Raw genomic sequence first — 288,358 nt, forward strand, 5'->3', positions numbered from 1 at the left:
AAAAGTCACAATAAAAAGTTCCATACGGACCAAACCAGCCCTTGGTGCACGTAGGGGAGTTGACGGGTGCCGCTGAAGGTCTCGCCGGCTTGGTAGACGACGAGGGTGCCCGGAATTGCAGCCGTCTCAATACGTTGCACGGGTCACTCCATGCTCGCCGCCTACGCGAGACTCGCGACACCGACGACCGCACTTGTTGCTGTCTGTACGTCAACTGCTCTTCCGATGCAGTTCAAACCTCTTCAGGGGCGTCCACGTGCTCCCATCTCATCTGGGAGTAATTTTCCTTGTTTAGATCGCCGGTGCCCCTTCAGGTACCGGTGCAGGGAAGACGAGCCGGCGCCACGCTGGGTCGTTATAGTCGCCGGATGTCGTCCCCCAACACAAAAGCGCCCTTCCTTGGTAGGTGTGGCCCGCGGATGCTCCGAAAATTGGAGTCGTTTGTGACAGACGTTAAACCCCACATATCAATCAATCAATCAAAGTTAGGCACATTAAGTTAGAACACAGAACATTGTTCGCTTGTCTTGCCACGCCACGTTCGTGAGTTCAATTCTTTGTGCGTCCCCGTAAGCCCAACAAGCAAGGACCAAACTAATATTATGAGAAACGGCAGCTCACTCGTTTGTTCAAATTCATATTTCAAGTGAAAGCAAGAAGGCAGGCTTCTACGGGGTACAGCAGTCTATTCAATACACTGATTTTTCTTTCGTAGGCGTTTTCTAGTTAGCCCCCACCAAGCGCAGACGGAGGCCTTATACTGGCTTCGTTCCACTACATGCAAACTGGCACCTCGTACGGTTTCTCTATGTGACATGAATTATAAATTACACTGCCACTGTATAACTAACAAAATCAAAAGCCTCACGGTTTCCTTTTTATCAGCTTCCATCGAAAGCAACGCCCACAACATCGAGGCGCGAAACTTCGCTTGCATCCGGCTTCCCTCATCCGCCCCCCCACCTCCTTTTTTTTTTATTAGCGACGTTCCCAGTGGTTCGAACACGCATTTTTGAGCACGTGCATGTGATACAGGTGGCAACTGTAGGTTCGTTCCAAGTAAGACAGGTCGAAACCTTTCAAGAAACACTGCAAGATGTGACGTCAACAAGCACTGATGTAGTAGTTTTCCCTTTCTCGCTGAGGGGTGGAGGGGGTGACGCCATCTCCAATGGCGTCTCCCTTCCAGAATGAACGTTTTCTTTGCTATTTATTTTGGGAACTGACGAGGAGGTTGCCATCGGCTGGGCGGCTTCACTAATAATAGGCCCAGCAGCATCCCTATTGGGTTGCACCTGCTCGTACGAACTTTGCACATTTGCAACGAGACTAGGGCTTCTTGGGCACCACCACACTGTGCTCTGAACAGCTGTGAATATTCGTGACCCCCACCTCCACACACACACACACACACACACACACACACACACACACACACACACACACACACACACACACACACACACACACACACACACACACACACACACACACACACACACACACACACACACACACACACACACACACACACACACACACACACACACACACACACACACACACACACAGAGAGAGAGAGAGAGAGAGAGAGAGGAGAGAGGAGAACAATTGGAACAAATTATTTCTGTTCCACCTCCAGAAATTTGAGCTACTTGGCAGAAACTCCTCGCAGAAACAGTTTGTGTTGTCTGATTTCACGTATACCTGTGTGCACATTTGACCAGGCTAACTCTTTCTACTACGGTTTGTACCGCTAACTGAGAATATGAACAAACGATGCAAGTGTGTAGTCACCAGCGATCTTGCCGATGGCTTGTCTACCCTGTTTCTACAGGGGCCTGGCAATTGGACAGTAATCTAACACGCAACACATGCTCTTTTCTCGGTAACCCGACTAGTGGGCCTAACCTTGCAAAGACCACATTTCCTCATCCATTATTATCATACCATATCCCGTGCTGAAGAGTACATCCTGTTGAGAACGAAACGCACACAGCTCGTTTTTCATGTCGCTTCAGAAAAAGTGAAGATAATGGCAGACGAAAATTGTCATAAACGTGCGAACAAGAGAGCAAAGTGGGCGAGGCGCTTCTCCTCCCCCCCCCCTCATTGAAGGGGCCGCCAAGTGTGTTCCATGCCTTTAATGAGCTAGACATATCCCGTAATTGTTCAGAGGGCAGCGCTTTACGGCTATGCAGATTTCCGGCAGTAATGGCGGCTCATGACTTGTCCTGTTCTATTCCAAGAGCCTTCCTTCACGCTTCGCAAGGCCGCGGACCGAAGACCACGCCGTATTGCACACGTCATGGTTTCACTGTCGTATGAACGTACAATGAGACGCTTCTTTTCTTTAAGACTCAACCAATAGATAACTTGCACGCGACGCCATGAACGCACAAAAGGGCTCCAACATGGCGGCTTAAATGACGTCACGCCAGTACAACCACGTGGTGATTAACCTGCTTCAGTGTCATAACGACGTCGCTAAAACTTTATTTGTTGTGAGAAAGAGCATGAACAGACGCAGACGAAAAGAAAGAGCACGAACAGGCGCAGACCAACCACAGAGGTTTATTTTCAGAAAAACACTTATATAAGGATAATGGAACGCCGCGCCGCGGTGGTCTAGTGGCTAAGGTACTCGGCTGCTGACCCGCACGTCGCGGGATCAAATCCCGGCTGTGGCGGCTACATTTTCAATGGAGGCGGAAATGTTGTAGGCCCGTGTACTCAGATTTGGTTGCACGTTATAGAACCCCAGGTGGTCAAAATTTCCGGAGCCCTCCACTACGGCGTCTCTCACAATGAAATGGTGGTTTTGTAACGTTAAACTTCACAAATCATTCAAACAAGGATGAAGGAAGTAGACGTTATGATAAAGGTAAAAATAAACTTCAGTTGTTAGTCTGTGTCTGCCCGTGCTTTTTCTTTATGTCCGTGTTGTTGTTGTTTTTCGCAAATTCCCATCGACAGCCAGAATGTGATGTACTGATAACACTAATGTGACATCACAGGGTTTGCGTCCCAACATGTATGTGCTCCAACGTAACTGTGAGCGACGTCACTGCAAGTCATCTATAAGGAGGGGTGGCGGTGCTGTAGTGACACTTAAGGTCTGACTGACCCCCACCCTGCAATGGAGACCTTGTCCACGCCTATGCGTTTCACTGCATGCTGTGCAGCGCCTATCATCCCGGTATCAGTCAATATGTGTCCTTACCTTTGCTATTCTTTACCTGAACCCGAACACCATTGATTCAGCTGCTAGTCACTGCAACATGCTCCGTTACAGAAATGCAGCTGCTTTCATTTTCGCAATCCCTCACGTAGAGGCTGATAATGCACCATGGACTGCATTGAACCGAAAGAAAAAAGTATGGGTCTGGTCTGCCAAGTTAACAAGGAAAGAAAAGCCGGGCAATTACGAAATCGCGTGACGAAAAGTCGTGTTCTACCACTTTTCGGACGCGCACTCGTTTTTAAGGACTCCAGCTGACATGCGCTCGCTTCGAAGAAAAAGCCCTTCAAATCATAACTTCCTGCCCCCTCCACACACACTGGCTTCGACAGCCGGGCACGTAGGCACGCACGCGCACAGAGAACAACAACAGCCCCCTATGAGTGGACTATAATTATAACCTCGCAGCCGAGGTAGAGGGGGGCGAAGCCGGGTCGGAGGCATGCACGTCTTGTACTGCTGGTGGCAAAAGCGGCAATGGCGAGGGCCTGTTTTGCGAGCCTGCTGCGCAATCCGAGGATGCGGCGCAATCCCGGCCGACTTTCTTAAATTACGGCCGTTTATGTCGTCCCTCCTACTCGCCCTCCCGTTCTTCTCTTCAGCGTCACGTGATTACACCAGCTTACCTTGATGTGATTCCTGCGGGACGCCCCTCCTGCATGGTCCCGTGGAAGTGGCACTGCTTGGATTCTGCGGGGAGAAGCCCTTGTTCTTGCCTGCTTCTCTGTTGGCGTTTCCGTTTACCGCTTGAGAAGTTGCAGCCGCCGCCAGGCCCCGCATTTCGCGACGAACTTTTCACTTTTCCAAACCAGATAGCCCTTCCTCGTTGTCTTGCTGGAAGGCGAACGCATAGCACTGGCACACGAATCGGACACTCGAGTGACAAGAAGTCGGAGGCACGGACTGGAATCTGCAAAATTCTTGCGCGGCCGCAGGCGTTTCCTCTGAACGGCGGAAGCCGACTGATCTAGTGGCCGAGATAAAAATCAGACTATTCCTCCCGCATTCGTGCGGCTTGGTTCGTTGCTGTCGAGGCTTCGTCGCCGAAATCGCCCCGTCATCGAGCCTACAGCGTGCCCGCAGTTTCGGCACTCGCTGTCCCGGCAGACCGCAATCGTGGTCGAGATTGAACCCTCTCTCATAAACGCTACTAAACTTCCATCTTCGACCAACACACATGTGTTTAGCTGAGAACACTTGCGTGACGCGATCGCCCAGATGTGCTATCGCAACGGCACTCGCCGTCGGCCCGGTGATGGTTGCATGATGACGACAGCAGTTTTTCCTTCGCGAAGCACGCGTCATGCGGTTCCAGGATTACAGTTGCTGGCATAATGTAGCTGCGTTCGTTGACAAAGCGAGTCAAGAGCTGGTTGCCATAGCGGCACTTTTTTATGTGCGCGTGTCTGGAAGCCACCGATAGATATCCGTTACCGACTCCGAACGTTCTATACGGGTACCCATCGCTCCTGCTTTATCTGGGCGAACGCGCCGCACAAGCAAGCCGAGTAGTGCCCACGTAAAATGCGATTATTTTACACTGTGGTCTCGCATAGCCTGACCGCCGTATTCTAGAAGCGTCCGTTCATTGAACGCTTCAGTGAACCTCGACCAAGTCGCGCCGTCTATAGGCAGAGAAATTCACTGAATATTAGCGATAATCTGCAGCTATTCTTGAGAAGCCCAGTGCCATTCTCAATCGAGAAGCGGCAAAATGCTCAACTATGTCAAGAAAAGGACGAAATTACAGTCGTTGTGAATACGGACGTCATCGTTTTGAAAAATCACGCCGCAACGTATAAGGACAAATGGGGACAACGGAATGGGCGCTGCATCTCCCTTGTGTCCCTGTGTTGCTGCACTGTTTATATGACAATTCCTAACCAACCCGGCCAATTGATTGATTTGATTGATTTGTGGGGTTTAACGTCCCAAGACCACCATGTGATTATGAGAGACGCCGTAGTGTAGGGCTCCGGAAGTTTCGACCACCTGGGGTTCTTTAACGCGCACCCAAATCTGAGCACACGGGCCTACACCATTTCCACCTCCATCGGAAATGCAGCCGCCGCACCCGGGATTCGATCCCGCGACCTGCGGGTCAGCAGCCTTAGCCCCTAGACCACCGCGGCGGGGCCCATTTGAAGGTCTGTTAAATAGCCTGAACATCTGAGGTAATCGTAACGCCTCTATTGAGTGTGCCTAAATGCGTGTGTCGAACAAAGTGCGTCAACGCACCTTATGCCTAGGTGTAATAAACACACCCTAAAAGCGCTTTCAGCATCTTGAAAATGTTACTTTAGCAAGACTTGGCCAACTAAAGTGGCTTTATGTTAGGGAAGATATACAGTTACGCATGCGGAGAAAGAGGTTCTGGTAAAAATATATCTTTGCTTTAAATATGGAGACAAGTGAAAATTAAATAATTACACATTATTTAGGGTTTTCACGTGTAGAAACCACGATATGATTATGCCATTGCTGAGGGCTTCAGAAATTTTAGCCGTCAGGTGTTTAACGTCCACTAACATCGCGCAGTATCGAATCTTTGGAATTTCGCCTTCATGGCCGGGATCGACCACGCGACCTTTGAATCGGCAGCGAAAAGGTTTCTGACCCATGTGCTTAGATTTAGTTAGGTTCACGTTCGAAAACTCTAGGAGGTCAACATTTCCGGAGCACTCCCATACGGCTTCCTCATGATCATGTCGTATTTTTGGGTCCTTAAACCGCAACAATTAATATTGAGAAAGAAGAAGAAATATCTGAGGACGATATGGTTCGAGGACGCTTTTTTTCCCCCAGTTTCACGCATGGCCTGCTATCCTTAGTTTTGTTCTCAGTGTGCAGTTTTGTTACCAAAAAATGTACATTTTAAGAGAGCATGTGGACGGTTTTTGAAACAGCAGTTCTCGGCTGCTGAGTCCACGGATTTTGATGGGGCAGAAAAGTGAATGCATCTTGTGACTCTAATTCTATGCACTTTGGGAACCCAAGCAGATCAAAGAGAAGAGCAGGGCTCTCCAGAAAAAGGGACCCTTCTATTAGCATGTGTGTTAGTTCGGTACAGTAAACACAACACAATCAAATACTCTTTGTGGCTGTCTCCTGCCCTTCCACGTTCTCTAACTCGTTCGTACCAACGTCATATGATCCTCTCTCTGCCCATGTCTATTTGCATGCGCATTCACAGGCGTGAGAATGGAGAGAACAGGAGGGGGGGTAGGGGCATCCACACTTGAGCAATGTGAATAAGCAAGAGGGAAGGGGACAAGTCAGCCTTGTATTTTTACGCATTCGGGCCTGTCTAGTCATTGTTGGGTGTACAGGGTTACGTAAACGCGCATTTGTGACGATAATGACCGCCAAGGACTTCTGATATTATTCCAAGAATGATTTACTTCTCACTTCTATACCCCAATGCCGGGCTCCAAACGCGGGCTGATGTGAGCAGCCCATGGTGTCTTTTTTTATTTTTGGGTGAGTTGCAAAGTTGTTTGTCACACTTGTCCAAAGGGTGGGGCACACTGGGGGCCAGATAGCAGACCGCTAGCTTTGCAGCACAACCATCGTTCGGTTGCAATTAAATGAGTGGTATACACTACAACCAGGACAGGAAGTCTCTCGAAGGGTTCCTCAGAATCACTGTGTAGGGAACAAAGGTTGGTGTCGTGAATGCAGAAGCAGAGAATCATATTTTGCTCAGCCAGCAGGATGCTCGGAAGGATGATGGCGAGAATAATGGGTAGTAGGGGAGGAAATGAAAGTCTGAAGGCAGCCAAGCGTCAAAGAGGAGGAGAAAAAAAGGGTTTTGTTCCTAAAAGACCGTCGCCTATACGGTGGCTGCCTGTCCGGCTGGTGGTCAGACCACGCAACGTCCGCCCAGCAACAACTGCTTGGCTATCCTGCCGCATCCGGGCCACCGTATGCCTGCGAGCTCACAGAACGCAATGGAAGAATGAGCCGGTCAGGGTATACCATATACCTGCGTGTATGCCCCTGGCGTCACACAACGAGGTGTGGGAGGGTGATTCTCTTTGTTAGCGCCCGGTGGGCACCGCTCGGAGCTGTGGAAGTGGACGAGCATCCCTCCCTACCAACCGCTTCCAATTTCCACACCAGCCAGACGGAACCAAAACAAAGCCCCACGGCACAACAACACCGAGGACCAAGCGTCGCGCCGTTTTCCCATGCCCTCCCTCTCCAGCTGAAGGCATGTCTCGCAAGCCAGGGTGCGTGGCGCAGGAAATACGCCGAGCGTTGCTGCTACAGTCCCCGGCTCGTCCCGCTCAGCCGACCGAACACGCAGAAACGACGTCCTGCCACCCCGGCTGCGTGGCGTCCAGGCAAGTTGCGTGCAGCCCCATTGAGGCCTTTTGCTTTGTTTGCCCCAAAAAGTGACCGGAAAAGCAGCGGTGCAATGTTACCCCCAAGTCGGTTCGTGCTATTACACCAGCGGATGTAGACCCAGGGTACATTCGAATATCTTCGGCTGGAAGACGCTTCAAGACCCGATCCTTTTAGCCAAATCGCCATTTTTTTCGCTACTCACAGATATACAGAGGCCTCCAAAGTCCGGCCGTACCATCAAAGCCACCATTACTAGCAGGGCTTCACTACCGCTGCCAACGCCGACTGCACGAAACTAGCCACGCCGCAGTGCATAAGCGCGTCATACATCAAGCACAGGGGCTCTCCTGGACCGATGCAAGGAGGAAACGACTTCAAACGAGTCCCAACGTGGCAGTAGGCGGCAGTAGATCCCAGCCGTCGTTGTGCACGGTTTTCACTCTCTCCTGCCGCCCATCATCCCAGTTCCCGGACAAGAGAGAGAGAGGCGGACGCGCCGAAGCGTTTGCTGCAAAGCAGCAGCCCCAGCAAGCCACGGCCCCGTGCACGAAGCACTGCCGCCGCCGCTGCTGCCTTCTATCTGCGCCCGCAGTGCCTGGCCTCTCCATGCACGGGCGGACAGACCGCCATCATCAGCTGTGGAGCGCTGTTGCGTTGCCGAGCCAGTCGTTCCGTCGTATAAGCGCCGCTTTGCCCTTGAACCCTGCCCTTGACATCCTCCCATTTTCGACCGGGCCCGCGGTACGCTATCTCGCCGCACAACAACCCTCCCCTTCTCCTACCCACCGCTTCTCTATCTTTTTTTTTCTTTCTTTTTGTCATTGTACCACAACCCGACGTTGATGCTTTCCTTTTTCTACACACCCTTCTTTCCAGCGTGCCCTGCTAAACATCTCTCTCCTCCACTTCATTTGGCTGTTTGTTTCGCGACGGAGACCATGCGAAGGAAAGAGAGAGAGAGAGAGATAAGTTCGTTCCTCGCTATGCCCTATCGCGGTCGATGCGAACTTCCTTTCTCACAGGCACTAACTTGCGAGGCTGAGCCACATTTTGCCCCAGCAAGTCGCGCGGTTTGTCGCCGTTTCCTCGTTATCCCGGCAGCGCAGGGATGACGACACGACAGCCGCGGTTATGGCAGTTCTCGGGTACAGGAAGCCTTCGTGACAACCGTCGACGCCGTATAACAATTGTTCATTTATCTCACGGGGTTCACGAAGAAAACACCGCTCTTCTCCAGCCGACTGCGTGACAAACAGTCTCGAAGATGGCTCGCTCTTGTTGTCGAGGGTAGATTTCGTAGGATCATTCGTTTCGCACGGTATTTGTGGGAACGACCCCCTGCATCTGTTTTGGCCTTGGTTCCTGTCACGAATATATGTGTTCAGATTGCCCGAGGCGTGTAATCTGGGGGCCTGCGATTTAGGCGGTCCTATATCCTGTGAATCAGCCACCCATTCGGTCTTTGTTCGAGCGTCCTCTAAACGAGCGACATTTCTTGTGTCTGCGTGTCAACCGGCTAATCTTTCGCGCAACGAGAATGGACGTCAGGCATTCAGGGATCAACTCGGTTGCTAACTAAAGTGAAGTGGGCCTCACGGCCGAACTACTTAGAACGCAGTTTGGAATGTTTCCGTCAAGTACTCTCTCGGCTATATGGGAACTTTGAACGCCCTCGTCAATCTGGTGGGCAGGGGCTACTTGAACCAATTCTGTTGCACTTCAGGTCTTCGTCTTTCCCCTTCATTTGTTTATCACTTAGAGCAGGTTTAGCAACTCCCTTCGTCCGAAAGACCCAGATCAGAGACAGCGTGGTAATGAACTCCGCGCTTCTGCTTTCAAAAGCGTGACGAGTGATAGCAGATTGCCCAATCCTTATCGTGCAGCTCGAGAACCATCCCGATTTCTAGCAGGTGGCGGTTATCACAGACCTTCAGAGGCGTCTTTTTAGAAAGTATGCGTGCCCCGATGCACAAGCTGCTTATACGGCCTCAGATATGCCTGCCTCCGCAAAACCTTCTGCTGCTTCCGCCACATGTGCAGCAATGCAAAGATGGTGCTCCTTCTAATCGTAGCGTAATGCGGCTCCTGTCTTATCCTTATAGGTAAGCGAATTAGTCTAATTACGGGCCCGCACATGCCGCAGATGGAAAATGATCCTGCATCTTTCCATGGCGTTCTGCAGTCAAGTACTCCCACATGGCAGGTTGCGAAGAAACGGTTTGTCGGTATGTGCAGGTAAACATGTTTACCAAGGACAACTTCTAAGCGGTGCAGGGAACTTTTGCAACATCATCTGTTGTGCGTACAAGGCCCGTTAAAAGTTCCCAGCCTACACTTCCATAATAATAAATTGTATAGTGGCCTGGGAACTTTTTACGGACTCTGTACTTCCTGGGGCTGAATTCATGATACATCGTGGCCGTGGTGCATCCTGTTGTACATTATTACCCGTGTTGTATTCCAGACGCCTCCGGTGTGTGTTACGAACACAAAAATCCGGCTTGGTCGCTATCAACACGAGTGATGAAAAAAACTTGTAAATAACAGAATTCTACGATATGTATTCAATAACTTCACGTAGTCATAGAGTTTCTTAGTATGCACTACAGGTAACTCTGGTGCTAGTGTCAATGGGAGCTGCAACACACGGCGCTTCAGCGAGCATGGTAATGATGGGTAGTACACACATTTGTCTAATGTTCGTACTTCTGGCCTGCTTCTGGCTCCGTGTGTGTTCGTGTGGCTCGGAGCTGTTTTTTCACGAAAACATAAATTAGCAAATGTTCACTGTTTGCGCATCACAACCTTATTCTTTTAGGCTCACCACTTCGAATCAAGTCACTGAGTTCAAAAGGGTTCGTTCTTTCTTTCAAAACAAAACCGTAACCAGCAATAAACGAAGCCGCAAGTACGATTCGCCGCCCGCAAGTACGAAGACTAGGCAAATGTGTGTACTACCCATCATTCCCATGGTCGCAGAACGATCGCAGCGCCAGAGTGCCCTCTAGTTAATTTTGGGAAACTCTGTGCACGAAGTGACGTCGTCTGATGACATGACATTGTCGCCTTGTTGCAGGCGGGACGACACCTGATGTAGTGCAACACAAAGTGAAGTGCAGGAAGCCTCAGAAACTGGGGGGAGGGGGGTTGAAGGTATTGCAAACGAACGAAAACGTAAAATTAATTCAGTGTTTGTCTGATGAGAGTGTACGCTTTCGCCGACGCTTTCTTAAGCGCTAGCTGAAGAGACACTGCTTCCTCCCAAAACAAGTCCCCGAGTATCGTCCAGCTTCTTGCAAACACCAAGTATGCATCATCAGACTGAATATCAACTGTCTGGCTCCAGACGCGGCTATAGGGACCGACTGATATGGACCTGCAGCTCTTATCAGTCACTCCCAAAGTTACGCTGCGCAAGAGTGCCGGGATGTTCAACAATGTGGAACGTCTATGCGCATCTCATCATCGAACTCGGCTTCATGCCTGAGCCTCGCTGTAGCGTTGTCTCGTTCGGGATGTCGGAAGAGCTCACCTTGTGAGTGTGCTTTCCGCATTTATCGCGGACCGCAAGAGTTACCAAACACCTTTCTCTACGAAACTTCCACACCAATATACCTTGTTGTTTTTTGTTCTTAAATTTTTGTCTCCTGTGAAATCACTGCTTCAAACTTCGCGTTTATGTGCTTCACTGGCGTACAGCCAGTGATAGGTGTTGAGTGTTTTGAACGTCTCACCGAAAATTTTTCAAAGTTATTTGTGCGCGCACGAACGAACATAAAACATATATGAGGAATGGTTGAATGCACCACCACTCCTGCAAAACGTTTTTGGCTATGCCCCTGGTGTCCTATCATGTGCTCGCCTTCATATTTAGACCCGAATTTCCGACGACCTCCGACTCCCACCCTGCGGCCGTGAGCCAGCGAGGAACACGAGGCATGGGAAGACGACAAGCAGACACGTCTATACGACTTGTCTCCTCAAATAGACAGGCATTTGACTTCCAAACAGAAAGCCACAATGAGCCGAAGCTTTCCTTGCCTATCTATCGGCCGAATCTTCGCCATATCTCTCAGCCTCCTGAACTCTCACAGGAACGCCTTGCCTCCCACATCCTCTCCCTCTTTTTTTCTACGTCATCGTTTTTTATATCTTTCGTAGTCTATGCCAGAGCTATCCCGTAACCTCCTCGATTTAAATGTCCGAGAATAAATTGCGCCCAGCCGCTCCCGAGAGAGGACTGGTGAACCGCGGACAGGTTCAAAGCGTTCGCCCACCCCTCCTCCCTCAAAGCTGGCCCTACTACGACCTCAACCGCCTGCTGTCGTAGTTACTACATCCGTGCGAGGCAACTAATGGCGATCCGGGTTTCCCAAACCTGTTTTGTAGATAAGTGTATATAGTTTTGCGCGCTCAAAGGAACAATTAACGTACGCAATCTCCACGACTGATCGGTGAGCAACTTTGACTGGAAGATAGTAGCGTGTACTACGCTGCTGAATACATCATAAGCTTCAAATGAGCGCTATAGCTATCTGAGACGCCCTCGGCAAAAAGTTCCTATTGTTGCTGGCATGAGAAAGGCTACTGCATGTGTACTGACAGTGGCGCGATGCCAGGGGTTTATAATGTAAAGCAGTGTTACTTTGTTGCACGAGGCTACATAAATGTTTCTTCAAGTATTGCTCCTTTTTTTTTCTCGACACACGTGAACGTTCGGTTATTTGCTTTTTCAAGCGCAGCGCCGGAAATACGTCACTCGCGTACGTCCTGTTCCGGCCTGTTGCTATTGGCTAGTCGGTCATACTACTTCCGGGCGACGAGCGTCTGTTTAGGTTTGCAGAAACTAGTGAACGACCAAGCAATCCGTCTCGCAACGACCACTTTCTTCGCTTGTCGCGTCGCTTATTGCCGTTGCGTGAATTTTCGTGCATATAAAAGTTGGCCTTATGAAAAACGGGACAGTATGCAAACATGCTGTCATTTTCACTACATACACCAGCAACGTATAAATATGGGCAGGATTACTTGCGCGGTGGTAGTTGCGCTTCGATTAACGCAGACTCTTATCGAGAGCGACGAAGCACATGAGGCGAGCGGCAAGAATCTGGAACACGAAGCACACAACCGCCTGCTCAAGCTATGCCAGGCTTATATCGTTGTTCATGATGAATATGATTCCAATTACACTGACTGTTGTGGTTTTTGTGTTTCGTGGTAATGGTGTGGCGTACAAGTAGAATAGATGCAGGCGTTGTTGGGTCGTGGCACTTACTGAACGTCTTCTCTGTACCACCGTAAACGTGGTCTCTCCCACACTCGTGTTGTTGCGATGGCGATCTGATGACGTGCCTCATTTCCGGCCTTTTTGACCTTCATCTCCTTTTCATCTCCCTCTTCTTCCACTGCCTGTGGAAGACGATATATAAATACAGGGGGAAAAAGCGGCAAACAAACCAGCGGCACACCGTAGATTTGGTCAGCTCCACCCGGAGATGCCCGAGCTTACGGAGAAACTTTTTATTAATGCCTCTCGTCTTCTTCTTACACCCGCACTTGTTCGATGCCGAAAAGAGATACGACAGACACGTTCAGCAAACGTGGGCTGCCTCTCCGAAAGCTACACTCTCGGGCGCCGTCTTCTCCTTTGGCCTGCGCACTGGCAAAGCCCGATTGACTGCGGGGGCCCGCATCGCAACGAAAACACGAGAGTGTGTGTACGCAGGGACCAAGACGGCCAAGGACCTGCCGATTGAGACCGAGGGGGCCGCGCTATCTGTCGCAGCGGCAGATAGGACGCGTGGTCGTGCTTGAGGATGATGGGGAGGGGGATGTCTTGCCCGGTAAATAGAGAGATAGAGTAGGGTATGTGCCAGCTACCCTCACTGCAGAGTTGTCGCACGCATGGCGGACTTCGCGACAGTAGGATCGTGGCAGTAGTCCCTATCTGCGTACGCCCTCTTCTGGAGACGGTAAAATAAAAGCACGGGTGAAAAACAACCGGCCAACGGCAGAGACACGGGAACACGCAGGGTGACGAAGGAAAAAAAAAACTAAACAACGACCTGGAACTCGCTCACTCTCAGCACATACACGCAATCACACAAAAAGAAGGAGCGAGAGATAGCTGAGATAGAGGATTCTCGCTGTCGTTGGTTCTTACGCGTGCCTTTCATTTATTTCCTTGTATAATATTATTTCTATATCCCCTCTCCTATGTTTGTACGTCCGTTTTCCCCTGCAAGACGAAATATATTTCCCGTAGGTGGGCTGTTAAGGTCGGGGAGGGAGAGTTGCAAGGAAGGGGTTGGGGTGGGCAAGGAGTCGGGAGGAGGCTGTTATGCTGGAGGAGGGTGTATCGAACAAAATAGAACTCATGGAGGAAGAGAAGTGTTTTACCCTTACGACTGTTTTGCCAAGGGTATTTGGCGTTAACCGAAGAGTGCACTGCTGTGTTACCTCGCATCCCGCCACCAGTGGCCCCTATCCATCTACGTTTCTTTATTTTGCAGACGTTTGTTTCCCTCTCCATGAGCCGGTGTTGGTCGATAGAGCGCCGTTATTGATTTATTTTATTTTAATTATTTCGCGGGGCATTGACGTTCACAGTTTGGTTTCTGAATGAACCGACATTGTCCAGGCAACGTTTGCACGCCACTAGATTGGAACGCTTTCGTGCGACTCCTCACAGCTTCTGGTAGATTTGATATGTAGCGGTGATCAAGAAGAATATGTGCATTGTAATTATCAAGCGCTGTCTTACTTTAGGGCCTTTTAGATGGCACGTCTTCTTTTGTAGACTTCTAGGTCTCATATCTCCTTCCATCTAGTCAGCAGAAACTTCACCAAACGAAAGAAGCCCGAAGCCGCAGGTAGCGTTTTTGCCCAGAGACTTGTCTTCATCACTGCCCATTCACTAGGGAAGCTCGGCGAGAAATGGCGGCTCGAAACATTCACGGCCGATAATGCATGTATACACGTACGTGCATCACACACAAGTATACGCGCGTGCATGCGTGTGCGCGCACATAAACATTGAAAAGCCGCTTCGCGAAATACCTCCAGTTCTCGCCAAGCCCAGCCAAACTCAGTTCATACACTTTTGATCACCTGACAGAACAAAGAAGTTAAATGAATTCAGTGACTCGCATCACCGCTTGTGACCCCACGCTTGCCGCCCTAGGCTTTTAAATTTTCCAGATATCATTACTATATATACCGGATCTTGAGGGCCTGTTGGAACCTTTGGCTGACTATTTTGGCCGTATCACGCCTTGATCATGCCGGTAGCAAGGTCAAACTTACGAAGCCTCGTAACCTGTGCACACGCAAGTATGTATAATATGTTCCGCAACACCCTTGTCACACAGGCGTGCGATAGAAAAATAATGAGCACTGAATTGTGGTTCCTCATAAGCAGTGGGGCCGTTAGCACTCGGAGACGATCCTATAATTAGCTCCGAAGCGGGGTCGATTTGCTATTGCCTCAAGCTATGTGCGCATAAGTGTTTACGTGACCACTTCAGCAGGCTTGTCCCACGCGGGCATGTTGCTCGCTCGCGAGAGTAATCAATGTCAAGCATGGGCACACCTGACGACGAGAAGAACCACAGCAACTGGCAAAGGTCCAGCACGTCAACGCCGATAAGCGAGATGGGCCGTGTTTTTTCCCCACTCGTGGTGCACGTATCTCTATTACTAGGCGGCGCGGCACCCAGAAGGGACGTGACCACAAGAGATACTTTCGCCCACCACTGTCCATCATGCGGGCAAGAAGTACGACGACGGTCGAAAGGCCATCTGCGGCCGCTTCATAGAAAAGAAAGTGGGTCGCGTCGTGATCAGCAGTGCGTCAAACAAAGGAAATGCCTGGCGATGTGAAGTCCCCGTGTCAAAACGGAAAGGCAATAAAGGGCTACTAAAGAGAAGACTTACTTTCCTTATATTATTAAATTACTCTTTCACACCTCCAGAATTGCCGCAAGAAGGCGTTTGGAAAGCGAGAAAATGTGCAAAAATAAAATGCCGCTGGGGACACAGCCTTGAAACCTCCTCACCTAATGCCATGACGTCATAGATTATGACGACGTCTACTAGATCCCACGTAGTTAATAATTTAGCAAATATAAAGTACATGATCCTCTGAGGGGGCCATACATTTAACATACGAAGTTTCAGGAAATTTCATTGAGTCAACGACGAGACAGTACGAGAACTACTACTTGACACTCGTGAGGTCATGCGCGAAGATTTCTGAGGAAAATTTAAAAATGAAACTTTGACCTTGATTCTTTCCTGTATTAAACAGACCTGTTATGGCGGAATTACTGATATTTGCGTTCTCACCGTAAGAAGGCGTTAAACTTTAGTGACGTCCTCAAAAAGTCATCTCTCAGTTTTTACTGAGGGAAGTAAAATCGATTAATCAAAATCAATTTATTGTTTGACTTTGTTAGCCGTCTCAGTCAGTAAGTGGTCTGCTGATGTGATGTGTGAATTGATGATGATAATTTGTTACGTGCTGCGCCACGTAAACAATTCATGTATACTTACATTTTCATATAATTATGTGCGTATAAAGTTCCTGTTGCTCCTACACATGACAGGTATATGTGAGTCGACCGGCTAAACAAGTACTTAACTGTATAGTGCCTGCTTAGCTGAATGCATGATTACGTAGCCTAATCTTCTCGCCCTCGTTACTGTGCCTCTTTTCTTGTTTAGAGCAACGTAAAGGAGCCGGTCCGAGGCACGCTTGGCCAGGAAACTTTCTCGCTTTCTATTCAGTCACTCTATCTTGTTATCTCCAGGATTTCCGTGCTGCACTCCTATCAATCATCATCGCCATCGCCATTACACCAGTACGCAGCATCTCTCGCGTGGGTTTCCAATTACCCCACTGCTATATTGTTCTCTGCAGGTAACCTTTGCGTAACGTGAACATGGTCTCATCCCTTATTCGTGGCGGATACGTGAAATTCTACTGTTTATTCTTAGCTGCAATTCGTACTTCGGCTATGCTCGACCACCCTCTGATCAGCACCGCTCTTTTGCTACCTTTAAACGTTACGCATGCCTATTAGTTTCATTCCCAGCAGTCGTGCGATTCGTATCTACAACTTCTCCCCGAGCTCATCGTTAATGCAGAAGTTCTCGCCCGCATGAAAGTACTAGTCGAATGCTGTCGATCGCCGCAAGTCTCCATATTCTATGGCCGCCTTGCCGTGACTAAGATACTGCACGGGTAATAATAGTGAATATAGCGAACAAGAGAGAAAGCAAGCGAAAATAATAAAAAAACAGGGATGAGCTGTTTTCTAACAGCAGAAAAGATGTGAGGGTATAAGGAAACGTTGCAGACGATATATAAGCGGTGGGCGCGTATTGGGGATACGCGTCATCTGAGCAAACTACGGGTCAGCGTGACGGTTTCATGTTATACGCAACTGATTGATTAATTCATTGATTGATTGAGCCAGGAAAATAAGTGGATGAACTGAATAATCAGCGACTGTTCGAGAGTGAATGAATAATCAAGTAATTGAACGTACTAATAAGTGAGTGAGTGAGTGAGTGAGTGAGTGAGTGAGTGAATAAACCCATATATACAATAAGTTAATTTTCTTTTTTTTTTGTTTCGCAAGTGTAACAAGGCCTTTGGCCTATGTCTCATTAGCCATAAGCTTTAAAGCCGTTCCAGCGCAAACATCACGCCAGCAATGACCTTTTCATCGTACCATATACTTGAAGCTTTCTTTCGCCGGTCCTTCTGAACGTACGGGAACCTGCTCGACCTGAAAAAAAAAAAAACGATTGTGTATGAGTTGCGCTTACTGCCACTTTTTTTTTTCATTCCAGTTGCGAAAACAGCGTGGATTCAGCGTCGCTTGACCAGCAGCCGCTTTAACCCCGGAATAACAAAGAAAGTATTACACGCGTAATCACTATTTAGCATGTAACTGTGTACCCCGTTGCCATGGGCCAACGCTCGTATGCGGCGCGTATGCGTCATTAACTTGTGACGCGCTACAGGTACGGGGCGCGGTTGTTACAGGCGGGCGTCCTCTTCTCCGGTGAAGACGCCCCACCATAAGTCAGTGAATGCTTGAGTATATACAGTTATAGTCGCGCCGTTTATGGCGGCCTTGCTTTACGATCGTGCCGCAACACAAAAGCGAGGCGGATGCAGGTAAAAACGCGGCTTGAGCAAACACCCCACGCGTGCGGCTGCATACAAAAAAAACAGAATAAAACAACAAAAACTGGGTCACAGACGCAAACTGCCCATCCGAAGTGTGTTTGCAGTGTCCACACCAACTCTGCCGAAGGAGCTTGCCCATAACTATAAGACCAAGCGCAAACAGAATGCTTACGCAGGTCAACAGCACAATCCAGTTTCATAGGGTTCATATAGCCACATAAAAACGAATGTGCTGCACGCACTCATGCTGAAGAATGATTTCTGCAGCACAAAAGTTCGGAAACTGGCGCGCCCAGGAAGGGTGACGTGTCATATTGTATACAAAACTGGTATATACGAAAACTGATACATTGTATTTCGGCTGACTGTAAAATGTGAACGTTAATTGAACTTGTGTTGGTAGACCTCAATAATGAAAGAACAATGTCGGGTCTGCATTGGTTCTTTTGAAAACATTCGAAAATAAAACCACTAGCGATTCTGCATCGTTTGGAATGCACCACTCTACTAAGTCTAGAGTTAACAGCGTCTATATTCTGCCCTTGTGGCTTGCTTATGACATAGAAACTAACGTCCATTTTTCTTGAAAAAAAAAGTAGTGATCAAGTTTTACTGTCTTTCTCGGAACGAAGACGCATAAAACTATTTGAATTTCAAGTTCGTGACTTCAAATTAGTCACCGTATCTGTAGCATTGGTGGGAAATAAAAAAAATGAGAGCTCAACACTTAATTTCTCCAGTAATCACAACTTAAGCACTTCCCCACTGAATGAACCAAAATGTAGAGCTTTGCCCCGCCGCGGTGGTCTAGTGGCTATAAGGTACTCGGCTGCTGACCCGCAGGTCACGGGATCCGATCTCGGCTGCGGCGGCTGGATATCATGGAGGCGGAAATGCTGCACGCCTGTGTGCTCAGATTTGGGTACACGTTAAAGAACCTCAGGTAGTCGAAATTTCCGGAGCCCTCCACTACGGCGTCTCTCATAACGATATGGTGGTTTTGGGACGTTAAACCCCACATATCAATCAATCAAAATATAGAACTTTCAAAACATAGGCGAAAAACTGACAACACCGTCTTTCTATGTAGGTACGAGGTCACCATGCTTAAAGGAGGCGACGTTTTTGACAACGCCGTGAACACTCTATAAACATTCGTCCAGCGGTAATCTTGCAATCTTTGAGTGTCGTGTGCTGCGCAATTTTTTACTTGTTCCTATCAGACATCTACTTCATTCAATTAAATTCTTTATTTGCAGACGTACGTCCTTTGATACAGTCAAAACTGCAGTCCTGTTTCATTTTCAATTATCAAATACGGCTGTATTTTGCCTAGCACGGCTTTTAAGCACCTATATAAGCATCGAATCACGGCGACAGATGTAATGCTTGATTTCTGCACTTGGCTTTTTTTCCCCCATTCTTACCTCACTGCTCAATCACAATTTTATTTTACTCCTTTTGTTTTCCTTATTTCGCTGGCCTCATTTCTTCTGCACACATATAGGCATATTGGTGTCCCCGATTCAACGCGTCAGACAAACACACATGGACACATGAAGGAGCTCGCAGAGCCATCGGTTATCAGGGGCCGAAGTTGACCATCACTACGTACACACCACGCACTTCCAAGCCACACCGCTATGTACGCCCCCAATAGGTCAATATTTTTTATGTTCATTCATTCGTTTTGTCGACACCGAATCCCATCCTTTTTATTCCTTTCCAATCACTGTGCCAAATCTATTTACGCCGCTGAGTGGGTTGCATGTGTACGCACCCATGGAGAATGCAGTCTGATCGCGACTCGCCTCGCGTTATCATTTTTTTTCTTTATAACCCTCGCTGACCCTTGTCAAGAAAAGAGTCTTGCTGCGCGTTTCTGTGGCCCCGAGTACGTCATCGGTCAAAGCGCGGCGCGGTCAGTGCGCGTGGCGTCGTCCCGCCGCGTACACGTTTATAGCCGTGGCTGTATACTACGTTGGCGCGCGGCGCGCCCTCGCTCGGTCTTCGCGTTGTATTATAGCTCGCCGCACCGCAAATGTTGACTCACAAAAGCACACGCGCCCACGGACGCAGAAGATGCATGGATGAGGAAAGCAGGAAGTCCCAAAACGCTGCCGCCGCCGGCTTCTTCGGTCGGAACGAAATGCTCGAAGCCGATGTCCGATGACGTTCCGGCAAGAGATTAATGATGACGTCGTCTGCATCAGCATTTCCTTTTTGTAGTCTAGCTTCAGGTTTCGAAGATGCTACATGGTAACTTCAGGCGCACAGTACAGGCAGAAAAAAGGCGTGGAGACTGAAGTGAGAGGCGGAAAGTGCACGGCGGATAGTTCAAGAGATATTCAACTCCCAGGAGCTAGTTGTGCGAGTTCGTTCCCTATATAGGTGGAAGGAACCAGCCATCGCAACAGAAGGCGACAAAAGAAATGTTGAAATTCCTACGCGACACGGACTTGAACAAGCGACTGTAACAGCAATGTCACACACCGCGAAAGGCACGACTTCATGAACTAAGACTGAGTGCGCGCGCGTGTGCTGCCGAATGTGCTGTGTTTATCTCTGTTCCCTCTCTCCTATCTATCTTTCATCTCCCCCATCCCCCTCCCATGCACAGTGTAGCAAACTGGCTGCCTGTAGGCTGCTTAACCTCCCTGCCGTTCTTTTCCTCATATTTTTCTTCCTTCCTTCCTTCCAACAAACACGAACGTTGAACAGAACGCGCCACTGGTCAAGCGTTTGCCACCTGGCCTCCTGATATATGAATCTCTGCATTGATGATGTTTTCGTGCGTAATTTGGACATTGCCAAAATGACTTCGTATTTTCGTCATAGCCTTCACTCCTCTTTCATTCATATACAGCTCCTTTCCCCTTCGCAACTGCAAGAAAGCCAACCAGAGATCCATGCTTTCCATTTACCTTTCTTTCACTCACTCGTGTCTATTCGGCTGTTGTATTTCACCTACATAGCTGAAGCTGTTCACCATGAACTGATATTTCAATACAGCACCGTTACCGCATGCTTGGTTAGCTTGTTTTGACATTGCGTCTTCCACACGGTCACCTCGGAGTTTCTCTGAATGTTCAGTGCCAGGAGAGGGCTGTAACCACCCAGATATACATACGACAGATTGTAAAAAAAAGGCATGTTTTGACGAGAGTCTCACACAAGCTATATATAAATAGCTCGGTGAAAGGTAATTTACCCAGGCGCACTTTTCTGTGACAGTAGCAGTAAACAACTTTATTAAGGCAGCTGACGGTTTCCTAAGTGGCGAGGACTGTCAGGCCATTCTTTACACAATATGGCTTTGTTCACACGCGCCGCCATAATCAGCACACGCACACATACACAGACAGACGCACACATACTCGCAAACAACCGGCGTTCCACGGCCGATGAGACCGCCTACAAATATTGACAAACGGACTCCATGGGAACTTCCCACCAGCCGCGAACGAAGAGACCTGCTTTCAGCAGTTGCTCCTCAATGAAGGACCCACAGCATCGCCCGTTTTGATAGACCTGGATACAGACATCACCACGGGCCGACCAGCTCTGCCTTTTGCCAACAATAGAACCTCGAAAAAATTCATGGCTTATTAACAGCATTTAAACTACATGCACACTTTGGGGAGCGCTAACATTTCGATCGGTGTTCTCTTATAATGCATCCAGACTATTTAAGAGGCCTTTACATTTGATATGCATGCGATTGAGTTTACCCTCATTAAAAACAGAAATTATCTACATTCCTGCCGCGTGTGTGGGTGTGCTAAGTGTGTCCAGTGCAGCTGTTTCGGCGGGTTGGTCTGTCATAACAAAACGTATACGCTGAACTTAACGAATGTGAACAGTACATTAACAGGATAACAACCAAGCATCGCGTGCTTGGCGTACACACTAGTTTCGAAGTTATTTATGTAATATGCGTATATGCAGACACGCAACAGTTCACAGTGAGCTCTCGATTCTTTTAACATCAAAATGTACAGTACGAAGCGCTCCCATGTTGCTTTAGTTGTTCCCCGTTTCATACCTTGAAAAAGAGAGAGAAATGAAAGAGGACATTTCATACGTAACTAGCACATTATAATTTATACCTTTCACTAGGTCTCGGTTAAGGTGTTAGCGTCGTCAGCTGATGCTTCAACTCGAAAGAAAAGAGTACAAAATAAAGAAAAATTAAAAAAAACGCGGCTGATCCCCTTATATAGAAATTGGTAAACCACGAAAGTGAAACGTGTACTTGCAGAGGTAGTTGAGTGTTTATTGTACAATGTTTCAGCAACGGAAGAAATTGTAAAGTCACGTTAACAACGGCAAGCAGGTCGAACCTTGCACACACACCTCAAGCAGAAAGCACGCTTGAAATTAGCATGCGCAGGACGAGCGTGGACTAACAACTGCCACAGCTCGACACAAATCGTGCTGTTCAAACAGAAAGACACACGAAACGAGCGCACACATACACACGGGACAAGCGCGAACAACTGTCACAATTCTTCCTGCGTTATGTGTCGGCGGCGCGCTCATTTCGTAAACGCGGCCGCGGCAGCATGCGAAGTGACCTTCGTCCCCCTCCCGAACTACGGGTCGGATCATAAGCGCGCGCGCAGGAAAAACCACGCTCAGTGGAGGCGGCGCTTCGTGGAAACGACGACGTTTAGAGCGCGCGCCCAATGCGAGCCCGTCACATAATCTCGCCACTGATAACTAAAACACACCAAAGTTTCGAAGCTCTGACGACTGCGAAACGGTGTATGGAGTAAACGTACATTTCGTGTTGTAGTGATGAGTGCCGCCCGCTGAGAATTGAGAGGTTGCTGGTTCGATTCTGCACGACGACTGCTAAGCTTCTGTTTTGTTTTTCTTTGCAATCTCTTAGTATATGGTTTTCAACGTCACTTCCGTGACAGAGGTGCGTCAGCAGAGCCGTGGTAGACGCCGGCATAAAGCACTTTCGTGTTAATAATAAACAAATTGTAAGAAACGAAGAAAGAAAGAAAGAAAGAAAGAAAGAAAGAAAGAAAGAAAGAAAGAAAGAAAGAAAGAAAGAAAGAAAGAAAAGTGAAAGAAAGAAAGGTTCTCAACTACGCGGGACCTGTGCTACAAGAAGATAAGGGCGTAGTATGCAGGGCCATTGCAGGGAAGATGAGCCCATCGTCCGCAGCCATCGTCCAAGCAATCCTCTTCAACCACGACTTCTGGGCGTTCTCCTACTCTACAAAAACTCTTTTTCTGATAGGACCAAGGCTCTCGGAATCGATACAACGACCGAGAACTAAGTTGAGGGTGTAGCGATAAGTGGACTTCAGTCTCCATCTCCTGATCCGGTACATACCGGTTCCCGAGAGTGGATACTGCATATTTACCGCGTGAAATGTAATATTTATTTTATTTTCTGTTCCGTAATTATTGCTTCTTCAGAATCTACACACGTGGTTGTAGTCCGAAGTTGGACTCAAAGTGTATCCAAAATATATATATATATATATATATATATATATATATATATATATATATATATATATATATATATATATATATATATATATATATATATATATATATAAATGAAAGACCTTTAGGAGTTTTCTTTTCTTGACTGATCTACCGTGATAAGGTGGAATTTTATTTTGTTTTTTTTTCTCCGTGACTATGATTGTTACCGATACCATGAACTACAAAAACACCTAGCCGGCGCTTTTAAAGGCCCTGCATCTCCCAAAAAGAACTCGTAATAAAAAAACACTGCAATAGAAGAAGGAATTCTTTGTAACGCAAGCATGGATAGCTTATCTCATTTCTCAGTGCGCTGTTCAGACGTCACAAATTGGTTCCGGTGCCACCACATTCGGCCGTAGCACTTGCCGTTTTGTGTATTTAACAACTATATTTCGTCTTTCTTGTCCCCTTCCCTAATCCCCCAGTGTAGGGTAGCCAACCGAATGTCTTTTTGGTTAACCTCCCTGTCTTCTCCCTTTTGTTGCTTCCTCCTCCTCCTCCTAGATGTGCTAACTGTGGACACATAGGCACGAATCGGTTGAGCTGGTGCATCTGATGCTTCATGACATCGTTAACTCATGTCGAGATATACAAAAACAAGAAGAAACTCAATTAATAGGCCAAGGTAGCAAGTATCATGTGTCGAATGTAAAATAGTTGATAGGTCGTAGATTAAGACTTTCAGTGACGCGCTTAAAGCATGACATTGCTCTGCCCCACCATCATCAGCAGTTGAGGCAGCACCATTATCATCTTCATCATCATATGGCAATGCATACATTGATTACATCGAGACACGTCCTCCTGATGCGGTCAGATTCTCGTAGATTAAACGTTATCTGTGGCGCAGACTGCGTATATCGAGTTTCTCAAACTGAGCCAGCAGTCACGCAATAGTCTTGCGAGAACCGCTACAAGGAATAAAGTGGGTATAAACTTCAGCTTGTTGGCTTGGCTTCGTAGCAGCGAACAGTGGAGGTACACGGGAAAAGAAAGACTGACAGGGCTTGACTAAATTAAAACCGGTGGCGCGTAGTTTGCGCAAATTGCCAGCAGACGTTGCCACACGAAAGAAAAACTTTTCTTGTAGCTCGTATATGGGACATTTCCGAAGGATATCTGGTGCGCACGATTCCAACTACGTGTCGGTAGCCAAAGGGACTAAGATCTCGGCGCCGATTGGGACATATAGTTTTTGTTTCACGGTTATTTTTCAACGCATGGCGACTCTATATGAGGAGCCTCACGAAAACAATCTTTTAGAGCAGCCACGTCTGTGCAGCTCACGAACATGCTTATTTAAAAAGCTTTTAAATGTGGGACGGGCCGCTGGCCACACGCGATTGGTTTGCTGGCCACGCGTTTGAGACTCCTGGTGTATATGTTCTCCGGCAGCGTAGGGTGAAGAAAAACGTATACACCAGCGTCAGCAAATGTCCATTTGGCGGTCGTACTCGTTTTGTCTTAACTCCCTCCACCCCCCCCCTACCCCCCCCCCTAAAAAAAAATAAGGAATTTACAAACTATCGACCAGCTTTGTAATCTTTGTCAAGGGCTGTTATTGCATACTTGCGAATGTTCGTGTTTTCGTGTTTGGGAATGTTCCTGGGAATGTTCGAAAGCATGTCTTATATGGATACAGCCATTCGTCAAATCCATCGAGCGTGGATCAGATGGGTATTATCTCAGCTTTCAATATGCCACATCGACTTCATTCTAAAGTGAATCTATTCATTCCAGCATAGACTATGGCCGGCCCCGCCGCGGTGGTCTAGTGGCTAAGGTACTCGGCTGCTGACCCGCAGGTCGCGGGTTCAAATCCCGGCTGCGGCGGCTGCATTTCCGATGGAGGTGGAAATGTTGTAGGCCCGTGTGCTCAGATTTGGGTGCACGTTAAAGAACCCCAGGTGGTCAAAATTTCCGGAGCCCTCCACTACGGCGTCTCTCATAATCATATAGTGATTTTAGGACGTTAAACCCCACAAATCAATCAATCAATCAGCATAGACTATGACCATCAAACAGCAGAACGTACGAGCGAACGGACGGTTCACGCGGTTAGTTGTTTCATCCTGTGAAGCGAAACTTGCCGCTTTTGCTCGAGACTTAACGCCCTGGGAAAAATTTACTTCCATTGCAGTGTTTGTTTTTTTTCACGTCGCAAAAGTTCCGAGTGACTAATTACCCGCCTCACTTATTCTAAACTGCAAGGAGCTGCGCCAATTCAGTATGCTCAATTGTGCCCAGTCTTAAATGCGGCAGCTCACAACTTTTTACATAATAAGTTAGTCCTTACATCGGGACGTAAAACTTCTCGTCGTGCTAGGATACGCTTTGGAGAGTAACACCGCACTGCCGACAAGTACAGCAGCGGTGCTTACGTGAACGCTCCTCAGTAACTTCCACCACGAATAATTGCTTCATTAACGCCATTTCAGTCGTCGTACGCTCGCTACACGCTCGAAAGGTTTCATTACAAAATTATAACTTATGGTAAGTGCCGTGCAGTGTTAATGAAATACGGCAGCTAGTTCAGTATGAAAGCAGCTATGCTTCGCTCATTAGTGCCAACTGAACGACTCAAGAAGGGGTGCACGCCTGAATTCAAACTTTGTCGTATCACGTCCATACCAACCATGCATCCATGTATGTATGTATGTATGTATGTATGTATGTATGTATGTATGTATGTATGTATGTATGTATGTATGTATGTATGTATGTATGTATGTATGTATGTATGTATGTATGTATGTATGTATGTATGTATGTATGTATGTATGTATGTATGTATGTATGTATTTACGTGCTAACGTACGTACGTATCTAAATGTAATATTAGAGCCAAGAACCACGCTATGCTTCATACCTCGCCTCATTTGTGGACTCTGGACTAATTTCGACCAGCTGCAGCCATTTGACCCGCATACGATTGCTATAATTATCCACACCATGATGAGTTTTTACAGCTGTATCTGGTTTCACGCACAAAAAAAGCAAAGACATACCACGCACTGAAGTGATTGGCTACGTACAGGAGCTGCATCATTGCTGCGTTACAGCTGCCAACTGGAACAACTCAAATATTTGTTCCCTTTCTGCCAGTGGCACTTGGCAAACGTGATTCGCTTACCATGGAAGTGAATTTCATGTCGAGACAGCTTTTCCGTTTCTCTTATTTTCTTGTTTTGTAACTCAAAAAAATAAGTGAGCTAACATTTAAAAAAGAACAGTCCCAATCATGCATACAACAACGTAAGTCGGTTACCACATTCCGCGCCACGAAACAAGTCTAAAGCATCGCCATGTTTAAAACCGGTTTCGCGCATAGCTTCCAGGAAAGTAATTCGTTTATATAGCTGTTACTTATTTACGATTATAGTATGAATAGCTTTTCGCTTCTGAGTTTGTTCGACGCTTTCCTCCCTTCCTCGTTACTGCTCCCTTTCTTTCCCACGTCCACGCACACTCGCCCAACTATAGTTCGAGCTGGGCCACGAGATATTGTCTCTCGCACTCACACACTCGAAGCTGGCCTTTCTTTCCTGTAGGAGCGAACATACACGCCGCTTGATCTTTACGAGCACTTCCCGCTCTCCTTGTTGAGTTTGGCCGGCACGCCGCAAACGAACAGGCACCCCAGCTATATTTACGGGATGCGCACGGCTTGTGTACACAATTACGGCACCGCGAAAAGAAAAAAACATAAGCAACGCATCGCGAGATCGCCGCGGTCGGGCGAACGGCGCGAAAGGGCTCGCTGGCTTTGCTGGTTGGCGCCACGTTTATACTGGGATCCCTTGTGCTCCTCGAGGAAATGGGCTACCCCCCCTCTCTCCACCACCTCCGACATGCCCCGCTTTCTAGCTTCTCAGATTATACTGTCCGCAGAGGGATCCCTTGTTCTAAAAAAGGAAGAATGACTGCTGTTATATTATATGTGCGTATGGGTCCTGCGAGGGTTTAGTTGGATCGCATACACGCACACACACACACACGGGAGGCCGTTGTTTAGGCAGGCGCGTACACAGTCAGCGTTGATGATAAGTGTTCGGGTGTTTGAGCGTGCGCGTTTGCTCATTAGTGTGCGTGCAACTGGAAGAGAGTGCGATTATGTAGTCACACGCGGAAAATACCAGGGAGTAAATGTGGCGCTGCTTTCGTTCATTCTTTCTTTTTTTTTTTTGCATGATGAATAGGAGAGGCCGTTGTCTTTACAATGGCATCGGCTAATCTTTCTCGCCTACCAGAGAAAATATGTCTTTCCGTGTAATAGAGTCTGGGTTGGATATTCTTCAGTACATTTCTGTTTAATGTTCACCGACGTATTTCCGTTTGTAAGTGGCTCAGCACAATCCCTTCGCAAGACCACAAAACGATCGATGGCTTATAGCGAAAATATTGAGCGAAGGCTGTTGATTTGTACGTCAAAGGCGTACCTAATAACGCGAGCTCGGGAAACAGAGATACGGGGAAAGACGTAAAAGAGAACAGGAAGGTAGAGCGGTAAACTTAGACAGTTCATTTTAAAGAGCAAGCCACGAGATCACAGCTACGAGCGCATGCGTGCATCAATATCGGCAAACAGTGGTCACACTCGCACGCCAAACAGCCGCATCCCACGGACTTTGGAAAAAAATGAAGCGGACGTATCACTGATGCAACGCGTGCCTCTCGTCTTAGAGAGATTACAAAGTGTGCGCTATTGTGAACCCCTCAGATGTCAACCACCTCGCCAAACAAAACTGCACCATATTTCGTTCGCGTTTACCTGTGAGACATATGCACTCGCAATTTCACTCACTCACTCACTCAAAAGTATAACGTTGGCTCAACAGAGTACACAGAACCTCAAGACACCAACCCGAACGAAGAAGGAAAGTGCCGCCTGATTCTGTCGGCCAATTTGTTCGTTAATGATGACTTGGCAGATACTTTCTCATATATGTATATTGCAAATTACGGTCCGCTGCCTCGGTGTACAGAAAGGACAACACTGTCCTCAAACAAGCGAAGGGACGCAGTCCAACTTGTGCGCTCACTAACCAATAACATTTACCGTGCAGCTAACAATAAACTTTGCAGTGCGGCTGAAAGATAAGACAATCTAAATGGCTCGCATGTAGTGCTCTGCCTGCTGTTTAGGAGTGTGGTGGCTGCAGTGATGTCAACGCTTGCTCACTTACGTAGACACGTGCACTCATGCACGAACGCACAGACGTGCTAGCACGCACATAATGAATAGGAGTGCGTCACTCATTTTGTACGATGGTAGGAGTCAAGTGTTTACAGCTGCGTGCTTACTGCTACGCGTTTGTCGTTTACGTATTTGCCAAAGAAAATAAATAAAAGTTAACTCTTCCCTCGAAGAGAGAGATGTTTATATTAACCATGTTAACCTGAGAAACTGACAGACCACGCAAGAACGCCCAAGCTCCAGCTCCCAAAACTAACTCACAAAGCTGGCTGTGCCCCCTCCGGTAGAAGCTCGGACCTGCGCTTCTTCAGGGGGTAGAAGCTCAGGCTTTTACCGCCGGTACCCCGCGGGGGCTTCTACTCCAGGTGACCACACCAAAGCGCGAGACCTCGCGCCTTGGTGCGGTCAAGCTCGTTCAGGTTTGTGGGACCTCCCCTGATAGATCAAAGAGTTGCGGAGTTATACTACCAGAATAAGAAGTGTCGAAGAGGAGTTGAAGGGAAAACATTTGCACAACTTAAATGTAAATCATACAAAAAAGAAGAAACGATAGGTGACGCGAAAAAACAGCAAAAATAAAAAATTACCATAGAAAACTGCCACGAAACCAGCTGGAATAAAAGGTTGCACAACAGATATTTATATTGCACGTCCATACGGGAGAACATTTCTATTCATTTCATCGCGCAATCGCAGGGCGTGGGTGACATCTTTTGAGAGAAACGAATCCACAGAAAATCACGAGCGCCTACGCACGCACGTGGGCTCTGAAATCCTAAAAGAACGAGCCCTTGGCACCAGCCCAACACACGAACGAATAAAAAAGCATTCTTTTATCATCCGACAGCTGAGTAATTCTGTTTTCGCCGCTTCCTCGGCACAGCGAAAGAGATACCTAGAATCCGATCCGAAACTCGCCGGAAGCCTCGGTGCGACAGATTGTGACGCCGTTCGGGACGACAGGCGGTGAAGGTTGACAGAGGAACATTCTTTGCCGTTTTTATCAGCGCTATGAAAAACGAACACTCGCGTGTATTTTATCTTCATTTTTTTTTCATTCGCCGTTTCTCCTCTCGTGCATTCTTTGTGTAAGTTATATATTATCTTGTTGTTCGCCTGGGTGCTGCGATTGAGCGGGGCTACACAAAAGCGCCGTGCTGCTGTGGCTGTCTATATATCTCTTGTCACACGGCACGTTTATAGAATATCTGCTTTTGCGATTTGCGACAGCTTAGATACTAAACAGAAAAAAGTTGTGAAAACAAGAAAAAAATTATCCGGGAACGACCTTTTTTTTATAACAGGTCAACAGAAGTAACATCGCGATTAATATTGTTTTTATTCATTTTTCTTTTCTTGCTTTAAAAATACGTTACCCGTGGAATGCATGTTTGGCACTTATTTAACGATCAGGTTGGGCTGGATTATTAGGTGGGTCGAGTTTAAAGATATTGAGATACAATCAGCCCATGTGTTTTTCAGCAACCCACACTGAGTTGCAAGAGCCCTGCCTTTTGTCAGTTTATGTGTGCCTCACTCCTCACATCCCTGTGTCCTTGCCTTCATCGAGTGCACGGTTGCAAAAACACAGTCACAGCACTTCACCATCGCTGAAACGCCATGCTAGAAAATCAGCGCCCTTCAATCCGCTGTCCTTCTCGGCTGACCTACGCACTCGTTCTCATCTCGCCCGCTTCGTAAGGCGAACGGTACGTGACGGAATTTCCCCGCAGTTGAACTTTATACGAAGCCGCACGGTGACGGCGGTGATGAAAGGTAGCGTGGAGCTTCTGTATTGTAGCTATCGCAGTAGCCTGTCTGCCTCTCTCTCTCTCTCTCTCTCTCTCTCTCTCTCTCTCTCTCTCTCTCTCTCTCTCTCATGTTCTTTTTTGAAACCCGAATTGGGAGGGAAAGGTTGTGTCCTCCATTCCCAGTTGTTTCCTTTAGCTTCTTAACTGACAATCTTCTTTTTCTCTCTCTCTTCTTTTTCGCTTTCTCTTCTCTTTCCTCTCTCTCCTCTTTATGCCCCTTCCCATTCCCCCAGCGTAGGGTAGCAAACCGGGCATGTGCCTGGTTAACCTCCCTGTCTTCTCAAGGCTTGTTGTTATGGTCCTCCCCCTCCTTACCGGGCCACAAAAAGGAGTACAAGACTCAGAGACGTAGCCAAAGGAACATTTTTTAATGTTCTTGGGACGCTGCGTTTACGCTCTCCTCACAGGGAAGCCCAGACCACACGTAGAAAAAAAAACTTTATTTGATTTTAAAGTTTTTTTCACCGAGCAACTGAAAGCTAGTCTAACCCGATAGACATTATTATGATGAGGAGTCAAGGAAGCTTGTTGGGTTTGGGAACTCTGCGTCCCGCGAGCGGCCACAATACATGCACCACTTGAAACTGCCTGCTAGAAGACGTCAAAGTTGTAGATAGCTCATCGCCAGTTATTGTACCCCGCTGCCACTTCGACCTATGTTAGACCGTGTTGACCTGCCAATGCAGTATTATTATGAGGTATTACGTCCCCAAGCCGCAATATGATTCTGATTGACGCCGTAGTGAAGGCGCCCAGAAATTTTTACCATCTGGTGTTCCTTTTTAACGTGCACTGACATCATACAGTACACGTGAACATTTCACCGCCATCGGAACACGACCGTCACGACTGGGACCGAATCCGCGACGTCCGGATCAGCAGCCAAACGCCGTGCCCGCTGCTCCACCGCGGCGGACGACACGCCAACGTGAAACAGAGTCATTAGTTTCAACACCGGAAGTGTATTTTTATGGTAGTGCCATTTTATGCCAGTGGCACTGAAAAGTGAGTTCATCTTCAATGAGTTTCGAGGCACCACGACCCTCCTTTTGTGTTTCTCGACAAGTGTTTTTATTTAGAGCAACAATACGCAACTTTCTGGAATTCGTGTCAGCTCCCCTTTAAGCAAAAAATGGTTTGTTTCTCCCCAATTGTTATGAAGAACTTATATATAAAAAAAGACTACTTTGAATTCAACATCATAGGGCGAGCTTCAGTTCTTCGGAGGCACTATTCTGCAACGCTGTCGAAGGGAAGTGATTTTAAATAAAAAGAAGAGAAAAGTGAGCCCCGTAACTGTCTCTCAGGGGGAGGACACCTCAACAGTAGCTCACGAGGGATGAGGGTAGAGAAGGGATTACAAAGCTAGGATTAAAAGGTAAAGAGATAGAGAGAGGGGAAGAAAAGAGCGAGGCGCAGGGAGAGCGAACGACGGAAGCAAGAAGAAGACAGGAAAGATGGAGACGGTTGCAGGAGTCCGAGGACGGGGCACCACTGGCGAGAGCTCTTGTCGGCGACAGGAGATGGCGTAGGGCGAATCCAGTCTGCCAGAGCTGCGCTGTCGTCGTCGTCGGGGACAGGCGTCAGGAGATGGCCTATAAGATCAGCCCAATAGGCCAAAGCTGCGCTGTCGGCGGAGATCGCGAGGGCACAGCCGGTCGGCACGGAATCCAGCGAGCAACTGCACACGTTTTAGCGCTTTTGTCGTATTGGTCGTTCAAGCCAATTATCACACTGAGTCACAAGTGAGGCGACGTAAATTTGCCGTTGAATGGCACTTTTGTGCGAGCTCATACCCTCAATAACCGAGTTCGTCAAACAACGAATTATAAAGGTGAATAAGGATGGCGTTTTATTGTGTGCATTGCAAAAGTCCCTACCATAGGTTTGTTGTTCGACACGGTATTCGTGGTTCGCCAAGCTCCGAATTTCTTTACAGGTGCGTCCACGTACATGTGTGCAGAAAACTAAAATAAGTAAATAAAAAAATTTAGACCTTTCTGCGTACTCCAATGTCATCTGTTCTTTCTTTTATTTCTTTTTTTTTTCTTTGTAATGTTCCAGCTGCTATACGGCCAGAATTATTTTGCTTGCACGCGGGAACGCAAAAACAAGTTTGACGTCGAAGTGGCACGCATCCGGCTTTTTGCAGCCGAGCCGCAGCTTCAAGCAGTGTAAACTTTGCAGCACACTTGGTGTGTCTTTAGTGTGCAAGATGTAAATCAGCGGCCACTGAAGAACAAACGGTTTGTTTCAAACCACGTAAATCTGGCTCAATCATAAAGACTAGCAGCCTCCCTTACGGATTCGCCGCTCAAAGACGACAGCCATCTTATTCTCCTTTAACTTCTCTGTCGATTTACCGATATTTGCTCGCCCCCTTTCTCGCCTACTTTTGAAAGCTTCCTCCACCTGACGAGGTTCTGCACGGCCTCCGTGATCGGTATATCTTTGGCCAAGCGAGGATCTCGTCGGATGACGTAATAATGGGACACCATGTATAAGTGAAGTCACAGTGACGTCACGTGGCTACGTCACCACGTGACGTCACTGTGACTCCACACACGCCGAGACCCAAGCTTGGGTTTTAAACCTACCTGTTAAATTATGTAGTTCTCACTATGTTCCATCGCACTGACAGCAAACCCTAGCGAAGCAGTAGCCATTCATGATCAATGGTTGCCGATGCAGAAAAACCAGAAAACAAACAAACAAACAAACAAGTGGCGTACACGCAGTTCAACGTAAAGCAGCACTTGTTCGCTAACGGTAGGTGACGTGAACAAAGCAACAAAAGTAAATATTAACATAGAAAATTGCGACGAAACTAGCTGGAATAAAAGGTTGTATAACAGATATTTATATTGCACGTCCGACCCCTTATGTAATACCCCTTTTTGGGGCCTTTAAGGAATGAAGAATGAAGAATCAATGAATGAATTAACACTAGCCAGCATATACGAACGGCCCGGGCAACCCTGTAAAACGTTCTACGACACTAGCCGATACCAGGCAACGCTAGCCGAAAAGTGCTCGTATTAAGCGACTAAACACGGTAACCAAAAGTGCTGTAGTCACGCGCGTGAATACGGTACGCCTTGCGCGAACTCGTATACACGTACCTTTTTTGCCAGATTGTCCCTCGTAATACGAACCCATAAAAAGCAAGTGAGCCCACTCGTTTTCGGCTCATAGCGCAGACAGCGCAATTGTCTAGCTCGCTTGCCGCTCAGTCAGTCTGTCTCGCACGCGGTCCTACGGTGGGTGCGTGTTCCTCTGTGTATCTCGTCTCGCAAACAGCGTCAAGGTCAAACGCCACTAACTTCCCTACACTCACGTCGCAACAAACGCACTTTAATTACACCGTGCGCGCGACAGATTGCTGAGTTGTGACGTCACGCACGCGTAGAACAGACCGCCATTCTGTTTCTTCATGTTATTGCACTGTAGAAGCAACGTGTGCAAATAACACGTGTAGTGGCAATAGGCGGAGCGTTTATACTTTACTTTTTTTTCCTATCTTTAGCCCCTTGTTACATGTTGCAGCTCCGAGTGCGATATTACCAGAGGTACGCTGAAGCGAAATGCTCATTGCCTGCGTTAACTATCCACGTGCCGTGCTTACCACGGTTGCGCAGGCATGATTTCAGCAACGTGCGCGAAAAGAACTGGTGAGAGCAAAAGGCCAAAATAAATAAATGGAAAAACCCTCCTTATTTCGTTCTACCCAATCCGTTCATTCCAAGCCATTTAGCAAGCAAAGGAGAAGTTAACATTGCAACGGAGTCTTTGCAGTAAATTACGACTGTTGAGGACGAAGCAAGATAATCTCTGAGAGACGATTTACGACACCGCAGCCATGTGACCACACAGGAACATAAATTCGATAGCGTGATCCTCAAGAAGAGAAAAAGGTGGTATACTGGCCGTTAAAATCAACATACGCACATTCATGCTTTTGCCTCGTATCTCAATGCAAACAGCATATATGGTGCAGACAACCAGTTAGTGCCTAGATCCACCGGAACTCCAACAAACACCAAAGCTTCAAGACGATGTCTCCAGAGGCCTCTTCCACGTCATTACCGCACAAACACATGGCGATGTCCGATAAGCATGCATCTTGAGCGAACTCGAGTAACGTATAACGCTTACAGCACCAACTAATTTTGACTAGTGTTAAATATACATGACAGATCTATCTATTCATCTATCTATCTATCTATCTATCTATCTATCTATCTATCTATCTATCTATCTATCTATCTATCTATCTATCTATCTATCTATCTATCTATCTATCTATCTATCTATCTAGGCCACCATCTTGGGCTATTAACCCTGCCGTCCAGCGTAGGAAAGAAGTAAATCGACTATCTGTGGGCTCACACGCATTAGAAAGGACTGCATATTAAATGGAGGTATTATAATAAGTACTCACTTAAGGCACAGAAAGCCCCGCCGTGGTGGTATAGTGGCTAAGGTACTTGCCTGCTAGCCCGCAGGTCGCGGGATCGAATCCCGGCTGCGGCGGTTGCATTTCCGATGGAAGCGAAAATGCTGTAGGCCCATGTGCTCAGATTTCGGGTGCACGTTAAAAAACTCCGGGTGGTTGAAATTCCCGAAGCCCTCCACTACGGCGTCTCTCATAATCATATGGTGGTTTTGGGACGTTAAACGCCAAATATCAATCAAATATCAATTAAGGCGTAGAAAGCTAGAATCTTATATGAAGAGAGTTTAACCTAGATTGAGGAGGACGAAGCGCGTCACGGAAAGGATAACGATAGGTGTAACCTTAAAGGGACAGGAAGAGAGCAGAGTGGCTTATAGAACAAACTGGTTATCAGGACATCTCGGTAGTCAAAATCAAGAAGTGGGCATGAACAGAGCACATAGCGCATATGCAAGACAATCACTGGTTATTGAGGGTTATAGATTGACTGGATTCTAAGAGAAGGCAAATGCGCAAGGTGGAACAGAAACTTAGGTGTGCAGATGATATTAACAAGTTTGCATATCAAGCACAGGACCAGCTTCAATGGTGGAACATGCCTGCAGTGGTTACAGTGACGATGCTAATGATGTATGAATTCCGAGTTTGATGGGCCTTGTGTATTTGACGTCACTATACACACTAAGCTCTCAATCCAATCATGTAAATGCCAGAAATGGGACCGCGTATGGTTGGGAAAGAAGATCATCCGTAGAAACACCACATCAATCACTGCGGCAAAGCACGTCGTCTGTTTCTCAAAACGAGGCGTTCTCGTCCCTTCAGAGTGCCAAGCGTTATGCAAAATGCCGGTCGAAATGCAGACGACGTTTTCAAATCAACTCTCAGAACATGACAGATGCGTACGAAATATGTAGTTGGCGAAGCGAACAGCGATTCAACTCTCTTGCCAAGCACGGACAACAAGATTTAAATAAGAAGGAAATATACTGAATGAATACACGAAGTTGGAAATAATGGAAGATTCAATCGATCGTGAAAATAGGTCGCCCGCCACATATGCACGACCACAAATAAAAATAAAGCAGCAGTCGCTTCGAAAAGTGAGAGCATATAAACGCTACTGATTCGTCTTCTTTTTAAATCACTTCGTGCTATGAAGACGTCGAAATGGGTCTCTTCACCAAGTGGCGCGGAAAAGAAGAACCGATTACAAAGTAAAGAATTGATTTCAACATACGTGTCAAGTTTCAGCCTATTTAATTTTTTTTCTTGATGGTACACCATATACCGTCAACACAGTGATGCTGATCGCATAGGCATAACCAAGTACACTTGCAAGAAATGTGAACTCCTGTACAAACACTTCCAACCACGGTTCAAACATCTAAATGGAGACTATACAGCTATCCGTTTGACCTCTAAAGCATGCGAACAATAAATAAAAGGAAGATGTTTCACATCTGCAGCCTTAGAGAGACCGACAATCAATTTTTATGGCACGTGTTTTCTTTAGCGCGACGAATAGCTAACCAACAAGAGGGTCTAATCACGGATTGGTAACGCAAATAACACTGTGAAAAATTTTATGATCAAGCTTCTCGATCTGCGCGCCTTTGAAATCATAAAAAATCAATATATTCTGCAAGACATGGAAGGTGACTGCAAGGACGTTTCGTGATCGTGCGCGAAGGCTTACTGTTTATTATTATATATTACTGTTATTACTGTTTATTCAAGACGAAATCTACGCCACGCCAGTTTTAAGAAGGGTAATCAAAATTTGTAAGAACGTATATATATATATATATATATATATATATATATATATATATATATATATATATATTAGAGTTTATCGATAAGGGGAAATCTAGCTGAGTTTCATGTGATCATGTGATCTCATGCTTGCATTAATGATTTATCTGCCACGCGGGCAGTTTTAAATGATGCAGTATACCTGAATAATTGAATAATAGGCAGTCCCATGGGTCCCCTTGAACAGATAAACATGTTCAACAAACAGTCTTTCCATTTCTCCAGAGAACCGTTCCACGATTATAATAGCACTTGAAGCAGTGTGCTGTGAAAATTGGTGGGATAACTTGTTTTTCCGAAGTATATAGATGCTCTCTTCTGGGAGGCAAATATGCAAGTTTTTTTTTTTAATCCTACAAAAGTGTCAGCACTCCACGATAGAAAATATTTTCATTATTATAATTCGTAGTATTTCTCTATATACGGGGACAATTCGCGGAAAGCTCACGCTGAACAGACGAAATCGCGCTAGCTTTTGTTTTGACTCATTAAAAAAGAATACAAGGAAAAGGAGAGGGCGCAGGTGGGATCGTTGTAGGAAACTTACAATTTTTTTTTGTTAACATACCTTGAGTTTCTTTTTTTTTTTTTTTGCTGCAGGACATACGACTCACGAGAGTGTTGCAATAACAATAGTTGTTGTAACGGTGCCGCCACACCGACTGCAGCGTACCGCTTCCTCACTTTGCCCAGAGAGGGCACCGGCATCGCTTCGACTCTCCTGCTATGGCCGATTGTATGAGAGCACGATGCTATAAGAATACACGGTGGCACTGAATGAATCGCCTGTCCTCTTCAGTGCGTGAACTGTGTCTATACCCAATTTTATCATATATATATATATATATATATATATATATATATATATATATATATATATATATATATATATATATATATATATATATATATATATATATATATACACTAGACGTCACTTGGGCATCCGCAGTTCGACCGATGCGCCAGGGTTTCGAGGAACACAACGAAACGCCCCGGTTGTCGTTGCGTATGCAAATTAGGCTCGCGTTTTTCTGGTCGTACCTCCTCAACTTGCCACGCGTTTCTCTGATCGTGCGCTGGCTGTGTATCCGCGCTTTCGGCCGACGCTCAGAACAAAAACCTAAAAACCTGGGAGGTTGTGAATCAGCCGCTCGTTGAAAATTGGGAGACGCATCGAAACTTTCCAACATTCTGTACGCGTTTATTTCGAGGCAATTTCAAATGTTACAGGGAAAAAAAAAAGGCTGGTCCTGTTTGTGTGGTCATCATCGGAGCGCTGCCTTTACGTGGGCTAACTTAAACTCTATGGCTACCGATTACTGCGGATGCCCGACTCTTTTCTTGCTGGTCAGTTGAACGGTTGTTAATTGATTGATTGATTATTGAGTGAGTGAGTGAGCGATTGGCTGGGTAATTGTTTTATCATTTGATCTAGCTAACTGTGATAGCCAAGTAAAGTTATTTATTTATTTATTTATTTGATTATGTATTTATTTAGCTATATAACTAGCGAGCCGGCTAAAGGCATGAAGCTGTAGCACTCAATAAACAACTAGATCGGGCTAGTTGGTAGCAATTCATCTTCGCATGAACAGCAAATCAACACACAGGCAACAAGAAAGACGCCACACGTGCGCGTAAACTCAACTGAAAGTTTATCACATCCGAGGGCGGAATGAAAGTTGAAAAGGATGACATGGTGCTTGCTATTTGCAACGTGGAGGTGGCCTTCACTTATAGCATCCACCACAATTTCCATCGAACGTCGAATTTGGCGCACCGCCTTTATTATTTCCAAGTGGTATTCTCATCAAGAAGAAACGAAAAACGACATATCTTCAAGGTCGGATTGAGTGAGCATAGCGCACGGTTATATAAAGCACAAGATAAACAAAAAACTGCAAACTCCGTCCCCAAGTAATTTAACCCGAGCCTACTCTTACTTTTAAACAGCTCTTACTTAACCAGGCAATAAGGGCGTTGTGACGCTGTCGACAGGCCTAATCGGAAAGGCGGAATGGATAGCGACAAGCCAAGGACCTCGAAGACCGAAAAAGAAAATAGAAAGTGGTAAGAAAGAAGCTCAGAGAATGAAAAAAATCATAAGCAAAGGAGGACAAGTTACGTGACCAGTCAACCCAGTGCTTGTAAGACCGTAGAAGATGGTTAAAAGGTTCTCGCCTTGCGTTCATCCATCTTCGTCTCGTGCGTCTAATCTCTCGAAGAACACGAGAACGAGCTGTTGAAAACTTTACTTCTTTCCACACGTACCATCAAGGCTCGAGCACGTGTTGGATTTTTCGCCTGCTCTGCTGGATAGGGTGATCCAAATTGCCATTCCTACCCAACCTCGCTTTTTTTTTTTTTTTTTTTTGTTGGGGGGGGGGGGGGAGCTCTTTACGCCGTGGTTCGTATATCCCGTGTCGTAGTCGTAGTAGCCACCTCTCGTTTAGTCCTTAGAATTTCCGCTGGAGGGCTGTACTTGTATACGATGATTACATGATGAAAAGATGCGAGATTGCGATTGCGGTACTTGGAGTGTTCACTAGAAGAACAGACAGACAGACAGACAGACAGACAGACAGACAGACAGACAGACAGACAGACAGACAGACAGACAGACAGACAGGAGAACGGACGGATGGAAGGATGGATAAACAGACGAATAGACGGACGGACGGACGGATGGATGGACGAATAGACGGACGGACGCTTGGCCCCACTCATCATCTATCACTCCGTGGATATGCTGTTCTTTTTCCTCGGCGTTTCTTTCTCCCGTACTACTCGCGCGAGTGAATGTGTGCGTGTGCGCATGTTTTCTGTATTCTTTTTTTATCTGTCTCCTTGTACATAGCGCATCATTTATCACTGTGTTTAGCCCTGATGTCTCGCCAAGTCGCCTCCACGACAAAGTTGTGATTTAGTTGTTCTCTTGCTTGAGTAATCTTCTAATTGCTTTGTGTGTTACTTCTCGTTCTTTGTGATGACACGTCGCAGGAAGATAGGCCAATACTTATAAGCTATTCTGCTAGTAACCTTACCATACGCATATACATCTTTTGCCTTTGCTAATTTAGCGATGTTTACTCTGTGTGTGTGTGTGTGTGTGTGTGTGTGTGTGTGTGTGCGTGCGTGCGTGCGTGTGTGTGTGTGTGTGTGTGTGTGTGTGTGTGTGTGTGTGTGTGTGTGTGTGTGTGTGTGTGTGTGTGTGTGTGTGTGTGTGTGTGTGTGTGTGTGTGTGTGTGTGTGTGTTTAGTTGCCCTATGAGGTACAGCGGTCCGGCATGGAGAAATTAAGACGAAAGGCAAAAAAAAAACGATAGGCAAAAGAAAGGAATCACGCATTTAGCTTTACCTGCGTGTTAATCGACGCCGTAAAAAATAACTCGGAGTACACCACTACGACTCACCTCATAATCACAGTGTTCGAATGCAAAACTGCAAAATTATAATAATTTTAGCTGTATAATCACGCGAGATGTGGGCGTCAACGAAATAACGATAATAACGTTAAAATAATAAACTAACACTGAGGTAAATATTATGTCTCAGGATTATTAGATGAGACCCGTGACCTGTGTCCGCGGTAACCTTCTTCAATACGCGCGTTGCAAATTTGAAAAAAAAAAGGATGGTTCCGTCCGGGTTCGAACCGGAGACCTTTCGCGTGTAAAGCGAACGTGATAACCACTACACTACGGAACCACACGAGCTTTTCGTAGTGCAGTAGTACTACGCATCGTTGAAGCACCACCGCAATTGTTTCTGCGACGTCAAGATGAATCGAAAGGGCCGCCGTTTCCTACAGCTGCCTTTTTCCCGCACATCGGCGGTGCTCGGTTCCGTAGTGTAGTGGTTATCACGTTCGCTTTACACGCGAAAGGTCTCCGGTTCGATCCCGGACGGAACCAGTAATTTTTTTTTCAACGTTTTTTTTCTTTATATATATACGGCGTGTTACAGAAGAAATACCGGTTCCGTAAATGACTTGTTGAAGAGTAAGAGCGCATTTACTGCACTCAATGCTCCATCGCGAACTTGTGGTTTCTTACATCTGTGTTTGCTTGTTTTCTTTCTTTTTCGTCTTTTCTCGTCTTCCTATTACTACACTCATGCGTGACAAGTGCCCGACACAGTGGTTCTTCTTCTCTCAATTTCTTTTCTTCTTCCTCTCTCTCTTTCTTCCTTTCTTTTCTTTTACTTTTTTGTTTTGTTTATATTATTATTATTATTATTATTATTATTATTATTATTATTATTATTATTATTATTATTATTATTAATATTATTATTATTATTATTATTATTATTATTATTAATATTATTATTATTATTATTATTATTATTATTATTATTATTATTATTATTATTATTATTATTATTATTATTATTATTATTATTATTATTATTATTATTATTATACGCTTCTTTGAAATCTTTCCGGCACGTCTCCTTTCCATATTCTTGTTGGGACTGCTTATTTTCACCAGCCAGCCAGCTTAACACCTTCGCATTAGCCATGCCGCCACCAACGCCAGCTCCTCGAAACTTTCCCTAATATTACTTAACTAATCAATACCTTTCACGCTAATCTATCGCGCAGTCTGTCAAACCGCAGCCAGCCTGAACAGCCCGGAACCGAAAGGCATTTATAGTTTACGGATTGTGGCGGCACCTAATGCGTACAGGCTTGGGCAACACCCCGATCTTGTGGTGTTTCAAAAAACACGTCACCTATAGCAGCCCGTCTCAGTACAGACACTGCGTACGCCCTCGTAATTTATTCGCTCGTCCAGAGGGCGAAGAAGAAGAGTAAGATTTAAAGGAGGCCCGAGGAGACCGAGCACTTCCCGTGTTCTCACGGAAGCACACGGCAGAGCGTACCCTGCAATCGCAGCGGGGCGACATGGCGAGTGCAGTGCTGCGCCGCTCGCATCTCTCGCATTTTCCCGTCCGCTCCCACCCATGTATTCCGGCCGCAAGCAGCAATAATGCCTTCCTCGCGTGGCCGCCTATGTTCGCAGGCGATGCGTGTAAGTGCGGTCGCTACAGTGCACAGCACAAGACGGCTAGCGCCTACGTGGAGCTAGCCAGGCAAGGGGTGCGTTTTCTTCGACCAGCTGTTCCTCCTGGGCCCCAGATGTACTCTGCAGCACGCGTTGTACTGCCGCATTTACTCTAACGTAGCCGACTCCGTGTTGCTGAAATCGCTGGGAACTTTGGCGCCGCGATCATCTAGTTGTCATGCGAGCGAAGGTTCATGTGTGTTCAATTCAAAGGCGGCGCCAGGATTAGAGAGATTAGACCCCTGGGGACGGGAAGGCGCGGAACATTGGCCTTTTGCTTTGTTTTGAATATTATTAAGGAAGGTTCATACCTGGCAGTGCTTTAAAAGAAAAAGGTTTTCCAATATGCTTGGTCTTAAAAGTGGGGGTTGGGGAGCGGCTATACTGAAAGGCCGGCGAAGATTTTCGCGTGTAAGCTGCCCCGCTCACTCATATGAATGATGAATACTTTGTCATACAGAGTATCGATATCTGATTTATTATTTTAAAAAAATAATTTGGCAGATTCCACGTACCCTGGGAATCGATGTTATGCAAAACATGCGGAGAGCAGGAACTGTATTGTAATTTTTTTATTGTGCGAAACGTTGCGAAGTGGCGCTCAAGATATGTACAAATGCACGCACAGACACACATTTAACAGCCGCGTGTGTTTTATATTACCACTTGCTTGCAGTTGCGCAACGATGCCAATAGCAAAATGGAGATGCCACATCCTACACCGATCCCTTCCTCTGAACGGACGTTGTATATGTGTATGCACACGTACACATACAAAACATGCAGGAAACCAAATAAAGGAATAGTAAGAACCATCGCGTCCCCAGTTCTCACAACCACAGCCCCCCCCCCCCCTCCCACCCTAGAAGAAATTTCTTGCTACCCACTGACGAAGACCGGTTCATTTCGCTTGGTCAACCAAAAATAAAGTTTTCAAGGAGGGTAGTTGTCTCTGTATTATGCAATGCCCTGTGTGACATCATTCTTTCATTGGCACTGTCATGGGCGAGGATGAGTGGTGATTCCGAGAAGCACGATCAAGTGCCCCAATGAGGCGAGGCTGATCGGAACCCGAAAGGCTCCCATAAACGTTGACCAATAAAACTTTCGTCTCTCTCTCCCCTTTCTCCCCCCTGACACACACACACACACACACACACACACACACACACACACACACACACACACACACACACACACACACACAACATAAACATTAACGCGCGAAAATGGCGAGGAATGATTTAAAGCGGGGCATGCAAATTATGGTATTCATTACACTAATATATTATAGAAAAAAGGATTAGTCATGTGCAGCATGTCGTATTTACCCTACAAATATTGGGGTACTTTTTTCCATAAGCCTTGGCACGCCAAGTGTGTGACTTTCTGTAAACAGACATTCTAACTCTCTTGATATTCACATGACTCCCCAAAGAGAGTATAATTATCTTAAAAGAGTGTAGAGGGCTGTATATGTGGCGAATCAGGACTCTCAATATGCAGTAAGATTACGTGTCTTTCTCTTTTTTTTTCTTTTTTAGGGTGCACTTTGGCTCATTCTCTCTGATTCTGTCAATCCGCTGTCGTGAAAACGCAATAAAAATATGTCTATACACATCTATGTCTGTCAATTCTACTAAATCTCCAGCACACTAAGCTGCTCCACGTGATGAAACTCACCACTTTTTTTTTTCATTCTTTCCTCACACCATCACACAAAACCTTGCCGCGTTAGGTGTGTTCACTTTTAATAAAAAATTGTTATGGTTTTATACGTCCCCGAACCACGATATGATCATACGAAACGCCGTAGCGTAGGGCTCCGGAAAGTTTGAGCACATGTAGTTCCTTAGAGTGCAACTAAATCTAAGCGCACAGGCATATAGCACTTTGCTTCCGTTGAAATGAGGCTTTTACGGCCGATGTTCGCACCAGTGATCTTCGGCTCTGAGTGTTGAGCACCATGACTACTATAGATTACCACGGCGGGTTCTGGTTCCCTTTTGAGAAGACAGAAGCCGCTTACAGCCGAGAAAATACGGCATGCTGCGAGTTCTGTGCTTGTCCACGGTTTACATCGAAGAGGAAGTGCATGGTCACGGTCCGCGCTTCCCAAGTGCCGGGGCTCTTGCCGCGTTGCCCGCAATCAGGTGACCGATGGTGGACTGTTCACCGCTGCCAGCGCGCAAAGCTATATCCTGGACGTCGGAACGGTGACAACGAGCGTCCGAGTGTTTATTCTTTCCTTTCGCGCGACGCTTCGTGGTGCGCGAATCTGTGGACCGTCATTGTGTCCGGCGTGTTTAACGACTACCATATAAGCATCCGGATGCAAAGCAAGACCGCACCAGAGTATGCAGACGGGAAACATAAATAGATAACGATTTCGTCATCCCGGAGATGCTGGCCCGGTTCGTTGCCCATGCTGCTCCAAGTGTCGGGTGTTTACTAAGGCAGTGGTTCTCGGCCGTCGATGTGTAGGGCAACCGTTATCAAGTGGTCGAAGGGAAGACGGACCACTTGGCGTGACAAACAGCAGAGCCGGAGTGGGGGGGGGGGGGGGGGTGCGGTCGCGAGGCGCGCTCGACCGTGTAATACCCCTGTCACACGTGGCAACCTAATTTAGGGTAGTTAGAGCTAGTACACTCAGCCGTGAGTGTCATTTGCGCGCTGTCAGACGAGCAAGTTTAGCGTCACTCGCTGCAAAGTACACTTGCCGGCAAGTGCATTCCCCAACCTCACTTCACTGCGACGGCAGCGATGATGTGTGTAGCCTCGGTACCAGTGGTTTGTACAGAAAGACGCTATTACCTAAAGCGGCGCTCATAATATGTTTAAATCATTGTTTGTGTTATGATGGATATTGTTCTGTGCAAAACAAGTTCTAAAATACAACAATAACCTCACTAATTTCACAGTCGGGCTGTTTGCGGCCACGTCCGCTAGGAGGATGCGGCCGCGCATGTAACAGCAATCACTGCGTCCGTCGTGTTGTTTACTTTCAGGTACACTTGCACATGTGTAGGTGAGTTGTCTTCTAGCCATTTAAGATGAAATGTGACACAGGTGCTACTTCAACGAAGACAACGAGGTGCGAAGATGAGGCACAGGCGCAAAAACAACAAATATTACGTTGTGCTACAAATCCGTCGATCGCCACTGCCATCATTTCTAAAGTACACTTCGCTTTCACGTGTAGCAGCGAACCGCCAAAATGACACTTCGTGAGCGTAAGTACACTATCTCCAAGTGCACTTAAGTTGCGACGTGTGACAGGGGTATTAAAAGAAAGACAGAACAGATGAAAACAATTCAGTGCTATTTCGAATGATGTAGAAGGCTTCGTTTAAAACTGAAGCAATAGTGCAGCCGAAGCGATCTTGTTCAGAATGTTGCTCCAGTTCCTGTAGTAGAACCTGGAACTGGGGATAGGTCAAACCTCTCCTCCAAAATCTATTTTGTTTATGTTTTTTAGCAATTGATGACGTCACGGCACCACGCTTGCAGACCACTGGGCTACATGGTATATGCAATAATATGTGCACACAAATACCGTGTATAGGTTCATTCCGTAACCGTGAAAAAAACAATACAGCAGAAGTGAGAAAGAGACACAAACAAGACACAAAAAGCGCTTGTTTCGTGCCCTTTCCTTTTCATCTCTTTTTTATTTTTTCGCGCTGTACCACAATGAAGCATTGCCAACTGGCCCAACTCACCACGCTAACACATTAGTACAGCCATGCAGACACACATACGCGAAATAGTTATTCATGACATTTCGTTAAGGTGAGCACTTAGTTCTCAATAACAGAGGGAAAAAAACACGTACGCTCTAACGAGTAAACGAGAAAGAGGGACATCGAGGTTGCTCCTAAGAGGAGTAATTAACCTTGCACACCCACTCCTCCATATTGGCAGTAACGGCGAAGTTACTCCGTGCTCTCGCGGTTGGTCCTCAAGGGACAAACAGTTATTTTGTGCAAATAGAAAATCATCATAGTTGACTTAACCAGCCTTTCGAAGTGGGTGCCGACGTTTAATTATATGTTCGATCAATGTCCAAGCATCACATTCAGAAATAAATTTAGGAAAATTTGCTGCAAAACACAGGATTCGAACTCACGACCACTCAGTAAGCGTGCGCGTACACCACACCACGCTACGGCGGCGTCTGAGAGGAAACAGGCGTACGATTGATTGATTGATTGATTGATTGATATGTGGGGTTTAACGTCCCAAAACCACCATATGATTATGAGAGACGCCGTAGTGGAGGGCTCCAGAAATTTAGACCACCTGGGGTTCTTTAACGCGTGCGTCCAAATCTGAGCACACGGGCTTACAACATTTTCGCCTCCATTAGAAATGCAGCCGCCGCAGCCGGGATTCGGCCCCGCGACCTGCGGGTCAGCAGCCGAGTACCTAAGCCAAAAAATACCACATGACAAACCCGCTCGCGCGTCAGTGCGCACGATGATTCTAGTGCTCTCTGACGTTCCGCGTACGAACGACACGCTTCCCTCGCAACGGTTCATGACAGCGATAAGCAGTCACAGCGGTTATCTTTTTTTGTAGCCGATAGCAAAACATGTTCATCGTAAAGCCACCACCATCGCTGCGGCCCTGTCGAGGCAATTCAATGGGGCAAATGCTATGGTCGTTCATACGCGGAACGTTAGGGAGCACTCGAATCATTGCGAGCACTTGCGCACGAGCGGTTTTGTAACGTGGTACTTTTTTGTATTTCGCGGGCATTTGTAATTAGCAAAAAAACCACTAATACCTAACATATATAAAGTTCAAAACTGTCTAATCAGAGGTTTTCCAAACCGGTCTACAACTTTCTCATTGAAATTTTTATCTAACTTCCTTTCTTGAAAAGTTAGTTAAATAAACATATATAATTAAACAATATTTGATAACACAAAACATAGTCTGACTAACTCCAGGAAATGGTGAGCAACATGCATTTGCTCAGCGCGTCGTAATTACGTGTTCCGGCATATTTTTAAACTCTGACATGGGACACCCTGTATATATAAAGAGCGGGACAAGGGGAGACAGAAAGTTAGGTGAGCAGATGAGATTAAGAAGTTTGTGGGTATAAAGTGGCAGCAGCAAGCACAGCACCGAGTTGACTGGCGGAACATAGGAGAGGCCTATGTCCTGCAGTCGGCTTAATCAGGCTGAGGATGATTATCATGATAATGATGATGTTGTTGATGATTATGATGATGATGATGATTATTATGATGTGTAAGGAGGAAGCTTGGTTCGACAGCCTCTCTTAGAAGCACGACAAAGAAAGAAAGAAAGAAAGAAAGAAAGAAAGAAAGACAGAAAGAAAGAAAGAAAGAAAGAAAGAAAGAAAGAAAGAAAGAAAGAAAGAAAGAAAGAAAGAAAGAAAGAAAGAAAGAAAGAAAGAAAGAAAGAAAGAAAGAAAGAAAGAAAGAAATTCGCAACTGCGACCTGCGTGAAGCTCCCCTACTTTCTCTTTCGGTCGCTCTTCCTTTCGCGGGGCAAATAATAATAGCAGCTCGTAATAACAACGATTAGGACGCTGGCCTCTGCAGTGACCGCCCACTGCGAGCCCGGCGCACTGCAGCGGAAGGCGAGACGAAGGGCTGTTCTCGAAGCGCGCTTCCGAGAACCGAGTTGACTGCAAACACGATGCAACCGCACAGAGGCAGGGAAGTGCGCCCGCCGTTCGGGCGTGACATATATGAACGCGCAACGCTCTTGTAGAAGCTCGAGCGACGTGCCAGCAACGGCAGAAATGTTGCCCATGGGCGTTCCCGCTGACAGTTATACATAGAAGTCACTGTCAAGCGGCTTTTATAAAGCAAGGCCCGTATTCAAAAAAGTGTGTAACGATAGAGTTGATCTTCAAAGCAGATGCCAACCAGTACCACGCCGTGAAAACCAACGGACAGCAAAGCTGTAAGCGCGAGACTACGTACGTTCGGCTGCAGAGAGGTCCCGTGGCGTGTTAATTGTGCCGCTATAGATATGACATAGGCGCTTATGCATTTCGAACATTACCATCATTCAATTTTATTTATTTCTTTACTCACTCCCCCTCTGACTAGGTGACCTGTGTGACGCGTACTACTACTACTACTATTACTACTACTACTACTACTACTACTACTACTACTACTACTACTACTACTACTACTACTACTACTACTACTACTTCAACTGAGTTGCGCGAAAAAAATTGAAGTACAAAATGAAGACACCTGGCACAGTGCACACTAACCAACTCGTCCAGCAGTCCATGCTTCTCACTAAGTGTACTACTACTACTACTACTACTACTACTACTACTACTACTACTACTACTAGTAGTAGTAGTAGTAGTTATCGTTGTTGTTGTTGTTGTCAATTGTTGTTGTTGTTGTTCTTGTATACACTGTTACTATTACTACTATTACTGTAACTACATACTGCTAGCACGACAACGACGACGGCACAGGAGAGACCAAGACAGCTTCACTGCAATACTTCAGAGCTAATCTGGATGCAGACACACCTTTGCTAAAAACTGCTGGCCAATGGGAAAGAGCACTTGTTATATGGCCACAAAGCTTTCTTGAAATCAGTCCCAGTTATAGTTACTACACTAAAAGCAGTCGTCAACTCACCCGTAACGAAAGTCGTGACGAGGTGGCTCCAGCATTTCATGCGTACACGTGCCATTGCGTTCGTAGACGTGTGCGTGCGTCGTGTACGTGAGTTTACACTTCAAGCCACGCTAATCATCAAGCAAAGGCCGCGAAACTGTTTATAACGTTATTACAGCCGATGCAGCGCCCCGCCGCGGTGGTCTGGTGGCTAAGGTACTCGGCTGCTGACCCGCAGGTCGCGGGATAGCATCCCGGCTGCAGCGGCCACATTTCCGATGGAGGCGAAATTGATGTGGGCCCGTGTGCTCAGATTTGGGTTCACGTTAAAGAACCCCAGCTGATTGAAATTTCCGGAGCCCTCCACTGTACGTCGTCTCTGATAATCATATGGTGGTTTTGGGACGTTAAACTCCGCATATCAGTCAAGCATTACAGCCACCGCTGGGACCACAGATTGGTTACGGCTCTCGGTTGCTAACCCGAAAGTCATTGCGGCAATCACTGCTGCGACAGTGGCACTTCAACGGGGGGAAAGTGTTTGAGGTCCGTGTGCTCATATCTAGGTGCACTTCAAAGAATCTTAGCCCCGTATTCTACAACGCCCCTTCACTCAACGCTCCACCTTCACTTGAGAAAGCCGATGGGAGCGCCATCTCTAGGCAGGGCAAGTCACTGCATATCAGTGATAATTTGCTGTTATTCTCGCGTAGCGCAGCGTCATTTTCAGCCGAGCAGCGGCGCAGTGGGCAACTCTGTCAAGTGAAGGGTGAGTCTAGTCGAGGAGCGTTTGTGAATACGGGGGTTAGGCTGTCGAAATTACCCGAGCCCGCCACTAAGGCGGGCCCCTAATCATATGGTCGAATTGGTATGTAACACCCCTGCAGTTAGTGTTATCAAAACATTGTCATTGGTACGCAACGAGCGAATCCCATAACAAGCAATCGCTCGACAGCATCCCGCGCATGCGCATTTTGCACCGACTACTTCAAGGCTTGCGCAAAGGCCTATTCTTAACTGTCGTGTGCAAACGGAACGAGACGACAGCGCCTGCTGGGAGTAAAGGAGGGAGGGCTTGCATGCACGGTGCGATGTTTGGGACGTGCGCCGGTGACAGAGCTGGTTGTCATACGAGACGCCCCATTGTTCCGCCCGGAGGCGAAGCCTTTGTCTCGCGCTCGCATCCGTGGCCAAGCGTGCACCCGCGCGCTGTGCGGCGTGTCACGTTGCACGCCGTCAGACGACGACGACTGGTGTTCGAGACTGGGCCGCCGACGCCGTACAAAACAGCGATCCTTTTGTCTGCCTGGCGCCGGCGGTCTGTTGCTGAGCGCGCACTGCATTTGCACCCGCTTTGTCGCATGGGTTCAGCTTCCAGAATGGCTGCGCAGTTTGAAGGGCCCTGAAAGGGACAGTGAAGGCAAAATTAGGCCACTTGTGTTAAAGTAAGCTGCCGCTTCAGAAAAAAAGAAAGCACCACTCTTAGTCGCTTAAGAAAACGTTCGTTCAGTCGGTCGGTCATGGTCAGCCAGCAAGCCGGCCAGCCAGCTCAGCTAGAGTATACTAAAAGTGTACACTGTAGCCATCATAACTGTAGCTCAGCCCAGCCAGTCAGCCAGTCCAGTCAGTCAGTCAGTCAGTCAGTCAGTCAGTCAGTCAGTCAGTCAGTCAGTCAGTCAGTCAGGCAGGCAGGCAGGCAGGCAGGCAGGCAGGCAGGCAGGCTGTCTGTCTGTCTGTCTGTCTGTCTGTCTGTCTGTCTGTCTGTCTGTCTGTCTGTCTGTCTGTCTGTCTGTCTGTCTGTCTGTCTGTCTGTCTGTCTGTCTGTACATATGTCTGTTTGTCGGCACTTAACGATACGAACACTGTCAACGATACCACTGTAGAGAATGGGGAGCTCTGGAAAAAATATCCTCAGAGCACTTGCCACTAGAGAGAAGGAGGAGAAAAACTTTATTTAAACAGAGGAATGGGGAGCGCGCCGGCTCCTTGGTTCCTGCACGATCCCACTGCACTCCAGCGTTCATTTGATGGTGATCCTTGGCGCTAGCAGCCCGGTCGGCAGCCATTGTCTGCTCAATGACTGCCGACCGTCCTCTGAACGCACTAGGTTTTCCCAGGTCTTGAAGCGTTCCCGTCGGGGAGGATCTGCCGGGCAGCGAGAAAGAATGTGTAAAGCAGAAGCATGAGGTTCATGACAGAGAGCACGGGCTGGTGCTAGGAAAAGGGGGTGACAATGCAATAGAATGAGAAGATAAGAAAGAGTGTGAATTTGTAGCAGGCGCCAGAGGGTGGCCTGTCGGTTTCTGAGGGACTTGTGCGTTGGAGGACAGACAGAGCTGACGCCTGTGCCAGAATCTGCTCATTGAAAGTGTGCGCGCGCTCCTACTTGAATCCGGGATCGGAGGCCACCAGTAGCGCTGTTAACAAAACGAAGAGCCACTCCAAACACAGTTACCTCGACTGATAGAATCGTGTGAAAATACCTGCTAATTTCAAGCTGCGATTAGGAAATGCACCAAAGATTGGGACATCGGAATGGTTCTGGCCAACCAGGGTTCTTAGGAAGAGTTAATCACTGGGCAAGGTGGTGTTGCATTAGTTGCTGATATAAACTGTTCAGTAGAGTCGTACCACCACCTAAGCACATGTGCGTTCACGCTGTGAATTTCAGCCCCATCAAAAAGCGTCGGCTGAAATTGTTCCTAAATCTCTTGAAGCGGTGCTTAAAAATGCATGAAATGTTACATGTTACGACATCGTTGTCCATAAGAAAACGTTCAGTCAAATTTGAAGCGTTATCATATAAAAGCATATCAGATAATTTCCTATAATCTTAACAAGTATTATTATTATTATTATTATTATTATTATTATTATTATTATTATTATTATTATTATTATTATTATTTGTAGTAGTCGCCGTCACCGTAGTAGTAGTAGTAGTAGTAGTAGTAGTAGTAGTAGTAGTAGTAGTAGTATCTTAATATCGATGAGGCCTTCTTATACTAAATGTCATCAACATAGCTTCACTGTTCGATGGTTTGCACGGCGTGAACGTGGCTGAATTTTTTCTTGCTCTTTCTGTTATTTATTTATTTATTTTATTTATTGCAGGTCTCTCCATGCCAGCGTATACTTCACCGAGTCTGCACGCTGTTCTCGTTCATTTGCATGTACAGGCGTGTCCGGCAGCACGTCGCTGCAAGGCTGGCACGTCCACGGCACGCATGCAGCGGCTACGTGCACGCACACCAGGCCGCGGTCGCGGAAAGAGGAACCGCACCGTGCGCATCGTACAGTGCTGAGACGGATCGACGCTCTACAGCCACCTACGTCACGGAATAACAATGCCCGCCACCTCCACGAAGAAGGCTGGACCGGTAGACGGTGCGATACAGCAGGCCGCTGTGAAACAGACGTGAAGCCACGCACAAGCACCGACCGCTCCGCCGCCAGTGGCACGGGCTCCCACGCTTGAGATAGTGGGAGAGGGTGAACTTGTATAGCGTAGCTAGTCATATATACGCCAACAATTACATCAGTTAAACCTTCCTTGACATCATTGCCGGTTAGTTCTCGTTAACATCACGCATGTCGCATTGGTGTTTCGCGTCTCTCATAATCAAATGGTGGTTTTGGGACGTTAAACCCCACAAATCAATCAATCGAATTGCTGTTGCCGGGTTGGTGGTGGTGAGTGGTGACTACCACCACCAACCCGGACACAACAATGGTTGGTGGTGGTAGTCACCACCACCACCATCAACCCGGCAACAGCAATGCGATCGATATGCGTGGTGTTAACGACAACTAACCGGCAATGATGTCAAGTAAAGTTTAGCTGATGTAATGTGTAGTAAGTAAGGATGATTCAGCTGGGAAAAGTAAGGCGGACGAATAAACAAGTTACCGCCGGCAAGAACCAAACCTGCGATCTTCGCATAGAGTAACGCGTCCGATGCTGTACCAACTGAGTCACGGCGGAATTCGTGCCCCGGTCCGCTTTATGGGGTATACATGTTAATTTCAACGGTGTTAGTCAGCGCCACCAGTAACTACGGCATGTGTGGAACACAGCTGTCATGACGGTGTTGCATATTCGCAGTCAGTCTTCTAGCGGCAGGTTTTTTTGGGCCCCACAAGTTTCCTGATGTAAAGCGCAGAAGCTATTAGCAAAAAAAAAAAAATACTCCAGAAAAATACATCTCTTTTTCGTGCTTATTGCGACGAATTTGTATTATCACTAGAATGTATTGCCAACTGCTGTTGACATAAAAGGGACCAACCACCATTTAAATCTACTTATGCAACTTTCTTTTCCGTCAGTCCTGTACCCGTCTACATAACTACCCAATAAGGAAACTTGAATCTTTAACCGAAGCGCAGAGGTTTCAGCACTGGAACAGTATGTGTGACAGCCATATTTTTGCAGGAGTGCAACAAGAGAGTCACATGATATTCCGAAATGTTAGGTGTCACTTTGATAATGTGGCTTTTACACGTGAACGTGATAAATATAGGAACACAATAAATTACGTGCGCAAAAAAATAAAATAAACAAACACTGAAGCGAGCAAGTACCACCTAGCCCTAACCATCACGTTAATAAGTTACATATATTTAGCACCATGGGACCTTTTTCTGCGCTTAACTCATCACGCACCATCCATTGCCACTAATCGCGGTTGTCGATTCAGTGCTCTCGATATATCCCCTCGCTTGGCCTTTTGTTTATTATTATTTTTTGCACTGTTGTTGTCTTGCGCAGTACTTGTGCTGTGATACCTTTTGCCGAAAATTCGCAAGGTCCACGTTATGCGTTCGCCTAAAATGACTCAAAAGAAATCGAAAGCAATCGCGTGTATCTTAACTTTTTACTGCATGGTCCTCCCGGCTTGCAATGTCGCCAGGTTAAGGGGCATTGCAAACTTTCTGCCCCCCCGTAGGTAGCAGATACAGATAACTCAATCTGCACCTAACGATAGAGCTCCGGGATCGGACCACCTATGACCAAGCGTGGCGTATGACCTATGACCCAGTGCCACAGCGGGAGCTCATCCCATCACCAAGGTCATGGTATGGACCTCACGACATGACCTCACGAAAACTTTTCATAACGTCATAATTTTTGTCAATCATTGTCGTCACGATTGCATCATACTGATGGTGGGTGATGCCATCACGTCGGGACGATTTCTTGCATCCCTCGAGCTGATGCCGGCGGTCCATTTTCGTCTTTGATAAGGCGTGTAAGGCTTTCGTCTTAAAAAGCTATACATGCGAAAACACGGCATGCACCTGCCCATTCTATGGGTGTCGCGCATTCAGAGCAGGGCGGGGGACGCGGAGCAATGCATACCGTGCACGCCCGGCAGCAAGCTGTGCCAATCGTCGGCGCCAGGAGGTTCCGCACTTTTGCACTGCGCAGATCCTCGCGACGTGCGATGCAAAACCCGTCCAAAGTCGACCTGCCGCAGCCGGCAGGTGGCGGCGGCACACTTGTTCTTTAGCTCGATGCCGACGGCCCGCTCCCATTGCGCCAGTATATATACACGTAGGACCGTGAGAACACCGATGCCGGATTGGTCCTTCCGTCGACCTAACACCGAACTCTTCCCCTCCTTCTCATTGGTCTTACAAACCACGTATATACACACACGTCACTCCAATGTACTATCCAGTGTAGGTCGTGTTATGCGCCAGTAGAACTTTCGTTCGTATTTGTTTTTTTTTTTTTTGACGTAGAGCGTACACGATCGCATACACATGCGCTGTACGCCCAGTACCAGGATCGAGGCGAAGGTCTCCACGCGTGAAAGATTGCTGGATAGATTTTTGCTGAAGGACCGGTCTCTCCTTCCTTTTACGGTGTAACTGCAGGGACCAGTCAGGTTCAAATTGGCGTGCGTGCACCACAGTGCTTAAATTTCAGACGAGGCGTCGATAAGTGGTCTATACGCTGTGCATGTAGCATCTGCTGGTACGTGACTTCGTGTCCTCGTCTACCGCTCCTCTCGTGTCTCCGTCAACCATCACATTTGCTTGTGACTTTTTTTTTTGCTCTTTTTGTTATGTTTTTACAAAATCATTCCGAACTGCTCATGTCGTACATCACATTTTGCGCAGAACGCGAGCGAGCTTTTAAACTGGGGCACCGCAGTGTGGTGCTAGCAACTTTGGCAGAGATAGTCCTGACTTTTATTTTTGTTTGTTTGTTTGTTTGTTTGTTTGTTTGTGTGCTTGCTTGCTTGCTTGTTTGTTCTGCATCCACGAGACAAGTTGCGAAATCACACTACGCAAATTGTAGCCTTGGACGCTTTTGCAAAGAGATGGATAAATGTGTGAGGGGGTGCACAACTTTCTCTCTCTCTCTCTCTCTCTCTCTCTCTCTCTCTCTCTGTTTTTTTTTTTTTTGAAGTCAAGCGTGACGTTTGTTTGGAACCATTAGCACCACCAGATTGCACACCGGATACGACTTCACATTCGACTTCATCATCACTTATCGAGACATTGCAGATATTACCTCGAGCCTATTTTGCACTCGCACCTGATCGGTAGGCGTCGGATAGAGCAATGTGGCTTAAGAAAGATTACGTGCTGTGATGCAACGCCACGCTGTTGCGCTTAAACTCAGTCACGCTACGCAGTATTACGACAATAGTGTTTTTTTTTTTTTTGCTGTCATTTTCCGTTTGCTGGTTCCATTTACACGCACTATCCGCACTCTAAGCACTGTGCAGTGCGGTCAAGGTAGGGGAAAAAATCGGTGTACGTACATACGTACCATGAGGACTGCAAATCATATATAGTGCCTTAAGTCTGTGTTAGCCACTATGCATACACTTATTGTTAACTTTGTCCTTTACCTGAGCGTCTCGAATCTGTCTCTGCTTAGAGGAAACGGATAATTGACAGGTGTTGTGTACAACTGCAAGAGCAATAATGTTTTTTATGTAGAAAAAATAAAACGCTGTCATCGCTGGAGCAGACACGCTGTTTTGTGTTGTACAAAACAGAGAGCGTGTTTTAACCAGCGTGAGTATAAAGTACGCTGTTAAGCCCATGTGGATGAATGTCAGTTTAATACTGCGCTGCATGGAACTATAAAAAGAAACCTAGAGAAATTGAAATTACCATTCTGCAAAGTTCTCGCCTATCACAGCGCGCACTAACAATTTTAAGTATTCTTTTTTTCCCCGCACTATAACCGACTGGAATAACCTCCCGCATGAAATTCTTTCATCTGACAATGTGCTGAAATCGATTGATCAAATGTTTGACTTGTAAAATTTTGTATTAATATTTTACAGTGTTTTCAAAATATTTTGTATTGTCCTGTTTATTGTTTTTACCTCGCCAAAGATTGTATAATTGTTCTAACGGCTCTGTAACACCCCCACTCCTGCTTGGGCCCATTTGTGGCGTGCTGTATTGTATAAATAAAAATAAAAAATAAATAAAAAGAAGACACTGCTACGCAAGGCGTGGAAGGAACACGGGAAAAGCGCTATCATAACTCGTTACGCACGAAGTGCTACGAGACAGTCAGTGAGCGCACCGATTCGTATAGAGAACACACAAATTAAAAGAAAAAAGACAATGCGTCTTTCTTCTTTTTTTTAAAGATAAGTGCAGGGAAACAGCAGCGTCCACTCACGAATTCTCTCGAAGAGCGCCCGATCCCATTCGCGCACGAGCATCCATTTTGGACGCTTGTGCGTGAACATCGCAACTCCGGTGCTTCAATCGCTCGTACAGCAAGAAACGTTGATAGCGCCTAAGGCTGCTTGCTCCAGGTACCGGAATAGCAGCATAATCTTTCACGCAAGAAGCCATGATAATGCACTAAAACAGAAAAAAAAAAGGTGCACGAAGATGAAGGCGGGATGAGGAAAAAAGACGCTCAAGTTCTTCACGTTTGGCGCAATAAGCTGGCCTCGCGTACAATGATGCCTGCGATCTACATCCACGTACACTGCCTCAAAGGGCTCTTAAAGAACTTCCGAATATACAACATTTATGCAACCACGACATATACAACAACGACATTTCTTGAATATGCTGTTGAATAAAACACTGTATGGATGCAGGCCCGTAGCCAGGAATACTTTTTGGAGGAAGAGGGGGGGGGGGGGGGGGACTTGTCGGAGGCTTTCCAAAACACCCATTTTCATTACTTATTATCAGTACCCCCCCCCCTGCAAATTATTATTCCAGAGGGGGGGGGGGGGGGGGTAGAGTACCTTCCCTGGCAACGGGCCTGTATGGATGTACTAAGGGCCCTCCGATTACGAAGAACTCGTAAACACTTAATAATCATCAGCTGCAAACATATCAACAATGTGAGCAGCTCCGTAAGTTCGCGTGTTGCCTTGCAGATGCGTATTGAGTCCTTTGCTGATTCGCAAAAAGGAAGAACTATGACGTTGTGGACCCTTAACAACTGTACTAGCAGCAGGCATTTTAGGATAGACTGAAATGACTCACGTTACGCCCACGATCAATCCTTTCCTCACGGCACGGCTGGGGCATGTGCCGAGAACCGAATTAAGCTAGGCTAGCAATTGATAAGGCAATGTGCAAGGAGCCCACGACGCTATCGCGTTCTATTCTTGAAGGCGAAGCTCAAGCATCCTCTAAGTGTTATGTTAATTATTTCGTTCGCTTGCTCGCTGTTTAAGTTGTAAGTCTTTTTTTTTTGTTTTTTCTCTTACATTCTTTAGTCCGTCTAGCCCACACGTCCCTCACTTTGGGGCATGTGAAACACCACAATATTTTTGCTGGCGCGGAGGATTCACGATCCTGCAATGTCATGATAGAATGAATGAAACCTTGTCAAGATGGCGGCACATTTTCTTAGCATCAATAAATAATTGCTATATCGCGAGAACAGAACGACGACAAAGGGACAAGAAGAAGACGAGCGCACAATTTTAAACGTGTTCAAAATTACTGCAATTTCAATTCGAGATATATAATATTCTGTCTGGTCGAAATGGCAAAAAAATATTGCACTCTTTCTGTTTTTACGTGTGCTTATCCTCCTTCTCTTAGGATTAGGTATCATTCGAAAGGCCTTAAATTTCACATCCTCAATTCTTGGCCAATCCCCCTGAGTGGGCAAGAGCCATAGTGGAGGCATTATCATCATCTTCTTGTCCCTTTGTCTTCTTTTGTTCTCACGCCATAACAATCATCATGTCATACCAACTCGCCCAAACTCCCACGCACAAATAAACGGCCTGAAGTTACAGTTTACTGTGTGTGTGTGTGTGTGCGGGGGGGGGGGGATTTTTTTTTAACCAGAAGAAGCTTCGTGGAGGTAGACTTTATTGAAAAAAGAAAAATTGGGAGATGGGACGAACATTTTCTGCATCAATAACCGGCCCTGGATGAAAGCCTAGGCGGAAATCACGCTAATGCCAAGGCGACCAGAGCGACGGTGTCCGGTGACCGTTTCAACATCGCTTCCTGCCTACTGTAAAATTGATTGCGAAAGGAACCAGCTGCGCTTCCGTGGCAAGAAATCGAAGTACCCGCACGAAAACGAAAGTAATAGATAAAAAGATGTATCGGAGGTGAGGTAAAGAAAGAAGAAAGAGAGACACAGCCGCTCTCTTTGAGGAGCCTCTGACGACACATGTATTCGTCAAAAACGTTTCGCAAGCCAAGCACCTGTTATATTACATCCCTTGTAGCTGACTCGGTGGTATGCGGATATTACATTCTGCGAGCGGCCCCGTCAAGCATCGCCCATCGTATGGACAGACCTCAATTGCGCGTTGAAAGAAAGAAAGAAAGAAAGAAAGTAAGAAAGAAAGAAAGAAAGAAAGAAAGAAAGAAAGAAAGAAAGAAAGAAAGAAAGAAAGAAGAAAAGGAAGAAAGAAAGAAAGAAAGAAATGAAGAAGGAAAGAAAGGAAGAAATGGTATTATCTTGGATTTCACGTCCCAAAACCACGATATGATTATGAAAGTTGCCATACTGGAGGGCTCCCAAAATATTTACCATCTAGTGTTCTATTAACATCGCAGATTACACGACCTTCTACGATTTCCCCTCCACTGAAGAAAGAAAGAAAGAAAGAAAGAAAGAAAGAAAGAAAGAAAGAAAGAAAGAAAGAAAGAAAGGAAGAAAGAAAGAAAGAAAGAAAGGAAGAAAGAAAGAAAGGATATTATCTTGGGTTTTACGTCCCAAAATCACGATATGATTATGGAAGTTGCCATAGTAGAGGGCTCCCGAAAGTTTTACCATCTGGTGTTCTTTCGCAGAGTACACGACCTCTACCATTTCTCCTCCACCGAAGAAAGAAATAAAGAAAGTAAGAAAGAAAGTAAGAAAGAAGGAGAGGAAGAAAGAAAGAAAGAGAGAGAAAAGGAAAGAAAGAAGAAGAAAGGAAGAAATATCCTTTTATAATTTTCGCTTATCGCCAACTTACATAATCAAACATCCAATCGCCAAGCGCGAATCGCAGTGACGTGAAGTGCAGGAAAGAAAAGAAATATATGCAAACAGCTGCTGCTGTGTTCGCATTTGCTGTTGCATTTGCTATGCCATTACTTCCGAAGCCCTTCACTACTGCATCTCTCATAACCATGTCGTTATTTTGGGACGCTGAAGCCTACATATCAATTATCTGATATGCCACGAGCGAACCGCAATGTAAATTGCCCAATCCAAGATAAGTGTCGATGAATTTTTACGGAAAGCTTTAAAAGCCATAACGCAAAAAAAGCGACAAGGTTTGGGTTCTTACAGTGTATTAGTATTCACCAGTCTTTTATCGGATAACTAAAATTCCGAAGCGTCCACTGGGACCAGTTGGTGCACGGAACAATATACAGCTAACAGTCTGAAATGCGAAATTGGTTGTTTAGTGGGGTCATTGAGTGACGCATCGCCTGCAGACGCGTAAGTAAACGAAGGTTATATCGATGCCGCCTATACTATACGACGTAATGAACCATTGATATTTTCATATATGCAGTCACTTGGAACTTTAGACTATAAAAGAGGACTATATGTGCGGCTATAAAATGTGTTTCAGCTGGAAAGAACACTACATACTCACCTCTCTATCTCACCATCGTCATTCATTATTCTTTCTTTTCGCCTTTCCCTTCCCCCAGTGTAGAGTAGCAGGCTAGAGCAAGCTATCGCTCAGGCCGACCTCTCTACCTTTCTGTAAATAAACTTATCTCTCTCTCAAAAGAGGCAGTTCAACGCAGTTCTTCTTGTATAGTATGGTTTTCACGTGAAACATACTGTTCCACAATAACTCCATTTCATCACAAAACGCACATCGGTGGTTTCAACGCGAACCCGATATTCAAATAAACTCGCCAATGACCTCTTGATGAACGAAGATAAATTAACACGCCCAAAAACAAGCGTTCGACCCGCTTCGCCTGGCCAGCCGTAATGAAGACGGTTCTGTTAGGAACCCATTTATTATCGAAGAGAGAAAAAAATAAATACTTCAGTAAAATATAACAGAAATGATTAAGAGTAAATAAAATAGTAAAATGCGGCTCGGACAATGCAGTAAACAACGCGGGCCTGCAAGCCTTTATCGATTGCCCGGCATCGGTGCCAGACGGCGCTGCGTGCAGACATTAGCATCTAGAGCTCGTATATCACATCGGCGCTGAGGCGGAAAGAGCGCCTGTTAGTTTAACGAGGCGGGTAGCGGCTTAAAACAGAGTGCTGTGTGGCATCTGTGATGGGTAGCGATCGTCTGCGTAAAAGTTCACACGAGTGGCTGGGTGATTATGGAGAATTACGGTTTTCGGCTTTTTAAGTACGCGTAGAAGCCCTGGAGAGTTACTTAGCAGTGCAGTGACGCATCTCAGCAGATCACTGACGTACGTTCTGATTGTTTTTAATCATATCTGATATGTTTGAAGAGTTCAAAATAACCACTCATGGCACGACGCTAATAGGTTTAAATGGACCTACATAGGCCAACAGTTGTACACTTTTCATGCCAGAGAATTGTATACAAAGAAAAAGGGGAAGAGATAAAATACGAAATACATTCCGTATACGCAGTTCCAAAAGGAACAATAAAGGAACCGTTTGGCTGCACCACAGTGATGCACTCTCTGCTCAAACTCGCTCGCTGGATTTTGTGCCGACAGGTTGTGCCCCTGCGATCTCCGACGACCGCGCAGCTCTAGCCGACTGGGCTCGCCCAATGCCATCTCCTGACGCTGATCTCTGACGACAGCACAGCTCTGGCCGACTGGGAGCACCCTACGCCATCTCCTGACGCCGACAAGAGCTCTCGCCAGTGGTGCCCCATCCTCGGACTCCTGCGACCGTGTCCATCTTTCCTATCTTCTCCCTGTCCCTGCGCCTCGCTCTCTCCTTCCTCTCTCTCTCTATCTCTCTCTACCTTTTACTCCTATCCTTTTATTCCCTTCTCTACCCCCCCTCGTGAGCTACTGTTGAGGTGTCCTCCCTCTGAGAAACAGTTACGGGGCCCACTGTTCTTTTGTTTTCATGTTAAATCACCCCCCCCCCCCAACATAACCGCTAGTCATTAAGGATCACAGACTGGATTCCAAAGAAGGCAAGGGGGTGAAGGGGAGAAAGACAGTTAAGTGGGCAGATGAGATCAGGAAGTTTGCGGGGATAAAGTGGAATCAAGAAGCACAGGACCGGGTTGACTGGCAGAATATGGGGGACGCCTTTGTCCTGCAGTGGGCGAAGCCAGCATGATGATGATCATGATGATGTACACCATAAAGTGGACGAGAAGATGACCGCCTCAGCAGCTCACTTGGTTGACCATCTGGTGTGTTACTCGAAGGTCGCTGGTTCGGACCCTTCCTGAGGCAACTATCGTTGCGTCCACTTTTCCTTCTTCACTATACTAGTAACATCCTCAATACTTTCATTAGCATCAATGTCTGTTAGTTGTGGCTACTAATGCTACCGGTTATTTTCGCTGCTGATGCCACATCTTTCGTTAACGGAAATTTCTAAAGCAGCTGCAGCGTGTGCTGCAAACGCCTGCGTAAAATTTAAAGGACCTGATCAGCTGTATCTATCAACAATGACTCTCTATCTGTTTCGAGACGTGTCCAGGTGTAATCTGTATAATACATAACCGCGTTCGTACTACCAATCAAATATGAACAACTCCTTCCGGACGAATGCATACGGCGAATATGGGGAACGGTTTTTCCATTACGGCTTCCGATGCCTCTGTCATAGATAGAAGGTGCAGATTAATGTCACCTCTGAGACAGCCCCCTTCAAAGCGCCAACACTGCTTTGGAAGGCGGCTCTTCAATAACGTAAAGGAAGATAAAGTTGGCAGCAAACGTATCAAAGTAACGCAGCACAGAAACATAGCGGGACACCGAAAGTACTTTCATTTTTACATTTGTTGAGGGGCGCAGTATAATAAGGCCGGCCAAAGAGTAGCTCTGACAGGAGAACCTCCACGGGGAGTCCTCCGAAGACCGGTCGCCTTTGAGGTCGACTTGACGAGCTCTCGGTCGCCGCGCCGCGGGGTATAAAGACCACCGAAGCCATCAGAGGCGCCACTGTCGGGAACGACGCACCCGTGTCGCCCTCTTTTCACTCCCAACCCCTCCCGGTCATAGACGCTCTCTTAACTTTTTTTTTATTTACACATTTCTTGACATTGTACACGTTTTTAGTGATTCTGCCTGCCTTTCAGTCTTTCTTACAATCTTTAGTTCACCTATTTTACTCGCTTTGCTTCTTTCTTTATTTCTTTATTTCTTTCTCTCTTTCTTTCTCTCTTTCTTTCTTTCTTTCTTTCTTTTTTTCTTTCTTTCTTTCTTTGCGCCGTTTATCCCTCAGCTTTCCTGAACTGCAGTTTCACAGCACCGCGACGGTGGAGTGGTGTTACTCTTCGCTCTAGTTTTTATCTTCAGGCCACCAGGCACGCAGCCATGCAAAGCATTGCCAGTTTCGGGCAGGCCATCCGTACCGCTGTTTGCCACTTTTTCTCCTCGCCCTGCTCATCCGGCGTCGTTTACTCGGAAATATTTTTAAAAAAAAGTTCTCTTACCGGGGAAGCACTTTCCGGGTCTTCTTCATTTATTTTTTTTTACTTTTCAAACCTTCCCCGCAAGGACATGAGAACACGTATGCGCCGAAAACACACCCCGACGTGTGCTCACTCGCGCAAAGGCAGCCCCGGCAGGCAGGCGGATGAGCGTCCCGAGACGCGTAAACACGCACAAACGAATGCGTGCCTTGCAGAGCACACTGTATCCGCGGGCCTGCCATCGCACTTTCATTTTCTGGCACATTTCAAACACATGTCGCCCGCCCTGTCCCTGTGGGGTTGGTCACCTCCCTCACTTATACAACTCCCCCCCCCCCCCCCCCCATGAATTCAACTCCGCCGTGTTTCTCGTGTTCCACCCCCACCATCTCTCTCCCTCACTCCCAAAGGACGCCGGGAGCGCTTCCTGCCTTTTGCAAAGGCGATTCCTGGAACCATTCATATTACAGAAAAAAAAAATAAAGCTGTAATATATACGAATTTATGCTGTGTATAGCTTTTCATACATTATTATTCTTTTTCCCGGTTGTACGTCATCCACATGCACCGCTTCTTCCCCTTCTCGATGTCAGAAAGCTCCCCGGAGCCAAAAAAGCAGTGTCCATACTCAGTTTTGTTTTCATAGCTGCTTTTGTTATCTTGTTTTCTTTTTTTTTTTCAGGGTTCCAAAATTCTAAACTCACGTTTTCTTTTTTAAAGTACACGTACACGCGAATACTAGCTAAGGGTGAATGCTTTCAGCGACTTCGTAGAAGCAACGCATCCTTGCCTCCAGACTGCGTCTGGCTCCAGACACGTTCGCTTTACTGCGCTCACCCATCCATGTTTACTTTAAAACCTTTTTTTTTTTCACGTGTGATTCAATGTTGATGGCAGAAATACACAGGGGTAAAAGGCGAGGTCCCATATAGCGTCCTGTGCATAATAAAAAAAAATCACAGCATATCCACAGAGTGAATTATGATGAGTGTGGCGAAGCATCCGTTAGTCCGTCCTCGCTTCCGTCCGTCCGTTTGTTCTTGCGTCCGTCCGTGCAACCATCCATCCGTACACCCATCCGTCTATGCGTCCACCGATCCGTCCATGCGTCCAACCGTCCGTCCATCCGTGAATCTGTCTATCTGTCCATCCGCCCATCTGCTTGTCTGCCTGTCCGCCCATGCGTCAGTCCATCTAGTGAACACTCAAAGTACCACCATCTCGCATCTTTTCATCATATATTCATCATATAGAAGTACCGCCACCCAGCGGACATTCAAAGGACTAAACGAGAGGTGGCTACCCACTACTACTACTACTACTACTACTACTACTACTACTACTACTACTACTACTACTACTACTACTACTACGGACAAACAGCCAGATGCACGGAAGGACGGACGGACACACAGGTGGACGCACGGATGGACAGAAGGACGCGCGGACGGACGGACGAATAAATATACGCAAGCATGAACGGACGGATGCACGGATGAACGGAAGCAGGAGTGTACGGACGTATGGACAGACGGATGGACGGACTGACTGACGGACGCTTCGCCCCAATCATCATCATTCACTCCGTGGATATGCTGTGATTTTTTTAATGTGGAAAGAAAAAGAAATGGACATTCTGCCGCAAGGAGTTGTGCAGTTTTATAAGAAGATCACTCTAACGGAAGTGGACGAGGTACTAGACCAACTTAAAAAAAAGTGCTTTATTTTTTTTATGTGTCAAGTCTGGTGGGGCATGACACCGCTCCTTTGTAAAGAAGACGGTCACAGCATCCATCTACCCATCAATCATTCCATCTTTCACTACGCGTTCGCGCCCAGAAGGTAATGTAGTGTGTGTGTGTTTTCTCTTGTCGTGCGACACGTTGGTTCTCTTGTCGCAGCATGTATAGTCGAAGCTTGTAGACCTTCTCGCCTAAGCCACGACTCTGCAGAACTAATGTCGAACCAATGGTCTCTGCAAGTCCCTGCAAAACCAATGGCCTCAACGTTTCCCAGAACAAGCAAAGTTGAGCTGCCGCTCGAAAAACTTGGTTTAACTGCGTCCAAACACTGCAAGCTTTTCATCTTTAGAACACCTAAAGGGCACCGAGGCCTCTTGTTGCGCTATAGCGGGGCACTTAAAAGAATCGCAGTAGTATACCTCGGATACGACAACGAAGAGGGGAAAACGCCCTTTTGATGTTGAAATACCACAGTTACAGCGGGCTGCTTCTACCATTGAGTGTTCATTGCAACAAACCTGGAAGAAGCTACACGAATCAAGTAACATCGACGCTTTTATTTTTCGCCCATAAAGCGCGCTCATAAGGCGAAGCGGCCGCACCTACGCAGACACCGGCGGCATATTGCCCGACAAAAACAACGCCCTCGGAAACCATTACAGGCATCTCTCATAAAAAGGAGCGACGGGCGCATTGCGCACAGCTTCCAATCGATCCCACCACAAAGGAACAAAGGCTTCGAAGGTCGCTTTCGGCCGACCCGCTACAAAACTTCCCCCTCCAGCCTGCCTCGCGTGCATTGCCGAGAATGATGGCTTTTTATTATTATTAATATTATTACCAAAAACCGCTGAACAACCCTTCAAATATAACGCCGCACGGATCCTTTCTTTTATGGCCAGCCAGGGGGCCACAAAAGCGCTGCTTTCACGTCAGAATCTATAGCCGGGGCACACTTTCAAGACAAGTTGTAACAGCTCGCCCACTCCCTTTCTCTCCATGCTTGGCCAGTCGGATTTCTATTTGGTCGTTTGTTTCTCGTTCGCCACACAAAGTAACGCAACCACTAGGTTTCCTCGTATATATATACGTAGCAGTTTTACTACAACACCAGGCTATGACAGAAGGCCGCGTTCGAAGTCTCTCCCAAGCTCGCCCACTGAATGCGTGCACGCGTGCGACGTCGGTTGAATAGGTTCTCAAAGAATTCGTTGACACATCAAAAAGTCGGTAGTGGTAGAACGTCACGATGTTGCTGGTAAAAGAAAGAAATTGCGCGTTAAAAAAAAAACAAAAAAAACAGCTTGAGGCTCTGGTGACGCGCAGCCAGAAGCACAAGCTGAGACATCTGGAATTTCTATACTTATAGTTTCGATTTATCCTGCTCGACTTCCATGAGCCGTTGCTCTCTGGCCTATAGTGTAAATCCTACCGTGTCAGAGTAATCACACTGAACATGGAAATCGCACTGGAGATTACGTAAGTAGGAGGAATCGTCTCGCTACCTTAACATACGTATTCTTTGCTAAATGGCTTCACATTTCTAAATGCCAAGGTTCCATATTTGCACCGGGAGGGGGCAGGTCGCCATGTTCACACCCCCAATTAATCGCACTTATTAACCTCCAGGAGTGCGCAGACATTCTCTGGTATATATCAAATTAAATAAAACTTCAGTCAAAGAATATAGGCTTGATATCATCAGAAGACACGATGCACTAAGAAGTCGCACGCAGGCTGCATTCGATATATAGCTTTACATCAAGTAATCCACACTTAAGTCTTCTTTTCACTCGTATAAGTTCATGTCTACTTCTTCCTCTGGGCGCCACTTCGTTTCGTAAAACTCAGTGCAAGTACCAACTATAACCCACGTCATCACCCTGTTGAATTTCAAGTTGTACGCTTCGATGGCGATATTTATGCACTTCCCCCTCCCCTTCATTCCCCCATATCCCACAGTGGCCGTAATTTTCCATACGAACAGATGCGTGAAGACGTGCGATGAGTACGGTGCCCTGTCTGGACAGTCGTGAAACAGATATGCTTGCTTCGACTTGTGCGGCTGATACGGGCGCGCATCGAGATAGTGTACACTGTGACATTCAGCCCGCGGCGTTCTTGTTTTTTTTTTTTTCTTCGCCATTCGTTCCGAGCCCGTCCAAGGCCTGACAGTGAGCAGCAACGCGTCTCCACAACATAAGGCCTTGGATCTCGACCAGTCAAGGCTCAAGACTCCATCCAAATAGAGTGTGACCCCCGCAGTCGTCGCCGGGTAGTCGCAGCTTTCGACAGCTGAAGGCTGCTGCTGCTGGGCGCGAAGCTTCCGACAGCAAAAGCGAAAGACTGCAAGAAAACGATAAGAAAAGAAAGATAGGATCCGGGAGGTCGGGTTCTCCGAAGAAAAGCTACCTCTCATCCAGAGCTTCCTGCATCTAGCGAAAAAAAAAAATAAATAGATATACTGCCACAACCGGGACGCCGCCGTCAAGTTCACTGCGGAGGCGTAATCTTTCTCTCTTTCTGTCATGCCGATGTCTATGCGATGTCCTTCTTCTCGTCTCTTTCTCCTCTTTGGGTTTCGCGTTATGGACCGGGCCAGCTGGAAACCGCGGTGAAGGAATTGCACCTCACTCACCCCTCCTCTCACATACCCTCCCTGCAAAGACACACACACACAATCTCCACCCCACCGCTGGAGAGACGGCACGACGACCTCCCGAGCTTCTCGTCCACGCCACGTGACTTCGCGATACGACAACACACACACACACACAACCAGCAGCCGCCGTTTCTTCGCCGACCCAAACAAGGGCAGAGCGGCGGCGAAAGCAAAGCGCCCATGAATACACGCCGCGGGCACAGACACGCTCGAGATCAAAACAAGACAGAGGAAGCCCCCGTCTTTCCTCCTTTCCATCTTCTTCATCCGCTATACAGTGGAACAGCTGATGCCTCTACTCCCCCCCCCCCCTCTCCCGCGTTTATTACTCCCTCCTAAACCGTGTGAGTGCCGCTTCTGCTGCTGATGCACTCAAGCAAAACGCATTTTATTTCTTCTTCTTCCTCTACTTTAGTCGGCCCCACCTCGAGCGGGGAGTCTTGAAGAACATATGGAGAGTCCCGGGAGGAGCGGCCGCTTCCTCTCAGAGCCACGCTCGCTGCTCCGCCCGACCGGAGGCACATTCCAAGGGAAAGAGTGCGCGTGTGTACCTCGGAGGGGCGGCCACGCCACTAGAACCTGACTGGCCTTTTTTTATTATTGATTTTCCTTTAGTCCTTTCATCTTTCCCGTATATATCTGTCTTTTTCCTCTCTCCGCTCGTTTTACGGGAGGGCTGTTCTCACTGCTGCACTGTCACAGGCGGCGGAGATGTCTTCCCATCTCCACCCTCGTCCTCCCAATTTCCTTCGGCTAACGCGAATGCAACGAAAAGAAGCAAGACATCCCTAACAGCCAGCTACGCCATCCGCTATACAATATATACAAGGTTGCAGATGCTTTGCGCAGCCAGCCGCTTCCATCCCTTCTCCTCCTCCATCCTTGCGGGGAAGACCAGTCGAGAAGGACCACCACAAACTAGAAGATGGGGGGAGGGTGCCACCACTCGCTCACTTCCCCGTGATCTCGCTGCTCCGACAGGCACGTTTTTTTTTTTTATTTTCTCTCGCTTTACTGATGCTGGTGGTGCAGCTGATTCGTGCGACGATGAAGGAGGCAGCGTTGTTAAATGGCGAAGGCCGAGGAGTGATGGTGCGTGCAGTGCGGTGAGAAAGAGGGGGGTGGGTGTTGCTGTTCAGGGAGGAGAAGATAGTAAAGCATCCTTGATCCCTCTAGAAGCAGCGAGCGAGGGTATAAGTAATAGAAGACGCCCGGCAATGGAGCGAGCGTCGTGGCGGAGAAAGAGAGAAAGAAAAAAAAAGAGTAATAGCGGAATCTTCGGAAATTGCGGCCTCTGGCCTCTGAGAAGAGCAGACCAAGAGCGAGTCGAACCCTGGGTCGTCCGTGGCAACAAGAAGTTACCATTCTTCGGCGGCGGAGGCTCGTCCACAAGCCGGCTGCGGCGAATTCCGCAAGGGCGCATAGCGAAATAATAAAAAGCAACTCCCAGGTCGCCCCCCCCCCTCCCCCACTTGTCAGCAGCACCTGTCGGGACGGCATACAGCAATACGTGCGTGTTTATTGCTGCACTGTTCATGGAACAACCTGGTGGCGTTTGTGTGTGCTGACACGAGAGGAAAAAAAAAAAACACGCCAGAGGCCATGTTTTCTATTACTCTGTATGTATGACTCATTTTGTGCGTTTCCTTTTCTAAATTGCAGTTTCTCACCTTGGTTACCATACCCTGCCTCAGGGCGTCAGAGGCCGCCATCTTTAAAAGGCCCCGAAGCGTGATCGAAAATAATGAACACGGCGGGGAGTCCCTCACCCCGGCTTCGAGAAATGCAGAGCGCCGATACAGCCTCGCGGTCTTTCGAGTAAAAAAAGGCAGTGCCCGGCGTGCTGTCAGGGCATTTCTTTTCCTTTAGCTGTTATGGTCACTTTTGTAGGACTGGGGCATCCATCCCATCTCATCCCCCGGTTTCAGGGCGGCTACCACGCGTCTCCCATTTTACCGTCCCAGTTTCTTTCTTTGTCTCGTTTCGTTTGTGTTGTATATAGGGAAGAGTGGTTGCTGTCCGCGAGGCAAAAAACATGTATGTTCGATGGGGAAGCCTAGTTGGTGAGTATGTTCTAAAAGTTTGCTGCCTCACTTATTGCCGGGAACAGTGACCGGTGCTGTCCTGGTCGAACTGGGACCAGCCCGCGGTCACCTTGGTCCTCATCTGCCAGTTTCCTCACTCATTAAGCGGATACTGAACAAAAATGGAAAAACTGACGTAACTTCGAAATTCGACTCGAAAGATGGCACCGTTCCCATAAACGGAGTAGAGTTGAAGTTGATTTTCCGTATTTTTGAACAGTTGGTTGTATTTTTTATGGATTGTCAGCGAGCGCGAACCGTGAAAGCACGAGTTCTTCCTTTTCCCCACATCTCGTCTCATCCCACTCTCTTTTTTTCACAAAAGCGCTGGTGCTCTGCCCCAGCCGGAACCATTGTTCGCTTCCGTTGCTGCTCATACACGGTTCTGGGAACCGAAGGGGGAGTTGAGCGAGTCGAGAGACGCGGGCGATTATTGGCATTGTTGACCTGTCCCTTTCGGGTGTTTGTGACGTCACCAAACATGACCTTTTATAGTTGACGGCGCGGCCGCTAGACGCGGGAATCGCGGGAATTCGTGAAAAACGCATTCATTTTATTATTTTCCCGTAGTTTCTGCCTGGAATAGAGGTTTGTCTATTGATTTCAGCCCAGTCTTTCAATTTGACTGAATATCTCGACGGCAAAAATATTGTTCAGTATCCCTTTAATTAACTTACCCCCCCCCCCCCTTACTTACTCACTGACTCATTCAGTGAGTAGTTTACTCAACCCTTACTTAAACTCACTCATTCCACTCATTAACTAGCTTATCTCACTCACTCCTTCCACTCACACATGACTTCACTCACTCACTCACTCAATCACTAACTCGCTTCTCTTACTCACTAATTCATTCACTCATTCGTTATTTCACTCACCCCCTTACTTCAACTCATTCACATCAGTCATTAACTCGCTTCTCTCACTCACTCACACATCACTTCACTCACTCACTGACTCGCTCATTCACTGACTAATTCATTTACTCCCTCATTAAGCCACTCACCCCCCTACTTCCACTCACTCAATGACTCCACTCATTAAGAAGCTTCTCTCACTCCCTTCACTCACTCACTCACTTCCCCTCTCTCTAGTCTCCATCTGACCACCAGTAAAGTGCAACGAAGTGCTATCAGCTGTAGGACAACTTCAAGCGCCTGCCATACTCGTGTCATTCGAACGACGCCGTTCGCCAAATGCGGCGTCCTGTTTCGCTACGGACAACACTTCGCGACCGCGTCGTGACCGGCCGAGGAGAACGCCGTGACATGTCCCTCCACGACATGACAGCGGCGCCCAGACGTCGCCCCCCCCCCCCCCCCCCACCTCGTTTTCAAGCTCTGCCGGCAAAAGGACTCGTAGCTAAGAGATGCTGCGAAACAGGACTGCGCAAGGGCAAAACCATGACTTTGCTCAGCCGCCTCATCGAAACCACGTGATTAGAACTACCGACGGATGGGCACGTGAACGAGAAGGGAGAGACACTATGCGCCCTCCGTGCTATGCGTGGTTCCCTGGTCAGCAGTGGCGTCGCAGCAAGTCTGGTGATGGCGGCGCGTTTGGTGTCCGAACTGGTCGGCGTCGCTGAGACGACGAAAGCGGATGCGCATTCGGGAATAGGTTGACAGTGGTCGAAGGATGAGCTCGGAACACCAACGAGAAAGGTGTCACTGAAGACAACAAAGCATGGAACAGAAAGAGAGAAAGAAAGAAAGAGAGAAAGAAAGAAAGAAGGAAAGAAAGAAAGAAGGAAAGAAAGAAAGAAAGAAAGAAAGAAAGAAAGAAAGAAAGAAAGAAAGAAAGAAAGAAAGAAAGAAAGAAAGAAAGAAAGAAAGAAAGAAAGAAGCAAAACTAGAGATTGGAACACAGCCGATCAGAGAACAAAGGAAGCGTTCTTTTTCCTTCCTCACAGCGGTGACTATTTGCTTCCTGCTGTCGCAAAGAGCTTCTTTTGTTTTGCTTGACATGCGAGACTGGATGGTCAATAGGTGGCATGCAGGTACGGGTGTCCTTCGCTTGCGCGATACGGCTGTGTTTTGTAGTTCGCCCAAAACATAGAACGTCTTTCCCGCACACAGAAAAATCCGCCAACAGAGGTTGTGTCGGAACGTCGGATCCGGCACAACCTCTGTTTACGGACTTTTCATCACAAGCTTCCATCTCCCCCCTCGTACTGCGTGTTGTGTGTGTGTGTGTGTGTGTGTGTGTGTGTGTGTGTGTGTGTGTGTGTGTGTGTGTGTGTGTGTGTGTGTGTGTGTGTGTGTGTGTGTGTGTGTGTGTGTGTGTGTGTGCGTGTGTGTGTGTGTGTGTGTGTGTGTGTGTGTGTTTGGGGGGGAGGGGGTCGTGCACACTGTTACACTGAAGCACTGTTGCAGTGGCTCAGAATCTTGAGAGGAGTTGTTGAATACTAGATTTTATTATTATTATTATTATTATTATTATTATTATTATTATTATTATTATTATTATTATTATTATTATTATTATTATTATTATTATTATTATTATTATTATTATTATATGTGGTTAGAAGGCATTTTCGTGGACGCCTCAGTCCTAAGTGAGCTCGCTGAGAAAGCAGTGAGAGAGAGAGAGAGAGAGAGAGATCACACTGGCGCTCGTATACTAAGACTCAAGCTGTCGCTGGAATTCGACAGAGACATGGCGGGTACTTCGTAGTAGTAATATGGGCCTGAAATTATCCACGGCATCTACTAAAAATATGAGGACGGACAAAATAATGGCGAAAAGTGGGGCGTGATACTTTACTGTCATAACAATGAACATAATCATTTTACCCCGTTAATGTTTCGTGCGTCAGCGTCGCCTTTATTTCTCAAGGCATCACAGGCCACGGCCGCGCATGCTAAAACTTACACTGGTGCGGCATCATAATCAGTGTCGAAATCATCAGTCTTTCTTCTCTCTGCGCACTGTAAGGTGGAGGCCTCACACACATTATCTCTAATTTATCTTGTTTTCGGCTATTTATTTGCATTTAATTTTTGCAAACTTCTTAATTTGACCACCTTGCTTAAAGGAACACTAAAAATAACGAATTGGTTTATATTAATAAATTGCACGGCGAGAACTATAATGTCGTTGGTTCCACCATCATAGGTTTATTGATAGAGGAGAAAATAGAGTTTCGTTTTTTTTTTTTTTTTAATTTCGCGCCTAAACCTCTATGCTTGATGTCACTGATTTCAAAGTGTAAGGATCGTATTTCGGCGTCATTGACTCGACCATATTGTCAAAAACCAAATATATCAAATCCCCCCCTCCCCCCACCAGAGGACAACGTACGTCACTTTTAACGACTAGTAACGAAGCAGCCCGTAGTAGGCGCAGTCGAGACAAATGACGTCACGGCGAATGGTGCGGAAATTTCAAGGTGGCGTCACCATCCACATTTTCTTTCTCGCTTACTGGGAGCCTTCTCGCTGGAAGCCCAGTGTCTTTGAGATTGTTAAAGAGTCGTTAACTAATTCGAGAAAAATATTCTCGCTGAAAGCCCAGTGTCTTTCAGATTGTTAAAGAGTCGTTAACTAATACGAGAAAAATCTTTTCGCTCTTTAGTGTACCTTCAACACATAGCCCACCTCGTCAGCGTTTGGAAACCCCGCCTTAGTACTATCCCACCGAATTCACCACTAACCGATTTCGTGCATTCATGTGGGACGTAGTAGTCAAGTATCGCGCGAGGGTGACCAAATCTCGTATTGTAACGGGGTGCATTGCCAGCTGTGGTCACTGGTCTGAGGCTGCAGACCAGGCCTCTTTTATGCAATTTCATCAATGCATGTTTATTATTAATATTCCACAGGGAAATTGCGTGGCGCGGGGATTCCAACGACAGACCTCTTTTATGCGAAGCTTGCGCTCTGCTTCTAGAAGCCATCACTACAGTGATCAAAGAAACAGTCTAGCTATCTCAGGGCATAAATCACGCAACACAATTAACAGTTTCTTTGGGATATGGGTGGTTGCAAAGTATGCGATACCAGTTCTTTCAGACGTTGCTTCTTCCACAGGCTTCTGCATCTTGAGATTCAAGAAAACGTGCACAAGCCAAGCGCCCAAAGTCTACCTGACATCCAGGTGTTTCTGCTATCCTCAAGCGCTGGCGTATCTGCCTGAGTGCATGAGCAGCTGCTTTCTAAACGGGAGCCAAAACATTAGAAACGAAATTCGAGGAAGCACACAATACTACAGATCCATCTTCGTGTAAGCAAGAGTGAAGCTTGCAGGTCATTAGAACTTAATGAGAGGTTTACACGGTGATGTGTGTGTGTGTGTGTGTGTGTGTGTGCGTGTGTGTGTGTGTGTGTGTGTGTGTGTGTGTGTGTGTGTGTGTGTGTGTGTGTGTGTGTGTGTGTGTGTGTGTGTCTGTGTGTTTAGTTGCAGTACCTTTGAAGTACAGCGTTCCGGCATGGAGAAATTAAGACGAAATGCAAGAAAAAAGACAGGCAAGGGAAAGTAATCACGTATTTAGGTTTAGCTGCGTGTTGATCGACGCCATAAAAAATAACTCGGAGTACACCACTACGACTCACCTCATAATCACAGTGTTCGAATGCAAAACTGCAAAATTATAATAATTTAAGCTGTATAATCACGCGAGACGTGGGCGTCAACGAAAGAACGATAATAAGGATAGAACAATAGACTAACACTGAGGTAAATATTTTGTCCGAGGATTATTCAAAGAGGCCTATGACGTGTGTCCATGGTAACCTTCTTCATAACGCGCGTTGCGAATTAAAAAAAAAAGATGGTTCCGTCCGGGTTCGAACCGGAGACCTTTCGCGTGTAAAGCGAACGTGATAACCACTACACTACGGAACCACACAGGCTTTCTGCAGTGCAGTAGTACTACGCATCGTTGAAGCACCACCGCAGTTGCTTCTTCGACGTCAAAATGAAATGAAACGATTTCCATTCACCGACGTCTTTCGCCGGTAAATGGAAAGCGAGTACCATATCATTTTTAAGTGGGTCACGTTCAGTTTTCGAGCCGGGTCACCAACTATGGAGCATATTAATCAAGTGGTTCCACGAATTAGTTGATAGACTAAGCCATACTACCTAGAACATTACGAAATCGTACAACACAGCGAGTAGAATGCTGACTCATTCGATATAAGACGGCGTATTCCACGATGTAATGAGTGTAGAACACAACAGCTATTGTCTATCTCAGCGTATAAGTAAATATACAGTGGCGGTCGAGTGGTTATTACTGCTTTCTGGAAGGCCGCGAGATTGATCGAATCCTGGCCGCGCTGTGGCCGCATTTTAATGGAAAAGTGCTATAAAGATCCGCGGGTTTAGGTGTACGTTAAAAAAAAAAAATCCCATGTTATCAAAATTTCCCGAACTCTTCACTACGGCGTCTCTAGTAATCATATGCTGGTTTTGAGACGTGAAGCCCCAATCTTCATCATCTCCATCATAGGCGTACTATAAGTAGCTAACTGGGAGACTCCTCTACGAATGAGGTGCGGCCGACGTTATTTCTGTAATACGTTCAAGCTAACCTAAAGCCTTATTCAATGGAAGCGCTTTCACCACTAATATTTGTAAATATTCTGCCTTGCTCTTTCTAGCACGTAAAAATGTTGCCCCGCGAACTAGTCTACAGCACAGGCTACAAAAAAAAAAGAAAAAAAAACACTGATGAAAGTAGGGCAGAAAAACACTCGGAGAGAGGGACGAGGGAGAGAAGCATGTGTATCTGCAACAGAGCCACGTAAGATAGAGAGGAAGGCAGCGAGGAACCGATGACCTCATAATGTTGGGCACGTTGTTTTCGCCTCGCGAAAATGCGCCTTCAACGTCAATCCATTTGAACAACCTCAAACGATGCAAAGACCCTCTCGATGACACATGATAGAACGACTATACCACCCCCACCCACCCCTGCTTTTTTTTTTTTCTGCCTTCCGCTGTGTAAACCCCCGCACGAGTCTTCGAGTTATTCTCCGGCCATTGTGTACCTCTTCGCTGCCAGGGTGTGCAACGCGCTGACAAGAAATCTCATCGATTTCACCACCCCACGCTGAGCGCGACCGAATAGGTCGCGGGAACCTTCTGTGGCATGTAGAAACACGGCGACATATTCGACCGTGCGTGCGAATAGAAAGAAAAGTGCCCGTGTACGACGCTTTAGTATTAGAAGTCTTTCTCTCTTTTTTCCCCCTTATCTCTACGGCTCTCCGTACATCTGCAACAGCGTGGATCGCACACGGGCATCCGGGATCTGACGCAGCCTGGTTCCGCGGACAGTGACGGATGCGTCCTTTGTGGTATCCTTCAAACGGCGTCGACGCGCTGGAGCCCGTGTGTGCAAGCGTCACAGGTGTGGTTTCGTGGCACAACATGCGTTTATACCATGCTCAGCAGGTGCAGCTGTTTGTTCGTGTACCCGCTTAGACCTAAAGATGCACTTGCGCGTGCACTCTATATATATATAAACTTTCCGCGAGGAGCCATGCACATCGCCGCTATCTTATTTATTTAAAACGCGGTGCCGATGAAGTAAAAAACACATCGAAATTTTCTCTATTCCCGGAATCAAATGAAGCGCGAGTTTCGTGACGGATGTTTTGCCAGTAAAACAAAACGAGGATCTAACGACGTCTGTAAACACATTTTAAGCGAGCGTTCGTGAAAGCGTAGCCATTTATCACTCTCCGTGGTTGCACGCTATCCCTCGTGAAACACATGGCACTTGTGGATACGGTAGTTTGTTAACACGGCAGCTCTGCTTTATCCCTCGCCTATACAGCAGCTGCTGTTTACGTACTATATTCCCGACACGACGAATTAACGATGCTGTGTGAATGCCGCGATGGCTGCGGTGCACTCCTAGATCTTATCTTGTTGCTTCGTATCTGACTCTACATGCATGTAAACATGATATATGAAGTTTTACGGTGCGTAACTTAGCCTGCGTCAAAGGAGACGAAAAGCTTTACTACATTCCCACTGGTGTTTACCCCGTTAATGTTTCGTGCGTCAGCGTCGCCTTTATTTCTCAAGGCATCTCAGGCTACGGCCGCGCATGCTAAAACTTACACTGGTGCGGCAGCATGCGCATAGCACCTCGATGAGACCAACTTGTCACAGAGATTTATAGCAGCTGCGGTATGTGTTGGAAAATTGTCATGTATGTCGTAATGTGTGTGTGTTTGGGGGTGGGGGGGTGAGTCTTAATCAAGGGCGTAGATAGAATTTTTTTGCGGGGGGGGGGGGAGGGGGAGGAGGCACCTCCTTGACTTCGGGAGGGAAGAAAGGGCACCTTTTTAAGATGGTCATTTATCACTCTGTAAGTCACAGCGAGAAACATTTCGGGAGAGGGGGTGCACGGGCGTTGCGTGCCATTGGGCTGAATAGTATGACCGTTTTTATCCAGTGGGCTTAATCGAATTCAGAAGCAAACCGCCGGCAAAAGAACCAACGTGCCATACCGTCCACTTATCGAGGAAACAAAGTTATGTCCCTCTCCCAGGGGATCATCCACAAACTTATTTTCGGGGAGTGTTTAACTAGCCTTTATGCGTGGTCATACGTATGTTAGTACACGTACGTGCATATTTGGACACGCAAAACTGAAAAAAAAAAAAAAGATCTGGACAGGCGGGTTTGAAACCTGCATGGCTGCGCCACTGCTTTCTCCCGTGTTTAAGTGCCGCCATTTCGGATCCGAGTAGCCATTTTGCATCTGTGACAACTACATAAACGGTACCATAGTAGGATTGTGCACGAATCTAAACGGCTGTACGGTAGGTAGCATTCACTTTCTCGCTGCCTTACGAAACGCTGAGCCGTGAAAGAATTCGGCGTAGACGCACAAAATGGCGACGGTCTGGCCATGAATCGAAAGTAATATCGTCAATACACGTAAAGGACGGGACAAAGCAAGCGGATAAGGCACCTCTACTCGTCGGACTTCATTGTCCCCGGGGGAAATAAAGCAAGCGTGCCCATCATCCCGGCGATGCTGCCCGTTCGGCGCGGCCCGCCACGCCGCCCCCTTGCGGCTGCGAAGACGGGCAGTATACCGCAAGCGCGGCAGATTCTTTTCCTTCATACGCTCGCAGAGCTGCGATTCGCCAACGACGGCGATTCTGTCGCTTCTGTCGGTGCGGCTATGCGCGTTCATGCACCTTTGACCCGGCCATATATTGCTCGCAGCTGCGCCGCAGCCGTCGCCGCTCTCGCTGCAGTTATGGGGCTCCCTGTTTGTCCTCTATAAACTATACGAGCGGGAAGGCCCCGACCGGTCTTGGTGGCTTCCAAGTGACTGTCGACGCAGACAAACACGACCCTTGTCACATTCGAGTGGCCGCTCCCATACAGGGAAGATGCCTTAGTCTACCCCAGCTGTGCCGTCGTCGTAGTAGTGATAGTATAGTAGTAGCAGTAAAAGGCGCCACGCTTTTCCCGTGAACAATAAAAGGGGGGGGGGGGAGTGGATACAGAAAATAGATTGATAGATATGTAGGGTTTAACGTCCCAAACCACTATATGATTATGAGAGACGCCGTAGTGGAGGGCTCCGGAAATTTCGACCACCTGGGGTTCTTTAACGTACACCCAAATCTGAGTACACGGGCCTACAACATATCCGCCTCCATCGGAAATGCAGCCGCCGCAGCTGGGATTTGGCCCCGCGACCTGCGTTTCAGCAGCCGAGTACCTTAGCCACTGGAACACCGCGGCGGGGCAATACAGCAAAAGTAAAACATGGTGGTGATAGTGAGGGCGGTGGTGATCAGGGTGACTCCCGATAAGGAGGACGTTTTGGTCCGCGAAACTATATTTGCGCTGAAATTGTTCGTGGGAAATATTTTCAACCAATTGTTAAGCCGAGCGTCTTATTAACGAGACCGTCTTGATCGTGGCAAATAACACCAACGAACAACAAGCGAAAAAAAAAGAAAACCTTTCAAGTTCAGCTCCGTGGAATCAAATTCTCATCTCTGGTTCCTATAAATGATGTTTGCAACTTTCCTGCCACATTTCTAAATCGGAGTTCTATAGTCGCGACCAGCTAGAATTTTTCTTCCGCGATCTCCCCTACGTGCCCATATATTTAGGCTCAAATGGGAATTCGCGAAGTTTTGCGTTAATAAATGCTTTTCGACTTGGCTAACAATGTTCGCTATCGTGATTGTGTGGAATTCGCACTTACATTTCTAGCACTGTGTGTGTGTGTGTGTGTGTGTGTGTGTGTGTGTGTGTGTGTGTGTGTGTGTGTGTGTGCGTGCGTGCGTGCGTGCGTGCGTGCGTGCGTGCGCGCGCGCGTGTGTGTGTGTGTGTGTGTGTGTGTGTGTTTCTTTGTTGTTGTTGTTATGTAGTCGATCTTCTTGTAATGATTTCTCATTTATTCTTCCGACAGTGCACCACCGAACTGACCTCGTACAATAAAGGACACGCAAATTATATCAAGTGGCGTTTCTGTGTTTTCTATCGTCCTGTTTACCCCTTCTCCGCTGCATATAACAGAATATCAACGAGCCCATCTGTCCGTTTTCTTAGTCGAAAACATAGCTCGTTGCTCGCCAATCGTCGGGCGCATGCCCTTAAAAAGTCTCATTGTGGAAAAACAAAAAGAGATACGTAATTAACGCGTTCAATGCGCCTTTCATGACATCATCTTATTTAAACAGCTTTTAATTTTTTAAAACATTTACAATGTATGTCATTTCATCCCCCCAATGAAGCTGCATAATTATGCAGATATACCACCACAATTTTCTTCCACAGTTGTCATTTAGGACCTTCGATCTACTGTCGGCGTTCGCAAACAGCTTCTCGGTGGCTCGTATCATGCCATACAGGTGAGTCATATAGGTCTGAAAGAAGCGTACATTGCACGTACACGTGCCGTCGGGCTATGTTATGTCCAAACTCCGAAAGAGCGCGTCATTTCAAACAGTCTTGGGTGAAATGCCACGCTTCAACGAGCGATTAAAAATGAAGCTTTCACAGACAATACGCGGCGGAGTTTCTTGCAGCAGGTGCGGAGCATGACTGTTGCTAAGGGCATCGCGGACAAAAACAACAGAAGAGGAATATCCTTACACAAAAAGCGTTCCATTACAGCAAGAACCGTGACATATATCGTTTGCTAACTGTACAGATTTTTTTCTGACGTATATAGTTCTACAAAGTAAAAATTTGGACTATATGTGATGGCAAATATAACTGACGATGCTATAGTGGCGCAAAGGTTAGCCGAGAGCTATAGCCCAGACTTTAGTTAACATCTCTACATTTCTTGTATCTCTCGTTCTCTCTCTCTGTTTTTTACGACCTTTATCGCCAGAAACATCGGCGCCCAATGTCACTGCCAGTGGTGCGTTTTAGTGAGCATGCAGCTCTGAGTCAGCGACACGTAAACTTCGCGAAGGTGAACGGAAATGGCAGAGCAATCACAGCGCGGCTGAGCAGAGCTCAAGAAGGAATAACGTACCATAAATTGCCAGCTCACTCGCTCGAATTCTTTTCCTTTTCTTTCTTGTTTACACAGTCCGAACAAATACCCATTAAGTGCGGCAATTAGGCGAGAAGCGGTCTGAAAGCTAAGACCTCGCGCCTGTTACGCACGCGGTAATGTTTTCTCCCGTAATCGCAGCAGAGGGACTTAAATCATGGTCACTCAGCGTGTATAACAGTGGTAATTTTACTTGACTAGTAACGAAACAGCTCGCAACCTGCCACGCCATACGGCCCCTGTCCAAGAATCAATAATTCTAGCGTGCAATCAGTTTTGGTGTCCGGTGGATTTAACGCAAGTTGACGAAGGTCATGCTGGGCCATGTAGCATGTGCAGAAACACAGTTGTCGAATCGAAGAATCTCTATCTCTTCGCCAATCAAGCACGAAGACTGTCTGCACCACTCTCCTCGTCTGTCCGTTTGAGCTGGCAAGACGAATCTTTAATTGAATTTAGTGAGCCAATGAGAGTTTTAAAAAAAGAGCGTTTCAAACAGAAATTGGCGGGTGCGAATCACCTTTTCCAGCTGTAAAAGCATGACAGTGACTCAGCGACAATTAATCGGCGTCGTCAAAACCTGTCAAGCGTCTGGAATCGCTCCCTTACACGAAGGAGCGTTTTTTAAGGCACACTAAAGAGAAAAACGATTTTTCTCGCATTAGTAAATCACTTTTTTAGGCTATCAAGAACAACCCGCTTGTCGCGGGGGACGCTTGGTAAACGAGAAAACGCGAGAAAAATAAAATGCGGGTGGCGATCAAGAAGGATTAAAGCCTTGGTGGCGACGCCACCTTGATGTTCCCGCGCCCTTCGCCGTGATGTCATAAATTGTGATTGCACATATCACAGCCTACATAGTCCATGACCGGTAAAACTGAAGTACATTGTCTTCTCAGGCAGCCAGAGATTTAAAAAACGAAATTTTGTTGAGTTTACATGGCAAAATTACGGGAAAAAAAACACACTAATATCTATGACATCATCATCGCAGACTTCGGTGGGAAACTTAAAAGTGAATCTTGGCATGAAGCGTGCGAACCTGGGAAAGTTGGTAGGACATAGCTGAAAATACGAACAGCGCGACATAGTTGTTTCTTGCTTCAGTAGCTACGCTGTAGCTACTATTAGGTTGCGCTGTTCGTATTTTCAGTTTAGTGTTGTCACACTGATTTTCAGATCTTTTTTTTATAAACTTAAGGCGGTGAAATTAAAGATACTGGAGCTTTCAGAGCCAAATATAATTTATCAGTCTAGACTAATTTATGCCCCTGACACACGGGCACCCTGAAGTCCTTTAGACAAGGGGACATCTTTCGGAAAGGCGTTCGGGCGCAGTGACACACGACAAAGGAGTAACTCCTTTCCAGCAAAGATCCTTTTCGCAAAAGCAGATCCCGCATCTACTTTTCTGGCTGGAAGGGAGTACTCTCGCATACAGTGTGCATAATTTATCAATAGAAGAAAACGTGTCGCAACACTGCGGTGCCCTGTCAGTATTTTTTAGCGCTGAGAAAATTTTTTCATTTTCAGCAGCAGTGCGATTTGTTGAAACGTGAAGGCCTATAGTCTGTCCATACTCTCAAACGCCTGCATTACGTCACTAGCGCGATCATGTTAGTTGTGACCCTCTCTAGCGAAGGGCGTAGACTGTCCGCAATGAAACGGAAGGTGGCTGGGCTCACTCAAAAACACTGCTTAAAGTGGCCGTCGCCTAATAACGGCAATGTGTCTTCGAACCAGCGTTCGTTACGCACATATATAGGCGCCCCTTTCGCGGTTGATGGCTCAGGGGGACAGTGCGGAAGCAGTCAAAATGAAGCTGTTCATGACGAGTGTTTGTTTGAGGCTCATCACTCTTGCCTTCGCAGCGATTAGCTCATCTTCGATGGAGCCGAGGGCGACAAGAGTCAGGCCCACCTCAACTCTTGCGTTATCTCTGTCTCTGCGCTGAGACATCGCAGGACCACGATGAAACGCGGCACGCCGTCACTGACCCAGCTGGACGCAGCCATGTAAAAAGCACGACGAAAACAAAAACAGCAAGACACCGACTGTTCATAGTTGCCAGACGAACTTAAGTTGCTGCTAAAACGCAAAAAAGCGAAAGAAAATTACAGGTATGCGCATTACAAGCCACCAGACAATAAAAAAAAACAGTTTTATGCTCCGCCGTCGCTGAATGTGATGTACATGCGCAGATTCTTTTTAATATTTCCAATCTTTCCACAGCGGCATTTTTTCTGCAGCGTTCTTCTGAGGCACCGCCTAAAGCAGTAGTCCGGTGCCGTGTGTCATCAGCGCCACTCCTTTCTGCAAATGGTCCCCTTAGGCGACAAAAGGGGTTTACTTCAAAGTACTTTACTTTTGCCCGTGTGTCAGGGGCATTTATTGTTTCACTTCAGCGTCCCCTTCTTAAAGGCGTTCTATCCCGCCCTATGAAGCATGCCCATTGTGCATCGGGCTTCGATTATAGTAAATCAATCGCGCGAAGTGTAATGACTTCACTATACTCTGGACCATATGCTTTAGCCGTGTCCTATGGCTTTCACAGACTTTGACAAGGAAAAAGACTGGTGGCAAAGAGTCCTTCACAGCGGAGATTTTTCACATCGAGTACAGGCCGTCCAGAAGGCCTACGATACGGCAGTGAGGTTAAACCTTACTGTTCCGACGTGGGAACCACCTGCGTCAACGTAAGCGTCGATTTTCAGGACCTGAATAAAATTTACGTTAACACGCCATAACCGCAAATTTCATGAGCAACTATACACCTCTTCACAGGAAGGAGAAAAAAAAACACAGGAAGGAGAAAAAAAAACAACAAAAACAAGTACAAAGGCTAAGGACGCAGCGTTGTCAGTGTATTTTCGAGAGAGAGAGAGAAACAACATTTTTTGTGCATCCGGCGTGCGGGAAGTCCGCGCAGGGCGCGGGTATTCCCTATCTAAAAACTATAGCTAATAGTCCTATAGTCCCAGGCTCTAGATCTTGAGGACGTTGTGCTCTGGCTAGGCATTGGATACTCGGGCTCCTCCGCTCCCGTTGTCCGGGGCGTCGGTTCCCTTTCTCGTCTGCTTTGCCAGGGCCTCCTCAAGCCGCTGGATGGCCCTTCGTGTGTGTTTAAGTCTTGGGAGCGTATCCATGCTCCCACCTCATCGGGATACGTGGCTTTTCGAGGGTACGCGCCAATTCGCACAGCCCAAGGAGGGCTATGGCGGCGTCCAGGGAGGCGTTTATGGAAACGTGAATACACAAGGTAAAGAGTGGCGGTAGGCACTATAGAATAGGCGCAACGCTTGCCCCCATTTCTGAAGGAAATTATAAAAAATAAATGATGAAGATAAAAAAAAGAAAAATGCAAAGAAAATAATAAAAACAAATGAGCATCAAACACAGGCAAAGTACACAGCGCAGCGGGAAGCCTGGTTGTATTAGTTATAATAACTTTATGGGTTTAACGTCTCGACACCGCGATGTGATCATGACGAACGCAGTTAGTTGAGCGCTCCGGAAATTTCGACTATCTGGGGTTCTTTAACGGTCACCTAAACCCGAGTACACGAACCCCAAGCGCTTTCGCCGACAGTCGAGCCCCCATTGGTACGCATTCGAGTGTCCTGTCCACTAGACCACAGTGGTGGGCGAGAAACGTGATTGGCTACCTTTTGCGACAAATCACAATCGTGACACTGCTTGCCAATCGATATGCTGGAAGAATGAAGCAAATGCGAATTTTCATCTTGTGTTGCCGGTTGATAAGTGCGTCATGGTGCGAGTCATTCACTGATGCGTGACCTTTAGCCAGACAGCTTGGCTCTATGTCGCATTTGCCTAATGAAAGTTAACGCTAGAGTGATCAATCATTATTTTGCCCGTGCCTCACATCAGCAATAAGAGCCCGCTCTAAATCAACTTTAGTGTCATTAGAACATTGAAAATTCAATTTAAAGCAGTCGTTGAGCTCGACTGCTTAGCTGCTTTTGCAAAGCTCTCGAAGCTCGAGAGCTTTGCAAAAGTTCCTCTTCGCAGCACAAGTTAAAAGATTGTCTTAAAGACAAGGGCATTGTTGGTCCATACGTACTGTTTATGGGTATATTACGTACGTACGCAATAACGTTTGCACATGTGTTGTGTTGGCAGCCTTTAACTGCATGTTTTTACCCTGTGAAAAGCCCCGAGTTCATATTCGCTGCACGCAATTTTAAGTTTTTTTTTCATGAAGTTTCGTGGGCTCTTCGGCATCTCTTTGTAGCCAGGGCGTCAGTTAAAAGCTTAAGGTTTATATGTTAACGGATTAGCTAGTCATACAAGAACAATTTTTATTGACTTATTGTTAAAATATATACGCGTGGATGCTCCCTTACCCTGAATGCGCTATATATATATATATATATATATATATATATATATATATATATATATATATATATATATATATATATATATATATATATATATATATATATATATATATATATATCATCAGCCTGACTACGTCCACTGCTGGACAAAGGCCTCTCCCATGTTCCGCCAGTTAATCCTGTCCTGTGCTTGCTGCTGCCAATTTATACCCGCAAACTTCTTAATCTCATCTGCCCACCTAACCTTCTGTCCCCCCCTAACCCGCTTGCCTTCTCTGGGAATCCAGTTAGTTACCCTTAAGAACCAGCGGTTATCCTGTCTACACTCTACACGCCCGGCCAATGTCCATTTCCTCTTCTTGATTTCAACTATAATATCCTTAACCCCCGTTTGTTCCCTAATCCACTCAGTTATCTTCTTGTCTTTTAAGACAAGAAGAAAGCAGAGTGTATGTATGTATGTATGTGTATATATATATATATATATATATATATATATATATATATATATATATATATATATATATATATATATATATATATATATATATATATATATATATATATATATATATATATATATATATATATATATATATATATATATATATATATAACGGAAATAAGAAGAGAACTACAGAGAGGTAAATCACATCAACCACGAACGCGCAAGAAAAACAATCGGAACACTTCACGCGTCCTTATACAAACCACAAACCCAACATCGCACTCGCACAAAAGAAAAAAATAAAATAATACACAAGGATGTCACCTCTTCAGAATCCGTATTGTGTCTAAGCGGTATTGTTACTAGCTGGATTGTGTAGCATTTAGCCACAGCTGCGAAAGCAAAAACAAGGAAGTGGCCTAGGAGTTTGAAATAGAACAACATGGCACCACCAGGTCAAAGCAGGCTTCTTGGCCAGTACCTCGTGATGGGTAAACGCGGTATAGTTAGACGAACATTCAAACAACGGAGACACTGTATCGAAACTAGTTTCTTAGCGTTTATGTTTGAGTAGTTCTGACCACAGTTCACGCGACATTTATGGCCACCCTTTGTAAGCCAAACCGTTTGAACAGAAAAAGTGTGCCATATACGGCTGACCGGTCTTTTCGAAGGGTAAGTCGGAGCAACGCATGTTTCCCGCGACAAAAAGACGTGGCGACTCACGTATTTTCTAGCCATAAAATCAAATTTGTCACAGCTGTTTAACTGGAAAACTGGGGAGAAAAGGGCGTTTCGTCACACGTAAGGCAGTATAGTTGAAGTCAGACGCTGCAAGTCCGAGAGGGAAGAGAAATTGTATAGATGAAAATAAGACGTTGAGCAGTATAGTTAAGATCAGTGAAGTAAGAAAAACCACACACATTTTATACCATCACATAATACGGCATATGTCAAAGAAACATTTGCTTTAGCTTTAAACAATTGTTACTAAACGACCCATTTCTCGGCCGATTCTCCTCGGTTGGCGTCACATGAGAGTAGGGCACGCACACACACATAAAAAAACGACAAAAACAAAGACAGTTTCTTAAACATTTGCCTCAGATGACTACAAGGTGAGAGCCATTTCCTTTTTGTTCCTGAGTCGATAATCATATTGTGGTTTTAGGATGTTAAACCCAACATATCAAAAAAATGTATTGATCCCATCCCCCGAAAGCTTGCAGCGGGGGATCAGCCCGCCTCTGATCAAACAACGATGTCACGTGATGACCTGATCAGGTGACGTCGCGATGACGTCATACGATGACGCCACCCTACGGTGATTTTTTGCATCAGCCGCAGTGACGTGACGGACGTCGGCAGTCCCATCTTCACACTTGATGAAACATCTAAAGGGCTTTCGCCTTAACAACAACATCGACGACTGCAAGAACAGAATATCAAATGCTGTACTACGCTAGACGCACGGCACGAGGCCGCCAAGTCAACATGTTTCAACCTTCTCTTCGACGGCCTTATTTTTGTCAGGCGACATAGCAGTAACGGAGCGAGAAGTACGTATAGATTGTAATTGTCATAAACATCAAGAGTACTTACATAGATGTCTGTGTGATCGTGTACTACCCGTACGTCCATTTGCAGAAACATGTGGTTCTTCGGGAAGCATAAAGATGGCGCTCTCGTCTGCAGCCCTTGCGGGAGCACGCATCACTCATTTTATATGTCCGCTCTATTCCCTTGTTCGTGAGATGTCGGCATTGATGTCGAAAATGACTGCCATTGGCACTGCTATGAGGACGTGCGGGGTCAAACTCTCACGAAGCTTTCAATTTTCGCTTGCATATTTATACACGTACGAGCCTACATAAATGTTGGCCTAAACAATTACAAAACAAGTGTTCACGCTAACACATTTGCATCCAAATTGTTGACACTTTTATTGAAGTAGCAGAAAGCTGCACTTAGGGATATGAAGCCTTAGGCAGTGGGGAGACATAAGGAACAAGCTATACTGTAAGACAGTATAGCAGCGTTGGAGTCTCGATGGCGTTTATTAGGCCGAATCGCCTGATCAACCCTTCGAAACGAAGACGACGTTCTTCGTGATGATGATTATACACAGATGAAGAAGATGAAGGTCATACATTGTCAATATTGTGCTTACAATACATTGATTGTCGAACATTTCGGAGCCTGTTAAGTTTGCAACTTGTAATAACGAACAAACCACAAATCTGGAAAAAAAAATAAATATTAAATATATCGAATAATTCTTTCATAGTTAGTTTCTGTTACTTGCAGTGTATATTGCTTTTTGTTTGTGTTTAGCGATTTGCCTTTGCGGCAACGATGATATGGTTACAGTTCTAGATTTCCGAAATGTGTTGGTGCACTTATTTTTCTGCATGTTTTCTTATGCAAGTTTTCGGTCACTTTTATATTGTTGCCAGAGCCAGCCTGCCGACTGTTGATGTAAGAGGGAGGACCTCGTCAGGCGCCAACACTTTAAATCCCCTCTTTCCTGAATGTATCCATCCTTGTGGACGCTGGAATAAAATCAGTTGAAGAGCTGGGACATAGAAACGCTCGAGAGTAGCGCAACTAGACGGGGCACACAGGAAGGAACAGAGGGACTCAGACGCGCCTGTGCTCGTATACCCACGATGGTTTCCATGTCAAAACCAATTCATTTGAATTCAGCGCAGTGTTCGGCATTGTCTCTCAGGGGAACCAGCGCGAAGGAACCAGGAGTCCAAACGCCGAGGATTCAAAGTGTAGTGAATGAATCTCGACTCTAATCCCAGCGAACCCGTCTTACTCTCATATGAAAGAACACTTCCAAAGATTTAGGTACACGTTAAAGAAACCCAGCTGGTCGAAATTTCTTCTGGAGCCCTCCACTATACGGCGCCTCTCAGAATAATATCCTGGTTTTGGGACGTTGAAGGTCATCAATTATTATTAACGCTTCTAAGGACCTAACGAAAGGCGTGCTTTGCATATATTTTTACCATTCGTTGTCGGAACACAAGATGGTACGACTGGAAATTGGTCCTGTGACCTTGAGTGTACTATTACATTTAGGTGTCATTGCCACATAGGCCGGGAAAAGAAGAAGGAAAAATACGCATGAAGTGGCGCTTGCAGTTGCGTTATGGTAGTTCCGTCCTGCTACACCAGAGTGTCTTTCTCCAAAAACAAATCGCCCCGACGCGCGTGAAACGAGACTTCCGCGCTTATTATTACCGTACAACGAGTTGCGCAAATGGCCCCTGGACCGGTGTCCGGCTGGCCTTCCTTTCGCGGGGCGACCATGATCGCTAAACCAACCAGCGTTAAACGAACTACGAGTTCCGGTCGTACCTGTTCCCACTCTCGGCGCAGAGAGCAAGCACGAAAGAGATAGAGAAAAAAGGAGAAACAAAACGAAAGCAGCTAAAAAAACTGTATATACAGGAAGAAGGCAAGGGAACGCTCGTCATGGAAGTTAACGCTAACTAGCATCACAAGCAGCATACCATAACCCTCGGCTGCTCGTCTTGGATGAACGCCTTTTGGAACGTCGTGCAAGGTGGCAACCATGCGAGGCGGTGGTTAAGCCCATGAATAAGGGTGTTACTAAGCCTTCTTTCACTGGCTTAAGTCTCATCAGGTCGGGTCAACCCGGTTCAATCGGTGCGTGCCCTTCGGCAAGCCTCGGGTGTCTTGCCGCACCAAGAGACGGTGTGTCATGGCGCTGTTACGCCTGCGTAGCAATGAGAGAAGTGAATTAACACCACAAAAAAATAAACAAACCACAGCACAATAACGCGAACAAACAAAGGAGTGTTATATCGGGTAAGTGTATGCCGACTGCACGGCTCCGTCACCCCTTATAGCGCTGTTTTTCTATAGCCACGCACGATACACACGACTGCTTGCTAAGCTTACTGGACTCGTCTTCCATTCCGCTGCGTTCCCACGAACACAAAGCGAAGCGTTGTAGTTACGTGGGAAGAAGATTCAGATGGTGCGAGCTTACCTCTGCTATATGGCTATTCTCGTAGCCGGTCAAATGGGTAGCCGGTCAAATGGTTATCTCAACGTTCGTGCCTCATCTCATCCCTCTCGCTCTTCCAGATAGCTTTGATTGGGGATAGCGGGTAATCGAAAAACAAAACGCAACCACGTGCATGTGCGTTCCCCCCTCTATTGCTTCATCGTCACATTTGTTATGACGACCTTCTGGGGTCATTCAAGGTGCACCTTAAAGTACACATTTATTAAGCAATGTGTGTGTGTGTGTGTGTGTGTGTGTGTGTGTGTGTGTGTGTGTGTGTGTGTGTGTGTGTGCGTGTGTGTGTGTGTGTGTGTGTGTGTGTGTGTGTGTGTGTGTGTGTGAGAGAGAGAGAGAGAACGAGAACGAGAGAGAGAGAGTGAAGCGAGCGAGCGTATCCTGTATCCTCCGTGTTCCATTATCTGGCAGAGCCCAAAATGCTGCGAGAGGCCCGTCACTAACGAACTAATAGCCTATGCCATGGAGAGTGACGCCTGGCTTCTCTTCTCCGTGAAAAGAGCCCACCAGCAGCTGCGAGTGGTGCTAGAGAGAGCACACTGAATGCTGACACAAAGCAGCCCTCTCGTTAAGAAGCTCGTTCTTGAGCCCCGGCCACTGGCGGCTTCGCCTGAGAGTATATGAGCCCCGGTCGCACACGTTCAGGGTGTAGCGGAGCACGCAGTGTGCTCCCAGGGGGGGGCCCAGTGCAGTCGTCCTCTGCTTTTAATTGTTGTTCCGCGGTAAACTTCACGAACCAAACGGACCGGTTGGGCCGAATGGACGGCGCCCACCTTTTTGCCTTCGGCTGGTTGGTGGAGGCATCGGAAGCGTGCAGAAAAATAGACGGAGAAGGGAGGGAAGGGGGAGGGGTGCTTTAATTCTATGCTGGAGACGTGTAAACAGACTACATGTATGAAAGAGAGACAGCGAGAGAACACGAAGCGAAGTACTGGCATCTGAATTGCGGTTGAATCATTTCGACCAATGGAGCCTTTCAGAATGGGCTCTAATCGCGAGTCTCGGGAACGTAACACCATTCCGACGCAATGAATATTCAGTCGTATGCTAATGAAGTAACTATTTTGGTTAAGCCTTGGTTCGTTCTTTCAGTCGTTGGTTGAGGCAATTTTTCGTAGGCGGGCTTAGCATGGCAATCAGCCCCGGCAATTCATCCACCTGTTCGGCTCATCCAGACTAGCTGACCCCAGACACTGTGTTAAAAAAAAAATAGATGCTGAAAGAATGTATATAAAAATAAAGGAATAAAGACCGTGTACTTCAGGAAATATGGATTGAACCAAGGACAATAATTGCCTTCAGTGATTAACGAGATATAAAGAGTACATAGTAACAATAAAATGGGAACGTGAAGCATTCGCACGACTCATAATGCATTATAGTCTAAGACGACTCAGAAGCGAAACTCATCACTTTTTTTTTTCTTCTCAGTCGATGAACTAATCTTCGCTACCCTCCTTAACCTTATCGTTTTTTTTCACTGCCTCCAAGACTGGACGCATTGCGAGCTCTTCGCACCTCACCTGTTTCTGCACAGCATGCCTCTATGATCGGCCCAGCTTTGATCAAGAAACCATACCGCGGAATGATGCAGGACGTGATCCACGTGACAGCAAGTTACGTGACGTCATAGTGACGTCGTGACGGCGTCACCGAATGACGTTGTCATCATGCGATGCTTTTGTTTTGTTTTTCATTCGTGGCAAAGACGACGACGGTCAATTTCCGCGTAAGACGAGGCACCTGAGGCGCCCGCCTTTAAAAAAAAGAAAGAAATAAAGGTTACCACTGACGCCCCACACTCTTTGAGGCTTTCTTGTTGTCTATCATTTTCCCTCCAGCAAATCGAGCTTCATTTCGGGCGAAGGCGACCCCGACGAGTGCGTCAGACGAGTTTCCGTGTCCTTCCACTTCTCGGTTCGCCGAACGACGTTCGCGATTTCAGACGCACGGGGAAAAAAAAGAATAAAGAAGCTAATTAGAAGTCGTATGCTATAAGGTCATTGTAATGACGTAACTGCGCAATTACATTCTGAGGGTACTTCACCGTCTTCGCCCAGGTTCAGGCCTCCGCCCTCCGCGCTCTTCCTGCTATCAGCGCGGCGCTGTGCTGAACGTGTCGCGCTTGCTCGTAATAGCTTTAAACGCTTGCGCTTGCATACGATACAACCCGCACGACTATTCGAAGCTGCATATATATGGTAAGGCGAAAGCAAAATTTACACGTCTCATGTGTAACTCGCATGAGCCACAGAAATCGGACAACAGTTACTAAAAACGAAGAAGAGACGCCAAGTAACATTTCTGGGCATGCGTAACGAATAACGGAGAAAAGCTTTAGAAAAACATCAGAAAAGCATCTGGGTTTCACATTTCACCTTCTGTGCATACACAGTGTTTGAACGGTAGATTTTCCCCACAATGGTTGCATCATGATTCCCATATAACGCTTGAAACAGGATCGACCATATATATGCTTTGAGTAGGCATACAACTTTTAACATGTTCCGACAGCCGACTCAGTTATCTTGCTAATACGATACACAGCCTCCCGTGACGTTGGACGCCTCTTGGAAAAGCGTGTAAACTTAACGTTATGTGAATTTCTTCGCCTTTTAAATGACATCTTAATCACTTACAAGACCTCAGAATGAGATGACATCATGCACACACAGCAGTGACAAAAGCTGGCTCAGGTTTAGCTCTTGTGAACGTAGTTCATCATCATCATCATCATCATCATCATCATGATCATCCTGACTACGTCCACTGCAGGACAAAGGCCTCTCCCATGTTTCGCCAGTTAACCCTGTCCTGTGCTTGCTGCTGCCACTTTATACCCGCAAACTTCTTAATCTCGTCTGCCCACCTAACCTTCTGTCTCCCCCTAACCCGCTTCCCTTCTCTGGGAATCCAGTTAGTTACCCTTAATAACCAGCGGTTATCCTGTCTACGCGCAACATGCCCGGCCCATGTCCATTTCCCCTTCTTGATTTCAACTATGATATCCTTAACCCTCGTTTGTTCACTAATCCACTCTGCTCTCTTCTTGTCTCTTGTCTCTTAAGGTGAACGTAGTTATCACGAGCTAAAGGCGTATTTTCGTTTTGCTATGACTATGCGTACAGTTCTCCATTAAAACCTTCACACGGTCACGTGGTACTACGGCGAGGCCTCAGGCAGGCGCTGCTGCGACGAATTGGCAGACGTGGTGTAGTTGAGCATTCGCTCAAAAGCAACATAACAATAGAGGCATCAGTAATTCTAGGAATACGGATATATTCGCATAATATTTACACATTTAGCACGGATATGTCACCGTTCAAAGCTCGTGTATATTTATGAAGCGCGCACTCTGAAAGAGCTGATCATTCTTTAAGTAGCACCACTGCAACGTGCCGACGTTGTCATAGGCAGTGTGAATTCAGTACTCATATTCATTGACAAGTATTAACAACGTCCACAGTATTCATTAGTATCAGTAAACTGCACCGAGTATTTAAAACACGTGGTACACTTGTCCAGTGTTCAGATAGGGCCTCTAGATTACACGTCCTTTTTCACAGCTTGGACCGTGCATATATAAGTATATATAGGTATGATGTAGATCTGTCTGCCCTGTCCGTGCCCTCAAACATTGGCGTTTATTTATTTATTTATTTATTTATTTATTTATTTATTTATTTATTTATTTATTTATTTATTGACAGTAGGTCTGATGCACGGCCTATGTGTACCAGGCCATTAGCTTCTGCGAAAAGAGAAAAAAAGCAACAAATACAGCAGCGTTGTTGGCGCTATCCTACACGCCTCGCACTGGTTGGAGGTTATCGCTAAGAGACGCATCTCCGGTTCCATGCGAGACTATAACGCGTAGCGTACCCTACTTACGAAGTCCGCTAAGCCGAACGAGAGCGTGACTTTATTTAACTGACTGCGCGCCCCAGCTCGTTTTCCATATTAGAATATTCCCTGCTCTCATTTTACCCTCCCCACATTTTTTTTCCTGCATGCTCTGGCCTTCGAGCCAGGATGTGCGCGTTGTTCTTGCGATCCAGACTTGCCTGCTGGTTATTTTAGTGCAGCGCTCCCAAGGCAGCAAAGCTGACGTCAGTATAAGCTCGTAATTGAACTCGCGTATCTAATCAGGCACCGTCCCGATGGCATTTCAGTCACCTCGTCCAGAAGGCATGTCACTTTTCAGTTGAATCCCGTATGTGCGGCATGTCTTGTATGATTTCTGCGCTACAAATGTCCTGCGTACCGATTTGATGTAGGAGAAGAATCCAACGCCAGGCCACATGGGTTTTAGCTTCGTTTTCGTTTATTATATACACAGGAGAAGTGAAAAGAAATATTCATTCATTACTTTTTATTCGCAAGATATTACCGAAGAGTACCTATACTCTTGAGAGTCACAGCGAATCATTTTATGTGTGCGAAATCTGTGGCAGCTGCCGATCACTTACAGCTATAGCCAATCCAGCTATAAGCGATCGAATGATGCGACAACAAACAAAAATGAGTTGTCACTCGAAGGTGTACTGACAGTCAAGTTCTCGACTATTGCGTACCATCGCTACGCATGCAGACTCCGGTCAATTTTTGTATTTATTTATTTATTTCAAGTAAACGTTGAATATAGGTAGCTACTGTAATGCCATTATAGAATAATTGGCTCCTGCGGCCACCCTGACGAAGATGTACGTCACCTGCTTCTGGAGTGCCCGTAATATGAAGCACAAGGACAAGTATTACGAGGAAGTTTGCAACTTTTAGATAGGAGGCCCTTCACAGTGACGAAAACGCCAGGTCCATGGCCAACTGCAGGTCCTCAGAAAAGAACAGCTGTTGCCTTCAAGACGTTTCTTGAGGAATCGAATATTTATGGAAATATCGACCATATGTGATGTCGTCTTCATGCAGAAAGAAGTAGGTAATATTTATTTAGTGTGTTTAATATGAGTAATCATCTATCTCGGTGTGAACTGACCTTGAATGTGGAAATCGTGTACATATGCGTCTATTAGGCGAATATGAACATTCATGTGAGTAGAACTGACTTTATGCGTGGCTTTATGAACTGACTTTATGCAGTTCACATACACTAATGTGTATGTGAACTTACCTGTGAAGTTTCGTTAACGTGTACTTCACATCATATGTTGTACAGACTTGCATTTTGTGCCCTTATTGTTAATCTTACGGCCTATCTTGTCTACTAAGAAAAAAGGAGTAGCCGGTGTCACCATAATAGCACAAACTTATCCTATTGCATCATTTGAATAAGAAAAAAAACATAATTGGCTTTCCGCTTACTTATTGCCTACCAGATATTTTATCGAAATTCTCGGAATATTTCACAAACCTATATCGCCTTTAGCCGGCAGCTGTCCTAATGATAATTAGTGGTTCAGTTCAGAAAGGTTTCTTTTATTTATTTATTCTAGAAATACATTAAACACTGGACATTCACGTACTCTCCATAGATGTGTTAGTATTAATTTCTCCTTGTGCTTTCATGCGAAGTCTGAGAGTGGTTTCGTCAATACTAAGCAGATCTGCTTGACAATGAGAGCCAGATCACAAACCTATACACTTCGTATCTTAGTCTGCCGCCGTGGTATAGTGGTCACGGTGCTCGGCTGCTTAACTGAAGGTCGCGGGTTCGACTCGAGCCACGGCAGTCAAATTTCGATGGACGTGACATGCTAGGAGGCCATGTTCTGTGTGACGTCAGCGCACGTTAAAGAGCAGCAGATGATCGAAATTTCCGGAGCCCTCCACTACGGCGTCCCTCTCAATAACATCTTGGTTTGGGAACTCTGTGTGGTGTGGACACATTTCTATGTAGTGTAGACATTTCTGCGTGGTGTGGACACTCAGTATTGAAAAAAAAAAACGTGGACTCATTGCGTGAGCTTTGTGTTACGTACATGTGTATAGCCTTGTGTTTGCTACAAAATGTGCGATGTCGACTTTTATGAAAGAGAAGAAGAGTAGCCGGCGTCACGCGTAGGCACCAACCTCTCCTTATGTACATTTATTTAAAAAAAAACTGAAAACCCGTGACATTATTATTGCTTCGTATCTGACGCCGATACCAGGAGTCTTTGCATATCTCACCCTTCAAGTTTAGTTTCAAAACTAAACATCTAAACCTCGAAATCAGTGACAAATATATATTTATTCGTCAAAAAATTCCAAATAAATGCGTCTACAACGTTATACACACCATCTGTAGATCAGTCCGCCCTGTTCGTACCCTCAAGCATTTGTGTTTATTTATTTATTTATTTATTTATTTATTTATTTATTTATTTATTTATTTATTTATTTATTTATTTATTTATGCATTTATTGACAGTAAGTCTGATGCACGGCCCATGTGTAGCAATCGGACGCGAGGGCTACGCGCTGCCCACTGCACGGAACTAACAAAGCGCCGGGGAGCGCGTATCGTTCACGGGACCGTTGCTTGGCGCCAACGAAATGAGGGCCGCCTTTGATACGAGGTCAGACGGACGTATGCGTGCTGGGCCGGCGATGTCTGCGCGTGCGAAGGCAGTCGGATCGACGACCACCTGGAGTTTCCGTGAAAAATCGGTCAGCTACATACGAAGCGAGAGACGTGGGCGGTGGTCGCGAGGCTCGGCAGGTGCCCGCGCACAAGACGTGGCACCCTTCGCATCACAGCGTATCAACAGGGAAAGAAAAAATGGCGAGGATTCAGCGATATGAAAACGAAGAAAAACAAACAAACAAGTGAGCGGCCAGAAATGCAAGAGTCCATTTAACACGTGTGTGCCATATGCAATATCACAGCCCGTTCCGGTCAAGGGATGAAGAAGTGCAAAACAAGCGGCTGGTCTACATAGATCCCAAAGGCAGTTTTCAGTGGGCCGCCGCCATGAGTGCGCGTGGCTCGATCGTGTGTTTGCGTGTAATCAGTTTGAAAAGAACAGGAAATAAAAAAAAATGAGTCAGGAAAATGCACTCTTGACCTGCCCTTAACACCTTTGTGTGACGGGCGGTATAGCCAGTATAGGTTTGTTTCAGATGCATGAAATACGAAGCCGTGTTATGTCAGGGTCGCGTTCGGTGGAGTGGGGCTTAGGTTAATTAAGGGGGGCACTCAAAATCGACTTGCTGGTCTTCAGGGCTGAAGTGAGACATACATACATACATACATACATACATACATACATACATACATACATACATACATACATACATACATACATACATACATACATACATACATACATACATACATACATACATACATACATACATACATACATACATACATACATACATACATACATACATACATACATACATACATACATACATACATACATACATACATACAATGCCAGAAAGACAGACCAGAGCAGAACACCAGAGCATACCAAACAAGCGCACACATGAACAAAAAATACTGTTCCATAATAGCCCTTTTTGTTCTTTGTTTCACGTTTTTTACGCAGCGACTAAGTTAAAAGCGAAGCATCAGTTGAGTCGTAAATGAAAAGAAAGAAATCCGTCGTCGGTGAGATAATATCACCGTGCAACACACTCATCTATTGTTGACGACAGTGCACGAAGCAATATGTCTGTCAGATCCGCTATCTAAATCCCATGTACCTAGCGCCTGTGTTTTCACAGACCCAGGCTTTCCGAGAATCACGCACGCACCCCACGAGCAATCGGGCGTGCTTAACAACCGCACGTCCAACAAGCTGAAAACGTCCAATCGCCGACACGCAATAATCATGTGCTCAACGAAATACCAAGTTGAGCAAAGTTCCCGAGTCAAAGGTCGTCCCTCGTCAGCCAGAACATTAAGTTATTCCGTCCACACACAACGACTGAACAAACAAGTACACGTCTCTCTTTTCCACGAGAGCCAATCAAGTCTGCGAAACAACTAGCTTCTCACCGCTATTAACCACGTGCCAGTGAAACTAAACTCCCGCTGACGTACACAATGAGCCTACGGTGTCGTGCTGCACTCGCGAAGCGTCCGTGTCTCGCGCAAAACACATTGCCACGCCAATCACCAAACGCGCTCGTTGAATGCACAAGTGCACTTCGCGGCAAACGACAAACTGCACGAGTCATGCAGCGCGCTATCGGAGAACAGGGCTGACGTGCATAATGGCCGTTCGCTATAACGCGCAGTCTGCGGAACAAAAGGAAAAGACGGCGGGTGACTGTAGCAACTGAAAACACGAAAAACGCATCGGAAATCACCGCACGACGCAAAACACTCGCCTAAACAGCCCCACTGTTTCCCGAAGATGCGAGTCGCCTCTTTCGTCGCGTTGAAAGCAACTCCTCCCGGACGGCGATGAAAGCAACTCCTCCCGGACGGCGATGAAAGCAACTCCTCCCGGACGGCGATAGGGGTAATAAATGTTCGCGGCTCTTAACTGCAGCCCGTACTCAAGCTCAGTCCTCGAGGGGTGCGAAACAAAAGAGTGGGCCACCGTAAATCACCGAGCTTTTGTTTCTCTCGACGTGACCCGAGGAAGCCACCCCGTTGCTCGCGCACGCGTTTACGCACAACAGTGCATCGCACGCAAATCTCGTTCGTTCTTGCACGGCGCGGCGTCTTAACGCCGCTAACCGGTCGCTCTCCTAGAACGACGTCGGTGCTCCATATCGCGTGTACTGCTACGTACAGGCGCCGCGGCCATTCGTTTTCAAAACAAGAAGAAGAGCGCGCACGAGTTTCGACGTACGCTATACGCTTCGAACAAGACGGCGTCTTCCCTTATCGAGGTGGCTCGTCACGCAGCGCCATCTCGGCCGAGATGCTCTCTTTGTCACGATCCAAGCGTGAACAGTGCGCGCGCGTGTAATATAGAAACGCCAATCAACAGCAACAACGTATGCACGGCACCGTATAGTACATCTGCACTATACGAACTCGTGCATGAAACAGCGCGAGTCGGTCACGCCCTGCGCCATTACGCATTCATAGGGGGGATTCAGTAGTATATACACTGTATAGCATACGGGCCGTGCCTGCGAAAATTTGGCGATGAGAACACTGAGACTAGACTATACAAGCCTGGCACTCGGTGATCGTGGAGCTTTGAGGGTCCAAAAGGCCATGGGAGAGCCGACCGAATATTCGTCGAGATAAGTGACAAGAATAGACTCTTAATATAAACGCAAGTGAGCGAGCATTTCAGACGGTGTGAACTTTTTATTCGGTATGTACCGCAGATCGTTCGATAGCCGAAAAGCGGAGACCATCAAGCTTCTGTTGACTAAATGATATCTGCGGTGTTGTGCCTCGCCCAAGTTCCACGTGGTCTTCGCGGCCTGCTGGCACCTGGCAGCTGTTGATGAGTCAACCCTGCACCGGGACGGCGACGGACGCGGACAATCTGGAAAAACCACGTCGCCGGCTCCTCTTGACACAAAAGTCGTTGGCCAAGCTTTTGTCAGCCGCCGAGAGCAACACTCCGAAGCAGCGTCGACCCAGCAGCTGTACGGGGTATTCTGCCTTGCTTGAGTCAACCTGGCTGCATCAGGGAGCGACTTTGCGCATGGGATTCCACGTCATCTCACTGTGGTGCCACGCTGGCGCGTGGGGTCTCCCTCACCAAACAGCGAACTGGGCATGTCTTGCCCCTTTCCTAGGTTCAGAGGGAGGCGGTGTTTGGCTTTCCCTCTTCGGGGACGGAGAGGAAGACGACGATCTCATTGGAGTATCCTGCGCATAAATTTTCTTTGCAAGGGATCTTGGGAAGGCGGACGATGTATAAAAACGCTAGCGCAGAGGCGCTCGTGTGTGATTCTCTTTTCATGTTGTACCACGCTACCATGTAAATACTGTATATAAACATTTTTTTCTCCTTCTCCGGCTTCTCTACTCGTCCTCTCCGGGGACTCGGATGGCCCGAGTCCGCACCACGCTACCCAAAGGTGCAGTGGCTGGCAGCTTATGGGATTCGCCTGCGTCGGCTGCATCGAAGTGGTGAGTGCCGCGTGTTTGCTCTTCTTTTCGCCAGACTCGTTAGCGCAGATGGTCGGTAACGTGGTAGGGTGATTTTGGTAAATTTTGATTCGCAGACCAAGAATTGGGTGGCTCGTGGGCAAAATTACCTTAGAAGAGAAACGGTGTGCATATCTAAGATGGAGAAGTTTAAGGTCCAAGAACTCCTCGAAATTTGTCAGGAGCTGAATATTTCGGTCGGCTCGGTTAAAAGAAAACAACAAATTTTGGAGCACTTGGGAAAAGAGGAAGTGAGTTTAGAAGAGGCCATTGAGGCCAGAGAAACCATTTTGGCAAAGAAAGAGGAGCGTGAGCGCTTAGCCCGTGACCAAAGAGAGGAGGAAATAAGGAGGGATCGCGAGGATAAAGAACATGAAATCCGTCTGAGAGAACTGGAGCTTCGTATGTCCGTGGGAAATCAAAATTCAGGGGGTGGAGAATCAAAGATAAAGGATCTAATCCACACCTTCAAGGCGGGTGACGACATTGCATTATACCTCGTGCATTTTGAGCGAGCATGCGAAAATGCAGGGTTTAGTAGGGAGACTTGGCCACAAAAACTGATATGCGTACTACCAGGCGAAGTGTCCGATGTTATCGCAAGAATGAATAAAGAGGACTCCGAGGTGTATGACAGGGTAAAGGCTGCATTGCTACGAAAATGTCGCCTATCGACAGAGGCTTTCCGCCTGCGGTTCAGGCACTCTAAGAGGGGCAACGAATCTCATTCAGACTATGCCTACCAAATTAGAGCCAACTTTGAAGAGTGGCTCAAAAGCGCGCAAGTCTATGGCAACCATGACAAGGTCATTGAGTTGATGGTACTTGAGCAGTTTTACCGGGGAATTCCCGAGGAGGTAAGGCTTTGGGTGCAGGATAGGATGAAAGACGTAGACATGAACAGGGCAGCAGAACTCGCCGAAGATTACTGCTCACGCCGTAGTCTCCGCAATACACCACGAACTTCGGAAAAAAATGAAAAGGTAGAAAGCTGGTCGGGAAACCAGGGACGCAAGAGGTTTGCAAGAAATAACTGGAAACCCGAAAATTCCAAGTTATTAGACAATCAGCAGGGAAAGGACAGTGAGGGGACTAAGGCGGCACCTTCATCAGGTTCAAAGGCGCCTGGTGACATAGCGCATGCGTTAGAAGCGCGGAAGCCAGTTGTTTGCTACAGCTGCGGAGAAAAGGGCCACATGGCCAGGAGCTGTAAGAGGCACATGGCATTTGCCACAATTCAGGAGTCAGAGGATAGCTTAAAGCTGTTGAAGCCTTACATGAGGACACTCTCAGTGAACGGCCGAATGTGTAGGGTATTGAGGGACTCGGCGGCCACAATGGATGTAGCGCATCCAAGTTGCGTATCTTCCGAAGACTATATAGGAGAGTGTGCCTAGATTCGGCAAGTGGCAGAAAAGCAAAGCGTCTGCCTACCGATAGCGAGGGTTGTAATCGAGGGCCCTTTCGGCCAATTGTGTACGGAAGCAGCAATTTCAGCCAACCTTCCGGAGCACTTCCCTTACCTATTTTCAAATAAGTCTGAGGAAATGTTAAAAACACGTGGAGAATCATTTGCCACCGAAATAGCTTGCATGGCCCTTACCCGTTCGAAGGCGCGCGAGCTGACGCAACAGCTGAGCAGCTCACCCTCTGGGGAACAGACGTCCGAGGGCAGTGTAGGAAAACCTGAGGTAGTTGCGACGGAAAATGAGTCTGCCAGGCGAGTTGTCGAGACGGAAACTGGGGCTATGGTCGACAACAGCGAGGAAATATCTCTAACGCCCGAAAACGAGGACTTGGTGACAGGCTCGGTGTTAACACCCGCGTCCACCAGTTGGTGTCAGCTAGCCAGAACCGACCGTGCAACGCTAGTGGTCGATCAAAAGGCGGATCTCCCACTCTCTATGCTGCTAGATGCCATACATAAGGAAGGTAACTCTAGGAAGAACGTTTCGTTCTACACCCAAAACGAGGTGTTGCATCGCAGGTATGAGAACGCTAAAGGGCGGGTCTACAACCAAGTGGTAGTTCCACTAAAATACCGGCGGAACATTCTCGACCTGGCCCACAGCAACGCCTGGGCGGGCCACTTAGGTATAAAGAAAACGAAAGCTAAGCTGGCTCAGGAGTTCTACTGGCCCGGGTGCTGGAAGGATGTAGAGATGTTTGTCCGTGGATGCGACACTTGTCAGCGGATAGGAAAATCAACAGACAAATGGAAGGCACCAATGAAACTAGTGCCAATAGTCACAGAACCCTTCCGTCGGCTCGTGATTGACATCGTGGGGCCTCTGCCTCCATCTAAATCAGGATATCGGTACGTCCTGACCGCGCTGTGCGTTGCCACCAAGTTCCCGGAGGCAATCGCACTGAAAGAGTTGAGTTCAGTATGCGTGGTGGACGCATTGTTGTCTATTTTTTCTCGGGTGGGTTTTCCCTCGGAGATACAGTGTGACAACGGAAGTGTGTTCACAAGCTGCCTTACGACTACATTCCTAGAACGCTGCGGGATAAAAATCGCGCATAGCTCTATTCACCATCCACAGTCGAACCCTGTGGAACGCATGCACTCGGTCATGAAACGCGTTTTGCGAGCTTTGTGCTTTGAGCATAAAAGTGACTGGGAGGGGTGTATACCAGCTGCGATGTTTTCTCTGAGGTCGGCCCCACACGAGAGTACGGGTTTTAGTCCGGCTGAACTTGTCTACGGCAGGAACTTGAGAGGTCCGCTGCACTTAATACGAGAGTCATGGACTGGATATGGGGAGGACCCTAATGTGGTTTCCTATGTACTGGATTTATTGGGGCGACTGGGGACTACACGCGAAGTGGTGGAGAGCAACATGCGCGCAGCACAGGCGCTTTCCAAGGCCCGTTACGATAAGTCAGCTCGAAAGCGAGTCTTTAGAGTGGGCGATGAGGTGATGCTGTTGTGCCCTTCAAGAAAAAACAAGCTGGACGTACAATGGGAGGGACCAGCGACAGTGTTGTCAGTGCTTTCAGACACCAACTACGAGGTAAAGTGGGGCCGGAAATGCCCCAAAGTGTATCACAGTAACCTAATGAAACCCTACATGCGACGAAAAGCAGTAGTAAACCTTGCACTCAATGTTCCTGAGGATGAGGGCGCGGAAATCCTTTGTCTTTCCGATGGCACGGTCAGCAGCACATTGTCCGATAGGGTAGACACAGGGAACACCCTAAGTAAGGCTCAAGAGGAAGATTTAGAGCTTTTAGTACAGGAATTCGCTACCGTTTTCTCCGAGAAGCCAGGCAAAACGGATGTGATTAAGCACGACATTGAGCTGACGGTTAACACGCCGATCAGCTGTAAGCCGTATCGGGTGTCACCTAGACAGAGAGAGATACTAGAGGCCGAAATTCGCCGCATGATCGACCTAGGTGTTATCATCGAAGCAGACAGTGATTTCACCTCGCCTTTGATTTTGGTTGAGATTCCGGGCCGTGATCCAAGGCCATGCGTGGACTATCGCCGCCTGAACTCTGTAACAGTCGACCAGACTTACCCTATTCCTAACATTGAAGAGAGGGTAGAGACAGTGTCTAAGGCGAAATACATTTCTACGTTAGACCTTGTTAGGGGGTATTGGCAGGTCCCTTTGACAGAGCGCGCGAGTCGATACGCTGCTTTTATCTCACCCCTGGGCACTTTTCGTCCTTTGATGATGAGCTTTGGGCTCAAGAACGCGCCGTATTGTTTCAGCCGCCTGATGGATAAGGTTCTCCACGGGCTCGAGAAATTTGCGCTGCCTTACCTAGACGATGTGGCGATATTTTCGGACAAATGGGAAGACCATGTTGAACACCTTCGGATGGTTTTGGAACGGGTCAAAAATGCAGGTCTGACGGTAAAGAGAGAGAAATGTCATTTGGGCTGTGCTGAAGTAAGCTATTTAGGGCACATTGTAGGAAATGGGCGTCGTCGACCGTCCGAACTCAAGGTAGCCGCGGTGGTCGGTTATCGTCGTCCCAGCACTAAGACCGAGATGAGAGCCTTCCTCGGCCTCACAGGTTACTATCAGCATTACGTCCCGAATTACTCCGAGATTGCCAGCCCTTTGACAGATAGTTTACGCAAGACCGAACCTGTGAACATTCAATGGGACTCTAAAAAGGAAGACGCTTTTCAGAAGCTGAAGCACGCATTGAGTGAGAAACCCGTCTTGAGGGCACCGGATTTTGCAAAACCTTTCACTATTCAGTGTGATGCAAGCGAACGCGGTTTAGGAGCAGTGCTATGTCAGACGGACCAGAGTGGAGAGGAGCGGCCGGTTTTGTATTTGAGTCGCAAATTGAGCAGCAGGGAAGAGGCTTATAGCACTTCGGAAAAAGAATGTGCTTGCATTGTTTGGGCCGTACGAAAACTAGGCTGCTATGTTGCTGGCTCTAAGTTTATTATAGAAACTGATCACTCTCCACTAACCTGGTTACACCAAATGTCACCTAAGAATGGTCGTTTGCTCAGATGGAGCATAGCACTGCAGCAGCACAATTTCGAGGTGCGCTACAAGAGAGGTGGCCTTCATACAAATGCAGACGCCCTAAGTCGAGCGTTTTGACTCGTCAAAAGACGCGGAAGGTTTGTTTGATTTTTTTGTTTACCTTTACCTAGTTTATGTGTACTTTTTTTTTCAATGTGTTACAGTGAGGGCGTAGAGAAATTTTTCACTGACTCCCTCGTTGTCCCGAGCTCTACAGTTTGCTTGTTTAGCTTGATTATAATGTTATCTCGATTCCAAATGGAGTTACGTATGAAAGAGTTACTGGACACTTGTCCCGATTGGTATGCACATTGTTTCCTTGAGCTTAAGTTATTAAGATAAGATGTTTGCTTTGTAAAATCGGAGGCCTGGCGATGAGAGTGGCGTGCACGCGGTGCTTGTCGCATTGTGTGTGGCTGACAAAGGTCGTTTCTTGGAGCTTGTCACCCACTTTTCACCGAAGCGGGGCGCAGAGGCCAGCTCTTAGAGCATTCCAGTTTGACCAGGCCCTTCGAGAAAGCAAGAGCCTTGCCGGAACGTCGCCGACATCGACCCGGCCGAGCTGCATGGAACAACTCGACCTCCCGATGTATCATCTGGCGGCGGGGGTGCTGTTGTGCCTCGCCCAAGTTCCACGTGGTCTTCGCGGCCTGCTGGCACCTGGCAGCTGTTGATGAGTCAACCCTGCACCGGGACGGCGACGGACGCGGACAATCTGGAAAAACCACGTCGCCGGCTCCTCTTGACACAAAAGTCGTTGGCCAAGCTTTTGTCAGCCGCCGAGAGCAACACTCCGAAGCAGCGTCGACCCAGCAGCTGTACGGGGTATTCTGCCTTGCTTGAGTCAACCTGGCTGCATCAGGGAGCGACTTTGCGCATGGGATTCCACGTCATCTCACTGTGGTGCCACGCTGGCGCGTGGGGTCTCCCTCACCAAACAGCGAACTGGGCATGTCTTGCCCCTTTCCTAGGTTCAGAGGGAGGCGGTGTTTGGCTTTCCCTCTTCGGGGACGGAGAGGAAGACGACGATCTCATTGGAGTATCCTGCGCATAAATTTTCTTTGCAAGGGATCTTGGGAAGGCGGACGATGTATAAAAACGCTAGCGCAGAGGCGCTCGTGTGTGATTCTCTTTTCATGTTGTACCACGCTACCATGTAAATACTGTATATAAACATTTTTTTCTCCTTCTCTGGCTTCTCTACTCGTCCTCTCCGGGGACTCGGATGGCCCGAGTCCGCACCACGCTACCCAAAGGCGCAACAGCGGTTTCCGTGCCCAACAACACGATGTGATTATGAAGCCCACCATAGTGGAGGTCTGCGGAAACGTCGACCATATGGTGTTCTTTAGCGTGCACTGAACAAACGATAACCAGTGCCAGCAGTGCACGAGTAAGCGCGGTACTTGAATTCGGTCGCGAGTATTGATCGTACCCCGTGGCAGGATGAAGGTTGGTGGGGTCGCGCGGAACACAACCTTCAAAAACATGTGACCGCCTACTTTGTTCGTCATGATGAATAGGTTTCAGAGCAGTGGAAGCCCATTAATCAAAAAATTAACAACCTTTTCATGCTCCACTGATAGTGACAGTAACTTTTTATGCTTAGTTTTACGCTACCTATATTAATTTTTTTTCTTCACCACGGTAAATCAAGAAGGTAATCTTCGTTTGCGACAACAATGTCAACAAAGTTCTTGGGAGTTGAATGTCAAAGAAAAAAGAAAGAAAAAAGAAAGAAAAGAGATAGAAAGAAAAGAACGATGAAGGAACGAAAAAAGAAAAGAAAGAAAAAAGAAAAAGAAAGAACGAATGAATGACAGAACGAAAGAAAGATATAAATAAATAAAGAACGAAAGAAAGAAAGAAAGAAAGAAAGAAAGAAAGAAAGAAAGAAAGAAAGAAAGAAAGAAAGAAAGAAAGAAAGAAAGAAAGAAAGAAAGAAAGAAAGAAAGAAAGAAAGAAAGAAAGAAAGAAAGAAAGAAATATCTCGTGTGAGCACCTGTGTTTCATGTCTAAGTCGTAGCAGTTTGGCATGTTCCACACGTCAGACGCACTGGGCATAACTTTAATTCAAAGTCGATTTCAATATAAAGCGCTCGCTTCACTGTTAAACATGAAAATCATTATGGAACCCCGATATGTCGCGTCAGTGCCGTCAACGTGCAGACGGGTAGACGTTTTGAGATATTAGCTAAGATTTTTTATTTCTTTTTCGAGTGGCATTGACGTTAAGCACACTGAGTCTGACAACTTATTCAACCTCCAAACATCTGCAATGATTTCTAACCTTATACACTTGAAGTTTCCTACCCTGTACTGGGGAAGAGGGAATGCGATACAGAGAAGTATGTAAAACGGAATGAGAGAGAGAAAGAGCGGGAGGGAAGCGAGAACAGACACACACACAGTAGAATGTCACAATCGTTCGACGAGGCGGGTCGATCGCAGAAACTTCAGGAGGGCCTTCCTCGCTTTTCAGCGTTACAAAATTAATTTTTGAGAAAGCGGTTAGTCATCGAGGCGTGCAAACACTGCGACATAGACTGTCTCTGACAGTTCTACTGAGGACACTGACACAAATTGTGTTCGATGGTCTCGTCATCGCCGCAATGTTCACACGCAGCACTGTCTGTCCGTCCGTTGCGAAAAGCAAAAAGTAGCAAACCAGATACTTGCTTTCCTGTTAACCTCCCTGATTTTCTTCATACCATATATATAGTTCTCTCTACACTTGAACTGTTCGCGGAACTGTACGGCGTAGTCTACGAACACCTGACACTTGTATGCGCCTCTCAAACAAGTTCACCGGAAGGTGGAAACATTACTGTTAATGTCACATTTTTATTCTTATAACTTATTCTCACGTCAGGAAAATGGACAAGAAAGAAAAAAAAACAGTCAATTCCAGCCAGAGCCATTAAAGATTGTGGCAAAACTCATACGAAAGAAAGCTTTGAAATTTCAGAAAATACAGGAACTTTGAAGTAAAATTCATTGCGCTATGTATGTACATAATCATATTAAAGATGTTAAGACCTCACAGTGTAAGTCAGGTCTTCAAACATACAAAAACAACATTCTCACTGCTTGGGGCAAGCACCCTAAAATGCCCCGCCACGGTGGTCCATAGTGGCTAAGGTACTCGGCTGCTGACCTGCAGGTCGCGGGATCAAATTCCGGCTGAGGCGGCTGCATTTCCGATGGAGGCGGAAATGTTGTAGGCCCGTGTGCTCAGATTTGGGTGCACGTTAAAGAACTCCAGGTGGTCTAAATTTCCGGAGCGCTTCACTGCGGCGTCTCTCATAACCATATGGTGGTTTTGGGACGTTAAACCCCATATACCAAGCACCCTAAAATATATATTTCCAGCATGTTTTGAAACGCGCAGTAAGATGTACTACTCTGCTGTTCGACCGAATGTATGAGTGCATACAGTCACAAACTGCTGGGATTTTCTAATCTTCAAATTTTAACGTTGAGTGCACTTCTTTGTGACGATCTAGGCGATATCACGTAAAAGATACAGGCTGGATTAAACGCGATTGCAATGTGATAACATTTTTAATCACAAAGGGGAGTCACTTGTCTGCGCAAGGTGAGAGAAGTGAGGCTGTCTTACATTGGAGTTGCACTCTTCTGATTTCCTTGAGACTCTGTCGCCTACGGCGTCAGAACACTCGTTCTCAAAAAAACCCGTTGAAATACGCAACGACGTATGTATACAGCCAATTAGTCACCCAATGCTTAGCTGCGGTATACGGACAACACACGTAGGCAGTAGCCGTATCAGTTAGTTTCCCATATATGCGTCTCCGTCATGCGTGTCCTCACGTGGATGCGCAATGTGGTTACACCGCAGTGCGTTTTTGGTTTACGCACAATTACAGAGGAACTGAGCCATTGCATGAAGCTCTTAGAACATGGGAGTATCGTCACGTAAGGAAAGAGCGGACGCATGATTACATAATTGTATCGACAGCAGTAGCAGCGGCGGTGGCTGCAGCAGCACAGCTGTTGTTGTAAACAACTGTCGCAACGCGTTGTGTAAACAACCAACGTGATGGATCGTGCATCCTTCCTGGGGCTAAAAAAGAGGCATGGATAATTGATTGATATGTGGGGTTTAACGTCCCAAAACCACTATATGATTATGAGAGACGCCGTAGTGGAGGGCTCCGGAAATTTAGACCACCTGGGGTTCTTTAACGTGCACCCAAATCTGAGCACAAGAGGCATGGATAGCCACCGAATGAACGGCACCCGTGGCGTTACGATTTCGCCTCGTCATCCTCTCCACAGCCATGTCAGCGTGGCAACCTGGTTTTGCCGAGACATAGGTGTAACAACACAGCCCGCAACATTGTGCGAGCGACCCATCCCACAGTGCCAACCTGCCCGCCCTCCCCTTTTGGTTGCACTGCGTTCTTCCTCTCACACAGCCGGTGGGGTGCTGCTCCGTTTCCTTTCGGGGCCGCTCGCCGTGTTTGCCTGCGCGGCACTCACGGCCAGGCCAGTCGGCGTCATTACACGAGGTCAGCGGCGGCAGCTTCCGGCTGGCGACGTCGAGCCAGCGAGCGCGCCCCCCGCCGGCCTCCACAAAATAGCGGCGCGCGGGCGAATGGCCGCTATCCCTCCCCTCCGCCTCTCGCCTCCATCGCACATACGTGTCCAGCGGCCGATGAACGGCGCGGCCTGCGGGTCTCCCTACTGTTGCTGTTTTAGTTGAAGGGGGGGGGGGGGATGCAATCAGCTGCTCGCAGCTGGCCAAACCACTCTGCGGACAGGAACGCGAGCGGCTCGTTCCATGCGACCAAGGTCGGTGATCGCGCCACGCTGCAAGGCCCGGAGAGCACACCGATAATGTCTCCTCACACCCTCCTCCCTCTCTATCTTCGGTTGATTCGTTTACTTCAGGACATTCTGAGCCCGAAGGTGTTGCAGAATATAGGAGATAATAGTGTACATGATAGGGTGAAAATACGGCCGCTAGAAGTGCACATCGCTTTCATCAGCAGCCTTACACAGTGCCATGGGTCAACAAAAGAGGGCAGCTGGTTCCGGTCACTCGAAGTACTGGGAATAAAGAAATTGGGAAAGAATTTCCTGTGAGCGTAATATTGGCAGCTTGCGAGAGCGAGGCAAGGCTAGCCTGACCGGGGGCTTCAGGCCGACCTAGCTTATATGCAAGTTCTCATATAGCATGATCTTAACATAGCTTGGCTTCATCATGTTTCTTTGTCTTGTTTGCTTTCCGTTATGTTTTCTACGCTTCTCTTTTGATTTCTTTAGAAAACATATGCCAACATCAATGGGTGTACTGGCCACACACGTTACTACACGGCGGTACACAAAATTTATTTATTTATTTATTTATTTATTTATTTATTTATTTATTTATTTATTTATTTATTTATTTATTTATTTATTATACCCTAAATGCCCCAGCGGGGTGTTACATGAGGGGTGGGCTGTACAGTAACAGTAACAGTACTTCACAGTAGAAATTGTATAGTAACTGTCCTCCTTCTCGAGTCTGCGTCGCTAAAAGGAAACTGTCCTTGTTTATACAGTTGATCGTATGAAGAAGAAGAGAAAGAGAGTGCGCACCGGCCAAGTCATTGCGTTGCATGCTCTTGGCGCAGCTGTGACGCATTCAGGCGAAGCGAGATTCCACTATATAGCAGAAGAAAGAAGCGGAAACTTTCAACTAGGTCCAGCAGTGCTTTCTGCTGCCACGCTATACCTGCAACTTCTTGAGCTCATCTGCCCACCTAATTTTCTGTCTGCTCCTCACACTTCACAATTCCAAGAGAAGGCTAAAAGCCTTCTCTTGGACTCTATAGTCAGTTACCATTAATGGCTAGCGGTTATCCTGCCCACCCGCTACGGTGCAACAGTGGTTATGGTTAAAGCTGAAGTTTGGGCTAGTTGCTTTGGCGTATTACGTCAAAATAATAATGACGTCAAAATAATAATAATACGTCAAAATAATAATAATACGTATTATAGCGGAACAAAACAGGGGCACAAGTCACAGTGTGTGCATCGTTGTTTTCCTTTGTTCCTCCATAATAAGTATTCGTTCGGGCGATGGCTGAGCAGCCATCGACCTCGGCTGTTCAGCCGAAGGTCGATGGTTCGATCACAGCTGTATTTCGATGGAGTAGAAATGATAGAGGCCCGTTTACTGCGCGATATAAGTGCACTATAGAGAACATCTGATGCTCGAAATTTCCGAATACGGCGTATCCCATAATCATAAGGTGGTTTCGGGACGCAAAACTTCAGGCATAACAAGGGAGGACTTAACCTGGAGAATAATAACGATATTCGAACAATTCAGGACCGCGCTGCAGTAACATGGAAAGAAAAATGACTCGGTGGTGCTCTAGGTGTTATAAAAATGGCAGAGTTAATCAGAAATCAAACACGTGTAGCCGATATTTTAGTAGATGTAAAGAGGGGGAAAAAAGTAACACATCCAGACGCACAGGCATAGTGTCAGCAAATGAACTATTAGCCAGCCGCTGCATGTACATATCGCGCGCACGTTTTCAGATGAGAAAACCCGTTAGAGCGGCACTAAGGGAAAACAGATGACGCCCAGACACTAACGACTTACAAAGACCGCATTGGTGCAGCGCAGAACGGTTTCGTCATTAAGAACATCCGGGCGATCCGTTACAGAGCAAAGTAGGCTACGCGCAAGTCAGGTGCTGAAATTGCTATCGATTGCCGGTAACCGTATACTGTACAAGCATTTGTTCTCATATATTGAGTATACATGCGCAGATACGAATGAACCTCACCGACACACATAACGTTTCTCTTTTACACGTGTTTCGCTCAGTTCGCCTTTCCGGGCCCCTGGAAGACGCTGATGGGCATTGCCGGCGCCATACCCTTACCCATGTATTCCCCCAACCTATTGTGGCACACGCATTCGCCCATTCCATTTCGTATATACCATGATACGCACCAGACCCGTGGCCTGGGAGAAGGGGGGGGGGGGGCAAACATCCAGCCCCCACCCCCGCACCCCAAATATGGATAGAGGCGTGGGCTTTACCGAGGACATATATATAAAAATAAGTGTTTATCAAGGCCTTGTACAAGTGCCCCCCCCCCCCCTCTCGACAAATATTCCCGGCTACAGGCCTCATACGCACTGTGGCAATTACAGGCCCGTGACAACGAACACGGGGGCATACGCTACAACGTTGATATGCGGATGAGCGCATGAAAATAACGAGTTCCATGGAAAGTGCGTTACGAGAATGTCGTTTAGTGAATGTCCACAAAGGAAGTCATTAGGCGACGATATAGATCAGTTTCGCTGATGATGTGCGCGCCCGCACATTTACTTGCCTATACGAATAATCGAGGAATGCATGATGCACTTTCGGGGCCTCCAGTGTTACGAGTGCTGCTGCTATGTGAATGCTTGGATTGAATGGCGCAAGAGATCTGAAGAGATATGGTTATCAGTTTATCCCAAATATACTCTCGCAGATTGAAAGTGATAGATAGATAGATAGATAGATAGATAGATAGATAGATAGATAGATAGATAGATAGATAGATAGATAGATAGATAGATAAATAGATAGATAGATAGATAGATAGATAGATAGATAGATAGATAGATAGATAGATAGATAGATAGATAGATAGATAGATAGATAGATAGATAGATAGATAGATAGATAGATAGATAGATAGATAGATAGATAGATAGATAGATAGATAGATAGATAGATAGATAGATAGATAGATAGATAGATAGATAGATAGATAGATAGATAGATAGATAGATAGATAGATAGATAGATAGATAAAATCGGTCAATATCGGTCAAGTGCAATGCGCATTTGTGGTGAAACCAAACAGTCAATTTAACTAGCACAATTATTCTTGTGTTTTTTTACCTTTTTATTTGTAGTCAGAAGCCTACATACCATAAAGCGAAATATCTGAAAGAGATGCAAGATGTCGTTATTCTTTGTTTTTTTTTTATCTTTTAGGCAAAGGGAATTTACGTAACACTGGGAGTTAGATGTCCAAAATGCTAATTTCGTACTCTTTACAAATAAGGAAGTAAATGAAAAAGTAATACAAGACCACTTTCAAAAAACCAAAGCTTATTATAAACTTATTTTACTATTCACGATTCTAATGACTTATTTTTAAATGATTGAAATTAGCCCTAACTATTTTTTCTCCATCATACGCATGGCGCAAATACATAGTGTTACATGAATGCAGCTGGGTGAGAGCTTTACTGCACCTTGGAATCTTTGTTTTTCTTGACAACTTATATATAACAAGACTTACAAGTTTACGAGCTTTATACAGGAAAGCTTATATGTTGATCCTGATCGTGTACGAATAAAGAGATACTGGGTAACGAAAAAAAAAAAAAACATCATTTAGCTTCCCGTGACAAGATAAAAAAAATAGAGCATATTTGTGAATGCGGGCAGTTCCTAATCCTGAAGAAATGACTGCCTTGACGCTAATTCATTCACTTTAATATTCGAATAGAACAAGATACATAGCGAGGCGTTCACGCTGGCAAGCCTAGCTGCACCATGCTCTGGGGGGTGGACAGCCGGTATGCAGTTTCCTTGGCCAGAAAAAGATAGAAAGAAAAGAGAAACACCGATTAGAACACCGGTTGTCGTCTCACAACAGGATTTCATTTCTTAGTATTGCTTTCTTAGCTGAGCAACCAACTACACACCGGGCCTGGTTATAATCATCCTCGGGAGAAAAATAGGTGTCAGATGTTGTGGGTTCACTCTGCTCTATAGAGTCAAAGGAATCTCGTTTGAAAACATTGCATTCATTCTTTTTATTACATGGAGGATCAGGGATATATTATCACGTGTCTATAAAGAAGTCATACAAGTGAACTCATTGTCATTTATTATCGGCGAAGACCAACTAGCTGACTGACCATCATTTTAGTGACACTACAGATAACTCGACTTCAGCGGCCGCTGTAAGACACGTGCTTTAAGTGCAAGTGAGTTCATTTTCTTCTGGCTTTTCTTGTTCGCACGGGCCATATATCTTTGTATATGCGTTTTTGATCCTGAAGCAAATATCATTCAGCGATGAGCCTGCGCTGAATCATACGTTCTCAGAAATCCATGCAAGTTCTGCTGGAAAACTCCAAAGTGACCGACTCTGTGACCGACTGTAGCTACCCTGCACAATGCTTATGAATCACCCAAAGGTGGACACAACTTTAAAAGTCCACGACAGTTCATCTTCTCGAATGGACGCACATGAGCCTGCGGCCGCGCACTCCAAACTGACGTCACCATCGAGTCGTTCGGTCAGTGACCCCGCCTTTGGAGAAAATTGCTGATTTCATGCGCGGGACCATTTCTTTAGTCGATAAAGCGATCAGCTGCCGTGCTGCTGTCGTCTGGGCGGGGGCCCTTTTGGACTTCTTAATCTGCATCTGACTCTAGACTCGCGTCTTTTCTTCCTCCCCCCCCCCCCCCCACTTTTTTTTGTTCCCTTTTACTCCCTTAAACTCTTCCTCACTTATGGGGTGGCAAATTGGACGGAGTATATAGTTATCCTCCCAGTAATTCATTGGGCGTTTCTTACGTGTCCCCTTTACCTCCTGCGTCTTTCGTCTGTCCTCCTTTCGGTGCTCTAGTTCTTCAGTGAAATAGAATGCAAACGCCCACCATGTACACAGTCTACCGCAAGCTTCGTCGTTACTCGGCACACCAAGGAGTGTTCCCATGACTTATTCCGGCAGCCGAAGTGAAGCACACCCACTCGCGCAATCAGCAACTCGTCGATCAGGCATTCACGGTTTTTTTTATGCGGAACCTGGGCGTTGCCCCTGTATAGTATACAAAAATCTGCGGGGCCAATCCGCGTTGCACCAGCGTGCGAGTGTATTTATACCGAGGGTGTAAGACGGGCGTTTTACACAGTACAACGCCTTTTTTTTTCCCTAAGGAACGTTTGGGCATGGTTATATACGACAGTACCGCCCCCCCCCCCCCTCCTCCTACACTCTCTACGAAGTCGGAGTGCATCACTCCGGAAAGGTTGTGCATTCGCGCCGACGCAAACGCTTTGTTGGAACGAGCGTGATGCGAGTCGTGCCGGGTTGTCACAACCAAAAAAAAAAAAAAACGGGAACGAACAAAATAACGAAAGGCGAAAGAAAAACAAAGAAACAACCGAGACCTCCCAAAATAGGTCCTGCGCGGAATCCATTTTCCACGGGCCCCGTCACGGGCTATATAGGAGCACGACCCTTTTTTGACGTTTTCTTTTTGTGTCTTTTTTTGTTTTGTTTTGTTCTGACAAGACTGGCGTCTCATGCCTACGGTATCCGCGTCACCTCGCCCTTCCATTATTCGAGTAACCTCCTTTGTTTAATTTTCTTGCTTGTTTGTTTGTTTGTTTGTTTGTTCGTTTGTTTGTTTGTTTGTTTGCGCCCGTCGCTATCGCACGCTTCGCCTTATAATCCGCGCCTTCCTTTTATTTCTGGCTCGACTCGGTGGCGAGTGGCGAGGGAGGGTCATCCGAAAATGGCAGTCAGGGACCCTCGCCGAAAGACCGGCCAGGAGTAGCGAGCGCATGGGGCGAGCGTGTACGTGGCGGTTATAACGGCGCTTTGCGAGCGTGGACATCGTTAATTTTGTTTCGTTCTTCTTCATCTTTTAGCGATCGTTTCTTACTCTTCCTTCCTTCCTTCCGGGTGATCGCGCGTTTGACTCGACGTGGTCGTCTCACCCCCTCCCTCTCTTTCTTCTTCGCCCCGACCAAAACGGAAACAACCCAATCGGCCCAGAAGAGAGCGACCTCGGTGCAGGCTGAACCCGCCTGCTGCTGTGGCTTCGCCCGTTCGTGAACAGACGTGGCTACGGCGTCGAGTTTTGGGGCAGAACCAATCTGCGGAAGAAGAAGAGAAAAATGAAGAAGGCGCGACAACCAAAATGGAATCACTACGCCGCCAGTGCCCGGTCACACTCCACCTGTGCGTCCACCTCGTTATATAGAAGCGTGCGGTGTTAAGCGTAAAAGAACCCTCTTCGCATGGGCGTTACCAGAATGTTTTTTTTTCTTGGGCTGGGCAGGGGTCAAGCAGTCATTATGTACGCTCGTGAGTGTGCTTTTGCGAACGTATATGTATACAATTGCAAAATATAAAATTTCCGGTAGTGTGTGTGTGTAGGGGGGGGGGGGGGGTTCATTTGAACCCCACAATCACCACACCAACAGGGTACAGAAATGCCTCTACATCCAGAAAGGTTAAGAATAGCTCTATCAGGTTCACAGTTGTCAAATGTGCGTTCTGACTGCAAATACCACGACTACAGTCGAAAGTCTATTGTAGCTATAACACACTATACAACAGCCACACCGCAGTCGTCTAGTGGCTAAGGCACTCACTCGGCTACTGACCCGCTGGTCGCGGAATCGAACAGCGGCTGCGGCGGCTGCTTTTTCGATGGAGGCGGAAATGCTGTAGGCCCGTGTTCTCAGACTTGGGTACACGTCAAAGAACCCCAGGTCGTCGAAATTTCCGGAGCCCTCCACTACGGCGTCTCTCTTAATCATATGCTTGTTTTGGGACGTTAAATCCCACATATAAATCACACTATTCAACAAGTTCAAAATGAACTTTTTAGCTTAAGCGACTGCATATTACTTGCAGTTGATGAGCTTGTGTTTGCGGCGTCCTCCGCATCATTGTTTATTTTTAGCATCATTTAAAAGTATAACACAGTGTTAATATCACCTACTTTCACTGCTACAGGCTCTTTGGAACTTGCGCGTAACGTTATTGTTGCTCTCGCGTTTTCTTTTTTTTTCTCTCTATGTAATATGTAACAGATGATTAATAAAAAATAAAGTTCATTACAAACGCAAGAAAATACATTGATTAATGGCCCATGAGCTGTTTGTATCAAAACTATCTTGCACGATAAAGTCCTCAGATAGTTTGCAGTGATGATGGTGTATACTTGAATTTAAAACTGGTGAAGAAGCAGTAACGCTAAAGTCGAAATATATGTACTGGTTCATTTTAGACTATAGGCGCAAGTTAATACAGTCGCACACACTTATAACAATACTCAAGTGCCACAAGAATTCCATTGTTATAACCGAATATTGCTATAAAAAGGTCACGCGAAAGAAATTAAGAAGAAGAAGACCGGCAAGCTGTTGTGAAAAACAAAAAAAAAACTATCACCGGCAAGCTGTTGTGAAAAAAAAAACTGTATCAGATGGTATATGACTAGTGGTAAGGAAACAAGTCTGTCGATTCTTCGGACATGCTCGAAAATTGGGACGCCTTCACGCGACAACCCCAAGCCTTATAGAGTCAATTCATGACAAGATCTGAAGTGTTGGACCCTGATATTACTCTAAACCTCAAGATTTAACTCATTGGTGAATCATACTGTCTATCTGTAGAGGTGCTGAGGGACGTTGTGGTTGTGGGAGGTGGTTCAGTAGCTTGAATGTCTCACTTTCTTCTTTCTATTCAAGGATATTGCGTTCCATTGCCTTTCAGCACGGACAACCAATCGCCAGAATACATTGTTATAACTGGTAATGCAACACATGCGGGCATTTGTCAGTGGCTTATTTCACCATAAAAAGCACGAAAAAGTTAAGCGGGTTTGGCTACAGGAAAGCGTGTCAACGGTGTGACAATGTGGTGCCGCTGTGGCTTGTATGTCGTAGGGTAACAGGTATGAGCTCCAGACACTCTATGAGAGGCATTAGTCCTTAAATGTGTCAGTTTCCTATTGAAATTTCGGTAACTCGTCCCCCTTTTAATGTTTTTCCTCTCTTCTCTTCTTCAGAAGCATAAGACGTCATAAACGTACTTTTTTGGTTCAGCTTGAATTCATTACACAGCTTTACTCCGAACCAGCTTATCATATATTTGTTCCCTTTCAATGAGGTACCGCCGCTTGTCAGGCCAACGTTCCGTATCGCCAGCTGATCGTCGTGCCACCGGAGTAGCCAAAATCTATGGAGCCCGTAGGTAACAATCATTACAGGACCACTAAGAAAAAATTAAACGCTCGTGTATTTACAGAACAAAGTGGTTCGTGAACTTCAATACCGCCATTGAGTGCACGCAAATGAACTTTTATACCACACGAAAAGTCAATGCACCAGTTCGTACAGCATTTATGCACACGTGTGCCTATCAATCCTGCACCATACAGTGCTAATGTAATAATGCGTTGATGTTGTAGCATACAGCGCTGTTGCGGAAAGCTGGTTCATGGTGCACGATATACATTTAATTAAACAGTGCATAACGCTGCGGGATGCATATGACGCTAATGCACCAGTTTGTCAGTGCTAATACAGCACACAGTGCTAATGCACCATCAAAGGCTCTGATGCTAAACCACATAGATGTAATGCAGCATCGCGCTAATGCTGCAGTACACCGTGTTAATGCCCTAATAAAGGCATACAGCAATAGCGCACAAACGCAGTATTGCCTTGCACATTGAAAGCGTATTCACAGCGCACTAAGTTGATGTTGCTGCGCGAGTCTTTTGGGACTTTCGTTCTTCGATGGTTTACAGAGCGAAGGAGAACCTGAAAAACCACTCCCAAAGGTCTAACTAAATAGTTACAACTCTCCAGAGCGTGCTCAGCGACCGAGGCACTGTACGACGACGAAAAGAGAATTCACCCTCTTGTCGCCAGGCAAACGAGTCGACGACTACGCCGCTATGCGGCAACGCCCCGAAGTTCGTCGCGCGCGAGAGCGCCCCCGTCCGGCGGCAGATTTCTCGGTCCTCTGAAGCCGTGCCGACGCCTCTAGCTCCAAGCTTCCGACGGCGCACACACCCAAAAGCAGCCGCCTGCGTAACCTCAGCGTGCTCGCCCCTGGCGTGGCCTTTTTTGCCTGCCGACGACTGCTCTCTCTTTCCTCACACCACATATCATTAAATACGTGCAGTACAATTCAAAGGCGGCTATTCCACGCACACGAGTTACGAATAAAAAAAAATAGTTCACGTGTGTACGCCGCTAATTTCGCCGCATACAACCGACAACCGAAGCATCGCAGCAACGGAAGCTATATGCAGGCACTTTAAAACAGTACCGGTGGCACTGAATCCCGGGCTCGACGGAAACCAGTCTGATCAGAAAAATTCACGGTGGGAAATAAACAGCGCCGACCAATCGTTAGGACAGAAATAACTTTTCGGCCACACTACAAGGCTCCCGTAGTGGCGCCGAAAAGTCATTTTTGCTTTCGATTGGTGTAGAAACACCAAGGAAGAGTGATAAAGTTCGGTTGTGAAACTTCGACTTTTTATTGTGTAACTGCGCTTCCCAGTTGAACTGCAACAAATGAGCGTGCGTGAAGCATTCACTTCAGAAAAGTATAACGTGCCAAACAGCAAGATTTTGGTGACAAAAACATAAAACATTTAAGTTTAGCAACCGCTCCGACGCTCCCTACCGTTGTCTTTAGCCTTCATTTTGTTTTCAGCGCTGCTGTGTATATCCAAGTCATCAACTTACCCAGAGACAGATTTCGCTCACATCGCCTTTGTTCGAGTCAATGTGTTCCCGTATGGCCTCATCTTCCCACATTATTACTGTGAGTAAGGTATGTAGACACCATGTCTGACAGGCAAATGTGGACCGATTGAAAAGGCAGTCAAGTCAATTCACCTCAGCTGCTTCTTAAGTCAAAACCTTAGATGACTCATCAAACGCCAAAACTGACCGGTGTTCCCGCGTCGGCTTCGTCAACACGAGATGCAAAAGAAAAAATCACGTGATGAGGTGACTAGATAGCGTCATGTGATTATGTCGCAGAAAAATTTTGTGACGTCATCTCATGATGACACATGTCGCTTAAACGTCTGTCATCGTCAACGCATGGCATGATTGATCGGTCAAAAGTGGCGCGATGTCGGAGGCCACGCAAAATCAGGTGAGATGCAAAAAGATTGCAATGCTTCCGATGCTGGAACCATCGCGAACCCCGCTAGTTGTGGAAAGCTTCCGGACGGGAACGTGTGAAGTTGAAAAAGATCTACCAAGAAGATGAAGAAGACGGTTTTCACCTTCCACTAGACTGACGGGGATGCTTAAGTGACCGTGTGAGTTTTTTAATCGTATACAACCAGTACTCGTTAGCAATGGCTAGTGTTGGCCTGCGTTGGCTAAATGGTAGCTGTAACGATGACTATATCATCGGTAATGCTGCCCAGTGTTCATGGAGTAAAGGAAAAACTGGGATGGAGCATCACGGGACTGTCTTGAAGCCCAGTTTAAGAAATAGTTAAGGGAGAAATCGGCTCTTGTCACGCGACATGGTGGACGCGCTACGTTCCATTTGGTCGAGTCCGATGCGGGCGTTGCTGGCGCTGAGGCCTACACCTACTCAGGATGCTCCTTCCGCTGGTCGGGTTGCGGTGGCGTCATAGGAGGTATAGATTTACTTGCCGAGGCTACAGTTTACTGTAGGGATGCTGGTCGAAATATATGATGCTCCCTCGTAGATTTTTTCCCCTTTCATTTATGCTAGCTTTGCTAAACCGTGGCTGGCTCGTGTTGGCTATATATTGCGGTAAATGCTTGTTTGTTTTCTTTTGTTATAAAGTATAATACATTGTATTCCGTAAGTCTGCATGCAAATGTAGAGTTTAATGCAAATTTTTGTTTTACTGATTGCTGACGGGACTCGCACGCCCGATTACACTGCGTGGATGTGGTGAGTATTTAGCGGCGTGTGCGTATACGTGCGCTCGTTGTGTGCACCCCGCGGGTATACGGTACAGGCTGACCGGCCAGGTAACGCTTGGCCTTTCTATGCATGCGTTCGGCCCCCTATAGCGCCAAGCCGGAAGTCGAGAAAAGAGGAGCAGTCCGCGTTCTCGAGGTAGCACCATGCAGCAGCCGACACCAACGCCACCGCGTCGACGCGGTCGCCAACGCCCGCACCACGTCCGGGGCCAACGGGAGCGTTCTCGTGCAACCAAGCGACTTCCGGAGTGATTCGCGGCGGAAGCTGCTTCTTCGTAGGAACCGCACCCCCTTGCGCCGCGTTTGCCGGAACCACGAATGCAGCACCTCCGAGATGATGACGCGATGAAGCGCTGCACTTGCTGTCTGCTGATCTTGGAGGCAGAGGTAGCACCAGGATTTTTTTTTTTTTTTTTTCACTGAAAAGCGGGTGGGGAAGCCCTCGACAGACGAGTCACTTTGGAGAGAGGGGGGGAAACTTACACGTCGAATTTCGCCTATAGTAATCATGGTGCAGCACAAGCACGCATAACAGAGACACCAAAATACACAACACAGGCGCGAGTGTGTTTCCGTGTTGATTGATATGTGGGGTTCAAAGTCCCAAAACCACCATATGATCATGAGAAACGCTGTAGTGAAGGGCTCCGGAAATTTCGACCACCTGGGGTTCTTAAACGTGCACCCGAATCTGGGCCTACGGCTTTTTCGCCTCCATCGGAAAATGCAGCCGCCGCAGCCGCGTTTTGATTATGCGACCTGCGGATCAGCAGCCGAGTACCTTAGCCACTACACCACCGCGGCAGGGCGTGCTTCCGTGTTTATGTTATGTGTATTAGCGCTACACCATAGTTGTTAGCAAGCACCAACTAACCTAAGGAGAAGTACTGCAGTTTTGCCTATGTTTGCTCTAGGGCAAAGGACGGCAGGCGAACTTTTGGGGGGTGAAAAGCTGCCCCCCGCTCCCTTTTCCCATTGCCCGCCGATGACACCACGCCAGTCTGGACTAGTCTATATTCTAATGAGGTGCAACTTGAGGGCAGATCAAAGAACCGAAACAAAGTGTGTTGACACTTTATGTAATGCTCTTTCTTGCAATGCATGCGTGTTTTCACATGGTGCATTGTTCGTGTATTTTAGCTTACAATCAAGATTAGTTGTTAGCTGACCTCACGCTTAGTGGTCTCTTCGCATGTGCTTTGCATCTAGCTTGCATGTCCGAATGTGGCGCCACCCTTCCGCTTCGAATTTAAGCTTACCGGCATCGCCAATCGCGAAGGCTACAGGTAAAAAGAGGCGACAGAAAGTGACGTCATATATACGAACGCCGTGCTGTGGCACTTACAGCCACTCGTTCGCTTTTCCGCAATATAGGTGTAGGTAATCGGCTAGCGCGGCTTGGGATAATCGGCTTGCGCGGATTACACCACACGCGCGAAGGTTGCAGGGCAGCCAGAGAGCCAGCAGAAACGGTGAGCTGCGTAGAGGAGAGCAAGAAATGTAAGATGTTCAGTCTACCGGCTTCTCTGTAAAATGTAAGCTTCAAACACTTGATATAGCCTTCATTGGCGGCACTGATTAAAGCAAAAACCGATTGGCACCACCGCATCGTTGAGGAGCTTCAGTGGCGAATTAACGTTGCTCTTTGAACTTTTCAACTCACTTTGAACTGATTATCAGCGGAGCAATCACGCTTCACCTGCTTAATCGACAACACAGCGTGTAGAATAATATAGTAAATGAGGTGCAGCTCACTATCAGCTTTTCGCTTGAAACAAGCCGCAGAAATTTCATCACTGTATAGATGTAGAACTATAATCAGAACGACCATTTCTAGATGCAGGTGTTGTGGCGTTTCGTCACATATCGCGAAAATCGGTTCACCGATAGTTTTGCGAGGATGATCGAGGAGCAGGTCCAAAGGTGCGCTTTGCGAAAGCCTATACAACTGCTATTGGCGTAGTTGAGGTTGGGTTGGGTGCAGGGGGGACGCACCACGTCTTACAGCAAATTTCGATAATTTCTTACTCTGTACAACAAATAAAGGACAGAAAAGCGATGACGGGTCAAGTTCTTCGCCACACTGCTACGCGTTGCGTCTTCGATTGTAGGTTCAATGGCTCGTTCAGAACTACGCCGTATATGTGCAAGTAAAGAACGAACAAAAATAATCTCTCCGAGAACGCTTTATTCTTTGCTTACCCTACTTTATAGGTGATTCTAGTTAAACAATTCGCCAACATTAGTGATTCGCATCGTCGCGACGCTCTCTATTCGTTTCGTGACGTGCGCGGCACAAATGTAGCCCCCCCCCCCCCTCTTTTTTTGTGTGCGCTTCTCAGAAAGACAATAACGGTGCACAAAACAGCCTGACATACCCCTACCTTCGCGTGTAGAATCAGTACAAACACCCATTCGTCGCCCGCGCACGTGTTTACACAGTACGTGGCAGGAACGACCGGGTACTTTTGTCAGGTGGCCTCTTATCGAACTAATGCACACTGATGGAGGCATGAAAGAACGAAAGGCTGAAGAAAAACAAGAAATAACGGAACAACTAGCAGACACTGTTGATCTTCGCTGACGCTCGACCGAGCCGCGATTACCAGTCGGATGAAGAAAATACACGGACGCAAGAGAAAAGAGTTAACGGACAAGCTGGCAACTACGTGGACTACAGACGAGCGATGAGATTGGACGCTCAGCTGCTCTATGCACACTCGCAGCACCAATTGAACAAGAGAGAGAGGGTCAGCAACCTTTCGGTCACAGAGGAAAAGGAACGAAGAAAAAAAATACATAAGAGCTGCCCCCTAGCGCGATACACACAGAAGCGTTGCCATCGTCCCTCTCGAACCGCAGGTAGAAAAACGTCGTGCATTGCTCGGCCGGCGCAGCATACAATGCGGCGCTGAGCCTTCACGCGCACATAAGGCAGGCGGTCGGCCCTTGCACGGCCTCACTTATAAGCGTTCGCTGCACTTCGCATGCATAGTATAAAACGCATCGGCCTCTGGCGACCGTCTGTGTGTGTGGAGGCCCATTGTTGTCCGGTTTGCATGGACAAGCAGGCGCAAGCCGACAGCAGCCCGCGCCGCCTTATCTGGGACGCCTTCTGGCCGAAACGTCAGGCGTGGGCGCTGTTCAAGAAGCGAAGGTCTCTGCGTCCGTCGCACTACGCAGACAGCGCCTTCAACGTCGAACGGCGGACGCATGCACGCAACGGTCGTTGGCCGTCATAGTGAGGCCAGTAAACTGCCATTTCCTGTCTGCGGTTCGTTCCTATAATGGTTTTCACTTTGCCAGTCAGAAAGAAGACAGAAATCTATTTCGTCACGAACGGTTCGAGCAACATGCGATGGTTCAGATAGAGGTCGTGTACGCGCGTGGCGCCGCTGTACATGCTGACGTCAGCACGTTCCGACGCCTCCGGCGCCTTGCGTAAATAGATATCTTGCCTAACTACGAAGCGCGTCAATCCTGGTCATTAAGACAACGCTTGCCTATAACACTGCTAGATAAACGTAAAAGGTTCGTATGAGTAACGTATGCTGTCGTTATAGTTGGTGTGCACCTGTGTAGAACGTTGTTGACGCAATACTTGAAAAACGAAAAATCGGACACGGAAAAGCGCACACTCGCAAGTGACTTTAAATAAAGCGTGGCAAACATTCTGAAACCCCCATTCGTGCGTGCAAACGTGTGAAAAGCGCGGACAACAATGAATTTCCATTGATATTATAGGCGTACCATCATATAGGCACTGCGCGAACATCAAGTCACGAAGCTTTATTTCATAAATTTCGTAGTTGGCTCAACTTCTAGTTGCACTACTCTGCATGGGATAGAAAAGTTATGAGATACTATGCACGTAGATTACTGATACGATAAACGTACTCAGACGCATTTCTTCGCTTGAACAGAGAAAACGAAACCAAAAAAGCTGGAGTCCGCATTTAGTCCATCAAATTTCACCCCACCGTGCAGTCTTTCCCTGTTTTAACTGTGATGTGCGAATTTAATTATATTGTGAATTATGCTTACTTGGAGATTACTTCACTACCATAATGCCAAGAAGCCATTGGGGTCGTTTCTTTAACTGGGATATCAGAATGTGTACGACAACATAGTATAAATGACATGGCAAAAATATGTCGTGGCATGATCCCGCGTTTACTCCCCTAATACCAACGCTCATTGTACAAGTGCCGTTCATACAGTGTTGGCTAATAACACACAGCTTTGTGCAACATTGACTAGTACTTAAAAATGTTAATCAAATGCTGGCTATAGCAGTGGTCAATTTGTTGACTTCAGTGCTTTGCATACCCTTGACAAGAGGTTGCTAGTGCGTGGTAATTTGGACTAACGGTCATCTAGAGCTTATTAACCTTGTCCATCGCACAGACGTGTTGACTAAATCTCATCTTTTGTTAAACGAGCACTGACACCAAAAGTTTGGCCCCACCGCGGTGGTCTACTGGCTAAGCGACTCGGCTGCTGAACCGCAGGTCGCGGGATCGAATCCCGGCTGCGGCGGCTGCAATTCCGGTGGAGACGGAAATGTTGTAGGGCCGTACATGTGCTCAGATTTGGGTGCACGTTAAAGAACCCCAGGTGGTCAAAATTTCCGGAGCTTTCCACTACGGCGTTTCTCATAAGCATATTGTGGTTTTGGGACGTTAAACCCCACAAAACAACAGAGACCAAAGTTTTGCACCTTGTCTTTTTTTGCTGTTGTTGCAATAGGTAAATTATGAGTCATGACCCACCTATTAGGGCTAAAAATTATTAATATCTCCGCTAGTTGACGATGGCTCTGCTCTATGCCGTACATGACGTCAAACACACCATAGCGAATTGGTCGTCACCGGCGGTGCGCAGGGTTTATAGCCGGCGACGACAATTGATTGTCTTGCACTGAAAAAGTATTTACAGTCCATCTTTTTAGGCACAATAGACCCGTGTCATGACCCCTTGAGATCAATGTCCACAGTTTGTGGGAGTTGCCGGATTTCTCTTTTCGTTTATTTCAGTTCGTCGCATCCTCTATACAAGCTTTTCAAATCCTCGTGCGGAAGTTCACCATACGAGTCGTTCTGCTGCTTAAGCCATCACGACAAAAACGGCAGCTCTGTCTACCGTGACCTGGCTGCAGCTCTTATAAAAGAAGCTTATATATACGGGCGTCTGTCGGCGATTCTATAGACTCGCGCACGAAGGGGACAAAAAGACGATACACCACCCACCGCGCGTGACCGAGTTTGACGTCAGATCAAGAGTGCCGTCTCTGATGAAAGCACGATTACGCGACACCGCCGTCTTTTTGGAACAAACAACGTGCATGGCAACGTGATGATGAACGCATTAGCCCTTTTTTGTTTTTGTTTTTTCTCTCATCGCTACACTTATCATCTGGAGTACGGAGTAGGTAGATACTAACGGCACACTGTAACAACAAGCAGTACCGATATTATGACAACAACAAGAACAACAACAACAACAACAACAACAACAACAATAATAATAATGATAATAATAATAATAATTAATAATAATAATAATATCTGTAGTTTTACGGCCCAAAATCACGGTATGATTATGAGAGACGGCGTATAGTTCAGGGCTCCCGAAGCTATTTTGACCATCTGGCGTTCTTTAACATGCGCTGGCACAGAACGTATACACGAATACCCGCTACCTTAATGCCATGACTATGATTACAATTATGCTTATGAGAGGAAGCATTAAGAGAATCGTCTCGGGTTTGCTGCATAGGGGAGTGAGCATGTGGTGAGAATCGAGAAGAGGGAAAAGGAAGCACGGCACCGACGCGCGTGCAGGTGTGAGAGTATCGATTGCCGCCATTGAAAGACGGTCGCACATTTCGATTCAGCTTCAAAACTTCGGCGACTAGCTGTGATGTTTTCCAAAGTGTGGTGCGCTTGACGAGATAGTAGACGGGCAGTGGCGAAAAAAATGTAGCAACTTATCCACATGACACGGGAACGACGTTATCTAAGAAACTGTGTGCCAGTAAGAGACCTATGAGCGTCAGAACGCGTGCAGAATGGAATAACATCGTATGTGGTTCACAAATGGAATTGGAGAGGATGGAAAGGGGGGTCAGATTAGCCATATGTTGTAGATGCGATGTTTATAATACCTTCGTTGAGCCATCGATTTCTACAGCACCTGTCGCACTCCCGTATCCAGAAGTGCTCTTTGACTTGAACTATACTTTCCACTACCTTCAATGGAGCAAAAACGCGTTTCGGACGCGCTGCTTTCGGTGGTCCTATAGTGAAGTAAAATGCGGTGTCAAGACAGCGCAAACCCACAAACGCGTTTCAAACACGCTGCATTGAAGCAACAACACCTACACTCTAATAGTCTATGGTGTTGTTTGAAGGTGGCGGCAAGTCAAGTTCAAGGCAAAGAGCGCTTCAGAATACGGGGACCAGATTACATTAGCAGGAAGTTAAGACTAGGCTCTAAACGTTTTCAGTGGACAGCGATGAAGATTAGGTACCAGCATAAATCGTTGTGGCTAGACCACTGCTTTATGGCCACTTGTTCAACTCTTAGTCAGTATCTGGTTTGGAAGCACGTCCAAATTCAGTGCAGCCATGCACGGTCAAGTCATATGAGTCGCGAAAGTAGTAACGAAAAGTGTCGAAAACATATTGCCACAGATATCAACGCCTGCAGACGGTTGAAGCGCGACTAGGTGAGGAGGGAGCCAATAACCAAAACTAAAAATTCAATATTCTAATTTTTTTTCTAGAAGTCGCAATTTTATATATGTCCAAGCTAGCTATATATTCCCTTTACGGTGTATCTGATCCCTGGCTAAATGATTGATTGTCTCAACTTTTGGTCGAGTGCCATAAATGGTGAAAGGGGGGGGGGGAGGGTATCCAGGCAATTTGCTATCAGAATCGGGTCAACGAGACATTGCGCACTTTTTGCATGGTGGTTTCATGCATACCTTCCGTAGTTTACTAATTTACTTATGTGCTGTTTAGCAGCGCGACGTTTCAGAGCCAAACTAGATCGCAGAATGTGTAGATAGCCGCTCCTGGGACTGCTGACTGCCTTCGCAGACGCACTATACCGGCGTGCCCTCGCCTTTGGTGACGGTGAATGCGACGAGACGCTCTATACTCTACGGTTGCCAAAGCGACATTAGGCTGCTGTCTCGCTGCATTGGTTTTCCACGATTGGGCGACGTGAGTTTTCGAACCATTACGCTATTGCGCTTGTGAACAGTAGTGTCACACTTTAATCCACGAAGGTTTCGGTGTACAGCGCAAGTATACCATTTGGCTAGTAAAACAACTTTGCTTCTTAATCTTTCTTGTTGGTCTTCCTTTCTCTCACGCACGTGATTACGCAACCATAAGGCGCAATAAAATTGCGTATTTATTACGCACGTAAAAGGACAACGATTAAGAAAAAATTCAATTTCATGTCATGTAGGGCAAATTAATGCACCACGTTGCTACCGTTTCCGGTTGTGACGTCATTTCTACTTAATTTTTTGCAGCTCTTAGTTGTCCTCTACATACGTAGATGGCAACAGTGGCAATGAGCCGTCCACTACTAGACACATGGACCTTGTAGTTCTACGGAAGTTACGCTAGCAGTTTACATATACCTTGGTACAGCTTTGACCAAGTGTTTCCGCCGCAATACCGCTCGCTATATCTCTGCGGCTAGAGTGAAAACTTCGAGGCTTTAGAATGTCGCAAAGTCTAATAATTTACTATCTTGCCTAATATGTGCATATATATTTTTAAAAAAATGTTCCGTGCAAGATTGGTTTTTACGCTCGCCGCAAGATTGGCTGCAGGACATTTCAGCCAACAGCAGTCTCGTACGCGTAATAATTCGCCCGCACTTGGTAAACGACTCGAAAGAGAGAACAGAAAAACGGGGTCGATTATGCAATCTCACGTGGCCCGAGTGAATCTCTCGTTCCTGGAACCGTGCAGCCTCTTTTTGTCTGCCTCGGCTGCTGTTCGCATTGCGAGGATAAAAGAATCTGTTTTTATTATTTTATTTTTATTTGTCTTCTTTCGCTTGTTTCCCGCTTCAGCCTCCCTGTTTACAAAGTGCTTCGAGAACAATCAGTGGAATAAACAAAGAGACGGCGCACGTAGCCTCGTTTCATGGTAGCTGCAAAGGCCGATGTAAGCCGCCGGCGCAGGGGCAAATAATGGACACCACGCTTCGCAATGTTCGACAAAGAAAGAAAGCCTGGAACAGCAGCGGGGTGGGCGGATTGGCATGGCTGTTTGGGCCTAATACGGCAGCTAGAGAACCCCGGGAAAGCGCGAAGAAAACAGCGACGCCACCAGGCGCGCTCCAAGTCAGGTATGAACAACTCGCCACGGCAACAACAGAAGCGCCGTGAGCGCGCGTGCTTTCTTGAGTCTTGAGAATAAGAGAAATACGAAGAAATTAAACGCGAGTGTGAATCGTTCGTTCCTTTTTTTTAGATGCGGAGCATCTAATACTCGAGGCTTGTAGTGCGGCGCCGTCCGCAAGCTTCCTCCTCCTTCTTCCACCATCTGTGCATCCCTTCCTCCTCTACACACCGCGCGCGCTTCACTCCTCCACCATCTGTGCACCCTTCCTCCTCTACACACCGCGTGCGCTTCTCCTCTTCACGAACATTCGCTAGCTGTATAATGTAGCGCGCATGCGCCGTCACGCTTCGAGAACATCGGCAGCTGACGCGCGCGCATGCGCCGTCGCGCTTCGAGAACATCGGCAGCTGACGCGCGCGCTTGCGCCGTTGCGCTTCTCCCCCTTCTCGAACATTCGACAGCTGACAGTGCATGCGCCGTCGCGCTGTATATATACTCAAGGTCGGCGCTCGCTCGCTCAGTTGCCGCTCGTCGTTTGGTTTGTACGGCGCGTCGACGTCCAAGGTCGCGGTGAAATGAATTCCAACGAATCCACAAACACAATGATCGACGTCCCTTCGACCAGCGCCGCCCTTTCGCATACGTGTGTACGTGTTCACTCATTTAACACCCCCTCCTACAACCACGTTAACCAATTTAGCCATCGACCCAAGTAAGTCGCAATTTAACACCCCATTTCACAACCACGTTAACCAATTTAGCCATCGGCCCAGGTAAGTCGCACTTTAACACCCCGTTAACCAATTATATGCTCCGCATCCTCCTCAGTGTTCCCCCGAGGGAAGCTGTGGGCAATTTTTTTGTTCGTTTCACTGTGTGCATGTTCTTTTTTAATTTTTTGCTATGTTTAACAAACTATACGCGGACATCTAAATCACTGGCTCTGCAGTGCGCATTGCTTATGAAGAAGGGCGAGTGTCAAATAAAAAAAATAAGAAGACTTAAAAAGTAGACGTCAAAAGAATAGGAATCTGTCTTCACGTTTACAAGTGTAGCGCTGCACTGTTGACGTTATCGGGAGGCTACTACACGTTCATTACAACCTTGTTAAGTGCGCAAGAACCCCATTGTTACATTAAGCCCATGTCAGTGGTCGCAGAATAACTCCTCTCTACAGTAAAAAAAAAATGCACTAGTTAAGTACTGTGGCTTTTCTTATTTTTACCGAAGAGAGGAAAGCGAAAGGAGAGAAGAAAGGCAGGGACGTCAACCAGTCTAGCATAACCCGTATGGAGCCTTTCACAGTGCAACGACATGTGCAAGATGTAAAGAAGAGTAAACGAAGAAAGAGTATTCTGCAAAGCAGCGTCAGCTCAAGTGTGGCGGTGCTCTGCAGTGGACTATTACAATACGGCCATTGTAGTGTCACAGTGTATTATCTACGGTGTCTTGTCCGGCTAGTTTACTAAACGTTACGTTCTTTACTACTATTATTTCTTCTTAAGTGACTTTACACAGCAAGCCCCGCCATGGTGGTCTAGTGGCTAAGGTACTCGGCTGCTGACCCGCAGGTCACGGGCTCGAATTCCGGCTGCGGCAGCTGCATTTTCGATGGAGGCGGAAATGTTGTAGGCCCGTGTGCTCAGATTTGGGTGCACGTTGAAGAACCCCAGGTGGTCGAAATTTCCGGAGCCCTCCACTACGGAGTATCATAATCTTGAGGTGGTTTTGGAACATTAACCCCCCCAAATCAATCAATCGATCAACTTTACACAGCAAGCGCAGGCATTTAAGAAGATGATTGCGGTCGTTGTGACGGCCATGCTATGGTCGAAACAGTGTCTTTTGAGTGAATGTTTTCACCAGCGGGGCCTGGAACGATGGAAAGCTGAGCTGTGGTTTGCTCGGATACAATATGAAGGTTTGCCTGTGTTCGACTTAACAAGAACGGGTCACCTCTTTTGGCACCACTGATAACGAGAGTGGTGTCGCCTAGATCAATGATTAAAAGGGTCACTAGAGAGAAAAGGCAATCTTTCTTGTATCAGTAAATTACTCCTTCATCATACCAAAAACCACCACGCTTATACGCGTAGAAAATACTTGGCAAGTGAAAAGACGCGCGAAGAAAGAATGCTGCCGGCGACGCTCCCTTTATATTTCCCTATCGATTGCCGCGACGTCACAGATTCGGAAGGCATGCCACAAGGGCTTACGCAGTTTCTAATCAGTAAAAACGAAGCGAATCCGATGCACTTCGTTTTTACGTGGCCAACGCAGTGGCACTGCGTTGGCCACGGACCCAGCATGCTAAGTTTCAGGACCTTTCATTAAGTTAATCTCGCCGAAATACGAAAAAAAATGCTTTTTATTTGTATTTTCGAAAGTCTTCCCTTAGGCATAATACTATTTTATTCGGTGACGTCACGCGCACAGGTTCCGGCGCGAAACTTAAAAGTGAAAATTTGGCCTTGATTTTCTGCTCTCCCAATAAACACACGGTCGTAAAATGAACGTGATCCGAGTTTTCGCAGTAGAATTTATCGATCTAAACTGGTTCATAATTTCACTTTAGTGGCCTCTTAAGATTCAGCCTTTAGAAAAATCAAACGTGCGCGATTACGGTCCAAAAAAAACAAAACAATATCAGGATTGTTGGCATAGTGGAGAACTAAAAATTCATTTTATCTATCTATCAGATTCTTTAACGTGAATCATAACGTAACTAAGTGAAAAATTCCGTCCTTCATTTTTTAAATGCCCTCCCGTAATAAAGTGGCAGCCATCACTGGGAACTCTGCCTTCCGACTCATGCTTATGGAGGGTGCAGCGCTACATCCGCTGAGCCACCACCGGAAGATAGGGCAGATGTTGGAAGTTAACTGCTACTTTATTCCAGCACAGATTACGAATTTCATTAGTGAGTTATATCGCTTGAAGTAAAATGTCACAAAATAATGCAAGTGAGCGAGGAATGAAACAAAAAAGCCCGTTGAAGGGCCCCTGAACCATCAAGAGTTCAAAGAACGCATAGTGGTGTCTGTCTAGCCTCCTCTGCCTTTCCTATACTGGTGCTCCTCGCCACTTATTCTTGCATAAAACACATGTGGACAGTGCCAGTACTAAGCGTTGGGCCTACACGGGTTTCGCACTTTATTATTATTATTATTATTATTATTATTATTATTATTATTATTATTATTAGTATTATTATTATTATTATTATTATTATTATTATTATTATTATTATTATTATTATCATCCATAGTTTGATGAAGGACAGCTGCAGGTAAAAGCTGCTCTTCAAAAGAGGCAGCTTGACAAAGGCCCACAGCCACCTTTTAGCACGACAGCAGTGGCAAACAATCAGCAATTGGAAGTCAATAACAGTAACAACAACACCAAATAGATACATAAATAAAAAATAATGATGTAAAAATCAAGTCCAAATTCTAAAAATAAAAACAGCAATCATGATAATACAGCAACTGCAAAGACTCTCGATTACGCGCTGTTATCTCCCCTCGCGCAGTCGAAAACGCACAAAGCGAAGTGAAGTCGGTTGATCAGAGATGGTAGTCATACGAGATAAGGCAGAACAGGCGCGCAACTGGGTGACAAAGCAGGAGAGGAGACCGTTCAAAACAGGTATACCTCGTATATGGACCGATCAAGATGTAATTTTCTGATGACGATGCATATAGACAAAGTGTTGGCGTCACGAACTGCGCCGAAAAGACGGCAAACGTCAAAAGAGTAACGTGCACGTTCTATGCGTTTTCAGGTGTTGTTTAGGGCACAGAGTTTTCTATGTGTACACACTAAAGGAACTCTGCCACTATAGTGTGTACAGGAGCTGCAACGCATGGCGCTTCAGCGAGCGCGAGAATGATGGGTGGTACACGAATTTGCCTAATCCTCGTACTTCTGGGTCCGTTTGTCTTCGAGTGTCTTGAAACCACTTTGTTACGAAACAACAATCTGCAAATGTTCGAGAGTTATGCTTCACCACCTTAACCTTTTCGTATTTTTAATTCAAATCAGGTCACGAAGTTAAAAGACGGTTTGTTCTTTCGTGTGAAACAAAACCAAAACACAGCAATAAGCGAAGCCTCAAGTGCGTCCACCGGCCGCGAGCACGAAGATATATATATGCAAATTCATGCATATCATGGTCGCTAAACTATCGCAGCGCCATAGAGTCTTCTCTAGTTAAATTTAGGAAACTCTGTGGTTTAGAGTTCCTTGAAACGAAAAAAAAAAACACATGGGATGTTAGACCCCGCAAATTATTATCAAAACGAAAAAACAGCCGAAGAAAGAGAATCGTAGTGGCTACGTCCGAAGCGAAAATGCCGCATGAGTCAGACGACGAGCGCCCATTGCGTATACATATATGATGCAGAACCTCCGTGGGTGACGATCGACGGGAGGCTCAGCAAACCGCTGCTGACGTTTTTTTCGCCGCCGCTCATGAAAAGCCCACGGTTTCGCCAACGCCTTTAACGCGCCAGCCTAAGTGACGTGAGCGAGCGAAAGCTAGCGCAGGTCAACGCTCGCCAAAGCTGTCGTGACGTCTGAAGACGCGCAGGCTCGCCCAGGCTCATCACCGCGTTGCAGCGGCATTTGCGGCGAGTCATATTTGCAGCAGATGAAAACGGACAGGGCTTTCTTCTTTGGGTTTGTTAAGTACGATTTCTTTTTCGGAATCGCGCACCTATATAGAATCAAGCTATTCTATATCCCTGAGTGTAAGAGGAACCGAGCGATGCAGTTTTCGACTTGGCACGTGCGAGTATACCTTATGACAGTGCTATTTCTCGAGGGCACCTGAGTCCTCCCGAAAGTCGGCTATTTCGAGAGCTCTAGGTTACTCCGCGGTTACCTTAAGCCGCTCTCTATGTCTGCGCACCTGCTTTTGGCATCTAGTTAACAGTGCTCAGAACAGTACAAAAAGTGCTAAATGAGCCATGTCATATATGTGTAACAAGCAGGCCCGTAGCCACAAGAGACCTTTGTTTGGGGGGAGGGAGGGGGAAACCTAGCGAAGGCCTTGAAAAGCCTGTATTTTTTGTTATTTATTCTCGGCCGAACACCGCATGCATCTGAATTTCAAGAGGGAAAGGGGCGGCACCTCTTCTGGCTACTGGCCTGGTAACAAGCGTTGAAAGTTGAGCAGGTTATTACAAGTTCATCACTTAGCAATAATCATATCGCGGTTTTGGAACGTAAAACCCAAGGTGTTATTTCTATTTCATCTCCATGTAAACTGCCCAGCAAATAGGACGCGAAAGAATGAAAAAGGAACGACTGAAGACGGACTCACAACTGATTTATTGAAAAACCAATAGACCTAAATAGCGTCCAGCAAAGTGTCACAGTCAACATTTATCAACGTATTGAAGACAGGTACCTAAGTGAGTCCACAATCTTTGTTTTCGGTGTTTTGATAAACGTCAGCTGTGACATGTCGTCATTGTTGGATGCTACTTAAGTCGATGACATTTTCCGTTAATTCAGTAGTGAATTGCGCTCGTGTCGCATATATGTTGCGCAACATTGAGGGGTGTATGGGAGACACATGCGCACACGCGCAGAGATAGCCTATACCAGTACCACAGCAGCAGCAGTTTGATGGTAGTGAAGTGCGGAAAGTACTCTTGTACTTGGATTTACCGGTAACCGTTAAACAACCTTATGCGATAAAAACCTTTATAGGGAGCCCTCAGCATGTGCGCGCTACGGAGGCGGCGCACATATGAAGGCTCCCTGTAAAGAAGTACACCATTTCCCCGCCCGTCCGTCCGTTTGTGCGTCCATGCGTCCGTCCTCCCCCCCCCCCTTGCGTCTGCCCGTCCATTCGTTCATTTGTGTGTCCATGCGTCCATCCGTTCATCCGTGCATCTGTCCGTGCGTCCGCCCGTGCATCTGTCCGTTTGTGCGTCAATGCGTCCACTCGTCCGTCGGCTTCGCCCCACTCGTCATCATTCACCTCGTGGATATGCTGTGATTTTTTAAATGCGAAGCATTTTGTAGCGAACTTCGGCAACTTTGCACGTACCTACCTACCTACCTACCTACCTACCTACCTACCTACCTACCTACCTACCTACCTACCTACCTACCTACCTACCTACCTACCTACCTACCTACCTACCTACCTACCTATCTATCTATCTATCTATCTATCTATCTATCTATCTATCTATCTATCTATCTATCTATCTATCTATCTATCTATCTATCTATCTACCTACCTACCTACCTACCTATCTATCTATCTATCTATCTATCTATCTATCTATCTATCTATCTATCTATCTATCTATCTATCTATCTATCTATCTATCTATCTATCTATCTATCTATCTATCTAGCCGCGTACGAATTTTTACTCTTTAGTAACCTCTAAGATGCTGGCGCCCACGTGTCAAAAGTAAGATCGTTTGTAGAATGAGATGGGACGGTGACCGATAGGCAAGTGGCACGACGTCCCCAAAAAGCACAGAGACGAAGCGGGGCGGCGGCTACGGCGTCCTGCCTGGCCGTGAGCCAAGACATCTCCTCGCGTGGATCGCTTGAACGATGTGGAGAACCAGGCACAATGACGGGGTGGTGGTGATAATAGCGCGGTGATGAAGATGGCGCTACATTTGTTACAATGTCATCGATGGTAATTTCGTGACACGTCGGATAAGCTGTAGGCCACAGAGACACCCATAAATGTCTCATGGTACCTTCGTCACTTGCCTAAATGACTCGTAGGTGAAAGGCGTCTTGTCTTTCTATTTATCGTCAATCAATTGTGTTGCACTTTTTTTTTGCACAAAACGGAGATTGGCACGGCCTCCTGGATCGGCGACATCAGAACTTCGGAAGCGTTCTGCACCTCACGTGGTTTACATTGCCTCAGGGATCTACGCACTTTTGACCAAGCGACTGCCATATGCTATCGTCATCATGCGACGTCACGTCATGTGGCGTCACAGTGACGTCCTGGTGGTCACAATTTATGGCGACCTGCGATATCATGATCACGTCATGTGGAAACGTCCTCTCGCGATTTTTTTTTTTTTTGCACTGGTCATACTGACGCCTTCAACGCCGATCATTTTTTTTTCGCGTTTGATGAAGAATCTAAAAATTTTCTACTTAATATAACAGTTGTCGGCCCACTATGCTGTCAAATGTGAACTGTCACTCATTGTTATGTCTGACTGTCATACACGCACTCATTTTCGTGCGACGACAGAAACTTTTACGCGGTTACTCTCTCCGCTTCATTTGGCAAATAGGGCGAGGAATCGCCGGGGAGTGTTCTCCCTCTTCTCAGTGCGCTTTGTATACCCTAGAATAGCGGAGCGCCTACTTTCACTCGGGCGTCACGATAAAACCTAATTCATTAGTTCCGGCACACGGCGCACGTAGTTGTGAACTTTGCTTCCGCTCTGACCAGAAAGGCTATAGAGAGCAACCGGAAGGAGTGTTTACTTCCACCTCTACTCCCCTCATCGTTAATAAGCCCATTTCCCATCCGTTGCAGTTCTGGTCAGCATCGCACACACATTATCGTTGACAGCAGGGGCGTTGCCCGAGGTAATTTTCGAAGCGCGAGAGGGAGGGGAGGGTTCAATTACCCTTTAGGCATGTCCGCACGTGCGTTTGCGAGCATGCGTATATGAATGTGCGCGCAAAATTAATAAATTTTTGAAATGTTAATTCCCCCCCCCCCTCCCGCCGTGTCGGCTACTCCAATGGTTACACAGCTATGGAACCACGGTAGACCGCTGTGAGCCCGAAAAACGGAGAACGTCTGAAAAATGAATATTCCACTTGATGCCACCTCGCGTACACAAGAGAAAACCCAGAAAAGAACATCACATTGTTTTCTCTTTTTTTTTTGTCTTTCTAGCCTGTTTCCCATTGGAACCAACGAATGTCACAGCCGAGCTCAATTTGAACGTGCAAGGAAGTTGATTATGCATATTTCTGCAAGTAGACGACCTTGTTGCAGTTTTCATGTAAGCTTTCTGCTGTCACTATCTGGTCTGGATATCTATATAGGCTGCATCGTTTATTTATTTATTTATTTATTTATTTATTTATTTATTTATTTATTTATTTATTTATTTATTTATTTCGATGCTGTCTTGGCAAAGCAAAGCAGTCATTGTTTTTTATTGCGTTGTCTTCGTCAAAATTAGAAGAACAAGACCGATGAGCCGCTGCACACTTAGCTGTCTACATAGCCATCTACGGCAATAATCAGGCTGATGATGATAGTGATGATGATGATGACTCACAATGTTTCATTGTTAATTAAACATAACATATACACTTAATTAAAGCACAATGGTTATACGATTATAAACTGTGTCTATGTGTGTAAAAACATACACTTCGAAAAGGTAACAAATATTCCTGGCATGACCACAGGGACGTACCAGACACAGACCTGTGCAGTGTACACGCACTAGTTAAGGTAGGTCCGCCCTTGTATATTGCGTACCAACACTGTACAACCTCCTAAAATCTAACGTCAATTTCACTGCCCCACTATGCATGTTTCAGGCAGAAGTATTTGGCTACCTGAAGAACAACAATTTCCTTTTACCTTCTCACGACTGACTCAAACCCTTGATTTCTTGGTTTGTCACTCTTTATAAAATTTTATTTTACTAAGTTTTCATAAACTTAATGAAAAACTGTTTGATGTGCCTCTCGTTACTCCTATGGCATCTTTATTAATTTCTTAGCCATCGTTATGTACAATGCACCCGTTCTTAAGAAAGTTTATATTTATGGCACACTATACAGCGCAAGCGCTCGTCGTCGTCGTTGTGGGTGTTTTTTCCGTCCGTTCATGGCTGCACCCAGGAGTTTTTTTTGTTTTTTTTTTGGGGGGGGGGATGTATAACGGCTAACTATGGCACATGGTGGTCGACAAGAAGGCACGTAAGAACCTTAGTATCACCTGAAAAATTAAAATTTCGGGGGGCGTAAGAACCCCCTCATCCTCCCTCTAGTTACGGCCCTGCTTCCGTTGTGTGTTCTTTGCGCTGCAGTGCGCCATAAGGACGTATACCAACAAGCCGAACTCATCGCTTTAATAAAGTTTATATTTTGTTTCTTGTTCGTAATGTTCGTATTTGTTCAATATTTTTAAAGCTATCTGAAATGCACAATCTGTTTCCTCTCTTCGTATGAACACAGGTCTCGTGAAGCCGAGGGAACTGCTTGACTGCCTCCCTTCGCCTCCACCGCCCTCCCTCCCCCTCAACACCACCACCGCTTGGGTGTTGGAAATAAAAGTGTATAGTGATGATCGTCGCCGTAGTGACTACGGCACTGGAACCGTGCCCTACATCCACAAACTGCTTTGTTTTTCCATATGAATCACTGTATGTCACAGGAGAGAGCTCAGTAGAAGGGCGGGTGCGGCACACAGGCGGCGGCGCCACTGTCTGCATAACCCAAGCCCGTGTGATGGTTACCGCTCGTTCTATAGCCGCCTCCACACTCTCACGAAGCGTTTTAACAACCTTCACGCATGTGGCACACCCGGCAGTGACGAGGAGGCGTGATGGCGTCAATCACCTTCTCGTGAAGAACGTGATATCGCGTGGGCAGCGGTTGAGGTCTGTACACACAGCAGCTGCTGCGAGTGTCCGCGATAGAGCGGCAATGCGTGAGCATGTAGACAAAAAAAAAATGGCAGCATATCCACGGAGTGAATGATGGAGAGTGGGGTGAAGCATTCATCCGTGCACTCCTTCTTGCTTCCGTTCGTCCATGCGTCCGTCTGTGTGACCGTCCATGCTTCAATCCGCCCGTCCGTGCGTGCGTCTCTTCGTGCGTCCATCCCTGCCTTCGTCTATGCATCCGTCCCTGCGTCCGTTCATGCGTTCATCCATGCATCTGTCTGTGTGTCCATTCGTCCATCTATTCAACACTCCAAGTACCACCATCTGGCATCTTTTCATCATATATTCCTCATATAGAAGCACCGCCATCCAGCGGACATTCCAAGGACTAAACGAGAGGTGGCACACGTACACTTTCTTACGGCTTGCGCTTCGGGTCTACTTCCCACCTTTAACCACCTCGAGTTCATGGTATATACTAGTTCACGGTATTCATGGCACTGCGGCCCAACGCTCGCTAAACCTTTTTAAAACCAAAGAGGTTACGCCCAGCGAGTATAACGTAGCAACCTTTTCCTGTCAGATAGTGCTCAATGTACATGCCAATGGCTGCTAATGGGGAATGAGAGACAGGAGAATTCGGCTTTTACTTTCTTACGGCTTGCGCTTCGTATCTACTTCCCACCTTTAACCACCTCGAGTTCATGGTATATACTAGTTCATTGTATGCATGGCACTGCGGCTCAACGCTCGCCAAACCTTTCTAAAACTAAGGAGGTTACACCCTGCGAGTATAACGTAGCAACCTTTTCTTGTCAGATAGTGCTCAATGTACATGCCAATGTCTGCTAATGGAAAATGAGAGACAGGAGAATTCGGCTTTTAGTTGACGCGCACGCTGCGAAATTTTATTGTTCAACAAAGCACAGGAGAAATCTCCCACCGGCACCACCTTGCAGGTCGAAATGAAACACTTGTTACACACTACGACTACGACTACGAGGGACGAACGGGTGCCGCTTCAAGGAGCTTCGCCCCTAAGAGTAAAGCGCCGACGCTCGAAAACGCGCTCGCGCTGCGTTCGAAGGAAAGGCGGTTCGCACAAGAGCGCGTAAAGTGGGCACCATTTTCTCCGTGATTCGTCCACCCCCCAACCTACCCCAGCCGGCGACTGTACACCGAAAAATGAAGTAACAATTGATACACAAAGGGGTACAGGAACAGGTAGCAAGATGCTTTGTAAGCTATACGATTTCTGAGTTGTACGCATTAATTTTCTGCGTATTTTTTTTTCTCGTCGCTGTCGAGGAGCATTTGGCGTTCAATGGAAAAGAAAACCGTAGACCTGTAGTTGTTTACGAAGTGCACAATGTAGATGGAACGCCGCATTGTGAACGACTTGATCCTTACGACATAAGCCTCCCATCCCTTAAAATGCAAGCTTACTATCTCTTATGATATATGATTTCCAATATATACAAGAGCAAGCAAGACGCACAAGCGGCGCCTTGCTACTATATATTGTGATTAGTTTTAAAATTAAGTGAAGCTGTCATAATTCACGCATCAGCGTTGTACGGGAAATCTCGGTTACAGTGAGCGTGCATACATATAAAAGGGGCCCTCGAAAGCACGCCTGTCATACGCGTATTTGTATATACGCCGTTTTCTAATAAATGATGCTCCTTCGATCATGGATTGTCCGTATTTTCGAATGCAGCAACCTGATTTTCTATATAAGCTCAGATGTCTCACCTCACGTTGCCACGTTTGATTGTTGCCCGGATATAAACACATGGCTGTTGTTGTTGCCTGTACCAGCTGAGGTGTTGCACTGGTTCAGTTACCAGCATAGATGAAGGAAATAGCTGGGAGAAAGCATGGCGTATTACGATAGAAAGGAAGCGAACAAATAATTTTAATCCATTTGTTTGTTTTGTTTTCTACATAAGCCACAAGGAAAAACAGGGGCCACTTTAAAATTCACTAACCTCTCTTATTTCATCAGGCCAGTACTATTTCTCAAATGAGATAGTGAAAGGGCATGCCTTCTCACACATCTGCCATCTTCAAAAAATAATTAGTAATGGAGAAGTGCGCCAGATCTACCGGCGTGTTGATAGTTTCCTTCCAGCGTACATGCCATTATCGGAGGAAACTTTTCCAATGTCGTCACTGGACCAATTACTGCGCTATGCGAGTGCGAATAAAAATATCATGAAAACTGTTTGATCTTCGCTATGTTCACTTTAGCTGCCTAGTCGTTTGTTTTTGTATTTTCCTTCACTCCTGCTCTCTGTGTATCTGTTTGTCTCTCTTAATCTCTCTCTCTCTCTTTCTCTCTCTCTCTCTTTTTTTCCTTCATCCTGACTTTTAAGCTGATCTACCGCGGTTCGTTCCCTATCGAAACAGTCTGACCAGAGCATTGCTTAACTGCGAACATCTAGAAAACGAACATAAATACACAGAAGAAGATAAATTTTTCGAAGGGCTCGTTTCTTTCATACATTACTTCGTTATAAGAATTCACTGATAAATTAAAACGAGATAGCGAGGGCGATAACTTCTTGGTGCTTATATAGCAGAGTAACGGCGCTCGAGTGAGGTTTACAGTGGGTACGTTGTTTCAGAAAGGACGTGCTCTAGTGGTAGTTAACAGAAGCAGCCTGCGAACGCCACAGTGATGACATATTTCAACAAATACAAGAAAGAAAGAAAGAAAGAAAGAAAGAAAGAAAGAAAGAAAGAAAGAAAGAAAGAAAGAAAGAAAGAAAGAAAGAAAGAAAGAAAGAAAGAAAGAAAGAAAGAAAGAAAGAAAGAAAGAAAGAAAGAAAGAAAGAAAGAAAGAAAGAGCGGCAAGCATTCGCAATGGTATAGTACGTGCCCTCCAAGCATCACCATTGACAGGTGCGCTCATGCGGTTTAGCAGCACTGCGCATATATGCGCGGCTGTCCACGGTGGTAACGCGAGGGCACGCACTGTACCACTGCACATGCCGCTGTTCGGGTTTTGATTTGATAGATATGTGGAGTTCAACGTCCCAAAACCACCATAAGATTATGAGAGACGCCGTATAGTGGAGGGCTCCGGAAATTTCGACCACCAGGGGTTCATTAACGCGCACCCAAATCTGAGCACACGGGCCTACAACATTTCCGCCTCCATCGGAAATGCAGCCGCCGCAGCCGGGACTCGACCCCGCGACCTGCGGGTCAGCAGCCGAGTACCTTAGCCACGATAGACCACCACGGCGGGGCCGTGTTCGGGTTTTATTTGAAGCGGATAGTACATGAACAGCGTACGCATTCATTGGTAGCCTTGTCCAGACGTGTGCGTCAAACTCCTCGTGCTACTAACCTGTACACGTAGCCTTTCTTTATCTATTGATCTGGCGCCATAAAAAAATACAGTTCCCTCGACTCCTCGCTTCGCTTGGCTCGTCGTCTCGCGTTATCGCTTGCCGCGTGCCACTATGGCAATACTCTTTTCCTCAGCGTTCATTCGAGCCGCGCGTTTGGCCACGCGTGCGTGGGCGCTAGTATCGCCTATACGCGGTCGGCATATCGCATACACGGCCAACAAGGAATCTTCGAGAAGAGGGCGCTTCTGGTGCGCGGCTGCGCGAATCGGAGCTCATTCGACGCTCCCGCCAACGCATCTCCAGCCTCAAGTCTGTGTTTGCACGTGCGGGATCTTATTCGCGTGCACGACAGTTGCGTCATCTGTGACAGAAGCTCGTGCATGCGAATTGTGGGCGCGCCCATAACCAAAACTAATGATGATTGATTGATATGTAGAATTTAACGTCCCAAAACTACTTGATGATTGTGAGAGACACCGTAGCGGAGGGCTCCAGAAATTTCAACAACCTGTGGTTTTTTCAAAAGGCCAGTAAACAACCCCGAAAGTCCAAAAATGATTGCAAGGAGAAATATGTGTGCTTTTAATTCGTGAATATGCTGCCGCAAGAATTTTGCAAATACGTGCTATATTAAGGAAGTTACAGGGGCTAGAACATCGCGTTCAGCTGGTTTCAAGTTTTCGCCCGGTCTCGCCAACCTTCTCCTTTAGAGAAAGGGGAAGACGTGGCCCGTCGTCGGGACTCCACTCACTTCGGCAATGCGACAAGACGTCAGCGATTGACGTCATCTGAGCACACTGTCCTACAGCATTTTCGCCTCCACCAAAAAGGCGAAAACTAAGCGCTGCGAAGAAAAATATGTGCAGGAAGTGTGATATTGATGTACTGCGGCTACTACTTTCAACTGTCAATATAATGTAGTTGATTCATGTTATGGATGGAACTTCACTCTTTCCAATATGGAGAGAATATGATAATAACCAATTTTGTGGTGGACAGTAAGTAGGACGCAAGGCAATGAGTTAAAGTGCACAAAACTTAGATAGATAGATAGATAGATAGATAGATAGATAGATAGATAGATAGATAGATAGATAGATAGATAGATAGATAGATAGATAGATAGATAGACAGATAGATAGATAGATAGATAGATAGATAGATAGATAGATAGATAGATAGATAGATAGATAGATAGATAGATAGATAGATAGATAGATAGATAGATAGATAGATAGATAGATAGATAGATAGATAGATAGATAGATAGATAGATAGATAGATAGATAGATAGATAGATAGATAGATAGATAGATAGATAGATAGATAGATAGATAGATAGATAGATAGATAGATAGATAGATAGATAGATAGATAGATAGATAGATAGATAGATAGATAGATAGATAGATAGATATTCCATCCGGATTCAGTTATTAACGGCTACGCCGAACACTGCCGCAGGTTTCGACACCCGCATGATCCGAGCTCTGCCGTCGTACCATAATGGTCCAGCCGGGCAATTTTAGGAGTAAATGGTACCTTATATTGAGCAGCTTGTTTCGTAATACCTCGTAACAAGTTCCAAAAAAAAAAGGGGGGGGGGGTTTCTGTGATCGAGTGATGCCTAGGTTGTCATCGTTGCGGTACATGACTCTGCCTACGGATTTTGACGCCAGTGGGCAAAGGACGCGCCGTGTGCGCCCCGCTGAGGGAAATTGCTTCAGCCCACTCTCGCCTGGCGGGTCTCGCTCCGCGGGGCCCCGTACGGGCTTCACCGCCAAACACGCCGCAAAACAGCCGCCAGCTCGAGGCTTACTCGCCATTCTTCCTTTTCTTCATTATTATTAGACACGCTACGGCACAGTCTTGTTGCAGTAAAACAAAAAGACGAAAAACAAAGCAACAACAACAAGAAGCCTTGTTGTAGGCGACCGCTCGAACTAGAAGCTTTAGCGCCGCCTTGTTGACGCGTGGCCCCAGTGAAGCCGAACTTGAGGATACAAGGAACGAAGGCGGGGAAGTGTAGATCGATTGCCAACTTTCCTCCTGCGAAGCGGGCACGCTCATGTGAACAGAGAGAAAAAAGAAAACAAGATGGCGTTTTATAGCACCCCTATAGCCTAGATGAGAAAGAAACTTCGGCACGGCCCATCATCGCCGCCCACCACCCTCCCCGGTTACCCGTATATAGTGTATATACATACGATGGCCTGAAATTGCGATCGCCACGGCTGCATCGGGCGTGTTGGGATTGAAAAGCCGATTGGGGCGGATCTAAAATTCCATCGGCTTATACATACGGCCAGGCGAGATGGACGGCTTTGATGTTTCAATAAGGATGTTTGTCGGGCCCGCGCGAAGGAGATTGAAGGAAAGAAGAAAATATATGGGCCAAAGTATTTGCTGGTTTGTACTTGAGAGGCTGCTTCATTTCAGGAACACGGTATTTTTGACGAGCGTCTGCAAACGTCGTTGGTTCCTGTTTTTCCTCTCCTGCGGTGCTTGTCTCGCTCATAGTTTATTGAGGGCGAAAAGAAGCTCAACTCGAGCAACAACAAAATGAAGTTAGATAGATGTAATTGAATAGCGCAAGGAAGCTTTGAATAAAGGAGAATATCGCACCGTCTATGCATGGGGCATTACAGCATGAGAGGCCACACGATGCAGGAGAGTGTAAAAATAACGCGTTAATGTTGAACCAAACGAGGGCATCATTTCTGTCAGTTTCTTTTGATTACCGCCACGCGGCACCCAAGAATGATCTTAAGACACTTTCCACCGTAAGATTGTCAAGTACTGCGACAGAATATCAGTCTTCTGAAAATTTGAAAACAAAGGTATCAGCTAGGGGACGTAAATGTTGAACTCTAAACACCACTCGTAGTGCATTGCTCAGACCTTATTGACGCGTTTCAGTGGTGAAGTCTTTCTAATACCACACACGTAGCTACTAAGATGAAGTAACATTAATCTATTCTATTCTATATTCTTCATTATGTGTACAATTTGCCGAGGCGGACATTGTAGGGGGAGAAGTGTGAATGTGAGTTATACACTGAACGGAAAGTTAGTGTAATATATCAAATCTCATAAGCGAATGGATACGTGAAAAGTACTATCAAGCAAAGTATAACATAGGTACAGTTAGCGCATCAAGTTAACCAAGGAAGAAATAAACAAAACTACGACAAAGAAATGACTGTGAAACCAGTTCACTCCGGCAACCAATTTCGGTTTACCAAGCACAATGAATAAAACAAAAGCAATTTTAAAATTACATTTGAAAGCATGATAAGAAAAAAGCTTGTCTTCAACCGCGTGAAGCGATGTAGTATATATATATATATATATATATATATATATATATATATATATATATATATATATATATATATGAATTATTTCGGTTGCCACGGGATTATAAGTATAAAAGTACATGCGCTTTCACATACCAACTGTTTATTCAGCCGACGTTTCGACGGGAGCCCCGTCTTTTTCAAGGCATAAAGCATTGAAAAAGACGGGGCACCGTCAGAACGTCGCCTGAATAAACAGTTGTTATGAGAAAGCGGAGAAAGCGTATTTACTTTATATATATATATATATATATATATATATATATATATATATATATATATATATATATATATATATATATATATATATATATATATATATGAGATCTAACAGCCAATAATGCCAAGGAAGGTATAGGGAAAGTTATTAGGCCAATTGTAATGTAAATGAGAAGAAAGAAAAGTAGGTGAACAGATAACTTGCCGTGGGCAGGATCCGAACCTGCGACCTTCGAATAACGCGTTCGATGCTCTACCACTGAGCTACCATGACAGCTATCCCCTCAGCCACTTTATTGGTTATCTATGTCAATTTAAACGTGGGAGTGTCAGTCAGCGCCACTAGTAGCCATGGTGGCGAGTGTGGTACACTCTTTCAAGCCTCTTTGGCGTCACGTAAAGTGGCTGGGGGAATATCTGTCGTGGTAGCTCAGTGGTAGAGCATTGAACGCGTTATTCGAAGGTCGCAGGTTCGGATCCTGCCCACGGCAAGCTATCTTTTCACCCACTTTTCTTTCTTCTCATTTACATTACAATTGGCCTAATAACTTTTCTTATACCTTCTTTGGCATTATTGTCTGTTAGATCTCATATATATATATATATATATATATATATATATATATATATATATATATATATATATATATATATATATATATATATATATATATATATATATATATATATATATATATCTGTGTGTGTGTGTTACAACTTTTGCGTTCACATATTTCCATACGCTATAAGTCGCTATTTATTTCTTTACTCCCTTACTTATTCCATGACGCCTCCAATCCTTCTTTTATGATAATCAAGGGGAATGAGTATATCTCTGGTCAGGAGCGCATTCGGTTTCAACAAGTGTCCTCGCAGATGTATATTACCACATTAGCTACGTGAGGCCGCTGTAAGAATATACGGGGAGTCTCCCAAGCGGACAATGAGCAAGAGAGTACAGCTGAAAACATTCTCGTTACTTGACACCTGCATCAAAATAGGGGAAAAAAAAGCTAATTGTCACACGTGGCCTGAAGAAACCCACTATACAGTTATCAACCTCTAATGAGTAGCCGCCCGTCGGTGCGGTGCGCTTGAGTGACGTGTTTATCCTACACAATAATGAGTTCTGGTGGCTCACACTGATTTGAGCGAGGCGGAATCGACGTCAGAAGCGTCGTTTCCCTTCACCGTGCCTATACAGGCAGAACATTTTTTTTTTCCCGCGAATACCTTCCGTTATGGATCGACCTGTTGTCGCTCGAAAGATGGAGTGTCTCAGCCCGAAGTCAACGTTCGTACAAATAAAGGGGCATGTCTTTGTCAGAACAATCGCCTTTCTTCAAACGACGAAAACAAAACAAGCCCATCTGTCGGAATGTAGGCTGCGACGTGTCTCGTTCGCTTCTCGTTCGAACTCTGCTGAGTGCTTGAACGCGCCCGCCTTGGTGACTTACCCCCGAATTCACAAACGCTCCTCGACTCGACTTTCACCCTTCACTTGACAGAGTTGCGCACTGCGCCGCTGCTCGGCTGAAAATGACGCTGCGCTACTCAAGAATAGCAGCAAATTATCACTGATATGCAGTAACTTGCCCTGCCTAGAGATGGCGCTTCCATCGGCTTTCTCAAGTGAAGGTGGAGCGTTGAGTGAAGGGGCGTTCTAGAATACGGACGGGGGTTAGACGCTGAAGTGCTGCGCAGCTAACCTCGAGGAGTCGTGTTCTATCCCTGCGCACAGGGTCCCAATGATGCCTTTGCCTTAGATGGCCCGGAAACTAAAACTATGGTTTTATATTTATTTATTTATTTATTTATTTATTTATTTATTTATTTATTTATTTATTTATTTATTTATTTATTCATTTATTTATTTATTTATTTATTTATTTATTTATTTATTTATTGACTCGATTCTACTGATTCCTCCACCCCTGCAAGCTTTCTGCTCCCCAGTTATGCGGTATTCTGCACCGTGGTTCTGCGTTTAGAATGGTTATCGTGGTACTGGGTCAGGTACCGGTACTGCATGGTAGCGTGATACTGGTTACGCACAATGGTTATTAGCCTGGTTCCACACTGCCTCCGGGATCAGCGGTATTGCAAGATTTCTGAACCTTACGTGCATCCGGGATTGGCCATCCTGGCTCGCTACGATGCTTTGATGTGACGACGTCATCATGAGACGTCATCTGATACGACGTCGCAAATTTCTGGTGCCTTTCTCGTCATTCACGTGACGATTTTTTCGCATCACTCGCATTGACACCGACGGCCACTCTCTGAGTTACATGAGAAAACTGAGAAATCGTGTTTGATGAGATACCTGAGACTTCTGCCTTAGACTAAATAGAAAAAAAAAAAGATTTTTTTTTTCATATGAGCAAATTTCTCATTCACAAAACCAAACCACCCAGCTCGCTACGAGAAGACGCCTGGTAAACGATAAAACGTGTCAAAAAGAAAAGAAAGATATGGCTGGTGACACGACCTTCCCGTTCCCTCACTATAGTCATTGGGAACTCATAGATTTTGACGACGTCTACCAGTTCATAACCGGTAAAAAAGAAATTGGTGGTTTGTCTAGTGAGGAAGCCATGTACTTAACATGCCAATTCCAGGATATTACGTTCAGCTACTGCGGAGCAAATACGAAAAAAAAGCTTCGAAATTTGTTTAGTCACCACCGGGGATTTCGGCAGAACTTTTAAAATTGAAGCTTCTGAGACTGATTTTCTCATTAATGTATCGTGAAATAACGAAACTAGAGTTTATAAAGTATAGTGTATCAGTGAAAACTAATTTATTGTTGCACTTTATATCTTCAAAAACGCTATACTGAAATTCAGGCATAAAACCCCGAATATAAATAGTTTTCCCAAACCCCCCCCCCCCCTCCTCCGGAGTCCTGGTGTCCCTCATCTAACACTCCGAAGTGTCCATGCCATAGACTGCGAACGTATGTCCTCTATTCACGTGCTCGTGAGTGTTGAGTGTGTCATTGTGCAGTCTAACATAGGCCCGCTCTTTTCACTTTAGTCTTCGTTGCAACCACTGACAGCTTAGCCAATGGTTGCCGCTATGGTATAGTCAATTCAGTAACGAGTGCCCGAAGAATGGCTCCTCAGCACTCTGTCACCCCACCCTTTCCGTTTCCGCTTCCTCTCTTTCTCTCACCGTCTTCCTCAAAAAACGAGGCGCTGTCAGGTGTACCGATTCCGAGAATAGAAGAATAAACAAAAAAGCTACGAACAAAAAAAAAACAATTAAGAAATACTGGTTAGCTACGAGTGGAAGCGGAAATGGCAAGTCGAAAACAAAATATAGAAGCAACAAGAGCTACCCCTCCTCTTTCTTTTCATCTTTCCCATAAAGGTTTTTAATTCTCACTTTCTTTTTTTTCTTTCTTACAGTCATGTACTGAACCTCTCAAGGTCCCTCGAGTTTTCCTCCTCTTTCCCAGCTCGATCTCCTCGCCCCCCCCCCCCCCCCCCCCAGCGACGCTCCAGTGACGACGCCGACACACGTGGCCGCCTGGCGGAGGCGGCTGTTCCGATGGGCACCGGAGCGGAAACCCGGCACATCGCCCAGCACAACACACGACTCGCACGTCTCATTTCGCACGCACAGTCAGCCGAGCACGGTGGCGTACAGCTGGTGCCCGAATGGGCCGATCAGTGAGAGAGAGAGAGAGATATACTCAATGCGAAGGACGCGCGGCCGGTATGACTCACATTTTTAACAAGCCATGTACGACACGAGAACGACTTGATGCCATCTCTTACGGGGTGCCTTGGGTATTCGGCACAAACATGAATGTTTAGTCGACCAGTTAACCGAAATCGTATTCATAAAACGCATGCTGAGCGACATTGATGTAGAAAACAGAGAGAGGGAGAAATCGAAATAAAAGACGGGTGACCTCTAGTTGGCCATTCTGTAATAGAAAAAAGGGGTATGGCATCATTACAGAGATGAAAGGTCTATGAAGACGCCACAAAACAATCATGCGTATGTGCAACTAATGCACAAAAGCTTTCTAAGTGCACAATCACAGTGGGACATTCAGACAGAAGTAAAATAACTGCCCCTTAAGGAACAGGGCATCACTATAGTTATGACGCAGGGAGCGAGAAATACAAAGTCGGTAGTATAGTGAACTATAACCCACATATTGATTTTAGTTCACTATAGTCTGTTGCCAGTCACCCAGGTAGTACATTCGAATCATAAACGAAGACACAATGAGAATGATGCGCACTGTGTAAGAAGTTCAAGCAGTGAATATATGCGAACGCTGTTTGTTTAGGACAATGCAAGGTCACGATACGGCACACCATGTGCTGTCCTGCAGGACAGGCGCAGGACGCCTCAATACTTCGACACAGCGTATCTCTACGACACGCTCAAACCAGAGGATGCGATCGCTTCTGCATTTTAAACGCTTTAAAATGTTGCCTATGCGTGCCGACCATCGAAGCAGCGACTTCGTCCTCATCATACAAAACTGTCGTCTTCCAACGAGCTCACTCTCGAGAAACGGTGGCCCCTCAAACCGACGAGACGTGGGTCAAAGGCTGCAATCGATTTTCTGCAACGCAGTTTCGAAGCACAGGAGCTCTCAGTTGATGTCTAGCGTTATAGTACCACGTGCTTCTTTTTGGCACACGTCACTGGATAATAATGCCTAGTGCGTGAAATACTCTTCAACTACAACTAGCCCAACCTTCCGTTTCCCCTGTATACAACCGTTGCCGTTTCTCCTGTATACAGTCATTAATTGGGACATGTTGTCAGAGTTCAAAGTCAGGTCTCTCTCTCTCCCTCTCTTTTTTTTTCACCTCTATTCGTCGACTGTACATCACTATAAATAGAAGGAATACACTCTTTTTTCTCATTACTCTTTTCCTCGCTCAAAACAAGATCATTAAACTAAAACGAATCACTTGGCAGAGTACACCAACCATTCTACACGTTGAACCATATTTCACCGCAAAAAAAACAACAAACCATGGCGCACTGGCAAAGGCGCTCGAAGAAACCGCGCTCTTCGCGCGATTGCTACGTCTAATAGTCTAATGGCAGCGTTGCGACAACCGCGCTGCGTTGCGTCAATAGCGCTCAACTCGTCCCTGGTATCTTCTCTCTCACTCTCCTACGAGCGTCTCTCACCCTCTCCGAGCTCCTCCTCTCCCACACTCACAGCCACAGCGTCGACGAAAACTAAAAAAGGTTATAAAAGATCCCAGGAGGAAGGAGGGCCTGATTGCGTCACAATATAAGCGACGCTAGGCTGTGTTCACAATGGGCCAGCGGGGTGAGAAAGTGGGAGAAGAAGCAGAAAAAAAAGATAAACATAAAAAATAAGACCGAGGGTGCACGTGACGAGAGATTGGAGCCAGCGATGAGGGGTACATGCTGCGGCAACCGGAATCACACCACGTATAGCCAGCTCGTCGCGCATGCCTGACTGCCTTATCTAACGTGTTTTGCTGCGCCCGCCTCTATAGAGCACGCCCACACGGTGCGGCTTGTTATTCGTATGCGTGCTTCCCTGTCATTATTGCTACTCTTTCCATCTATTGCCTTTAATTCTCAGACTAAGTACATTGTCTTTCGGCAAGTCCACTAGCTTGTGGTACGTCAAATATCGTTACAGCGAGAGAAAAAGAGAGAGAGATAAGTAGTGAAATGCAGAGGTTAGGAAGGTTAATAGTACGTCTGTTAACGCTGCACTGTAAATATAGAGTCAGGGCAGAGAGTAAGAGAAGAAAAGAAGATAAAAAGAAAGTCAGAGCTTTAGAATTTCTTCAAATATTCTCGGTGTTTTGTTGTTGTTGTTGTTGTTGTTGTTGTTGTTGTTGTTGTTGTTGTTGTTGTTGTTGTTGTTGTTGTTGTTGTTGTTGTTGTTGTTGTTAAGGAATACGAACTATCGTTTGAAGAGTAGTTAGTGTTCCCGACGGCTGCAACAAGAGCGAGAGAGACGAAGGAGAAAGACGGGCATGTTAACCAAGCTTCACTCGGTTGGCTACCCTACAAGTGGGAGATGGGCAAGGGAATAACAGATAAGATAGAACCAGAGGAAGAAAAGAAATGAGCAATTGATCCAGGAATTCATAAGTAGGTAGGCATCGGCAAAACATAAAGCGTTTTAGAGATGTTGTAAATGGAAAGTGTGCCGCCTAGCCCCAGTGTCACGAGAGGTGGAAAGAAGGGGGGAGGGGGGGGGCGTTACGGGGAAACTAGTCGACGCAAGTTCGTTCCACAAACTATACTGTTTGGTAGGCCGTTACATCACGAGACGCTCCTATACGGTAAAACGCTAGGATCGAGGCAGCTCTTCGACGTATCAGAAGCCAAACACCGCACTGAAACTGTGAACGGGAGGTGCACCGAGCGTCTCGCATGGCCCAAAGTACTCCGACTACATGTCATGGCACTACCATCATAAAGACCTCGACGCTAAACGATGCTGTTCGGCCGGTTAACATACGTGCAGCTTCGGCAAGCGTATACAGTCCTTAAGACGTGGCCACCGCACAATAGGCGGTGTATAAGCGCTAAATAATGCTTGTCTTGCATTGACTTCATGGTGCACGCTTGCCACCACGAATGTACGCACTTGCGAAGCATGCAAATACACGAGCACTGTATCGCAGAGACACGCACTATATCATAAACTACAAACAATAGGCTTATGCGTCCTTATACTTCCATTTGGCGGGCAACCGTTTAGGCTTATTGATTATGGACAAACCACGGAATGCATGACATGGTTTCATAATAATAATCTTGAGGGAAATGTCGAGCTATAGTGCCCGTGCGAGCACATTGGGCTTCAGCTAGTATTAGAACGACGAGACCGCTGACGAATTTTCCCTACGCTTCGTAATTTCGGCTCTGTTTGGCTCCGTGTGGTCCACAGCCGCTTCGCTGCGAGACGAAGTTCGTGAATTTCTACAGAAGTTCAGCAGTTCCACTTTACAAGCTTGGATAGTTTAGTCTCACTACTGCAAATCAGCTACCGAAGTTCACAATGACCCATCCTTTCATTCAAAAGAAAAACGCCAAAATGCAGCAAATAAACAAAGCCACAGGGACGTTCGAAGCCTCAAGCACAAAAACTACGCAAATCCATTCACTATCCATCATCCATGGGCGTGTTTCAATATTCACCGTAGACGGCTAAATGAACGGCGGCCTTCTTAAGTTCCATTCCGATTCTCACGTAGCCGGCAAAATGGACAGCTCCGAGAAGACCACATCGTAGACAAATACGATGCAGGCTACTTTGCTGTCTAAACAAGATGGCGGCTCAGAGAATCACTCAGATCGTATCTGAGTGATTCTCAGTATTCGAGTGAAATAAGCCAGAAAATACAACTGTTATGTTCGTTCATTTTGGATTTCCCTTCTCGACGCGAGATGGCGCCTCGTCGCGTAAAAGCCGTGTAAACGTGTTCCGATTCTCGGACCCCATGGGCTCGGTGCCGTGTTCTATAGAGTTTCTTAAAATTAACTAGAGGGGACCCTGTCGTTGCGATCGTTCAGCGACCATGCATGGGAATGATTTGTAGTGCACACATTTGTCTAGTCTTCGTACTTGCGGGCGGCGAATCGTACTTGCAGCTTCGTTTATTGCTGTGTTTCGGTTTTGTTTTGAAAGAAAGATTCGACCCTTTTGAACTTTGTGACCCGATTTGGAAAGGTAAGTCTAAAAGAATAAGGTGGTGAAGCGCAACCGCTGAACATTTGCTGATTTTTATTGTTGTTGTTGTTGTTTCGTGAGAAAACAGCTCCAAGCCACACGAACCCACACGGAGCCAAAAGCAGGCCAGTACGAAGATTAGACAAATGTGTGTACTAGCCATCATTCCCATGCTCGCTGAAGCACCGTGTGTTGCAGTTCCCATAGACACTAGCGCCAGAGTTCCCTCTAGTGTCCAAAGCTTGAGTGCGCGTCCGCTATATGGGATCCCGTGCAGCAAAATTTAATCAACGCGTTAGAATCTGTTCAGAACCGCTCAGTTCGGTTCATTTGTTCTAATTATTCCCGTACTGCTAGCATATCAGAAATGAAATCTAACCTTGACCTACCCAATTTAACTGTCCGGAGGAAACTGGCGCGACTGCATTTTTTTCATAAGATATTTTTTCACAATCCATCAATGAAGCGAGACCTCATTTCACAACCGTCATACCACTCATCGCGCATTGATCACCAGCATAAGGTTGCCATTCCGTTTTGCCGCACCAAATTCTTTTCAGCAGCCTTCTTACCGAAAACAGCCGCCGATTGGAACCACCTTCCCTCTTCCGTTGTAACAATAACAGACCCTTTGTTATTCAAGACTGCAATTTCTCAGCAATGCTTGTAACTATACGCAGTTTCCATTATCTATCTTTGTCTTGTATGTGCTTAAATTCTTACTTATACATTTTTAGTTGACTTATGTTGCCTTCCTGATTTGCGCATCTGACACTTGTTTCTTTATTTTGTCTTTTTTTCTTGTGTGTTATAAACGTTGTACCCACCCCCTCTGTAATGCCCTACGGGCCCTGAGGGTATTCTAATAAATAAATAAATAAATAAATAAATAAATAAATAAATAAATAAATAAATAAATAAATAAATAGTGTATATTAGGAAACCCTATGCTGTGTTCTAAGCAGTCTGCGTAGACTGTCTACGTGCTGTATAAGAATTGGAACACAACCCATGATGGCGGAACGATCGCAGCGCCACACTTCACCCTGGAAAATATTTCCGGAAACTCTATGGACATTGCCTCATGACCGTCAGCGTGGGTATGGTGGCTAGATGCCCCCTCTAGCCACCATAGCGTGGGCACCTGGCATGGAAAAAACCATCGCCGGACTACACTTCGTGTTGTCGCTCCAGCGCTCAAGGGGGCGAGACTCCGTCTGAACAGAGACAGGAGTGGAAGCTCTTTGGTAAATTGTTCACACGTGCGTTCCTCTCCACAATACCTTCCTCTGTCTCTCAGCGTGGATGCGAGCGAGCGAGCGAGAGGCACAAACGATGCTGCCGCGCGTTGAGTCAGGCCGCAGATGCGGGCGCTGGTGACGTCAGAGTGAGCGTCACAGCACCGACGGGATTCGTCGTGACGTTTTCGCTCCCTCTAGCGTTGCGCGCTAGCGCGATCGTTAAACCGCGCCCCGGAGGATTCCCGGACGTCGCCTCTTGCGGAATATAGATCACGTGGTAGGAGCAGGACAGACAGAACGGGAAAACAAAAAGAAAGAAAGAAAGAGAAAGATAGAAAGAAAGAAAGAAAGAAAGAAAGAAAGAAAGAAAGAAAGAAAGAAAGAAAGAAAGAAAGAAAGAAAGAAAGAGAGAAAGAAAGAAAGAAAGAAAGAACGGGCGTGTGAGGGTCGCCCAGAATCATTTCATACGTCCGTCTCTGTTTCGCCATTATAGCTTTTTTATTCACATCCTCGTCAAGGACAACTGGCTATAGGCGAACCTCTCGCAGGCGTGGGTGCTTGTGCGGTTGCCTCGTTGCGTCTGGAGGTTTCTGGAAGCGAGGCGAGAAATCGACGGCGAAGGGCAGGCAACATGCGCACAATGGAGACATGCGATAAGAGACGCCGCGTCAATGCGTATGAGCTCCTACTGCGCAAACGCCGAAAACGATGTTCTTACATTGGTTGTAGCAACGAGGTCTCGAGTAAGGTCTTCCAGTTCGTCGGAATAGGACAAGACACTCCCGCTTGTATGAGCCGTTCTGAATGTTTAAAAAGTAGTGTGTGTTGCAGAGCTAATCGTATATTGCAAGTATAAGAGAGGGAAAACATAACGCGGGGCATATTTTTTTTTAATTTTTTATTGTTTTGAAGCACCTACATCGTGGATAAATACGTCATTGCTTGTTCTGTAGAAAGATGCGGCCAGCCGGTACTCGAAGAGGTGCTGGCCTTCATGAAGAACTGGAGCTATCAGTGCGGTAGTACAGTCTGAACGTACACCAACTACCCTGATCTCCATCTATAACCGACCTCTCTAGTAATAACTGGCCGTTACGTAATTAAACCTCATAAATCATCATCTATAACCGGCCGCCAGTGTAGCTTTACAGGGCATGTGCCTGACTGGCATTTCTGCTGTTCAATTCAATTCAATTCAATTTTATTTTCCAGTTTATACATTCTGGATGGTTGCGTTGGATTAAAAGCTACATAAGTAGCTTGACGAGACCCAACGACCAGGCTATACAGGGCAGTAACAACAAGCAGTCCAGTGTAGTGACGAGAAAACCAACAAGTAAAACAGAATACCATATCGTATGTACATATACAGCGATTTACATGGATTTCCAGCATGAAGATTGCAGGAAGAAAAAGTGAAAATAAATACATGTGCATAAGAAGTGCTAGAAAAAATAAATAAAAAAAGTTGTTATCTTTAATTTGTTATTGCCCGCATAAAAACAATTCTGACTGTGTAGGAGCATATTATGGTTTTCAACTTATGTGCAGTGGGCTGTTAAACGAGTGTTCCCTCAATTTTGTACATCGCGATGTAAATTGATAAGGTCATGAAGCGTCGAACGAAACGACCAATAACCGTTTTCATGCATACATGCACCCGTCATATAGTTACGTTCAGCTAAAGATACACAAAGGTAAGGTGAACAGTCCAACATGCAGGCGCTGAAAACCTTCCATAAGATAGTCGGTACAGGTTGCTGAAGAGGTGACGGGAACATTATAAAGGACTCATGATGGTGTCTGAAGGGGTGATTAACATTAGGAATGATATTTGTACGTCAAGTGGCACCAGCTGTCCTGCTACCAGCACATGGGCTGTGGCCCTCACTTATAGGGCGGCCGCTGTGTGTGGAGGGCTCATAGAGTTTCCGATAAGTACGCTATACAGGGAACTCGGTCGCTATCCATGGGAGCTCTAATGCACGGCGCTTCAGCGAGCATAGGAATGTTGGACAGTACACGGATTCGTCTAATCTTCGTAATTCTGGCTCCGTTCACGTTCGCGTGACATGGAGCTGTTTTCTCACGAAACAAAAATCAGCAAACGTACAGAAGTTGCGCTTCACCACCTTAATCATTTAGCTGAAGATTTCAATTCGGGTCACGAAGTTCAGTCGGGTGGGTCGTTTTTCGAAACAAAACCGAAACAAAGCGATAAACGAAGCCGCAAGTGCGATTCGCGACCCGCAAGTACGAAGACTAGGCATAGCCGTGGGCTACCCATCATTCCCGGCATGGTCGCTGAACGATCGCCACGACAGTTCCCTCTATAGTTGCTTCTAGGAAACTTTATGGGAGGGCTGGCTGCCTTCGAAGAAATCTCATCCGTCACGTCGCAAACGGACGAAACGTTAGTCGCGAGCGCTGACGGGAAGCACGATTGATATTCCGCCTGCCTCGGGGAAAAGTCACGTGCCACTCGTGACGTGTGCGCTGTGACGTACGTGCCAATACGCGGGAACCACGGCCTTTCCTGAAGTGTACGTTAACCGCGTGCATGTGCGCTTTCTGCTATTTTCGTTAAGCCAACAACCATGGAATGTGTTTAACGTAGAAAGCCGGAAAACAGCTGCAACTTGGACATCTGAACTCATCGGGGGCTAGTGCACTGAAAACGGAGGGGGAAAAAAAAGAAAAACAAGCGAACGCATTACATTCCACTAATTGGTTTCATCGTACGATGAAACGAGAGCACAGGTGCGCGATGGACATGAGAACAACACATGGATCAGTAAATTATCGAAGCAATGTCCCCTTCATGTTTTCTGTGCCTGTGCGCGAGTTTCATCATACAATGGTACGCGGGACGAAGGTTTGCTTGAACTAGTTTTACATTAGCAGAAAATGCACCTTGCGATGTAACGCGGCGACACATTGAAGCGCTCAAAAGCCTGAGTCGTATTTGCATCGTACCATTCGCCGCACACGCCAATACAGAACGTAAATGCTGGCGTAACAACAGTGATAGAACTTGTGCTTAGACGAGACTCACTTTCTCGGGCAATAATATTCGTCAATCAGCTTGTTCATCATACATGCCATGCAATGTGTACTGGGACCAGCTTTTACATTGCGATGTCAGTCCGTCGTCTCTTACTGTACTCGTGAGTCCTATTGAATATCGCGCTACCAGTCTTAAAAGAGAGGGATAGAGATTGGCTATTAGTGAAAGATTGTTATTGCTAGAACGACTGATTATCTGATCCTTTTTTCCGCGTGAAATGCTTGGTGATGATATTTAAAGGGACATCGATCAAACTAAAAGCAGATACATCCTATGGCGCTCATGCACACACTTATACGAATCCTAAAGGTTTCGGTAAAGTATGTTCCACTCTCCGGGGTGCTATATTGACACCTAGCTCCCTGCTCGGTATGTCACCATTCTTTCGACCGTATTTAGGCCACTGTTAATTGCGACGTTCGACTCGGCGTAGCTCCTTCGACACACGGAAGTCGAGTATCGATTACACATGCTTGTTTCCGTGACCGACAGACAACCCTCCCCCCCTCCCCCCCCCCCCCACGTCCCAGCGGCGCGCCAACTGATATCACCACCATGTACGCAACACGCGCCGTATCGCATACACGCGATACGAGAAATATCCTAGCAGACTCGAAGCCGGTGCTTCCTGTTTTTGCTAACAGCGTCAAGATGAGAGAACAGAGACCGGTGAGGGGAAGGGGGTGGGCGTGTATACCGGAGGCTATCGTTGCGACGTTGAGAAAAAGGCCAGAACGTTTCTCGGTGTCACGTGAGAAGAGTCACACCGAAGAACGCGTGTCTCTTCCCCTTCCGCCTCCTCCTCCTCGCTAAGCAGCTTGCGTAACGCGGCGACGAAGACGACGCGAAAGGATAAACCGAGCCTGCATGCGTACGTGTGTGGCTTTTCCATCTGCCTTCGAACGCAGCGCGCATGCGCGGACCAGCACGCGACGTCGTTTCTCACGTTGACAACAGCCGCTCCATTGTCGATTCTCTGCTTGTCAGCTGTGAGATCTCCGGGGAAAAGAAAGAAAAGATGAAACAGAAAGAAACGGCAACGAGCGAGTGAGGAAGGAGCTCGGCAGCGCAGACACGACAGCGCCGGCTGGAACCGCATTGCGCCTCGCAGCTGGCATCCCTAAGCAACCCGTCAGCTGCTGCACGCTGCGTGTCGGCAACAATGGTGCCTAGCTCAGCACCAATAGTACCACGGCGAGGAAGATATCGAGGGCAGCACGCCAGCAACGCGTTAATGCTGACTTACTGTAAGGTCGGAGGGCTCGAATGGTCGAGGCTATATAGTTAGCGAGGCCGGCGACCTCTGTATCTGCGAAGTCGGCTCAAGTCCTAACCGCTGGCCACCCGTTGGATCTCCCATGAGGCCCTCCGTGCTTACACGTTTCCGAAGGCTTTCACGAAACACTTTTCGATCCGACTTGTTAACTTGCCCAGCCTGAGCCATAGATCCAAGCCAACGCGAGTGTGTGTAATGCAATGCGTGCAATGCGATGCACCTACTTCGCCAGTCTCAAGCGCTTGGGGCGCGAGCCATGCGCGGCCAGCACATTAGTGTATTCGTTCCGTACTTGGTGTGAGGCAAGTAATAATGTGCTCAAACATAACCGTGCAAAAAAAATCGATAATTTAGAATCAGCCTTTAGATTTCAGTCACAGACTGGTATAGATACGTTTCTCCAGTCGTGAAGCCCAATTTTCTTAAGAAATGACCCCCATTGTATATATGTCAAAAGCCTACTTTAAAACTCTTGATTTATATTACAATGCTCAAACCCACCGCCCTCTGATTTTCATCGCTCTGACCTTCACTTCGTAACTGCGGCTCGCTGGTTGAAGCGAACTTAATAATTAATAACCCTGACCTATTTCCTAGCGAGGGAAATATGAGATCTTCCACTGAAATGGGAAAGCTGTGGTTTCTGACCTTTGATAAAAAAGGCTACGAAGCCCTCAAACAGCGGAGATGCGGGAAGGAAAAGGGGGGAGGTGTGAATTATTGTGACCACACGATTTTAATCCTTCTGTATTTTCTCCCATTGCGATCTACGCGCTTATTGGTGAGAGCAGCAAGCCAATGGTCATGTACTGTCTAACGAATCTTCCGGGCATTACACATAGGTCAGGATGCCGGCGGCCTGCGGCAATGAATACACGTCCGTTAAACAGTCACGCCGCAAGGACACGAACGAGCGCCGCACCCTCGTTCTTTCTCGCTACTGCGCAAATGGTGCTGTTGGCATTTCAGAGACGTATGAACCGTGCCGAGCACAGAACGTATACGACAGGACGCAAAGCTAAATGCTACTGAGCCTCACACAAAACACAATTTTCTGGAAATGGTGGTGGAGTCAAATGTCAAGCATTGTCTGCGTGCACGTTTGCTGCAACAAGCAAGCCTGTATAAGGCACTGGTTTATAGCCACAAGAGGCGGGGAAAGGGAGTTGTTCAATTTTACACACAATATATCTGTATGGGATGTGTTCGTTTCGTACGCAAATATAAAATCACGCACACAAACATACATAAAGGGAACTTAAGCATCCACACCCCTCCCCCTAAAAATATTTTTTGACTGTGACAGAGGTTTTCGATTTACAGTTAGACGAAAAGGAAGTATAAACTACTTTAGAAGCGGATGAGGATGGTCATGTAGCCCCGCCGTGGTGGTCGAGTAAGTCATGTAGCCCCGCCGTGGTAATGTAGCCCCGCCGTGGTAAGCCGAGTACCTTAGCCACTATAGTGGCTAAGGTACTCAGCTGCTGACCCGCAGGTCGCGGGATCGAATCCCGGCTGCGGCGGCTGCATTTCCGATGGAGGCGGAAATGTTGTAGGCCCGTGTACTCAGATTTGGGTGCACGTTAAAGAACCCCAGGCAGTCGAAATTTCCGGAGCTCTCCACTACGGCGTCTCTCAATCATAGAGTGGTTTTGGGACGTTAAACCCCACATATCCATCCATATCCAGGATGGCCGTGTAAACGTAAGAAATGTAACAACGCCGCAAGCAAGGACTAGCAAGGAACACACACAGCCCCGTGTGTGAGTTCATCGCTGTAGTGCTTGTCTTTTGCGCTGTCCTTAAGATTTATTATATATGAGCTACCAACACGCTCCAGTTACAAACCCTTCATATGAAGGCTTCACATGTCACTAATCAAAACGAACGTTCTACGACCGGACAGCCTGACGGATCAGTTGGTAGTACACAATCCACGCAGTAGCGCGAAAGAATCAGATGGACGGCGAATCACATTTGTCCCGCCCATCTCTGTCCCCGTCGATGTGATTCGACGCCGTGACCGTACAGTACAGCGCCGCGCTCGCTCGCGACGAGTGCCTGGACCGCTTCGACAATGACGAGTGGCAGCTAGTTTGCACTTTCTCACTTTCACAATCCCTCGGCGTATAGGTAGGGCACGAGAGTAAAATGCCGCGCGCACTCAGGCGCGTCCAGGAATATGTCGATGTCGGCACGCCTCTGGAGAACTTCGGGCGTCACGTGCCCCCGCGCGCATGTACCTGTATCACTGTAGTACAGCACAGGCGAAAAGGTATGGAAATTCACGCGTCGCATCTGCCGGAGTCGATCGCGCGTTCCGCTTCGTAGAGGAAGAGTTGCCCCGGCGGCAGTGAACGCCCGTAAGGCACAGCGGGTGCCAGGGGCACACGCCGCACCCATCAACAAACTTGAGAGGGGGGGGGGGAATGCAATAAAGAGTATACGTGTATACATAAAAGAAAGTGAAGGGAAGGGATGGGAGGGCGAGGAAGGAATGACCTGTGTGTTGTATAAGCACACACCTCCCGGAACTCGCCGCAGAGTCGACATCTGCGCACCGGAAGTAGGGCAACCCCGGAACGAGGCGCTTCCGGCGCGCGCGCCACGCCATCTGGCGATCCAGCTGCGGTACGCACGCACGCCCCGGACCTGGCAAACCCTGCGTACGTGCCGATGTGAAACCCCGAGAGAACGAGTATCGTTCTGCTGTTCGCAGCTCCGATGGCTTATCGCAAGTCGACCGAGATGTTTCTTCCTCTTGGCCTCATTTGGCTGCACTTGAATCTCCTGTTGTGTACTCTCACGTACCCCCCCCCCCTCCTGTTTTTTTTTTCTTTCGCCCATCGTTTATTTGCACCCAAGTTTTTCTTTGTTGCTATACTTGTCGTTGTTGTTGTTGTCCTATACTTGAACGTCTCCGCCGTATTCAGCCAGACAGCTCAGTATTTTTCCATTGTTTACGAAATTGAACAAGCCTATAGCATTACGTTTCGATCCATGTATGCACGCTCAATCTTCGTTTACTACGGAGATCACATTTCCCTTCGGTCAAGGGTGTGCTGCACTGATTGTAAACAAAGGAGCTACGTGATGGGACCCCTGTCAGGCTTTTCTTTCACTATAGCCAACGGTCTGTATAAATGACCGAAACAAAACAATAAAATATGAGACACAGATGCATATATGCAGAATCAAATGTTTTCAATTCTCACGTCTAAATGCAAGATCTATCTATCTATCTATCTATCTATCTATCTATCTATCTATCTATCTATCTATCTATCTATCTATCTATCTATCTATCTATCTATCTATCTATCTATCTATCTATCTATCTATCTATCTTATTAGGTCGGCCACTGTTGCGTTCTCTCGTTTTTTCGAGTTGTCTTCTTGCCGAAGCTTATAGCTTCCCACTTATGGTTGGAGCCTACGCTTCCCTTGTGGCTCTTGTCTCTCGTCCGAAAGGCGTTTTCCGACACGTCTTGTTTTTCCAACCAGCGGAGCAGCCCCCCGAAGCCAGCCGATCGTCGACCAACGTGGCCCGATTCCTGGACCGAGTCCAGCATGCAACGGCCGGAGCCATTTCTTCCTCGTCGCCGCAGCGTAATAGAAATGCGAGGCACTTCCGGCTCATGTTTTGTGTGCCTAACCCTACACCCAGGTCTGAAAACACAGCTCCCGATACATATTACTGAAGCAAACAGATACCCCCTGCTTTGCAGCAGTCTGAGCTTTTGCTTTTTTAATGTACTTAAGGGTGGGTGGTAGTTAAGTGGTTTGTCTTGGCTGGCCACGTAACACGTAGAAGACAATCGGCAGAAGGTAGGAGCAATAAAATGGTTACCAAGCGATGAGAAACACAGTCGTGGAAAATTGTACAGAGTGACGAAATTGGGATAAAATGGAATCGGGTTGCACAGAATAAGGTAAACCATTGGTAAAGGCCTGCGGCGGGTTAAAACAGGTTGAGAATGATGATGATAATGACGATTTTATGATGAATATGATCATGGTAGAGGCGGTGTTTAAGTGTGGCGGCAGCTACTCCTATTATCCGACAGCCTCTTTCGTCATAATAACCAAGCAAACACAGCAAATGAGAAACCAATTAATACGCGCAAGACATATTATTCAGCATGGTGAGAAATGTTCAAACACAAGTGTTCACGCAGCAGAGTAAATCAGATGACAAGTTTTGTTCATTGGCATCGAGGACATACCGTCGCGCCAACTACGTGATGACGTCACTGATAGGATGCCGGGTTGACTTTGTCTGCTAAAACACAGCATTTTGTGCGCTTTTGCTGTGGACAGCGTGCGTGATTCCCTTTGTTTTGAAGCTCAGTGCGTAAAGAAGCGGTAAGACCTGATAATACGGGTGATCAAACTACGAATCGGTGCCCCCGGTGGCACTCTTGTGTCTAATTTGCATCGTAAAATCGCGACTAAGAACCAGTGCAGCCACGGGGGACGATGCAAGTGGTGTCGCGAAAGCAAAGCTGCAGTATTCCAACACTACGCATCTTATCTGTGACGTCAAAACGATCGCACCACTGGCCGCTCTAGTGGAGGCCCTTGTGGCCAATATTTTTATTCCTGTTTAAAAAGTATAGCGGGTGTTATTCCTAACCAGTCCAATTTTTACTAGCATCTTGGTGATTTCCCTTCGTTTCTGTGTCATTTGCGCCTGAGCGTATAGCTTTTGTGACTGAAGGGCGACACGGCAGGAAAATGCAATTGCAAGTACACAGAAAGACATTTCCAGTTTGAGAACGTTTTTGTGTCACAAATATTTTTTTCTTGTGAAAAACGAGTATCCCGCTAAAGGCTGCAAGAGGAAACTGAGAGGTTAAAACTGTTCCCCTGCTATGATTTGTTCAGCAAGTGCGCTTTATCCCACCTTTTCATGCTTGCTGCTTGCTGTTTCTCAGCACACTCTTCATTTTTTTCGTCTATGTCAATTTTACGCTACGCAAACAAACACTAAACGTTGAATGCGCATGTTATTTTTTTCTTTGCTAGCGCTCTAAAAACAATGCGAGTGATTGTGCTGTTCAAAAAAAAACATAATTTGCTTTCCCCCTAATGTGCTCCGTCCCGTTCAACTCGAATACCAGTGACAGACCACCGGAGAGACCATATGACACGTAATGATCCAAACAGTTGGATATTGTGAAATAGTATATAAAACAAAAGCTTCTCTGCTTTTCCGAGCTTTATTTCCAACGAAAAAAAATTTGGAGGTTCCACATGGCAAAGAGCTGCCAAAAACAGCTCGAGAGGCTTGGGAAAACAGTCAGCAGCAATGTTTAGTCATAGAAGAAACAACTCTCTTACATCGCTTGCGATATTTAAATACTTCAAATATTATACAGAGCAAGATAAAATGAGAAGACGTAATACAAGTTAGGAATACACATCTATCTTCACATTTATTTTTTTTTTTGGGTGGAGGAGGTAAATTAGCATGCCCTTCGCTCTCTATCTATCTATCTATCTATCTATCTATCTATCTATCTATCTATCTATCTATCTATCTATCTATCTATCTATCTATCTATCTATCTATCTATCTATCTATCTATCTATCTATCTATCTATCTATCTGTCTATCTATCTATCTATATATCTATCTATCTATCTGTCTGTCTGTCTGTCTGTCTGTCTGTCTGTCTGTCTGTCTGTCTGTCTGTCTGTTTGTCTATCTATCTATCTATCTATCTATTTATCTATCTATCTATATTTCTATCTATCTATCTTTCTTTCTTTCTATCTATTTTTCTATTGGGACAAGCAGTCTCGACCGAACACACGTACTTTCGTTTCAGTCAACAGACGTGACCGACCCCACGATAATCTACAGTAATCCACACAACAGTGCGACACTCCACACGCTGTGCGCACGAGCGCGCACGAGCAGATAGACAAAGTGGGGGGGAGTTGAACGACCGCGTACCTTACCCGGATGCCCCACCCCACTGACATGGGCTCAGTGAACAACAGCAGCCTGCACAACCCACGCCGCGAAGACGCACTAAATATTGTTCAAAACGAACCATATGGGTTTTAGCTTCACAACATTTTCCTGGTCCCGGATAAGAAGTGTTGTTGACACAGTCCCCCGTTAAGGGCCTTTATAACCCTCAATTATTCCACGCACATAAGTTGGAACGAAGACGATAAAATGACACGTTCAAGCTATTTGACACGTAAACACCGTGCATGGGACCCACGGCAAATCGCTAAAAGCTTTCTTGTTTTTTTTGTGTGTGAAGAAAGTAAACGGAGTGTGCAAATAAACATAAGTGAAACGGCACAGCTTTCGAACCTTCTGTGCTCATACGGGAATAACCCTCCGTGTATTGCCCTCTCTTTATCTTCACGTTACTCTCCCCCTCCCACATACACTGCTGACCACCGTACAGGTGCTCACCCTATCAACAGCTACGGTGCTATCAGCAGCAAATTTCAGCCACTTACTATTCGTGACGAATACGCTCAGTTCTGCTGTATCTTCACGGTCGTCGCATCGTATCGCCACTTCAGAAACCTGTCCATATAATGTAAAGGTGTAGGCAGAATTTTGTAATTGTCCTTAAACATCAAGCGACTAAACATCAAGCTTAAACATCAAGCTTTGCATGTAGTCCGAACCCTCACTTCTGCAACACTAGAAGAATTTGGAACTGGAAGACCAGCGACAACTCGTCGGCAGGTCCAAGAGGGCAGTCGAAGCCAGAAGGTTCCTGGACTAGGGAACCCTCCCACCTTAAGGTGGCACCGGGTCTAGCTCGGAACACTGTTTTCTAAATAAACGTTTATTTCTCTCTCTCTCTCTCTCTCTCTCCTCCCACTTTTTTTTTCACCACATCAGCGTAGCCTGCATACGTCCGAGTTCAGCGCCACGGACACTGCAAATGAATGCCGGGGAATGCTGGAATCGCTGAAAGCAGGTGGAAATAATAAACGTAGCGCCAGGAGTAACCCCAGCCCCCCCGAAGAGCGCGTGCCCTGAACTCTTTTCTAGCCTTCTACGTTCTTGCTTTTGAACCGGCAGTCAAGCCATTCTCTCGCTCGTTGCTGTCGCGTCCGCTGCTCTGTAGTCGCGGGGGCAGACAGGCAGGTTCCGTACACGGAAGCAACGGCAGTCGCCTGCCACGCATTACAAGCGCCTACAACGAGCCAGTTGGAGACGACGAGGAAGCGCCACCGCAAACGACACGCGGTGCCACCGCGGCGTCCTCTTCTTGTATATCCGGCTTTTGGCGACTGCGCCCACCGGGTAATCTTGTGCGCGCAGCTGTGCTTCCGGCAGTTGCGTGCAGGGTCGGGACAACAAGTGCGAAGTTGTCCTATGGGTGGGGTGCGTATACACCCAGCAGCAAAGCCTTATACGGGACGCTGTCCCCCCAGCAAATGAGAGTTTATGTACTATTTTTGTTTATTTGTTTATTTGATACCCACAACGCCATAAGGCATTACAGGCATTACAGCGCCATAAGGCATTATTTGTTCCTAATAGTATAATCTACTGGTGAATGTATAGGAAGTAATTCGAACTACAGAATGGAACATTGATTCGGAGTCTATGGCTCGAGAAAAAGCGAAAATATAGCTTTTTCTTGAAGATTTCGCAACCAGCAAGTTTTTACTGATGGTTGTACAGGGTCATACAAGCCTAAAGTAAACACCTCAATCGTATTCAAGACATAAGAGAAGATGATGTTTAAAACCTAATTTGCAAAATCACCATGGTGTTTATCGAGACTATGATTAGACGTCATATAATGGACATTGCCCTCATGAAGTAGAGTAAACGTAGTTTTACCAGTTTGAATTCTAATGAAGTGTTCAACTTAGATATGGCCGACCCTGTATAAACCATTTCCGGAGGTGGCTAACTATAAGAAATCAACGTAACAATCGCGCTTCTCAATATACCCGTTTCCTTTAATTTAGAACACTGTCTCCTCCAGCTGAAAGCATGCCATGCGCACGGACACTTTAGTGTCATGTGTCACGAACGGATTATTCAACTTCTGAGCACGAACTTTAATGCAACTGCAACAAAAAAAGAGCGTAAAAAAAAGGTCGGATGTTCCAGGTGTGAAGCCAGTCAAGCCAATTCAATCTTGTTGCTAATTTGTATTCACTGTACTCGATAATCTTTATGTAGGAACTAGAAGACTTAGTGTAGTGACCGTGCAGCAGAGACACAGCTAGGGAGCGGGCAATTATGCTTTATTGGAGTCAGAATCTGCCAAACTAAATTAACTAACTCAGTAACCCATCGTTTATTCAATCTACGTGGCGGGCTGAATCAGCCTACGCTCCACTCGTCCGCTGTCAATCAATATCACAGGCAAGTTTTCGACGCAAACACTAAGCGCACGTAGTGAACTAAAACCATGCAGTATAAGCGCGTGTGCTGCGTACACTAAAGACATTAAAGCTAGTCCCTATTTCAAAATATGCTACGCATGCACTTCGACGTCACCTGCATGTAGCCAGAGTTTCTACAACACTGCATCCAACTGCGGAAGCCCTGATCTTTCCGGGCAGCGATGGTTGTCACCACGTTGACGTCAAGGCGCGGTCGAAAGTGTCCCCACACTTTTTTTTTCTATAATAAGATTATTGCATCGCTACACTGCGGCGCTCGCGTTTGTCCAGGCAAAGTGTCGCCTAAAAACGGAACGGAAATACGCAGCCTTCAAGCTGCGGTCGTGAATAAATATTTCTTTCTCTCTCTGCAAAATGACAGGGCGCTTGAAGAGCTTTGAAAACAAGCTTTTCCGCTTTCCTCTCGCGCACCGATTATAGTCTTCCTGGTCTTTCGGGAAACGCAAAGCACAGCGACTGTGTGCACGGCTGCTGGGACGAGTTGGTCTGCGCGGGCGAAAACAAATGAGGCTCCACCGCCACGCCCGTCCTGCTGTACGTTCTTCGTGCTTGGCGAAAAGCCGTAGAAAGCAACACGAAATGGATAACTGAATGGCGGAGGCTGCAGTTCTACCATGGATCACGGCGAAAGACATTTAAAGCCAGCGCTGTAACTTTAATATAGACGATATAGTTATAGCGCGAGAACAGAACGACGACAAAGGGACAAGAAGGAGACGTTCTGTTCTCGCGCTATAACTATCGTCATGTCATACCAACAGCCCAAACAGCCACACTTCTAATATAATATATAGAGTCTATCTAGAAGGAAACAAATCGTTCAGCTAATAACGTCAATCATCTGTTTGCAACAAATACTTACAATACGAATATTACTTAGACCCATAAAAGGAGACAGAAAGACGAACACGGCTGTAGCACAACTGCTAGAGTATCAAATGCGATGAACGAAGTTTTTTAGGAGCGAAGCTCGAAACTTGTCACGCGTCAGGCGTAACTGGCAGTATCTCACAAACAGTATAATAGATGGCACTGTCTCACAGAAGAACATAAAACCCCTTGATCGAGGGGCTTTAGAAGTACATACAAACTGCCGCTGGCTGAAGGTATTCTAGGTGGCGCTATACCGCTACTCTCCGACTGGCTGGTACGCGGGCTGTGCCTCGGTGCGCCGCAAACGGGTACCTCTCTCAGGCTCCTGGATCATCGTCCTACGTGTCCAACCGTTTGCGACTGTTCGCGACCGTTTGCGACCAGTCGCAAATGGTCGTGCGACCCTTGCTAGTCGCCAGTGTGAATGAACCATTATTCACACGTTTTTCTGAGAGCTGGGAGACAGAAACATTTGAAAAGTCCACCAGTGCATGTTTCACCGATTTTTATTTTCAGCATCCAGTTTCTAGTAATATTTACATATCCTGTAAATCCTGTAGAATAAGGAAAACATAACTTATTCTTAGTTTTCTAGACAGATAGCATTAATTTGCGAACACTATGTGCATTACTTATATTCACTTAGTTGCATGTTCAGATGCACTCTAAAAAAGAACGTCTCTGTTTACAGGATATCTTGCTGGTAAATTTGTGCCGGAGGATTTCAGTAAATGAGAAAACAGCGGACACCGTTTTACGGAGGATTTGCATATTTATTTTGTGTACCGCCACACACAGCACGCTTTTGTTATTACGTGTACGTGATCTGTCTGTTCCTAAACACGGCAGCTCTGTTATCTCTAACACGAAATAGCTCTGTAATTCAGAAGACGGTACTTTTGTTATTTGAAAAACCAAAAAAAAAAGTGGTTGGCTCGGAATGGGGTGTCCGTAAGTTATTCTGTTATTGAATGAAAACACAGGCTTTCAAAGTTTCTGTCACCTTAGAGGAAAAATTTAGACGAAATACGAAGCACAGGAAGACAGCAGCGTGACGCTCTTTTCCAGTGTTGGGGTGGTTTTTCATTTCATTTATTGAAGCCTCAAGGGCCCGGAGGCATTACATAAGGCGGGGGCAAACAATATATGAGGCACTCGTAATCACACAAAACCCCGAAAAAGGAAGAAAAGACGAAGAAAGGGAGGAAAAACATTTCTAAGAAAGAAAACAATCAACAAAAATTTTTTAGGTCAGATGCATTGTCATTTTTATGCGAAAAGTCGTGCGGTCGGTGGACGAAACAATACTGTCGGGGAGAGTATTCCACAGGGTTACTGCACGAGGGAAAAAAGAATCTTTCATCGATGATGTGCGGCACTGAATGCGTGCGACTGGTTTGCCGTGGTTGAGGCGCGGCGAGATTCGCGGCGGGGGTTGAAGTCGAGGGTGCTTGGTAAGTGGGTGATAATAGAAATAGTGAAGCGAGCAGAGACGCGAGATGGTTCGACGTGATTGGAGACATGGAAGGTCAAGTGTGCTTTTGAGTTCAGTGATGCTAGATTTACGCGAGTAGTTTGACGTTATCAAGCGAGCAGCGCGATTCTGGATAGATTCTAATTCGTAGGCGGTGTGCCGGATAGATGAAGTGTATACCAATTTAGGCCGAACTGATATGCAAGCTTTTTAATAGCTGGCGATGCAGATCTGAGATTTCGGCGCAAAAATCCAAGTGTGAAATATTGTTTCAATGTGAGCGACCCATGATAATGACGATGTCAAGTGAACGCCTAGATACTTATAGCAGTCTGCTCGAGTTATTTCATTTGAATTGATATGGTATGCGTGACTTGCGATGCTGCGTTTACAGGAAAAGCACCTAAAATGTTTCTATAAGTGTTGTGCCAACTATCCGCACAACAATTTCTTCGAGTTACTCCTTTTTTCGATTTCTCTTTACATTTTGGTCTTCACGCATTCTGGAAAAGAGGTGCCGTTGTTTAATGGGCATTTCTGTACTCGAATGGGCTGTTTTGTTTTCTCGTTATATTAAAGGAAATGTTACTGTTCTATAGACCATAAGGTACTCTTAGTATTGGAGGTAACTCAATTTGCAAAAATAACGAAAGCTTATGCTGGATTGTTGCAGGTGTGGAACACCAGTACTGTGAAAAATCTGATGTTTCATAGGACAGTTGGAGCTTCTTATGTTTTGAAACGAGGGTGTTTCATGATATTCAATGTACACACCAAGAATTGATGTTTCATATCGCATGGGTGTTTGTACGTTTGACATTGCTGTTTCAACTTACGCTATCATGCGGTCTGCATGTACTATGCACACACCACTGCGTGTGCCCAAATACATAATCGCGACCCATTCAGCAAAACATGGCTCCATTTATTTAAACAAAATAAACAAATGTCGTTAACCGGCTTGTGACATTTTGAAGGTCCTGCCATCGATACCATTATCGAAACGACCAGGGGAGCTAAAAATTGTGAGTAGATAGATAGATAGATAGATAGATAGATAGATAGATAGATAGATAGATAGATAGATAGATAGATAGATAGATAGATAGATAGATAGATAGATAGATAGATAGATAGATAGATAGATAGATAGATAGATAGATAGATAGATAGATAGATAGATAGATAGATAGATAGATAGATAGATAGATAGATAGATAGATAGATAGATAGATAGATAGATAGATAGATAGATAGATAGATAGATAGATAGATAGATAGATAGATAGATAGATAGATAGATAGATAGATAGATAGATAGATAGATAGATAGATAGATAGATAGATAGATAGATAGATAGATAGATAGATAGATAGATAGATAGATAGATAGATAGATAGATAGATAGATAGATAGATAGATAGATAGATAGATAGATAGATAGATAGATAGATAGATAGATAGATAGATAGATAGATAGATAGATAGACGGACGGACGGACGGACGGACGGACGGACGGACGGATGGATGGATGGATGGATGGATGGATGGATGGATGGATGGATGGATGAATGGATGGATACGCTCAAAGTCGCCGAAGTTCGCTAAGAAATGCTTCGCATTTAAAATATCGCACGACGCCCCACCAGCGAAGGTGACGAGTACAAAAGTGTCAATGGCGTTGCTTCCGGCTTCCCGGATGCTAGCGCACCACGTGACAAAATACATCAGCTTGGCGTAATTTTCTTCTCTTTTACAGAATGAAGACAGGAACGGAAACTTTAAATGCCCGAGTACGGTCTTCTCCACCGTTTTATTAAAAACACAGCACAATAATGTTGTTTTATGTCCACTTCCACCATTTTTGAAGAAACAAAACACAGTCTGTAATTTTCACAATCTGTTCCGACGTTGAAATATGGATATTTTTTGCAGTGTATTTCTATGTACGTTACGGATCTCAAGGCCGTAAAAAAAGCTGTGCATCAGGGCCCCTGAAATGTATAGCTCTGGGTCGCAAGATATCACCGTTGGCACTTATGCATTATCATTTCACGAAATGCACTACTTGAAACAATTAAAGCTCATCAACGTACAAGCATCAGCCTCGATCAAGGAAACAGGTCGACGTCTCCACTTGTCTCTGACCCATTGTTCTCTCACTTCTAGTCCAGCAATAGAAACAATGAACTGAGTTTTCTTTGTTTCGTTCTTTTTTTTTTGTAATTATTATTATTGCTATAGCACTGGCGCAGATACGGAAGCTGATGTTTCCCACTCGAAAAGTGCTACCGTCCAGTACATCCTCCTTGTGGAAAAGACGCAATTAACTCGGATATCTCGCGAATCAGGGTATGTAGAAGAACACACGGGAGATATGGTGACGCCGAGCGCAAACAGCTGAATAGAGCGCAGGCTATAGAATTTACTACACTTATCTTTACCGTCACGCAGTCAGAAGTGCGTCCAGGAACGCGCTTTCAGCGCGGTACAGATCACGCTGATATGGAGTTTCTATATTAGTATAAACCAGCATCATGGTGTTTATAAACCATGTGGAACATCTCTATTAGCATTGGCGTATACATATATGGTTGGCTCAAGCCACCTCTATATTTTTTTTATTGATATGATATATAAGGAGATGTTGGCGCACCATTATGGCGCCGGCTACTCCTTAGCTGTTGATTGAAACCCGAACACGTATCCTGAAGCAAAACATACAAAGCAGTGCATGGAAAATAGAAAACTTGGACACAGATATGCAAAGACACACTTATACGCACACATCACAACATAATGGTAAGTAAATGTTCGAAAGTCAATGTAAGAAGTCTCTGGAAATGTCCCTCGTTAATATTCGGTCCACCAGCACAAAACAGCGGAGCACACGTCTGGTCCTTATAAAGATGCATTCGCTCGTATGTACATAATAGTCGACACGTCATTCATTTCACAACACACACTTGATGGGTGTCACATGACACTGCACATAATAAGTACATGTGTTACACATGAAAGTTTGTTCTTTGTTAATACTTGTCAGCAATCCCGCTGTCCTGTAAAAAACGTGTCAATGCTTTTAAAGCGTGGGACTGTAAAACTCCAGTTGGCCACGGGCCCAGAAGTTTTTTCATGCCAAATGGTCTGCGGTCCAATGCGAACAGTTCGGACTTAAGACGGCATCTCGGCGTGTCATGATGTGGACAGTCTATGAGAAGGTGACATACGTCTTCATCTATAAATCCATATTCGCATTCGGGAGTTTCAGCTCTGCCGATTCTGTGCAAAAAAATGTTTTGTGTATGCGGTGCCTAGCCTCAATCGGTGAATTAGAGTTTCCATACTTCTATCTAATGCCAGCGTAATTTTGAATTCAATAAATGGATCGATGTGATATAAATCGCAGCTCTTTGTACTATGGTCAAACCAAGCAGTTTTGCTCATTCTGAAAGTTGTATTCTTTATAATACTACGCAATTCATTTTTCGAAATTGGTAAAGAAACAGTAACGTCTTTACGATGTGCTTGTCATGCTGCTTCATCGGCAGCTGTGTTTCCAGGAATGTTGCAATGGCCAGGTATCCACTGGAATTTGATCTCATGTTGCGTCTTCTTTGCTTTGGTGAGCTCTTTCAGCGTTTCGTATGTCATACTATCACTTATTACGCTCCTGTTTGTACTGGAGGGTGATCTTAATGCGGCCAGTGAGTCACTGAAAAGTACCCATTTTCTAGCGTCTGCTACCGAGTTTATAAACTTTAGAGCATACAGAATAGCGGAGAGCTTAGATGTAGTAGATGACGTCATGCGACATAATTTAAACGATTCCTGAATATTGAGCTGTGGTATGATAAATGCCGATGTTGAAGACGTTGTAGTACTTGAGCCATCTGTGTAAATGTGTATGTACCCTGGATACCGCATGTGTATCTGATAAAGCGCTAGTTGTTGAGCAGCTTGGATGAACATGTCTCTCTTTCTGATAAACCCATCCACTCAGAATGCAATGCTTAGTATTGCAAGCAGCCATGGAGGATAGTCCACTTCGGAGCTCCAAACTTCATTTCTGGGTAATATATGTACATTACTCTGTACATCGTTATGAGCATTGCTTTTATCTCTTAGTAAAATCTCCAGTGCCAATGGGTGGTCCTTGTGTAGCGTCTGTAAGCGAAAAAAAATGGCGGCATGTTTCAAGTTGCATATTCTGCAGCAGTGTTACACGGCCTTTCCCGCACTTCAGAGGAGCGACTTCAAAGACTATTAGCTAGGGGACTGCGTGTCTGCATAGGTGTTCCACGAGCGACTTCCAGCAGCCTTGTCATAGCAGAGACTCGACAACCACCCTTTCAAGCCACCTCTATACTTTACACACACACACGCATTACATATATATATATATATATATATATATATATATATATATATATATATATATATATATATATATATATATATATATATATATATATATATATATATATATATATATATACGAATATAGACAGATGAATATCAGCGCTAGAATATCAGTTACATTTATTGAGTTTACAATATTTACTTTTTTATCTTTTGACTTCTTGGAATTAACACGAACACCAAATTAAGTAGGCAGAACGGCGCTCGTCCTGATTCCTTCATTTTCCCTTCATTTCAATTCGGGCCTTTCACCTCTGAGCTGTGCTTCACTAACTATAGCACCACAAGAAGTAGGCAATCATATTTCGTTCCATCTTACGCTCGGTCATAGGCGTGCGCACAGGGGGGGGGGGGGGGGGGGGGTAGAGGGGGCGCCCCCCTCTCCTGGTTACCCAAGAGGGAGGCACAAAAATCAACCCTATACATTGACATAATAGGGACGGCGGGAGCTGCAATTCCGGTGGGGAGGGGGGTCGTGCAGTGTCAGCTTCGTACATATAACATGATGGAGCGCTACGACGATGATGGAGCGCTACGACGAACTTACCTCCCCCCTCTCCCCCCCCCCCGAATGAAAACCCTGCGCACGCATATGCGCTCGGTGGTCATCATCTTCACATATCAGCAGTCATATTTTCCCGATTCTAGCTGTGGCCATGTTGTAGCTTTACGGGCAGTACCACGCAAAGGGATTCAAAGAAAGAAAGAGAAATAGAAAGAAAGAAAGAAAGAAAGAAAGAAGGAAAGAAAGAAGGAAAGAAAGAAAGAAAGAGAAGAAGTGTTACGTCATCAGCACACATCTTCGCTTACTCCCACGCTCCCTAACGAGCTGGGGATTCTGGATTTCCTTTTTTTATGTTTTTGAATGCCGCTTTCGAGACTCGGTTTTAATTCATCAAATAAAATTGCAGTTATGAAATAAAGCGTCAATAAGTGCTGCACGGCACTCACGCACATTGCACAGATTGTTCAAGCAAGCTCATTGCATTTCGAAATAAACCCCGCACACACACAGCAAGCATCGACAGTTCTGCGAAAAACGAGAAAGAAACAAACAAAAACATGTAACCCCCCCCCCCGTATTGTTCGCACTAAAGTCAAATGATAATGCATCATTGCGTAACATATTACTTTTTGGACCTGTCTTCAGCGCCTCTATACTATTAATAATAGCATTACGCCTGTTTTTATTACGCATACCCAAGGGCGAAATAAGAAATGGGCGTTAGCAGAAACGGTATTACATGGGCCTCTTTTTTTTAATGTTGTAAGTTCAAAAAACCCCTTAAGCAGAGTTTAATGAAAATAAGTGTGTTCTTTCATCTTGTTTTTTTTTATTTCTTAGAACATCTAATCGAAAGCACCCGAATGGCCTTTCGCCATATTTTATGTTCAACGGAAATATGTTTTGCATGCGTCCGTGAGCGCATAGATAGGGCAATGTGCGCACAGGTGATATTGTGTAGGACTGTCGTAGGTGTGGTATAATGCGTTCCTGGTCGTTCTTTCTTCTTTTATTGTTTTGCTTTAGCTACGTCATTAAAGCTCGTTTTATTTTTGTTTTATCGTAAAAGCGTATACTTGCTCACCTTGTCAGCAAACAAAAAATAAAAAAAGAAAAAAATAATTTGGGACTTCATTTTTTATTCAGCTATATTCGTAGGTTTTTCTAGAGTGGTGTCGATTGCCCCTAATGCTCTGAGTAATGACTTTATGTTAAAATGAAATTTCAGGTAGCACCAAGTATAAAATATCATTATGAAGCGTTCTGTTGAGAGGGACACCGGATTAATTTCATTAATTTCGACAACATGGGTATAGTTACCATGCGCGCAGACCTATAAGCATGAAAGTTGTTTTTGAAGATCAATTTACGATCTGAGGGAAGCAAGACGGCTCCAGAAAAAGATTCAACGACGCATTTACAAGCTGGAGAGCGAACGCTGGAAAGCATTCTGCGAATCTCTAGACCCTCATAAACCGCTGTCATATATCTGGAGAACAGTTCGTGGTCTTCGCTCCTCTCCGCAACAACGGCACTTTTTTAAAGCTTTGGCACTCCATCATGGAAAAACAGAACTCGAGGTGGCTGAAGAATTTTGCACGAGAGTTGGCGGGAATATTATGAACGAGAGCATCGACGCCATGATCGTTCCCGAGACGCGATTACCAGAAATGGACATTCCATTCACCATGGAAGAACTGGAAGGTGCGTTAGTCGCTTCTAAGCGCATGTCATCGCCAGGTCCTGATGGTATTACTTATAGTGCGTTGGGACACCTTGGACAAAAAGCCAGAAAAGTACTTTTAACATGCTTCAACAACTCCTGGCTCAGCGGCAGTGTTCCCCGAGAATGGAAAATAAGTCGATTAATGCCACTTTTGAAATCGGGAAAATCACCATTGGACTTGACAGCGTATCGCCCTATTGCCCTCGCAAGCTGCCTCGGAAAAGTGATGGAAAGAATGGTTCTATTTCGTCTCGAGTGGTACTTGGAACGATACACCAAATACCCTTCTTGCATGGCAGGCTTTCGTCGGGGCCGCTCCTCCATCGACTGTGTCCTTGACTTACCGACATTTGTTCAGCAAGAAAAAAGTCGCAAGCGCATATCAGTGGCACTCTTTCTTGGCGTGAAGGGTGCATATGATAATGTAGCTCACGATGCCATCCTCACTTCACTCGCTTCAATGGGCATTGGTGGACGAATGTTTCAATGGATGAAAGATTATATAACTGGCAAGGGTTTCTTTGTGCAAACATATGAGGGTACAACTGCTGAACATTACACCTACTGCGGAGTACCTCAGGGAGGTGTTTTAAGCCCCACATTGCTCAATGTTGCCCTCATTGGTCTGGTGAAGGTTCTGCCAAAGTCGGTGTGCCTATCCATATACGCCGATGATATTTGCCTCTGGAGTGCAGCAGTTACTAGCCCTCAGGTGCGTGCACGAATACAGCGGGCAGCAACCCTCACAACAGCCTACTTTCAGAAACAAGGCCTAACTATATCAACTGTGAAGTGCGCGTTGATGGCGTTTACACGCAAATCAATGACGCCATACCCTGTTTACATCAATCGGCAGAGTGTCAAATATGCACGGACGCATCGTTACCTGGGCATAATAATCGACAGAAGTCTTTCGCGGAGCCCGCATTGTGCGTACTTGAAGAAGAGACTGCTATCTATTGTGCATATAATAAAATTCATGTGCGGGAAAGCATGGGGAACTTCTGTGGCCTCCATGCTACAGCTGTACAGGGCCCTATTTCTGGGTCTATTGCGCTACAGCTTGCCGGTACTGACTAACACTTGCAAATTCAATACTCATTCATTGGAGAGTTTGCAGGGTCAGGCACTGCGTATCTACCTCGGACTGCCCCGATGCGCTTCTACTTATGCCACAATCATGCTTGCCAAAGACCATCCGGTCAGGACATATACAGTTGTGGATTGCCTCAGAGCGCACATTCGACATGCTAGCCGTGTCCCCGACCACCACTTGGCCCTTCTACCCTCCGGAAGACCACGTGCTACATTTTCAGACGTCATAGCCAAGCACCTAAACAGCATTACATCAGGATATACGCCAGCTGCGAGAATGGCATGTCCTTTGTGGTGCCTCGACCAGCCGCAAGCACGTCTAGAAATTCCGGGTATCAAAAAGAAAAGCAATCACTCCAGAGTAGCATTGAAGCAAGCAACACTGCTATTAATACATGAGTTGTACTTGGACCGAACGCAGATATACACTGATAGGTCTGTCTCGTCCAGCAGCTCATCAGGTGCCGCTGTAATTCCGGCTGCAGCAATGACAATCAAGTTTAAGTTGTCGCATATGACTACATCTACGGCATCAGAGCTTGCTGCTATAAGGGCTGCTTTACAATATCTCGTTCAAGAACGTCCAGGAAAATGGGTCATATTCTGTGATTCGAAGGCAGCGCTTCAGAGTTTGCAGTCTACCATGCGTAGTAGGAGTCATGAACAATTGGTACAAGAAATAAGACATTGCCATCATGAAGCTCTAGCACGAGGGCATGATATTATATATCAATGGCTGCCTGGACATATCGGTATTACCGGAAATCAATTAGCCGATGATGCAGCCCGCTCAGCCCATGAAGGAACGCGTGTAGTCCCGATTCCTCTATCAAGGAATGATGCAGCAAGACAACTTTACCTGCTGGCTCTAAATCTCACACACACGTTCTGGTCGTCTACCAACTTCCAAAGGTGTCAATTTTATGAACTGGATCCGTCGCTCAAGATAAAGCTACCATCACAACTTTCCTGCTCCGATGCGACACTGTTATGCCGCCTTTGGTTGGGTGTTGCATTTACAAAGGTGTACTCTTTTCGCATTGGTATGGCAGACACTCCTTCATGCGACTTCTGCGGAGCTGAAGAGACCATCGAACACGTCCTGTGCAGCTGCGCTTGCTACGACACACAGCGATGCCAGCTCCGGATGGTTTTGAATCAACTTGACCCCGTACCATTTTGTGTGCAGAAGATACTAGGACCTTGGGCATCTGCCTCAGTTGCGCAGAAAGCTACTAAAGCACTGCTACTTTAATTAAAGTCAACAAACCTGAGCGACCGCCTGTAGACTGTGTGTGCTCCCCGAGTGTGCTCGTGATTGTGTGTACCTTCTCATCTCTCTGCAACCTCTTTTCTCCCCTTCATCCCTTCCCCAGTGCAGTGTAGCAAACCGGATGTGCATCTGGTTAACCTCCCTGCTTTTCCATGCATCTTTATCTCTCTCTCTCTCTCTCTCTCTCGCGCGCGCGCGCGCTCTCTCTCTCTCTCTCTTGAACGTCGTAATTCGCCGTGACCACGAATCGAACCCATGTCCTCCAGTCTGGGAGCGTCATATAGCCACTCAGTTGCCACAATGTGCAAAGTTAACTGGTAAGAACAAATGTTGGCTCCCCATATACTATCTGTTTCAAAGACCATGCGCTTCACTCCACGGCTAGCCTCCGTCTTTCCCTGTAACTATCGGGTGTTCGTGTGTTGTCAAGAACTTCTACATCTCGCTGTGCCTCGCGCCATGGTGCGTAGGTTACGCGGTATAGTCGGCTGCTGACCAGTGGCGTAGCCAGATCATTAGCCGACTACTCTAAAAGAAAATAAAAATTCGCCTACGGCTCTGGCTGACCAGAATGTCATGGGTTCGATGCTGGCCGCGGCGGTCGCATATAGATGGCGCAACAATGCTAGAGTCCCGCGTAGTGGCAGATCTTGATGCACATTGAAGAACACTGGGTCGCCTAAATTTATGGAGGCTTCCACTGCAGCGTGCATCATAAAGGGGTTTCGGTACATAAAACACCAGATATAATTGCCATTCTTGACTTACGGTCTCGCTTGCTTACCATCTGAGTTCGCCCCACCGCGGTGGTCTAGTGGCTAAGGTACTCGACTGCTGACCCGCAGGTCGCGGGTTCGAATCCCGGGTGCGGCGGCTGCATTTCCGATGGAGGCGGAAATGTTGTAGGCCCGTGTGCTCAGATTTGGGTGCACGTTAAAGAACCCCAGGTGGTCGAAATCTCCGGAGCCCTCCACTACGGCGTCTCTCATAATCATATGGTGGTTTTGTGACGTCAAACCCTACATATCAATGATCAAATCAACCATCTGAGTTCAATAAACATCGTCAAAAAAGCGCTGTATACACGCCACAATTGGCGGTACGCACACTTTTCGCGCGCAGCTTTTTCAGGCGATGCACGCTTCGCCATGCGCTGGGGGGGGGGGGGGGGGGCGGTGATATAACCATGCATGGGCAAGTGACCTCCTTCCAGAAATCTCTTATTCTGACGTCCCGGCGGCAGCTTGCCGCGGCAAAGCAATCACATGTCCGTTTTCCCGAAATTGCTTGGTCCTCCCACGCGCCCTTTTTTCGTGTCAACGTGACAAGAAAGTCACGTGCACCTGCAGCACTACAGAGACTATACGAAAGCAAGTGGCGCGAAGATTGCGAAAGAGTATAGCGAGCAGATACGGGAACGCCTAGCCGCAGGAAAGTCGGTGTGCCTTGTCTATAAATGATTTAGTAACAAGAGCCGATCGACATGAAATGACAGGCACGATGACAAAGCAAGACGAAAGAAAAAAAAAACATTAACAAGGTCACCGTCTATGTTGAGTCAAGAATTCCATTCTTTTTATTTGTTTTCTTGTTCTTTTCAAAAAAGTGTGCAGAGGCGGCTATAGGCTTCATTATCGTTTTTTGATTTATCATAATGTTTTGATCTTCAACGCCGAAAAAATTTTGAAGTCATTATGCAACAAATAAATATAAATAAATGAGGTAATTTTTAACTGGGTCAAGCGTCACTGTTTTTCTTCAGCTGCATATATGTTCTGTATTATCTAAAAAAATATGAGAAAAGAACGTTAGAGAGAAAAAAGGAAGGCTGGGAGGTTAACCAGATGCTAGTATCCGGTATGCTTCCCTACACTGGGGTTGGGGAATCGGAGGTTGAAAGAGAGAGAAAGAGTTAAAAAATAAATAGGAGAAAAACACGGACACACAGGCACACACAAAATCAATCCACTCAGAGGCGTTCGGACAGGCCAAAGTTCGCAAGAAGCCCAGTATCGCTTGTGCGGTCTTCTTCTGCGATGATGAGTCAGAACGATGGTGCAGAAAGTTATACGAATGAAAATATACATGTTCTCAGCGCTTCTGCAATTAGCGCTTGCTGACGAAAGATGTATTGCACTTTTTGCGTTTCACTGATCGCGACATACATCGTATTACTCCTACATGTCTTCTCAGCATCATTGGTGGATAAACGCGAATAAGCATTTCAAAAAGAACGAAAGAAATGTTTGAAGCGATAATAAAACAAAGCTGCAGACGCGCAACTCTTCTGTGTCAGTTTCCTTTCCTCCTGCAAGATCAGGAAGACGTTATCACTTAACGAGAAATGTGCGGTATAGTGACTTTTCGACGAAGAACTGGTTTATCTTCAAGCTTGTTTTTGTTCTTTGTTTTTTTTTATTTTCGTCCTGCTTGATGAGGACTTTCCATTACCGTTTCACTGCTTTTCAGCCATGAGATTTTTTTTCGCCTTCATCCTCTTTTCTTCTTTTTTTTTTTTTTTGACGTGCCTCAAACGTCATGTCCTACATTGCGCGGCCGCCCATCAATCTAGTCAAAAGCTGAACTGTGAGAATCGACGACTCGGAGACCAGTAACCTCGCTTGAATGGCGCCATCTATCAGCGGCATCCTCGCATTTATTATTAAATCTTGACCGTTTTGACTTTCTGTTCTCTTTAGTAAGTACCTTAACGTTTGTACCCTGCTCAAGGCATCAGTGAAGTATTGTTGTACTAAACTGTTTCCACAGTGTACTTGTCATCCTCTCTCCCTACCCCTCCTCCCTTGATTCACCTTTCTATTTTCGTGTCAGCCCCATATTGAAAAAATTACTCACCGATATTACATCGCTGTCATGCGGTGAGTCTCACGTCATTTACAACAAATGCCACTCGTTCTTGATGTAATTCATTTACTGCCACATAGAAAAGCTAATGGCATCCCATGTAAAACGACAATTTCGATCGAATGCATCCATCACTCATCAATCACTGAGTTCACGGAGTTCAAGGCCAATCGGCTTCTCAATCGATAAGTTTGGCGAAGTCGCGGGCATTTCGTCTCAGGTGTCATCAGGGAAGTACTAAGGCTGTGCTAATAACGCATGAAATTCTAAACGTAAATCATGTTTCCCGAAATTTTGAAGTCCCAACACCATGATATAATTATGAGGGACGCAGTAGTGGAGGGCTCCGAAAATTTCCATTCCCTGCGGTTCTTTAGCGCGCACCCAAATCTGAGCTCACGGATTTAAAGCATTTCGCTTTTATCTAAATGAGGCCTCCGTGGCCGAGATTGGATCCCATGAGCTTCGAGTGAACAGTTAAGCATCGTAACTACTTTAGGCCAACAGGAGAGCGAAGTTCGAGCTTAACTTTCCCGCACGTTCTTAACTGACACTAATTCAGGCGTAATCTAATTTCGTACCACTTTGGCACAGGTGCGAGAATTCTACGTTGTCGCATCGACAAATCGACAAAGCGCAACACAAGTTGCGATTGGTTGATTGAGAAAAAAAAACAGCAGCACGTCCTCTTTTTTTTTTCCTTACCGTGGCAGTGATGTTTCTCTTTGCGCAATAACTTTTTTTCTTGACTTGGGCATAAGAGTCACACGCCATTTGATGTGGCTGTAGCAAACAACATAACGACCATGATACCGACACAACTTGAAGTCTCGTTCTCGTTATGGGCACCCTACTAAAGCAAAAACCCAAAAAGAAAAAAAGTGAAGAAAACAGAAACCACGCCACGCCTCTCTCTCGGTCCGTGCACCTCGATTCCATCCCCGCCTTGGCATGACAGTCGGATACAATGCGAAAAACGAGGGCGGCATGGCCATCTTCCTATCAGAGGCGGTCGCCAGCAGCCCGCCAAGAGGCACAATACACAAGCCGAGTTCGGTATAATCTCCCCGCCTCCTCCCCGTACACGCAGCCCAAAAGACCTCGACAGATCCCCCCCCCCCCCCTCCCGCCTTTGGATGGCATGACGGGACAGTCTGTCTCCGAACCGTGTCTGCCGAAGAAGATAGACCATTCGCGAGTCTATAAAGACTTTTGGTACACAGAACCGAGAGCCAGTGATCTATCTGGGACGCAAAAGGGAGCCCCTTGTCCCGGCATCTCATTGTGTTCGCCGCCCTCGAGTCACGACGGGCACGGTTCGGCCGCAGATTCGGCTTCTTTGTCTTGCTCCTATGTTTCCTGTCTATTTCTACTTCGTTATTTCACTCATCTTTCTCCCCACCTCCCTTGGCCTTTTTTCCCCCCTCTGTATCCCAGCTTAAGACGCCTCCTCCTTGGTAGTGAAGTGGACACTTGTCCATATGCAGGAATATAATACAACGACAATCTCACGTCGTCTGCTCTAAACAGAGCTCTTCCACCTCGCCGCAACCGAATTGGAACAGACGACGCCTCCTCGTGGGAAGCTAAGCGAGTGACGCGCGAATTTGGTGGATTCGGCACGGGTGTCCGGCGTACGTGCCTTGAGTATCGGCCGAAACGCAGCGTGGTCGCACGGGTCATCCGCATGCATTTACGCAACGCGCGCAGCGTACTCGCGCACACACATGGACGGACTCGCCGCCAGGGGGACACACGAATACGCTTTACACAGAGCCCACCGTGCATCGGGAGCCCTGCGTGACTATGCAGTCATCTCGTCACGTCAATCAATGGTAGCGCGAGTAATTTGCATGTCTGTAGAGCTTGACTCTTACCGACAATGTCGCTTCTCTCTCTCTCTCCACAGCACCAAGCTTGCTGCGCCTTTTTCTTCTTGGGGACTACTTTATTTTATGGGCCATTTCACGGTGGCATCTTGGAAGTGCGGCGTGGCAGTCCCCGTAAAGTGTAGCTCGCGACGAGCTGACCCAGGAAGGAGGCCCAGTGGCCGAGCTGGTTTCGATTCGTCACTTCTCTTTGTTTATTGTATTTTTTCTTTCTGTGTAGAAAAGTAAATGCACGTCACTTAAAACGACTCACTCGTGTGCTTCTCGTGACCCCCTTCCCCTTCCTGAACCCTTCCCCTTCCCCTCCGCCTGTGATGTTGGTCCACTCCGTTGTGCCCGCGCCCATCCCTTATTATTTTTATTTTCTCACGTCATCCGCAAAACCAAGCATTCGCTTTTCTATTTTCCAGACCTTATTTATTGCCTTCTTCCTCTCTGTTGTGGGGCTGAAGCCGGCGGCACAATACGACAAAAAAAGACACCGCTGCTATGGCTGCAGCACGGTTCGAGCAAGCACCCCGTGGGATAACACTAGGAGTGCGCTTGCTCTCTGAAAAGAAGGGGGACCGCAAAAAAAGAAACGGCCGGTACGAATATCCCTGCAAGTGCGGCTCCTCGACTCGCACGGGCGTAACGCTTCAGGGTGCGGTCAGGTGCCCGTTGTTGTGGACAGCTGCGACCGGTCGGCGTTCAGGACCTGCCCCGGCTGCCCTCGATTTCACGTTCGTATACACGAAAGAAAAAAAATACGAACAGAATAAAAGCGTGTTCTGATAAGTAAGTGCGGGAGCTGTGATGTCGCTTGTTTTTGAAAGACTCGACACTTGGCTGCGCCGTTTGTTCTGACGTGGACCACTGCACCACGATTTCTTTTATTTCCTTTCTCTTTTTTTTTTTGCTGCCGCAATTCGGCGAATACTGAGCAAGAAGACACGATCAGATGAAACAGATTGATTTTTTTTTATGATATGGTGCAGCGTTCCTTGAACCACGCACCGCACCACGATTAGGAAGCGTTTTGTCATTGTACGGACAAGCACAATTAAAGTACGTGAGCGTACAGGACTTTATTCCGTGTTTGAATGAACGAATGTTCTGGAATTCGCATTACAGTATTGTTCATGCAGCTTTTTTGATTTTTGACTATCTATCTATCTATCTATCTATCTATCTATCTATCTATCTATCTATCTATCTATCTATCTATCTATCTATCTATGTAGAGAGAGAGAGAGAGAATAAAACGAGGGAAAGGCAGGGAGGTTAACCAGAAAATAGAGCATCCGGTTTGCTACCCTGCACTAGGGGAAGGGGCAATGGGGAAGAAAGATTGGAAAGAAAGCGAAGAGGGAAATAGACGTGCGCAAAAAAAAGGGGGGGGGGAGCTGGGGTGCTACAGTCTATACAATAGGCCGCTGCCACGCAAAAAGTTCAGTAAGGCCTTCACTGATTTTCTGTGAGCACACAAATCATGCCGTCTTTCCAGCACTGATTGTTCAGACAAAGGTCTGTCGTCAAGGCGAGCTAACGCAGCAGCTAGTTGCCGTCTTTGCACGCTGTAACGAGGGCAGTGACAGAGAACGTGCTCTATAGTTTCATAGCTACCGCAATGACCGCAAGCAGCACTGTCTTCCATGCCGATTCGGAAGGCGAAAGCCTTGGTGAAGGCGACACCAAGCCATAGTCGGTAAAGCACCGTTGTCTCGAGTCGAGAGAGTCCAGACGGAGGCCGGAGTCGACGAGACGCGTCCAGTCTATGCAGTCGCGTGTGCCGTAAGCACTCGGCGTTCCACAGGGATTTTAATTCTGCATTAGCGATTTTTCGGATGGTCATTGCAGCATCAGTCCTTGAAAATGGTATAGATTCTTCTTCACCATCTTCGTGTGCTGCTCTGTCAGCTGCATCGGCATGTTCATTGCCCAATATGCCGCAGTGACTCGGAAGCCACTGAAACGTGATTCTGTGTCCTTCGTCGAAGAGGTGGTGAAGCAGCTCTCTAATTTCCAGCACTAGTTGTTCATAAGGTCCCCGGCGCAAGGCGAATATCAAACACTGTAGTGCTGCCTTAGAGTCCGTGAACACGCTCCATTTCTTGGCTTCTTGGTGTTTAATGACTTGAATTGCGCTACGTAGAGCAGCAAGTTCCGCAGCTGTCGATGATGTCTGGTGGGATAAACGAAACTTCACCGTTGTCGCTGTTGCAGGAAAGATCACCGACCCTGCAGACCCATCCACTTTAGTTGAAGCGTCAGTATATAGATGAGTATGCTCACTGTATTTCTCATATAACAAGAGAAGAGAAAGCTGCTTTAGCGCTGGAGACGAGAGCCGGGCTTTTGACCCTATGCCTGGAACCGTGAGTTCAACATGTGCATAGGTCATACTCCATGGGGGAGTTGAAATCCTCGATGGAGTTGTATATCCCGTAGGAATGCGTGTGCGATATGACAAGACTGTCTGGCAAAATGAGGCACGAGGCCGGGCTTCTGGCAGTGAAGCTAGATGATGGGCAGGGGCGCGAGTAAGATGCCTCACGTGTGCTCTGAGCACTTCCATCATGATATGCGTCTCTAGCGGGTAGTCATTAGCGATCTCGATTGTCTCAGCTGTTGATGAACATCGCGGTAGCCCCAGACAAACTCGCAGAGCCATGGCCTGGATGCTTTCGAGAGTCCGAATGTTGGTTCTACAGGTGTTGGTCAACACAGGTAAACTGTAGCGCAGATAGCCAGGAAAAAGCGTCTTGTACAATTGCATCATTGCATGTACTGAAGTTCCCCAGGTTTTTCCTCCGAGATACTTCAATAAGTTAGCAATTTCTGTCAGCCTCTTCTTCAAGTGGGCCACATGTGGGCCCCAGCAGAGGTCTCTATCAATGAATACGCCTAGAAATCTGTGCGTCCTGACATATGGTATGACTTGGCCAACGATTGATATAGCGTATGGTCTCATTGGCTTTCGACTAAAAGCAATCAATGCGCATTTCGCTGGCGAGATTTTCAGACCCTGGTCCTTGAGGTACATTTATACCAACGTCACAGCTTTCTGAAGTCTTGCGCGTACCTGAGGTCTTGTCACGCCAGATGCCCAGACGCAGATGTCGTCAGCATACATGGATAACTTGACCACACTTGGTAGTCGTTCTACATGACCAATGAGAACGAGGTTGAAGAGGGTTGGACTCAAGACGCCACCTTGCGGGACTCCACGATGCGTTGGGTGTTGGGAGGTTGGACCATCTGCAGTGTTCACAAATAAGGTCCGCCCTTGTAAATAACTGCGTGTCCAACAATACAGTTGCCCGCCTAGGCCCACCGACTCAATGGCTTCGAGGATGGCGTCATGTAGAACGTTGTCGTATGCTCCTTTTACGTCAAGGAACATGGTAGCAGATAGTCGTTTACATGCCTTTCGTTGCTGGACATATGTGACGAGATCTATAACATTGTCGATCGAACATCGGTGACGGCGAAAACCAGCCACGGCGTTCGGATATATTTCATAGTAATCCAGGTACCATTCAAATTTCCGCAAGATTGGAAGATTAGCCGCTTGGTACCGATTCTTAAGCCTGGCAGATCTCCCCTGGACATTGCCTCTTACCGACCGATCGCACTCTCAAGTTGCGTAGGAAAAATAATGGAGATAATGATCTATGTATGTATGTATGTATGTATGTATGTATGTATGTATGTATGTATGTATGTATGTATGTATGTATGTATGTATGTACGTACGTACGTACGTACGTACGTACGTATGTATGTATGTATGTATGTATGTATGTATGTATGTATGTATGTATGTATGTATGTATGTATGTATGTACGTATGTATGTATGTATGTATGTATGTATGTATGTATGTACATACGTACGTACGTATCTATCTATCTATCTATCTATCTATCTATCTATCTATCTATCTATCTATCTATCTATCTATCTAATTGTGTATCCCTTAGCAATTTTTATCACAAGAAAACGTCATGGACGTCTTCTTGAAACTTTGAGATAAGTCGAAAAAAAGAGAACGCCTCCGAAATATCAAACGTGTGCGTGTACGATGACATAGTTTTTTCTGAACTCCCATCTATAATTTACCTTCCTGCTGCCCTAAGGGGGATTCAAAAAAAAAAAAAGTCTAGCTGCACTTTTAGTGGATAAAGCGGATCGCAAGACGCACGCACTCATTGTGGCGTTCCGAACACTGCCCGTATCCGCCTTAACAAACCGCACGGATACAGAGTCTGTCGCATGAGCTGGAACGACGTTTGTTGACACGTCCCGCTGTCGTGACCTTCTTTTTTCTCTTTTTTACTGTCTTAACACGTGGCGTCGCCCGCCTTCAGTTCGACACGTGGCGTCTTGACAGCTATAGAGCTGCACGGAGGTCTATGTGCATTTGTCATTGAGACAGCGCAGACGCGCGCCCAGGAGCCCTCGCCTGTCGTGGCTATACATACACAGGCGTAAGCCACAACACACAAAAGGCACGTGTGCGCGCTTTCAAAGGAGCGGAGCAGGTCATCATTCTCCATTAAGTGTTCGTGAAGGTGCTATATTGCGCACGATGCTTAATGGCGCGGATTTTACGCGTAATACAGTGCAAGCTTCGACCATTTGGCGCCGCTGAACACATGATCGGTGAATTCACAGTGCGTGCAGGGGTTTAGGCTGTTTCACGTACCTGTCTCGTCTACCTGTCCACTGCTTGTCGCCACTCCTGCCTCGGGCGGGCTGCTTCGGAAGAACGTAGTTTACCGTTGACCAGACCGCAGTCAGGGAAGTTGCTTGTGCTGCGCAAAGAGGACAGAGGCACGTTAAACCATAAGACAAAGTTTGCTGGCACCGTTTTACATTTTCATCATCGTTATCACCACTAAATTTTCGTGTCACCAAAGGACGAAGTCTTGTGACATTACCCAGTTTATCTCGTCATACATGAAAGAAGGAGAGGCGCGCCAGAACGAGAATCAGGTTTGTTACCCCTAAACTCAGCTACGGTGCAGGCAGAAGCGTATGGACAGCACGTAGGAACTGTCTCTCAGCTTCACTAACGCGAAACCGGGGGAGGTACGTGTGAGGCATGCAGAGAGCGCTGATGTTTCTCGCAGCAAAGTCTATGCTAATGAATCGGCAATTGTATACAGAAAAAAAGGAAGGGGGAATTTGACTAAGATAATTCATGACATTATTTGAGAAAGATTTCTTCGATGAGGATCTAGTTGCGGCAAGCCCGAAACGAGGTATGTAGAGAAGGTGTTTTTCAGCTTCGTATTTCAGACTGCGGACATGCCCAGTTTAAGTTCTATACAGCATGTAGGGAAGAGCGTATCAGTTCCATATGTTGGGCTGTCGCCTTCTTTATTCTCAGCGGACAAGTGGCAAGTAAACTACCATCACGTTTCATATATGCTTCAGAAATCGGTGTTTCAAATAGGTGACTTTACCGCAGAGCTACACGTTATAAAACTTGAGGCTCTTGATAAATCTTGTCGGGGATTCTGGCACCACTGCAAGACCAAACGTAATGTTTTAGGCAGTCACAAGGGACCTTCATCTCATGATATGCATTCGAACCGCTGGTGAGTAGTGGGACTTGCCCCAGTTTTTATGGTGCACCCGTTCGTCACGCACCCTGACGACGACATGACAAGCCGATACCCTAGGGTGTTTCACCACACTATTTTCAAAGCGATCAGATCATAATACGCTGTCGCCGAGCAGATTCTAACGTTAAAGTCACAGTGAAACCTAATTGTTGTCCCGAGCTATAATCTAAAGCTTGTTTTCAATAACACTATTTTCGCCGCCCTCTGTTTGGGATTGGTTAAGTCAAGTCGCCATTGCAACATACTTCGTTCAGGCGGTAATCTGCGTTGATTCGACGCAGAATAGCGATTCACGAACAGTTGCTTAGCGTACACTGCATGTAACCGCGGACGTTCACACCGAGCACAGTTAGAGCGTTAGAAATTTACGAGTGTATGATGCGAATTCATTGTTGTCCTAAACTGAAGAACTCTCACCATTGATTTTTTCGCAATAAATATGTTCCTCATCTTTCTGCCCCTCTCTTCCACCAACTTGCGACAACGAGGCCGCAGCCAGCGCGTGACCACGTCAATTGGAGAAAAGTGGGAGAGGCTTATCAGTGAGCGTAGCCGTGATGATGATGATGATGATGATGATGATGATGATGATGATGATGATGATGATGATGATGAATACCACCTAGTGGTGCCCTTGTCATTGCTAATGTTGGATGGTGCGGGAAAACTGTTCGGTAATGTACGATAATGTTGGTTAGCGTTACCTAAGGTTGACTAAATTGTGGCTAACCATGGCTAAGCGATGTTAATATCGGCTAATAGCTGTCATAGAAGCAACATTATAATCATTCGATCTCCCTTCTTCAATGACTGAGTTGTAGACCAAATTTTGCGGGGTAATCCGGGATCACAATATCACATTCATCGCGATCCACTATGCAAATTGGAATCGCACCTCAGGGCTATGATTCCTCGTTGAACCTCGGCGGTACCCACGTGTACAGGCGCGTGACCTTGAGGCGTGTGTCCTTACACGTCGCCATCAAAGGAACGATGCGACGGGGCCCCGGGCGCACCAAGCCTTTGGGCCTGAGAAACGGGCTCCTCGCTGCGCCCACCGGGTCAGCCGGAAAATTGGCCGGTGAACAGCCAAAAAATAAACATACAAACGAGATGCAGTTGTGGGGGGGGGGGGGGGGGGCTGTTTCAACAGGAAGCACATCGCCGATGTGTCGCTTTTCTTCTTTTCGTTGCTTGGACATTGCGGCGGTGGGCGCCCGAGGAGCAGCCGGGGAAGCGATTCACGGAGCGGATGGCTCCCGACATTCAATAATACGGAAAGACGGGCTAGTTGGTACTGCTGCATAATTGAAGTTTTTGCGCACACACACAAGGACACAGAAGAAGGGAACACAAGGACCAGCGCAGACTAACAACTGATTTTTATTCAGTAAGAAAACAGAATATATACGCTTACTTGCACCCCATGATCACCGCGCATGAGCAAAAACGGCATCGTACAATCTTAAAAACCAAATATCACATGTTGTTCAGCAATTCAATTTCTTTTTCACTAAGCGATATCGACGGATGGCTGACGCACATATCTTTAAGTCTAGAGATGTGCCACGCTTCTACTATTTCTCTTGTTGTCTGATTTGGGTGTACATACACCACCTCAGTTTGATCAAACAACGGCTTACATGCACTAAAAGAACAACGCGCACAGTGCAGTGCTAAATGTGTTTCCGGCCTCCCTTTCAAGTTGGTCATGTGCTCCTTCAATCTCACATTTAAGCATCGGCCAGTCTGACCGACATAAAAGTTCCCACAACTGAAGGGGGTCTTATAAACTACCTTTCTTTTGCACTCAACCACCTGATGACCTGCACGCTTGGAACAATTGCCTCCGATATCCCTCGTCCTTTCCTCGTACAGATTATTTACAGCCGGACACACGCCCCCTAGTTTCGCCTAGAACAGAGAAGCCCCTGTTGCAGTACGCTTCCTCCCATTCAAGGATAGTAAAAAACGGTATAGCAATGGGGTGTTTCAATTCAGCTCTTACAAAAACATGTAAGCACAAGTTAAAAGAATCTTTCCTTGAACAGAAGGTAAAGCTGGAAAAGGCAGGATACCCTAACTCGTTTCTTCTAACTGCAAGCGAAAGATTAATGAAGAAAATGAAATCCGGGGAGAAAGAGGAAAGAAGCCAAGATACAAAGAAAATTTCGGTAATCCCCTACGAGCATGGTTTCTCCCATAAACTTAAGAAGGTGGCAGCTAAATATGGTGTCAAAGTTGTATTCTCGGCAAAGAACAAACTAGGGGGCGTGTGTCCGGCTGTAAATAATCTGTACGAGGAAAGGACGAGGGATATCGGAGGCAATTGTTCCAAGCGTGCAGGTCATCAGGTGGTTGAGTGCAAAAGAAAGGTAGTTTATAAGACCCCCTTCAGTTGTGGGAACTTTTATGTCGGTCAGACTGGCCGATGCTTAAATGTGAGATTGAAGGAGCACATGACCAACTTGAAAGGGAGGCCGGAAACACATTTAGCACTGCACTGTGCGCGTTGTTCTTTTAGTGCATGTAAGCCGTTGTTTGATCAAACTGAGGTGGTGTATGTACACCCAAATCAGACAACAAGAGAAATAGTAGAAGCGTGGCACATCTCTAGACTTAAAGATATGTGCGTCAGCCATCCGTCGATATCGCTTAGTGAAAAAGAAATTGAATTGCTGAACAACATGTGATATTTGGTTTTTAAGATTGTACGATGCCGTTTTTGCTCATGCGCGGTGATCATGGGGTGCAAGTAAGCGTATATATTCTGTTTTCTTACTGAATAAAAATCAGTTGTTAGTCTGCGCTGGTCCTTGTGTTCCCTTCTTCTGTGTCCTTGTGTGTGTGCGCAAAAACTTCAATTATCCCGACATTCGTGTGAATCGTGGAGAATGCCGCGTTAAAGATGTGAAGTACGTAGGCAATGTTTGATTAGTACGGCAACGACGGTTTAACGTTGTGAGAGCAGTGCTAATAACTTGTAAAGTTAAATCAGTTAGGAGAAACAACATAAACGATGACAACAAGGTTACAAAGAGTCCTTGCAAGCTTGCGTGTATATACATTCGAAGCAACGAGGACGACAATAGGGAGAACGTTCGTTGAATATATCGCACACCGAATCAATCAATTAAATAATCAATCAATAAACTCATTCGTATGTGAATAAGACATACAAATAAACAGTCTAGAATGGATGCTGTGGGGTGGGACAATAAGACAATGATGATTTCCAAGGTTTCCAGCCCGTTTAAGGAAGCATCAACAGCAGCACTTCAGCCTCATTCGGTGCCACAGTAGTCTTTGCCGTATCTCTACGTGTAGCGGTGTGGCATAGAGTCAGAAATATTACCTGTGAGAAGAAGGCGTAGGGGGGGAGGGGGAGGGAGGGGTCTAGGAATGTATGTTCAGTCACGTGTTTGTGTGTGTACGGGTATAGTATATACACATGCATTTTTTTCTTACGGGGGGCGACAAGGGGTGGGGGCGTTTGAACCTTTGCAATCACCCTTCTGGCCGTGCCATTGTGGAGCCTACGGCTACGCCACGAGTGGCTTGAGTAAGGCGCTGTGCAAAATGACATTCAGCGTACGTGTCATCATGGCCGTCGCTTGCCCCCCATCGTCCTGGAGTGCGCAACATCCCACAAGATCGGAGACGCATCGGAAGCGGAAGCGTTGTTGCTTCAAGACGATCGACAACGCCCGTCGTTCATCGTGACGTTGGGGCGTAGCTAGATGGGCTGTTTCGGTGTCAATGGAGCATTGCCGAAACCCTCCTTTCCTTCCTGTTTGACTCCTCCCCGAAGAGTGTGCCTGTTGTTCGCTATGCCGCTCTTCGAACGAAGGGACATTGATTGATTTGTGTGGTTTAGCGTCCCAAAACCACCATATGATTATGAGAGACGCCGTAGTGGAGGGCTCCGGAAATTTCGACCACCTGGGGGTTTTTAACGTGCACCCAAATCTGAGTACACGGGACTACAACATTTCCGCCTCCATTGGAAATGCAGCCGCCACAGCCGGGATTTGATCCCGCGACCGGCGGGTCAGCAGCCGAGTACCTTAGCCATAGACCACCATGGCGGGGCTCGAACGAAGGGACAGTCATTATGGAAAATGGGAAGACACGCCTTCAGTGTTTTTGACCGGGTATCATGTTGCCATGACTGGCTGTGCCAGTCCATGGGTGCATCATCTCAATCTTTTCTATGCACAACCACTGCTCCACTTATAGAGACACAAATCACGCCAAATTAGTGCGATCAGACATATGGGTGTTCTGTATAGAAAACAAAAACCTTCAATCCGGCAACATCATTATAGGCGAGTGCTGTTGATCGTCGCGTCCCGGGGAATGCGTTGCGAAGTGGTTTCTTCGAGCTGTTTCGACAGCGAAAGAAGTGTCTCGGTTGTCATTTTCTGGGAAAAAAAAACTAGACGCAGGACAATTAGATGCGAGCCTTCGCAGTGAATCGATCGCACAATGTGCTTCAGTAACGCAGCCACCGTGGTTCCTATTGACCGCAACTAATATATTTCAAAACAAGATCTCCACAAGAAAGCCATCAATGCTAATTTCTTCGTAGATGTGTAATCCTGTCTGAGTGCAGAGACTTATTCGGTACGCAACAGCGTAAACTAAAGTGGGTTTCAAGAATGTCAAGGTCCACGACAGATGTCGCGAAAATTCATGTCATCATAATTTCAAACATTTACCGTGCATATCGGGAAAAAAATCACGCAGGACATCCATGGCCAAGCCTGGATGTCCCGCGTTTGATGTGCTGCGTTTGATAACCTACTGCGTGCGGACACAATAACCTATTAAACTTAGAAAGGGAAACTGCAATCAGCCGCATAAACGAATGAGCAGAACCAGGCCAGTCGCTTCATATCCAGTAAGACAGAAGCGCTACCAAGCACACATTATTGTTCGCTAATTATACATAGCCGTGACGGACTTTTAATTACACGTTTATGTATTGCAGCGTCTGAACGGAACACCAGCAGTGAAAAAAAAAAATCAGGGTGAGCGAGCTTAGCTGGTACGTATTCATTCTAAAAGACAGGTAAGAAAGAGGTCAGGGCACCACCATGGTGTTCTGACATCCTTCTTTTGACTGTTTCCACGCCTTAGCTTTTAGAATGAGCGAAACAAAAATCTTCACACGATGCAAGCTCGTTAGAGTAACATGGTTTTACGTGTAGTACAAGCGCGTATAGGAACAACGAATGGTGGTTGAAAAGAACGATAAAATCTACCGCACGCGGAGCTGCACCAGCGATGGCCCGACTTCCATTCCGCTTTGCAAGCAGCGTTATACCAGCAGTACACCTAGCAGAAGAAGAGTACCTGGAAAGGTGCAAGGGAAAGGAGGCGTCTTTTGGAGGTCTCAGATGGGAGCGGAGGGGACGGAAGCTATCATCTCGTTCTCTCATTGCATGCAGGCACGATCGTCTACAGGCGCGGAGAACCGTGCATGGAAAGCGGGGCTGTTCAGGACACGAGGAGAAAAAGAGGGTGGTATTAAAAGGCTACGCTATGCAGCCCGGCCAGCTGCGCCACCCGATTGCCGATGGGGGCCCCAGAGAGTGCGGCGTCCTGGAGGTGGCGGTTCCCAGGCGCCCCCCTCATATCCATAGGTGTATATACTATATGGTGGCCGCCCAAGCCCAAGGGCCGGCCGGCCGGCCGAGTTGTCGGTCGCCGGAGCGGCGCCGCGCGCATCTTGAAGACGTGCGGAGTGACCTTCGAAGCAAGCGCTGCCCGCGGGTGCGAATCTCCCTCGCAGGCGGGCGAAGAACATGGCCAGGCCCACTTTGGCCCACCGAAATGAACGCATGGGCCGACCACTTGGTTTTGGTGGCGACTAGCCATGCACATGTTTCTCGCTCTTATAGCTGCTGCTTTTGTTGTTGCTTCTCGTTGTTGTTGTTGTCGTGTCCACGAAGAAATGCCTTCTTTCTCTGATAAATAAAGCGTGGTGACCAAAAAGCTGAATGTAGCAAAACTCACCCCTGAATAACCACTAAATAAGAAAAGAAGGATGCAATCCGACGCAAGTGAATCATGTAACAAATACTCATTCGTAAGGAAACGAGTAAAGTTTACAACGGAAAAAGAACAGTTCCTAGCAGTTGGTAGCACTAACAGCGTAACTTTGAGGACGTTTCAATGAGTTTGTGTAGAGTAACTAGAATAGTGCCGTGGCTTGCACCAAGCTGGCAGGCTTCAAAGGACAAAAGGTTCGATTATATTCAAGTTGAGCCCTCCTATTATCACACCGTGGCCCTGCTTTTCAGCGGTCATTGTTGTTGTTGTTAAAAGTGGTGGTAGTGGCGGTATGAGTGGTGCCATGCTTGTGCGAATAAAAATAGCGACGTGCAGATTGCCGAAATGCGTCTGATAGACTTTTCTCTGGGTTTAGAGGCTTGTTCAACTGGACACATAACGTACAGCCAATGCCAACTAAACGAGCTAATTCAGCAACTGAATAGCATTTAAAACATTTACGATGCTTACTATCTGAAGAAAAAAACTTTTCCATTTATTCTGGTGTATACAGTGTGTGGCCTATATACTGAAATTCCAGACGTGTTAGTTATTCTTCAAACGTCAAGCAGATATAAAGTGAAATTCCGGAGATGTGGGTGCACTTCCCACCTGTTTATCGCGGGAGACGACCGTATAGACGTTCTGCTGGCAGTCAGTACAATCTTCTCATTTGGCTGCGTGTACCTTTGCGGGGTTATTGATTGATTTGATTGATTTGTGGGGTTTAACGTCCCAAAACCACCATATGATTATGAGAGACGCCGTAGTGGAGGGCTCCGGAAATTTCGACCACCTGGGGTTCTTTAACGTGCACCCAAATCTGAGCACACGGGCCTACAACATTTCCGCCTCCATCGGAAATGCAGCCGCCGCAGGCGGGATTCGATCCCGCGACCTGCGGGTCAGCAGCCGAGTACCTTAGCCACTAGACCACCGCGGCGGGGCTTTTGCGGGGTTACAAAAGCCTGCATTATACACGTAGACGGCATGACAGTGTCTTCATGTTTTGCCTCGCTTTGTCCATAAATGTAGCCCGTATATGCAGTCATCACCGTCTGCAGGCCACATGCAACGGCCTTTTTCCATTGTTTACGCCCGTCAAACAACATGTTCTTCGAAGAGCTGCGAAATGGCGAAGAAAGCTCGCCTTATCTGCCGGCATTGTGCTTATAGGAGTGCGAAATCGTTTGAGCGCGCTTCCATTTTTGTTGCTCACTCTTGTGAGGACAAAACGTCGTGTATGGCGTCTGCTCGTAAACGACGTTCTTGCGCGATATACTATAAAATATGTTTAATTTAAAGAAAGTTATTCATAGGAAATATATGTTTCATATTCATTGAAGAATGATAATACGGATGGCGAATACGGAACGCGGAATATATTCTGTATCATGACAACCTCGTAACGGCGAGAACGTACGGTTTAATTATTTCGCCCCCTACATCTATCTCCCCCCCCCCCCCCCCCACTGCAGTGTAGCATACACGAAGTGCGTCTGGTTAATCTACCTGCATTTCCTTGCAACCGTCTCTCTTTCTCTCTTTGTGGTATAATGAAAGAAAGCTTAATGTTCTGCGAATAGGTTCGATCGTTTTGGGCATATGCTAGAAAATTAGAGACATTCGCAGGTGTGTTGGAATTACTTACCAAAACTTTGCTTCGAATATCATTCGCGACTCGTTCCGAGCCTTGAAGGCCATTTTCCGTTGTCTGTGCGTTCAAGTAAGGGCTTACAGACGCCTTCCGACCAATGTATATCTGAGTTCCAGTGGCAATAGCGCAATTATGTTTATTATGCATTATTTTCCAACATTTGCTTCGACGTGTTTTCCGCATTACGTTCAAATTACTGGCATCGTCAACTTTCACAAAAGGATCTCTCTTGCCTACGCGGCCGGGCTCTGAATAAAATACTAGCCAGAGACATGCGACATTATGAATGACACATGTGTACGTGGAACGTTTTTTCCCAGGGGTTGTCTACTATACTGCATTGCAAGACGTCAGACGAAATGGCACTACAGAAGTATACCCGGAAAAGTGACTGTGAACATGTTAGTTTTGCAATCGCGAGAAAACGATCCCAAACGACGTCCAGGCAGCTGTGGTTACTTCGGGAAAAGCGGTAGCTAGGACTAAATGCGACGTTGAAATCAGGAAGCAAGAAATCGCAAAGCTTACAAAGTGAGCGCACGTGCACTAAGTATACGACGCTTCCGCAGTGCTAACCGGAGAGACTCCGCCCATAAATGTTGGGTGTTACAGGAAAAGGTAGTCATTCCCAGCGTATATATGTTACGAAAAACCACTAAAGGATGAAGCGGTTGTAAAGGAAGAAGCCTGTACACGAATAACATCCCTCTACTCTTCAAGTGAAGTCGTATACTGGTTTATTACGGTATAAGTGACAGCAGTGCGGCCTTTCTTTGTGTGGCGAAATCAGTCAGCACGATGACTTTCTTTCGGATCCTGTTTCGTACTCAGTGAGGTCTTTTCTTTTCTTTCTGTAGCATATGCAGCATAACAGTAATAATATCCGAGGTTTCTACATGTCAAAAACCCCGATATCATTAAAAGGTACGACTCATTAAAGGGCTCAAGGGGAGTTCCTATATAAACGTGCATTGACGTTGCACATTACAACAGCATCCTATAGCATTTTGTCTCCATCGAAATTGTGACCATCGCAGCTGGGATTCGATCCCGCGATTTCCAGGTGAGCCGCCGAGCCCTGCAATCACTGTAATACAAAAGTTGACTCGTACAGTATGAAATATCAATACCATATTTAAACAATGTAACCTACTGATGAATTCATTTGAAAGAGAAGTCGGCTGAACGCGATTGCCTTCTTCCTCTAGCGTGACTGTTTAAAGTTCTTCCAAAGCATTAAATGTTTCATGTATTTGAAATGTGCATTTATATCCGTATTTCCCTATGCTGAACCGGTCTTTCTGTACGCGTAATCTCGCAAACCCTAATCCGACAGTAAAGCGAATGTAAGGTGAGACAATTTCGTACACCTCGCCTCACCAGCATCGCGCCCCCTTACAATAAATGGACTTGTGCAGGGCTAAATATGTAGCACACCACACAATACACGCTGACTGCTGATCGGTGAGAACGCGACTCTCATCTCGTAAAAAGGCAAGCATTTGCTTTACTGTTTGCTCAGCCGACTTCGCATCGAGTCAGTCTTTCGCAGCGTTCTGAGGGCAGGTCCACTGGTACGGCCAGCTCTCTTATCGACAATTGCCCACTGTTAGTGCGTCGGGCCGCGAATTTTAAGAAGCGATCTTCGCCCGCTTCGATGGTCAAGACACCTCGCGAGCGTGACCCCGAAACGAACTTCACTACGCATGGCAACGCCGACGAGTCGTTTATTCTGGCAGTGGAATATAATAAATCAAATCACCTGCAGATTTGCTTGGTCGTTGCAATGATCCGCTTGTTATTCAGGTGGCAATCGCAGTGTGTGCGTGCTCATTTCGTATACACTCACTGATTACTTTACGGATGTTTGCTTGGCACACACGCCCCTGCAGTTAGGTTTAACGGCAGGGATTCCTTGCTCCGCCAGCGTAGACACACCACCGTCAGCACTTCGCGACTCGGGGAAATGAATGGTAATTGTGAAACGGCCCGCTGCGTCGAGTGCTGACAGACGTTGCAAAGAGAACGCGTTTTCAAGCTTAGTCGAAGATGGCGCGGTCTATGAGAGTAAGCGAAATCCGCAGTGACCCTCTCCGTCGGCCCGTGCTTTCTTCTTCTAATTTCCGTCACGTACGCGCACTGACAATAGGTTCGAAGCGGACCGAACAGAAAGGTGACGAAGGATGTTGCGACCTCCGGGGCCAGCCATTTTCGGTTGCTGCACGCACTGTACACACAATGAGGAACGGTGTTTCGAATGCGCTCGACGTACTTGCACGTACAGACGGGTTCACAGTTAAAGGGAACAGTTTCTTCCACACCATGTCCGGATTTCGGTCTATGGCAAAAGCATAGTGGCTTAGATTTGCATGAGACTACTGCTGGTTGACTGTTACGACTCCTTCTGGTAGACTAGTGCCGTGCACGAACAATGATTCTGCGTCCACTCGCAGTTTTGGGGCCCGCAATGTGACAGGTGCTGATTAGAGTGTTCCCCTTAACAGTTGACGGTACTGTACATGTCCACAGCCGCTCGGTAAAGCGCCTTCGGTATGCCGTTTCGCATGACTGGTGGGTCTGGCGCTCAATCATAAGCCACACTTGCTTTCTTTCGTGTATTACTTGATTAAAATATTTATCAATAGCAGCAAGAGAAGAGAGACGTAGGTGAACGTAAAAGACCCAAAGGTCGCAGGATCGAATGCCGGCCGCACTTATACGGAGGCACAAGCGCTAGAAGACCGTGTGTTTAGATTTAGGCGCACGAAATGGACGAAAATTTTAGAGCCCTCCACTACGGTCTTTCTCGTAATCATATATCGTGGTTTCTGGACGTAAAACACCAACAATTATTATTATTATATGGCTGTAAAAGATATGTTCACACAAGTTTACAATGTACGCAGCCTATATTATGAAGTCCGTGCGACTTCCTACGCGACGTGTACGAATCATATTCGTGGAACTACAAAGGGAATTCCTGTTCTGTCTTATGCATTTTTATACATGTAGAGCTACATATTTCACATGCATCGATCGCGTAACGCCGTGTTTTTTTTTTCTTCTAATTTCTGCAGCGTACAACATTTTCCCCTTGGACGTTGCTTAGGCACTGTAGATATCGCAATACAGCACTTCTTACGCCCCTTGACTAAATTTTGCGGCGATGCAGGTCCTTTTAATATCATTGCCTCCTATGCCATCGAGTTGAATCGTTTACAGGGTTTTCTGAGCGACCTAGAGGTAGCTACCTATGACGGTGATTACCTCAAAATTTATGATAACCGGGTTCTAGAGACCACGGTCATGTCCACTTACCGGAAGGTCGTCAACAAGACGAGCACATATTGTGGATATCTATATCTTACAACTTTTTTATTCTGCAGTTGACAAACAGGAAAATTAGTTTTGCAGCACATACTGGATTCCGTGCCGACCGGTTGTGCCTTCGCGATCTCGGACGACACGGCAGCTCTGGCCGACTGGCCTGTTCCTACGCCATTGCCTGACGCCGGTCACCGACGACGACGACAGCGTAGCTCTGGCCGACTGGATTCGCCCTACGCCATCTACAGACGCCAACAAGAGCTCTCGTCGAGTGGTGCCCCGTCCTCGGACTCCTGCGACCGTGTTCATCTTTCCTATCTTTTCTTTACTTCCGTCGCTCACTGTCTCTGCGCCTCGCTCTCTCCTTCCTGTCTCTCTATATATGTACCTTTAATCCTATCCTTTTAATCCCTCCTATCCCCCATCCCTTGTGAGCTACTGTTGAAGTGTCGCACCTGATGCAGTCAGTTACGGGGCTCACTTTTCTCGTCTTGTCCCTATAAGAACCACATAAAGTGGCACAACTTGTTAGACGGAACAAACAGCTGTCAATAGGTCCAGGCTTGCCCCGCCGCGGTGGTCTAGTGGCTAAGGCACTCGGCTGCTGACCCGCAGGTCGCGGGTTCAATTCCCGGCTGCGGCGGCTGCATTTCCGATGGAGGCGGAAATGTTGTAGGCCCGTGTGCTCAGATTTGGGCGCACGTTAAAGAACCCCAGGTGGTCGAAATTTCCGGAGCCCTCCACTACGGCGTCTCTCATAATCATATGGTGGTTTTGGGACGTTAAACCCCACAAATCAATCAATCAATAGGTCCAGGCAAATTGCGACTCAGCGCCGCGCCCAATGAAGGGAATGTTCTGAAAATCCCTACTGGCGGGGGCGTAGCGAAACCAGAGCGCAACTAGACACTCCTGCAGCCGCGGCTGCTAGGTAACTTCTGAAAAGTGCGGGCCTGTAGCGAAGTGAGATGTCAGAAGAGCAAGTGGACCGCGCAGCTGCAGCCGTACACGAAATTCGCTCTGAAAGACAAGGTTGGTGTGCGCGCACAACAACAAAGCAAACCACAGGCGTTCCCGTGTGGCGGCCTGCTTTTACTGCTGCTGAAGCCGCGAACAGGCTTCCGCACCTAAAAGAAAAGAAAAGTGAAGGAAAGAAAGAAAGAAAGAGAGAGAGAGAGAAAGAAGGAAGGAAAGAAAGAAATTCCGCTAGTTCCACGCCATTTTCAGCGTCGGAAGTGAAGCTGTAATGATGATGATAATGATGATGGTGTTTTTTGGTAAAAAGTCATCACCCTCACGACTCTGTTTTTTTTTTATTATTATTCACTGTCCCTCCCTCCCGCCTGGTCATGTGACATGCGTGACTCCCATAGTACAACTACTGGTACTACTAATATTACTAATACGAGGTACTACTCCTATGAAGAAGACAGTGGTGATGAAGATGATCATCCCCATGATGAGGATAACGACGACCGACTGAGTATACTAAGGTCGCTTCGCTGTAAAATAAGAAAGAGAGAAAGAAAGAAAGAAAGAAAGAAAGAAAGAAAGAAAGAAAGAAAGAAAGAAAGCTAATTTGTTTACTGCAGTGGCTTCACGACAGTCGGTGTCCCGCATAGCGAGCTTGCTGACGTGATTGCCCCTTTTGAACCAAGCTGCAGTTGCAGATGAAGAACAGCTGAAAAGGTCAGAGAACGAGAGACCCATTGTGCAGGCGCCATAGCTTCCTTGGCCTCTTCACCGCGGCAGCGCCAACGCACAGCTGAGAAGAGGCGTTCGTGTTTACACTCCGGTTACGGAACCGGTCCAGTGACTTCTTGCAGGGCGCAGCCGGGCAACGGCTTTGCTTTTCTTCGGGGCGTACACACACAGCCCCCGGGCATTCTCACCGAACGTAGCCGTGTTTTTTCCCCGTGTGAGCTTCATTTTCTTGAATTTTCTTCATTGGTTTTTATAATGGTTTTTGTCGATACAACGATGCGGATGTGGGTATTCCTTTGTATACTGTTTTTCTATATATATTTTTTTCTTGCAAACTTTCATTATTTTGACGGTTTTCATTTCCACTAACCTTGTGTTTCTTTTGTCTGTGTGTGCGCGCTAAAGTATCAGTATGCAGCAAAACCAACTAGCCCGCCTTTCCGTATTATTGCTTTTCATTTGCCACCAGTGCCGTTAGCCTTTAGATTGTTGACACCTGGCATCTCTTGGTGAAACCTTATAGGTGCGAAGCACCTGAGGCACTAGGCTTGTCGGCGTATCCTGCCGTCGCGGTGTGTTATGAAGTCACTGTCCATCATGAGAACGGGTATGGGTCATACTGGGTCACTCCCGCTACTTTCTACCAGTCCTCTGAAAATGAAGAAGGCAACGGTTATACCAACGAATGGCCGACGACGTTAGCGGAGCTCAAGCACCCTTCCTTACATGCTTCGCCCCCTTCAAGTTTTTTTTTCTCAAACATTATTCGACAACGAAAAAACAAAGGCAATTTCAGACCAAGTCAAACCTATAAATACGACATTTCAGAGCAACTACTGTTTCCATTTTTTGCAAGAGGTGTGACTTTTCAATGATTTCATGTTTTTTTTTTCATTAGATTCTTACTTAAGTAAATTAAAGGTACGTTGGTTCCTAATGGGGACATATGGAATTATTGGAGTGACATACGGAACGTTTCAAGGGGGTTGTCATTGCTCAGTACATATTTTCTAAATATCTGTAGATATCGCTTTTTTGTTTTTTTGCCCAGGAGCTTCTTTGTTTCACTTTAATCTAGTAGACACAATCTCGAAATGAACTGAAGAACTGAGACAAGTGTGCTCACACCAGTGTGAAAAGCCCCATGTAATTTTGACGCAATAAAGTTGAACGATCAGCATCCCAGAATTGAGGTTTTTCTATTCATTTCGATCGACCGAGGGTCACTTCAATGTTCACTCAAAGCACAGCCTCCACACTGCGAAAAGACTAAATTACAGTGTGCGATGCCCACGGGATGGCTCTATGCTCTCCCATAGCAGAGTACCTCGTACTCTAAATCGTTAATAACTTTTACTAAACACATACTAAATTCTATCCCCCTTCGAAGTCCAGCTACCACCGCAGTTAACCTGCAAACTCTGGTTGACCAGGGCTATACCACGCATCGGATGAGCCACCGCTTTGGTTGATAGCCGGATGAGATAATGTAAGCGTTAAAAAATTCAAGATAGGAAGGCAAACTGTGTCGGGATGTTGAACAGAGCCTAAGCATTTAGCTTTTACGTCCTGCAGTGCGTGCTACGTAATTACGGCTCAACTATAACTAGTCGGCAAAATGAGAACGCGATACTGCAGAAATGTACTGGCGTAACGAGACGCATTCATTTTCCGCTCCATTGTTCCCACTGGTACGGTGCTCAGGGTTACGCCACGCATTCAGGGCATCGCGTCTGCTTCTATTCTCGCGCTTATGCTGCCTTCGATCGTCAACTTTGCCCTTTCAAAAAGAAAAAACTTTCGAAATCGAATCGATTAGAAATTCTCCCCAAGACAAATTTTTTCTCGTTAGGTGAAGAACCTGCCGTCCTATAATGCACCCGATACGCCCGGGAACCAGGAAATCTTTATATACATATAAACTTCAAAAACACCGAAACGATGTGCGCTGCCAACCTCGTGCGTGGACTCTGTCACAGAGTCACAGATGTAAAAAAAAAAAATTACGCTAACTTTACCCTGGTCGTGTTATGCTCGAAGGCAGTGCGGAGCTGGGCAGCGCTCTTCGTTTATCTTCGGTTGGCTCCCTTTCCTCCTCTCTCTCTTTTTTCTCATATTCACTTTTTCTAACTTTTTTCCTCTTTATTTCTACTCATTTCTATTCTGCGTATTTTTTGTCCCCTTTCTTTTTCTCTCTGTCCTTTTCGCAGTTTCTCCTGTTTTGAATTTTTATACGCTGTTTTATTTAAACTGTTCAACACCGAATATCATCGTCAATGCAATAGAGGGACAAGAACAAGACTCTCTTTAGGGCGAGCGCACGTTCCATGCGCTACAGATGGCTCTTATATATGCGCGTTTACGTGCTTTAAAATCGTCATCATGGCTTTCGAAGAACAAGAGTAAGAAGACTTCTCTTTGGCTCGAGCGCACGCGGTAGATGTATAGCTATGCTACATGTCGCTTTCCCAACGTCACGCCAAGCGACCACGACAACGTACAACAGCCTGTCCCACAAAGGACTCTGCCCTTAAAAAAAACAAAAAACTCACAAGTTGCTTTGCGCATTCTTCCAAGACAATTCGAAGATGAATGCCATCTTCTTTTCTTTCTCAGCCAATGTGCCCCCCCCCCCCCATGTAAAAAAACTCTTTCGGCACGTCCAGCGTCATAAGCATTCGGCACGTCACCCAGATATGCATTGCCTCCGGGATCGGCCCGCCATTGACCAAGCGACTATGTTTTGTGACGACGCCGTCATATATGACGTCACGTTGTGTGACTCAATTGTGCCATCATGATGACACCACACATTTTCGCGATGTCCAGCGTTATCGCGCGATGGTCATTGCTTTGATGTGACACATGTCCACGCTGTTGGCGCCGACGGTCAACTTTCAAGTTTGATGATGAAGCGTCTGAGGCTTTATTTGATGACTGATATGAGGGCTTTAACGTCCCAAAACCACCATACGATTATGAGAGACGCCGTAGTGGAGGGCTCCGGAAATTTCGACAACCTGGGGTTCTTTAACGTTGTTGTGACCGGCGCCAGAGCGGAAGAGGGAGCGGCGCTCCTTTAATCTTCAAACAAGTAACCGAACGACCGGCTGCCTACTGTTAGGACCGGCGCCAGGTCTGACAATGGATCGGCGTTCCTTTTGATGTTCCTTTTTAGTCGCCAAACGGGTTGGCGGCCTGTGTCCGCCATGTATTGTTCCCCCCTGGCCGGAGGGTGCGGCGTCTTGCCGCCACGACACCGTGAGCAGTTCGGGAGACCACAAGTGCCGCTTCTTCTTTGGAAGATGACGGCGGCGGCGGCGGCCGGAAATCGTCCCGCTAATTGAACGAGTCGTTCGGCGACCATTTGAAGCTTGTTTACGGCGGCCCTTTCGATGGATGCAGTCATCAACTTCAGACCCCTCGCCCAGCGACACCCCTTGACGAGGAGGAGCCACGTTCGTGCCACATGGCCGTGCAGTGACCACGCTTCAATTTTGAACGTTCACGTGGACCGTGCGTGCTCGTCACCCTCGCGGGTAATGTGTGATCCGTGGTTGGACGGTGCCCTCTGTACGCGGTCCCCGATCTAGGGATCTGGGGAGGACAGACCCTTTATAATGAGCCCCCACGGCTCATTCGTGTGTGCTTTTTTTCGAGAGCAGAACCGAGCAGAACCATGTAGAACCAAGCACCATGTAGCGCTATGTTAGGAGACATGTAGAGGCCTGCCACGTTTGAGAGCTCACCGTGTAGGGAGTTCGCAATGTACATATTGTAAATAAACCCTCTTCAAGTCTCTCTTCCTCCTGCCTCGACAACTTCATCCCGGACCTCCGGTGTCTGGAAACCCCGGTCGCAACAACTGGTTGGCAGCGGTGGGATACGAGTCTGCGACGGAGAGCGACATGTACCGGAGGCCAGCCGAAAGCCCTGGAACTCGGCGGGATCGAAGCAGCGTACCACCACCGCACGTAATGGGGTGAGTGCCTGGCTTTGTGCTTGAGATATATCGAGTCTTTTAGCCTAAATTCGTTAAAAGATAGATATAACCAACAACTGCCTGGCCACTGTGGTTGTTATCTCAGCACAAGGCAGCACTGGATGATTATCTGAGCAAGTACGCTAAAGCAGGAAAGCTTAGATGATTCAATAGGAACAAGGGGTAATGTTTCAAAATTTCTAAGGGTACGTTGCGGGTTAAATTTTAGGATGTTGTAAAAAGCAGGAGTGAAAAATTAACAAGAAAAAGTAGAGAGGGATGTTGGCCACGTAGTGCTACTTGGGTGCTTAAGCTTGTGGTCTCCGCTGTGAGATTTGCCAGGCTTCAATTTCTCTAGACCCAGAATTGAAGCGCTGGTGGGTTTGTGTTTTGTCACAGCTGAGCCAAAGCAAAGTAGTCGCCATGGATCTTACGAGATTGACGAGAGAGAACCTGCTGAACCTGTGTTGGGATCTGGAGCTAGATTTTAATGATGATATGCCTGCTTCTAAACTCCGCGAAGTGATTCTCGAAAGCAATAGTGACAATGAGGAAATCGAGCACTTCGGGAATATGTACTTATTGGACCAGGAGGAGGAAGTACAAAGGGCGCAAAGAAAGGAAAGATGGCGCCAGGAGGAATTGGAAGCTGAGCGCAGGCATGAAGAACATATAAAAAGGATGCAGGAATTAGATGAAGAGATAGAAAGGCTTAATTGTGAATTGGTGGCATTGCAGCAGAGTGGTCAATCCATAGATGTAGCGCACGAACGGTGCGATGTAGCGGCGGTGCCGTTTAAGACCGAAGCGAAGGCTACAGGTCAGACATCTGTAGATGTAGCGCACGAACGGTGCGATGTAGCGGCGGTGCCGTTTAAGACCGAAGCGAAGGCTACAGGTCAGACATCTGTAGATGAAGTGCACGAACGGTGCGACGTAGCGGCGGTGCCGATTAAGGCCGAAGAGAGGGCTACGGGTCAGAAATTTGCAGATGTACCGCACGAACGGTGCGTTTCAGCAGCGGTGCCGTTTAGGGCCGAAGAGAGTGCTGCGGGTCTGATATCTGTAGATATAGCGGCGGTGCCGTTTGAGGCCAAAGAGAAGGCTAGTGCCTGTAAGGGAATGGAACAGGTTTTAACCCATTCTGAGGGAAAAGAGCTCGCGGTCACAGCAGGGTGTGAGGGTTCCGTGGTGGGGGAAACGAAGTTAAGATTAACAGAGTGTTCCATCGAACCTTGCAGCCCTGTAGACCATGTTGATGAGCGTCAGAGGCGGACGAAAGGCTCCAGGTTTGGCACCAAGGAATGTGCCAAACGGAGAAAGCGTCCGAAAAACAGAAGCGCGGCAAGGCTCGCGATCAGCGCGGCGCGTTTGACGAGGACCTTCAAACGGCGTGGCGGATTTGCGAGAAAAGGCCCGTTGTCTTCTCTGACTGGCTTAAATCGCAGGCGTCTGAGCGGCCGGAGAGTAAGGAACAGAAGTGCGCAATCTACGCGGCCGCGGTCTTACGATGAACTGATAGGCAATCATCAGGACTGGGCGCGCGAGATGGCGGAGGAGCAAATCGGTGATGAAGAACGTCAGAGTAGGACGAAAGGCTCCCAGGTCCGCACAAAGAAGCGTGCACAGGGGAGAAAGCGTCCGAAGGGCAACAATAAGGCAAAGCTCGAGATGAGCACAACGCGTTTGAGTAAGGGTTTCAAACGGCGTGGTAAAATCGCGAGAAAAGTGCCGTTGTCATCTCTGACGGGTCTGTATCGTGTGCGTCCGAACCGCCGGAAAAGAAAAGCGCATCGTACGCGGCAGTGTTTGAAGGATAGATTGCTAGGCAATTATCCAGACAGTCCGCGCGAAAAATCAGATGAGCATGTGGGTGCTGGTGAGCATCAGAGATGGGCGAAAGGCTCCGTAGACGGCACCAAGAGACGTGCAAAACGGAGAAAGCACCGTAAAAACAGGCAGGCAAAAATCGCGACGCGTTTGAGGAATGTATTCAAATGGCGGAGCGAAATTTCAAGAAAGTTGCCGTATCGCAAGCGTCCAAGCGGCCAGAGAACAAAGAAAAGAGAAGCGCATGGTGTGCGTAAGTGGTCGAAGGGCAAGAGACCCTTCCGTTGTTCTCGCGGTGCATTGGACGGGGTGCGGGGCAAAAGAGTCGGTGGTTTTCGAGGGGCAGGAAGCGACAGCAAGTCGGCTTCGAGGAACGTCGCGGGGTTCGGTAGCAGGGCGATTGACGCGTGTTGTAGACCCCGTTTCTCGAGAAAATCGTTCCGGGCGCGACCACCGCGAGTTCGACTCAGAGTTGTTGCGAACAGCTGTTAGCCTCTCGGAAAACGTCGACTCGGGACTGTTGAAAGGAACATTTTGTTTGTTTTTGTGATTTTGTAAATAACTCGTTTGTACTTTGTTTTCGTTAGCGCTCTATCATTTTGGTAGCCTATATACGTTGTATAGATCTATTGGAAGGATAGTGACACGCATTAGAGCGTACAGAATTAGGCGTTTGTCATCGGCACCGGAGTTGGTTTGTATGCGTCCGAGCCGCCGGACAAAACGAAAAAAAAAAAAAAGCACGTTGGGTAGAAAGGCAGACCCTTTCGTCGCTCTATCGACGGCATGTTTGATGGACTGCGGGAGTGCGAGGTACTCAGCGAGAGTAAGAACGCAGGTTGTCAGCGCAGAGCTTTGCGGGGGTCGGAGGCGAAGCGAATGGGTTTTGCCATTGTTCTATTTCCCGTTCGCCTAGAAAGACCCACAGGACGCGACACCGTGCGTTAGTCCCAAAAAGGAGTAGACATCCGTGAGCTTTTGACGATGGTCATTAGTGGATTTATTTTGTTTTGAAATTTGCTTTTGACTGTTTAAGTTGTTTTGGATTTTAATGTGTTTTTTAAGAATCTCGTCTACCAAATAGTGTTTAGGTAACACAATTTTGGTTTTGTTCATTTCTTGGGCGTTGTACGTTTAGCTAAGATAAGCGTTGTGCGATTGCATAAACGACACGCATAGGAGCCTGCGTCATGGTAGATACGTGTAAATGAGCAGGAGCAACGTTATGAACTAATTATGACTGAGCGTAGAGACGCAAAGTTATTGCTTGCGAGATTTTTCAGGATTCATGCGAAACTTTTTTTTGTTGTTCATTTAATGTTTTGTTCGCATGTGTCCGGTGTGTAAGAAAAGCTAGCTCGTGAGTTTATATGTATGCTTTGTGAAAGTGGCAACAGCAAGGGAACGGTTAGGTGGTATCTCATCCAGGCAGGAGCACTGTGATGTGCGTTTGCGGATATATAATAAAGATGTTCCTAATGCAGGTGCAGCACGGCAGTTATGCTTTCGTCTTCTCAAAAGGAATTGACGACTGGCTTTGGCGGCACTAAATTTCGGGAACTAAAAGATAGCGTGAAGTAAAATGCTTTATTTTATGAGTATGATACCTGGTGGGTTACGGCGGATTGCTCACGCAAGCACTCGGGTATGCCACGGTGAGCGCATCACTTGACAGTTAGTTTTCTTGAAAGCAGTTTGATGGGAAGATTATTATCGGATCGGGATTAGGAGTTTTGGTGAAACCTCAGGGAAACGTCCCGATTGCTGCTTTGTGTTTGGTAATACCGCTTAAGTAAGGTTGCTTTTGGATAATTTGTCGGACTCGACGTGTCTCAGTGCGGGCAGGGTGCTCTCCCGTGCCTGTGGTGGTGTGTATGAATGCTTTTCCCAGAGGGGAGCCACAAGGAGCGAGAGGGAAAGAGTCCTTGGCTGAGCGTCATCAGCAGTGGCCTGGAAGACAGCACTACACAGCGACACTTCGGGCAACCTGTGCAGCTGGTCACCCTCAGGTCGCTTCTCCCGCCGGCGGACGAGCTGTTGTGACCGGCGCCAGAGCGGAAGAGGGAGCGGCGCTCCTTTAATCTTCAAACAAGTAACCGAACGACCGGCTGCCTACTGTTAGGACCGGCGCCAGGTCTGACAATGGATCGGCGTTCCTTTTGATGTTCCTTTTTAGTCGCCAAACGGGTTGGCGGCCTGTGTCCGCCATGTATTGTTCCCCCCTGGCCGGAGGGTGCGGCGTCTTGCCGCCACGACACCGTGAGCAGTTCGGGAGACCACAAGTGCCGCTTCTTCTTTGGAAGATGACGGCGGCGGCGGCGGCCGGAAATCGTCCCGCTAATTGAACGAGTCGTTCGGCGACCATTTGAAGCTTGTTTACGGCGGCCCTTTCGATGGATGCAGTCATCAACTTCAGACCCCTCGCCCAGCGACACCCCTTGACGAGGAGGAGCCACGTTCGTGCCACATGGCCGTGCAGTGACCACGCTTCAATTTTGAACGTTCACGTGGACCGTGCGTGCTCGTCACCCTCGCGGGTAATGTGTGATCCGTGGTTGGACGGTGCCCTCTGTACGCGGTCCCCGATCTAGGGATCTGGGGAGGACAGACCCTTTATAATGAGCCCCCACGGCTCATTCGTGTGTGCTTTTTTTCGAGAGCAGAACCGAGCAGAACCATGTAGAACCAAGCACCATGTAGCGCTATGTTAGGAGACATGTAGAGGCCTGCCACGTTTGAGAGCTCACCGTGTAGGGAGTTCGCAATGTACATATTGTAAATAAACCCTCTTCAAGTCTCTCTTCCTCCTGCCTCGACAACTTCATCCCGGACCTCCGGTGTCTGGAAACCCCGGTCGCAACAACGTGCACCCAAATCTGAGCACACGGGCCTTAATTTCCGCCTCCATCGGAAATGCAGCCACCACAGCCGGGATTCGGACCCGTGACCTGCGGGTCACCAGCCGAGTACCTTATAGCCACTAGACCGCCGCGGCGGGGCGAGGCTTTATTTCGCTTAAGGCAGTACACGATGATGAGCACGAAGTTTGCAGCGTGTGCACATGTAGGTGCGAGAATTCTCGGCGAATGTTCCCGAGGGACGAGCTTCTGTGTCTGTGTAAGTGGGCGTGTACTGTTCTGAAACAGGCACAAATAGGTGCCGTGTTCTTCCCGCACGGCCCATACGAGTTCCACAAGTTCGTTGATGCCAGTCGCGAGGGCGCAGTATGAAATTCCACGCTCGAGAGCCCGCTCAATTCAGCGCCACATCGGGCTCCAAATATAGCGTACACGGGCCTATACCGGTCTGCACCGCGCAACCTATGAATAGCAAGAACATCATGAACTCGGAGCGGTGCGGAGGCAACCTTCGAGCAGTTCCGGCGCTTCAGGTACTGCCTAAAAATGGAGGCAGACCTCTCTCCTGCTCAGCGCAAACAAACAAATAACGAGTAAGCAGAACAATATATAAACAACAACAGGGAAACGTATTACACCGTCCATTGTGCCACAGGAACCGCTTTTCTTTATCACTGCATCGATGTCACACCTGTCCCGTTTATTAGGGAGGCGATCGCCGGGCTAATTCCAAGAGCCGAAGTATCGGCCCCCCGAACCGCACCACGAAAGCGTGGACAATTTAGAAGTGGTCCTTATTGGTGCGCCAGCGGACGCCGGCTGTGGCCCAAAGAACAAGACAGAGCCGAGAGTTGATAAACCAACAAAATTATATTCTCATTAACGGCAGATCAAAACGCAATACACACGTATGCACACTCCACAATAGTTACATACAATACGTCACCAAACAAACAATGTACTACACAGTACAATCAACCACACTTGAAACAACGGACACAGACAACAATACGCACTACAATGCAGTCGCATGCATTGAACAACCAAGACACTTAAAGACCAACGAGATATAAAACCTATTCAGTCCAAAGTCCTTGGAACAAAAGTCTGAATGATACTCTTCCGAGAATCACTCACTCAAAGTCCAGCGTTGTTGTCGTTCCGCAGCTCTCGAAGTTCTCTTCCAGGAAACCTCCCGTCTTCAATTGGCCACTCTTCCAACTTCAACTTCTTCGCCGGAAATCCGTCGGCTTCACACACGCAGCTGTTGCCCGCGTCTTCGCTCGATAGCGGTAAACACACACTCTTGCCTGTAGCTCGAGCCGTCCCTACGGACCACAAACTTCGCCGACTACACGGCGGACTCTCTACGCACTCAGGCGCTCACTTCCGTCTCCTCCTGTTCTGTCACTACGGGCAGAACCTTCGCCGACTACACGGCGGAATTCCTACGCGTTCTGGCGTTAACTTCCGTCACCTCCTGCTTTCTCGTCTCGGCCGCTCGATTAAATACCTTCCGCGCCACTTTCCAGAATTTTCTCGTCCTTTCGTCGGCGCGATACGCAGCGAAGGCTGGAGAGAGGCGAGACGGTTTGTCAGCCCTCCGCGTCGGGTGACTCAGCTCGGCGTAGCCACGCCTCCCTCGTTCTGGAAATTTCTAGCGCTTGCCCGGCCGCCGCTGTGGGGTGAGGAGGTTCGTCTGCGAAGCCGTGCTTCTGCGGGGAGAGCGCGCGCCCGGGAGCCTTGGATGTTTGCTTTCTTTTTTTTTCTTTTTACCTCGCGGCGTTTCTACCGCCCGTTGTCGCAAGGATTTGGCGGCGCGCTCTCTTTTTTAGCGCTCGTTCTGTGACACTGCCCCCCACTTTAAGAATATTATCTCATAATATTCAAAACCACACAAACGAGCGCGAACAGTCACCACACATTCTCACAGACTGTAACACAATCCGTCGCTCATGACACTTCACATTCACAATATATCACTCAATACAATCGTACATTGTAGTTCAATTCCACAACACATGAAATATAGCCACAGGTACATGCCTACAACACTTCATCACACATTCTAAACAATACAACCGTACAAAGTTCTGTCTATCCAACAATTATACAACACTATACATCACACCATCGCACAGAACACTGACTCACTCGACATACACTTGAGACACAGGATAACAAGAATATTAACACAACATATGTCACTCAGCCCTGCCGAACACATTCTGATTCCACCTCAGCACCTATCTTGAGTACTTCGAACAGCGCTTGCGCCCCTTTTTGCGGTGCTCGCTCGATCTATTCTTGTGTTTCCACGTTCTTTTTCGGCGAGCCCTTTCCCACGACGATATCTGAGGCGTCGTCTCAGCCATCGTTGTCTCTTCCGACACCGTTAACGCGTCATTACATTCGACGGGTCCTGTCTGTTTATTTACCCGCTTGATAATGCCTCTACATTTTGCCCGGCTGGCCAACTCCGTCTCCTTTATACTGTCTGTCGGTTGAGGTCGTGCCGACGTAAGTCCAGTTGCTCGGCCCGTGGACTCATTCGACACGATCGTCTTCTCCTTCGCTGTCTCTTGCGCCGCAGCTTCACCTTGGGCTCTAGTGAGACCCGTCACGGGATGCTCCTCCACTGTATCTCGCGGCCGCTGTGTTGGCGAGGGCTCTATCTTCGGGTCTTCTCCCAAACATTCCGGATCACTTGGCCCTCGCGCCCCGTCGATGTTTCCGATGACAAGGTCATACAGGGGGGTCGTCATGCATAAAGCAGTAACCTTCCCGCTGAAGTACGGGGTTTCAACCTCAATTTCTGCTTCGGGAAGCATCCGGACCGTACGGTCAATTAGGCAAACCGGTTTCGTTCTGCCTGTCAACTCTCTTTCCCGTACCAAATTTCTTCTCACGATAACCGTGGAGCTACCGGTGTCTCTTAGAACCGTAATCTTCTTGCCTGCAATCTTTCCAGGAAGCGTTGGCATTCCCTTCGTAACACCGGTTGGCTGTTTTGACATTACAGCCCCCACAATAGGAATTTTCTCCCCATTCTTCAACTCTACGAATCCATCGGTGACGGCATTATTATCAGATTTCGGTGCCGCTTGCACACAAGATACCTGGTGAGTTTGACTCACTCCGTTCCGACAAGCGTCTGCTTTGTGCCCAGTCTGACCACAGTTAAAACATTTTACAACCGTAGGGCTCGTAAAGATCGTTCGACAGTTTTTCGCGCGATGACCCACTCGGTTGCACAGAAAACATCGCGGAATGCTCTCTGGTGCACGCTTCTTTTCTTCGGGAGCCAATTCCTTCGACTCATCGGGACAATCTTTCTTGACCTTGGCCAAATTAGTTCCTCCTTGCGCTTCTAAGAACTGATCAGCCAATTCAAGCATTCCTTCAAATGACTCCGCCTTCCTCTCTTTCAAATACAGCGACAGGCTTGGGTGGCAACTAGTAAGAAATTGTTCTTTAATTAGCAGCTCTCTAAGCTCATCGTACTCCTGTGCTGTCCCTGAAAGTTCAATCCATCTGTCGAAATAATGGCAAAGTCGGGCAGCATACTGCGTAGCTGTCTCACCATCAGCTGGCTTTCCTGTCCGAAATCTGTCCCGGAATCCTTCCACGGTAAATCTAAATCGCTTCAACAAAGCAGCTTTCACCTTTGCGTAGTTGGCTGCATCGGTCGGCGTCAGCCTACCGTACACACTGAGCGCTTCACCACTCAAGCAGGTACTCAAAGCAGTTGCCCATTGCTGTTCCGGCCAATTCTGGCTCCTCGCAATCGTCTCAAATCTGTGGAGGTACGCGTCTAGGTCGTCCTTCCTTTCATCAAACGCTACGAGCAGCTTGCTTGGGTTCAAGCGGAAGCCGTGATCTTCCCGTTCGCTGCTTTCAACTCTAGCTTGGACGGGAGTTTCGTTTCGCTGTTGCAAACGGAGCCGCTCGAGTTCAATTTCGTGCTGCCGCTGCCGTTCCCTTTCAGCCATCTCCGCTTCTCTTTCTTCTTTCAGCTGGCGCTCCCTCGCTTCTCTTTCTTCTCTCGCCCTTTCGGCTGCCAACTTCTCTCTCTCCAGCTCCAACTTCAATTGCTGCTCTCTTTCTTCCTTCAGCTGTCGCTCCTTTGCTTCTCTTTCTTCTCTCGCCCTTTCAGCGGCCAGCCTTTCTCTCTCCAACTCAGCTGCCTTTTCCGCTTTGGCTCTTTCGACCGCCAACCTCTCTCGTTCCAACTCAGCTGTTTTTTCTTCCTTGGCTTTCTCAGCTGCCAACCTTTCTCTCTCCACCGCCTCTTTCTCCTTCTGGCTTACCCATTTCCGTAGTTCGGCGCCGGAAAGACCCATCTTCTCACCAAGCGCAACTAACTTTTCGAGATCCATTGTGTCTCGCAACTCGTAAATAAAACCTTGCCGCGTGCAAAAAGTATCTGCCTAAATCTGTCTATCGGAACACTCCCCTGCACTCGTTAACGAGAACACTGAACAACACACAAAATCGTTCCGATAGCACTATCAACAACTCGAGGCTCTTTCTCACTACTCTGGACACACTGTGCACCAAAAGGTCCTGTTTCGCGGACGCCAGATTAATTGTCACACCTGTCCCGTTTATTAGGGAGGCGATCGCCGGGCTAATTCCAAGAGCCGAAGTATCGGCCCCCCGAACCGCACCACGAAAGCGTGGACAATTTAGAAGTGGTCCTTATTGGTGCGCCAGCGGACGCCGGCTGTGGCCCAAAGAACAAGACAGAGCCGAGAGTTGATAAACCAACAAAATTATATTCTCATTAACGGCAGATCAAAACGCAATACACACGTATGCACACTCCACAATAGTTACATACAATACGTCACCAAACAAACAATGTACTACACAGTACAATCAACCACACTTGAAACAACGGACACAGACAACAATACGCACTACAATGCAGTCGCATGCATTGAACAACCAAGACACTTAAAGACCAACGAGATATAAAACCTATTCAGTCCAAAGTCCTTGGAACAAAAGTCTGAATGATACTCTTCCGAGAATCACTCACTCAAAGTCCAGCGTTGTTGTCGTTCCGCAGCTCTCGAAGTTCTCTTCCAGGAAACCTCCCGTCTTCAATTGGCCACTCTTCCAACTTCAACTTCTTCGCCGGAAATCCGTCGGCTTCACACACGCAGCTGTTGCCCGCGTCTTCGCTCGATAGCGGTAAACACACACTCTTGCCTGTAGCTCGAGCCGTCCCTACGGACCACAAACTTCGCCGACTACACGGCGGACTCTCTACGCACTCAGGCGCTCACTTCCGTCTCCTCCTGTTCTGTCACTACGGGCAGAACCTTCGCCGACTACACGGCGGAATTCCTACGCGTTCTGGCGTTAACTTCCGTCACCTCCTGCTTTCTCGTCTCGGCCGCTCGATTAAATACCTTCCGCGCCACTTTCCAGAATTTTCTCGTCCTTTCGTCGGCGCGATACGCAGCGAAGGCTGGAGAGAGGCGAGACGGTTTGTCAGCCCTCCGCGTCGGGTGACTCAGCTCGGCGTAGCCACGCCTCCCTCGTTCTGGAAATTTCTAGCGCTTGCCCGGCCGCCGCTGTGGGGTGAGGAGGTTCGTCTGCGAAGCCGTGCTTCTGCGGGGAGAGCGCGCGCCCGGGAGCCTTGGATGTTTGCTTTCTTTTTTTTTCTTTTTACCTCGCGGCGTTTCTACCGCCCGTTGTCGCAAGGATTTGGCGGCGCGCTCTCTTTTTTAGCGCTCGTTCTGTGACAATCGACCGGGAGTAGATTACGTTGCTGCAATTACGCACCGGCAAAGAAGGATTAACCAGATCGTTGAGCGTTTGGGGGGATGAGAAGGTATTTGAGGAAACAACCGGGGCCGCCGGTTTCACACAATCAGTTCTCTTAAGCATTTGCCTCGAGACTCCTCGAGTGCGTTGCCACTTCGAGAGGGACTCCGCGACCACCGAGGAATGCGAACTCTGTTTACTTGAGAGAGAAAGAGAGGGAGATAAATAGAGAGGAAAGGCAGGGAGGTTAACCAAGCTTGGCTCGGTTGGCTACCCTACACTTGGGGTGGGGGAAAAGGAGAATAATAGAACGGAAAGAGACAGAAAAGAAGAGGAGTAAGAAAGAGAAGCATCTATTTATGCTTCTGTTTACTTGAATGCATTTAGTGCTATAGATGGTGCGCCCTCTTCAGACAACATCGCCGAAACGCCTTTGATGTTTTCTTTATTTATTCAACTCTTTGTTTCTTTGCTTGCTTGTTTGTTGGTGTTCTTCGTAGTGTTACTTTAGCCCAACATGGGGCTGCAGAGTAATCCCAGAATAAGTCCAAAGGAAATGCGAGGCTAATTACTTACTATGTTTACTGTGGGCGAGCTTTGTTAAACCAGGCTCCGCCGTTGTGTGTGATCATCTGTCCACATATGAGGACGAGTGAATGAAAACGTTAAGTTGCAATTTAGCTTTCGCTTGTTTCGTTTTGTAAAAACTTACATTTCAGAATATTCTCGCAAGCGCGCGCATAGAAGTATATATATTTTCAAGTAAGCGTTTTGCACTCACGTCGCGGCCATCGCTGCCCTTTGAAGGACGATGCAAATCAAAGAAAGGAACCCGGCAAATTTTATTGTAAACCGATTCAAACAACGCCAGAATATGAACAGTAGAAACCACTAATCAGCCTGCAGTCTATTCACAGCAATTTAATCAGCATTCAACATGACGTCTGGCTGTTGTTATGTCAAGGGCTTGCGGCACAGTACTGCTTTCGAAACACGAAAGTCTGTAATCTCTCAGCCTTTCCGCCCACCATCGTAGACTGGACTCACTCTGCAACATACGTTGTTATTCTGAGAAAGCACGGCGATCCGAACAATCGCCAGACCATTGTGTACGTGACTCCACTTCCAACACAATCATCACATCTGGCCGCCGCTTCGCTTTTGCGCGGACATTCGACGACCAAACAGGAGGTGGCTTCCGTTTTAACCAATCAGCGCACTGTTTCGATTAGCTGCAGTGTAGCTTGATCGAAACAGTGACTTTCTTTTCCAACTTCCTCGTCCAGTTTTTTTTTTTTTTTTCTCCCACAGTTTTACTTAAAAAAACGGTTTGTCAGCCTAAACAAATCCTGCGGTGACTTTCGGCGCCCCTCCAAAGCGCATCGGCGCCATTCTTGTCGAGTTGCTGACACCCCCCCCCCCCCCCCTCTTCGACATCAACCAAGCCACGAGAGGCGCCACACCCGCTGACGCAAACCGCAAGTCCGTCCCTTGAAACGCCCGGATACAAAACATCCGCGCGACCTTTCTCGACGTTGTCTGCCTGTTGCTGTTGTGTGCACATTCTGCTTCCCATCACTTATTCTATTCGTGTGATTGTTTCATTTTCTTTTTTTCCCCTTATTCCGTATCTCGTAGCTTCGCGACTCGTAAAGGCACAAACACGCCGTGCGCTCGCGTCCTTCGCTGACACCAGCTGACTGACTGGCGCCGCCGCATAACGCGGTGCCGTAGTGCGCCGACGCACTTATCGCCTCTGCGGAGCCGTGGCTTCCCTATAACGAGTGACAACACCTGGTTACCGGCCAACACTCGGCAGCGGCCGCTAGAAGAGCTGCTGCAGCCGCCACCGTTGCCGCAGCCACAGCCGGCGTTGCCGACTAAATTGCGAGGACGCGGCTGGCGAGACTAATGACTGAGCGTTTTAGAGAGCCCCGCTTGGCGAGGCGCTCTGCGTTGCGTGAAACACCTAGTAACCGCACTTCCCAGTAATACGTACTGGGAAGTATGCATACAGTAAAGGTTTTTAAACGCGTGCAGTGAAACAACTATAGTCTCATATATCGTATGCAAACAATAGTGGTAGGCTGCTGCAATGTTCTTTCTTTGCCGATATGAAACTGAAATCGTTTGAATGTGAAGCGTTTGCTTTCTGCACAACTTCAGTGCACTTCCCCAGCAGTTTCTATGTGCTACCACTGCGCCTATATGAATGTTGGCCCAGCCTTATCAAGCACTCATAAGAACTGAGTCGTACCCTCTCAATTTGTAACTTGTTTTAAACAAATGATAAAAAACGCGAAGAGGGGGAGGAAATATTTATCCACGAAGGAACGAAGGAGCATGACGGGAGCGGAGGAGCTTCACAGGACTTGCCACTGTAGTCTCTTGGCAGAATCCAATATCCCACCATGGACTTACGGCTTTCCCACCCTTAACTATTAATACTGAGATTACCCATCACTTGTGAATGACGGTTGCCTAAGCCGCCTTTTTCTAGGGGCGAAGCTTCTCAAAGCAGCACCAGTTCGTCCCTCATAGTAGTGCCTAACATGTCTTACGCTTTGGCCTGCAAGATGGTGCCGGTGGGAGATTTCTCCTGTGCGTTGTTGAACAAAAAAAAAATCGCAGCGTGCGCGTTAACTAAAAGCCGAATTCTACTGTCTCTCATTCCCCCATTAGCAGCCATTGGCATGTACATTTAGCACTATCTGACGAGAAAGGGTTGCTACGTTATACTCGCTAGGCGTAACCTCTTTGGTTTTAGAAAGGTTCAGCGAGCGTTGGACCGCAGTGCCATGAATACAGTGAACTAGTATATACCATGAACTCGAGGTGGTTAAAGGTGGGAAGAAGACACGAAGCGCAAGCCGTAAGAAAGTCTGTGTGTGCCACCTCTCGTTTAGCCCTTGGGTGTCCGCTGGATGGCGGTGCTTTTATATGGGGAATATATGATGAAAAGATGCGATATGGTGGTACTTGGAGTGTTGAAAAGATGGACGAACGGATACACAGACAGATGCGTGGACGGACGCATGGATGGCTGCACGGACGGATAGACGCATGGACGGACGCACGCACTTATGGGCGGATGGACGCATGGACGGTCACACAGATGGACGCATGGACGGACGGATGCTTCGCCCCACTCTCCATCATTAACCCCGTGGATATGCTGCCATCTTTTTTTCCTGTTAGGCTCTCGATAGTTTCGGCATGGTTTTCGTAGGGGCGTGACAGCTTGTATTGCCTCCAAGATCAAAGGCCGCATGGGACGCATGCGCCATGACACCATAAAAAAACAAAAAAAAAAGAAAGACACATTGTGCATGCCTGTTCGTGCATATTGAGAACCATTCCTGGTAAAAAAACAACGAAACGCCTACGAAAATGCGAGCCGAGCGTAATTCACAAACCTCAGCTTCAAGTCACACCTCGTACGTTAATGGTAATGCGGACGTTGCTATGTAATGATGCGCTTCTGAATTGGGAAAGAGTGCGCTGAACGTGCAAGCATGCCTCGCGTGACTAGCGTTCTGCTCGTTCCCTTCCTCGACTATAGGGTTCCCCTGCTGAGCACAGCGAAAGCCGCTGCAAGAAGTTTCGCCACACTTTGTTGTGTACAACAATGCCGAGTCGTTTTTTTTGCACTGCATGAGGCCGGCGCCTCCACGTACGCAATCCTGATTAGGATGCAGCGAGCTCGGCGTTCTGCAGCAATTAATCTCCATCCATCACCTGCGTCGGGCAATCAGGGAGATTAATGAACTTCGTGGCAAAAGTAGCGCCGTAACGAGCAACGTATACAGTTGGATATGCATATTTTCGAACCACATGTTCTGGGCAAGCCCCAGCGAGTTAAGTTATTGAGAAATGCTGCGTGGTGATCAGAATGTCACGCGAAAATAATTGCCTCGTAAGCAGAGGAGTTCGCGGCCCGATAATGCACTTGCACGGAACAATTGCGTACGTAGTTATATTACAGTGCTATAATAACAACGCTTCCTTTTTTTTTATTTGTGACAGTCGCCACCTGCTTCGAATCTACACATCGTTCCCTTTAGTGGGATATGGTGTAATTTTTTTCTATCTCTATCTTGTGTATATACTGATCGTTACTGCTTCGTTCCCAGGTGCATGCACTTATCTATGCTGTTCTATTGGGTATTTTATTTAAGTAAAATGTCATCGTTTACTACTGTAAATTCTATTAGGGTATATAGTAAGAGATCGTAAAGCTAAATAAGTGATCTCGGTGATGACCGTGTTTATCATTACGACCATCCTTTTCTTCTATGGGGTTAGTCCTTTCTTTTGAACATGTACGTTACATTCGTATGATGACGGGCTACTTATTATCCTAGCATATGTATTTTTCTTTAAAAAAAGGCACCAGCGCGCACTTAATCTTCGGCATGCTGACATACCGTGTGCACCATATAAATGCCAAAGAGCGTTTACTTGAGAATAGTTTACATTTTCTGAAGCCCCATTATGTATCCACTAACGTTCCTATGTCTATATTTCATGACTGCACGTGGTTGTCTTATCATGAACTTAATTACGTACGTACGTACGAACCTCCGTGATACCCGGCTAGCTAAAGTTCTCCCTTTGCTACCACTCACATGCAAGACAGCTGAAAGTATTGTATTCAATACATGAAAGTCAATTGCACCAGCTACATCTATATACACACTTTGAATGTACGCTACCTGGCATGACAGTTCCAAGCGTCAGTGCACAATGCCTGCATTCGCGTATCAAACGTGTGTTCGTAACGTTCGTGTATATGGTATCTCAATAAAGAGTCGGTCGAATAAAACAATGAATTTCAATGTACTCGAGCTTCGGATGCAATACTGTCGCACACGCGCCCTCAGCTGCTTCGAAGACATATAGTATTTATTAGATATGTAGAATACACGCATTAATTCAAGAAGCACGTCTCGGTATGCGTGGAACGATATCCAGCTGCTGTGCGACAAGTTAGATGAACAATACTGAATGGAATACGAAATAGTGACATTCAGTGTGACTAGCATATTCTAGCGCACTCGGCTGGTTCAAGGGCAGCGTTAATAAGAAATATCTCGTTGTAATACTATTGTGTTCAATTTATTCAACAATATTCCTCGCTTGACTACATACATGGTTAAGAATAACCTTCATATACTGATGCAAGAGGCTGGACGATGACGAAACACCGTAGTAAAGACAGTGTCGTTAGACGAGCCTTGTGCGAGTCATAGAAGTTAGCTATTGTTCGATTATAGACAATAGCGTGAAGGGAAGGAGAGTGAGTTAGTGAGTTAGTGAGTGAGTGAGTTAGTGAGTGAGCATGTAATTCGCAGCTACCCACTCCCTCCTTCACCGTAATGGAAGCCAGGTTGTGGCTTTGAGACGTTCATTCTCACAGTTTACTTCTCATAAAAAACGGTACAGCGACTTAACACGAAAACTTTGACGAGAAATAAAAAAACCTAAAAGAAAAGTCTTTCAAGAGTGCCTCAACCTGCTCTAAAGGAATACCGCGAGAATCCAGTTTACAGTTTATATAAATGCTGCCGTCTCGGCAGCTCCTGCGTTCTAAATTCAATCTCTCTATCTCTTGGCACGAAAACTAATCCGTGACGGAACTCGCTTAGTTACGTTGCGGAGGAAGAGTCAGTGCCACGCAGTTATTATTTTTTTGTATGCTTTATGGATGTCTCGTTTGATATCGAAGAGATTGCACGCGTTAGTTGACTAATAATTTAAACTGGAACCGTAACGGAGCACCGGGGTTTGCACGCATAGTTACCGCAAGCTGAGGAATTCATGTGCCTCTTTTTACTCACGATATCAGTTCGCATGATTATGTTAATTTAGACGTCGTTCTACATTCAGCGATGGAAGGACTCAGTCGCTAAGGTGGATACATTTGCAAACTGTCATGCATGCCTTTCATTACTCTATCTTATTATTTAAGTCTGTGCTGTAGGTACGAAAGACAAAAGACTGCAGCACGTCTACGAAAGTACAGTCACCAAAATCTTCAACTATCGTGCACGAGTTGCGTTTTTTTTTTCTGAGTATCTTCGCCATGCGGCTGAATTATCATTACAAAAGGGGTGAGAACAAGTACATGTCCCCCATGCGCGTGCCCATAAAATAATTTTTGCAACTTCGTTTCATGATATGGCACTGACAGACAAAGAAGTGGCCGCTGCACACTATAGTTGAATATTTTGATGGCTGTACACTCTCCTTACTGGAAATTTCGATATAAAAAGAAAATAAAGCAGGCGCATTGCACATACTTTAATATCAAGTCAAGGGCACCTCTCCAATTATTGTACATCGAGGGTGGTGATACACAGAAATACACTATAGAGATATCAATTGCGCAAGCTACGCGTTAGCCTGTCAAGCGAGTTGAATACGCAAATGCGAATAACGAATGGGCACGGTGCGTGTGTGACCCTGAGTCGGTGAGCGTTCGCTAACTGACGCCATTGCTAAGGTTATAGCTTGCATAATCAACTATAAACGGGCACGCACGAGGCAGAAAGGCAAGGCGAGATTTATTCGAATCGACGAGCACCGCAACGCGCCAACCTTTGTATGAGGCTTCGCCTTCGCAAGTCCTTGCAAGAATCGTAACACGAATTAGAGAGAGAGAGAGAAATGTGGAAACTGTTGAGCTTATTCTCGCTCGACTCACCATGCAGCGACGTGCTTGCCGCCTTACATTTGCGTTGCTTTCTTTTTTTTTTTTTAAGAGAAACTCTCAAAGCAAAATGTCTCCGAAATGGTGTTCCGTTCGGAATGCGAGACCGGTTTCTATGTATGCATCGACAACTGTCGGGAAACCGGCCGAACAAACGGATTCGATTCAAAAGGGCACACACCAAACCTACATCTCTACCTGGATTCTTTCTTTCTTTCTTTCTTTCTTTCTTTCTTTCTTTCTTTCTTTCTTTCTTTCTTTCTTTCTTTCTTTCTTTCTTTCTTTCTTTCTTTCTTTCTTTCTTTCTTTCTTTATTTATTTCTTCCTACACGTTCTTCTTTTCTGTCTTTGTAAGGTTCCCCAGTCAGCCATCCAACATAGAAAGGAATAAGTAATAAATTCGTCCTTTTTGCATGCATGAGAGCGACCGCGAGCAAAGGTCACAAAAGCGACATTCAGGCAGCTCGGTACCTCGCAGCGCGCAGGACGCAGCCTGAGACGCCTCTGGCGCATGCACAGACATGCAAACGCGCCACGTCCCAAGCCGCGCACTGTCGGACTCTGTTGTGCGGGGCCACTTTTATAGAACACCCACGCCGGCCAACACTTCGAGGTTGCTGCGGCGAGGCTTTCCAGGCGTAGAGCGACACTGGAATGACAACGCTCAAGGAAGAAGGTTACACACACCGTCTCTCGCCTCACCTTGCAGTCTCACTTTGTTGCACAGCAACGCCAGCCGCTTTGAAGCCTCCCACGGGGCTCCCTGCCCACAAGTGTTGCTGTTTCGTCTTTCTTTTTTTTTTTTTTCGTCGTCAGGCGCACAGCGTGCAAATGATCAAGCGACGCTGCCGCCCTTCTCTTGCATTAGCGAGCGACCACCAGGGCAACTCAGAAGCGCACGCTGTCGGTGACATCAAGTGCAGTTTTTCTTTTTGCCCGCATACACACACACAATATATATAATCATATATATATAATTATTATAATTGTATATATATATATATATATATATATATATATATATATATATATATATATATATATATATATATATATATATATATATATATATATATATATATATATACAATTATAATAATGCATACCATGCAATTCGAATGCGCATAGGAGTGGAGGAGTGGAGAAAGAGAAAGAGGGGTCTATTTACAAAAAGATGGAGTGGTTGAACTAAGCGATAGTATGCTCTGGCCTGCTACCTTACATTGAGGCTATGCCTCCTCTTTGTTCACCAGAAAGAAATAGAATAAATTTGAGACTTCCCCAAGCACAAATCAGTCATTACGAACAATATAGTGCTCCTAACAACCAGATGAACAGCAAAAAATGTAGCGACTCAACACTAGTATCGCCAGAGTCCTTTGATATTTTTCGAAAGCAGTGCCAAGCCTGAACGAACGAAGAACGAAGCTCAGTGGCCTGCCTTGCTTCTTTTTTTATTTTTTCTATCCTTCTACTATTCCTTTTTTTATGCTACTAGTATCTTTTTTTCTTTTTTGTTTCTGTTACGTTACATCACTTTCTTTCTATTTCCTTTCTTCATCTACTTATTTCCTTCTCTTTCTTGATCTTACCATCTTTATAAGTGAAGGTCAACATGAACCAGAACATCTCTCTCTTTGCTTTCTCTCCCTCTCTCTATGATTCTTTCTCTCTCTTTTTATGTCTCCTTCTGTGTTTCGCTAGGTATTTTTTGTGTCTGTTTATTTCTTTCTCTTTCTATTGGTCCTTTTCAATGTTCCGATATTTCACGTCCTTATTCCGTCCATTTCTCTCCATTTTTCTTTCTAACATCTCTTTCGTTATCTCTCTCTTTCTCTTTTTCACTCGTTTCGCGTGCTCTTGTTCACCGAGAAGAGCTTTCGTTTAACGCTCGCACCTCCTGCACTCCCTTGTGTTGGTGGCCCCGAAGTGACTTCGAAAAGAGGAAAAATGAAGAAATGAGCGCTGTTCCGTTACTTTCTCTCTCGAGGGGGACACCTCCACGGTCAAGCGCAGGGAATGGGGGAATTGGAATTAAAGAGACAGGAGAAAGGAGTTAAAAGAAGGGTAGTGAAAGGCATTCGATCGCTCGTCTCGCGCATGCGCGTAAGAAACCAAACGCAGCACACGCAATCAGCCAAAAGACCGCCATACGGGAGGCGCATACCCACCTGTGGTTTCCTAAATAAAAACACACAACTCCCATTTACGAAAAAACAAAATGGCTTCCATGGTTTGATTTGTCTCCCTCCTTGTGATTTGTTTTTGTGTTTACGCCACCGGCCTTCAGAATTACTGCATGTTTGTTGAGGGATCAGTGATGCTTTGTTTACGGAGAGCATTGCTCATGAAATCTCATTTTATGTTTAGTGTCACTTCAAGAAATGGCTAATCATGTGCCAACAAGATGTAAGACGTCACATGCGACTCTGTGGTAAACATTAGACCACTATGATATTGCTAAAGTCCGACCCACTTGTGCGAAATTCCTAGTTATATCAGTAATTTACCTAAAATCGTTGCCTTGGTTAGATGTTTCATGTGAAATAATATGAGGCTTATATAATTGTTATTGTGATTCCTGCAACAAAGGCACACTGCGGATTCAAATTTCTGACCTTGAAGTAAAGGTAGAAGTAACGCGTGTTACTTTTTTTAAAGGTAAAAGTAACGAGTTCACATTTTTTTCATGTGTGCAAGTAACGTAGAGCGGTGATGCGTTCCTTTCTTGTTAGCGTAACGACCAATCCATTCAGTTACTTTGTTTTCAGTAACGAATAGAATATTGCATGTTGTCCTTTCTGGAGTTAACACGCATGAAACATTGCTGGAGTCAACGTTGGCACAGTGTTCTGCAAATATCATATCTGCAAGCATGGCTGTTGAAACCTCCCTGAAATGATAGCATATATGCCGCATATGCGCGGATTTGCATGAGCATAGTTCTTCTGGCTTAGGGCTGCTTTGTGATTTTGTAATATGATCAGATGAGAAAAAGGCGTGTCATTATGCAACGATTCGATATGTTTATACATGTGCGGGAGGAGTCGGATATCTTCTTTTGAAAGATACACAATAAAGAACTGCTTCCAAACATGGGCCAAACAAGGTAGTTTGGTCCAAAAAAAAACAGGGGTAGGGCATAATAAATTAGGGCTGCAAGAAAGTCTCCAGCTGGAAGCAAGACATTAAGACAAATGTGTGCACTAACTATCGGTACTTTCGTGTTATAGCTGAACAATAAGCAGTACGCGCTGTACGAAGGGCGTAGGCCGGTCGCTTCAGGGTTCCCGGTGGCACCTCGGTTATATTCTTGCTTCTCACACCTAGGTTCTGCTTGATTGATTGGTTTACTTCTTTGTCGTTTCTCTTGCCGCACTCGGAACCAAGCAAGACACCGTACACGTTCACAAATGGTGCGGGGCTATAGCTTACAGTGTGTACGTTCTCGTATAGGCACGGTCGTTCGAAGGTGCCTCCAACGAGACACGCCATCTTCTAAATATAAACCCGGCCAGAGTTCCACGCGGAAACCTGGGATTAGGATTACTATCATTATCCCGCCGAGGCTCGCAACTGCCCTCGGCAAGCAACTATACTGCTGCGTAGAGATATAACTGCGCCTCCACTCAGAGCTATTATACGTACGCGCTGCCTCTTCTTGCTGCCCGTGTGAGAGAGTTGCTCGAGCGCTTTGAAGCCAGCCGGACGCCCCTTGAAAAGCCCCAAGGCCGAGCTCGTCCTGCCTGATTGTGTGTGAAGTCACCATTTTCTGTCAGTTGCGTGCAGTAATGTTGAAGGCTGCATACGGAAACAGCCGCAGGCCTGCCGCGCAGGATGGTCTCATAAATTCGTCATAACGTATAGATTGCTGCATAAGAAGGGTAAAACGACCCAATAACGACACGCACCCTGCATATTTCATCTTAAAAATACTGATTCCATGCGGCTAGGCTGACTCGCAGTACTGCACGTTTGTCTGTTGTCAGGGGTGCAGTGTAACCAGTACGTACGCTCCGGTGACTCTCTAAGGGCAGTTTTAAAAAGACTAAGTCAGGTTAGGATAAGTTATCCTAGGTAAGGTTAGGTTATGGTGGGCTGGTTTATGCTAGAATGGTTACGGGTATCGTAGTCCACGCCTCCTATGTAGGTTATTCCATCAAAATACAGTATCTATTGGGGTTTAAAAGACGTACTAGCTTTTCCTAAGTTTTGTGGAGCTATAATATAGGTTAGGTTAGACTAGATCAGTTCGGTTGGATTATCCGATCAAAATATACTCTCTATCAGGGTTTAAAGTACGTGTTAGGTTTTGTTACGTTATGTTGAGTTAGACTATAGGTTAGGTAAGACTATATAAGTTTGGTTAGACAGATTTCCTTGAGTTTAGTAGCCTGTATCTCCGGCGTAACAATCCAGCAGACACACATATTCACCCCTCATAAGTGTTGGAACGACACGAACGCAGCTTCTCTAGTTTTTCAGAAGTCACGAAAATTCCCTAACCTGAACATGAGGTTCCCTTGAAAACGCAGTTAGAAATATGCTAAACATAAATCTGTAGTGACAGGTAACACAATCATGAGGTGCTCAATATGCCCACTAAAAGGTTGATACACTAACGATTTCTTGGACTTCAGGGACCGTATTCACAAAGTTTCCCGCGAGATCAAGGTCAAGTATTTCGAGCAATAATAATTCAGCCAATCACACTAAAATTTCACGTAAGACGATACTTCAACCAATTACGTGGTAAATCTCATAGCGTTGCCGGCTGACCAACGAAAATAAAAACACGTCAACAATAATCAATGCTTATAAATTCGTCTGTAGCTAGGTAACATGGCGTTAATGTACTTTTTTTTTTGTGCGGAATTCACGCTGATAGATTTTCGTCACTCTAGCGCGCTGTTTATTTCTGTCACGACATGCTTACAAGGCGCTGCACCGTGCCAACAGCGGTCTCATACACAAACCCAACCGCGCGAAAGCATTTTGTGCACGGAATTTCCTACAACGGCGAAGAGACGTCTGCGGCAGGCACCTCGCGTCGCCGTCAACGCGACGGCAGCGACCGAACACCCTTGAGCAGCCATGATTCCGACGTTTTTTCTTTTATTTATCGTCGCCTTGCCTCGAAGTGTGGAGCCGAGTGCGCGTGTGTTGTATGTGTGTACACATGTGCGCGAGCGAACGAGGCAGTGTGCGGCGAATAACAACAGCAGGCGGGCGGATGCAATATACGTGGCTCGTGCGACCTTCCCGCGGTCCCGAATGCAGCAAGCCGTAGCAAAGGAGAGACGCCGTGCTGGATTTTAAATATGGCGCTTTTGCTGCGCCTTCTTCGATAGGCGTTGCGGGCGCGGTTTTCACATTATGGCCGAGCCAGCTCGCCCGTGCATACTTCCGCTCTTATTGTCTTATTAAGGCGAAGGTCTTGGATATGCCTCATCAAACTTGAAAATTGACCGTCGTTGCCGTAAGCGCGAGTGTAGCAAAAATCATGATCACTTGATGACACCGCACCACGTCTTAACGAGCGATTGCCGATATGGACCAGCCCCGCCGCGGTGGTCTAGTGGCTAAGGTACTCGGCTGCTGACCCGCAGGTCGCGGGTTCAATTCCCGGCTGCGGCGGCTGCATTTCCGATGGAGGCGGAAATGTTGTAGGCCCGTGTACTCAGATTTGGGTGCACGTTAAAGAACCCCAGGTGGTCAAAATTTCCGGAGCCCTCCACTACGGCGTCTCTCATAATCAAATGGTGGTTTTGGGACGTTAAACCCCACAAATCAATCAATCAACCGATATGGGCCACGTCATATAATGCGACGCCGCATCATGGCGTCCGTGACATCGTCGCTCAGTCGAAGGTGGGTCGATTCCGGAAGCAGTGTAAAACAAAGTGTCGTGCAAAAAAATTCGTTTGCCCCATATCTTGGAGGCAACGCAAAACCACGTTGCGTGTAGAATGTTTTTGGAGGGTGGTAGCGGAAGATCAACATATCGACTGAGAAGATAATGAAGGTGGCTTTCCCATTCGGCTCGTCTTAGTGCATATACTCCCCGACACGCACCACCCAAAAACGACGACGAAGACAACAACAACGACGACGACGACAACAACAACAACAACAACAACAACACGTCTAGTCTGACGCAATATAAAACGTAACACTGAAATAAACTTTTTTTTAAAAGGTCGTGGCGGCAAAAACGCAGTTGGCAACAAGCGCAAAAGTGTTCATGGCACTAAGTAGTCTAATGCTTGTCTGAATCCACCAAATCACATTCATATCAATACGTTACAAGTAATCGGTGAACTAACCCGAATTCGTTGCTATTGGTCATATATTGCCCTGAGTAGCACATTCGCGCAAGTAAAAAGCTATATGCCTGTATAATGTACGTCATATCACGCGTAATTGTTTTGTCACTGGCAGAGGGTTACGAAAATAGCCCTGCTGCGCAGTGCCATAGACCACAAGGCTGGAGCCTTAATGAATCAGTTCTTCTGGTCACGAAACAAATTAACACCATTGTCTTTAGAATTACGAATCTATGCATTTTCTAAATTAATAAACAAACTCATTCCCTCATACTTACGTATTTATGCTGCTCTTCGTATATGCATACTATCTGGTTTTTCATTGACAATGCTCACAAGTATATGAACACTATCACCAACTATAGATGGGTGGCCTGCAGGCAGGCAGGCAGGCAGGCCGGCAGGCAGCCAGGCAGACAGACGACCAAATTTCTTCTTGAAGTATCCCATGAAATACTTTAAAAAGAAAGCTTACTTAAATACTATGTTCATCATATACCTTCAAGGTATGAAGATTGCTCTCAAATTCAATGCATCATACGTTTAGCACCCCCCATAGAGCGTCAGATGTTCACCGAGCACTCGGTTCTCGCCTCCGCAACTACGTTGTAACTCAATTGATGAGGATCATGATAAGCTTAACAAGCGACCGCATAATAATGCGAGCTTTTTTCCTGCTCCTGCGAATTAATTACCACGCCTGCACAGTTAAAACGTCTCACAACGTTTCTTTTACATCTTTCAAGACCAATTTCTTCCCATGAAGGCAATTTTGCTTGCAGCTCGTCGATGTCTTACGAAGCCCTTGGTCGAAAGCTTCCTTTTAACCTCTCCGTACGCGCAATATTCTACTCTCAGACGGCGCCAGCGCATTCCGAAAAAAAAAAAAAACGCAGTTTCCCCAGATTTTCCGCGCCTTCGAATATAGACCAGTCAAGCTAACTCTCAATTCTTCAATATATTTTAGCAATGTTACACAACATCGACATTTGGCGAGCAACCACTTGAGGAAAAATGTAGGGGTGCACCCGGAATGATTAAATGGCGGTTGGGGGGGGGGGGGGGTCCACTGCAAAATCTTTAGTTTACTACCTCAGGCCTCAGGCATCATTGTTTCATGCGTACGGCCGCAGGCTTTTGACTGTAGTGGTGACTGAGGACCCTCTACGCTGCATTAATCATCATCATCATCATGATCATCATCATCATCATCATCCTAACTACACCCGTATACTGCTGGGGAAAAAGGCCTCTCCCATATTCCTCCAATCAACCCTGTCTTGCGCTAACTGCTGCCGCGTTATAGCCGCAACTTTCTTAACATCCTCTGACCACGTAACTTCCAGTCCCTCCCTCGCACGTTTGCATTCTCTGCGATTGATTGATTGATTGATTGATTGATTGATTGATTGATTGATTGATTGATTGATTGATGTGTGCGATTTAACGTCCCGAAACCACCATTATAGAGACGCCATAGTGGAGGGCTCCATAAATTTCGACCACCTTGTGTTCTTTAACGTGCGCCCAAATCTGAGAACACGGGCCTACATCATTCCAGTCCCTCCCTGGCGCGTTTGCCTTCTCTGCGATTGATTGATTGATTGATTGATTGATTGAGTGATTAGTTGATTGGTGTGTGGGATTTAACGTCCCAAAACCACCATTATACAGACGCCGTAGTGGAGGACTCCATAAATTTCGACCACCTGGTGTTCTTTAACGTGCGCCCAAATCTGAGAACACGGGCCCACATCATTTTCACCTCGATCGAAAATGCAGCCGCTGCAGCCGGGATTCGATCCCGCGATCTGCGGCTCAGCAGCCGAGTACCTATAGCCACTATAGATCACCGCGGCGGGGCTGCCTTCTCTGGGAATCCACTCAGTTGCCTTTAATGACCTGCGGTTGTCCTGCTTACGCGCCACTTGCCTCGCCGATGTCCATTTCTTCTTGATTTCAACTATGATGTCCTCAACCTCTGCTTGTTCCCTGACCCACTCTGCTCTTTTCTTGTCTCTTAACGTTCCACTATTATTTTCCTTTCCGTAGCTAGCTGCGTCGTCTCCGATTCTACCTGAACCCTCTTTGTTTGTTTGGAGCAGAAACCTGAAGGCTTACAGAGGGGGCTCTGTAAACCTTCAGGTTTCTGCTCCATATATGTAAGTACCGGTAAGATGCAATCCAAGAACTTCTTCAAATTTTTTTCCGGGACTATGAAGTAGTACATTTTTTCGCCCACCATCATCATTTTCCGAACAAAGCTATTGCTCCTTTACGCACTAATAGGTTACACTTACACGCACACAGTTCTGAACGTGGTACGTACTAGAAGAAGGCACTTACATGGAAACAGATTCATAACGCAGCGATCGCGACCTTCAAACTACAAGGTCATGTCTCATGTGGGTGGCACTTCGTTGTGAATACAGGCCGCGCATTGTGAGGCGCTCGCAACGTGTAGCCGGGGGCGTAAAGGCTTCCTTCACCATACAGCTTATTTCGCTGTTGGGTTTGTCGTTCTAAACACGTGCGAGTGAATTTCTGAAAGGCAGCTCCAGTAATTCAACGAAATAGCGAAGGCCGCGGTGTTGGAATTCATGCGAGCCCTCTGCGAGGCTTCCCGAAACCTGCCCACGTCACTTGCTTCTATAATAAAACAAGCACGTAGCGCTCATTCGTTGCAAATACACGCGCAGGTAAACGAGTATACGTACGCACGGGTCGATTTCTCGTACGATGTACAGCCGTAACGCATGTACTGTGCAGTAAGCACCCTTCGTCATTTTTCTTTCTTTCTTTCTTTCTTTCTTTCTTTCTTTCTTTCTTTCTTTCTTTCTTTCTTTCTTTCTTTCTTTCTTTCTTTTCTTCTTCCTTTTTTTTATTTCTTTCTTTCTTTCTGTCGTTCTTTCTTTCTTTCTTTCCTATTTTCTTTCTTTCCTTCTTTCTTTCTTTCTTTCTTTCTTTCTTTATTTCTTCATAAAGCTATGCGCATAACTAAAGCTCGAAGTCAATGTTTTTGCGGTTATAACGTGATCTTCTCAAACCTTGGCGCGGCCTTGGGCGCTAGCGCGTTCGTTTCCTTGAACGTGACCGGCCTATACAGATGCGATTGCTGTACATTAAGAGAGAAATGCCGAACAGAAAAAAAAAGTAACGGCAAAATACCAAGGAGTGATGCAGCTGTAAATCGTCAAATGCAAATGGCAGTGTCGTCTACTGACTATAACCACGCATTTCGTATGCTAGAAAGTTTAACCGTTTTTTTTTTTTCAGCCGACTGCATTGGATATTTAACTTTCAAAGGTTTTAAGCTGCAAATCCCCGCGTTGTGTCTATATGAAAAGCGCCCTGTAGTGAGCGATCAACTGCGGTTTAATATTGGGGTGTTCTTTAACGGGCACATCTAAACGTAAGTGGAATGACGTTCGTTCCCCACTTCGATTCCATCGAATCATACGGCCGCTACGAGTGCGGAAGTCGAACCCGCAACCTCAGGCTTGGCATGCCCACCACGAGGGCTACTCGGAAGTTATGGCGTGAATGTTTGTGGTATGATTATGAACAAGCATCGGAGCTCTCCATTTAGGGGGGGGGGGGGGGGGGGGCAAATTTTTCACCGTATCCCCCTGATGTTCCTGACCCCCTCCACTGAGGCCTTGACTATGAGAGCGCTGTGCAAAGACGAGTATTTTAGGGGGGGGGGGGGGGGGGCAGCCACCTCTTTTTCCCACCCCCTTCCATTTGCTCACGATCATGATTACAGACAACTGCAAGTAAACTGGTAACGGCATGTCAGCTGTAATGGTGATGCATGCCATTCGTGGATTAGCAAACAGTTTTTATGCATTTCTTTTGAAGCTCGACCATTATATATTAGTATTTTAGCCATGAGTACCTTACAACATAGAAAAAGCTGCGTACATTATTTTTCGTTAAAGCTCGAAGCTATAAAAGGAAGGCTTCGTCCCACCTCGCCGCGTTTTCCATAAAATACGACGTGATGTAAGCACGAATCCCACTTCGTTGGGGCTTTTCACATTCCGTTCACGAACGCATTTCATGTGCGCGATCTGGGACTTTCCTCGAAAGCGCGCTCAGTGGTAGGCGTATTATAACGCGCGGCCCCCTCTGTGGTGCTTCTGAAACCTTCGAGAAAAGCGAGTGTTTTCAACCGACACGCGTAAAAAAAAAAACAGAAATAAAAATAAAAAATCGCGAGAAAGCCTGAGAGTTTTAAGTTATCGGAAAGAAGATATCATTAGCGATGTTCTTTCTTGTTTGTTTTTTCCTCACACCTAATCCTGTTCTTTAAAGCAGTATAGCATTTGTTTCACATGTGAAGGCGACAACATTGAATCACGTAAGGTATCATCCTATGATGACTGTGCCACGGTAATCACGCAATGGTCTTAGTTAGGTAACAGAGAGTGCCGAACTAAAAATATATCGCGAATAGACAGAACAGCGTACACAGAGGAACTTCCAACCATTGAGCGGAGTTGAGAGGGTCCAAGAAAGGAGAAGACAGCAAGAGACTTTTCAATGGATGAATCCTGGGGCGTTTCACCATAGCGGCACACGTGACGTGGCACACTTGATATTAGGCATATTAGGCTGCTGATACTAGGCTGCTGACTTAGGCTACTAATACTAGGCTGCTGAAGGTCGCGGGTTCAATTCCGGTCGCGGCGGTCGCATTTGGATGCAGGCGGAATGGTAGAGGCCCGTGCGTGGTGTGACGTCGGTTCACGTTAAACGACATCACGTGGTCATAATTTCTGGTGTCCTCCACAACGGCATCTATCATATTCATAACTTGGTTTTGGTGCCTTCTCATTACGAACTACGTATATCTGAAACTTTTATGTAATGTCCCTTCGTTCTACGATATGACCAGTGATTCGCGTAATACCTAATGGCGTCGTAGCATATGACGTATAACTAGGCATTAATGCTGCTCTTTGCAATCTGAATAGGCTGCAAATAGAACTATTAAGACACCGTGTTCATCTGCACTATCAAAAAGAAAGCGAACATGACCCCCCCTCCCCCCCCCATCTTTTTCCAAGACAGAAATATTCTTTAGAGGTTGAGGGCAAGGGGAAGAGCCGAACTGTTTCTTATGTATGCACGTGCGAGCCTCTACTTGCAACAATGAGAAACTTGGGGAAATCGGAACCCCCTGCCTTCAGCTACGGCAATGCATTCCACATCCTCACGTCTTCTTTCTGGCCTTCACCCTGCGAAAGTTATTCTTTCTGGTGTTCATCAAGGTTTGCGATGGATCGAATGACAGGAAGGTGGAGTGGGGAGGGGGGCACGATGAGATGGATATGGCTGGCTCGTTGCTGGCTTGTCCGTGGCCGCGAAGGCTTAACGCAACGCTCTTCGAACCTTCGCCAGTATATTTATACTTTACCGAAGCTTCGCACGCCCTAAAGCACACACGCGCACAGGCTATGGATCGCCTATAGTTCACAAAATGACTTTCAAAACGTTCACGCCCCACGAGGGGGGGCATGCGCACGCACTCGCGCGTAGAGTGATGCACTCGCGTCGTAAATTAGAACGCGTTCGAGGCAAGCCAGTACAGCGGAGCGTATAATATAAGGGGGTGTTTGTGCAGGCCCGATGGGCGAGCGAAAGCAACGTCGAAATTAGGTCGCGTGAGCACGCAATCGTCGCCCTTCATCGATGCCTCAGTGGCAGGCCTTTTCGTTTACTTTATCAAAGAGGCGACCAAGGGGGGTATACGCGAATCCTGCTGTCGGGAGAGTGCGATGATGCGGCGTCGTTCTTGGACGACGGCGCCGAGCGAAGCAGCGCGTCCTTGCCCTACTTCCAAAGCGAGCCGCTCCTAAATTCAAGCCTCCCAACGCGCTCTTCTCGGTCTCACCACAACAGCTATGTGGTGTTACCCGAGTATATGCATATATTCCGAGAGCGGGCAGCCGGCTCCATGCGCTGACGTTATAAGGCGTTCGTATGTGGGCCAAGTGCACCAACGTTCGTCGAACGGATGGACTGATAAGGTTTGTGGGTGCGTATGCGAGTGTGCGCGACCGTTAAAAAAAACAAAACATTTGCTCTTTGTCCTTCCCCGAAAGGGACAGTCGGTCAAACTGGACACAGGAGAGACCTAGGAACGCCTGGTTTGGACTATAGAGCTTGTTCAGGAGTACGAACCCTCAGCCCGTTGTTCCGATATGTTAGGACTTGAGCGTCGCGTTTTAGAACTGTAGGAGTTACATCGCGTTAGTGTGTTCCTTTTTTTTTTTCTTCGTTGTTAATTGCTTTGCTCTCCTCTCTTTCCAATTATTCCCTTACGCACCACGGGGCATTGTATACCACGGGGCCACGAATTACAGTTGCGAAAGGCAACGAGAACACTGATGCATTTGCTGTAGGCCACGTAACCAGCTGAACTAACTGTCTGTGACGTCGAGCACAGAACACTTAGCCGCATCTGTGGCGAAAAGAGTGGCCTTTTTTCTCTCAACGTTAACTTTCCTAGTTAACCTTCCGTTAGTTAATCTTCCTGCCTTCCCTTTATCATTCTTTATATATATTATTACTACAAGGTTCCCAGCCTGTACACACACTGACTGCCACCTCCCTGCCTTCCGGTCTTAATTTCAGCCGTCTTCTATTTCATCATGCGTTCATATAAGGAGCAGATATAATCAGTCAGAATGAACTCGTACAACTCGTTGACAGATTGTCTTAAAAGGAACCGGTATCGCATGGTATTTCTCAAATGGCTTGGTTCGTGCCCACCGCTTTGTGAGCACGTTGTCAATATTAGGCATTGTTTGCACAAGGTGAAGGGAATACGATAAGATTACTTCGTTCCAGAATAAGCGAGTGTTTTCGAGCTTGGACGGCATACGTATACATCTCTCGGCATACGAGTCTCGGCTCGATATCGCTACGAGTGGCTTGCTGTTGCGTAATAGTAAGCGTTGACCTCCTCCGGTTAAAGTAGACATTAATACTTTTTCAAGATTATCACTCGTTCGTTCGTCCGTTATCTTTCGTATTGCCATTTTACATCATCGCACCCATTTCGGCGTCGCATAAGTGCTTGATTGATTGATTGATTGATTGATTGATTGATTGATTGATTGATTGATTGATTGATTGATTGATTGATTGATTTGTGGGGTTTAACGTCCCAAAACCACCATTTGATTATGAGAGACGCCGTAGTGGAGTGCTCCGGAAATTTTGACCACCTGGGGTTCTTTAACGTGCACCCAAATCTGAGTACACAGGCCTACAACATTTCCGCCTCCATCGGAAATGCAGCCGCCGCAGCCGGGAAACGAACCCGCGACCTGTCGCATAAGTGCGGCCGAAATGCAGGAGATGTAGCTCTCTCGCAGTGATGCGTCGCGTCGTGAAAAGAAAGAAAGAAAGAAAGAAAGAAAGAAAGAAAGAAAGAAAGAAAGAAAGAAAGAAAGAAAGAAAGAAAGAAAGAAAGAAAGAAAGAAAGAAAGTTCTCGGCACCCCGGCGCGATCGACACACGGTGACGAAACGAGAGAATAGAAAGGAAGGTTGGTGAGGGAGCGGCCACCGTTTAATCACTTGGCCAACGCCGAAGCGAAGCGAAAGTGAAACCGCGGCGTGGCAAAATGGGAGGAAAACGAAAATGCGCCATTTGAAGGTAACCTGATGAAGGCAAGGGAAAAGGATGGAGGCCCCGCGCTCACGCTATAACCACGCAGACAGGCACCGTGCGCTTGGCCACCATTAAGTCTGGAGGACGACAGTCTCTCTTCAACCTCTCTTTCTCGCAAGACTCGCGGTGACGGGTCCCGGCGCTCTTCAAAACACAGCGCAAGGCCAAAGCCACTTCACTTCGTACCAGCACGTCTATCGTATAGTGCGGCGACTTGCGTCTGCGCTGCGATAGACGCGCCACGGTCGCTCGTTTGCACAAGTAAGCAAGAGCAAGAATGGTGAGAAAAGACCTGCGAGAGATTACAAGACAGAAAACCTAGGATTAACCAAAGCATCCCTCAAGGACCTTTCTTATTTTTTTCACCTTTTGTGGTATTCTAGAGATTGTTCTTCTAACTGGTTTTCCTCGATCGGTGGTGAAGCCGCTTGTCGGCACCTTCCTTGACGGCGGGTCAAGTGCAGGATAGATCACCGACGACGTTTCGGTTATACAGAGAGAGAGATGACTCAGCCGACTGGCGTTGCAAGACTTGACGTCGTTCAGAGCCTTTACTGGCTTCCCTCGACGCGCGCACCGGGTAGGGAGAGTTCTGGCGCGAACGCGATGTCATGCACAGAGTGCTCACGTGAGCGAGGCACGTCACAAAAATAAAAAAAGGCAAGTGCGTCTATGCAGCGGTGTGCATAATTGACTCAAGATAGATGTAAACTGCATTGGTTGTACGAACCGACATAACTCGGTCAAAATCACCTTCTTTTTTTTTTCTTTAACTTGAGAATTTGCTTGCGGAAGGACTTGCCAAAACAAAACTCAACAGAACTTAACTAGACTCAGATCGGAGAAATCGAGCTCAGCTTGTCTCAGACGAATGCCGGAACACAATAGGAATTGGCCTACATTAAAGAAACTCGGTTGGTTAAACTTATTCCAGAACACCACCCAATGGTGTGCCTCACAAACATAGTGATATCACATATTTCGGTTAGTAAAACCAGATGATCTGAGTTCTTTAATGATAAAATAGCTCGCTCACTCAGACTCACAAGTTTCTTCAATAAAGCTATCAGCCGTTCTAACTAACACGAACGGAATCACCGACTCACTCGCACTAACAAGAGTAACCGATTCTGGTTTCCCTCTGTAATATGTATGTTGCGGCAACCATGCGAAACCGATGGTGAAACAGTGCGCCGTGTCACCGACACAGCGGTGTCGTAGTGAAACAGCTGGTTGACTTGCCGGCGAAACCATGTACTGTGGCGCGTACCGAAGCGGATGGATGCAGGGCATGGGCTTAATGACTTCATGTGTGACGTCACACTGAACAAGCTGAACGCGCTAAGGGGGAGCGAACGCCAGCAGGTGGTAGGAGAGAAAGGGGAAAGAGCAACGCACAACCGTTGGAGAGAGGGAAGGAGGAAAGACGTAGTGTGAGTGCGGACGGCGGACGGTTGACACATACCCGCGAGCAAGAGATGCTCCGCCTCTAAAAACCTCGCCTGTTGTCTTTGATGACGCGTTTGGCGGGCACTTGCCTTCCATAGAATAACGATCCCAATGTTGGGCACTTGGCCTGTGTCTCCGCGTGGTCACTTGGCCTGTGTCACAGGTACACCGTGATCATAGGGGTCAACTAAATAGGGTATGCATTTTAGTGGCGGGTCTCTTCCCTCTACTCATCATCAGAGATCTCGTCTGCACCACAGGTGTAAAATGACATCATGCCACGCTCTGAAAGCGTCAGAAAATAAAAGGCGGTGCTAAGAGATGTGCCGAGAAATATACAACCATACTGTGCGCTTTTTCAATGATTGGCGCCTCTACAACAGCAATACATTTTACTAAGAGAGAGAAAGAGAGAAATAGAATGGGGAATCCTGCTGACCGACAAACCGCTGACGATTTCAGCAGGCCCGGACGTCAACGCCATCAGAGTCAATCCTTGATCACCTTTCCCTGGCAATAATTTTCAAAAGACGGCTTCAGCAGGAAAAAGAAAAGAATATGAAAGAAACGGCGTAGACAGAACGAAGATATCGAGCCTTGCCCACGCTCGTAAAAAACAGGCGTTCCGCCGGTCGACATCATGTCGCCTCAGCTAGCCGAAAATATAAATACGTCGTCGAGGAATGTCCACGCAGAGAGCTTACCGCCCCATCTTGGCAGCACATAAGTGACTGGCGTGCATTCTAGAGTGAAGAGGAGTAAGCTTCACTGAATGAAGATGTAGGTTAAGTAAATTCCAGAAAAAAAAAGTAATCAAGTTTCGATCTATTACTTCTATGTCTATGTCGGTTTATTGTCACCGGTTTATTGACGAACCATGAGCTAATCAACATCAACAGATTAAAAAAAAAAACCTTAAGAGAAGCGAGAAAGCCGCAGAAATGTGAGCAACATGTCCAAATACCCAGTCAGAAGTCCACGGTCTCGGACAATCGTAAACAGTCAGTTGAATGTCTAAACAAAAAAAAAAAAGAGAGAGAGACACGCCAAGCTGTTTAGGTGGTTCGACTTAAGTTAACAGCGCAAGAACAATGAAAATGCGAGTGTCATAAAATAGAGAGAGAGAGAGAGATCAGTTAATAAGCTCCAGTGGGACACACATACGCACGGACTACTATCTATACATGTTCAACAAAGGTCACCAGAGGCATCGCCATGAGTATATAGACCAGTTAACAACAAAGCAATGCCGGCATTAAAGAAATATAGAATAAAACCGCATGTTTGACGAAGCGTAAGAGATGGCGATCAAATTTACACCTCACGCAAGCAACTACACTCTAAGCCGAAATTCGGCAAAGTTGGACTAACTGCAGTCGTTAAACCAATGGACGAACAGTTCGTCCAACAGGGACTAAATGTGTGACAATGCGTGTCTTGCGCAAACGCTCGGCAATGAAGGGACCAACGGGGAGGGCAACTGCACCGCGATCGCCTCCTGTCGATGCTGCACTGCAATGCTCGGCGTGGTCGGCGATCATGAAAACAAGTTAAATAGGCTATACGCCACTGTGAAAGTGAAGCACTATCAAACTAATAGAAGATGTTATTAGAGGAAAGTAGTACAACACGCTGTCAGTGCACACAGCAAGTGCCCTCGCGTTTCCACCAAGCCGGCACGGGCGAGCCGAAGCCAAGTGAAAGTCTCCGCAAACAGGGGCAATGCCGAGAACTCGCTTTAATGTGCTGAATAAGTTCGAACTACGGTGAACACTGACAATGCTAATAAAGGTAAGCTGTTCATCAGTGGTCGTGTACCCACACAGTGACCACAAGTTCAAAGCGATATATATGAAAAGTAGGTTTCGTACGTCATCGGTATCAAGCGGGCTGCCGGTGTGAGTGCATTGCCGGCACAAGCGAAGGAAACGTCGCGTACAAGTTCACAAAAATAGTAGCTCAGGCAAACTTATGTCTTTTTATCCATGCCACAATCGTTATCAAAAATCCAACGTGTAGGCGATCGCGGATACGACTAATCGTGCGGCCAGTGGTACACAGGTTGTGTCTTACCAGCACGATGAAAGAACCGTGCCTGCGAACGGTCTCGTCGCTGTAAGTATAGAGATATCTACATCAGTCCGTAAGACGCAGCGAACATGGGGCACTTACCTAATGTTCATTTGTGTCTATAAAATAACGACGACGAAAATTTCACGCGAGCCGCATGTTGCGATCGCCGGCGGTCGTTTAGCCGTACTCGTCGTAAGCCTAGCGACGCCGTCGGCAAGCCGACACGGTATGGCATCGGCGGGGCGCCTGCGGCTGCTTCGCCGGCTTTCCCGCACAAGCACCGCTGCTATGTTTGTGTTTGCGGACTCGTGCGCCAGCACTGCGAACGCTGGTTCGGCCGACATGATCGAATACCAGCTGATAATTCGTAGTCTCGGGCTGGAGGCATGTTGAATATTAGATGGATCCACATTAAAAGATCGGTGCGCATCGGTGCTACGAATTTGCCGATGTAAATTTTCGCGTTATAGTATCAATGTTTATTGTTTTTTTAAGCCGAGTAAAAGTCGCCCACTGGCACTAGATGGGAGGTCAAAATACTGTGCTATATATACCCGAGAGTCTGTACTCTGTAGTACAGCGCGGGCAGTCAGTGTTTGCGGTGTTTTACTTTGAAATAATAGTGCGTATGTATGTGTGTGTGTGTGTGTGTGTGTGTGTGTGTGTTGCATGAATAACATATACTATGATCTTCAGTGCTGATTAAATTAAAATAAACATAAAATATACTGCACAAACGCAGTGTCACCATTTTTTTTTTTTGCCATTGGTCCAGACGGTTTAACTGTTAGTCGCGCTGGAGCATTCTACTGGGGCCAACATTTAAACCAAGTGGAGTAAGTGCTTGGGGTAACAGTTGAGCCCTTGCAGTTACTCCAGCAGTTAGTCCAAAATTGGTTCAAAATCTGTGGCAGCGCATTTAGACCCCTAAAGGACCAATGGCATACCCCACTTTAGTCTTTTTCGGCTTAGAGTGTAGGTAATATCGAATGTGCAGAATTGCTCCACTGCCACTGATTTGCTGTAAAAATAACATCGACGTTAGCGCCCTTTTCTCATTGTTTCTAATAGAGTTGCTGATTATTGCATAACTTAGGCTTCTCAAAAAAACAAAAAAAAAAGAGAGCGACAATGACAGCTCTGCAACATGACCAGACTAAGTGCACTGAATTGCGGGTCCATATGCACTTCGTCGAAAACGATTCTAAGCATTATCATTAGTCTGTGTGAGTTAAGTAAGACTTTCAATAATATTCTGAGAACCTGTCATCCCCATGCACGTCATGCAGCATGCTTAGACATGCACTGTGTCTAGACAATAACTATAGTTGGGGCTCTACGCCTCAAAAGCGCGATATCTTTACGAGGGGCGCCTTAGTGTAGGACTCCAGAAATTACGCCCAACTGGGGTTCTCTAACGCGCACCTAAATGTACAGGCACACGCGTGCCTCTATAGTCTCTCGCCTCCATCGGAAAGTATCCACCGCGGCAAGTATTCGATCCAGTGACCTCCGGGTCAGCAGTGGAACATCATACCATCTACACTGTGGCGGGCTCATCATGTCTATCGATAGGCAGACCTACACGGGCCTAGATTTGAATGGACATGATGACTACCTGTAGCCATGTCGCACACCTGGGAAGCATAGACATGCTCGTTACGATGTTCTGCGTATTCAGAGATTGAAAATAAATTTCTGTGACTGTGGATGATCGCACTTGCCCACAAAGAAAACTATTAAAACGTGCTAAGTTGCATTGTTACGATGGGTGGTTTCTGCCACATGCGATAGCCTTAACAACATGCACTTTTCCGTGACAAGATCTCGAAATGTGACCTGAGTAACGAACAAGAGGATCGTATACTCGCGTTAAGTTTTGCATAAATGGCCATAGCTCTGCCAGTGTTATCCCTATACTATAATCTGCATAAGGGCAATGAAACCGGTGTAATCCAGCGAAAGAGACCGCTTCATAATTTCGTTCAATCTTCTTCGTCATTGCTGATCATGCTACGGCTCCGTTCGGAACGACCCTACGAGATCTATTCGCTAAGAAGAGCAACGTTCGCATAGATCGGTTTAACGCAGAGAGCGCGCGTGTGTGTTAAAGGCGTATCGTCCGCAACCGGATTACAGTATAAAGTCCGTGCTTCCTATCTAATGACAGACGCCCGAGCGGGTTAACTAAAACGAGGGCTTCTACTGGTATAAGAGATTAGCAAGATTGAAGCTTGTGCAGATCCGCGCTGTTTACGTTGCAAACGATGAGCTCCTTTTTCGTGGCAAGGGCATATGTTGAGTGAGGGGCCAAGAGCGAGGATGTAATCAAGCAATGCAGACTTAAAAAATATAGACAAATCCTTAATTCAATGACTTCAAGAATGAGAGAGAAAAAAAAAGAAGGATAAAAAATGGTAGCACCAAAAACTCCACCAACATATTTGTGGCTCCAAGGTGGTGGCATAGGTATATTTTTGTTTGTTTGTTTTTGTGCAATTTGCATATCGACTGATCTTGCCGCCAATGTTATACGCACGATTCGTCGTCGCTGAGTGACCTTATATACGGCCTATACGCAACGGTGATCGTCGTGCGCTGCTGCAAAGTTGATTATATCGGCGGAGGGGCAGGGAGGACCAAGCACTCCGATGTGGACCTCGCATATTCATGAGTGTATATACGTAGATTCTGTTAGTGGATTTCATCTTATTTGTCTGCGGATACTGGCGCACGTTGTCGAGTGTACCAGTATAAGGGAGGTAGTGGAATATAAGCTGTTCGACGACTATCCGGGGAAAAAAAAATCTTAAGTTATGCTAATCTCGCCCACGTTGGTTTATAAGGACTGAAGTCAAGGACGTATAGGGTTTAACAAGCCGCGTATTTACCGAATGTACGATCGAACTCACTGGCTGCTAGCTTTGGTCGCATTATAATGCTTCTTTTTGAATACAATGCCTTTCAAGTGGAAGTTTGTTGACCTGCGCGGCAGTGCGTTTGAAAGTAGTTCCCAACTGTGAGAACTACGGGTTTGCGCCTTTATGGGTGGGGTGTGGGGTGGGGATAGTAATAAGACAGTCGATGTATAGCACGCCAACGCGCCAAAACTTCAGAAGCCCGCCAACACTTTATTTTTATCTTGTGCCTACTTCAAACCCTACTTTACTTTGCCCAGAAGTAGTGGGGATGAGGTTGCAGGGTGGGTGGGGGGGGGGGGGGGGGGTAGGACTATGGTTTAACTCTTCCTCCCCGTTTTTTTTTTTTTTTTTAGTGGAGAACTCCGTGCACGCTTAAGTCTGTGAGCATTTCCAACTGGAGTCATGGTATACAAACGATGTTTCATACTAGAAAGTAGCTTATCTATTCGTAAGCCCAAGAAGCTAAGCTATGACTGGATTGGGTGTGAAAAAACGGTATAATGTATAAGCGCTTGTTACAGAAAGCATGAGCACGTGGTCATGTAAGAAACAAAAAAAAAAGCCCTGTATGCTATTTCCGGCATACAACGCACACTATCCTTATTTTTTACTAAATTGGTTTTGGAACGGCACGTCGCAGTTCTTGCTACACGACTTTTTGTGGCTGCATGAGTGGTGACTACATGTCCAAGCCACGTACGCGCGTCTAATGACAAACAATGCGTGATAACGTCTTCCTGCAGGTTTCGTGTTCAACGCTTCGGTGGGCGTCGGCGTAACATCGGGTGACTGTATTTGCAACTTTCAGGTTGCAGAGTTGCATATCTCTCTTCGAAACGGTGCTAGCAACCGTGTGTTAAAGAGAAGTTTATGCTCGAGCCAATTTTTGTATTTCTTGACGCCGTTGCCGAATTAAACTGGGTTGACAGTAGTCATCGACAGTCAAGTTAACTACCGGTCTTCGACGACATGGTAAGCGTGATGCCTGCCGAAACAAGGTGATGTTTCGCCGCATAGCTGTGGTTACCAGCTAGACCTACGTGCGACTCTGCTGCCTAAAGGCAGCATATGCAGTAAATCTTCAGTGACAGACATCTCCAAACTAATCACATGTAGTAAAAAAATTAATAATAAAGTAAGCACTGGTGAGTGGAACTACCTTGTACGTCAGAAACTTTGAGTATGCTTGAGCTTCGCCTTCAACAGCAGAAGGCGACAGTATAATCAGCCTCATGCGGATCGCCTTCTCAATTGTTAGCCTTGCACAGGTTTTCGGCCCATGCCTCAACAGTGCCGAAAAAAAAAACGAACATATTATGTAGAATGCCTACATCAAGAACAGTTGCGCGGTGCCCACTGCTACGCCTTAATTCTTAGCTCACATTGTTAGAGCTTTTGTTGGTGATGACAGTTAATTATGTCTGAGTGCTTTTAAATGAACCTTCCTTTAAAACGGACAGTCGTCGCGAAATTGTCATATTTTGAAGCCTGGCGCGACCCTACCCTTACAAGTGTGGCAGCTTGGGCTAGTTGGTATGGCATGACGATAGTTATAGCGCGAGAACAAAACGACGACACAGAGACAAGAAGGACACGTGTCCTTTCGTGTCCTTCTTGTCTCTGTGTCGTCGTTTTGTTCTCGCGCTATCACTATCGTCCTACCCTTACATGCGTTAGGAAGCCTCCTCTCGCTGCATCACATTCAAATAGGGTTTATCATTTTTTTTCGTATCTGTTTCAAGCAATGTCGGGGCTCTGTGGTCAACACCTGCTTACCACACACGAGGCCTGTGTTTGATTCTCTCTCCAGTCTTAAGATTTTTATCATTTATTTTAGTTTCATTTATCGACGGACTACGCCAATATTTCGCTCACAACCAACAATGCCGACATCGACGTCGACGCCGGAATTTTAGGGGTACAAGCTCTTTAACTTTATCGCATTAAAACGTTAACATCATAGCAACACACAGCAACGCCAGCGCCATGACAGACTACAAATGCGACGCAGCTACGCACACTGTCGTCCAACGGAACAAATACAGCGATAGCTCGTGATTCGTGACGGGCGTCATGCGCACAATTTACGAGAAAAGCGAGCTCGACAGCGCCGAGGTGCATAGCATTCATCCAGAAATGTAACCTCCGCTTTCGCTAACACAGACATATACGAAGTGTCGTGCGCAGCAGATCAACTGCGTAGAAAACCTGCCGGCCGGAAGATGTCTATCACATTGTTGCTCAACGGCGGCGAAGGGGGGGGGGGGGGAATCACCATTACCCACCGAACGAGCGAGGCTGTGTTTTTTTCCATTCCCTATTACAAGCGCCAAACAACTCGTTCGCTTCAGCCGCGCGTATCTGTTTATGGAGTATACGGCTATACGTTCGTTTTGTAAAAGCTACAGGTTGCGCGCGAGCTGCGACACAAATTACGTGTGCGAAACAAACGACACAGACGGTGTTCCCGCGAGAGCAGGGCAAGCCTTGCACGTGACAGCTGGACATAAATATTCAAGTGCACAGCTGTCTCGGGATAGTGAGGTTTTACTCGCGCGCGTTCAGAATGCTGTGTACGCCATGTGTGGCTTATCTTGCTCACGAACGCTAACTGCACCCACCGTCTATCACGCGAGTGCGCCACGTTCGGTGGATGAAAATAAGGGATACGCTATGCCGACGCTCACAATTGAAGTGTTGTCGATCACAAAGGATGCCTAGAAAGTTAAATGTCACGCGCAAGCTAAGTCATTGTGGTTTGGGAAAAATATGAGGCTGTATGTTTATAAGCTTAATTCGCGCATCGATTGATTTGTGGGGTTTAACGTCCCAAAACCACCATATGATTATGAGAGACGCCGTAGTGGAGGGCTCCGGAAATTTCGACCACCTGGGGTTCTTTAACGTGCACCCAAATCTTAATTCGCGCATCGAGAAAGATACATACTGAGCCCATGTACAACGGAAACAGCGACAGTGGTTGTATATGCTACTGCGAATAATTCTTCGAATTCTACGTCCAAAAGCACAATACAATTGCAGCCCCCTGGGGCGCCCCAATCTCTAAATACACCGGTGTCTCCAATTTTGCCTTTATCGAATGCGGACGCCATGGCCTGGATTCGATCCCGCGACCGGTCAGCAGTCGAGACCCCCCCCCCCCCCCCCCCCCCCCCCCGGTGGGTATTATTATTCACAGCAAACATACCAGTGTGCGCTGTCGCACCTAACATAAACAGTAACGACGGGCTCATACGACGGTTACCAACTACATCAGGCAACAGACATCTACAAACACTATAAGGAGTACACAAATTACTAAAGCGTTGTTTAATTTCCGTGAGCACACATGCATTTCCTTAAGTTTCCCATGCAGTTATCATGGAAAGAATAAGCCAGTACTAAAAATTCATGCAGTCTCCAAAAAAAAAATGCAGGTGGTGGCGCGACTGGGAGGTTCCTTCCTCAACTTGGAATGGTGTGACGGATTTGATGTTATAGATTTTGACGGAGTCTACTAGGGCGTATACACAGCTTTGAATCGGTGAATATGAAGCACATTATGTTTTTGTTGAGCAACATATATTAAGCTTCCGAATATTTTGTTGAGCCAACGTGACCAAAGCAGGTAAAAACAATGAAGTTCGTGACGTCATACCGACGTTCACGTGAACATACTTAGGCGCGTTATTCCTTTATTTAGATAGGAATGTTTGACCTCACTTATCTATTAAGTAAACCTATAATGGTGAAACTAGCGGAAGCAGTGTTTTTGAAGTACAAATTATCAGTACAAATTATTTTAACGGTTCCATTTACAGTCCAGTTGGGGATAACGGTGATTATAGCTTCACATCGGGCCAATGTTGTTGCCAACATTTTCCAACGTTGGGACAACATTGGTCCAATGTCGGCGCGCTGCTTGCGTATACTTTCGATTCTCTACGCTTCTCATCCTCGCGGAGGACGAAAAGGCGTGCCCAAGGCTTGCGGCGCAACGAAGCAAGCGCGAATCTCGAAGACGACTCTTAAGGTTGCCCGCCGGCGAACGGGGATATAATTAGACTTGCGCCACGTATTCCTCGAATGCCCCGTGCCATGCATCCAAGCCAGCCCACGCCACGAATGCGGCACGAACGCATCTCGCGTCCCGGCAGCAACTTTGGAAACGATCACCCACACTCTGCAGCGCGAAACGTTGAAGGAGAAGACACGGCAGCAAGAGCTGCCTCCCGGGATGCCAGTGTGATGGCGCCCGGAATGCTGTCAAGGCAATGCAGCGGATTACCTTTCACGGCGGATCACCGCTCTCTGTCTTGCGAGTCCTTCCATACTTGGTGGCGAATATTTTCGGCATCGCCTTGGAACAGCACAGACACCATAGAGGCGCTATGAAGAAGCGACGCGGTATGTATACACAACCGCTGCTGCTATGTGCTCAGATTTAGGTGCACGTCAAAGAACCCCAGGTGGTCGAAATTTCCGGAGCCTTCCAGTACGGCGTCTCTCATAATCATATGGTGGTTTTGGGACGTTAAAACCCAAAAAATCATCGACCGCTGCTGCTATTTAACATTGTATGTTTTTATTAAGGCATCTAAAGCCATAAATGCCTCATAAAATGCGATAATTGGCCATTGGTATAGGCGTCCTAAATGACGGCGTCATCGAGCGATGCACAAAATCACCATATGACGTCATCGTGACAACACAGATTTCCAAAACTTTTGAAGTCGTTATGACACCATCCGATGACGCCGTTGCTTCTGATCACAGAGACAGTGCAAAATCTGATGAAGTGCAGAAAGCTTGCAAGGCTTCCGATCACGGAGGCCATTCAGAACCACGATATGCGCTGAAAGCTTTCGAAGAAGGACGGAGGAGGATCAGTTCTACAACAAAAAGGAAAAAAAAAACTGGCTTTCTTTGAACCACCTTGAATGAATTCATAAGAGCCCTGTGAGTTCTTCTATATGAAACAGCCATATCTGCACCTCCGCGCAGCGCTTTGTCTGAACATATGCGTTATCGTTAAAGCTCGGACATTGACGACAAAGCCGCTGTGTACGTTGTAGGTTGTCGGGAAAACCACTCCGCGTACAAAGCGTTCCCTTTCTCCTTAGCACGTGGACACCGCGTTTTGTCAGCGTGCAGCGTTTGTGAGGCAAAAACACGGAAGAGAACAGATAGAACAGCTGATATGAATCTAAGCACCGTTTAACAAGCGATAAAATAGAGCACGATAGGCCTAAAGACCACAAACAAAAAATGAAGCATTGAATAGAGAGTTGTATAAGCGATAGGGCTTCAATGCAGTTGTGAAGAGAAGGAAAAAGTGGCGATTGCTCAAATCACGGGATGCGTGAAGATCATGTGTTCAATTAAATGCACATAGTCAAGTGACCGTGTGGCGAGAAGCACATAGAGGGTGTCAGGCAGATGATTACACGGGACGATAAGATTAAGAAATTTGGAGGTTTTGAGTCAGCTGGCAAAAGACATCGGCCAGTAGCTTCATGTGGGAAAAAGTATAGGCTAAGCCCTACCGAGATAGACTCTCACTAATCTTCCCAAGCGCTTTGTTCATTCTTCACCCGAGCACTTTGAAATCAAAACAAAATATTAAAAAGCAACGAAACAGGACAGGCACTGTCCCACAGGTATTAAACACAAATAGAAAGAACACGCACGCTGAAAAAACGTCAAAGAAGAATTTTATTAGTTGCAGACCATTGTCTGTAGCAACGTCTAAGTAATTTCTCCTCACCTTAACATTGTCACCAACAGGGGCACAGTCAAATGCTCGCCAGCTTCGTAATAGTTCGTCTCAAAATGTCCCAAAATACTGATTTTGATTTTTGAATCACATAATGAATACTTCGCCTGTTATTTCTTCATTTTTCCCCCTTTTTTCAATAAGGAAAAAAAAAGGTGTCGTTGCTGTTGACCTAAGTGGCCGGCATTGTTGACTTGGGTGTTACCACGTCCATATTATCGGACATTTATGCGCTTTTAAATAGTGGTGTTAGCCAGCGCCACTCGAGGCCATGGTGGGGGGCGTGTGCAACAAGTGGATGCTGAGGCTGGTTGGTGTCAGGGGCGTAGGCGGAAATTCGCTCAGGGTGGGGGGGGGGGAGGGGGAAGGAGAGCACTTTTTTGAAATAGCCATTTTTCGCTCTGTATTTCATAGAGAAAAAAAAGTGGGGGGATCGAGTCACATGCACGGATGCTACCCCTCAGCTACGCCATTGGTTGGTATTGCATTCTAAAAGGAAAATTCTTTCTTTCTACGCAGAACATTTGGGAAAAGAAGTCGGATAGGTCAGAACGCACTCTTCTACCTAACCTCTTTCCTCAAATGTTCTGCGCTCAAAGAGAGTATTTCCGTTTTAGAAGGTGAATGCGGATCATTTGAAGGTTGTGGGTTCGGTTCCCATGGGTGGGCCATTGTGGTTCCGTTCGTCCACTTTTATTCATCTTATAGTTACTTCAGCTAAATTAAAACCTACAAATAACGATTATCACACATTCCTTGGTTTCACTACGTGTTGGCTTGTTAAAGTTGCTTCTAATGATATCAGGTTATTCGATTCATTCCCCTCCTTTGTTTGAATTCTTATCCGTCGTTGAAACTGAACGGCTAAGGTCTTGCGCCATGTAGCTCGAGGACACGAGTTCGATTACCGGAAATGATGGTCGCAATTATATTGAGACGAGAAGCAAGGACAGATAATTAATTTAGGTGCATGTTAAGGAAACCCATGCAGTCGGTGACGAAAATTAACACGGAGTCCCTTCGGTGTGTCTCGTAATGATGCAAGTTTGTTCGCATGTAAAAACCCAAATTTTATTCCTTTAATATTTTCCTTACGTTAATGGGATCGCATTTGAATTCCGGTCGTTCCCGCGTTTGTCGCACGAACAGGAGTGGACGAGTGTGCGAATACGTAAGCAAGCAATTCGATTGATTGATTGATTGATATGTAGGGTTTAACGTCCCAAAACCACCATATGATTATGAGAGACGCCGTAGTAGAAGGCTCCGGAAATTTCGACCACCTGGGGTTCTTTAACGTGCACCCAAATCTGAGCACACGGGCCTACAACATTTCCGCCTCCATCGGAAATGCAGCCGCCGCAGCCCAGCAAGCAAGCAATTCGATCTCCATACGGAAACTCTTCGTGGTATGTTGTTCTCTCGAGACGAGCTCCCAACAAAACGCGCGTTCACAGTTCGCTGAGTAAAGCGTGCATGCATGCATACATGTTGTACGCGTTGTTTGCGGAAGCGAGCTTCGCTCCAGGAACGCACCGCAGGCCATGTTACTCGGCGAACATGGCGCAACGTTGTGACGACATTGGTGTACGCGTGGAGCCTAAGTCGAAGGATGCGGACGAGCACTGCCCTTGCATGACGGGCGGAGGGCCTTCACGTGCGAAGGTGGGGCTTTTACAGGTATGAGCAAAGCGATCACGACGTGAGAGTGTTATGCGATGAGGCAATATTTCACGAACTCTATATGCCTGCATACATGCACGATCAATGCTCAAACGAAATGTCAGCAAGACTTGCGAGAGGCCCCCAAACGTCCTTACTTGTCGGTCAGCGCGAAATCATGACGTCATCTTGACGTCACTAGGACGAGCACTAAGGCCACTTGGGTCTCGCATCAAGAAAATATATGCAGCCAAACCAAGTATGAACACAGAAAACGGAGGCCGCTTTCCTGTCTTCTCTTTTTACCGTGTTCGTTCTTGTTTTGGCTGGATATGTTTTCTTGATGCAATGTACCAACTAGGCTGTCAACGAGTCTTATTAGAACTTGGTTCTTGCATGGGGTGGTCGGCCGCACAGCTTATTAAACACAGTATTTGTAAACTTTGGAATATTTACGGACTTTTACGACGCCAAGGGTCAGGCTACATTACGTGAAAAAAAGAAGACGCAAGGAACCAATAAAAATTATTGACTGGCTGAATAATTGAATCACTGATTGATTGAATAATTGATTGATTGATTAAAAACCATTCTAACCAATAGACGAGGCGTTTTATACCACGGGGCTGTAAAACAAACATAAACGTGTAGTACATTAATTCTCTTCAATAATTATTTGATTAAACTTTGTTATGAAAAAAAAAACAGAGTTCAAACTTCGCAAGTTTGAGTACGAGAACACGCAGGGTAGTTCATTGGATATTGGTAACAACCACCCATGTAACTATAATCACTCTGGACAGCAAAAGATTGGACCGTAACAACACAACAGACACGAAGAGAAAGGTTATCACTGGCGAGGCTCACTAATACACAAAAAGCGACGAAGAAAACGATTATGCCCACACGTTATTCGGCAAGCGTTGATATCAAAGAGGTGTAAAATTTTCTTTTTAGGACCCATTTGCTTAATGCACATGTGCTCGAGCGTGTAACGAACACGCTTGGCGCCCACCTCATGCCTGAATGCGACATCAAATGAGGTCATAAATTTTCAGCTAGGACTTAGTGCTTTAAGGAAAAGCAGCATGGGAAATTCAATATCCCCCTTACGCTCCCATGAAAATCGTCTGCACCGCCTTCCGAAGAACAGCAACTGTGTAAACAATTGTATCGGGCCAGTTGGCAAGGATCCATCTTGCTAAGAAGCGCAGCCACTATTACAAAGAACACACAACACAAGCGCTTTTAACAACTGTGTGTTTAGAATAAGTGGTAAATAATTTACAGTACTATAGGTATATACTCTGCTATGGGGTAACATAAAGCCGTCCCATGGACTTCACACTTGATGAGGAAATCTCACCGAAAATTTCCTAGGGGTAAATTCCCAGTATTGACAAAGCGGCTGACACAGCTGTGCTCACTATTCACACTCGGTGACGCGCACACGCTGATGGAGCCAACTTTGTGCTGTATGGCACGGGTGCGAGAGATCGCAACTTGTTATAGGATCACATCATCAACCTCAGGTACTCGGAAAAACCTAGCGAGTTGCGCAGGTGCCACGACTTCTGTGTCCAACTGTAAAGAAAACGCGATCGTATAGTTCACCAATCGTGCACTCATAGTCGGCGTTTCTTTCGTGCCTACCCTGCACATTATTTGGGTGCACGGTCGAAATTTGCGGAGCCCTGCACTGCGGCGTCTCTCATAATCATATGGTGGTCTTGGGACGTTCAACTACACATATCAATTATTACTCAGCACATTCTCGCAGAATTACTGTATAATATTCGATCTCGAAGTTTAAGCTGACATTCTGTAGTTGATTCCTAAATGATTATTGAAGCACACTCGCGAGTGCCGGTGACGTCAGCAATGAATTAAGCAGCAATTAATATCAATGCACATTGCAAGGCATCTGTTTGTTCCCCCCTCTCCCCTAAGTAACGCAAACGGCGTTTAATCACACCAATGGCGTAAGTACTGCACTGCGTCATGTATATGTATAGACGCAAAATGGCGAGTCAAATGAATCATCACGGAATTAATTAATTTGATCATTTTACTAAGAGGGGCATTGACCAGGAGGCTAGCCGTATCATTGCGGCGGTATAGATTCGCTAGATTACACGTTTTGCTTTTTTTTTTTCATCTTCTCCCTAATTTCCTGGAATAAAAGTCACTGCACGGCTCTTTGCCCAAACCATGTCATTTTGCATTGTGACGTTTGACATTACACCTTACAGAAAGGTACATATCGTGGCATCGCTCACCATCCTTGTTCGTATAGCTTTGTTTTAACTTATTGTTATATCCCAACTGCTTAAGTTCATTACGCGCTTTAAACAGAGGTGTTTGAACCTTTATGAAGGTGGCGTCTTGAAAGGTATTGTTTGAACTGGTAAACATAACCGAGGCTGTCAAATTTAATGGCTGCTGCGCAGTTTTCTCCATTGTTATTGTTAAATGTGCTTCCATTCCCTTAACTAAGGGCAGGCAAACAAAGTCGTTATCTTCCGGATACCTTTCCTCTGACGTCTAACATACCAAAGTGGACGATTGGGCCAGTTGGTGACACATGATCTAAGTGCACTACGCGGTAGAAAACATGAACGGGAAAAGGACAAGGACAAGCGCAGCTTCCGTGTTTTCTACCGCGTAGTACACTTATAGATCATCTAACATACCATTCACACATCTACCTCGTCGCTACGCGTCTGTGAAGTCAAAGAAGTCTGCATGCCGTCTTCGACGCGTCGTACACGCGTTTTGCGAAGCATGAATGAAGAGAGCGCGTTTGTGCCCGTGCATGTATATCTGTGACGCTCTGCGTACGTAAATGTGAAAACTTCCCTAAAAATTTTTACGTGATAGAGTTGAAGATCTCGTTTCGCAGAAATTCTGGTGTTGGCGTCGACATGGACGTCATTCGTTGTGGGCGAAAAATGACCATATTGTCCAAGACCGAAAAATCGAGAACGATGCAAATAAAATAAAAATAACACATTTCAGGGTTCGAGTGAAGTTGGAACCGATGCCGTTTACGTGGAAAGCATGTGTTCTACCACAAAGATCTTACAAACGAGGTTTCCAAGCACTGATCCGTGACAGTACTAAGCGGCCTTAAGCATTTTGTGCAGCCACGCCTCTGCTTAGAAACATGGTGAAAATAACTTCCTCTGCATGGAAATGCAGTGAAAATAATTTATTTTTATTTCATAACATACTGCAGATCAGAATTCGGTCCTTGTAGTAGGAAGGGCACTCACAGTACACTCAAAAGAGAAATACAATACCAAAATGTCAATACAGTGAGTAATGTTCAAGCTTTGCAAACACACTCATCCTGTATACGTTATTCACAATACAACATGGCGTATTACAGTAAATATGCATGGTACAAGCGTACATTGTCATCAGGTGCAAGGGTGTGCAATTACCATAACGACTTCGTTGTTTAAGACCGGTCACCCATTACAAAAGGCACACACGTTACTTCGCGTATTCCGTTAAGACTAGATAGTGGGTGCATAGCAAGCACGAAAAAAAAACACAATTACACGTGGCTTAAATCATGCTACCACTTACATAAATTGGAGCCCTATGCGAAAGTTTTACTGACACAAGCCATATTCTACTTTATCGATTACATCGTAGTAATTCACAATTTATTATTCTAAGTAACACCACACAATAAAAAAGTTATACACTAAGAAGTTGAAGTAGACACTGTGAAGACTAAGCATACGTGCTTAAATAGTTGTACTTAAAGTGGGCATTTAAAGAAGGCGAAGCTTCAGGATGCCTTAATTTTGTTGTTTCTTTGTCACGATGAACAGGTTTAAACCTGGTTCGGAATCATGGGCTTCAGGAACAACTTAAAATACGTGGCGAATCATTAGTTTTTCAGCACGCACACTTTCCTGTTTAAGAATTGACTCGCATAGCCTGCATAAAGAGTCATTGTGCTTCCTCAGACAGATTTAATGTTGAGACAAACATCACTGCATGAAAATGTGGAATGTGCGTTGTTACTGAACAAAAATAACACTGAACAATGTAAGCACTAGCAGTACAGTAAGCATAAATTACATGTCACGATGGCGGAATCGCAACCTGCCAGCATTGAGTGAGTGAGTGAGTGAGTGAGTGAGTGAGTGAGTGAGTGAGTGAATGAGCGAGGGAGGGAGGGAAAGAGGGAGAGGGAGTAAGAAAGCTACCAAGGAGGGCAATAAATTAAAAATTTCCCAGCCCTCACTGCCGGAGTTTCGTATTGTATTTGTTATACACACCAGGTGGCCTGAATGGCGAAGGAGTCTTTAACGACACCTTTTCTCATCGTACCTCCGTGTTGTTAGGCTCGCAGTTTAAGGTGTGAATGACATTTTCTTATAGCCGTAACAAGAACTGTTTTACCTGTAGGACAATACACCTCGAGTGGCGTAAGCTTCCTCACAATTTACAGGGTATACAAAGTGCAGGTTCACACTAGTTCACCCTCCTTTCCTCTACGTTTCTCTCTCTCTCTCTCTTTCACACTGATACCACCACACAGGGATAGTAGCCAGAATCATTTTCGATGCACATGGATAAATTTGGAGTGGTGATGTCCTATAACCTTGGGACAAACGCTGGAACGCAATACGCGTACTTCAGCGGGGACGTGCGCTCTCCAGGAAAAGCGCTGGAGGGAATGGCGGAGACGATGACAAATGTAAATCCTAGCTTCCACGATAAAAGCAGTTTCTAGTTGTGCAACAGCGCGCAGGGGGGGTAAATGTCGCAGGCTTTTGCGTCACCTGCTCCTGTGATTCTATGCTCAAAGCAGAACGCTTCTGAGAGGAGGTGGTTCCTGGGCAGCAAGAGGGGAAGTGGGTCTCTTCACAAATGCGCTGAACACTGTGTTCCCTCTAAGGAAGAAGAAAAGTGCTGTTTTTCTTCCTTTGGTGACTCCTGGGCACTGACTAGTCAAATACATAACCCTATTTAAAGATAGACTTCGAAGATAAGATTACTATACATCGCTTCGAAGTGTTCCGGGAGGCACGATTCTCCAAAAGAGACATGTGCGCTTATCTTAGAAAGAGAACGCATATTCCACGTCAGAACTCTCCAGAAAGAGTAACATATATTCTATCAATTTTCTCTTTCTTTCCTCGAATGCTCCAAATAGCGCGCATTGCACTTTGCGTGACGAAACGTCTCGCATTACTCTCACATTTCTGCGAGATAGACCAAACTGCCTGATTCTTGATAACGTTGAGAGTTGCGGAGCCATCGGCAAAGCCTGCCAGGCTAATCTCGCCCTGAGCCGCATCTTCGCCGCCACCCCAAACTTTCGATCTGTCTCCGGGTTCCCTCCTTGTAATCTGACGACAAATTGGAATTCATGTTCCGCCATACATCTAAAAAAGGCCTTTCCACAAGTACCCCTACATGACGAACAAGATTCGTCAAAATTTTCCCAGGCCACTATCCCGTGTATTACTATGGCAGCGTGGCCTGTACGTCCAAAAAAAGTGGCGATTGCGCACTCCACACCGCATCTCTGGGACGTACCCTGTACGTCCAGAAAAAAGGGGCGATTGCGCACTCCACAGCGCATCTCTGGGATGGCGCCGCGTGGCAGATCCCCGAAAGAGCCCAGCTCCGACGGCTCTTCCGGGCCACACCGCACGCTTTCACCCGAGTCCCGTGTCTGGACATACCCCGTTCTTCATATGTCTTCCTTTTCTCGGAGTGCGACACAGCGAGGCGGTTCGTTGTCCAACGTCCGTTGCGTTAGCGTTACGCCGGTGTGAGGTAACGTCCCTTCAACGGTGCTCTTCGCCCCTCTTGGCACGGGGAAGAAAAATAAGCACAGGGCGGTTGAACGAAGTGTAGAAGGAGATGGCATGCCCGCGTTCACGCACCGAGGGAACGACTTTTTACACGCGTCCGTGGCAGCGTTCCAAGCGAGGACACTCTCGGGTTCCCCGGTCGGACAAGTGCCAGCTTTTTAGTTTCTCGCGAGCAGCAGCAGCAGCAGGAACGACTCGTGCACCAGTGGCGCCAGAGACGGCTTGGGAGTCGGTGCACAGGCGCGCGGTGACGAGCTGAAGACTCCATAGACGTCTTCGAAGCGTGAACGCTACACTAACATTGGTCCGGCAGGTCCAAAGGGAGCGAGCCTCATCGGGGTAGGATGCTCGAAGTCACTACCCGGTGTTTTTTTTCTTTTTTTCTTTTTTTTTTGCTCGGTCAAAGAGCTCGACCGCGAGCTTGAAGTAACGCGACTGCCTGGGAGATGCGACAGTTGAGATAGGATTTCTCAGAAAACCTGACTTCGGTGAAGTGGGGGGGGGGGGAGGAATGTTAGCAAGCGTGATCACATACAGCATCTCGCGCCATCTAGTGGCGCGTAGATTTCTGTGGTGTCATTTGTTCAAACACAGACCGTATACGAGATAGGTCAGCAAGTACTGGTTTGACCTTCGAAACTGAATAAAGTTATCCACACCGTACCATACCATATTGAAAAAAAAGTCGTAGGCAGATAGATAGATAGATAGATAGATAGATAGATAGATAGATAGATAGATAGATAGATAGATAGATAGATAGATAGATAGATAGATAGATAGATAGATAGATAGATAGATAGATAGACAGACAGACAGACAGACAGACAGACAGACAGACAGACAGACAGACAGACAGACAGACAGACAGACAGACAGATAGACAGATAGATAGATAGATAGATAGATAGATAGATAGATAGATAGATAGATAGATAGATAGATAGATAGATAGATAGATAGATAGATAGATAGATAGATAGATAGATAGATAGATAGATAGATAGATAGATAGATAGATAGATAGATACGCGCAAAGTCACCGAAGTTCGCTTATGAATGCTTCGCATTTAAAAAATCAACTTGCACAAGCGGCGCAAGCCTGCAACCAATAGCAGAGGTATGGCGTTCTACCCATCTTTTTCCAAGTGTTTACTAGTGGAGCATAGCTTTTGCTAGAGATGCTAAGTTTTTTGACAGTAGTAGTAAGTGTGATTACAGGTTGGCAGTTACGTTACACGCCCACACACATGCGCGCGCGTCCGTATGCGTGCGTGGATATGTGCGCGTGCTTGCACACGCATTATTCTTTTCATTTTCTCCATAGGATCAAACGGCTGCGTACGTAATCTTCCGAACACTGCTTTGCTAGCTGTTGTGAATGTTTCGCAGCAGAAATATATCTTGACGTAGAAGAATTCATGTGAGCTTATCGAAATGCCACGCTGCCGCCGAGCGAGAGAACTATCACCAATGATCAATCGTTCCCATTCTCGACGTCACTGACAGCAACCTTTAGCCGGTGTCAACAAGCCACTGTTTATTTAGCTTCCCTTCGTTCCGAAAGATGCTTTTGTATACTTACATTACATTACTTACTCTGCTAAGACGATTGCTGCCCTCAAAAGAATTGTGTCCTCTTTCTTCAAAGAGACTCTGAGTGCGAGTTACGCTTTTTTCCCCTTGCAAGTTATTTTTCGAGCCCCTCTCGGGGTCTGTCCTCTCCGAATGGACAACGCCGAATTATCCGAATGAAACATCCCGCGAAACTCGCCCTCCACGGAGATGAGTGCTGATTGCTGGAATTGCATACAGCTGTGTACAGTAGCGCTTGATGTGACAACAACAGACACGCCCGAAAGAAAGGGAAAAAAAGGCAGTAGTCAGGGGAAACTGGAAGCTTGCGATGAAAATGGGTAAACAGGTCAATAAAACTTGTTGTTGGGCTATAATTGATTATTCGTCATACTGTAAGAATATGAGGGTAAGCAGGGGTGTGTGATGAAATCGGCTCCAGTCCCCCATCCACCACTTCGCCGACCATAAAGCCGTTATAATGAAGGGGTAACGGAAGTGCCGTATCGCTACCACTTACGAATAATAATCTTTCTTGTATAAATACATACAGTGTTTGTCACGTCTTTGATGATGTAGTGGGCAATATTCGCGGACGGTTCACGGTTTAGTGTTGAAACCCTTCAACGCTTCGCACCACTCATCATCATTCACTCCGTGGACATGCTTTTATTTTTTTTATTTTTAGTTTTAAGCGTGAAGCATACCCGAGGCTATACGGAAACCACCTTGACCGCATATGTCTAACCTACTCCGTAACACCAATAGATGTGAACACATAACAAAAAATCTCACAGGGTGTCTTCTGCATTCACCTTATACGACTCGAACTGGAAGGCAGTCTTCTTCTCAATTGACGTCCTGATTTTGCCCTCTCACTCTCCGAAATATTTCTGCCCCTTACGCGGCTTTAGGCTACCTCAGCGATTGACCCCTCCTTTGAACAAGCGCAGATGTCACGTGTCGACGTCACCATGTGACGTGGCGTCACAATGACCCTATTGTTACGTCACATATTTTGTCGATCTGTCATATCGTGATGACGTCGTCACGTGACGAGTTTTTTTCATCGTCGTCTTCGACGCCGACGGTCTATTTTCGTGTATGGTATGGCATCTTAGGCTTTCTCTTCAACATACATAATTACACTGACTGTTGGACGCAGGCATCTATCCGGTGATTAAAGTGAATGCTCTGATAGGTTCAAATTTTATCGGGATGAATATCTCCAGTACAAGCGAGCTGGTTCAGACGCTTGATACGTTTTGATTTTTACAAGGCTAACGCTTACAAGGCTAACGGTCGGTCTTGTTCCGTGAACATACCATCCCTAGGCCGCACTGGAGGGTAAACGCGACGTTCACTCGCAGAACTTCTGTCATAGGACAGTTAAGCAAAGCTATGCGATCTATCTGTCGACATCTCAGGCACAACGAAAATTGTCGAGAAAAATCCATTTTATTTTAACTCTTGGACATTCCCTGACGCTGTCCTGCGGTTAAAAGCAGCTGCCGAAGCTCTTTCATTCGTTGTGGCTTGACTGTTCGAGCGCGCTGCACTGGCACGCCCGCATAGCTCGGCTTCGAAGGGTTCGAGGAAGCGAAAGGCACCCGGGCAATGGATCGAAGCCAAGAAGGTGCCAAGCGGCGAGGGAGTCATCCGGCTCTAGTAGGTTCGCGGGGGTGCGTTGGCAGTTCGAGAAGTGCCCGCATATGCGAAGAAGGATCGAATCGCCGACTAGGGGTCTCCGACCCTCGGTCGAGATAGCGAAAGAGAGAGGAAGAAGGAGGGGATCTTCTTTCGTCTCCTGGCTTTAGGACTCGCGCGGCGGCTGTGTTGACTGATGGGAGCTACGCCAGTAAGTGCGTATAGCGAGCCGAGAACAGTCTCGACACTGTGCCATCGCCTTCCTGAGCTGGGCTGTGGGGCGCTGGAGAAGACAGCATCGGCTCGGGCAGCCGGATCTTTCGAAGATGGCCGAGGCGAAGTATGTGCGGGTGTTTGGAAGATATATGACCGGCCCTTACAGGCTCGCCTGTCTGACCTGTGTACATAGGAGCCGCGCCCAGGGAATAGCGAGGGAAAAGAAGAGAGTGTAGCTGTGGCCGCTTTGCTCTGGGAGATTTAAAACGGTGGTGAGTGGCACCACCACCATCGTAAAAGTGAGGAGGGGAAAAAAAAGGGAGACTACGAAAAGCTAAGGATCGATGGGAACAAGTGCGGCAGGTCCACTGCCCATTAAAGCTTCTAGAGCGCGGTGTCTTTCGAGTGTTTATGGCGGCAGTGAGCCACCTTTTCGGTCCAGAGTGTGAGTGTTCGGCAGTGACATCGTCGAAGGGCACAAAGTGCTGGAATGGTTCTCGCGTGACGCAAGAGTTCTCACTTGCTAAGAGCAAGGACAGCACCTGCCGGAAGCCCTGTTTATAGGGAACGTTTAGGCGGATTTGCTTTTCCCGTGTCTTATTGTTGATGCAATAAGTAAACATGTAGCGCGAAATTAGAACGTCACATGGCGTCATCCACGCGACCGCTCGACAACGCAGCCCACGCAACGCGGCATTTTGGAAGCTGCAACTGAACGGATGAACAATAGGTGGGCAACGAAAATGCACGCCAACAAACAACTTGCACAATGCTCCCAGCGGGCTTTTAATACTCCGTCTTGCACATCTCCCCTATATTAGCAAAATTACGCAGCGGAACGCCTCGGAGACGTAGCTCCGCTTGTACAGCCGGAACGTGGCGTGACTGTCGCATGCGTTGTTACCGGTTCCTTGACGATTACCGATCGAACTCGTCGCCCACCATTGTTATTGCGATAGCTCTCGTCACGCACCACCGTGAGCAGCGTGACCGGGACGCGAGGTATTACAAGCTGCAATGGGGAAACGAAGAAGAGAAAGGATGAATTAAGCCAGTCTCGCACACACGCAAGGAGGCGATCTACTGTGGAAGTTTATAGTGCAGGAGTAATGGAGAGGGCGTGGTGTACTGTCCAAGCATGAAAGGTTAAAAATAATGAGGTAGGCTACAAGGTACCACTCAAGGAAGTCTGTAAGTGGCGCTCGAAACAACAGCACAGCGATGACGATGAAAGACGTGTGTGATTTGTCACCTTCAAGATCACAGACGTGCGTACTGTCTTCCATATGGGTGGGGGTAAAGGGCGGGAGGAATCAAGGTATAAATGCAACGTCCAACCTTTCTTACTTACCACCTTCAAGAGGCCCTTACTATCAGAGCGTCGTGCAAAGATGACCTAACAGAAGAGAATGGCAAGGGCGGGGACCAAGAGGGTACAGAAGGAAGGATGATTATATATATATGTGGGGGGGGGGGAGGAGAGAGAGAGGGGGGGGAGAGGAACAAAAGACCTGACCTAACGCTTGGGACCCCTAATGCGACGCTGCCTTATTATTAAATTCGAAGCATTTCTTCCCGTACTGCGAGCGCTTCAGGCGTCTATCTATCTATCTATCTATCTATCTATCTATCTATCTATCTATCTATCTATCTATCTATCTATCTATCTATCTATCTATCTATCTATCTATTTATCTATCTACCTATCTATCTATCTATTTATCTATCTATCTATCTATCTATCTATCTATCTATCTATCTATCTATCTATCTATCTATCTATCTATGTAGCCACTTACGTACGTCTGGGTGCTCTCGTGATCAGCCTCTTATCTCGGCGTGAACCAAAATTAGTATGGGATGGTAAGATGACTTGACGAATATGACGCGGTGGTCATTACATGAATAATGTCACAATTCCATCGCATACCCGAGAGCGGGTATGTGCCACTCGTATGCGGGTATGTTCCAGAGGTAATTGACACTAAGTGTCTACCCAGGATAGGCGAGAAGACACATGGGTAATATTGAGCGTTAAGAAAAAGCTGACATCGGCAGCGTTCACCCGACGAATGCAAAGAATAAATGTAAGGGTCCCCGCAGGAACAGAACCCCACGCAGCAATCTGCGTGGCAATCAGGCATTCTACCACAGAGACACGCCATGGTTTGGGAAATACTTTTCAAATAGGCCCTCATGTTCATGAAACGTCACGTGTGGTTGCAGTGCTGGCTATCCTGTTTTGTAAGTATTATACATATGTACTCCTGTGACACAGTCGTCATGCCGTATTAACGTGAATTGTAGTTAGGTGCCATCCGGTGAAGCTGATCTATGTAGCCGTTTTCCGGGCTACCATCCTCGCAAGTACCAGCGCTTCATATCAGCTTATCGCTTCTGGTGCTGCTAATACTGATGTACCTGATTGCACAGTTGCGAAAGCGCGAACAGCTGGTTATATAAACATCTGCAACTGTTCAACATATGTCTGCTTGTGCAACATTTCTATATATATATATATATATATATATATATATATATATATATATATATATATATATATATATATATATATATATATATATATATATATATATATATATATATATACACATATATATATATATATATATATATATATATATATATATATATATATATATATATATATATATATATATATATATATATATATATATATATATATATATATATCATCATTTCATTGCATGTCGCTCAATAAAAAATTACCATACGGTCACCTGCACTCTGCATGCTTCGCGTAACGGCGATTCCCAAAGTACCTGGGATGTGCAGGATTTTTTTCCTTATTTTCTCGTACTTTTGAACGATGTTCCGATTACTGTACGGCTACCAGTCCCCGCATCTCTCTTTCTGTCGGTCTTTCGGTGTTTCATACAGTGCCTGTTGTGACATGATGACGGCAGCTTGCTCCCTTTCCACCCAGAAGTAATGTGTACCTCCTCCTCTTTGGTGTGCTGTCCGTGCACGAATGCCGCGCTTTCGAGCGCGGTCTAACTCGTGTTCGCAACAGTCCTGCAGGCACCACGAATACGCCCAAGTATCTGTCACTGGAAATGTCGCGTTCGGAGATAACGACCGGAGATGGTAAAACTCCTCGCCCGATGAGAGATGCCTCTGGAACTTGCACGTCGCGGCGTGCCCCACTCAATTTTGCAGGCAGTGACGTGCATACTCGCTCTCTAGCGACCATGTGCTCACAGCAGACTCATTACACGACGCCAGCAGCGAGCGACTTCAAGGAGGTGAGCGAGAGCACCAGGCCGACCAGAGAAGGCATGCACGCAGCAGACGCAGAGCACGTTCTTCCCTCCGCGTGCGAGCACCTCGGCGGGGGAGCAGCGTGCAGTGGTGGGGGGGGGGGGGGGGGGGGGCGAGGCGAAGACCGTGTAAATAATAGCTCGCTCTGGCTGCGAAGAAGACTGAGGGTTGTGTGGGCCGAGAGAAGAAAACGGCTGTCATGGAGAAAGCGGGGCGAGACTCGACTGCGCGCACTCATCTGGAGGTCTTTCCGAGACAGAAGGGGCAAGGAGGAATGACGCACTTGGACTCACCGACCCGAAGACGAAGCATCGTCATGGGAGTTTGTACGCCGCGCCGGCGAAAAGTGGACGTGCTGCTACAGTGTACTTCTAGTACACTGTAGTGCTGCCGAAGGCGACACAGCTGGGTTTGCGACGTCCTTACTTGCAGAAAAGAGCTCCAACAGAGCGATTCGAAACACTAGAGAAGCAAGGAAAGCTGAGAAACTATTGCATCAATTAGGCCTAATTGACCAAGTTACGGTGCAGATGGCTACTACACGAACCCTAACGTTAGGGAAGAAGAGAGATTCGGCAGAGGCCTGTGTTTGCCACATCACGGTTTTCAGTATAACTGCAATGAGCGGTCGCTCGCAATCACCGTGTCGTGTCACTACAAATTAGGCCGCTAAAAGTAGTCTTAGTCCTTATATAAGCGTCTGAGTCAAAACTGTTACCAGAACTGTAAATGCTCAAAACAAAAGAACGAGGATTTCAGAGCCCCAAAATTTCGCGTTCCAACGGGTTAGTATACTGCACACATCTTGCACCTATGCATTGTCTGTATGCTTGCAATACGTAATAGATTAACCACAACCCTGTACAGAAAGCATTTTTGTATGTTTGTGCATTGAGTTGTATATTTCAAGTTTTAGTGAAACGGAATAGACGGGCTTAAAGTGGCCGTATCTCACGCAGCTGACACACATGCACAGCCTAGAATGTCTCGCCGATGTCACTGAGAGAAAACGAAGGGTGGGAAAGAATGTTGTATAGTTGTAATACTCTGTGATTACGAAATGAAACCGATGGTTTACAGGATGATCAAGTTTACCTCTTACTGAAACTGCTGCTGCACAGAGTTCGACCTGACAGCAGCAGCCGTACGTCATCTTGTTTTCGAGCCAATCAACGATGTAGTTCATTTTAAACCGCGTCTTCAGTGCAACCTGGAAACCATGAGAGAGGAAGAAAGAAAGTTTGCGTGAAAGGCAGGAATGCGGTGTTGACCACAAGAAAATGATCCGTTTGGCTACCTTGCACTAGGGAATGGGTAAGGGAGCGGGGACAGAAAAGCCACGAAGGTAGAAAAAAAAGAGGAAGCCTTGAATTTGCAAGGGTTAATTGCCAGCTGAATCGCTCTCATGACGAAGCGTCACCCAGACATTTCCTATTACCGTTCTCCGCGATTTAGACGAGGGTACGCCCCGCCGTGGTGGCCAAGGTACTCGGCTGTTGATTCGCATGTCGCGGGATCGAATCCTGGCTGCAGCGGCTGCATTTTCAATGGAGGCGAAAGTGATGTAGGCCCACGTGCTCAGACTTGGGTACACGTTAAAAAGCGCCAGGAGGTCAAAACTTCCGGAACCCTCCACTACGGCGTCTCTCATAATCATATGGTGGTTTTGGGACATTACACCTCACATATCAATGAATTGCACGAAGGTTGATCGCTGCTGTGCGCCATCTGGGTGATACTAGCACGCTGTTGCGCGTCCTCTAGGTATCACACACCCATTGTGCAACGATTCATGAAGTCGTTGCTCGAGCACTTTGTAAACATATCATCTGTGTTGAAGCCACGAAGGAAGTAGCAAAGCGCAATGTTTTTGTGTTTTCAAAGCATATACAACGGCTGTTATGCGGAAGTACGTGGTTCAATATGGCTGGCTCATTTAAGATCACCTGATACACACCGCACTGCTACAAATAACGACACACGGACGCTCGTAATCTCTACAGAAGCGTGGGCAATCAGACACGAGAACACTTTCACTCCAAGTATCTACCAAGATCGCAGCCTTGAGCTCAGGTCCACAGAAGATTCCTTTCGGTGATACGCTTGCGGCTGGGCGTAGTGCCACCGATACTGTGCGGGCACTGCCGCGATACTTCTCCAATCAGCAAGTGCTAAACCCAGTACACCTCGAGTGGCATGTTCATAATAAGGCCATATCCAAAGCCCCGCACGCCTTTCAAGGAGTAAACAAACGATAGCGTCGAAGAAACGGGTGCTTGGCGCCGATAGGATGTGCCGTACAGATCAGCGTTTTTTGGAACGGCGTCCAAGGGCAGAGGAGCGATCCGATCTTCTGAAGACTCTTCATTCCCTCAAGGCCGTCAGTGCACGTCTGAGCAACGCCTCGCTGCCTTCAGTTTTTTTCCTTTTCCGTCATAGCCAGCTGCTCCACGAACGAGATGGCGAAACCGAGCGTGATAGGATATGCGGCCCATAGTTGTAACAGCACGTCCTGTGGAGCCAGCAAGAGCGCTGCAGCTGGCCTCCTTCTCACTTGGTTCACCACGCATACTTTTAATTGGCTCGACTACAACAAGGACGCGCCAAAAAAGAAAAAAAAAGAAAAAACAAGTGCATGCACGTCCGCACTCTTATCTGTGCAACCTCTTTCAGCAAAGCGGAATCCCGGCTGAACACTGTGACTCATAAAGAACACCTCCCCGACTGTATGAAAGGGTAAAACAAATAATAATCTAAAAACAAGGAGAAAGAGAAGGCATGACAAAGCAGAGAACACAAATGACAGGACCGAACAAAAAAAAAGGAAAAGTGGAAACTGTGATATGACAAAGCACGGAACACAGATGACAGGACCGAACAAAAAAAAAGAAAAAGTGGAAACTGTGATCTGCTGAAGGGCGAGGAATAATGAGTATGCAGGGATGAAGGTATACAATGCTCTTTGCACCAAAGGGCGCTGTGTGCAGCAGAGAGAGAGGAAGGGTGTTTAGTAGCGATGGGGCTTGGAGCTTCGCAAAAGTGTGTGTGTGTGTGTGTGTGTGTGTGTGTGTGTGTGTGTGTGTGTGTGTGTGTGTGTGTGTGTGTGTGTGTGTGTGTGTGTGTGTGTGTGTGTGTGTGTGTGTGTGTGTGTGTGTGTGTGTGTGTGTGTGTGTGTATGTGTGTGTGCGTGTGTGTGTGTGTGTGTGTGTGTGTGTGTGTGTGTGTGTGTGTGTGTGTGTGTGTGTGTGTGTGTGTGTGTGTGTGTGTGTGTGTGTGTGTGTGTGTGTGTGTGTGTGTGTGTGTGTGTGTGTGCGCTGCAGCGTCCAAGGAGGTCCCGTGTGATCCCTCCTTCCCTTCTCTGGACTGCTCGCTGAATCACCACTCACTTCACCAGGCACCGCAGACCTATGTCCAGCCGCGTGCACAGTGCCCGAAGAGTGCATAGAAAAGAAAGAAATATATGGTGCACAGAAAGCGGGCACCGCCTTTGTGCCTCGCCGCTGTTCGGGGGACAATGAAGTCGGGGCAGCCATGGCGCTGGACACGCTGTGGGGACCTTTTGGCACAGGACTCTGCTGGCGTGGCACAGCGGACCCTCCTCGTGCGGGCCGGTCTTTTGTTGCTGCGTCAACCACCCGTATGGCAACTGCGCTCATACAGAGGCCGTCGCGACGAGATGGGAAAGCGCCGGCACCGCTGTCTAAGGGCGTCTATCGGAGAGCGCTGGAGTGGAATGGTTCGACGGGGCGACGGTCATCCCAGTCCCAGCGGTGCTGGACAGCCATAGGAGACGCGGGGACACGTCATTGTGTCACACGGCTTAGAATGCGTGGGTGCGTTCGCATTGGTCTCTATTCGGGAACGAGAGAGGTGAAAATGAAGACGAGGTTCACGGATGGACGAAACGGTATCGACGACGAACATCAGTGCTGCTGCATTCGATAGGCGAGCAAGTGCGAGCCCTAGGTCGAGTTAACTGAAACCTCGTGTGGTCAGCATCGAGGCCATGTTAGCATGCGGTGTCATGAATTGAGGCATTGAATCTTGAGATGGTGGTGGTGGTGAAAAACATTTATTTACAAAAGAGAGGTGTAGGACCTCTTTAGAGGCCCCTACAGACTAGGTGGAGTCTCTATTCCGGGACCCCATTGGTTAAAGCCGCCGTCTTGGCTCTCTGGACCAAGGCCTGCTGGGCCTGAAGGTCTGAGCAGCCGAGCAGGGCCGCCTCCCAGTCCTCTCGCCTAGGGTTTGGGTTAGGAGTAATGGCTGCGTTAGCTTGGCAGGCCCACACCATGTGGTAGGTGTCTGCCACCTCCCCACAGTGCTGGCACTGTCCTGTGACCGTAGGGTCGAAATGTTTGACTATGGCAGGACATAGCAATGTATTCGTCTGGAGGCGAAGCAAAATGCGCTCCTCTGCTTTCTTCAACCCCCGTGCGGGGGGAGGGTAGCGGCGATGACTTTCCCGATAATAATAAAGAATTTCCTTATATCGGAGGAGAGGGTAACCCTCCTCATCGGTCTCCATCGGCATTGACGAAGGTAGCCCGGAAATGAGCGCTCGGGCAGCCGCATCTGCAGCCTCATTTCCCCGCAATCCCTGATGGCCCGGTGTCCATATAATGCGTTTCGGATGAGGGTCCGTGTCTCTTATGCAGTTGCGCAGTATTGTCTCGGCTAACGGTGATATGTACCCGGCTGTATAATTACGACACGCTCGGCGCGAATCCGTGATAATATACCGGGAATTACTGTGAGAGGCCGCAAGGGCAATGGCGACCTCCTCAGCCTGTGTTGCAGAATACGCCCTAAAGGTTAGCCCATCCACCTGTGTGCCCTCGTGAATAGCAGCCGCCGTGTACCACCCCTTGGAGGTGGGGCCAGCAACGTCCACGTAGTACACACCTGGCTTCTGTCCAAATTGTCGTTCCAGCGCCCGAGCGCGTGCGTCACGTCGCGCTGTGTGTTCATCTCTGTCCATTTTAGTGGGTAGAGGTCGGACCAGAAGGGCTGTGCGCCACAGTTCTGGCACTTTGACCCGTTCCTGTTGTTCGAAATCATGTCTTATGTGCAGACGTGCAAGCAGGCGTTGGCCAGAGTTGGTTTGGGCTAGCCGTGTGTACTGGTTTAAAAGATGGGCTTCCCTCAGCTCTTGGTATGAATTAATCACACCCAATGCCTTGAGACGGCTGTTGGATGTAGAGATCGGAAGATCAAGAGCCCGCTTTATTGTCTTTTTAATGATTGCCTCGATTCGTTCTTCCTCATGTTTGCGGAGGGAGAGGTAAGGGACGGAGTACATGACCCTGCTGGTGACAAAAGCGTGCGCTAGCCGCAACGCATCTGTGCACCGAAGTCCCCCCCTCTTGTTGGAGACCCTGCGGATCATGCGACCCACCTGGTCTCCTATCTTCCTTAATTTCGTCAATGTTGTGTCAATCCGGAGCTGCTGGTGAATGTATAGGCCCAGGACCCTGATCTCCTCCGCTCGTCTGATTGGGCCCGCAGGAAGAGTGATGGAGATATCTGTGTTGTCTTTAGGCATGCCTCTAATGTGAAGGAATTCGGATTTGTTGGGTGCGCATTCGAGTCCGCAGCGCGCCGCGTAGGTGTGTACAATTTCGGCAGCCTGTTGCAGACTGGTCTCAATGGCACCTAAGTTCCCTTGAGTTGCCCATACCGTAATGTCATCGGCATAGAGGGCATGATGAATGCCCTCTATGGCCGCCAGCTGACGTGGCAGGTGCATCATTGCGACGTTAAATAGAATGGGGGAGAGAACAGCCCCTTGCGGTGTCCCTCTGGTACCCATTTGATACGGCCCGAATTCGGAGTCTTCAATGCGGAGCAGGGCGGCTCTGTCCGATAAAAAGTCCTTGACGTAATTAAATGTGTTCTGACCACAGTTAGTGAGGCTTAGGTGTTCGAGTATGACGCTGTGTTTAACATTGTCAAAGGCCCCCTTCAGATCTAAGGCGAGGATGACCCTGTCGTTATGTTTCATCGCCACCGGTTGGATGACCTCTCGGTGTAGTTGCAGGAGTACATCCTGTGCCGATTTGTGAGGACGGAATCCGAACATGGTAGGGGCGAAAGCCCCTTTCTGTTCAAGATATTCCGAAAGTCTGTCCCGCACCATCGTCTCCATCAACTTGCCAACGCAAGACGTTAGAGAGATGGGGCGAAGGTTGTCTATGTTTACTGGCTTCCCCGGTTTGGGAATGAATGTGACCAGTGATGTCTTCCACTCTGAAGGGACCGATATCCGACCACTCCAGATGGCGTTGATGTATTCCAAGAGGTGTGCCAGCGCAGGATCGGCCAAATTTGCCAGCGTCTTGACCGTGATTTTATCCTTACCAGGGGCTGTTCCTCTACGCATTTTAGCCATTGCCGCCTTCATATCATGTAGAAGAAAAGGGGCATCTAGGGTCTCGTTTTCTTTTCTTGAGATGGTGGAAGTACAGAGTTCGCTTGTGGGTTACCCACGTTCCTCAAACCCACTTCGCATTAATCGTCTCCGGATCGGCAATGTGTAAACTATTGAAGGCACTTAAGGGCTAGACTTACGTTGCAGTAGCCATTTCCAAAGGAAAATGTTGGAACAGATCAGTATGAAATCACAGACCGGAATATCGTAAATTGCGGAGTCCTCGCCCGGAGTTGCGAAAGTCACCGGAGGGTCTCTAAAGGTCGGTATACGACAGTGATCCTTACGAAAAAGGGTCACACGAAAAAGCTGGCGCGACGACTCCATTTAGGTAACGAATGCTGCAGGCGAAACAACGCGGTCAGCGCAGCATTGATGGAGGGGGGGGGGGGGGGGGGTGACAGTGCCTCACGTGCATGCATAGCGGCCAGACGTCGATTACAGCGCGGTGTACCCCACAGCGAAAGCACCTTACGAACACGGTTATGTATAAAGAATTCCGGAAAAGTAATAAGCGACCCTTTGTGTCTGGGTGCTGACTCGTAATGTGCGTCTTCTCCTAAACACCCGACGGTTCCCGGCAGTGTAAAGTGGGTAGAAGGAGAACGCGAAAGATGGGCGTGTTACTTCTCGTACCCGCAAAGGAAAAAAAAATTACTGGAAAGGATTTTTGTTCCTATCCATCTTAGTCTATTTCTACCTTGTTTCGGTCAGGTGCGATCACGTGTACTTTTCCTCGCGTCATTTCTTCAGAATGGCTCAATCTGAATAACTATTGCAGGATTTTATGTACGAATAACGACATGATTAGGAAACACGATGTAGTCGGGGTATGTATATACGCATACGCGCTGTAACCTCAATATACAAACCGAAACAAGCTGATTGCCTTTCCCGTTACGAAGGTCTCTGTGAACAAATACGCACATACTACGCACTAGAGCAACGCTGTCGTGTGAGTTTTTTACGGGGTGCTAAATAGCACATCCGCTGTTTTGTCTGCATTCCAGGACATTCTCGTGAGTGCTCCAAATGTATAAGTGACAAACAAAGATGTTCAGATGCACAGGTGAACGGCTATATTTACCGAGAGAGCACAGCAAACGACGACCGAATTTCGAAAACAAGGGCATCTGTTTCTTCCGAGAGATTGTCACGTACAAGCGAGTCGGATGAAATGCGACCGAACTTCGAAAACAATAAAAACTTGCAATGTGGATATCGTCAATTAGAATTCAGTTCGAGAACCGTTCTCGTCGTTCATTTATTTTTATTTTTTCTCAGAATTTTCAGAAAACATAAGCCTCACTTTCAGCAAACGCTTCGTTTGTTCTTTTTTTTTAAGAAAATAATTTGTGAAAACCACACAGGACGTTCTTTTTTTCGCTGATTGACTATTGTTATTGAGTTCACAAAAAAAATTCCACTGAAGTTTTTTTTTTTTTTTTGCAAATTAAAACATTGACTAATTGATGATGTGTCGCTGACATGAACCATAACTTTTGCGATGCATAATTAAATGCACTTTTTTCTGGACAGATGTGTCAGTAAGCAAATTATTAACTGTTTGACGTCTCTTTCAGTAATTTGATGTCTTTGATTTCCCCGAGTACTCCCACACGTTGATAACTTTTATTTCCCAGTGAACTCAGTTCAGCGTACTTTAAGCGCACTCACGCGCTTCGCAGGCCCCGAAGACAAGTGGCTTTCTTATCTAAAAAGAACTCGGGGGGGAAGGGGGATCAGGAAATTGGAGAACTTATGCCCTGTACTTTTGCTTTTTACTGCGTGCGATAAAGTTGTGTTTTCTCTCGCCTATTTTCTTTGCTCTTGGGGAAGGGGGGGGGGGGAAGGCAGCAAGAAGTGAAGCATGCGAAAATATGGGGGGTGTTCCTGATCAGTCACGAGAAGTCAAATACGTTGAATGCATGCTTCATGGTTCCAAGCCTCGAGACACGCAAAAGTTGCAAGACGACTCTGTCTTGTACAGAGGTTGTCGCGTCGCTACGCAGTGGTATCTGACAATACGCCAAGTACGTTATACCATTTCACTTTCTTTTTTTTGAGGGCACAACATGTGCTAATTTTGGGTTTCAAGCGTACGTTTGCGTAAATGTGGGGAGGTGGCGTAGTGGAGGAGCGGCCACTCCGCATAGTGAAGGAGCGGTCCTTGCACTGCAGGGCCTCATGATTGGGAGGGGGGCAGTGGGTGGCGGTGAAGCATCGCCCTCATCTCCCTGCCGCCATCGACTACCCTAAATAAAGAACCCTACGCACACCTATGGTTCTATCTCCGTAGAAGTTGTGGCACAGTCCCACAGCCAACCTGCTCGCTTTGTTCACACCGTTTCGTGACACGTCTCCCTGCCGTCTTTTGTCGACTGATAATCTGCCGCTTGCGACGCACTTCGTCAATGTGTGTTTTTTTTTTTTCTCGCGTTGAGAAAGGAAGTACACTATATAGAAGCGCCACGAAGCTCATCGTGCGACCTAAAGGACAACCTTGTCCCTCTTCCCAAACACGGCCGAGGTCCTTGAAAGAACGACCGGATCGGAGTAAACAGGCGTATTACGAGGGAACGAAATGCGCCGAGAAGAAGAGTTGTGGTGAGCGATAGCGGGAAACGGCGAAAACATTGAGCGACGCATATTCGCTTGGAACACGCTCCCTCAATATATATATATAGTAAATATAGAGTGCCCTCGGCGGCACGGAAAACACATCACTGCGTGTTAGACGCTATAATCGACTCGACACACGCTCCCTTGATGTAACTGCGCTGGTATATAGTGCGCAAGCACGCCACGTATATAGAAGCACCTGTATGCAGTAACAGCTTGATGTTCACCGCGGAGGTGTTGCGATTACGGTGCTTTACTGCTGGCCCGCAGGTCGCGGGATCGAATCCCGGTCGACGGGATTCCATCCCGCGACCTTCCGCGACTTTCGTATCCGAGCCCGCTACGGCATTCCTCACAACCGGAAAAATGCCTTTTTTTTTTTTTGCGTTCTTATCGTGACATCGCTATATATGAGCATATGAAGAACTTTTATAGTGTTTTCATAGTGCTAAGTAATGCTTTTTTTATGTTTGCGCCTCAATTATTACAAGTGCATATGTATCATTTGCGAAATCGGTGCCTATATGAACGCTGTTTAACCACATATTTTGATTTCGAGTACAGTTGATGGCCGGTATTCATGTTGAAACCTGGGAAAAATTGAGCTTTCGTAACTCTACTGGGTGACATCTGACAAGCTCCTTTCAGCACTGTCAAGGCTATATAAGGCCCGGCAGCCAATAGGATTAGCCTCTACGCATGTATTCATCCGCGTCGCGTCGTCTGCTAGGCATCTCCCCAGCGTCTGCTCGCATGCGCAAAGGAACAAAAGATACTTCTGTGAAGCTGAAACCATGGAGTGCCATCAGGTGAAAGAGAGCGAAGGTTAAGAAAGAAGTTACACTATCTCCCACCAAAGTAAATGACGTGTCAATACGAAGCAGTTAGCGCTAACGCTTACACTGGCGGCGACGTTGACGCTGGCCCTCATCACGGCGTTGTTCAGGCAGTGATTGACCGGTGTTTCTTACTGAAACATTCCAATCGTTGCTAATAGGGAATGGGAAAAGCTTTCGTTTGGTGTAAAACTGCCTTGATCAATCTTCATTCCATCTCAAATACAAGCCGTTTTTGAAGAGGTACCAGCCACGGCGTCCCAGTGCAATGTTATATTCCGTACAACGGCACCGCAGTCACTTCGCAAATGGAAGTCTCGGTTCCGGCAACTTGCTTCTCCATCACCTGTCTTTCCATTTAGGAGCAGCGCCAGTGCTGCGAGCGCACACACACACACACACACACACACACACACACACACACACGCACACACACACACACACGCGCGCGCACGCACACGCATGCACACATACACACGTGCATTGTATACACACGCGCGCGGACCGGAAAGAGCCGACAGGTACGCACGGCCGGTCCATAAAAACTCGCGTCCCGCAGAATGCCCGGGTCTAAATTGCACATACGGCCGTTTCGCGCTGCGGAGTCTCTCTTATCGCTGTTCCGACCCTGCGCAGCCAGCCTCATAAAAAAAAAACAGGATGGAAGATTGCGAAGTTGCGATGAAGGTAGAACAATAGAGCGCATAAACCAAAGTTACTTCAGAAAGGAAGAGAAGGTAACCACGTCAAGTTGTGAAGCTGAATGAAAGAAAAATGGACGAGAAAGTGAGAATGGGAATAAAGTAGAATGACTGGAAGCTTTGAAGCAAGCTATAGAGGGAGATATGATGGAGCAAGGCAGGGAGCTTAACCAGTATTTGGTTCGGTTGGCTACTCTACACGTAAGGCGGGGGGAAAAGATCAATAATGGATAAGATACACAAGAATGAACCGAGGATGAAAAAAGAAGAACAGAACAGTATATGTGATTGATTGATTGATTGATTGATTGATTGATTGATTGATTGATTGATTGATTGATTGATTGATTGATTGATTGATTTGTGGGGTTTAACGTCCCAAAACCACCATATGATTATGAGAGACGCCGTAGTGGAGGGCTCCGGAAATTTCGACCACCTGGGGTTCTTTAACGTGCACCCAAATCTGAGCACACGGGCCTACAACATTTCCGCCTCCAGAACAGTATATGTGATCATACACAACGCGAACTCGTGCTAGTGCGCTCCTGAACTCCGGTCGTAGAAGCACAACAACCCTTTCGTTTCCTTGTGCATGCGCCAAACCGTGGGCCGAGGTTTCGCGACTTTGTTTTCAGACAAGGATCTCGCAACATGAGGTTTCACGAGGAAGAATGAAGAAGGTTCAGTGCGAAGTCAAGAAGACTTAAGGAAACAATAGAACGCCTCGGTACGAAGAAGAATGCGAATATGCAAAGACGAATAACTAGCAAAGCTGCGAAGGAGAATGTTAAAAAGAAGTAAGCAAAATGCCGGTGAAGATAGGAAACGTCTGATTACAAGGAGGAAGAGATGTGCAATGATTGTATGTTTTCACGCTGTCAAGGCCACGGCAAGTTATCTTCTCCTCCACTTTTCTTTCTTCATATTTACATTACACTTACTTCTAAACATCCCCTATACTTTTCTTGGCATGATTGTCCGTTAGATCGCATTAATACGCTGTCAAGAACCAAATAAGACGAAAGAGCAGAAAGACGTTTGTGAAGTTGCAAGGAGATTGCAGAAGAAACGACACGAGGAATGAGAGGCTGCGAAGAAGCATAATATGAATCTTCATCTCAATGTTCCTAGGACGAAGTCGTGGCCAGTCCGCCAGCGCGGGTAGGTGTCATATCTACGACCCGACTTGCACACAAAGAACGATTCCGATATATGAAGTTGATGCAGTTGTGACGTAGATGAATCAGAAAGCAGCAGGAGAAAGATAACGATGAAGAGGGGGAAGAGTGAAAACAGAATGGTTGAAGAGAACGCGCTCGACGTTCTGTTCTACATCGACGACCAGCGTGAAGAAACCACGGGTCCGTGTATCATCCAACCGATACAACCGACACCGATGGATCAGCGATGAAAAAAGAGAGGGAAGGGGGTCTTGTTACGAAGACGTATCGCTCGCGAAAAGACCAGAAAGCAGTTTAAAATCTTTATAGTGTGGAACGAAAACGGGAACGTAAAAAACGACGACGCTCCCTGGAGACGGCGCTGGTGAGATTGGGAAAGCGTTCGGCATCCATTCGGAGTGGTATAGCAGTAGCAATAGCGGCAGCAAAAACTGAGCATCCGCGCAGCGGTCGAATCCTCTTGCAATACGCTGAGATAAACGAAGAAGAAACGAATAGATAGAGAGTCAGAGAGAGTGTGTAAGGTCGAAATAGCGAAGAATAAGCCCTGGGAAGATTCCAGGCGACAGCGAAATTCGCAGCAAGCCTGTACACACACTGCAATATTTTTGTTTTTCCTTGAAACGCTCCCCCCCCCCCCCTCAAGTTCCTTCTTCTTTTAAGGATTGAGGAAAGAAATAAACATCGTGCCACAGCCAGCCGGCGCCGCCGTGTCGAGGTGAGGCGAGGCACTCGAAATGTGATAGCCCGGTTCGAAGCGCTCATGAATGATGCGAACGAATGATTAAATACAAAAAATAACACATGAAGAAGCATAAAGAAAGCCGGAGGGCCGATACTATCTTTAACGGACGACGTTTTACTTTGTATTAGACTTATTCGGGTAGTCAAGTTGGCCACTGTGCAGAGCATGCTGATGAACATCTTTGACAAACTTAACTATTATCTATGGTTGCGCGTTTCGTCCGCTTCTACTAGTGCTGTTGCGCAGTATTCAAGCCCGCAGTGACGGTGCCCTGACTGTATGACATCATTGCGCAGTGTGTGGAATGGTGAGTTTTACTTTACAAAAAGCTTGTGTTGGGGCTAGTTGGAGTATGCGGAAGAGTAAGGCAGCGCTGCAAAGTTGAGGACAGAAAAAACTGGACTAGACAACACAGGCACATTTATCAAACTCTATATTAAAGTGTTTTCTGCTTCGTACCTATGTCAAAAATTGCGCTATAGCGCTCCGACAAATGTATATTTGTCTCGATAAACATGCCACTAGCCTATCTGTGAGTTCTATTGAAGGTGAGCTGACGCATGCACCGAACTTATAACCTGACATGAGACTGTAAGACGGTTGTTCTGATTTCATCTTCGCTCTTCGCCAAAGTAGTCCAGTTTTCGGTCTTAAACTTCGTAGCACTTCCTTTACCTACAGAGCTTTATCTCCACGTGATTGTATAAGTGGTTTTATACAGAGAGAAACAAGAAAAAGCAGGGAGACAAACGCGCGCTCGTTTCGCTACTCTGCCCTGGTGAAAGGGATAAAGGGTGCAAAAAGAGAAACAGAAAAAGAAGAGAGTGTGGACAGAATCACGAGCAAACTTGGGTTTGTTGGGCAATGTATATAGCAGTACATTCACACTATTGGGGGAAATTGCAAGCATGATCAATAGTATATAAAGAAACAAAGATTTTATTGCAGATAACAATCACCAGAAAATATGCCTTTAAATTTTATTCAGGTATCTGTGTACACAAAACAAATGGAGTGACGTGTTCACCTATGTAACCTACTGGTTTCATTAAGGTCAATCCACACAGGCAACCAAACCTTCGCATTGCAGGGCCCAGAATTTGAGACACCACTATTGTTACTTCCACTTGATCCTCCAATCTGCAGGAGTATTGCCAGTAGATTGTGTGTGTGTGTGTGTGTGTGTGTGTGTGTGTGTGTGTGTGTGTGTGTGTGTGTGTGCGTGCGCGCGCGCGCGCGCGTGTGTGTGTGTGTGTGTGTGTGTGTGTGTGTGTGTGTGTGTGTGTGTGTGTGTGTGTGTGTGTGTGTGTGTGTGTGTGTGTGTGTGTGTGTGTGTGTGAAAGTAAAATAGAGAGAAGGAATCGACCGTACATGATGTAAGTTGGTGTGTACATATATGTAGACGTGCAAAATAGAAATTTTTTTTCGAAGGGGAGGAGGTTTCAGCCTTCAAACAGCTCCTCCCCGCTGACTACGCCAGTGACTTTCTGTTAGTTCATCCTCCTCCGCAAGCGAAGGCCTTTCTATCATCTGTAAATTCTTGCGACAGTTGTATACAGCAAACGGGGTGCAAGCTGCTTAACCTCTTCGCATTTCGTTTGCCTTTCTCTCCCATTCTCTAGCGAGCTCAGAGCCACCACGCATGAGCTAGCTTTTTGAAGCCTTGTTGTCCTAAATGCATCAGGCCGTAAAGGACGGTGTACATTTGGAGGGAGATGGGAGAAAGTGGCACCGTCATCGCGTGCTCGCGTCAATTTAATAGACGCCACAGAGCCCCACCCTATTCGTAGCCCGCGACGCGGAATAGTCAAGTCCGTCTTGCGACAGCCAAGTCCGGTCGGTCCGCTAGCCTAATTGCAAGTCGACACGCGACGAGTTAGCTCTGAAGAGCGGATACAAATCTATGCTTCTCACTTCGCTCCAGTTCAAAAGGAGTTAAAAAGGACACCATAGAAAAAAAAATAAAGAAAGGCCTGAATCAATCGAGGCGAAAGTAGACATGTCTTCAGAAAACGCTATATTTGCATTTCGGAGAGAAAGGGCATAACTTTTTCATCGGCATATACGCAAATATAAAAAGTGCATTTCTTAAACATCAAAGCCCGCTGCTTCAGTGTGACCTCAGCTATTTCAAAGTTCGTGGTTTTGCGTTGGCGTTGTTTCTATGCACTGAGAAAGTAGGCGAAGCTTCCGAAGTTGACGATGTTTTCCTTAGAACGAAGCGTGTCCCTTCAAAATCGATAACAGATGTTGCTCTTTGGCAAACGCTTGTCGAGTTTATTTTGCAGATATGTGAGGCTGGATATAGCAGCGTACGTGTTATAAAAACTCGAGTACGCGGAGATGTTTAAGCCCGGTCCCAATATTCTATGCAAGCTGGAATCCACAACACTGTCTACATAATCTTCTACAACGATTGAATAGACAACAGGCACCACAAAACACTGCTGCAATCTATACACTACATACTACAGGCATTATAACACTCATATGTTTCTAGCATTGTGCTCTAAGAAGGGAAAACCGCGCTGCAATAAAGTGAAAAAGAAAGATCATGGACAGAATGCCGTTGCCTATTTCACAAGCCTGCGTGTTTATACTATTCTAAGAAATTCGGAACAATGTTCGGAAAATCGCTCTATGAGCTTTGCTAAATACGCTATGGCGCTCATATGTGCGGTGCGAATTGTCACGACACGGGGCGAAAAGAGAGGTATTTCATGGTATACGATATAGGTTAGCCTCACGGCGATCGAAAAAGTTGTGCGGGTGAATCCACGCTACAAACAAGGCAGAGCCACATATACCCCGCCGACTGCACTTGAGAAATTCCAAGTTTCGATTTGACGAATTTTCCCCAAGTCGCTTAAATTTGAATATATTGCTACTCCTTTCGACAAGTATGGGTGAAAACTGGTTTGCGGCCTTAGCCGACACCGCCCACTCGTGATACCCCGCTCAAAAAAAAAAGAAAGGAACAAATTAAATACAAACTGATGCGTATCGGCGCTTAACTGGAAAGCTCCATTATAATCATATTCCCCATGGGAGACCGCCTTCTTCCCGAGTGCCGTGCGCTCTTTCTTAACGTATACCCAAGCATCCGCAATGGCTTTTTATTGTATTGTCGCACTTGCAACAACGCCAGGGAAGTCGCGCGAGCCATGACATCGACGCTTCGGGACGACGTCTTGAGGCCTGACCACACACATCCGCTGCAGCGCGTCAGCGCGGGGTTTTGCACGTGGCGTCGTGCTCTCTCTCTCTCTCTCTCTCTAATGACGAAGTGGGCCCACAGCTTCGCGTAACCAGGCGCCTTCTCTTTCTCTGGGGAGAGGGAACGACACCGCGTCAAAAAGCTTCGCGCTGACGCGCTACAACTAAAGTACCGCCATCTGCTCTCCCCCTCACTGCCTCCTCTCCGGCGTGATGCTTTTTTCTTTCGCTTGCGACAGTGGCGCCCCCTGTAGCGCGCGACGAGCTGGCTCAGGCGGAAAGAGGAGGAAGCGGCGCAGATCGAAAGAAGGCTGGCTTTAGCTACAGCAGATGCGTGTGGTAAGGCCTTCACGTCGTCGTCCGCTGCTTGTAGAAACAGAACGCACCATCATTCATCGTTACAGGCATCCAAACTTTCTTTCGCCGGAATCCTTGCTCATCTATGTTGCAGCCACGAAATGGCAGATGCGTCAGTAACATATTTCTAAGAAGAAGAAGACATCCGCGGAAGACGCTGCACATTTATTGTCTGTATACACGTGTTTTCACAGTCAAACCAATGAAGGTCTTTGGAAACTCGCTGGCTCTACAAATGTCGTAATTTTTTTAATAAGTGTGCGTTTGTTCTCGGGAGAGTAGAGACCTAGTCAATTGACATTTCGCGATTTCACCCTTTCTGCCCAATCACTGTCTTCATGGATGTAAAGGCACCTGTGGTAGTTCTTCCAATGCTGAAGCATGCACGTGTGTGTGCTACCCAGTACAAAGGTCAAGATGACACTGGCTCCAAAGTAAATGTGAGTTTCTTAAGCTAGGAAGGGGGATGAACAACAAGAGAGAAGACAGGGAGGTTAACCAGGCACATGCCCGGTTTGCTACCCTATGCTGGGGGAATGGGAAGGGGGCATAAAGATGAGAGAGGGGAAAGAGAAGAGAAAGAGAGAGAAAAAAAAGAGGATTGTTAGTCAATCGGCTGGCGCGTATGCAGTGGTGGCACTACACAAAAGTTAAAGGTTGTCACGTAGGCCTGTAGCTAAGTAAGGTACAAGCTAGGTACAATACAAAGCTTAAGCTAGGTACAATACAAAGTAGCATCTTGATAAGCTATGCAGACCACCCGTAAACATCAAGAAACTGATCTTTAGAGATAAGAAAATTAGCTGATATGGCTAAGGGAGCGAAAGCATATCTCGCCCATGAAAGGCGTTTGTACGGAGGCGGCAAAACTCAGGTAAACAATATCAAAGTGAAGATCTATTTTAAAGAAATGAAAAAATATCAGAAATGCATTAGAAGTAAATGAGCAAGAAGTCAAACCGACGGAAGTGTCGAGTATTCGTCACGACGAAAGAAAGAAAGAAAGAAAGAAAGAAAGAAAGAAAGTAAGAAAGAAAATGAAAGAAAGAATGAAAGACAGGCTGGCAGAAAGACAGAAAGAAGCAGGTTCCGCAAAAGGGCGATTGTCGATCGCCTATCGCATACGCCAACGCTTTTTGCGAGCTACAGCCATGTCTTCGCAAGAGACTTGTAAAGAAAGACGCGTGTAAGTTTATAGAAAGGTCAGGTCAAAATATCATTCTCACACACTCGGAATACATTATGGCCAACTCGTGACTCGAAAAATCTCATGTTCTCGGTACACTAACTAAACACAAGTCGGGCGCCACTGTTGCACGTAGGCTTAAAGTTGGGAATGAGTTTACAATCTGTGACCCGTTTGTACATTCGGTAAAGGATTATGAATGACGTACCAATACCGCTCGTGCCTTAGACACGTCGGAAATCCTTAGCGTTAACTTGCAGTCCCCTTGGAGAACCAAATGCATGTGATTTTTTTTATTACTGGTTCGTTGCGGAAGGTGCATAAACTGGAGCTTAAGAAATAATTTCATGATGGCTCTTCATTCAGCTAAAAAAATAAGAACTTCATCATAAACTTCATGGTTCAGCTGTCTAGAGCTCAAGAATTAGCTTTTTTGCATCAGCTTAGAAATGTATTTATTTTCTTGGGTATCAAGAGCAGCTGCGACGCCCGGATTTTTTTTTTGTTTGTTTCTTTTCTTGATGGAGGGGTGGGGGGAGACGCAAAGCGGAGGAGGTGAACATTTCTGTGAAAAGGCGCCTCCGGTGCCCCCCCCCCCCCCAACCCCTGCTGGTGCCACCAAAAAATTTTGAGGAAAGGGGGGGGGGGAGGTAGCCAGTTTTCAGACTGGTTGGCTACCCTGCATGGAAAAAAAGGTAAGGGAATAAAATATGGCTGAAGAGACCAGTTCGACGTTATGCGAAGCATGTGGAGGAAAGATAACCGTGTTGTAATTTTCTTTATTGAGCGACACGCCATCAAATGACGCTAAATATTTTTAGAAATGTTGCACGCTCAGACATATGTTGAACAGTTGAAGATGTCTATATAACCAGTTGTTTGCGCTTGCGCAACGGTGTCATTGGGTACCTGAGTATTAGCAACACCAGAAGCGGTAAGCTGACATGAAGCGCTGCTGCTTGCGAAGATGGCAGCACTGGACACTGCTACATGAATCAAGTTCAGCGAATGTCACTTAACTACATTTGACGTTAGCCAGACGTGACGGCTGTATAATAGGAGTACATATGTAATGTTTATAAAGTTGGATAGCCAGCACTGCCACCACAGTTGACGTTTCACTAACCTTGTAGGATCTATTTGAAAAATAGTTCTGTGGTAGAATACTTGATTGCCACAAAGAATGCTGGGGTTCAATTCCTGCTGAGACTGTGATATTCCTTGTATCCGTTCGTGGGATCAACGCTGCAGATGTCAGCTTTTAAACACGTTAAAATTACTCGAGTGTGCTCTCGCCATACCCGCCCGCGGGTATGTGCCACTGTTTAACGGAAAGTGTTTGACGACGTACATGCCACGGGATTGTGACATTATCGAAGTCTTGACTAACGCGTCATATTCGTCAAACTATCTTACCCTCCCATACAATACAAGCCTAGTTCAGCAGTGGGCCTACATCAAGATTATCTTGGCAAGCTATGATCAAGACGAAATGTAGATGAGACTATCGAACAATTTGCGCCAGAAATTCATCATGAAGCGGTTACGGGCTTCCAGCGAGAAGTTAAAAGCCCGGAGCACCAGCCTTGGCAGTGAAGTGTCGGATTGGCTATCACCTAAAGCTATAGCTACCGTTAACTAAGTAACTGTTACATGGGTCGAGTGGCTAGCAGTTAGCTCAGACTCGGGGGCAATTACACTTGGGGCAACTCACCACCATCTTCCTTGTCCCGTGCACGCGAAATGCGCTAAACAGGACGCGCATATCTCACGCAGGCACGTTAGTGGCATGAAAGCAATCGAGCAAAGACAATCATTGGGCAATTCGAAGAGGCGGTCTTTCTTACGCAAACAACACCATATGAAGAGGGAAGTTATTAGCAAGCCCTCACACCAACCTGACTCTTCGATCTGCATTGACGTCAGAACCCGGAAGCGCATAAAAAGCAGACGCGACTCGTCGTCTGTTGTAGTGTGAGTCACGGCAGACACAGAATGATGCTCTTTGTTTAAGTAGATGGAGGGAGGGGACAAAAACAAGGTAAAATAACGTGGCATTAAGCGACGAGTCTGCTTTAATGCTAGCCACACGTGGCCGCACACGAACGACGGGAGAACAACATACCCGAGAAAGCTGAGTGAATGGACGGTGCCTGTCAAAACGGGTGTTTGCAAACGTGCTCGACTCGGACACAGCTGTTCCCACATGATGTTTTATCGGTGCTTATCTCGAGTGATTGATTCATTTATTGATTGATTGATTGATTGATTGATTGATATGTGGGGTTTAACGTCCCAAAACCACCATATGATTATGAGAGACGCCGTAGTGGAGGGTGCCGGAAATTTCGACCACCTGGGGTTCTTTAACGTGCCCCCAAATCTGAGCACACGGGCCTACAACATTTTCGCCTCCATCGGAAATGTAGCCGCCGCAGCCGGGATTCGATCCCGCGACCTGCGGGCCAGCAGCCGAGTACCTTAACCACTAGACCACCGTGGCGGGGCTCGGTGCTTCTCTCGCGTACAGCCATAATCTCAATTAAGCGGAAAACATTTCAAGTATTCGATTACAGAGGGAATATTTCTGGTTTCCATGCCTTGAATACGCTTTGCAATTTAATGTCACTTCCTTTAAGGACACTCGACCTCTACTCCTTATAGAGTCGTTAAGCCACTAAATGTTCTCTTTTAGTGTTACGAAGAAAACGCGGAAGAGGGCGCTTCTGTCACCCCGCAAGCGGTTTCGGTGCTCGGCTATACTTGCCCGAGAGACGTGTGTTCGACTGGCACCGTGCGGGTTCTCATGTCAACGGAGGCAGCACATGAAAACCCAGCGTACTATGCGGATTGAGTGCATGTGAAACAACCTTTGGGTAGTTAAAGTTATACGAAGCTCTTCCCTAGGTGTCTGTCATGGCCTGCAGTCGCTCTGGCACGTTAAACGAAATAAAACGACCAACGTAATCGACCTAAACGAAATTTAGTCAGCATGGCTCCCCGTCTTCGTGCACTGATTGGTTGCAAAGATCAAATATTTTGGATTGGTACACTTCACAAGTAAGCTCACTTACTGTCTCATTTGCGTTGTCTTCCCCTTAGCATCATGATGAAATTATGTTAACGTGCTACATGACCACATGTCGGCTGCCCGCTTCTCAGTATTCGCATTAATCAACATCAGAAGCCAACATAGACCAGATTACTTCCTTTTCCCCTCCCCTCGGCAACCCTATATATAATAGTATACGGCATAATACGAGAAAAAGGTAGCAAGGTAAACAAACAGCGTCGTAAGGGCAAGGCGCGCCGCGATGCACAATATTTAGAACCAGTTCAAACGACCATGTTGCCTCGGTCGTCGTACGCGACGGGTTTTCACATTTATGTCATGATCAGGCAGTCATAATCGTCAAGCCCTCTTACCCTCTCATACTGGTCTTAATCTACCCCATATTCAGGAGGTGATCACGAGAGCACCCAGACGTAGATAGATAGATAGATAGATAGATAGATAGATAGATAGATAGATAGATAGATAGATAGATAGATAGATAGATAGATAGATAGATAGATAGATAGATAGATAGATAGACAGACAGACAGACAGACAGACAGACAGACAGACAGACAGACAGACAGACAGACAGACAGACAGACAGATAGATAGATAGATAGATAGATAGATAGATAGATAGATAGATAGATAGATAGATAGATAGATAGATAGATAGATAGATAGATAGATAGATAGATAGACAGATAGATAGATAGATAGATAGACAGACAGACAGACAGACAGACAGACAGACAGACAGACAGACAGACAGACAGACAGACAGACAGACAGACAGACAGACAGACAGACAGACAGATAGATAGATAGATAGATAGATAGATAGATAGATAGATAGATAGATAGATAGATAGATAGATAGATAGATAGATAGATAGATAGATAGATAGATAGATAGATAGATAGATAGATAGATAGATAGATAGATAGATAGATAGATAGATAGATAGATAGATAGATAGATAGATAGATAGATAGATAGATAGATAGATAGATAGATAGATAGATATTGAAACTTTCACGATGCACATGCTTGGCGAAGACGCATGTTAGTGTGTCATCTGTACATTTGTTCGACGGTGAATTTTCTTTTTCACATGAAAATTTTAAATACTTGACAAAGCCAGACTTGATGATATCACGCAGATGGTTGCTCTATTGTCGCGAGCAGTGCGCAGGTTCACGCTTTCTTTCTTTTCCCTTTCACTCTACACATATTTGTCATGTTTGTGTACTGTTTGTATTTAATTTTTTCTGTATTGTTAACTGCCCCACCCTGTGACAGCCCGATAGGGTTAACAGTGTTGATAACAAATAAAATAAAAAAAATAATGTTTCACTGAATAAACAGTTGTTAATTAGCGCTCGTGTGTGTCTTACCTGTGCCTCCCATGTGTCTTCTTCTTCTTTTTTTTTTCTTGTGCAATTCAGTGCGTCGCGAGTGGCAACCATGGTCAACCAACTAGCTCCTACGCTGGCCCTTCCACCTATCAGAGCTTGTCACTTAAGGTAGTACCTTCAAATAACGTAAAAAAAAAGAAACTTGTAAGGCCTGATGCGGCGTCGCAAGCACCAAGACACCGGAAAAACATTATAGGGTCTGTGGTGCGCCATATACGTCTGGTTAGGTTAAGTGCGTTTACCTGAAAAAGTAACGTCGAAAAGGCAGAGCTTTTACCTGACTGTGCGCTCGGCGATAGAGGCACGGGTGTCGAGGTGCTAGCAGTGCATTCTCGCACGGAGGCCTTCGCAAGCAAACAACAGCGATAAACGAACGGCAACAGCAAGCGTACCAACTTTCAGCGCAAACATGAATACAGAATAACATTGCTCTGCACCTCCCGTGCCTGGGCCGGTGCCTGTGAGCTGTGACTATTTCGACAACAAAAACACAACTTACAGTGCTGACTCATTTGGTTTATTTATTTATTTATTTATTCATTTATTTATTTATTGTTGGAAGGTTATCCAGGCGAAAACCTTGAATTCTTATTAAATTAAATATTCCGGTTTAGGCAGGGAAAACGGCACGATTGGTTACGACAGACGCCCTAGCGGAGGATATGGGGATAACTTTGGCATTAGTACATTTTCGCAATGGTAATCATTGTTGGCGTTTAACGTCTCAAAGCCACGATATGACTTCCCCTCTTCGATGTTGTCAACCATGAAAGGTGGCGGGGGGGGGGGGGACGCGTGCGATAGACATATTAGTCGACCCCATTAAGATCAGCATCATGCTCTACACAGGTAGTTATATTGTTGGAATGAGTGGCGCGTTAGTACACTTCCAGATTTTGATCAGAACGATAACATTTAGTTTTCATGCCTCAACAAATGTCGACAGTTTGCTCAGATGACACCCGCAAACACACCAGCGGCAAAACGAAAACGTTCTTATTCTTCTTGTTTCTTCTTTTTTTTTTGGGGGGGGGGGGGAGGGGGGCAGAGGTGTAAGCAACATTTTATGTATGTTCGTGTCGGTGTTTGCTTGTGTGCGTGCTCATGCAGACAAGCTAAATTGAAAACATTCAGGCATGGTTTAAAGGCCCTAATCCCCCCCCCCTTCCCCCGGGTCACAACTCTTCAACTCCCTCCCAGGCTACACCAGTTGCCCACCCATGCCCACTCCCCGAAACCTTCTCAGAAACGTGCGCCAGCTGAAATATAACTCTACACACGTGCACTGCAGCATGCTATCTCACTGTGTATGCACACTACTCAGTGTTTTCCTTTTGCTTCTTTTACATTTTTTTTGCAAATGTGTCCCCGCTATTTCGTCAGAGGCTGGAGCAGTGCTTTCCTCCGCTTTGCAAACTCGCGCTGCGCTTCGCAAGTTCCACGAGGCCGTCAGCCCGCCAGATAGAAAAGCGAGCTCTATCGGAGAAGCACTGCGCGCCGAGAAGAGTTGGCAAACGTCGCAGGGGCCGCGGCACCACGCTATCGCGGATTTCGAGCTGTCGACGCAGCAACCCAGAGGACCTGCGGCAACAGAGTGACGACAGCCGAGTCCGGAATGACAGCTGCACTGACCCGATTTCGCCACGACTGCAGAGGCAAGGACGGACTTGGGGAGATGAGCAAGACTACGTTTACGTTTATACTATACGTGTTGCACGCCGATGCCATGCAGTGCCGCGAAAGTCTGCGCGTATCTGTCGTTCAGCAACCATAAACAACAACACGACTCTTAAGTATATCTTTAAGATAAGATGAATAGAAAAAAAAAAAAACGTGTGTATACAATGTAACCAGAAACAAGTTCCCTGAACGCGGAGTGGGGAAGACAGACAGACAGACAGACAGACAGACAGACAGACAGACAGACAGACAGACAGATAGATAGATAGATAGATAGATAGATAGATAGATAGATAAATAGATAGATAGATAGATAGATAGATAGATAGATAGATAGATAGATAGATAGATAGATAGATAGATAGATAGATAGATAGATAGATAGATAGATAGATAGATAGATAGATAGATAGATAGATAGATAGATAGATAGATGAGGGATGATAGCCAGGAAAATATCTGACACGATGAAAGAAGTGACGTGGCAGATGGCCTCAAAAAAAAAAAAAACGGAAGCTAACGTCTCACATGGTGACTTAATTGTAGCAATACGTATATGTCTGTGTGTTTAAAAAGCCTCATCGAGTCGACTTGTGTGGAGGTCATATATGGTAGTCCGGGTCATCTCTACACTATGGGGTAGTTAGTGTTCGTTGCCCATTCAGGCGGTGAGCTTTGTCTACCCACAAGGGAGACGTAGCGTAGCGACTTCCTTTCTTCTTTTGTTTTCCTTGTAAATTCAGTTTTGCAACGTATACATTGCACGTGGGAGGACTAGAGGCTCACAATGCACCGTCCATTCGTTTCGTTATCACCTATTTGTAACTGGCTGACGTGACCCACAACTTCTGCGGGGCATCACGGAGGGCGATGCGAAGGGGTCGTGTGTGCGGACATGTCTGCGCACGTTCCAAGCTAGCCAGGCGTCGTCTTTTCTCGCTCTTCAAGGAGGCCTGAACAGTCTTTCTGATAATCTAGGGGTGTGCGCTGCAACCCATCGCCCTGCCTCTCACGTACTACATTATCGTACGAATCGCAAGTTGCGAACGTGGGCACACAAAGACGACCGGCCGCGGCAAATAGAAAACCGAGCTGATCTTTGGATTCAGACGGTCGTCCCATCATCTTGTCAACGCCAGGCCTATGCGCACATTCCTCGAAGTTTAAATCGTCATGGCTTGTCTTACCATCCACCACGTACTTGCTTCCGCATAGCTACAACTCAAGATCGTGCAGAATTACCATTCGAAGGAGTCTGTAAACATCACTCTGTGGATCCACACTCGATACTCAATTTTGACTAAAAAATGACTGTTGTAGTCAGAAGGCGGCAAGAGAAACGCCATGGAGTTCCTGAAAGCGAGCGGCGTTAATATTGATCACCTTAACGTTGAAAGAAAAACAAATCAGTGCGCTGAGCGAATTCGCCGAGGGAATAAACTAAGCGCGTAGTGTAAACATGAGCAGATATTTTGTTATCTCGAGGAACACGAGAGATGTACTCTTGTACGCAGATATATTTTTCTTTTTATTCCGGCCTTTTAGCGGGGGACGGCAGGAGACGTAAAGATTAACCCGAAACAATGTATGGTCTTCAATTAGGCTACCACGTAACTAGAGGGTTTACTACGCTCTGTCCGTCACGCGCGCTGCTCAGCGAATAGCGTACAGGTTAGAGAGGACGCTGACTTCGTAGACTAATGGCCTTTTTTTTTTTTCGCTGCTCGAGCATTTTCATATACTGTAAGTAAAGTCAAAGATCATGAACCCCGACAAAGCACAGCTATTTCTTTTCTTGCCGGCCAACTCTACCTTCTTCTTCTTCTTTTGAATGAATGAATGAATGAATGAATGAATGAATGAATGAATGAATGAATGAATGAATGAATGAACTTTATTTGAAGTCCAACAGTTTTCACCGGGCGAGGTGGGGGAAGAAGGGATTAACCCCTGTCCCTTCCCACTTTCCATCGATTATGATGGCGGTGCTTCGGGTGACCGCTCGAAGTCCTTGGACCAGGGCGGCATCTTAAGCTTGAGTAAAAAAAAATGCACTTTCTTACAGAGAGTCTCTGATGTCAAAATGCTTTTGATTGGTGAGACTACTACCAGCTTCACTCACGACTATTCATTAGTTTGCCCAAGGGGTTTCGGCTCAGCAGCGCACGTTTACCTGCCAGTGACAGCGGCTAGAATATGCGTAACCGAAAACACAAAGTACAAACGTAAACACACAAAACACTCGTGCAATTGTATGCATCTTGCCAGTACTTACCTACGGAGCAGAAACCTAGATGCTTACAAAGAGGGTTCAGCTTAAATTGAGGGCGACGCAGCAAGCGACGGAAAGGAATATGATAGGTGCAACCTTATGAGACAAGGAGAGAGCAGAGTTGGTCAGGGAACAAACCGCGATTGAGAATATCATAGTTCAAATCAAGAAGAAATGGACATGGGCCGGGTATGCTGCACGTAGGCAGGATAACCGCTGGTCATTAGGGATTTCCCAGAGAAGGCGAACGCACAAAGAGGAGACAAAGTTACGTGGGCCGATGAGATTAAAAAGTTCGCAGCTATAACGCGGCAGCAGAAAGCACAAGACCTAGTTGATTGGCGGATTGTGGGAGAGGCCTTAGCCCTGCAGGGGGCGTAGGCAGGCTGATGTTGATGTTGTTTGAATCGTATACAGATACATCATAGATGCTCATACACCCCCAAGCTTAGACACACGAACACAGTGACACGCATACGGCCACACTGAACGTGCACCAGGCACCTAAAAGGCACGTGCCCACATTCATACACTGATACACATCACACAAACATGACAAACTCGTACGTAGGCACATATACACACACGCCCATACTCTGACACGGAGACGTAGACACACACCCACACGCATACACACGCGTGCTGAAAACAGTAACGGTTCGGCAAAACAAGCTCTAGAAAGAGACGACGACCTGGGTCAGGGTGATTCTCTTTATTTTTGCTCCACAAAATACCCTGTCGGCCGCAGGTAGAAGGCTTGGAAGGCCATCCTGCTGTGTTCTTGGGGAGAAAAATGCTTGCTCACGATCACCCAACGTAGTGCTACGTCGCTGCATACGTCAGCGCGGGCACGTAGGCGACTGTGTATGGGCAAGAAAGGGTTGCATAGGTCATGCCTCAACACATCTCAACAGAGAGAGAGAGAGAGAGACAGCCACACCCACCCTGGGGGCCAAGCGAGTGAGTCAGGCCGGTTTTAGAGGCATCTGTTGCTGGCTTTGTTGCCCGCAGTGCATGTCCCGACGCGTCCCTGCCAAGCGGGTCTCACGCAAGGCATTGTTATCGGGCAGCAATGCAGCAGCAGCGGGACGACGCTTTCAAGTGGGCGACAGGTCTGCTACGAAATTAAGACTGACGCAGCGAAACTTGCGAGAGTTATACAAGTCAGACGTATACGTAAGTACGCTTGAGAGGACACCAAATAAAAGATAGAGTGTCGGCTGCACTGCAATGTTTACGTCACGTTTCGTGAACGCTATAGAAGAACGAAGGAATCGAATACGCGGTTTGCGACGGTGCCTTGAGGTTCCCACATCAGTAAGCCTTGAAGTCGTGTTCTATAAGCGCTGGCTCTACGCAGCAACCAATAACGCGATTAAAT

At 46.6% G+C, this 288,358-nt stretch overlaps 2 long non-coding RNA genes and 3 other non-coding genes across 7 annotated transcripts; 2 read left to right on the top strand and 3 right to left on the bottom strand.

Moving 5' to 3' along the window:
- Positions 1–19,801: 19,801 nt before the first annotated feature.
- On the top strand, positions 19,802–55,757 carry LOC142817680 (uncharacterized). The gene is made up of 2 exons (XR_012895299.1): positions 19,802–19,972; positions 51,406–55,757. It is a non-coding gene; the product is annotated as an uncharacterized LOC142817680 (long non-coding RNA).
- Positions 40,226–40,298, bottom strand: TRNAV-UAC (transfer RNA valine (anticodon UAC)). The gene has a single exon. It is a non-coding gene; the product is annotated as a tRNA-Val (tRNA).
- On the top strand, positions 40,432–40,504 carry TRNAV-UAC (transfer RNA valine (anticodon UAC)). Its single transcript has one exon. It is a non-coding gene; the product is annotated as a tRNA-Val (tRNA).
- Positions 55,758–73,581: 17,824 nt separating the features above from the next.
- TRNAV-UAC (transfer RNA valine (anticodon UAC)) lies at positions 73,582–73,654 on the bottom strand. Its single transcript has one exon. It is a non-coding gene; the product is annotated as a tRNA-Val (tRNA).
- A 12,394-nt stretch (positions 73,655–86,048) lies between these two features.
- Positions 86,049–214,054, bottom strand: LOC142817683 (uncharacterized). Of its 3 annotated transcripts, XR_012895302.1 has the most exons (4): positions 209,440–214,054; positions 185,963–186,071; positions 87,647–87,873; positions 86,049–86,362 (listed from the first exon to the last, which is right to left on the bottom strand). It is a non-coding gene; the product is annotated as an uncharacterized LOC142817683 (long non-coding RNA). The 3 variants fall into 3 exon arrangements; XR_012895301.1 differs by having other exon boundaries at positions 86,049–87,873; XR_012895303.1 differs by lacking the exons at positions 86,049–86,362; positions 87,647–87,873 and adding an exon at positions 171,497–171,664.
- Positions 214,055–288,358: the final 74,304 nt, after the last annotated feature.

The sequence above is a fragment of the Rhipicephalus microplus genome, chromosome 5, assembly GCF_043290135.1.
Source record: "Rhipicephalus microplus isolate Deutch F79 chromosome 5, USDA_Rmic, whole genome shotgun sequence".
NCBI classification, from domain to species: Eukaryota; Metazoa; Arthropoda; class Arachnida; order Ixodida; family Ixodidae; genus Rhipicephalus; species Rhipicephalus microplus.